General features: G+C 40.8%; 6 protein-coding genes across 7 annotated transcripts; 3 read left to right on the forward strand and 3 right to left on the reverse strand.

Annotated features, from left to right (window-relative positions):
* Positions 1 to 10778: 10778 nt before the first annotated feature.
* DYNC1LI1 (dynein cytoplasmic 1 light intermediate chain 1) lies at positions 10779 to 44753 on the forward strand. The gene is made up of 13 exons (XM_060781864.2): positions 10779 to 11177; positions 12027 to 12100; positions 26905 to 27021; positions 30593 to 30823; positions 33447 to 33616; positions 35754 to 35847; positions 36825 to 36960; positions 37398 to 37509; positions 38912 to 38971; positions 39067 to 39111; positions 40808 to 40928; positions 42569 to 42730; positions 44134 to 44753. The coding sequence occupies exons 1-13, from the start codon at positions 11026 to 11028 to the stop codon at positions 44244 to 44246; spliced, it is 1587 nt and encodes a 528-aa protein (XP_060637847.2). The 5' UTR covers positions 10779 to 11025; the 3' UTR covers positions 44247 to 44753.
* A 12182-nt stretch (positions 44754 to 56935) lies between these two features.
* On the forward strand, positions 56936 to 98011 carry CMTM6 (CKLF like MARVEL transmembrane domain containing 6). The gene is made up of 4 exons (XM_060781865.2): positions 56936 to 57195; positions 76338 to 76514; positions 78631 to 78729; positions 80610 to 98011. The coding sequence occupies exons 1-4, from the start codon at positions 57055 to 57057 to the stop codon at positions 80760 to 80762; spliced, it is 570 nt and encodes a 189-aa protein (XP_060637848.2). The 5' UTR covers positions 56936 to 57054; the 3' UTR covers positions 80763 to 98011.
* A 1886-nt stretch (positions 98012 to 99897) lies between these two features.
* Positions 99898 to 117310, reverse strand: CMTM7 (CKLF like MARVEL transmembrane domain containing 7). Of its 2 annotated transcripts, XM_060781866.2 has the most exons (5): positions 117039 to 117305; positions 107261 to 107434; positions 106482 to 106580; positions 104616 to 104697; positions 99898 to 104379 (listed from the first exon to the last, which is right to left on the reverse strand). In XM_060781866.2, the coding sequence occupies exons 1-5, from the start codon at positions 117195 to 117197 to the stop codon at positions 104366 to 104368; spliced, it is 528 nt and encodes a 175-aa protein (XP_060637849.2). In that variant the 5' UTR covers positions 117198 to 117305; the 3' UTR covers positions 99898 to 104365. The 2 variants fall into 2 exon arrangements, with proteins under 2 accessions (XP_060637849.2, XP_060637850.2); XM_060781867.2 differs by lacking the exon at positions 99898 to 104379 and having other exon boundaries at positions 104617 to 104697; positions 106428 to 106580; positions 117039 to 117310.
* A 4517-nt stretch (positions 117311 to 121827) lies between these two features.
* LOC132778667 (protein MIS12 homolog) lies at positions 121828 to 122584 on the forward strand. Its single transcript, XM_060781868.2, is given in 2 exon segments — positions 121828 to 122040; positions 122042 to 122584. Coding segments are annotated over 2 exon segments (615 nt in total). The 3' UTR covers positions 122444 to 122584.
* Positions 122585 to 125322: 2738 nt separating this feature from the next.
* On the reverse strand, positions 125323 to 156561 carry CMTM8 (CKLF like MARVEL transmembrane domain containing 8). Its single transcript, XM_060781869.2, has 4 exons — positions 156171 to 156561; positions 128566 to 128739; positions 126715 to 126831; positions 125323 to 125433 (listed from the first exon to the last, which is right to left on the reverse strand). Exons 1-4 carry the CDS (start codon positions 156354 to 156356, stop codon positions 125350 to 125352), a joined length of 561 nt encoding a protein of 186 aa, XP_060637852.1. The 5' UTR covers positions 156357 to 156561; the 3' UTR covers positions 125323 to 125349.
* Positions 156562 to 188200: 31639 nt separating this feature from the next.
* Positions 188201 to 219275, reverse strand: GPD1L (glycerol-3-phosphate dehydrogenase 1 like). The gene is made up of 8 exons (XM_060781870.2): positions 219133 to 219275; positions 204996 to 205173; positions 203322 to 203462; positions 201380 to 201518; positions 198677 to 198789; positions 192812 to 193045; positions 191557 to 191663; positions 188201 to 189100 (listed from the first exon to the last, which is right to left on the reverse strand). Exons 1-8 carry the CDS (start codon positions 219174 to 219176, stop codon positions 189004 to 189006), a joined length of 1053 nt encoding a protein of 350 aa, XP_060637853.1. The 5' UTR covers positions 219177 to 219275; the 3' UTR covers positions 188201 to 189003.
* Positions 219276 to 248337: the final 29062 nt, after the last annotated feature.

Genomic DNA, 248337 nt, shown 5'->3' on the forward strand with positions numbered 1-248337 from the left:
GCATTTCAATATGAATATGCCATTTTCATTATGATTGTATCCAAATTTTATAATCTGGAATGTTTTTTTAAAGTAGGGTGTATGTTCTATTCCTCATATCTTTGGTTGTGGATATGGATGTGTAAACATGCCTGGAGATGTGAACATGAGAGTGCATCCAGCCAAGGATGGGTTCTATAGAGCAGATGGATGATGGTGATCTGGCTTATAAACAGCAAAATGCTTATTCTTCCACCATAGAGTTTCTGTGTACCCTAGAGACTATCCATGTGGTGAGTGATCCTTTACAAATTCCAGTCTCTTTCTGTATTTGAAGGAGACATTTGTACATATCTGTAATTGGGATGAAGCATGTGTCAGTTTGGCTGCTTTGAGCTATCTGGGTGCCATGGGTATGGCTTGAACTGTTTGGCTAAGGACCACTGTAATTCTGCAGCTGCTTGATATTTCTTATTTTTACACTTGATGAGGAATGCAGTAATAAGACTCTCTTTAAATATTTTCAGATCCACATTGCTGTTAACCTCTAGCAAATATTATTAACAGTGAATAGGCTAAATCCATAAGTATGTTACCCTTCAGGGGAACCCAATAAAAGTACAAAATATTACTTGACACTGCAAGAAGGAATGTTTAAAAATATATTAGTAACTCATGCTGGGAGTAGACGGATAGTGTGGTAGATGGGAGATATAACAAAGAATAGCTGCCAGAAGTAAATACACATAAATATAGTCAGGAAGAGCACATGATAGTTATAAGAAAAGAATCACCATGGAAAGTGCTGTGTAGAGAGATGCTGTTTCTAGACTCTCAAATATCCTTACAGGTCATTCCTCCTGAAAATATATAACTAGTGACAGACCTGCCAAATTTAATTCATTTTTCCAAAGGCACAACTCTCTCCTCCTCCTCCATCTATTAATGCTAGATTTGTGCTAGATTCGTGGAGATATTTTAAATCAATCCATCCCCATGCAATAAACAATTTTGCCAACATTTGGATAATACTTATCCTCCTCATCTATTTATACATCATGCCATTCAGATGGTCATAGCTTTGAAATATTATTTATCATTAAAGCTTCTGCTTTCAATATACGGTCTTCTCAAACAGAATGTAGAAAAGGAAATGCTTGATCACTGATTTAGGAACACAGATTCAGAATTAGAGGAAGTAGTGGAAGAAAGCAACACTTTTTACATAATTGTGTAAGATTGAACAGAGTAACAATCATGGTAGAGGTGGGTTAATACTGTGAAATGGGAGATACTACACACTATTCTTCCAGCATCCTAGGCCCCAGCAACACTGCCCTATAATGCAGTTTCAGAATGCTGTTTAACTGCATTGAAATGGATTGTGAGTCTACACTGTCATATAATTTAGTGCAATGCAGTTAATCTTTCTGAAACTCCATTATATGGCAATGTAGATGGGGCCCTATAGAATCTTTGAATTTGCACTTTAGAGAGAGGTATTTAGAATTCTCAGCCACAGAGATCTTGGGCCTCCCTAAACTACAGCTCCCAGTTTAATTTATTATTCCAACTAAGTGGAATAATAGAGCAACAGCAGTATAATGTGATAATGCAGTATATTGCATGCACTATTCCCTGGACTTGACTGTACAAATGTGCACTTGTGGGTAACATAACTATCTTCCTGATGGGCCACTTCTCCTCTTTTTAATTTTTGTTTTATTTTGAAGGAACTTTGCACTTGCAAAGTTCTTGCCTAGTGGGGGGAAAAATCCCGCAGAGGAGCAAATATCATCACACAAGGTAAGTTCCTGGCATCATGGCACAATCAGGGAGTATTGACAGTCTTTGCTCAACAATAGCTTTTGACGGCTTCATTGCAGAGAGATGGTGGACCAGCCACAATATAATTGGATAAGGATTGTGACTTTGGGTCTCTCCATGGTGCTGGTTCTCCACTTCTTTGTGATAATGTCCTTTGTCTACTCATGCAGATGCATAGAGTGAGGAATTATTTGAATCCTAACTCCATACATCTTAAGCAGACTATGGTTCAGAAAAGCTCTTGCTACTACACATTTATATCAAAAGTTGTCTTCTACTGGACTACGTTTCAGTCCTTGGGGCATATTCTCAAGGCTGTAATTTTCTTTGTTTTGTGGCATGACCATACATGCATCAGCATTATACAACAGGGATAGTCCTACAGTTTGGTAGATGAGATCTCCCCGCCCAATCAGACAGTATATGCTGATGGGTGGGGAATATGACTGAGGCACTGAAAAACAGAGTTGTGCATGTCTTGTTGCCTTAACTATGCCCTCTCAGTTGACCTGCTGCCCTGAAGTTAAGGTATTGCCAGTGATTAACTAATATTCAATATATTTAATAGGTGGAATTGTGGGTCTGGGGTCTTCTTCTTCATCCAAGACAACAAAATGTCTTGGCCTGCCCTTGTCATACAAAAAGCAATAGGTTGTCAAGGCATATCATCCAAGGTTGAAAAAACAAAACAAAAGGAAGTATGTGTGTGGAGGTGGTGACACCACTGAGGCACAAGCTGTGCATAATGGAAGAAGTGAAGGAGAAATCTATCTTTAAAAAGCAGATAATAAATTATTCAAGAGTAAACATGACAGCCATGGAGCAAAATACAACAAAATCCAAAATCTATAAGCAGTAATTCCTTTTTGGGTTGAATCCAAAGCATAAAATAGATTATAGAAGTTTCAGAAGCTTTACTGGCTTCTTCAGCAGGTAAAGATGTTAAAAATCATACAGGAGAGAAATGGTGATGATGTTTCACAGTCCTATACTCTCTCTAAGATGATGTCAGTTAGTTGTCACATAATAAATTATGGCTGGTTTCCTTGTTTGTTCTTACTAATTTCTCCTAATCAGACACTTGTATCCAAAGAAAGACACTTGCAGCAAACACCATCAAAGTAGTAAAATGTCATAGGTGCTAGCAGCTAGATTTTGAACAAAGTGCTGCTGTGTTTTTCTGCTTTTGTCGGCTTCATTTTTTCATGACCTCATCTTGCAAAATAATTTTTTCTTACTCCACCCTTGAGAAAAAACCTTTTAATTCTACAGATAAGTTTCTGCTTGTTAGTACTCATCCTTTGAAAGTGAAGGGCTGCTTGGGCATCCCAGCAGGTTTATCTCTTCAGTTGTTTTAAAAAATTGTATCCTTTGTATAAGTAGGTCATTACATATGAAATCTAAGCTCTTTTTTATTTTTTTATTTTTGCTGTTTAGAGCTCTTGAGACCAGTATTTTGTCAGAAGTCTGGGGGGCTAGAAAAGGAAGTGTGGTTTATATACCCCCAAGAAAGAAATTAAATAATGGGAAGTTAGTGCTTCTCTATATTGTGCAACATTGTTGGCATTTCTCTGTACTAGACTTAGCAACACAGAAGGTTTGAGTGAGGCAAAGTTATTGAAGAATGGACCTATAAAGAATAATTTACACATGTAGGTTAGCAATGCTTAGTTTTGTAGTGAAGGACATGATGCTGTGTCTATAAATTATTGGCAAGTTTTTAAATGTCTCCAAAAGTCTACAATACTGAACTGAGTCATTATACTGCAGCATTCACGATCACAGAGCATTTTTTATAAAATGGTTCAGAAAAGACACATTTTTGCTGCTGTCATACTTACATAATTTCAAGGTTTTCCTCCTCTAGGATTCCGTGCACAGGAGTTTCTGTCTGGATACATAGCAGGCTGGGTTGCCCTGCCTCTAACATGAGCAAAGAGAGTTTATTCATGTCTGTTTCATGGAAATGGTCCAATTCTATACAGAACTAAGGCTAAACTGATACAGGGAGAGTTATGTGAATGTATCTTCCTTCATATTTTTATTCTGCTGAATTGCACATCCTCGCTGTATGAGCCACTTTGGGAGACAGTTTTGTCAGAAAATAATTTTTAATTTAAAAGGTAACAAAAAAAGACAATTCAGTTTACTGTAGTGGAAGATACGAATTGCCCCATTTTAATATTATTGTACTTGACATAATAAAAAGCTTATTTTCATGGCCATTTTTTTGGATGCCCATAGAAATGGATGACAAATTAGTGTGTATGTACATCATGAACGAAAGTGAGGTGGTTCCAATCCCCCCCCCCCCCCCCCGGATGTCAGAAAGGGTGAGAGGAGGAAAAACTGCTTCCACATCAGATAGCATGAAAAATACTGTTCAACAGTATTTTAAAAATCCAACATAGCAACCAAATATATAGTATGACCCACATATCTGTGACATTTCCAGATGTTGCATGAATACATAAAATTATAAATAAGTGAACCCTATTGAAATGACGGCCCTCTGGCTTAAGAATACCACAGAGCAGAGCTTTCCACACTGTGTGTCATGACACTTTAATGTGTCGGCTGCAGTGCATAAATCATATATATATTTAAAATATACATGTAAGGTCTTCATGAGATATGTTGAGTCCTCATAAAGTTCCTTATCACAATTTTAAAATCTTTAATAATTTTAACTTTATCTTTTTAGACTTGGTTAGACTTAGATTTTTGTTTAATGTTATGTTGTTGTTGTTCATTCGTTCAGTCGTCTCCGACTCTTCGTGACCTCATGGACCAGCCCACGCCAGAGCTCCCTGTCGGCCGTTACCACCCCCAGCTCCCTCAAGGTCAGTCCAGTCACTTCAAGGATGCCATCCATCCATCTTGCCCTTGGTCGGCCCCTCTTCCTTTTGCCTTCCACTTTCCCCAACATAATTGTCTTCTCTAGGCTTTCCTGTCTCCTCATGATGTGGCCAAAGTACTTCAACTTTGTCTCTAGTATCTTTCCCTCCAGTGAGCAGTCGGGCTTTATTTCCTGGAGGATGGACTGGTTGGATCTTCTCGCAGTCCAAGGCACTCTCAGCACTTTCCTCCAACACCACAGCTCAAAAGCATCGATCTTCCTTCGCTCAGCCTTCCCTAAGGTCCAGCTCTCACATCCGTAGGTTGCTACAGGGAAGACCATGGCTTTGACTAGGCGGATCTTTGTTGCCAGTCTGATGTCCCTACTCTTCACTATTTTATCGAGACTGGACATTGCTCTCCTCCCAAGAAGTAAGCGTCTTCTGATTTCCTGGCCACAGTCTGCATCTGCAGTAATCTTTGCACCTAGAAATACAAAGTCTGTCACAGCCTCCACGGTTTCTCCCTCTATTTTCCAGTTGTCAATCATTCTTGTTGCCATAATCTTGGTTTTTTTGACGTTTAGCTGCAACCCGGCTTTTGCGCTTTCTTCTTTCACCTTGATTAGAAGGCTCCTCAGCTCCTCCTCGCTTTCGGCCATCAGGGTGGTGTCATCTGCATATCTGAGGTTGTTAATGTTTCTTCCAGCAATTTTCACCCCAGCTTTGCATTCATCCAGCCCCGCACATCGCATGATGTGTTCTGCATACAAGTTAAAAAGGTTGGGTGAGAGGATGCAGCCTTGTCGTACGCCTTTCCCAATCTTGAACCAGTCTGTTGTTCCGTGGTCAGTTCTGACTGTTGCTACTTGATCCTTGTACAGATTCCTCAGGAGAGAGACAAGGTGGCTTGGTATGCCCATCCCACCAAGAACTTGCCACAATTTATTATGATCCACACAGTCAAAGGCTTTAGAATAGTCAATGAAGCAGAAGTAGATGTTTTTCTGAAACTCCCTGCCTTTCTCCATTATCCAGCGGATATTGGCAATCTGGTCTCTCGTTCCTCTGCCTTTTCTAAACCCAGCTTGAACATCTGGCAACTCTCGCTCCATGTATTGCTGGAGTCTTCCTTGCAGGATCTTGAGCATTACCTTACTGGCATGAGAAATAAGGGCCACTGTACGGAAGTTGGAGCAGTCTTTCGCATTTCCCTTTTTTGGTATGGGGATATAAGTTGATTTTTTCCAGTCTGATGGCCATTCTTGTGTTTTCCATATTTGCTGGCAAATGGCATGCATCACCTTGACAGCATCATCTTTTAAGATTTTAAACAATGTTATATATGTTGTAATTGTCCAGTTATGTCATTATTTAATTTTATTTATTGGTTACTTTGTTATGGTTATGAATTTACTTTTGGGATTAGGCGGGTTGTTTATTTTGTTTTGTTTAATGTATTATGGCATTGAATGTTTGCAATTTTTTGTTGGAAGCGACCCTGAGTCCCTTCGGGGTGATGGGGCAGAATATAAAGATTTATTATTTTATTATTATTATTTATCTGTGTCCTCTCTAAGGGGTTGGTTAAACCTCCAGTTTTCTAGCAACACTGAATTTCTGTGTTGTGCAACGATGCACATTGAGAATGTTGGAAATAGCAACTGTCTACAAGGCTCCTATATTAGTTATTTGTTATGTATAGATCATGTGACCAGATCTGGGACTATTCAGATCTCTGACTCATTTTTAGAATGTAGAAACAGAATGTTTTAGAGATGCCATTTGACTTTTAGAGTGTAGAGACTCAATTAGACTCTCAGAAGAGAGAGATGCTTTAGACTTTGGACTGTTGATTCTAAGAAAGATGCCCTGTGTTAACTACTTCAGAGAAACTACTTCAAATACTATTCGTAACTGGATTGATAAGCAATGTACCTGTATGCAGAATACATGAAGTTTGTGAGTAAACCCACTATGTTACATTTAACAAAGGCTACTTTATTTTTGATCTCTTGAGAGCATGATTTAAACCAAGATGTTTTATGGGAGAGTAGATGTTTATGGGCAACTAAAAATAACACTTCTAAACTGTTTTTTGTTTTTGCATTGGCATATCTTTGTTCCTAACAGTTCAAAGAAATATCGCGATACATCAGTCTCACAGCTAAGAAACCTAAATTGCCTTGCATGAATGCTGATGGAAATGAAGGTTGACTCAAGTGAGTTTTTCACTCTTCTCAGGAAGATCATACTTTACAAAAGGTTGCAATCTTTAACAAGACCATGCTTTCCTAAAGGTTATGATTATTCCAAATGGTGCAAATGCCAATTAACCTCCAAAAGGACCATGCTTCCAAAAGCTTGTGGAAATCCCTGGTTTTTCCAAAAGGTTTTGAATATGCCATTTTCCAAAAGAAAAAGTGTGTCAACAACATGAAATGTCTGGAAAGATCTGCCACAGTCGTGCTGGATGTTCTCGAATAATTCCTAGATGTTTAGTCAGATGTTGATAAATAGGCTGTAGTCAGGCAGGGGCCAACTTGGGCTTCCCTGCAGGTGTTTTGGACTTCAACTCCCACCATTCCTAACAGTCTCAGCCCTTTCCTTTTCCCCTCAGTCGCTTAAACAGGAAGGGCCCTAAGGCTGTTAGGAATCATAGAATCATAGTTGGAAGAGACCTCATGGGCCATCCAGTCCAACCCCCTGCCAACAAGCAGGAAAATCTCATTCAAAGCACCCCCGGCAGATGGTCATCCAGCTCTGTTTAAAAGCCTCCAAAGAAGGAGCCTTCACCACACTCCGAGGCAGAGAGTTTCACTGCTGAATAGCTCTCAGAGATAGGAAGTTCTTCCTAATGTTCAGATGGAATCTCCTTTCTTGTAGTTTGAAGCCATTGTTCCGCGTCCTAGTCTCCAGGGCAGCAGAAAACAAGCTTGCTCCCTCCTCCCTATGACTTCCTCTCACATATTTATACATGGCTCTCATGTCTCCTCTCAGCCTTCTCTTCTTCAGGCCAAATATGCCCTGCTCTTTAAGCTACTTCTCATAGGGCTTGTTCTCCAGACCTTTTACCATTTTAGTCGCCTTCCTCTGGACACATTCCAGCTTGTCAACATTTCCCTTAAATAGTGGAAGTGGTGGGAGTGAAGTCCAAAACACCTGGAGCGAAGGACCAAGTTAGCCAATTTCTGCAGTAGATGCTGCAACCCACTTAACACTGCAGAAGGTAATTAATAAATCAGTTAAATGGGGCACTAGTTCAGGAAACAATTTCTGTTTGAAGATTACAATTTTTTTTTAGCTCTCAGGGTCTGGGGGCCACAGGGAGAAGAGGAAGTCTCCCTGGCATTCTTTCCAAGGGTTGCTGTGAGTTTTCCGGGGTGTATGGCCATGTTCCAGCAGCATTCTGTGGCAGGCATTCTCAGAGGTGGTGTGGTCTGTTGGAAACTAGCAAAATGGGGTTTATACATCTATGGAACGTCCGGGGGGGGGGGGGGGGGGGGGAGAAAGCACTCCACTATGACAAACTCTTAACATTTCAAATATACTTAACCTGATAAACCATAGAATTAACTTTTTCACTAACCAGGAAACCCAGTTAGCCATTGTAGTAGGGGAAAAATCTGATGTGTTAATAAATTTACATGCTCATTAGATAATTATTTCTAAGCTCTGGAATGGAGTGGATGGGAAATCTGATAGTTGTTTCCCAGTTGGAGAAGAAAGAGAAGCCTTCTAACAAACCATAATTGTGTCAAAGTCTTTAATGGCCGGAATTATGGGGTTGCTGTGAGTTTTCCAGGCTGTATGGCCGTTCTTCTGGGGAAGCCCTTCTTTCGCCCCTGCCAATTTCATAAGCTTGCCTAGTAAGTACAAGGGAGAGAGCTTTTTCCTCTGTGGCCCCCTGACTCTGGACCTCACTACCTGGAGAAATTAGGAAAGCCTGTACCTTAGAGACCTTTAAAAAGGACCTTAAAACCTGGCTCTTCCGCTGTGCTTTTGATGAATAGGTTTACATTCTCACACTTTTGCTTAGCCTCAACGTTTTGTCATTGGAGTATATGTCCCACCCCCCCATTTGTGGGAAAGCCTGATTCCACAACCCCCACTATAATGAGTCCTCCTCCACAAATAATCTCTCTCTCTCTTATCTCGCCTGAGTTTTAATTAGTTTTAATCATTCTCTCTTTTAATCATTACATGTAGCCCGCCCATTGTCATGGTGATTGTGCCTATTCTAATTTTATATTGCTATGTTTTAATATGTTTTATGTAATTATGTTGTTTGTTGTTTGCGTTTTCGGTTTTTATTGTAATTTACTGTTTGGGCTTGGCTTCATGTAAGCCGCTCCAAGTCCCCATTGCGGAGATGGTGGCGGGGTATAAATAATAATAATAATAATAATAATGTTCCATAGGCATTCTCTCCTGACGTTTTGCCTGCATCTATGGCAGGCATCCTCAGAGGCTGTGAGGTCTGCTGGAAACTAGGGAAGTGGGGTTTATACATCTGTGGAATGTACAGGGTGGGAGAAAGAACTCTTGTCTGTTTTGAGGCAGGTGTGAATGTTCCTTCAGGGCTGTTTAGAAACACAGGCATGTGCTTTTCACCTCAAGAACAGACAAGCAACCCGAGCTCTGACGATTACTTGGGAAGGAATCCCACTGGAGCATTGCAGCACACCCGAATACCTGGGAGTCAATCTGGACCGTGCCTTGACCTACAAGAAGCACTGCCTGAATATCAAGCAAAAAGTGGGCGCTAGAAATAATATCATATGAAAGCTGCCTGGCACAACCTGGGGATCACAACCATACACAGTGAAGACATCTGCCCTTGCGCTATGCTACTCTGCTGCTGAGTATGCATGCCCAGCGTGGAACACATCTCACCATGCTAAAACAGTAGATGTGGCTCACGGGGTGTCTGCGCCCTACACCACTGGAGAAATTACACTGTTTGGTATGGAGCCCCCGGTAGCGCAGTGGGTTAAACCCCTGTGCTGGCAGGACTGAAGGCTGCAGGTTCAAATCCGGGGAGATGCGGATGAGCTCCCTCTATCAGCTCCAGCTCCACATGCGGGGACATGAGAGAAGCCTCCCACAAGGATGATTAAAACATCAAATCATCTGGGTGTCCCCTGGGCAACATCCTTGCAGACGGCCAATTCTCTCACACCAGAAGCGACTTGCAGTTTCTCAAGTCACTCCTGACACAACCAAAAAATAGATAAAAATTGCACCACCTGACATCAGCCGGGAAGTAGCAACCAATAGTGAAAGGACCAAGGCAGTGACATCTCCAGCTCATCCCGTTTGGATATCAGTCAGCATGTCAACGACTTAAATCAAGAAATAGTTTTCTAAGATGAACACCCCAGCAAGCGAGAGTCCAAAAGTGGCAGGCTCAAACCCAGAACATCAACCAATGAGCGACTCCCTCCTGAGCACACAGAAAACTGGACGACTTGGGAAGGCGCTGAACAGACTGCACTCTGGCACCACGAGATGCAGAGCCAACCTTAAGAAATGGGGCTACAAAATGGAATCCACAACATGCGAGTGTGGAGAAGAGCAAACCACAGACCACCTGCTGCAATGCAGTCTGAGCCTTGCCACATACACAATGGAGGACCTTCTTGCAGCAACACCAGAGGCACTCCAAGTGGCCAGCTACTGGTTAAAGGACATTTAATCAACTACCACGCTTGCAAAGTTCGTGTTCTGTTTGTTTGTTTGTTTAAAAATGCAATGCAACTGTTTGGTTTGCTCCTAACACGATAAATAAACAAATAGGCGGCGTGGGCCCTTCCTTCCCAGCGCGCCTGACTGGCGAGGCAGGGCGCGGCCTAGGAGCCAAGGGCGCGGTGGCGCTTGTCGTCAGAGCGTGGAGATTGATGCACGACGCGTGTCTTCCTCATTGTTTTCGTCACCCATCATGCCAGGAATAAGTTGGGGGGGGGGAGATAACAATAGCCTAGTCCGGGATGGGGGTGGGTGGGGGGAGGGGGGTAAGGACTGGCTGAGGAGGAGGCCAAAAGAAGAAGACCAGCAGAGCGAGCGCGCGAGACCCTCCCTCCATCCGTCAGTCAATCCATCCTCGCGCCTTCTGAGTAAGCCCCGCCCCCTCGGCGCGCGGCTCCACATCCGGGTCCTAGCCAACGCCGCAGCTGCTGCTGTTGTTGCCGCCCGCTCGGGGCTCTTTCTCTCTCTCTGTCAGAAGGCAGGAAAGAAGGGAGGGGAAAGGCGTTGTTGTCTCCCTTGGCCTACAAGGAGGAGGAGGAGGAGAGAGAGACGACGCACGCGCGCGCGCTCTTGTGAGGGAAGGAGCGCGAGCCGCCTCTGTGTGTTGTCTCCCTCCAGACACACATCAGCGAAGATGGCGGCCGTGGTCGGAGGGCGAGCCGGCTCCTTCGGCTCCTCTTCCTCGCCGGGCCTGGTCTCGGGTTACGGCGGCAACAACAACAACAGCAGCAACAGCGGCGCCGACTCGCGGGCGGGAGGCGACGAGGACGACGGGCAGAACCTCTGGTAAGGAAGGCCTCTTCCTTCTCCTCCCTCCTCTTCCTCCTCCATCACCACCCTTTTCCGTAGAGAAGGGACCGTTGTTGCTGCACCCACCCCTCCTCTCTCCCTCTCTTGAGTCTCTATCCACGGATTTAAGAGCCCCTCCGCCATGTTGCAGCTCTCCTCTCCTTCCCTGGAGGGGCATCTCTCTCCACCCTCCTCAGGGCTCCCCTTTCTCGACATCTCCCTTGTCTCGCAGATCCTGTCAGGAAGAGGGGGGCAGGGCAAAGGAGATGGCAGAAAAGAGGGTCCCATCCTAATATCAAAAGCATTGCATGAATTAGAATAAAAATAGAAGGAGCGCAGGTGGATAAATATCTTAAGACAAAAAAACGGGCAACAGCAATGGCATTGTCTGTAGCCTCCAGCAATTCTTCCTCTGTACATGAGGCAGGGCATAGTGGACAAGCATACAGATGTGGAGTTGCTTGTTCTGCTCCACAGTCATACAAGGTGTGGTAATTCTTTTGGGTAGTGCCATTTTGCCAGGTTGTCTTTTGATCTGCCCACTCCACTTCTGAGTCTGTTCAGGGACTTCCAAGTTGCCCATTCTTGGTTTGGCCCTGGAGGAAGATCTTCGTGGGGGGCCATCCAGTTGGGATTTTCTGAGGGATACCCATGCTGTTGCTGGGGGGACACCAAGAGGAGTGGTAGTTCTCATAAAGCTTTTCCTTGATTTGAGTCTACTGGGAGGAGGCTGGTAGCCATGTAATGGATGGCTTTCACAGTGTTCAACATTATTTCTCTCACATTTAGCAGCTACTTCAGTAGATATCACAACAATACTTCCTTGTATTTCCCACCATCTCACAGGTCCTGCATCCTCAGCGAAGTGTCAACCCGTTCCCGGTCTAAGCTGCCTTCGGGGAAGAACGTAGTGCTGCTAGGTGAGTGGCTTCTCTTTTTGTCATAGCACCAAAGCCTTGCGGGGAGGGGGAGAGACACCTCCCCTTAAGAGCCATTCAGTCCAAGGCAGGAGTATACAACGCAAGCCCTCCTGACAGATGGCTATCTAGCCTTGGCCTAAAAACCTGCTCCGAGGCAGCATGTTATTACGCTGTCAAAACAAAACAATAGTTTTGAGAGGCAGATATTTCTTAGTGGTGGCCCCTCAGCTATGGAACTCATTTCCCAGTTGCAACAGGTAAAAGCTAAAGTCCTGGCTATGGAAGCAGGCATTTGGGGAGTAGTGCAATATGGAATGTGACATAAATGTAGCAACATGAATTGGCAACTATGGGTCTAGGCCAGGCATGGGCAAACTTCCAGGTGTTTTGGACTTCAGCTCCCACAATTCCGGTTGTTAGGTTAGGTTTATCTGTTTTATTTGTATTTATATGTTTTTAACTTTTTTTTATTGCGCAGTGTTTTGTATCTGTTTATTTGTATTTGTAATGCGGCATTGAATTTTGCCATAACTAAGCTGCTCTGAGTCCTCTTGGGGTGAGAAGAGCAGGGTAGAAATATAGTAAATTAATAATTATTATATTATATTAAGAAGAGCGGGGTAGAAATCTAGAAAATAAATAAATAGATATAATCAGGAAGTTCTTTCTAATTTGTTTTGTTGGACTCCCCCCCCCCCCTCTTTCCCCTGCAATTTGAATCAATTGCTCCATGTCCTAGTACAGTGGTTCTCAACCTGTGGGTCCCCAGGTGTTTTGGCCTACAACTCCCAGAAATCCCAGCCAGTTTACCAGCTGTCAGGATTTCAAGGAGTTGAAGGCCAAAACATCTGGGGACTCACAGGTTGAGAACCACTGTCCTAGTGTCTAGAACAGTGGTTCCCAACCTATGGTCTGTGGACCACCAGTGGTTCACAAGAACTAAAATATGGTCCGCAGCTTCACCATTATTACACCGTTACAATGAGAGCGACTGGTCTCGCGAAACCCTCTTATAGTGCCAAACTTATTAAATATAGTTTTCTGTGGGCGAGCAGATGATGACTACTGGATGGCATATGTTCTGTATCAGAAACTAGAGCTGGTGTAGTCTGTCCAATGCAGTTTTCTGAATCAGCACCCCAAATAACCAAACCAAATCTAAAGTTGACTGGTTTGTAACCCGTTTGGTACTAATGTTGGAGAGTGGTCCCTGGTCAAGTGGTTCCTGGTCGAAAAAAGGTTGGGAACCACTTCTCTAGAGTAGCAGAAAACAAGCCTTCCCCCCATCTGGTTTGTTTCCCCTTCTTCTCCCATCTTTTTACTTCTTTGTCAGAAGGATGGGCATCTTCTTACACAGTCACTCCAGATTAGAGTGGATGGGGGTACGTGATTGTATAGGCCTTGTAGGTTGTATTGAAGGAGGAAGGGATAGCAGGAGAGATGACTTCATGGCTCTTTTTCTGTGCTCAGCTCCATAAAATGGAATAAACGTTTGGATATAAATGTGCCAATGTATTGGCTGTCTACCATCTGTCAGGGCTTTTGAGCACCCCTTTAGCAGCCTCTCCACTGTGTTGAATGGTGTACTAAGGAGTGAGTGGGTATCTGCAGTGGACTTGGAGAGGGGGCTTATATTATATTCCACAAGGCCTGAAGGGATTGCCAGGATACTGTAAAACAAAGAGGCTTGCCAATAATCCACTCCCAGCTATGAAAAATGTATTTTTAATGTTAAATAGCTTGGGGGAAAGGTGCGACATATAAAAGCGAACCCCTTATACTACATAAAAAAGTTACAAAAAAAAAAAAACATTTTTGTGATTAAGGGCCAGGAGACTACTTTGCTAACTCTTGGGCTGGGTGGGTAACCTCTGCCTGTGAGGCCTGCCTGTGAGCACTGTCACGTTGTGTCAGCAGCCAGCCTTTCACTGACTTGCATTATGCTATGATGTCTTCACCCAGGAGATAAAGTTAGCTCCTCCTTTGCTTTTTTCTTGTCTTATTATTTGACAGTACAGATGATGCTATCATTGAAGAGAAACTGAGATTTAAATGCGTTTAGGTGCATCTGCATCAACTGGCAAGTGCTAGTACAGTGTCTCACAACCACCTGGCATACTTTGTATCTTGTACTGAATTGTGATCTGTACTCAGGTTCTGTTTTGCTTTTGGTATATAGTATATACAATATGCTTCCCTAACTATGTTTTTGATCATATATGATCAGCTACAGTGTTCTATCAAGATTATTTCGCAGAATGGGAACTAAGGATGTACTAGGAAATAGACTCAGTCATGAGTAATACTTCTGTTAGCTGTTTCAAACATCTTTTGGCCTAGTTATTGCCAAGAGACGTGCATTGGGGTTTTCACTTTTTACAGTGAAATTGACTATAAAGCTGCATGTGAAACACACTTAATATCTTCTGTTTTGTCAGCAGTTTTACAATATGAAATACTTGTAAACAAGCAGCTTGGCCTTATACTTGACATGGGAATATTAAAATATTTCCTGTACTGTTTTATGGAAATAGAACATGACGTGCCAAGGAGATGAAAATAAGCTTTGGAATGAGGACTGATGCAGATAGTATTTTAGAAGAAAATGGTGACAGATTGGAAGGCAAACACAGAAATTTGTCAAAGACAAACAATACATCTTTTACTTATTTGTTTATTTTATTAATCTGCCTTTATTTTAGTGCTAGGATTGCATATAAGGTGAATGAAAAGAGCTCATCAGTTGAATGAACAATAAAAGAATTTATAATATTAAAACAACATTAGATTGAAGCAATTTTAAAACATTTAAAATAACAGGAAATGATTATCACCTTTCTGCAAGCGCTGCTTAATTGCAAAATAGCTGTCTGAATGAAAAAGGTCCTTTCCTGTTGGAAAGGGGCAGATAGAGGAGCTGTTTAGCCTCTCATGAAAGGGAATTCCAGAGCTGCCAGTAGCCAGCAAGTTGTTCCTCTTTGTGTCTTCATCAGACTTGCCTTTGAGGATAGTAAGACAAAAAGAAGACCTTTCTTGAAAATCTCAAGAGTCAGGTGAATTCATAAACAGTGAAGTGCCAGGCTGAATCATATCAGTCTATCAGTCATTATTATTAATGTTGTTTTTATTTTTACGCCATTTTCTCCAATTAACATAGAATTAAATAATATAATTATTAAAAACAAATAAACCAACTGTTTAAAAAACTTCCTGATACCATGCAGCATCCCTTTGCCCATTCTTAAAAACTTACTGCTTTAAAAGCTTTTCTAAATATAAATGTTTTACTCTGTTTAGAATGACAACAAAGTGGGAGGGGGTTCTGAGAGTTTCCAGGGCCCAGGGGCAGCCACTGAAAAGGCCTTCTCTCACAACTCTACCAGCTGTGCTTGCGGTTGTAGTGAACTGAGAGAAGGGCCTCTTCAGAGGATTTCTGAGCTAGAACAGGATCATACAGGGAGGCATGATCTGCCAAACAGTTTGGACCTTGAACCATAAAGGGTTTTATATGCCATAACCAGCACTTTGAATTATAGCAGTTTGAAATCACTTTCATTTCCATGGCTCCTTCCTATGGAATCTTGGCAAAATTCATAGAGTTCTCTAGTATAGTTACCTGAAGTATAGTGGAGAGCTCTTTAGCAGAGACTTTGAAGCATCTTATGAAACTACAAATCCCAGGATTTTGCTATTGTGCAATATGTGTGTGTGTGTGTGTGTGTTCATAGTAAACTTTAAAAAACCTCTGTTTTTCTCCAGCATAAAGCTGCAGCTAACTAACAATTACCTTAAAGTTAGCCTAAATAAATTCACTCGGAGCGACTTCTGGATACACTTTTCTGGGACTGCAGTCTACTCCTACAAGGGTCTTTTTTGTGGGAGAAGATAGAGGATTTCTGAAGGATAAAATAACAAATATTTGGTGTGATTTTCTTAGATAATGTTACTAATTTCAAAGATCTCCAACAATGACTTAACAGGAGTTCAAATGTAACTTGCAAATTGGTCATAATGGTAAATAGTTCTAGCATTTGAATGAAGATTACATTTTTGTTATCATATTTGTGACCATTAATAGGCATATTCTCATGAATTAAATTACTTAAACGTATTGAGTGTTTGTGATAGACTTTCATTACTTCATAGCAGCTAATCCTATGTCATACTCCCTGAGGTTCTGAGCAACTGTACTTTTGTATGTTCCTCCTCAAAACTATGTTTAAAAAATGTCTGTGGGAAATACTGTAGTTGACTTTTTCTGTAAATAATTTTGTACTACTTGATATTCATTAAAACCCTATGGGAAAGAAGGAATTTAAATGTGTTGGTACAGTCAAAACAGAAGCAAGAATCTGGGAGGCCATCCCAACCTATTCTTTGCAGTTCAATTAAACCAATGGTTCTTAACCTGTCGGTTGCGGACCACCAGTGGGCTGCAAGGATGAAAATCTGGTCTGCGAGCCTCCTTCCTCTTTATTTATTTAATTTATTTGATTTCTGTTGCTTTCATGCTGCCTGCCACTTCTTCCCTGTTTCTGACCATGACATATGTTCTGTATCAGAAACTAGAGCTGATGTGGTCTATCCTATGCCATTTTTTGAATCAGCACCCTAAACCAAATCTAAAGTTGACCAAAAACTGATTTGTAACCCTTTTGATACTAATGTTGGAGAGTGGTCCCTGGTCAAAATGGCACCTGGTCAGGTGGTCCCTGGTCAAAAAAAGGTTGGGAACCACTGGATCAAAAAAACATATATGGTGAAAATACCTTTGAGACCTCACTTAAATTGGTTCTTAATCGTATTAAAAAGAAATTGACTTTGTCATCATAGTTAGCATTTCTACCAGTGTAACATGCTTGGAAGAGATCTGATAACAACATGGAGACCCATAGCACATTTCTAGTTCCCTTTAGCTATAGCTGTGATGTGTAACAGAGCTCTGTCTATACTGGTCTTCAATATCAGGTAGTACTGATTTTTAAAAACATGTTATGGGAGACCACTATAAATGAACCTGTAGGGTTTTTTTGACCAAAGGGTACTTAATTTTAGCTTCTTAAGATAACGAATAGCATCTGATTATATAGAATTATTATTTAAATAAGAATTGGTTATTGCTTAGACAAGAACTGTGGAATGCCAAAAGATACCTCTTTTGTTATTTTATTAGGATATATTTAAATTTGCTAATTTTTATTACAACAAGCTGCATACCTTTATATTATCTTCCTTTTACATATCCGTTTTCTATCCAGTGATTGTGATGTTTTAACAAGTTTCTTATTACCCCCAAAATGGGGAATTACAATGAGCCCTCCACAATTGTGAGTTTACGTGTTTCAGATTTGGTTATCCACAAATTTGATTACTATATTCTTTCTAGAAATCTTGATGTCCTGGGTGAACATGGTAAATTCCCACTGGAAGTTGACCAGAGCCTTATGCTGGCATACCTTAAGATTTCTAGAGAGGTATTCTTTCAGAAAAAAATAGTGTTTTTTTTTATTTGCAGTTTTTGTACTTCTGTGGGTGTTCTGTGGTCCTAACCTGTGCAAAATTGACGAGCCTGATGTAGTTTATTCCCTCCGTATATTGCTAGCATGCCAAAACAAGGACGTTTAAGAAGAAACATGTGAGCATGCAGATTATTCTTGAACCAATAACCTCTGACCTATCAGACCAAGACTGATGAAGCTGAATTGGGTTAATATGTTTTGTAGTTAAATGCATGGTCATAGTTGGATTCATTTAGGGTGGATAAAATTAGCATTAAAAATTAATAAGGAATAAATTGGCTTTCTACTTAATCATAATAAAGGAACTGCATATTACCATGTTAGTCCTGCAGTTGATATTTAAAATCATCTGCCACATGTACTGTGTTAAAAGCATTTTCTGTAAATGAAGAACCAATTTGTTTTCTCAAATATAAATTTAATCTTATCAGATGTAGATACTTAATATTGATGAAAATATAAATGATCTAGTTTATCAGAAAGTAGACTCTACCTGTTGGTTATGAGAATGGATTTTTTTTTGGCTGAAGTTGATGTCCTTTGCCTGAAATGCTTAGCCAGAAGCATTTTGGATTTTTTTTTTCAAATTTTGGAATATCTGTATTAGCATATAAGTGCATTTTTCATCATGTCAGAGGCAAATTGAAAATACTGCATGTTGCTTCTGGTGTGAGAGAATTGACAATTTGCAAGGACATTGTTTATGGGAGGCTTCTCATGTCCCTTTATGGGAAGCTGGGGCTGACAGACGGGAGCTCACTTTGTCTCACAGATAATAACTTCAGGTCTTCAGGTCAGCAGTTCAGCCGGCACAAGGGTACATATTTACATAGTACATAGTTACATATCTTGAATATTGGTACCAAAATTCAACATGAAATTGTGAGACAGGGCCAAGCAAAGTGAATGTGAACACAGAAAAAAGAGAAGAAAAAATATTGTCCAGTGTATGGGGTTCTATCCTGATTGGTTAACTATATTTTCTCACAGAAAATGGTAATTAAAAATATTTTTTCTTCTAGAGGATAAAAAGGAAAGGATGTAAAATATAAATTTGACAAAAGTGTAGCAAGTCTGCTTGTCAAACTGAAACCATTTAAATGGGACTGTGTTTAGCTGTAAATAAAAATGCTTTAATGATCATTGTTCAAAAATATAGGAAAATGTAGGAAGAAATATAAATTGTGAATGTAATTAAAATTGGTCTTTCTTCCTAAATTAAGTCAAATTGATTTAAATCAGTCTATCCTGGCCCCTTCCTGGATATCTTCAGGCAGGGGGAACCAAGTACTGTACACCTTTAGGGGAACCCCCCCCCCCCCCCCAATTTCTGTGTATCTTCAGGGGAAAAAACAAACAGACTGCTTAACAGGACATTCCTGGTAAGTGTGAGCTCCTCAGCACTAATTGCAGTTGTTTCTAATTAATCCAGGAAGTAGCATGGCAATGTACTTTTGTTACCCCTGAGGTTGTGCACAGTGAACCATTTTCTGGACGGTGGTGCTCGATTCTGAGTAGTATTTAAGAGCAGGAGGCATCAGCTTATATCTTATATCTTTTTTCTTTTGAAATAGCTCTGTTACTTTGCCTTTGAAATCTTAGATTTTGGTGTTTAGTCTATTTGTCTAATTCTCTTTGATCTGCACGTTACTGATACTAAGGCAACTGTTTGCTAGCTAGTTAGCTCAGTTGTTTGGATCTTTTTATTTAGATTTATTTCCTCAAGCTAGTACATCATAATTATGTAAGAAAATCTTTACTTAATGTCTGAATAATGATATGTGCTGATGTAGTTTGAAACAAAGAAGTAAATTCGTTTTCTTACTTTGTACAGGCATTGTAGTTTCTACCAATGGGGCTGTATTTGGGCTTTTCTCGGGACAGATTTTTGTATGTTACATATTATCTTTAGAGAAATAGTATAGTCAACAGATTTGTTCAATATGAATTAGTGTCTGTGGATTATAGAATGCCACTGGGTAAAATGGCATGAAATTGAGCATGACAGTTTAGGTGGCATTAACATGCCACAGTATTTCTGAAATAGAAATGTAGGATGTAGAAAAATCATACCCATTACAAAACAACTAGGAATAAGGTTATTCTAAGATAGTAGGTCGAGCAATGCCAGCAGATGGGAAGAGAGCATGTGAGAAATGCTTAGTTATTAATTTTAAATTTATTATATGCTTTTTAGTGATTGTACAAAAAATGGAGTTGAAGCCAATAATGAGCTAATTTCTTATTAGCATTTATTGGGTGAACGTGAAATAAAGAAATCAGAATTGTATGGTTCTCCACCAATGTGCAAGTCTACCGTTTTTAGTGTGCTTAAAGAATAGGGTGTGGATGTAATGTAAGTTTTTTGAGTAAACATTCACGATCTGATTGCTGGTTCCTATTACTGCTGCTAAGTTGTTCTTTCTTGTTTTAAGTTACTTCCAGTCTGTATGCATCCAGTTTTTCTATTTATTTATTTATTGTGTCATCCGCAACCAGAACATTGTATTACATTTCTAACAGAACAAAACAAACAAACAAACAGATAAAATAAAATAAAAAACACAAATTTTGCAAACTTGGTAGTTGATTAAATGTCCTTTGACCAGTATCTGGCCACTTGGAGTGCCTCTGGTGTTGCCGCAAGAAGGTCCTCCATCGTGCATGTGGCAGGGCTCAGGTTGCCTTGCAGCAGGTGGTCAGTTTTTCTATTACAAGATGGAGAAGCAATTACATGTTCATGTTAAAAGATAAAATAATTTCATGTGTGGATTTCTTTCTTGGCACATGCTTTATTATATTTAATACCGTATATTCTTTGCAGATTCTATGTAAATTATTTCATTTTTCAGGCATGTTCTCAGCTGATAGAGCAAAATAAATTTCAGTTATACTTTGCCAGTCTACTTCCTGATACTGTTTGTGCAGCCTTGGGAGTTTTATTCTTAAATAAAAGGAAGTGTTGATTTACTCTGGAACTCCCTCCCTAGGGAGATTAGGCAGGCACCCTCCCTAGCCACATTCCATAAACAACTAAAAACGTGGATGTTTTGTTGTGCCTTCGACTGATGACCCCTATGACAAACGATTGTACCATGATATGTTTTCACCATTTAATCTGAATTCCTATATTACATCATTATTAATATATGTAAGTTAAACTGAGATGATCCTGATTCTATTTAATTGCTCTGTTCTCATGATATCTCCTGTGCCATTTATGTTCCTATCCACCTTATTGAACTATTTACTCTTTAATCGATTTGTATGTTGGCCTCCCCCCCCCCCCCACCATCCAAAATTGGTTTGCTGTTGCTTGATACTTGTTTATTACTGTTATGCTGTTTGTGCTGTTTTAATTTGTAACTTGCTGTTGTCTTTGCTTTCAATCTGTATGTTGCTTGGGCTGGGCCCCATGTAAGCCACCCCGAGTCCCCTTGGGGAGATGGAGGCAGGGTAGAAAAATAAAGTTCTTCTTCTTCTTCTCTTCAAGCTGCTATCATTTCTTTTCCGCTGTGCCTTTGGTTTGCCTTGCAGAAGGATAATGTACAGACATTAGTATCTGAACCCATTGAGTTTTTGTCTTCCTTTGTTAAGGCGTCTGCTATTTTCCCCCTTTTTGGACAAATTTTGTTTTTTGAATTCTGCAGTGCAGGCTGAAGCTAGCAGTGAGACCTCAGCACAGTCTCTTTTGTGTGCTAGTGATAGTGCTAGTTACTCGTATTTTTGTTAAATCTGGGTCAGCCCAGCCTAACTTGCTATCAGGGCACACCACAGTGAATATTAATAAGTAGTATGTAGTTGTGCAGTTTCCCTTGATAGCAAGCCTCATTGAAAATGGTGGGAGAAATATCGAGTAGGCTAATCCTGGGAGCATGCTATTTTTTTCTTCATGCAGTTGGCTTTATAGACAAAAAGCTTTATATATGGGTTGAAGCAGCATCATTTAATTTGCCTTTCATATATTAAAATGTTATGTAATATGATTTGTATGAAATATAGTTCAGTGTTTAAACCTATATTTGTTAGCTCTAAAATAAGACTGGGGGTAGGGGAATGTGCATTAAGTGACTAGGTGGGTATCTGCCATCCTCAATAGGAATTTCTGTGTATTAATGTTAGGATTAGCATTGTGGTTTATGTTGATGGTTAAGGTTTCATTTGGACTTCTTTTATTTTTTTACTCTAATGAGAATGCAAATGTCTGTCTCAACTGACAACCAGAGTACGTGTACATTGCCTCTGCTTAAAAACAACAACAAAAAAACAACAAAAAACCTTCATAAGATTTATTGACAGTGCTTCTCATAATAGTCTTTACCTCAATAGCTCATTGAGTGCCTTCCAGCTTGAGAGTCTCATCTTCTTCCTTTCATTTGGAATTGTCTCCTCATAGGGTTTTCATTGTGATAGACATTTAATAAAGGTTTGCTGTGTTCCTTCTGTACAGTACTAATATGTGTTAACTGTGGTGCCCCTGCCGTTGTCCCTTTAGATCCCCTTATTACTGTTGCTGTCCAGTAGCTGGATGGCACATTTAGTGTCACTTCCCAGCAAATGTCTGTTTGACACAAGAGACCCAACAACAGCACTGCTGCCATCAGCATAGCATTTTGCCTCAAATGAGCCCACTGTCCCGCTATTGCAGAAAGGTTGCAGACCTTATTCTGTGCAGCAAATAATGCACCAGGTGGTAAAACAATAACAGATGCTTCCACAGAGTATATATCTTAAAATATTTAACCTTTTAAAATGTATACCCAGGGGAGATTAATATTTAAAACAATACCATTAAAATTTGGTCTTTCTTCATGATTATTGAACTTGAATTTAAGCTTGTACATTTCTTGGACAGGAATATTGAGTAATCATGCCAATTAAAATGCATTTATTAGAAATGTAAGAGAAGCTTGATGCTACATAAAAGCTTAATTTCAACCTTCTCATTTTCTCATAGCTTTGAAACTATATTGGGGGAAAAAGGAGAATAGCTGCAGAGCATTGAGGAAGAGCAATAGGATGATATGTTCAAATATTTCTAAGAATGAATGTTTGTATTGTATTTACTGGGCAAACATTTTTCTGCAGCGATAAGTAAATGCACAAGCATTTTCAAAATTCTCACAGTTCATTGTGAGATACTGTTTTAGATTTGACTTGCTATCAAATATTAAGATGGTCCGTTCCGAGTGGTTTATGGATCCAATGCTGCTAGCATTGCATTTGCAAAGAACTGCCCAACTGAGCTGTTTTGTGTGGTCAGAGGGCTATTACATACGAGTCCTCAAAGATAAAATACTGACAATACAACAAATCACTGTGAATAATTTGTGCAGCACTTTGCAGACAAAGTCACTCAGATCTGTCCGACATGGATCTTATTATTGATACAGTAACTGTGGCTCCTGCTTGTCCAGTGTTGATGGATAGCTTTCAATTTGTGCAGCCTGAGGATGTGTACAGGATGCTTGGAGGTGGGAGCTACTACATGTATTCCAGATCCTTGCCCTTCCTGACTGATCAAACAGGCCAGAGGGGCATTGGCAGAAGGTAGTGGTCAATGCCTCCTTGGAACAAGGCAGAATTCTAACTTGCCTAAAGGAGGCAGTTATGGGACCTACATTAAAAAAGCCCCCCCTGAACCCCTCCATAATGAATAATTGCCCAGTGTCCACCAGTCTTCCTTTTTTGAGCAAGGTTTTGGAATGTGTGGTGGCTTCCCAACTCCAGGGTTTTTGGTTGAAATGGATTATCTGGATCCATTTCAATCTGGTTTCAGACCTGGTTATGGAATAGTGATAGCTCTGGTCGCCTTGGTAGATGACCAATGGAGAAAACTGGACAATGGGAGTGTGTTAAATTAGATCACCTTCCCCAATATTGTTCTGTCTTTTTCCATGTGCTTTTTAGCAAGCTCCAAACAGGCTTTGATATGGGTTTGTTTCAGCCATTTTTGTTATTTTTTAAAGTCAGCTTTGTAGAACATCTGGATGATAGTTGCTGCCATCTCAACTGTTAATCTCTCCAGCTTCTTCAGAGCTGCTTGGGGTCTTTCCTAAGATTCTCAACACAATCACTGAGTTTGGTGGCCAAGTTGCAATTTAACTATATTACATTCTTTTTATAACCATGAATTTAAGGATGCTCTGGGGGTGTTAATAACTGCATGTCTGTACAACTTTATCCTGGATTTGTCAAATGGTTCCTTAATCGTCATCATATTTGTTTAGGTATGTTCTCTAGCAAACTGTGTGAGTTTATAAAGAAATATTTAATTTCAGGTCATTTGGTATTGGACTCTGTTCAACTACTTAATGTGAGTTTTGGGTTGCACCCATGCTTATTTGAATGTGTCAGTTTGTTTTTTCTTACCAAACTTTTGTAGCAGAATGAAAATATTTTAAACTCTCCCAACACTGAATACTATAGTATAGTAAGCAACAATACTGAGAAATGCATTTCAGTTTCAATTTGTAACACAACAAAATTAAGAAAACACAAGGAAGTATGGTGCTATCTTGCTGATGCTTCTTTCAGCTTGGCCTATGTTTTTATTTTGTATTTCTTTGTCAGATAATGTTGTTATCTTTGTATTAAGTGTATTTTATATGTTTATCTCTGAGTAAGCTACCTTGCTAAAACTATGTTCTGGGAATCTGAGCTATAAATATGAGCATGTGATAATTATACCAGGGATATGGGGGAAGAGACTTTCAGGAAATGACGTTGCTTCAAAATTTCATAGCATTTAATGTATAGCATGCAACTCTGGCAACTGGCCGAGACTAGGAGATCTCTCTGTGTGTGGGTAGGCATGTATACACACATCTATGTCTTTCCTATATATTGATTCCCTTATTTCAGGAGTACTTGTGGGTTTCTGTATTCAGGAAGTGCTGTACAGGATTACATCACACATGGGAGAGCCTCAAAATTGTCTCCCAAATAAGTGTGTATCTAAATTTTTCATCCATAACTGTAATCTTTAGAAATCTGAATCTAATGGGACTGAATCTAATGTGTTTTCTCTGCCAAGACATTTATTATAATTCTCATATTTGTTTCCTTTGGTCAACTTCTTCAAAATTCTGTGCAGGTTGCAACTAGCAGTGAAAGAATAGCATAAAATAAAAGTGTTTCAAAAAGATGGACTCAATTTGAAATCTTTGCAACTATAAATCATCCATGAGTAAAACCTTTACCACTTGAAAACATGGGGCATAGAGTTTCAAGTGATTACTGCTAGATGCCTCTCCCAGTGCAAAAACAGCCCTAGCTCCAGCCATTGCTCTGCCAGTACCAAAGAGCATTCATCATTGGTGCTGACAATTTGAAGGTACAGGCTGTTTATGTAAGAGCACAGGGCAACCATACGCATCATAGGAAAACTTGATAACCCATTAAGCCATTTGTAACTTTTTGTGCAATTGAAACATGTTGCCGTTGTGAAATATACTACTTTGAAATTGCGGCCAACATTTTGACACACCCTTTAAAATGAAGAAATTTAACTCTTTGCCATCATTTGATTCCACTGATCTTCATAATCCTTCAGAACTTGGAAGAGGGGTGTGGTAAATAAGAAATAAGCAGTGGAGATAAATAGTCAAGAAACATATCTTCATATTGTCTGTTGCATCTAGCAGCAGTTTATAAGAGAAAAGAATTGGGAAGTGGGTACTTAAAAGCTAAAATAGTATTTTATGAGTAGTTTGATCTTTATGCAATAATAACTTGCATAAGATAGCCTAATGATATGTGTAGTGTTAAAACATTTTGTACTTCTCAGTGAGTGCTTTGTTCTTCATTTTCTTTGCTATCATAGGAGTTCTTTGTCAAAAAGCTTGTATAGCTGCTACTATAGCTAATTAAAATAGCCAATATTGTTGAGTAACAGTTAAGATTGATGCTCATCAACTTCATTTTGGGGGGAAAATAAGTATACAATGCCCTTCTATGACAAATATTCATCACATTCTCATTTTATTTCTTGCATTTATAATTTTGCATTTATAATTTTGAAATGATATTACAACATTGGAAGATTTTAACAGAGTTCAAGGTCCAATTGTTTTATAATCTGATTTCTGCCTGACCCATTCTCGATAAGAGATAATTCATTAATATGTTTGTGTACAATTTTTGAATGCTTTTTAAAAATTCTTTTCACTGTGTGGAGTGCTACACTCCAGATGATGATCTGGAAATCCCGACAGGTCTTCCCACTATATGCCCATTTACTTACTCTTTGAGCATTATGTCTTGCTGTATTCTCCTTCAATTCTGTGTTGCATGATAATCAAAAAATTAATCTGATGGAAGAGTAGTATATTGTGTATAGCTAATGTGCAAATTTTATTCTTGATGAGTTGAAAAGAGATGTAGAAAACAGTTAATCTAAAACAGTTATTGCGATCATCCAGTTTTTTTCAGACTTCAGCTCTTTGAAACCCAAGCCATCGCCCAACTGTCAGAAATTCTGGAAGCTGAAGTTTCCAACATTTGGAAGACCAGGGTTTGGCAACGCTGATCCGAAAGAATAAGGACGATCTACAGTGTCATATTAATTTTCATTATTTTATGTTAACTTCCATATGGAAGTATGAAATTCATCTGATGAATAAAGTAAACAATTGTTCTGGAGGACAACACTCTACAGAATGTAGCCCATTCTGTACCATTTAAATTAGCCTGATGCCCCAGATACAGTGGAGAATCAGTGTCTTATCAGTTGAAGAAAATCAAAGTGCCAGTACAGTTTGCTAATGTTCAGAACTGTGTGTGTGTGTTCTCATCCTTTGCCTCTAGCAGCATAATTCTTTGCATGACTGAATAACAATTTGTAGCTTTTTGTTTAACTTTGTTTTTCAGATGTGGATTGCATGTAACTTTACATGAGCATTCTTTGTACAGCACAGCAAGGTGGTGTTGGGTTTGAGTATTGGGCTAGGACTCTGAAGGACCCAATATCCAGACAGCTACAGAAAAGCATTAGATTATATTGGCCAAACCACACTTTCTCAGCCATAGATGAAACAAATAGCAAATATCCTCTGAACAAATCTGTAAAGAAATTTTCATGAGAGGGGCACTTTAGGGTTGCCATAAGTTGGGAACAACATAAAAGCACAAAACAGCAACACGTACTATGCAGTATGTTATAATGTCTGACACCTAAAGGTATTAACTGCCCTAAGCCATTTCTAGCCTAAACAATTTTCACAAGTTCAAGAAAAATATATTATGCTGCAATATTAATTAGACTGTCTTTTACAATATTTCTAGGAGAAGATGGCGCTGGTAAAACCAGTTTAATTGGAAAACTTCAGGGAATTGAGGAATACAAGAAAGGAAGAGGAATGGAGTACTTGTACTTAAATGTACATGATGAAGACAGAGATGGTAAGTATCAGTTCAGATATGGGAGGAGTAAAACCTTTAAGTTGTTGATTGTCTCGGTATTTTATACGTACCAGTTAAAATTGCCTGACATTTTCACTTGTTTACGTTTTGCCTATTTTGTATTGTTTTGTTTCTGAACTTCTGCCTCCGGTCCCCCCCCCCCCCTTTTTCAACAATCTCCCTCACCATTTTTTATTTATTTTAAATTGGATTTTTCAAATCTGTTTACAAAGAAAAATAGAAAAAATGAAACTGGGAGATGGAATAAATTTTTTTGAAGTTGGAAATCTGCAAAATCCATGTTCCTGCATAGCGGAGACAGTAAAGTTTTACTATCATAGAATGATAGATAGATGGTGAATGTTTATCTTTCCAACATTGGAATATTAAGTTTTTTGGGGGAACAGCAAGAGCATGTAAGCATCAACAGTACTGGCTGTCAGTCAAATTACATGTCACACCTGTATAATCTATATATATAAATTTGTTAGGGGCATCCAACGAGGAAACAAAACTCAAAAAACCCCCAACGAAACTGTACCAAAATTGCCGTGCCCATAACACAACCCATAAGGTACAAACATATCTACTCAAAATGAAAAACAACACAACAACACACTCACAAAACGGCAAAACAACAAAACTCAAAAAACCCCAACGAAACTTAACCAAAATTGCCATGCCCATAACACAACCCACAAGGTACAAACATATCTACTCAAAATGAAAAACAACACAACAACACACTCACAAAACGGCAAAACAACAAAACTCAAAAAGCCCCAACAAAACTTAACCAAAATTGCCATGCCCATAACACAACCCACAAGGTACAAACATATCTACTCAAAATGAAAAACAACACAACAACACACTCACAAAATGGCAAAACAACAAAACTAAAAAAAAACCAACGAAACTTAACCAATATATAAATTTGTTAGGGGCATCCAACGAGGAAACAAAACTCAAAAAACCCCCAACGAAACTGTACCAAAATTGCCATGCCCATAACACAACCCACAAGGTACAAACATATCTACTCAAAATGAAAAACAACACAACACACTCACAAAACGGCAAAACAACAAAACTCAAAAAAAACCCAACGAAACTTAACCAAAATTGCCATGCCCATAACACAACCCACAAGGTACAAACATATCTACTCAAAATGAAAAACAACACAACAACACACTCACAAAACGGCAAAACAACAAAACTCAAAAAACCCCAACGAAACTTAACCAAAATTGCCATGCCCATAACACAACCCACAAGGTACAAACATATCTACTCAAAATGAAAAACAACACAACAACACACTCACAAAACGGCAAAACAACAACACTCAAAAAAACCCAACGAAACTTAACCAAAATTGCCATGCCCATAACACAACCCACAAGGTTCAAACATATCTACTCAAAATGAAAAACAACACAACAACACACTCACAAAACGGCAAATCAACAAAACTCACAAACCCCCCAACGAAACTTAACCAAAATTGCCATGCCCATAACACAACCCATAAGGTACAAACATATCTACTCAAAATGAAAAACAACACAACAACACACTCAAAAAACGGCAAAACAACTGAGCATGCGCATTGGTGCCCAGCCGCAAGTTCCCTGGCGCGCACACAGTTCCCTCTGCGGAAGCCATGCCCACTCCAAGCCCCACCGCGCCGCTTCCTGCACACACCCCCCCCCCGCACGCACACACACAACCCCACGCTCCATCACTCCCCCCGCCGCACACACACATACAACCCCACGCTCCATCACTCCCCCCACTGCCACACACACACGTGCAACCCCACTCCCCCCCGCTGCCGCACACACACACGCAACCCCACGCTCCATCACTCCCCCCGCTGCCACACACACACACACAACCTCACGCTCCATCACTCGCCTGCCCCAATCTTACCTCCTTTTACTTCATGCCACCTCCAAACCCCACCGCACCCCTTCCCGCCCTGTCAAAATCCAGGAAAGACAGGAAGGAAGGAAAGAAGGAAGAAAGAGAAAGGGAGATAAAGAAAAGGGGGAAGGAAGGAAAGTTAGAGAAAGAAGGAAGAAGAAAAGGAAAGAAAAGGAAAGATGGAAGGAAAGAAAAGAGAGACAGCAGAAGAGAAAGAAAAAGGGGGAAGGAAGGAAAGAGGTAGAGAAGGAAGAAATGAGAGACAGAGGGAGGGAAAGAAAAAGGGGGAAGTAAGGAAGGAGAGAAGGAAAGAAAAAAGGGAATGAAAGAAGGAAAGAGGGAGTGAAGGAAGGGGGAAGATGTAGAGAAAGAGGGAGGGAAGGAAAGAAGGAAAGAGAGAAGGAAGAAAAGAGACCAGAAGAGAAAGAAAAAGGGGGAAGGAAGGAAGGAGAGAAGGAAAGAAAAAAGGGAATGAAGGAAGGAAAGAGGGAGTGAAGGAAGGGGGAAGATGTAGAGAAAGAGGGAGGGAAGGAAAGAAGGAAAGAGAGAAGGAAGGAAAGAGGCCAGAAGAGAAAGAAAAAGGGGGAAGGAAGGAGATAGAGAAGGAAGAGGAGAAGGAAAGATGGGAGGGAAGGAAGGAAGGAGGGAAAGAAGGAGAGAAAGAGGGAAGGTTGGTCACAGCAATGCATGGCGGGTAAATGTTGTTATTTCTATGATTATTATGATGCTATTATTCCTATGAGACCCTTTTAGGGGGAATGGGAGAGGTGTCAGGTCCCGGAGGCAATGCACTGCATTATTGTTATTGTTATGGTGGTGGTGAAATAAAAGGAAATAAAAAGCGAAAGAAGGAAGCAAACAGGGAGGGAAGAAAGGCAAAGGAAGAAAGGGGGAGGGAATGAAGGAAAGAGAGAAGGATGAAACCAAGTAGTGAAAGAAGGAAAGAAAGAAAGAGGTAGAGAAGGAAGAAAGGAGAGAAAGGGGGAGGAAAAGGGGGAAGGAATAGGTAGGGACCTCTCTTTCATAATAGTCCAGATATCTACCTCAACTTTGATAAGTTTTACTATAGGCCACAGCAACGCGTGGCAGGGCACAGCTAGTGTAAAATAAAACACGTACGTTTAAATGCAAATACAAAATTAATAGTAGTACATACAACCAAAAAGAATAACTATAGTTGACAAGAGCTTGTATGTCAGATTTTCTTGGCAGAAGAGATCATCAGGGCACTATCCTTTTCTTTCTTAGACAGAGTTCAGGCAATCCATCCAAAAAGAGGTTTCATGTGAGTTGATTCTAAAATTGCAAAAGGGGAGTATCTGAACTGGGGTACATTTTCTAATCACTTATCTGATCATAGCATACATATTTCTACAGACTTCCGAAAGTTTTGTTTATTGTCTCATCTGTGGTGGGTTTATGCTGTTATCAGTTACTTAATATAGCATTTTCCTCTTTGGTGCTGATGGAAGCCTTTGATGGGTAGGTGGGCATTATCTGGATTATGTCCTCTAATGTGTATTTCAGTGTGCATTTTTTACTTTTATATCAGTATCACATTAATAGCATATTTATAAATACTGGTTGTAATGCTGGAGTACAATATACCTAAACTTTTTTTCATTTACTTCTGTTATAGATCAAACAAGGTGTAATGTTTGGATACTAGATGGTGATCTCTATCATAAAGGTCTTCTTAAATTTGCAATGGAAGCTATCTCATTAAAGGACACTTTGGTCATGCTGGTTGTAGATATGTCTAAACCATGGACTGCTTTAGACTCTTTACAAAAATGGGCAAGTGTTGTAAGGGAGCATATCGACAAATTAAAAATTCCTCCTGAAGAAATGAAGGAAATGGAACAAAAGAGTGAGTATTGTAAAAGTGAAGAAACTTGATGTGAGTGGACACTTTTGTCTGCACATTTGTTCTGAATTCATCTTTGTATAATTGCACTCATTCAATTGCAATTTGTATAATTGCACTCATAGGCTGTTTATGTTACGAAGCTTAGTCTAGGGGTTTTCTATAACTGATAATCCCTTTTACGAAAGGAAATATTTGTCACAATCAGTTGGTTAATTATATTTGTATAATATGCTTATACACTTTATAAAACATATTAAATTCTTTCTGTTGACTGCTTAGATTCTTGTTATCATAGTTGTAATATCTAGTATGTAGCTTTTTATTTATAATTTGTCTCAAAAATATATTGTTTTAGCATATGTTGAATATTTCCTCTTGAAATAAGAGTTCTAAGTCCATTATAAAATCTTTGTGATCTTTTAAAGTTCAGGTTGTCTGTACATGGAACAGTTACATATTTTTAATAATGAATATGTATTGTGTTTATCTTATTAAGTATTGTAATAATTTTATCTCTTAGGTACATGTTCTAAAATATTTTGATCTGTGTTACAGAGAAAATAGTGTAGTAGGTTCTGAATGGCTGCAAAGACATGTTACTAAAATGCATTTCTAATACAGTAACTAATACTTTGCATAGTAATGCTTCAGTGCATTCTTCCTTTACTTTGTAGTTTCACAATACTATATGAATTCTTGGTACTGTGGTAAATGCAGGATCTCATTCTTGAATTCATTGTAAGGTATTTTAGCAGATCATGGATCATTAACTACTCTAAAAATATGGAACCTGTGTTTCCTCATTTGAGTTTTTAAAAATGTCTCATAAAGAGAAAAAGTATGAATTCTGGGGGCTTCTAAATGCTGTTGGAGCATGCAACTTTTAGAATTCTTGATCATTGGCTGTACTGAAAAAGGCTGCTGGAACTTGCAGTCTAACAAAACAGGGAGGGGCAAGTTATTCATACTCCCTTTACATATATGTAAGAGATCTGTGGGAAATGAGTTCAGTAGGACTATAGGGGAGTATGATATTATAGCCCACCCTTCTGATTAGTACAGTATATGTCACTGTTCCTTAATTTTCACAGGACTCTCATTAATATCTTAGTAATATTGGTACAGAAGCTTCCTCCTAAAAAAGGGTATAGAAACACTAAAATTCAGTGGATATTGTAGCTGATGTCAGAACAGAGTCTTGAAGCATTTTCCCACCAGCGTTATAGAAGGGAGGCTATTTGTTCGATCTGCTCTACAGAATTCTAAGAAATGTTAGGGAAGCTGAGGATCTCTCTAGCTGAGAAGTCCAAAAGCTCTGCCCTGAACTACATTTCCCAGAATTCTGCAGGAGCAACTCAGATGATTGGCAGATAATAGCCTCCATTCTCTAACTCTGGTGGAAAAATGTCCTTAACCACTGAAAAGAGTCTTAGAATGAAAATCATGATGGCTGAAATAGGTAACTCAAAAAGTGAATAATGTTGTACACATTATGTGCTCGATGTGTTTTCTCTCTTTCCCAAAAGAAAATAATTGTTGGAAGGAGGTGATGGGAGAATGAAGGAATTAGGGGATACGCAAAGGAATCATTTCTCTGTCTGCCATTTTTCGGCTTCAAATTGTAGCTTTCCAAAGTTGCTTTAAAAATAGTACAGTAGAGTCTCGCTTATCCAACATAAACAGGGTGGCAGATTGTTGGATAAGCGAAAAGGTTGGATAATAAGGAGGGATTAAGGAAAAGCCTATTAAACGTCAAATTACATTATGATGTTACAAATTAAGCACCAAAACATCATGTTTTACAACAAATTGACAGAAAAAGCAGTGCAATACACGGTAACGTTATGTATTTCCGAATTTAGCACCAAAACATCGGATCCAGGCGGGAGGCAGAATGCGTTGGATAATACAGAACATTAAATGAGTGAAGGTTGGATAGGCGAGACTGTACTGAACTTTGATTCTAATTTGCATCTTGACCCAGAGAGTGGCTAGTTTTGTTTTTGTTTTTTGTTTTTCTGTCAATATTGTATAGTCTGTAAGAGTGTTTTATATATTTCATAAATACGTACCTATTGGAAAGAAGGTTTCTTAATTTTTTTTCTTGTATCTCAGTTTAAGATACTTTGTAGGCTTAGATTCTGAGATAAAATAAAAAGTATATGGTAAGATTTTAATTTTAAAAATGTGTGTCACAATATATATTTACATATTGTATATGAGGCTCCTAGAACCATAAGAAATGCAAAAAAATCACTGTTCATATCTCATTCCCGAATTCCCCCCTTAAAAATCAAATTGCCTCCCTGTGGAGTATGCGCCCATGTTGGGAACCAGGGGCTTAGAAGAATCTAGTTCAGTGGTTCTTAACCTGTGGGTCCCCAAGTGTTTTGGCCTACAACTCCCAGAAATCCCAGTCTGTTTATCTGCTGTTAGGATTTCTGGAAGTTGAAAACCAAAACATCTGTGGACCCACAGGTTGAGAACCACTGATCTAGTTTGACACGGCTGAGCAAAGATAAATCACTCACATTTTAATTAATATGAATATAAGCTCTTACAGGAGCAAAGTAATTTCCAGTGAAAGAAACCTTATCCACCTTTTCTTCTGCCTTTATTTCAGTGGTAAGAGACTTCCAAGAATACACAGAACCAGGAGAAGACTTTCCAGCTTCTCCACAGAGGAGAAATACTTCATCACAAGAAGATAAAGATGATAGCGTCATTTTACCACTGGGTGCAGATACACTAACATGTAACTTAGGCATTCCTGTAGTAGTAGTTTGTACAAAGGTTTGTCTCATATTTCAGATTTTTTTACTCGTATTAAAAGATCTACAATGTGGTTAAACTACTTAGGATTTTTTTTGTTGGAGTTCATATTAATTGTTCATTAGCATGAACATTTTTCACTTTGTTGAGCGTTAAACTATTTCAACAAAAAAAGTTCAGACATTTATTTTAATAGTTTCAATTCTGATGTTAGCACTATTTCAGAATCTGCCCAACTCCTTATTACTTATAAATTACATTGATATCACTTTCTGGAAATGTTCATCTATGTGTTCCTACTTGTCAGATCTTAAAACAGAATTGCTGTAGTCTAGAAAAAAAAAACCAAATGACAACAGGACAATAGGGAAAAGGCATTCTTGTTAGGATCAGATCACATAGGGTGTTAAATATAAATGCTATCACCTATGTTAGAAAGCCAGGTTAAATGTTGAATCGCTTGTATAATGTGATCTTATACTCTTCAACCTATCAAGGAATTTTATAAAATGGGCTTCACAAATATTGTTTGGTGATAAGCTTTTTGAGTTTTGGGTTGCAGATGGAATTAAGTGTTTGTAAAGATTCTGAGTCAACTGGGATTTTGAGTTCTTAACCATTTGCATAAGGGAGCCCCCTGTGGCGCAGTGGGTTAAACTCCTGTGCCGGCAGGACTGAAGTCCGACAGGTCGCAGGTTCGAATCCGGGGAGAGGCGGATGTGCTCCCTCTATTAGCTCCAGCTCCTCATGCGGGGACATGAGAGAAGCCTCCCACAAGGATGATAAAACATCAGAAATCATCCAGGCGTCCCCTGGGCAACGTCCTTACAGACGGCCAATTCTCTCACAACAGGAGCGGTTGCTCCTGACGCGACAAAAAAAAACACCCAAGGATTAGGTAGGGAAGAAACCTATAGCCTGCATTTGAGCTTCTGAGACCTTAGTATGTGCCTTTGGACTGCTATTTAAAAGAGTTCTGAAATAAAATCATATAACAATGTAGGCACGCATTTCAGTTACTACATTGATGTTGCTTTTGGTCTATGTAAGTGCGGTTGTGATTGATTTTTTTATATGTTTATTAAGGAATAAGTACATAATGTTTAGTAAGATTTAACAATGAGGTGTGTCAGTTAAGGACTGCAACTTTTGAGCCTTTTAAAAATATTTGCAAGTTAAATGTATTAAAAAGAAAAGTTGGGTTGGTAAGGAGTCTAGATAACCAAATTAAATGTTCCAGAATTTTTTCTGCCTATTTTATTATCAATCATTTCCATATTTTGAATAGCTGATCAATCTGTTTATGCAATAAAGATTTGCCTGTAAGCCCATTATAACCTGTTAGAGCTTAGAACTATTTTTACTCTGTATAAAAGGTTTATGAGTTTCTTTCATTTGTATCTGTTTTCATATTTTCCCTTGTGAAGTGGTAAATTGTTAAAATCCCAAGAATCACATAGTTAATTTTCAGTGCCCCAAGAGGCTTTATGTTTGAAGGTTTTTTTTTAAAAAAAGCTGTCAACATATCTCACATGGAAAACTACTTTTGAAAGCATACAGAAAGTCAAAATCAGTTTCCAAGATGATGTTAATATGAGAGAGTGTATTAGACTTTGTCAGAATGAACATTTAATTTTTTTAAAATAGTGCTGAAAATGCTTAAAGTCCTTGGGCATATTTCCTAGTAGTTTTTGGATCCTGGTCATTGTAACCAATTCCAAAGTGGGGAGTATCTAAAACTCTTTTAACACATTTCAGAGGTGCTACATAGTAGGTGGAATGATATGTAAAACATTAAATCTTGTTTTGAAATGTATTTTAGATGGGTTCAAAAGCATAAAGGGATCCCGTTTTTTGAAGTAGTAAAGTAAGAAGTGGGCTGCCTCCTCAAGACATTGATGAGTTTTAAATGTATTTTATTGATCCTGGAATAGGTTCTGAATTGGGAGAAGTGGTTGTAACCTCTCTTTTAGCAAATACTAACACATGAATATAGTTGACGGATAATGATTTACTTTTAAGAATGTTTGCACTGCAAAAGCAGACTGCTAAACAGCACTACTTTTGAATAGCATCTGTGCTTTGAAATTGTAATGATCAAATTATGCATATATAATATTCACTTTAAAAACTATTTAAAACATTTATTTCTTTGCAGTGTGATGCAATTAGTTTACTGGAAAAAGAGCACGATTACAGAGACGAGCACTTCGACTTCATTCAATCACACATCCGACAGTTTTGTTTACAATGTATCCTTAATCAATAAAATTTATTTTAAATGTCTGGTTAACTTTTTCTAAAGTGCTGTGGATGCTTTGTAAAATCATCCTATTCCAATGAAGAGTACTTTGGCTTGGTCATGTCTTTATTTGAACTTAAAACTATGTGCAGTTTTGGAACAGCCAAGATAATAAATCATGATGTAAAATCATTTAAAAACCCTGACCTATTTCCCAGTAGACAAGAGAGGAACATCCTACAATGTTGGGTAACTTCTCCCACTCCAGATAGGCAGGAAAAAAGAAAGACCTTCCCATATCTCCATGTTTGGAACTGCCCATGATAGGCCAGTCTTTTTCCTGCCTTCCCCTCTATCTACAATTACTCTGTTTTGCCATTGCTGCCGCTGCTTCTGACCTCTACCTTTTCTGCTTTATTTCTTTGTCTTTCCCTGAGTTATTTTGATCCTAAGAAAATCCTTCATTTTGTACTTAGACATTTCCAAGATCTAATTTGTCCTACCAACCAGGCCTTCATACCATTGCAATGTCCTTCCCCCTTCACCCCCACCTCTTTATTCACAGAAGGAAATATTAGAATTGCAATGCCCAAGATGGAGGAGATGGTACGTTATTTTTTCACAATTGTGATTGATATTGGAAGTTGAAAAAAAACCCTTGCCATTCTTTGGTAATCGGTGTTTTTGTTAAGACTGAAGCAACATGGTGACAGTAAATCAATAATAATTATTATACAATGCATTCTTTAAGGATAGGGTAGCAAATAGGTCAGGATGTGTCTGGGAAGTATGTAATTCTTTAGAAAATGTTTGGCTGATGATTCACCTTGGCAACCTTGTTGTAAGAATATGTACAATAGACTTTCAGTTAACTGGAACTCAACCAGAGTTCTCAAGCAACCGGAAAAAGGAAGAAATAATACTGCATTCACAAAGCTATTTATAATAAAGCAAAACTTTTTACATTTTCTTTAACAAATAATTCAGATGGTGCAGCACTTATTTACACTTCAGTAAAAGAAAACAAGAATATTGATTTCGTGTATAAATATATTGTCCAGAAATTATATGGATTCCCTTTCAACATGCCTGCTGTTGTTGTAGAAAAAGATGCTGTATTTATGTAAGTTATTCAGGTTATTTCTGCAATGAATTTATCTCATTATTTTCCATTCTAAGTTAACTGCAATCCCAGCATCTGGCTATAGTATTCTTCTGTTCAGGATTCTATTCACTGAAATAGGACACTTGTCTAAGGGAGATGTGGGAGGAAAATGAGAACTTATTTGGCTTTTCCCATCTATTCACAGCTTTTTCTATTGTATAATAAAGTGATAAAGGATCTGCCAGTCCCAAACCTAACTTCTTTCTATTGAATGAATGGTTTCTCCCAATTCAAATTAAACCCCATATACAATGTAAGGAACATGTTTTAATCTCTATGCCCATTTCCAGACTTTCCGGAGAATTTTTTGTTCTGTTTTAAATTATGGTGACCCTTTGTACATTAAGGGGTTTGATAAAAAGGGAACTAAATCTTGACTGTTTTTATGTTTTCAGTCCTGCCGGATGGGACAATGAGAAGAAAATAGGAATATTACATGAGAATTTTCAGACTTTAAAAGTTGGTGATAGTTTTGAGGATATTATTACAAAGCCTCCAGTGAGAAAGGTAATGGTGTTACAGTAATTAAAAATTATTTTAATGTCAACTTCTTCTTGGCAGACATATAAACCTGTGTTCTGTCTAGCAATGCTTTTGGGTTGCAATCAAATGTATTTGGATGTAAATGTCATTTGAAGTCAGTGAGACATCTGATTTAAGAATTACATCTCTTCAAGACTAACCACTACTGTAGCATGCCATATTTTATTTACAGTTTTTCATAAAGCAGGGCTGGAAATTAAGGGATACAATTTGTATGTGGAGTTGGCCATAAGAATTGAAATTCTTCAAAAATTAAGGAATTGGAAACATGAATTATCACACATTTAGATGTATGAGAGTTGTAGATTGCAAGAAGATAATAAACATTAGCTTGGTTCAAGCCGTAATTTGGATTAATTGTTGAATGTATTTTATAATGGAAACAACATATAGGTGAGTTTAACATAATGGACTGTAATGTTTCTCTGCTGTATTGAGAAGGGATAGCGTACATACTTGAATGCAATTCTTAGTTAGGCCATGCTTATATACAAGGCTGCAGTAGAAAAATGAGGAATGTCTTGTATTTCAATATTCACATTTAGAAACCAGATAAAAAACATCTTGGCTCTTCACTTAAATTGCAAATGACCAGATCCTTCTGGATAAAGCCAAGGATCCATTTATTACCCAGACCCATAAGTCTGAGATGGGCAAAATAAGCCTCGTAAGCAGCATGCAGTGGCAAAGTGAATCCCTTAATGCAGAACCAGAATCATATGAAAACAGGGTATCCACTTAAGATTTACCACAAATTCACTCCTGAAAGAGTTATGATGGGAAAAGGTGTTTCCACTGAATATTTATCACAAATCCTTGTTTCCACAACAAGCCATTTTTTCAAAGTGAGGTGAAATCTTCTAAATAGGGACACAGACAGCAAAACAAATGCCACAGGGGACCTAACCCTGCATTATATATTACCTATAGCCTCTGAGTTTTCTTCAAGAGTAGTGTTTCCCAATCTTTGGTCCTCCAGGCATTTGGGACCACTTTCTAGAAGCCTCTGGCTGGAGCTACACTGTCATATAATCCATATTATCAAAACAGACAATCCATATTATCTGCTTTGAACTGAAATATATGAGTCTTCCCTTTCATATAATCCAGTTCAAAGCACATAATCTGGATTTTATATGGCAGTGTAGATTAAGCCTCAGCCAAGAATATCCTAGAACTCACTACAATAGTTGGTACAGCATTCTTTTGGGGATTCCTGTGTTGGCACTTCTAATTTTTTTCTAGCTTTCATAAACACTATTGAATAGTAAATAATAAATAATGTTAAATATTAAACAATGTATTATTCAATATATTAGCTATAATACTAGTTCCAGTTTTATTAAAGTATTTTTCCTCATTGCAGTTTGTACATGAAAAAGAGATAGTAGCAGAAGATGACCAAGTATTTCTTATGAAGCAACAGGTATAACTGATTTTAATTTTTTTAAAAAACTAGAATTAAATTTTATTTCAATTTAAATTTATTTTTAACGTTTACTCACAACTTTTTTTTTGCAGTCCCTGTTAGCAAAACAGCCACCTACTGCAGCTGGAAGACCAGTGGTTAGTCATACTTGCTTGAATATTAATGATTTATAGCAAACTGATATAGCATAAGGGTTTTAATATGGTCACTTGTTTTTGGTGAAGTACTACCTCTGAGTATTCCCATGAAATTCATGGGGTTGCAGAAGCCAAGCACATACTCACACACAGTTAGTGTACCAATAATTCTGATTCTTGCATTAAAAGTCTTAATGCTGTTGCTTTTTTGAAGTGCAATCTTGCAGTATCTCTTTACTTGGCCTTGCTGAACTCGGTAGATCATAGTTCTAAATAGAAAATGTTAAGACAGCCAATCAGAAAAATGAATTAAAGTATAAATTTAAAAGTAAAATGTTCAGAAGAAAGGAAATTAGCATATGCCCGACAAAGGGGGGGGGCGGAATTTCATTTTGGAGGGTGGCAATTTGAGAATGAAGTTATTAACATTGAATTGTTTGCTTTTATTATGGTTCTAGGAGTCTCATATACAGTATGTAACTATATATTGTGACAAAAACATTTTTAAAACTAAAATCAGAATGTACATGGCTGTCAATTGGGGACAATGGAGAGTGGGAAAGCCTGCTAACAGAGAAGAGTAGTGAGAGCAACTAGAGCAGTGGTTCTCCTCCTGTGGGTCCCCAAATGTTTTGGTCTTCAACTCCCAGAAATCCTCACAGCTGGTAAACTGGCTGGGATTTCTGGGAGTTGTAGGTGAAAAATATCTGGGGACCCATAGGTTGAGAACAACTGAACTAGAGAGTGCATGAGTACAGAAAAGTGAGGCAACTTTCATTCCAAACACCCCCACTCATCTCAATTTAAATGATCAAAGCATTACAGAAAAAGCTGCCATTACAATTATTTTATATTTATTCATTTCAATCCTCTATTGTATGTTTTGAAGCTTTATTTGCTATTTTCCCATATCACTTCATATTATTATATTTTAACAGTATCTTAGTAATATCTTCCTCAGTACTTCAGCTGTCTTTTTATTCTTTTATTTCTCTCTCTCATGGATGCCATGTTCTTTGGAAGCTTGGTTCAACCAAGTAAATGGCGTTTTACAATTCCATCACATGAATCTGAGTACTTTTTTTGAATAATAAGAATTATATGTTACAGAGAGCGGGGAGGAATCAGGATTTCAGAGATGCTTAGGTGGGGCATGGCCAGAAAAAGGTTGGGAACCACTGCTACAGGCAATTAATTGGCTGTTTATGACAACAGAACATTGGAATAAATAAGTCTTTTGTCTGCTCTAGCATGGCTGTTCTTATGTTCTTAAATTTAAAAGAAAAATCTAAGCAAAGTTGTTTTCAAAAGCTTGCTAAAAGCTGTGCCATGTAGCACAAAGGAGGAATTATTTTTCATTATGTGGATAGCATGAGTTCTGGCTGATGAACTGGGATTTATATGGCAACGCAGATTTTCTTTTAAACATATGTATGTTGCTGATTTTGTAAAGGGCATAATCTGTAAATATATGTCTTATTACCCAATCACCTTTCAATTTAAACTTAGCTTCCTATGACACTTTGCGTAAAGAAAGTTCTTAGATTCCCCTTCTATATTTTTTTGGAAGCTCAGGGCCCTTTCACACAGCCATATAATTCAGAATATCTGAGTCCACATTCCCATATAATCCAGTTCAATGTGGATTTTATACAGCTGTGTCCAAGGGTCCTCACTATTTCAACTTCCTATGTAGGATACCTCACCCAGAGTTCCTGGAGGATCTCCCAGGACACCAAACAGATCTGTCACGTCCAATGTTGCCAGTGTTACGCCCATTCCTGCTGGATCCAAAAAAATTGATCCTAGTATGAAAGGTAAAAACCATTTATTATTTTTTTTCTAAATTAAATATTGATTCATATTGTATATAAGTAATAAATGTTTCTTGTTCAGATATCTTCTGATATATTATTCTACAGATTACATAGCCCAACAAAAAAAAATCCTTGGTGTCTTGGTTTTAGGCCTGTTCTTGGGCTTATTTGGGCACTGATTCAGAGAATTGCATTGGATAGACTGCATCAGATCTAGTTTCTTAGATATGGTTATCATGATTTTTTTATGGGCAAGCAGATGATGACTGGTAGATGGCATATGTTATGTCTCTCAGAACCTAGAGCAGATAGGGGAACACTGGTGACATTTTTGAAATTGGCAAGTCAGATATATCCAAAAACAGGGGTAACATTTGAGATACCCAAATGTGTGTTGGTTGCTGTTATTAGTGATGATTTCTTTAGTGGCATGAAAAAAATTAAACTAATCAAAACATTTACTAATGTTATACTCAAATGAAAAGTGCTGTAATTTTCAGATTATGGGATATATATTTTTCTTTAGGATGGGCATTGTTCTTGTTAACTAGATGAAAATAGACATTCTTATTCTTTGTATGTGAAATGACCCTCATGCAAGATCCTTAGAGAAATGGCCGATACATTTGAGTTGAAGATCTTTTAGTTATGAGTTCTTAGAAGTAAAAAATTATCTGATAGTTAAGTAGTTATTTCAATGTTCAGTATATAAGACAACCATGCGATATAATTGGCCATGTGGATCTTAAATTATATTGTATAAAAAACTTTTATCGGGTTTGGCTCAGGACTTCATGGCCTCCATGACAACCATGGGCCTGTCTCAAGTGGTATCTGGTCCTACCCATGTCGCTGGACACACTTTGGATCTTGTTTTCTGTGCAGGATGGGATGATGATGATTGTGGTGTGGAGGAACTTATTACAGTCTTGGACTGATCATTACCTGTCAGGTTTGGACTCGCTGGGACTTCAAACCTCCACAGGGGTGAGAAACAGATTAAGATGGTCCATCTCAGAAGGCTTATGGATCCAGATGGATTCCTGACAGCTCTTGGGAATTTTCCTGTTGCTTTTGTAGATGATTCTGTTGAAGTATTGACTGACCTCTGGAATGGGAAAATGGCCAGGCCCTGAGATCTTCATGAGAGGCCCATCTCTCGGTCCCACCTCCATCTCAAGCTTAGTTGGTGGGAACAAGAGAGGGGGCCTTCTCGGTGGCTGCTCCTCGACTCTGGAACTTCCTGCCCAGGGAAGCCAGAATGGCCCCCTCCCTGCTGTCCTTTCCACGGCAGTCTAAAACCTTTTTAATTCAGGTAGACTTTTAAAGATGAAGGTTTTTAAGATCAAGTCATGAGGTGCTATGGTTTTAACTTGAATATGCATTGAATATGTTGAATGGTTTTTAACTTTGAGTTTTTAATATTGTTTATATTTAATTCTGTTTTCATGTGTGCATATTTGTATATTTTAAATTGTGTACTAATGCTTTCATGTTAAGCCACGTTGAGTCCCCTTCAGGGAGATAAAGCAGAATAATAATAACAACAACAACAATTATGTGTACAGTTCCTCTTTTGTATTGAAAGATTCCAAATTGAATTAATTAGTATTATTTACCTGTTTTAAACTTTCTTTTAGCTGGAGCCACAAGCGAAGGAGTCCTGGCTAATTTTTTCAACAGTTTGCTAAGTAAGAAGACAGGCTCGCCTGGTGGGCCTAGTGGTGTTGGTAGTCCTGGAGGAGTAGGAGGCACTGGTGGTGGAAGCGGCGGCAGCTTGCCAACATCTGCAAAAAAGTCAGGTAAATGAGTATGCAAGATTTTTATAATGGGATAAAATGGAGGGTTTTAGTTCCATCCTTTTCCACCCCTTCCCCCAAGCGTTCTGTGGTTGTCAGGGGCAGGGGGTACCATCTTATTGAACACACGGGACTTTGGAGCAGATGAAAAACTATATAGAACTTAAAAGTCCTTCCACTAAAATCAAATGAGAGTTTTATAGCATCTTAAATAATGATGTTAGAACAGAGACACATGTAGGACAGAGAGAGAACAGCTGGATCTGCTTGAAACTTTAATGTTGTAAATTGTTAGCAGGAATGGTTTTCACTGTACTATATTGATCTTGTCTGTGACTATTGAATTTGAATGCTCTCATTTACGAGTGGATGACTGTCAAGCTTAATCATTTCTGCTTCGCATTTTAAGACTACTAGTATCATTTTGTCCCAATTTCCAATCAGATAACATCCCTACTTTCTATCCTGTTATTTGATTCTGTTTTTACTTTCATAATGTGGCATTAAGATAAATCTCCCTTACTGTCTCTTCTGTGCATTGATGAAAATGAGATGAGAGCCTTTTATTGCAGAGTCTGAAGCAGATTTCAGGGTAGAAACTTTATAGTAGATGAGACAGGCAAACTTTTGACCACCACAAATTCTATGTTTACATTTTTTTTTTCTTCTTCCTCTGACTTGAAGTCAGAGACACTTTCCTTTTAAACCTACTATGAGGCAATCTAGCTAATGCTACTAAATACGTATCCTGCAAAAAATTATTGCTATAAGTGCTGTACAGTAACTAATGGTGGAATTACGCATTACCTTGAAAAAGTTGGCATTGCTGAAACAATGTAAGTGGTAGGGAAATACAACTAGGAAAGCACCATTAGGTGTATCTGAAGGATGGTGTACACTTTCCTATGTCTGCAAGCTTATTATTGCATAGTTCCTCCCTTTCAGACCTCAAATCCCTCATAAATGGGAGCTGGTTCTCCTCTATAGGTATTCCTCTCCCCCCCCCCCCCCCCCCCATTCTGGCAAATGAAACATTCTAAATATAGAACGGTTTTTTATGACAATATGTTTTTGTGATCACTACACATTATGGACAAAGGTGTAGTTAGATATTGCCTAAGGCCGTGCCACCTGAGAATGCATTGGAGAAACTGTTAGCAAATATATTTCAGAGTGTTACATTAAAAAAGTCACAAAGTTTTCCATGTGGAAACATTGCCATGGGTATTCAATGCATGTGCACTTTCATGGAAGAATTGGAGTCCCTTAAATAGAGTCTTTTAAAACTATACTTTATAATACTGCTATAGATTTTAATAGCAACTCCATATTGACTTCTATGATTGTGAATACTTGTAGGGGAAAGTGTCACATAAAACATTACATGTTGTATCCTTCCTGTATAGGCCAGAAGCCTGTCTTAACAGATGTTCAAGCTGAATTGGACAGAATTTCACGGAAACCAGATCTGGTCTCCCCAACCACACCGACATCCCCCACAGAAGGCGAAGCATCTTGAAGACACCAAATATAGCCATTTATTCAATTTTCTGGGATAATTTAAACTTGCCTCGGCCTCTTCCTTCCGTGACTGGGACTAGGGAGCTGAAACACTTTCAGAGGAGGACAAGCAGTTTATGTCTTTTGTGTTGCCCAACATTGTAAAAGGGAACTGTACAGATGGAAAGTTATCACCCAGTGTAAGACTGTTGTTCACAGTACAATGTGGCATTCAGAAGTATCTGGATTTTGTTTAAAAGTCAGCGTAATTCTGTAAAATTGGCAGTGTCCACTTAATCATTTGTAATGCAAAAAAAGCTGCTTGAAGAGTTGTAAAGGGGATATGCAACATGGGCACTTAATTTATACTGATCTCCCAAACTTTTTAGTTTAATGCAGTTTTACAAATTAACCTCAAGGGGGAGGATTTCCTAGGTTTTGTTGGAAAGAGATCAATCAACTGTTGTTTTTGTGCACCATCAATAAACTAACTCAAATAAAATTTAACACTTCATTTGGAATATGACTTCAGACTGTGGTGATCTCATTTGATATTTAAACTGTATTAAGCTACTTAAACTAAACTGTGATACTAGAACCTGTTAAAACATGAAGGATTTACCGCTGAATTGGTTTGAAGTGCTGAAATTAAATATCATTTTCAGGTTTAGCAGACTGAAAACAGAACTTTTATGGAAACTTCCAACAGATATGGCTTTCTGAACATTAGATATACATAGAATGCAGTAAACGTTACCCTCAATTTTTACAAAAAGATACATTTGTGAAGTTATTTTTTTATTTATCGGCATACCTTACCAGTCTTTTGTGTGGGGACAGGCAATTCATTCTCTTTATATAGATCTAGTTCTGTTTTCAATACATTTAATAAAAGTGAATATAGGTTTTTGCCTTTGACAATGTTAGTATGATTTTCACACATCTCTTTAATAAGTTGTAGTCTAGAAAGGTTGTGCAAATGTTGACATTCTGGGACATAGCGTTTATTCCTAGTTCAAGTAACATTTTTCTCCATTTTAAGGAACGATTCTCTTACATGGTTCTCTAGTATTTTCTCATTCAAGGAATGCATTTAACAGTACTGCATTTTAATACACTTCCAGCTTTTTCAGTTGGCTCTAAACCACCACTTCTGAGAGCGATCTTAAAAATATAGAAAGTATTATAAATTAAGATTATTCTGTTTACATCCAGTGCAATGTTGTGCACAAATCATAATACTTTATCATGATGAGCAATTCTCAGCAGAAAAGTCTTATTAGGAGGTTGGGCCTATATTAGAAGTAAGCAGTTGTGTCCCTTTATATGCTGGCCTGTAGCTTTCTTCAATTCAAACTAGCATATACGTAGTGACGGATTTTCGGCATCTGCTGTAAATCAATGTTAAGGATTTCTCCCCTCTTTTTGTTATATTTTGTTTTGCTGTCTCGGATAAATGGGGAATGACATGAATTGAAATCCACAGAAATACTTTGTGTCTACTGTTTTGCATGTCTTGTCTCCTCTGCAATTTCATTCCCTTTCCCCAAAGACGTCAGTAGTCTTAAGATGCTTTTGTAAGTTTCTGAACTTTCAAAAGCAATTTACCATATAGTATGTGGACCAATTGTTAAAAGAAGCAAATTTTAACAATTGGTCCACATTTTAGTTGATTTTAGTTGATTCTAAAATACATGGAATTTCTTGAATGATTCTTCATTTCATGGTGACTATACCCAGCAGTGGGGAAAAATAATAAGAATTTACATATGGCTCCACAGCAAATTTGAAATGGCTGCTTATAAACCTTTCTGTAAAACAAAACAATTTCAAAAAGGGAAGGGAACTCCACAAGTATCTGATAAATGAAGAAACCTGGGCTTATGGCTGCATTACGATCTAAATTTGAGGAGAAAATGCTTAACCTGACAAGAAACATCTTTACAGAAGACTACAAAATTCTACAATTCTAATCAAATGTGTGTAACATTTGAGTATTTTGGTGCACATTTAAGATGTGCATGAGGTTATTCTACCGATAAGGTGAGTGACATGTCTCTCTATTCAATTATTATTTAGGGTTAAATTGTGAGTGTCTATTACTATATTTGTATTGTAATTAGAAAATGGGTGCTGCTTGTATCTAACATCTGTATACCACTTAATACGTTCTATCAGAATACATGGATCTTTCTGAACTCAGCAAATGTATTAAATACCATCATGTTTCTTAGAAGATAGCTGGTTTGTTAAATGTAGACAGATTTCTTCGTTGTTGTAAAGTTTCTGAAAATATTTTGAAGAGGAAGAGGCAGTACAAGTATTTGACTATGAACACAATATAGAAGTCAATTCTGTATCAACAGGAGGATGGGAAAGATGAAGATCAAGATGTAGATATAGTTGAAAATTTGAAATGGACAGCATACAAATGTGTTAAATACATGAAACTAAATTTTGATCAGTAAATGCTAGCTAAATAGAAAAGAAATCTAGCATAGAATTTTAGAATGTACTGTGTCTGCTTTTCAGAGAAAGAGAATGTTGTGAAGCTTCCAAGGAAAAAGAATATTATGCCACTGTCACTGAAAATGTCATTCTCCATTCCTTCATTTGGATTTTGCAAATGCTTTGTGTCCAATAGATCACAATCAAAGATTACTATGCGATACAAAGGCAGGAGCCTCTTTTCAGGTAGGTTGGGACTTAGCTGTTCAGTGTTCCTAAGTGTGTACATAGAGTAAAAGAATTTGAGATCATATGTGTAAGTAATTTCACCCTCTATTGTGTATATCAAAAACAGTTAAGGATCAGAATCCTATCGCCCTCCAGACGTTGCACTGCAATTTTCTATTATTCCTCACAACAGGCTGCTGGGACTTGCAATCCAATAATATCCGCATGAGTCTCACCACTAGTTTAACAGATTACTTGGTAAATTGTAAAATGCGTAACATATGGCCCATGGGTCGGAAGCAGCCTACAAAAAGCTTCCCTGCGAGAATGGCTGCCTGCTTCTTGGAGGGAGGAAGAGTGGCCTGCATACATTCTGTAAAAAAAAATATTGGCCCTTTATAACTGCCAGGACATACAGGCCTGGTGCAGATTTACCATCTTTTCTCTCTTTCTTGGCATAGGTCTTAACTACTTGAAATCATTCCTTAATATATTTTGCAATCAAACTGACATTTTCTTTGAAATGCATAAAAAGTCCCAATAGATGGGACCCAATAGATGCGACCCACATCAGGAGAGAATGCCTCTAGACCATCGCCATATAGCCTGAAAAAACCTACAACAACCCAGTCCCAATAGAATTTCAACCAAAAGAATGTTGTACTTATGTTCAAGGGATAGTCACAAGGCAATCTTAAGTAATGGTTGACGCATACTAGAGAGATACTGTGAAATGCTTTACAATTAATCTGATCTTTCTGAAACAACTAATGGCCTATTTCCACACACATTTGATTTTCTTTGCTTATATAGTAACTATGTCCAATTAGAGAAGGAAGTTCACTCATTTAGCGTAATAGTCTCCTTCAGGATTCCTCCTCTACTGTTGAGCCTTGAGGCAATGACTATATTAACAATTAACAGGTAAGCTGAAGAAACAACCCTGTGGGTTAACTTTTCATGATTAAAGCAATTCTACATGATTCTAAGTCATAGCCACTGCCTCTCTCCTTTCCAATTCCTGCCTTACCAACCTGATGAGCGTTCTCGTTTTCTTTAACTATCATTCATTGGTCATGGCTTCTGATTTAGTTAATAAGAAAGCAAAACAATTTAAGGAAGTCAATAATAATAAACTTTATTTCTGGATCACCCTCTCTCCCCGAAGGGACTCAGTTAAGGAGGATCCATGCTTGCCTTCCAAGAAGAGAAAGTGATAAGTGGAAGGTGATTTAATTTAATTTTGCTATTTCCCTCATCATCATCATAGGCGATCCCTTGTGGTCAAGTATGTTTGCCTTCCAAGTTTAGGGCCTTGGCAGTGGGTCCATAGGTGACTAGAGACCTATTCTTGATCTGCATGTTCTTTCACATCAATTTCCAGGTGGAAGACAGTTTTGAGAAGGGTTGGCTTGACGTGCCTTCCTCTTTTTCCCTCCATTCATGCCTCTTCGAACTCCGCAGCACTGTTGGTAACAACTGACCTCCTGTTAGAATGCTCTAGGGTCAGGGCCTCCCAGTCTTGGTGTCTATGCCAGTTTTTAAGGTTAGATTTAAGCCCATCTTTTTTCCTGTCCACCAACCTTCCGTTTTCCATTCTTGAGTTGGGAGTATAGTAACTGCTTTGGGAGATGGTGATTGGGCATTCGGACAATGTAGCCAGTCCAGTGAAGTTGATGGCAGAGGATCTTGTCACAGCTCTTGTGAGAAGCGCATTGGTCTCTGGCACGTATAATCATATAGTCGTAAGAGGTACCAATGTTTTGACTGGGGCTGCTTCCATGATGTCTTAGCTTGTTTTTCTGGCAGAAGAGCATGTTGGTGATGAGACTGTCTTCCGCACATTTCATGAGAAGTAGGATGCCATTTGGGTTGCTGTTTTCAACCCCATATTTTCCTATGGTCCCTGGCCACAGGTCAAAGTCTCATCCAACTCTTGCATTAAAATCCCCCAGGAGGATGATTTTGCCCTCCTTAGGTATCTCTGATAGGATGGTGTCCATCTGACAGTAATTCTTTGATGTCTTCGTCAGCCTCTAGTGTTGGTGCATAGGCACTTCTGTTGGTTGCCTGCTGGATTTTGGTAAGGGCAATTCTGAGAGTCGAGAGTTGTTTGTTAATGCCAATGGGTGCTTCGGTCAGGTGCTTCACTAGGTCATTTCTGATAGCAAAGCCAACTCCGTGCATTCTTTGTTCTTCTTCAGGCAGTCCCTTCCAGAAGAAGGTGTAGCCTTCTTTTTCTTCCTTCAGCTGTCCCTCTCCTGTTCTCCCGGTCTCCTGAAGTGCTGTTATGTCGATGTTAAAGCGTCCCAGCTCCCTTGCAATAATAGCAGTCCTGCGTTTGGGGTGTTCATTATCTGAGTCGTCCAACAGTGTCCATACGTTCCATGTTGCAAAGCTCATTTTTCTTTTTTGGCCGCAGGGTGGTGACCCCTCTGGACGTGACAGTCCAGTCAGGCATAAGAGAGGAAGACTGTGTTTAGGGCACCTTTTCTAGCCTCTTCTCCTTTTGGGGGGAGCAGAGTGGATCCTAAACAAGGCTGTGCAGTTGTGGATACAGCTGCCAAACTACTCAACTGCCTCAGACCTTGAGGTAGGGTGACTGAATCTATATCCATTACCCATGTGCCAGACTGTGACTAGGGAGTTCCAGATTTCACAGTTCTGTCCCCGTTGCCACTTGCTGATCACCATGGGACTTCTGTTGGTTTTGTTTTTCTTGGAAGACACTTGTGTGTGAATTTGATTTATGTGTGGAGGTCAGTGCTCAACTGATCAACACACAGTATTCACAGAATTAGGGTCCCATCTAGTGGCATGAATTAACCTGATGACCAGTAGCTTCTTGTCTGTTGCAGCCTTCTTCCGCCTTCACAGCTGTTGTGAAGGTGGAAGAAGGTTATCATCTGCCTGCTCCACCGTTGAGGACTTAAGATCGTGTTTGGTCTGGTTCCTCCCCTGCAGCCCTGCCTCCCAGAGAAACCATCCTGGGAGCACATGATTCCGAGGGCTATGCTTGCAGGTTCACTGGAACACAGAAGCCCCCTCACCACGACAAAATGACAATCCATCAAGTGATTTCCCTCACAAGACTGGGAATCAGCAGATCATGGAGGGTGAGCAATGTAGTGTCTCAAATATTAACATTCACTTGTCAAGCAAGGGCGGAAATGCTATTAAAAATAAACCCTTCCAGTGAAAGTGAGGGTTGATCTCCTCAGCAGGAGGCAACGTTGGAAAAACATAAAGGAAACTGAGCAGTTTCAGAGCGATAAGGAGAAAAAGACAGAAGTAAGACTAAATTTACAGTTAAAATCATACCGTGTAAGTCCATTAAAAGTGGCAGTGGGTCCTTGGAGTTCAAGAGACTTCTAGTTATCATTTTGAAAACAGATTCCAGCAGAGAAGTGGGGTGGACCTGCAGTACGGAAGCTTACAATCAGGTTCAGTTAAGCAGTTAAGTGAGCAGACATGCACTTTGATGCACAGGTCTTGTCAGTCAATCAAGAGCTGCAATTTGAAAGAGAAAAGAGCCTCTTTGAATTCAAGGACTCTTAAGTCAATTTATGAATTATCTGGCATGCCTACCAACTGAACATTCCTCTCAAGGACAGTCAACTTCAACAACCCATACATCTTAATTTAATAATATAGGAGTGACAAATACAAATAAAATTAATCAGTTATCTCTGGAAGCTCAGGCTTCTCATCTTAATAATGGCTCTCCATTTAATACTACTCCAGTAGTAATATATTTACAGAATTAGTAAGGGAAGAACTACATGTAGGAATTCAATCAACGTTAAATAGTCAGCATTTATTAAGTACAATGAATGAATCCAATAATTTAAGTGATGTAATTTATTTTGCTCAATGTGATTCAGTAGCTTCAATGTCTAGTGGCAATAATAAGTTAGGAATAATTTAATTGAATGAAATAAATAATTTGCAGTCTAATGGGCAGATGGAGGAACAAGTAATGAATTTAAGACATAATTTATTCCAATAAATCTTTGAAATGCAAAGAAAAGACAAAACATTTAGATACATTAGTCAATGCAGTAAATAGGGCTGCATTAACTTAATGTGAGTGGCTGACATAGATTTGATAGAATTGGAATCAGATTTTGGTGATCATGTGGAAGAACTGGAGAGTGACTGAATAATCCAAATAAAAATGTAATCTTCGTTTGTGGGATTAAAGTAACTCAAAAACCACTGGATGAATTGACACCAAATTTGGACACTATACATCTATCAGGCCAACGAGTGACCATCATTCATAAAAACACAGTGGAAGGGACTTAAAAGCCAAAAAAGCAAAAAGACACTACTTTCCATGCGCAAAAATGACTTCCCCGGCAAACAAAACACACAATAGCATATCCATACTCTCTTCTGGACTACAGCTCCCAGCATCCCCTAAACCAGGCCCCTTAGCAGAAGAAGGTGATCCAAATGCACTGCTTCCAAGCTGCAAACTTTCTTCTCCTTGGATTTCTTTGAGAGCATCCCAATCCCTGCATATTTCCGATTTCCTATTCCTGGACTGCAACTCCCAGCAATCCTCCAGATAGATAGATTAGATATAGATAGATAGATAGATAGATAGATAGATAGATAGATAGACAGACAGACAGACAGACAGACAGACAGACAGACAGACAGACAGATCAACCAGGAGGACCGCCAGGAGTTGCAGTCGAAAAATAGGTAGATTAGATATAGATAGATAGACAGATAGACAGACAGATAGACAGATAGACAGACAGACAAGACAGGTCAACCAGGAGGACTGCCAGGAGTTGCAGTCGAAAAATAGGTAGAGAAGGAAGAAAGGGGAGAAACTGGAATGGAAAGAAAAGGTGGGGGGGGGGTGGAAGGGAAGAAGAAGAGAAGGAAGGAAGGAAGGAAGGAAGGAAGGAAGGAAGGAAGGAAAGAGGGAGGGAGGGAGGGAGGGAAGGAAGGAAGGAAGGAAGGAAGGAAGGAAGGAAGGAAGGAAGGAAGGAAGGAAGAAGAAGAGAAAGAAGAAAAAGGGGCGGAGAGAAGGTTGGCCACAGCAATGTGGCGGGTACAGCTAGTATCCTATTAAAAAGTCAAACAAGGCAGTAGAACTAGATTTCCTTGAGGCTGATCATTTGAAGAGCTTGTTCAGGAAAATGTCCATACTTTGGGTTTCAATTAAATAGAACAGGATAATTTGCATGGTTAGAAACAAGCAAATGGGTAGCAATAGTGTAGTAGGTGACTGCGAATGATATTCAGACCTGAGGTGCCTCAATGAATTTGTGCAATACCAAAGATTTGAAATAGAGACAAACTACTTTGGACAACTTGGAGTTATGTGACTTCTTGCTATCTATATGTTTATGGGAAGAACGCTTGCAAGTTTCCATTAATCCATTTTGTAGGTAATTTCTTCATTTCAATACAAGAGTCATCAATGATCATTATCAATTTGGATCTCTACCCGTCATCTCCAAGATTATTTACCAAAGGTTTCATTCCAATAAGCAACCATTTTTCATGTTCCTTTATTTCAGTGGTTCTCAACCTGTGAGCCACAGGTGTTTTGGACTACAACTCCCACAAATCCCAGCCAGTTTACCAGCTGTTGGGATTTCTGGGAGTTGAAGGCCAAAACATCTGGGGACCCATAGGTTGAGAATCGCTGACTTATTTGAACCTTTGAAGAAAAAACACCCTAAGATGTCAAAAACATGATGCTGTTTTTGGTGTCAGCCCCATGTGTTCCTGAAGTGGCACTTCTTTCTATCTACCAAACCGATTTCTGTAGGTTTGTTGATAAGTTATCTTTAGTCAGAAATCCATTCTTTATTCCTGAATCATTAAAAAGAAGGTAGGTAGTCAGATGCTAGGACAGTCCATGTTATCCCTAAATCCCGAACATAGATAAAGTGGTATTCCTTGGATGTCAGAAGTATAGTAAAAGTATATCTACGAAGGATGAGAAGGATTAGGTGAACAGAAACTTGGTTTGTCTCCTTTAATTTGAGGACTTTGGGACTTAGAGCATCTAAACAAATGTCTAGATGGTTAAAAGCTGTATTTTTTCTATGTTACAGTTTTGCGACAATCCAAAGACCACAAATGCATCTGTTCACACTCCATCACACTGATTGTGACAACAACAGCCTTTAGAAAGGCAATGCTAATTAAAGATGTTTGGGAAGCTGCTGGTTGAAAAGAACCTTTGACGTTTATGAGACATTACAAAGTGGATAAATACAGAACTAGTCAAGCCACTTTGACAGATTAAGTTTTGGACACTGTGCTGAATGGGAACGGTTGTTAGGCCCACACATAGTGGATTGCTCCTTTAGCCTACTGAAAATGAGAGATTGATACTCCCCATGAATTGTTATTCTAGGGCGGATGAAGCAGCAATCTACCCCTCACCCAGGAAAATACATTATTTAAAAAAAAACTGTCCTGTCATTGTTTATTATGTTAGTAGTCACTGTAGAATTTTATTTTTAGATCAGGAGGCCTCAAACTTTTTAAATCAAGGGCCAGTTCGTGGTCTCCTGTTGAGGGGCCAGACTATAGTTTGAAAATATATATATAAACAAATTCCTATGCAAACTGCTAAAGGTTTCCATTATTTTCAAGATATTTGGACACCTTCCTAAACATGGTAGACATGTACATATGCTTTTTTGGAATTCAGATAAAGTCCAATCTTTTAAGAACTACATTAACTTAGGGAGGCACAACCTGTAACTTTTTTAGTATGAGTGTTGGACTAAATCGTTGGGAGACTGTGGTCCAAATCCCTGCTGAGCCACGGAAATAAACTGAGTGACCTTGGGCAACTCACACGGTCTCAACCGCAGTGGTAGATAAAACTAAAACTCCAGGGGTTTTTTACGCCAAAAAAACCCTGAAAGAATTGGCTTAGGATTGCCATGGGTACACTAATACTAATTTAATGATATCAGAGAAAATTGCACATCTATAAGGAAACTATCACTTGCTGCTCTTTTGTTTTTTACCATACAGTCGTAATCTCTCCTGACCAGATACACCATATTCCTAAATCACTGGTAATGTGCATGTGAAGATCTGTTACACTTCTTGTAAATGTCCACAAGAGGGAGGTAACAGACTTCTCAGCTGCATTAAATACTGTTCTAGTGATATGTGCATTCTAAAGAACATATAATGTAGATCGGTTTGTGCTGCATTTTGTCAGAAGAGTTGTGCTGCTCTAATCTCAAGGCATGGTTGTGAACTATCAATCGTGTGAATCTCAGAAGTGTTTTCTGTTGGTCATGGGAGTTCTGTATGTCAAGCTCAGTTCAATTTCATCGTTAGTGGCGTTCAGAACACTCTTTGATTGTAGAACTGCAAATCCCAGCAACTACAACTCCCAAACATCAGGGTCTATTTTCCCCAAACTGAATCAGTGTTTCAAATTTGGGCATATTGAGTATTTGTGCCAAGTTTGGCACAATACTATTTGATTGTAGGTGAACTATAAATCCCAGCAACTATAACTCCCAAATGTCAAGGTCTATTTTCCCCAAACTACACCAGTGTTCATATTTGGACATACCGAGTATTTGTGCCAAGTTTGGTCCAGATCCAGCATTGTTTGAGTCTACAGTGCTTCTGGATGTAGGTGAACTACAACTCCAAAACTCAAGGTCAGTGCCCACCAAACCCTTTCAGTATTTTCCGTTGGTCATGGAAGTTCTGTGTGCCAAGTTTAGTTCAATTTCATCGTTGGTGGGGTTCAGAACATTCTTTGATTGTAGGTGAACTATAAATCCCAGCAACTACAACTCCCAAGTACGAAGGTCTATTTTCCCCAAACTACATCAGTGTTCATATTTAGACATATTGAGTATTCGTGCCAAGTTTGGTCCAGATTCATCATTGTTTGACTCCACAGTGCTCTCTGGATGTAGGTCAATGCCCTCCAAATTCCATCGTTGGTGGAGTTCAGAATTCTCTTTGATTGTAGGTGAACTATAAATCCCAGCAACTACAGCTCCCGAATGACAAAATCAACCCATTCCCCAAACCCACCAGTATTCAAATTTGGGCGTATTGGGTAAAGGTAAAGGTAGTCCCCTGACATTAAGTCCAGTCATGTCTGACTCTGGGGTGTGGTGCTCATTTCCATTTCTAAGCCGAAGAGCCATAATTGTGCTGAATGTGGTCCAGTGAATGAAAATATGTCCTGCATATCATATATTTATGTCAGGATTCCTAAACAGTAGCAAAATTACAGTTATGAAGTAGTGACAAAAATAATGTTATGGTTGGCAGTCACCAGAACATGAGGTGAGGTGTTAATTTTATAGTTAGGGGTCACCACAACATGAGGTCACCACAACATGACATGAGGTGTTACTTATTTACTTAGGCAATCCCTCATTATCTGAGCAGGATAGTTGTCCATGATCGGTGTAATGGCAGGTCCGTAGGTGACTGTGGAGCCCTATTCTTGATCTGCATCTTCTTCCGCAGTGAGGGCATTGGTTTCCAGGTGGAAGGCGGTCCCAGTCGGTGTTGGCTTGATGTGCCTTCCTCTTGGCACGCTTCTCTCTTTCACCCTCCATCCGTGCCTCTTCAAATTCTACAGCACTGCTGGTCACAGCTGACCTCCAGCTGGAGCACTCAAGGGCCAGGGCTTCCCAGTTCCCAGTGTCTATGCCAGAGTTTTTAAGGTTGGCTTTGAGCCCATCTTTAAATCTCTTTTCCTGCCCACCAACATTCCGTTTTCTGTTCTTGAGTTCGGAGTAGAGCAACTGCTTTGGGAGACGGTGGTCAGGCATCTGGACAATGTGGCCGGTCCAGCGGAATTGATGGCGGAGGACCACCGCTTCAGTGCTGGTGGTCTTGGCTTCTTCCAGCACGCTGACATTTGTCTGCTTGTCTTCCCAAGAGATTTGCAGGATTTCTGGAGGCAGTGCTGATGGAATCGTTCCAGGAATTGCATGTGACGTCTGTAGACAGTCCACGTTTTGCAGGCATATAGCAGGGTTGGGAGGACAATAGCTTTATAAACAAGCACCTTGGTATCCCTACGGATGTCCCGGTCCTCGAACACTCTCTGCTTCATTCGGAAAAATGCTGCACTCACAGAGCTCAGGTGGTGTTGTATTTTGGTGTCAATGTTAACTTTTGTGGAGAGGTGGCTGCCAAGGTAGCGGAAATGGTCAACATTTTCTAATGTTACACCATTAATCTGTATCTCTGGCATTGGAAAGGGGTTGGCTGGTGACTGCTGGAACAGCCAGGCATGTAGCCGGGGGGGGGGGGGGGGCTTGAGGGGCTTCAGCCCCCCCTCCCGAAATTCTCATAGTGGTTCGCGAAAAGGCCTTACTGGTGCATTATTTAAACTGTTATGTTTATTCATATCATGATCTGATCACCATACTCAATCTATCCCATATGCATGGGGGTATTGGGGTAATGATATAAAAGGTTTGCTAGGCTAGACCCTCTTTCACTCAGACTCAGCCCCCCGAAACCCCCCCCTGAAAAAAATTCAGCCCCCCCCCCCCCCCCGAAACGAAATCCTGGCTACGGGCCTGGGAACAGCACTTTGGTTTTCTCGATGTTCAATGACAGGCCGAGCTTCTCGTATGCTTCTGCAAAGGTGTTTAGAGTGGTTTGTAGATCTTCTTCTGAATGCGCACAGACAACGTTATCATCAGCATATTGGAGTTCTATAACAGATGTGTTGTAACCTTGGTTTTGGCTTTCAATCTGCTGAGGTTAAATAGCTTGCTGTCTGTCAGATAGATTATTTCCACTCCGGTGGGAAGCTTCCCATGAACAAGGTGAAGTCTCATAGCGATGAAGAGGGAGAATAAGGTTGAATAACCCATCGCTGTTAAGGGGTCGTGGCATTAGGAAGGTTGAGAAGCACTGGCCTAGTGTATACAGCCACTTTATGAGTGTATACAACTGGGGCCCTCCAGGTGTTTTGGACTTCAACTCCCACAATTCCTAACAGCCGGTCTTCCTCATTCTCCTCCTCCTCCTCCTGGAGGCTTTGGCGCCTGCCTCCCCTCCTGGTTCAGGGCGGGACCGCCTTTCCCTTTCGCTTTCTTGCAGGACCTGCTGCTGCTGCTGCTGCGTCGCCTCCTCCTCCTCGTCGTCCTTTGGCAGCCATGGAGAACGGCGGGCGGGTCTACGAGGCGACCACGGTCCCGGCCGAGCAGCCCCCGCCGGGGAAGGCGCCCCGCTGTTGCCCAGGCTGGGCCCTCAACCGCCTCGAGCCCCCGCGGCTCTTCCTGAAGGTCTCCCAGCTGGTAGGTCTGGCTCCTTTTCCCTGTGGCCTTCCTTCCTTCCTTTCCTTCTCCCACTTCAGGCCAGTCTTTTTGGGGAGCCCAGAGGTGTGTCTTTGCCCCTTCAAGCCACCCTCCTAAGTGTCCAAGAGGCTTCTCAGGTGAGGAATATTTGGGGCTTTTGGACTATGTGGTCCGTTTACATTACTCTACGTGACGTTACACTATGTTCCTGGGTCATCACCAGTGCCATTTCCGACTTGGTTCTGCCCTCAAAACATGGGGAAAGTTGGTGAAACGGCCCAATGTATTCCCGAAGGCTTTCATGGCCGGAATGACTGTGAGTTTTCCAGGCTGTATGGCCATGTTCCAGAAGCATTCCCTCCTGACGTTTCGCCCACAGGTTGTGAGGTTTGTTGGGAAACTAAAAAATGGGGAAAGTTTATGAAACTGCCCAAAGTCTTATCGAAGGCTTTCATGCTGTGAGTTTTCCAGGCTGTATGGCCATGTTCCAGAAGCATTCCCTCCTGACGTTTCGCTCACATCTGTGGCAGGCAGCCTCAGAGGTTGTGAGGTTTGTAAGAAACTAAAAAAATGGGGAAAGTTTATGAAAGTGCCCAAAGTTTTATCAAAGGCTTTCATGGCCGGAATCACTGCATTGCTGTGAGTTTTCCAGCCCTTTATGGCCATATTCCAGAAGCATTCTCTCCTGACATTTTGCCCATGCCTGTGGCAGGCATCCTTAGAGGTTGTGAGGTTTGTTGGAAATTAAAAAATTGGGAAAGTTTATGAAACTGCCCAAAGTGTTCTCGAAGGCTTTCATGGCTGGAATCATTGGGTTGTTGTGTGTTTTCCAGGCTGTATGGCCATACTCCAGAAGCATTCTCTCCTGACATTTTGCCCACATCTGTGGCAGGCAACCTCAGATGTTGTGAGGTTTGTTAAAAACTAAAAAATGGGGAAAGTTTATGAAACTGCCCAAAGTCTAATTAAAGGCTTTCATGGCTAGAATCACTGAGTTGCTGTGAGTTTTCCAGGCTGTATGGCCATGTTCCAGAAGCATTCTTTTCTGACGTTTCGCCCATATCTGTGGTAGGCAACCTCAGAGGTTGTGAGGTTTGTTGGAAACTAAAAAAATGGGGAAAGTTTATGAAACTGCCCAAAGTATTCCTGAAGGCTTTCATGGCTGGAATCATTGGGTTGTCGTGTGTTTTCCGGGCTGTATGGCTGTGTTCCAGAAGCATTCTCTCCTGAAGATTCACCCACATCTTTGGCAGGCATCCTCAGAGGTGGAGCCCCCAATTGCGCAATTGGTTAAACCTGTGTGCCGGCTGGACTGAAGACTGACAGGTTGGAGGTTTGAATCCAGGGAGAGTGTGGATGAGCTCCCTCTATCAGCTCCAGCTCTCTTTTGAGGGACATGAGAGAAGCCTCCCACAATGATGGTAAAACATTAAAATATCCAGGCATCCCGTGGGCATGGTCCTTGCAGACGGCCAATTCTCTCATACCAGAAGTGACTTGCAGTTTCTCAAGTCGCTCCTGACATACACACCCACAATCCTCAGAGGTTGTGAGGTCTGTTGGGAACTAGGCAAGTGGAGTTTATATATCTGTGGAATGTCCAGGATGGGAGAAAGAACTCTTGTATGCTTGAGGCAAATGCGGGTGCTGTAGATGGTCAGCTTGATTAGCACTGAAAAGCTATGAAAAGGAAACCATGATAATGAACAAAATCTGGCTATCAGTATTAAAAAAAAACTTTAAAATCAAAACAGTACAGAAAGAACAACACCATTAAAAAACAGGGGAATTCCAGACAAGAAACAATCAAGGCCAGCCAATCGCCTCCCAACAAAGGATCCCCCCAGGCAGGAAGCATCCAAGCCATGAAGATGCAAGGCTTTTCAATGCTAATCAAGGTTATCAATTGCAGCATTCAAACAGACAAGAGTTCTTTCTCCTACCCTGAACGTTATTCCACAGATATATTAAGCCCACTTAATATGTTTCCAACAGTCCTCACGACCTCTGAGAATGCCTGCTATAGATGTGGGCGAAATGTCAGGAGGGAATGCTTCTGGAACATGGCCACACAGCCCGGAAAACTCACAGCAACCCAAACTGCTCAAACTTTGTTTTTGCTGAACTGGACATCCTACTATAGCACATTTTGCTATAGTTTTTCAATAACTATCACAGGGTCTCAACGAATTCAACATTGTTTGTGGTATAAATTTATAATCTATATAAATAAAAATGTAATGTTCGTTTGTGGTATTCACAGAACTCGAAAACCATGGGATGAATTGACACCAAATTTGGATAGCATACACCTAACAACACAATGTATGTCCTTCACTCAAAAAAAATTGATTTTGTAATTTGGGAGTTGTAGTTGCTGGGATTTATAGTTCACCTACAATCAAAGAGCATTCTGAACGCCACCAATGATGGAATTGAACCAAACTTGGCACACAGTTCCCTTCCTTTGCTCTTTGGTTCCACCCTTCTTTCTCTCTTTCCTTCCTTCTTTTTCTCCCTCTTTTTCTCTTTCGTTCCTTCTCTCCTTCCCTCTCTCTTTCTTTCCTTCTTTCACTTTGTTATTTCCTTTTCTCCTTCCTTCCTTCCTTCCTTCCTTCCTTCCTTCCTTCCTTCTCTTTCTTTCTTTCTTTCTTTCCCTCCCTCCCTCCCTCCCTCCCTCCCTCCCTCCCTCCCTCCTTTCTGTGTAGATGTGTTTTGTGTGTATATATATACATATGTGTGTGTTTGCGTATGTGTGTAAATATGTGTGTTTATGTATATATGTAGTTTTGCACATGTGTTGTAATGTCCCCTACGCTGTGTTTTTCAGTGTTTTTATGAGTGATGGTCACTCATTGGCCTGATAGGTGTTGTTGTTCATTCGTTCAGTCGTTTCTGACTCTTCATGACCTCATGGACCAGCCCACACCCGAGCTCCCTGTTAGTCGTGGCCACCCCCAGCTCCTTCAAGTTCAATCCAGTCACTTCAAGGATGCCATCCATCTATTTTTCTCTTGGTCGGCCCCTCTTCCTTTTTCCTTCCTTTTCCCCCAGCATCATTGTCTTCTCTAAGCTTTTCTTTCTTCTCATGATGTGGCCAAAGTACTTCATCTTTGCTTCTACTATCCTTCCCTCCAATGATAGTTGTATTGTGTCCAAATTTGGTGTCAGTTCGCCCAGTGGTTTTTGAGTTATGTTAATCCCACAAATGAACATTACATTTTTATTTATATAGATTTAAGATTTGATTTTTTGGTGGTTGCTTAAGAGTTCTGTTTGCTTGATTTCCATTTAATTAAGGTCTATTGTATGCGTTGGTGGTCTCCCAGGTATTAACCAGGGCTGATTGTGCTTAGCTGCCACGATCAGAGAGGATCCTGGTGCCTTTTTAGAGCATTTAGGCCTAAGCGACGCTAGTGCTTGGTAATCCCCAGGAGGTTGGGCTGAATGAGGAAGGTGGCTTCTGACTAATCGTGTACAACTCAGTGCTTTGGGGATTGTTAGTACAACTGGGCCATCCCCTGAATGATGAGGCAGAATAGCAAATGGCTCCCTTGCTCCATGTGCACTCCCAATTGAGGGAGTGTTTCAGAGATTGCGTTGTATTGGAGTGCCTTCCCGAATTCCTCAGCCACTATAGCCACTGGATTCTGAAAGTTGTAGCCCAGTCTCTAGGACACAGTATTCAAAGCCAGATACATTGTTTTAGTACTGAAGAGAGAGAAAACTACTAGCACTTTTCTCGTCTCATTGGTATTTAGAGTGCTTTTGTGTCATCCCTGTGTTTTCTTTTCACCAGCGTGATTTCTCCAATTGTTTGTGAGGATACTTTTTGCACAATGGATTCTTCCACACTTAATAGCCATACTGATCCTCCAGAATGGAAAAAAATAAGCATGTGCTTGGACTAGCCCTTAGTTTAAAAGCCTGAATGCCAGCTAGAATTCCTATGGTTGAGAAATGTAAACGGGCAGCCTGAGCACCTCACCCAGATAAGATGAATAGAAAACCATGCTGTATTTGCATGGTACACATTATGAAGCAGTGGACACGGATAGCTTATCTACCAAAAGGCAACAGTATTACAGCACAGTCCTACCTATGACCATTCAGGCCCAAATCCCAGTGAGTTTGTACAGGACTGAAGAGTTAGACCCATCCACACTGCCACAGTTAGCAAGGGGGATGCGGTTAGCACCGCGGGTTAAATTGCCAGCTACAGAAAAGTTTGCTGACCAGAAGGCCAGCAGTTCAAGCCACAGGTTGGGGTGAGCTCCTGCCATCAGCCCCAGCTTCTGCTTACCTAGCAATTCTAAAACAGCAATGTGAATATATAAATAGGTACCACTTTGGCGGTGAGGTAAAAGGCACCCCTGAAGACATGCCGGCAATTCAATCAGGAAGGCATCCAGGGACAACAAGGTCCTTGGCGTGGAAAATGGAACAACAGCACTTCCCCATGGCCAAGTCGAGCACACCATCCAGATGGCGGAGATGAAAAAAGAGGGCAGCCTAGCCTCTGGTCTATGTACTGTTTGTCTCTGTTGTTAACTGTGTAACAGCATTGACTGTTTGTCATATATGTATTCTATAATCCGCTCTGGCTCCCCTTGGGGAGATAAAGCGGAATATAAATAAAGTATATTAAAGTATATTATATAATCCAGATTCTGATTCCAGTGTAGACTCATATAATCCAATACAAAGCAGATCATCTGGATTCAGAATCTCGATTATATGGCAGTATAGCTCCAGCCACAGTCTACAACTGATTGCCAAAGTGTGTGGTGTCATTTACTGTAACACACATTTTAAAGCACGGGAAGTGATAACTGAAACTTTTGATATCTGTATTTTTTCCACATGAAAAATAATCTTTTTTTAATAATATGAGAGAGGGTAGACAGGTGAAATCTGTTGAAAAAAAGAGTGCATCTACACTGTAGGATTAGCATAGATTGACACCACTTTAACTGCCATGGCTCAGTTGTAGTTTATACATTTTTAGCCTTCTCTGCCAAATAGTGCTGATGCCCCAAAACTCAATTCCCATGATTCCATATCAAAGTAGTGTCAAACAGCGTTAATTCTACAGTGTAGATCCATCCAAAGTCTTGTGGCACTGTAAAACCTAATATATTTTGTTTAAGCACTAGCTTGGGTACCTGGCGTAGACCGGGTTATTTGAAAAAGCAGTTTTTCATTGTACAAAATGCATAAGGTGGTGGGTGAGCTACAATTCACATCATGCCAGGTTAACCCTCTGAAACTCCATCAGTAGTTAAGGTTTTGTCATGTTGGGCAAGTTTGCTCTCTAGATACATCATTGGTGGGGTTCACTTCAGATCTAGGATAAACTACCGCTCCCACCATGGGGGGTCGGTCCCCTCAAATCCCTCCAGTAGGTTCAGTTGGTCTTAGGTGTTCTGTGTGCCAAGTTTGGTCCAGATCTGTCATCGGTCATGGTCACGGTGTCTCTGGATGTAAGTGAACTACAACTTCCAGAAATGAAGGTCAGTTCCCCCCAAACCCCTCCAGTATTTTCAGTTGGGCATGGAGGTTCTGTGTGCTAAGTTAGGTCCAGAGCCATCGATGGTGGGGTCCAGAGTGCTCTTTGATTGCAGGTGAACTATAAATCCCAGTACCTACAATGGCTGTACATTAAGTTGAATTCTCCACAAACCTTTCCAGTATTTTTCTTTGGTCGTGGGGGTTCTGCGTGTCAGATGTGGTCCAGGTCCATTGTCAGTGGGGGTCACAGTGCTCTGACTAGATGCAGGGTGAACTACAACTTCCATCATGTGGAGTCTATCCCTCAAAGCACTCCAGTATGTTTAGTTGCTGATTAGTTCTGCTCTGTTTGTTGTTGTGAAACGAGTAGAAAAGTGTTAAAGGAGAGGCAGTGGGCGGGAGCATGCAAATTCCACACTAATGGAAAGAGTAAGAAACACTGAGATGTCTGTGGTAGAGGCAACACGTAAAATCTAGGATGAAATGGTTCTTGAAGGAAAGCATTCCTTGGGTGGTGTACAGTATTGCGATTGGGGAGGATATTGGCAGAGGTGTACATGTTCATGGTGCTCGCTATAACCTGAAATGTCATTGGAGGGGGGGCTTTTAGTGGCTCCTCAGCACTGTGGGTTGAAGTGGGAGTCTGTCTGTGGAAGTGGGTACCCCAGCCACACATATACATATGCATTTTCACATTTATTATCTATATAATTGTTTTTGTCATCCATTTCACCAGCATCAGACAAAATAGGCTGGGAAGTGATTGGTTTCTTAATCTTTAAAGGGACCACAAGATTCTTTGGTGCTTTTTCATCATAAAACTTATTATGACATTCCACAACACTCCTTCGTTATAATTACTACCTTTGATTCAAAAAGGGATATAGAAAATATTAGGAAGGATGTGACTGTAATTCAGAGGTATTTTCCTCTCAATCTCAACCTGGGAGGTTGGAGATTACATGGTGCCACTAAGGTTTTCTTTATTACCTTGTGTTTGTGCTTCTCCGCTTCTTTTCAATATATCCAGTTTCATTACCCTTTGCAACAAAAATGAAACGAGAGCCGGGTTTTCTGAGGCTTTGTGAAAGAAAACAAGCATATTTTTAATCTTTGTTTTTCCGAATAGCAAACGACTGTGTAATCTAAAGCAGACAATTCATGGCAAATCAAGCCTTCTCCTGCATTTCATTATACTCCTCTTTGACTAGATCCTGTCATTTCAGAGGTCTGCAGATAATATTTGCTTTCTGGCCACCTGTCTCTCAGATTGGTACAACGTTTTGACCCATTTGGCTCAGTCTGTAGTAACATGGGCAAAATACTGGGAATGAGCCTTTTAGTTTTTGAAATGAATAGGGTATTGACTTCATTAGCTTGCTAAATTGTCTTTCTGAAGAGTTGATTTGTTTATTTAAGGTGCCATATTTCTTCCTTGCCCTTGGTCATATCTGTCAAAATTCATCCAGTCACACACAGTCTTTCTTAGTAAGAGCATGTTTGTAGAGTATTTCTCAAAATATACTGACTTGTTCTGTACCTGCTTCAAAGATACCAAATTCTGTCTGGTATCCCATCGCTCCTTCCTGTGGTGTATTTATATCAGGGGTGGGAATCTTTGATGGTGATATTGGACTGCAACCCCCAGAATTCCTCATCATTGGCTTTGTTTACAAGGGCTATTGAGAGTATCTAACAATGTTTGACTACATGATTCTCAATTGTGGTATATATCCTGCTTAATTTTGCCTGGTGGCGCAGTGGATTAAACCACTAGGTTGCTGAACTTGCTAACCGAAAGGTCGCAGGCTCAAATCCAGAGAGTGGCGTGAGCTCCCACTGTTAGCCCCAGCTTCTGTCAATCTTGCAGTTTGAAAAGATGCAAATGTAAGTAGATCAATACGTACCACTCCGGCGGGAAGGTAACGGCACTCCATGCAGTCATGCTGGCCACATGACGTTGGAGGTGTCTACAGACAATGCTAGTTCTTTGGCTTAGAAATTGAGATGAGCACCACCCCCCAGAGTCAGACATGACTGGACTTAATGTCAAGGGAAAACCTTTACCTTTTACTAACACTGCATTAAATGTTTTGCTAAGGAGAAACTGGCATTGTGTGTGTGAGAGAGAGGGAAAGACCTTATAGTCAGAATAATCTGTCTCATAGAAACACTTCCTTCAACAAGATGCCTAATACAAGAATCAAGACCTGTAGCTGAGGAGCAGTATCATGCCTATTGAGAATTATCATACTGTAGTTGTATGGAACCTTAAATATGCTCTTGTTTATATTGGTATTTTTGTAGGCTAGAGTCCAACTCCAGAGTCAGATGTGACTAGACGTAATGTCAAGGGGAAACCTTTACCTTTACCTTAAACATGTCACAGGAGCCTTGGGGTACATCCGCAATGTAAAACTAATACAGTTTAACACCACGTTAACAGCCATAGTTCAGTGTTATGGAAGCCTGGAATTTGTAGTTTGTTGAGCTATCACCACTATTTGGAAGAGAAAGCCAAGACCTGGTAAAACTACAAGACCTAGGATTTTACAGAATTGAGCCATAGCAGTTAAACTGCATTAATTCCACAGTATAGGTGGTCTCTTGGTTGTTGCTGCTGGCAAGGATAACACAGTTGCCTCTCTCAATGTGAACGGTATTTCTCACAAGTGATGCAAATGGTTGCAGGAACTTTCCCTCCAGATAGGTGTGAACTGTTTTGGCTCAGCGTCAGAAAAAATACACAGCATAGCATTATGGTCTCTGAATCTTTCCTGAGTTTATTTTTTGTATGACTTTTAAAAGCAAATGCCTATCCATTTGCCAATTATTCTTTGTAGCAATTGTTTGTGAAGCTAATTCCAAGTCATCTGGTTTACTAGTTTCATCGCTGTAGTCCTCGAGTGATGTTCCTTACTAGTCCTGGGTTGTTGCTTTTCTCTTATATCTTGTGATGGAAAAAGAAATAACCACATAAAATATTGCTGTAGACAAGCATCTGTCATCCAGTCAAAATGTGTCTGTTTTCAATTAAGGTTTTAGCAAGAAGATTATAAATGGGCCACTCGTTATCCCAACTGTGTAAAGAAACCAGCTGCATCTAAAAAATGTTCAGGATTCCTCAAGATTTTACTCAGTTTCATGGATGGTTGCCAGCTACACTTAGCATATTAGTATCTGAACAATTTGTTGCCAAGGAATATCAGACATTTCTGGAATTTTACTTTGTACATCAGAGATTCTTTAAAGATAAACAACACTTTCACACAGTTCATTTTATTTTGCAGTTCTTATTAGATAGCCTCAGGATGAAATTCACACATGTTTTTTTCACACTAATCACTTTGCAAAATACATCCTTCCTACTTCCTGATATTGCTTAATGTTTTTGTCACCATGCTGCTTTAGTATTTCTGCCCTTACATTATTTCTTCAATGCTGTCATCTTGTTTTTGACAGTAAGTATACTAAGTATAAACATATATAAATTTTTAAAATGGTATAAAATTGTACCCAATCATGGATTACATCCATGTTTAAATGATGTATTTGCATGTATCTTCAGAAGAAAGGCTACAGTAATGTCTGCTGGATGCTGCCAAATAAGACGTTGCTGTATTAAAAATGGCATAGGGCAGCAGGAAATAACCCACAAATATCGGTAATCAGATTTGTGAAAATGAAAGCCCAATATGTGTAGGGTTGAAAGGGAGAACCGGTGTTGTATAGTGGTTTGAACATTGAGTTATGAATCTAGAAATCTAGATTTAAATCCCTACCGGGCCATGGAAACTCTCCTGGTGTCCATGTCAAGTCACACACTCTGAACTTTTAGGCAAAGGCAAATTCTTGTTGGATAAATCTTACCAAGAAATCCCTGTAGCAAATTCCCCTTAGGGTCCCAATACGTTAGAAGCAACTTGAAAGCACACAACAGCAGTAACAACAGAAACAACATTAAATCGGAAGGTGCATCAAGGGCCATTTACTTCACCCCTCTGTCAGAGCTGAGCCACTTCTGGTTTTGGACATAAACTTCCTTTTAATTTTTTTTGCTAGATATACTTTATCCGAGCCCCCAGTGGCACAGCGGTTTAATCCACTGATCTGCTAAAATTGCTGACCAAAAGATTGCCAGTTTAAATCTGGGGAGTGAAGTGAGCTCCCTCTGCTAGCCCCAGCTTCTGCCAACCTAGCAGTTCGAAAACATGAAAATGCGAGTAGGTCAATAGGTACCACTTTGGCAGGAAGGTAACAGAGTTTCATGCACTCAAGCTGGCCATATGACCTTGGAGGCGTCTACAGACAATGCCAACTGTTCGGCTTAAAAATGGAGATGAGCACCATCCCCAGAGTCGGAAACAACTAGACTTAATGTCAAGGGAAACCTTTACCTTTTACTTTATCTGACAATGGTACCTTCTCATTGCACCATTCCACTATGTGCTTGATTTTTACTCATTTTATGCTGCATGGGCTTTACAAAAAAAAAAAAAAAAAGAGTTTACTTGTATCACATCATGGAGGAAATAACATGTTAAAAGGTACTTCGATACCTCAGCAAAACTATCCTGAAATAGAATACTTCCTGAAGCAACCCATCGACTGAATGGCAGTTAGGAAATGAAGTCACATTTGTGCTTTAACACATAGAGCATGGCAGGATGACATTAATGGGACTGTAATCAAAATGCACCAGGTTTTCCTGCATAAAACAATAATAGAGACACTTGCCAGAGTCCTTTTAGGAAAGGAAGTAAAGGAAAAACAATCAATTTGTGAAAAACTGCATCTTTTTAGCCTGAATGGCTGAACGTATCCAGGTGAAAAAAGCATGGAACCATCATAGAAAGATAATGCTGCTGAATTATTCTCATCACATCAAGGCTGTCAGGACTCTCCTGTGTGGGAGCAGGAATGATCACACAGCTCCCTGTTTAGAGAAGGAGGACTTTATGGGAAACCAGTCTTTTCCCCATCATTTTATGTGGTATTCCCCTTTTAAAATATTGAATTTTTAAATTCTTTTTCCCCACCTGCCCACTGGCACTCGACTCCCCCTTCCCTATACCCCCCCTGTTTTCCTCCCGTATCTCTCTCTCTCTCTCTCTCTCTCTCTCTCTATATATATATATATATATTGTAGAAATTTTAGCTTTGTAATCTGTAAATATTCAATAAAGATTATTATTTTAAAAAATATTGAAATGAGAAATCTTTCCAAAAAAGGGAGAGAGCCCATTGTTTATTATAGGATTTAAAGGTGGCATACAATAAAATCAGTTGAAACAGTTTAAAAATACACAGCTGCCCAGACATTTTTATTGCTTTCTCATATGTATTTATGTATGTATCTCTTGTTTGTGTGTCTCACTGCATTTAGAAACATGGATTTACTGGGTGACTGATACTGGTTCAGTCTAGCATTAAATCTTTCCCATTTGTGAGATTATGGTGTTGCCTTTGGGTTTGAAGCAATAAGCTAGTAAGTATTCTGACTTAATAGAAACTTGATAATAGGAGTACAGAACTGCTGCTGTATCTGCACTTTCATTTTCCATGTCTGACAAAATAGGTCTTCTAGACGTTTTCTAGGTCCTCCGTCATATTCTAGACTGGAGCCCCTTCATTTCAATAGGGGTGGCTGTAATCTGTGGTTTTGTGTATACTATGTCATATTTAAAATATTCCACGTCTTGTATAGTCATTTAATGAAATGAAGTTTGGGGACAGAACCCGAACTTGGAAGTGTTAATTTCCTTTTATTCCTTTTATTTATTACTAGCTTGGGTACCTGGCATTGCCCGGGTTATTTGAAAAAGTCAATTTTTTACTTGAACCAAATGCGTAAGATTGTGGATTAACTACAACTGACATCATCCCAGGTTAACCCCAAGAAACTTCATCAGTCCTTAAAGTTTTTTATGTTGGGCAAGTTTGCTCTGGATGCATCATCGATGGGGTTCAGTGTGCTCTCTGGGTGTAGGGTAAACGACATCTACCACTATAGTGAGTCAGTTCCCTCAAACCCCTCCAGTAGGTTGAGTTAGTCATGGGGGTTCTGTGTGCCATCTTTGGTTGAGGTTACAGTGTCTCTGGTTGTAGATAAACTACAATTTCCAGAAAGGAAGGTCAAACCCCCTCTCCCCAAAAGCTGCTTCTGTAATCAAATTTCAGCATATCAGGTCTGTGTGCTAACTTTGGCCCAGATCCATCAGTGTTTGGGTTCACAGTGCTCTCTGGATGCAGGGGAACTACAACTCCCCCAAATCAAGGTGAATTTTCCCCAAAGACCTCCAGTATTTTTGCTGGTTGTGGGGGCTTTGTGTGTCAAGTGTGGTCCAATTCTATCTGTGTTGGAGTTCAGAGTGCTCATTGATTGCAGGTGAACTATAAATCCTAGTACCTACAACTCCAACTCCAAAGTGTTCCCCTCAGTATTCAAATTTGGGCATATCAGGTATGCATGTCAAGTTTGGTCCAGATCCATCATTGTTTGGGTTCTTAGTGTGCTCTGGATGTAGGTGAACTACACTTGTATAAATTCCTCCAAAGACCTCCAGCATTTTTTGTGGTCATGGTGGTTCTGTGTCAAGTTACTTCCAGGTCCATCATTGCTGGGGTTCAGAGTGCTCTTTGATTGCAGGTGAATTATACATCCCGGTACCTACAACTCCTATAAATCAAGGTGAATTCCTCCCAAAACTCCCCTGTAGTTTTTGTTGGTCATGGGGGTTCTGTATGCTATTGTTGGTGGGGTTCACAGGGCTCTTCCTTGATGCAGAAATTTCCTTCATGTTGAGTCAGTCCCCCAACACAGAGGAATTGATCAGTTGCTGATCAATTCCTCTGTTTGCTGTGTGCCATAGAAAAGGGTAGGAAAGGGTTGAGGGAGAGACAGTGGACGGGGTCATGCAAATTCCATACTAATGGAGAGAGAAAGAAACACTGGGATGTCGTGTTCACTATAACCTGCAATGCCGTTGGAGGGAGGGCCATTGGTGTCTCCTGAGTGCTGGGGGTTAAAGCTGTTTGTGGAGGTGGGGAGGCTGTCTGTGTAAGTGGACTCCCCTGCTACATACACACATCCAAATTTTCAATTGTATTATGTGTATAGAAGATAGATTGGACTGCGCCCATTTAACTTTTTCAAGATCTGCCAGGTCTGGATTTTTGTGTGAAAGGATTATGTGTTAAGTTTTGTTTCTGAAAGCGGATTTCTGGAATGAGTGTGCTGAAAACAGAATTTGGGAATCCCATCTTTTTCATTATAGTGCCTAGATCTCCCAGCCAAATATTTGCTGGCAGAATTCTGGAAGCCATGATTTAAAGAAGCTGCTTTTTCAAAACTCCGAATCAGAGGCAGCTTCTTCCTTAATTCCAAGTATATATAGAACACCACTTGAATTGCTACTGTACACCTGACTGTGATTTGGTAGGTCTTAGATTACTAATCCACACAACCAAATATTTTGTTTGCGTGAGTTATTTATCTTTGGCAGAATGTCTTGGCTACAATTCTCCGAGCAAGTGGCTGCCCATACAATAGCAATGTTTAGATCAAGTAGAAATAGGAGATCTGTGGGCTTCTGATGAGTGAGTTGCCATGCCAAAGCAGCGCAATGAGCCCCTGGATAGCACTGTGCCTGCAGTTCTGGCCTGGCTGGATGCAAGTGGCAGAAAATACAAATCGGTCTGCCCGCTTTTACCTGCAGGTGTGCAGGAAATAAAGTGGTGTGTGAAAAATAGGTCATGTGAGAAACCACATAGTAACGAACCAAAACAAAATAAGATCAGGTTATTGCTGTTCAGTTCTTGGGAAAATCGCTTTTTGAATGTTGTTCTGCTTCCACAAGCAATAGTTCTGATTTAGACTAATGGAGGACAATGCCATCAGTGATAAATACCTATTAGCTGTGCACAGTGGCATCATTTATCTGATCATATTCAGTCATTATTGATTCTGGGTGTGTGTTTTTGGACTTACTGCAGCCATTTTATTGCCAATGGGTGCAACTTACTGTAATTGCTTTCATAAGCAATTGTGATTTGTTTTTTTAAAGAGGTCTTGCATCATACGGATGGTGTCTGCTGATGCTTGTTTATGTCAGTATCTTCTATCTTGAGTTAGTATGCAGCGTAAAAAAGAAACGGTACTTCTGAATAGTCCTTCCCAGGGAGGCCTGCACATCTTATTGCAAGTACTGATTTTTCAGTGAAATACCAGGAGATCCATTGTATTGTGTTAGTCTACTTGTTCATTTGTTTTGTGGTGTTTGCACAGATTGGCAGTGACTTTCTATTGACTTCAGACAAGAGTTTTTCCTATACCTTTCTGAGCGTACTGTATGCCAAGGAATAAACCTGGAACTTTTTGCATTCAAAACATGTGCATTGCTTTCCATGATGGCTCAACTAAACTATAATGTCAATTGGTATTGTTTTAGGAGTGCCTGGTAGGGAGCTTTAGTGCTTTTCACAAATTATCATTGATTGGGGTTGTTGTAGGTTTTTCGGGCTGTATGGCCTTGTTCTAGAAGCATTCTCTCCTGACGTTTCATCTGCATCTGTGGCAAGCATCCTCAGAGTTTGTGCGGTTTGTTGGAAACTAGGAAACTTGGGTTTATATATCTGTGGGAGAAAGAACTCTTGTCTGTTGGGGCTCGGTGTGAATGTTTCAATTGGCCACCTTGATTAGCATTGAATGGCCTTACAGTTTCAAAGCCTGGCTACTTGCTGCCTAGGGGAATCCTTTGTTGGGAGGTGTTAGTGCAGTTCAAACCCGGAAAGCAGGGTGAGCTCCCATCTGTCAGCTCCAGCTTCTCATGCGGGGACACGAGAGAAGCCTCCCATAGGATGGGAAAACATCCGGGCATCCCCTGGGCAATGTCTTTGCAGACAGCCAATTCTCTCATACCAGAAGTGACTTGCAGTTTCTCAAGTCACTCCTGATGTGAAAAAAACATCGTATTCAATCTACATCAGATGCTGGTATGGTGTAATTTGAGCATTTGAGTATGACCCTGGAGACTAGATTCAAATCCCCGTTCAGCTATGGAAATCTACTGCGCGACCTTGGACAAGTCAGAATCAGTCAGTTTCAGAGGAAGGCAAAGGCAAACCACCTCTGAACAAATCTTGTCAAGAATTCCCCATGATAAATTTGTCTTAAGGTCACCATAAATCAGAAACAACTTGAACACACATAACAACAGCAAACAAGCCATTGTGCCTGTGGGAGCTAGTGACCAAAACTGAGAGTAGTTGATTATATTTCTTCCATAAATGATTAGACAAAAGATATTTTGTAGGTTCAAGAAACGCATCACTAATAAATTCAGGTCTGTAAAAATTCATTTAGTTCTGTGCAAGACAAGCTCAATTTTGATATTAACTAGCTCCTAGGAATTTAGTGCTTGTTTCTAATGGATGTCAAGCACTTCTGTGTGCCATTTGAAATATATATTCCAACGAGCAGTGGTGCATACTAGAATTTTACCAGACAGTTTATGGATTTCTTCGTGTGTTTCTCCTGAAGTTGATCGACTTCTATAGCAGTTCAGACTTAATGGCCCCTGGTGAATGTGTTTTGAAGCAGAGTCGCAGAACAATTTATATATGATTCCTTTTGTTTTTGTGCAGCAGCAAAATAAAAAGCCCAAAAGTTGAAAGAAAAACAAAATATGAGTCATGTTGTCCTACCAGACATATGTAAAGAGATAAGGCAAGAGAGTTACAATGAAGCAATCTATGGTGATCTTTACAGTAAGGGTGATACTGGAAAAATACTATTGAATTGATATTATATATTTGTTTCTTGATTTTTTAAAGCACACCATAGTTTAAACCAGTGTGGTACAGTGGTTTGAACATTAGAGACCTTGAGTGGTCGTACTCCCAGCCCCAGGAAATCTGGTGATAGGTTAGCCTTAAAGTCGCCATTACTTGGATATGACATGAAGATATACAACAACAACGTCAACATGGCAAATGGATTAAAGTGATAAAATGCAAGGTGATTATAAAATCAAACCAAAACAAAAAGAAAAAACCCAACTACCTGTGATAGAATTTTTTAAAAGCGACCTAGGATAAAACTGTGAAAAGTACTTATATTTCTAATATGTTGAATGGTATGGAAGAGTACCAAAGCTGCGTCATCACATCTGGGGCTAGTTGAACTTATCCTCTGCTCCTCCCCAGTAGCATTTTGGCCATCTTCCGACCTGGGAGTCCCATCTTCCAATGGCATACCGACATATCTCTGGTTGTACTGGTCCATTTAGTTTTCTTGGCAAGGATACTGGGGTGGTTTGCCATTGCCTTCCCCATTACCAAAGGCACATGGAACTAAAATTAATATATGAAGTAAGTGAACCTTTCTAGAGAGTGTTGTGTGCCTTCAGGTCATGTCCAATTTATGGGGACACTATAATGGGGTTTTCTTGGCAATATTTGTTCAGAGAGGATTGCCTTTGCCCTCCTTTGAGGCTGAGAGTGTGTGATGTGCCTGAGATCACCTAGCGGATTTCCATGGCTGAATGAGAATTCAAACCCTGATCTGAATTCTCATTCATAGCCCAGAGATTCCCAACCTGTGGTCTGCAGACCACCAGTGGTCTGCAAGAACTAAATTATGGTCTGTGGCCTCACTGAAACTACACCGTTACAATGAGAAGGACTGGTCTCATGAAACCCTTTTATAGTGGTGAGGCTTATTAAATACGTTTTTCTGTGGGTGAACAGATGGTAACTACTGGATAGCCTATGTTCTGTATCAGAAACTAGAGCTGATGTGGTCTATCCAAGGCATATTTCTGAATCAGTAGCCCAAATAACCAAACCAAATATAAAGTTGACCAAAAGCTGATTCATAACCCTTTTGGTATTTATGTTGGAGAGTGGTCCCTGGTCAGAGTGGTCCCAGGTCAAGTGGTCTCTGGTCAAAAAAAGGTTGGGAACCACTGCTATAGCCAAATACTCAAATCAATGCACCACGTTGACAGGATCCCAGCACTCATAAGAATGTGGAGCAACTGCAGCAGTTTGACATTATCAATGTGTGCTTAGAGTTATAAAAATGAAAATAATGTTTGCTTTGTCTTCAATATAATAATGTAATATATAATAGATGTAAAAGTGAAATGAATTATTAAGACACTCTCTCCACTTGCTAACATTGTGTGTTCAAGATGCGAAGCACATTTTTGTGTAAGAATTGCTTGAAGTGGAGCTGTTTATTCCAACGAAATGACACTCTGTAGCTGACTAGTGATAACATGCCACAATATCTATTTTTTCTGGTGCTTTGAGGTACTTCCAAGCTTGCCATTACAGCTGCAGGGGAAATGAATGTCTGGAAACTCCCTAATAGCTATATGTGTCTTTTTAAGATGTGAATAGCAACATTTCCCCCAGTTTGGGCATTACTATTTTTCTCCCTCCCAATTCATCCGCTGCTTTCAAATATGTGTTTTTTCCCTCTATAGATTGTCTTAAGTTTGATTCGCTTCAGTAGCTTATCGTGCTGAATGCCGTTTATCCCTGTACACCTCATGCTTTCCCTAGCCATGTGTTTGTGACAGAGAGGGAGGAAGAGAAGCAAAGAAGGCTTAGTTTAAGAGGCATCACTTGCCTGAGAGTGATTACAGCATCTTTAAAATTGTGGGAGCAGGAGCATGAATGGTTAGAGATGGGAATGAGTATGGCTGAATGGAAACAGTTATAGCACATGTGCCAAAAAGTGTTTTGGGGTGCATCCAAAACATGTTACCCATTCAGAATGCTGGCCAATTTCACTATATTTATTTATTATGTCAACCACGATACAGCTTAAAGGATCACAGGCACCAGCCATTTTTAATATAACTGTATTTTAAACTGTTTTGAGTGTATTTATTGTAATGTTCATTTATGTTTTAGTTAATTATGTCCTACTGACTATTGTGTTATATTTTTCTCTCAGTGCTTAATCCTTCATGGTAAACTCACTGTTATTATTGTGCTCTATCGTGTATTTTGATAAGTTTTTATATATTTTGTACTCACTTAGGCATTGAATGTCTGTCTTATTCAGACAGGCCATTAACCTTGAGTAGACTGAATGGGCCCATATGACGCTGACACTTGGCACCTGTGAATTGACTGCAGTTAGTTTATCTACTGTTGTTTTAAAATTGAATTTTTTTGATTTTAACACGTGTTGACAGGGAGTTGTTGTTATAATTTTGTGACTTGTTTTATACTTTTGTACTGGTTTACTGGTTGTATGTTATATGTGCACCCTGGAGTGCTTTGTAAGCTGCCCTGAGTCCCTTCGGAGAGATGGTGGCAGGATATAAATAAAGTCATTGTCTTCTTCTTCTTCTTCTTCTTCTTCTTCTTCTTATTATTATTATTATTATTATTATTATTATTATTATGTGTAAACTGCTCTGAGTCCCTTCGGTGAGAGAGGATAGTATAGAAATATATTATTATTATTATTATTATTATTATTATTATTATTATTTGAAACACAACAAAATGAGTCCACAGCAGACACTCTGCTGGCTGTTGTATTGGATCACACGTCGGACACTTCCCGTGTGTAGGACTGTGTGATGTATTGACGAATAATGCGTGCAGATCCCAGTAAGGTGGCCTTCTGCAGCTGGTAGATGGTAATTTTGTCAGCGCCAATTGTGTTTAAGTGCAGGTCATGGTCTTTAGGCAATGCACCCAGTGTGCCAATCACCCTTGGGACCACCTTGACTGGCTTGTGCCAGAGTCTTTGCAATTCGATCTTTAAATCCTCATATCGTGTCAGCTTTTCCAGTTGTTTTCTTCTTCTTCTTCTTCTTCTTCTTCTTCTTCTTCTTATTATTATTATTATTATTATTATTATTATTATTATTATTATCTGTACCATAGAATGAATGCAGATGAACACTTTAACTGCCATGGCTCAATACTATGGTATCATGGGAGGTGTGGTTTCACAAGACTTTTAGCCTTCTCTGCTAAAAAGTGCTGGTGCCCTCACCAAGCTAAAAATCCCAGCATTCCATAGTATTGAGCCATGGCAGTTGAAGTGGTGTCAGACTGCATTTATTCTACAGTGTAGACGCAGCCTCTTGGTAAGATCTGGGAAAATTAAATTCTCAGCCTAAGGGCTCTTCCACACAGTCCCTGCATCCCAGGATCTGATCCCAGGTTTTCTTCTTTAAACTGGATTAGATGAGTCTGCACTGCCAGATAATCTGGTATAAACAGAAAAACCTGGGATCAAATCCTGGGATATAAGGCCTGTCTGGAAGGGCTCTAAGTCCCATTGCTGACAGAAAGAACATTTTGAAGAACGACTCTTATGCCTTCTTTCCTCAACCTTCTAGATGTCTTGGCCCACAACATGCAACTCCAAATGGGCACAAATGGTGGGTTGCAGTCCAGTACATCTACAAGTCTGTTGGGGAAAGCTGTTTTGACAATGATGATAGAAACCACTGGGGGGGGGGGGGAAATGATACACCAGTAGGCTTTCATTTATAGGACATTTTCATAGGCTTACATTGGGATAATAAATGCTAAGAAATGGATTGACTGCTCTAGTTGAACTGCCAGTAATCTTTTCTCCCTTCTTCCAACAGTTGCTGTCCTTCCTCGCCTTTGTCTGTGAAGAAGTCGTGCCCGAATGTACCAACTGTGGTGGACTTTACTTCTTCGAGTTTGTCAGCTGCAGTGCCTTCCTTTTGTGCATTGCGATCCTCATCATATATTGCACTCCTTTGTACAAGAGGACAGGGAAGAACATAACAGAGCTTTTGGTAAAGATGGGTAAAATCTTTGGTAAAGATTTGGTTAATAATCCTGTGTGTGCTGAAGATCCCTCAACCTAGCCTTGCTTTGATGTTTTTCCCCTTAAAGGGCCCAGAAAACGTTGCCCTTTGGACAGTCCAAACATGTAGTGACAACTGAAAATATTTCATGTCAACAGATTGAGAGAATTGTACCCAGGAGCTATAGAACTTGTCCAACAAGAAATAGTAATGGTGCTTTATTTTAAAGGTGTTTATCCCTTTGCCAGGAGCAAAATAATTTCTTAGGGCAGTGGTTCTCAGCCTGTGGGTCCCCAGGTGTTTTGGCCTACAACTCCCAGAAATCCGAGTCAGTTTATCAGCGGTTAGGATTTCTGGGAGCTGAAGGCCAAAATATCTGGGAACCCACAGGTTGAGAACCATTGTCTTAGGCATTCTACGTCTCTTATACTTAGTTTCCATTTGATGTTTGATGTTTTGTCTTATGTCTGTTATAACAGGCTGTGTTTTTTATTTAATTTTAGTTGTTAAGTTATAATTCATGTTTATATGTTGGATTGTTTAAATTTTGTTAGTATGGATGTATTGTTATTGTATTCGGGCATTGAATGTTTGCCTTTTATGTTTGGAATCCACCCTGAGTCACTTTGGGGAGATAGAGCAGAATATAAATAAAGTTTTATTGTCAAAGGCTTCCATGGCTGGAATCAGTGGGTTGTTGTAGGTTTTTTTGTGCTGTATGGCTGTGTTCTAGAAGCATTATCTCCTGACATTTTGCCTGCATCTATGGCAGACATCCTAAGTTGTTGTTGTTGTTGTTATTATTATTATTATTATTATACTTTGAATGTCATGGTTTGTAAGTTTGTGGAATCAATCAACATTGAAATAAAGGATGACATGTTAATTCAGTATTAGTAATGCTCCTGGGCATAATAGGGAGATATGTAAGCTCTTTGTATGCCAGCATCTGTTCTGGTCCAGCTTTTCTATGCCAATAAACACTAGTTAGGAGCCACTGTGGCACAGTGGGTGAAACCCTTGTGTCAGCAGGACTGCTAACTGAAAGGTCAGTGGTTCGAATCCCGGGAGTGGGGTGAGCTCCTGTATGACAGCTCCAGCTTCTCATGCAGGGGACATGAGAGTAGCCTCCCACAGGATGGTTAAAACATCCACCGTCCTGAATTGCAGATGACCAATTCTCTCATACCAAAAGCACCTTGTGGTTTCTCAAATTGCTCCTGACACACACACACACACACACACACAAACCCAAAACCCTAGCTGATTGACAGGAGATAGTCTGGGAAATAGGAATGAGTGAAGAATATGCACGAGCTCATAGCCTGTCATGTTTTGCTGTTTGCATAGGCTTACAAAGGCATTTTATTCATAAAGGTGACAAGTTAAATTGCTTTTTAAACAACTGTATCTAATACCTGTTTCATTCTCCTTTATTCCAAGGGCAGATTTTCCACATCTAAATTTCCTGTTGACAATTATTCAGCTAGCATTTGCTTTAAAAACTACTGATGGTGTGGTGCAGCAGTTAAAATATACAACAGTCTTTTTTAAAAAGAGGGGGAATATAATATCTATAATATGAAACTATTCTTCCTTCTAAGGATCCATCATTGGAGTAATCACCATGATTAATTTCATGCCCAATTAAAATAATTAAGTGAGGAAGAAGGGATTTTTTTTTTAAAAAAAAAGTATGTTGAAGTAGTTTCAGAAGTCATCCTTGAACCGAGGGAATTGAGTTTTAGGCTTAGCTCAACTACAAACTTATTAAGTTGACTGGGGCTACTGTTTCTTATCTTCACCATCTATACATTGGGAATTGTATGTAACCTTGTCATACATTTTTGTGAGGGTAAACAAAACAAAGATTGCCATATTTTGACCATGGAAAGTGCTGCCATCCAAGATGATGGGAATTGTATGTAACCCTGTCATATGTTTTTGTGAGGGTAAATTTTGCAATATTTTGACCATGCAAAGTGCTGCCATCCAAGATTATAGAAGGATATATTTGTATTCTTGTTCTTATTTTATTATTTCTACTGTGAAGAGTAATAAACTGACCGCTTTGATACTAACCACATTTTCACTTCATTTCTAGGATCTGTGTGTTGTTATAATAATACTATGCTTCTTCGCACTGGCTTCATTTGTGTTTACTGCAACCAGTGATGGGACAACAATTGAAACTGTTGCTCTTGTAAGTATATGGCTGTATTCTCCTCATTCTTTGCCTTCTTCTATACTGGGGAAAGCAACTGTTGAAGGCCAGGTGATGCATTAGCTACCCAAGAGACCTTGGGCAGGTGCACTCCTCACTGTCTGTGCTCCCACAAATAAAATGAAAAGCATTTGCCCCCCACCTCACCCCCCAACAGGCTCTAGGACACTTGGATTTGCTCTCTCCTTATTTTAGGACTTTCTAGGGTCCCTAGAGAGTATTTGGGAGCAAAACATATTTTATCTTTTGCATTGTTTTTCAATCCCTAGGGGCCTCAATGGGCTTCAAAGGTGATGAGAAAATGCCTCCATACTCCCTAGAGGTCATTTTGGGACAACACTTTTTTTTGTATCCCTGTGGGTTCTGCATGTAGACCACACTTTGCTCGCCCATTTTGTTCTGTCTAGATCAGTGGTTCTCAGCCTGTGGGTCCCTAGGTGTTTTGGCCTACAACTCCCAGAAATCCCAGCCAGTTTACCAGCTGTTAGGATTTCTGGGAGTTGAAGGCCAAAACATTTAGGGACCCACAGGTTGAGAACCACTGCTCTAGATAGAACGAGCATTGCTCTTTAGGGCAGAATGCATAATTCAAGCAGCTTTAGTGGAATTATGGAGTGGAGGTGTTGTTGCAGCTGCAACTGCTATGACTGCTAAGTCGTACTAGGAAAAAAAAAGAATTTGATATAAGAGGGACTTTCTAGTCGGGGATGTCAAACTCATTTTCATTTGAGGCCACGTCAACCTTATGGTTGCCTTCAAAGTTGGCTGTTGAATCCACGGACAAAGAATTGGTAGACACAGAAGGCTGACTATAATATTTTTACATAGTTATAGTCGTGCTCTTTAATGTTTACCAAATTTGAGTCCCCAGATATTATTGAACAAAAACTCCTATCACTTTTGATTATCTGCGTGCAGGCTGGGGATAATGGGAATTGTAACCCAACAGCACTTGTGGCTCTGAGCTTGGGAAAAAGTTAAAGGACATGTTAAAGTCAGACATCATATCCACAACCCCTGTATTTCAATCCAAACTCCACTTTCCTAACTAAATAGAACAAGCAGCAGCCTTCCAGATGTTACTGTTTCACAACTCCCATCAGCTCTAGTCATGTTGTCTAATGAGGAGGAATTCAGGAGTTGTTATCTAGTGTCTGGAGGGTCACATAAAAGGACATGGTGGGCTGGATCTGCCCCATGGGTCTTGGGTTTAACACATATGCTCTAAGTTAAAACTAGTTTATTGGATGCAATACATTTTATTCACCTAGGTCAGTGGTTCTCAACCTGTGGGTAACCAGATATTTTGGCCTACAATTCCCAGAAATCCCAACCAATTTACCAGCTGTTAGGATTTCTGGGTGTTGAAGACCAAGACATCTGAGGACCCACAGGTTGAGAACCGCTGCTCTAAATCAAATCTGTAGTTTATCAGATATAATAAATTTATTCACCTAGTTCAGTGGTTCTCAACCTGTGGGTCCCCAGATGTTTTGGCCTACAACTCCCAGAAATCCCAGCCAGTTTAACAGCTGTTAGGATTTCTGGGAGTTGAAGGCCAATACGTCTGAGGACCCACAGGTTGAAAACAACTGACCTAGGGTTTCCTCCCTTCTCACTCTTGCAAATCTTACTAGACGTCCTGCTGCTGACTGTAGGACACAGCCCAAAATTCACTACTCACACGTCACAACGTGTCCTTCAGTGTATGGACCATTGTCATGTGTTGCCTGCCTACCACCATCTCTCAATGCACACACAAACACAAACACATGGTGATACTGCAAAGCATTTCTTGAATTCTTTAGAATTTAATGAACATTTATGCATAGATTTCTTTCCCCCTTTTGTTTTGACAGGTATTTGGATATCTTGCAACTCTTGCCTTTCTTGCCGATGCACTTCTATCAGGTTATAAGAAGTGGAAAGCAAAAAAAGGAGGGCAGCCAGAAAACACAGCCAACAACCTGAATCCAAGAGAGAACGAACCTCTGAATAACCAACCAGCCTAAGCTCTAAACCACAGCAACTGCTTCTTGTTTGGTGCTGAGTGAAGTGGAAAACAGCCTACCTTTTAAGGTGTCAGATTGTTAATTTGTATTTCGGTTTTTTAATTCACCGTCCTCATATTTGATCTATGTACACTATCTGTTCATATGCAGTTCCTGAATTGTGGTTTCCTCATATCCACCCTTAGAGGATGAATTTGCCTAGGTGTCCCCTCTCTATGTGTTACTACATTCAGTAATAAATAGGCTGCAGTATGTTCTGAAAAGAAGGGATCTTAAAATAAACTTGTATAGTCCTACTGAGATAAATTTTAGATAACAGTACGCAGGGGATTAAGTGTTCCCATTTGAGAATAAAATTAGTTCAGTAATGTAGGTGGGATGGAGCAGTGCTTGAAAAGAAACGGAGAATAGGTGGCCTTCTTTGTACATATCTATACCACATGCTTGAGAAAGTGAAAACATAGCATCTGTTATGGTGCAATCTATGCAACTTCCATACACGCATACAACAGTACCAGGTCACATTTCAAAAAACAGTCTGATTTGGACATATCCTAATTTTCCTTCCCTCTTATACTACATCTCCCCTGGCTTTAAACTACATAAAACAAATTTGTAGGGGTTTTATTGATAGTATTTTGAACAGTAAGGCTTTTATTAGATATTTTAAGAATTGCACTGTGAGGTGCTACTTTCCCCTGAGTTTTAGTCCCTACCACAACAGTCAGAATTTAATGTTCCTTTGATTTCTTAGCGGGAAAGGGTTTCTATAACAATTTTATATTTTTCATACCATGCATACATTGTCCCATTGTGCACTAACTTTTTTCTACATAAGGTCTTGGAAAATTGAGATGACTATAAATATATATTAGGTATACGCTTCTTTAGGGTAGACACAATGGATTATGTCCATGTTCAGTCTTTTACTATTTTTAAAAAATAGAACTAGATTTTTTTTCATGTCAGGAGCGACTTGAGAAACTGCAAGTCGCTTCTGGTGTGAGAGAATTGACCGTCTGCAAAGACGTTGCCCAGGGGATGCTCGGATGTTTTAATATCCTATGGGAAGTTTCTCTCATGTCCCCGCATGAGAAGCTGGAGCTGACAGATGGGAGCTCACCCCACTCCCTGGATTCGAACGGCCAATCTTTCGGTCAACACAAGGGTTTAACCCATTGCGCCACCGGGGGCTCTGAGCTAACTAGATAAAACTTCCTTTCATTTATTGAATTTTTTGGAGAGAAAATATATAAGTGAAAGCAACCTTTAATCTCCTCTCAAATTCTATTCGTAAAAAATTAAAATTGTCATTCTGGCATATTGTTTATGAAGTTGCTTATTTCTGTAGTTTCTTCTGTTTTTCAAAGTCCATACACAAATAGGCAGAACTTAGAAAAGTTATTTTTTATGAACGAATACTGATTTGCTGGCTGCAGGATTCTGACAGCTTGTGTTCATTATTATAGGCCCAACTACAGTAGTGCTGTTGAATCAGTGGAACTTCCCTAAGGGTTGATTTGCCAAATTAGTTAATTAAATGCAAACTGATAATTGGATTTTGTCTCTCCTCCCCAAGTAAACATTACAAACTATGGAATAAATATAGTAGAGCATGTTTATCCCAGAAGGTTTTTACAGGTAGAAAACTTGTGTGTGTATTATAACCAAAGCAAAATACCCATTGTCAGGTGTTGTGAGATATTGTCACAACTGACCCTATATTTACCAGGATAAGACTTGATATCATGCCGCCCATTGGAGCTGTGTTAAAATCAGAAAGGAGGTGCAGCTTCCACTAAGGTCTGTCTTGGAACAAAATTTTAAAAATGTAGCATATCAGTGGAATTTGGGAACAGGGAGCCATTTATGCTGCAGAGTGAAGCCTGCTCTGTTGTGGCTTCTACTATTTATTAATTGGAATTGTTTTTAGACAATTTTAATTGACTAGACTAAACTTTATTCCTCAAATATTGTACAGAATTTACTTTCTAGGATTTCTGTTACCAGACTTGAAAGTCAAAGTGGTTTTTTTTTTAAAAAAGGTGGTTAATTCACAAGCATTTATTAATGAAGGATATTTGGAAAAGATGTGAAAGCAGGTTTTTTTCATGTCAGGAGCGACTTGAGAAACTGCAAGTCGCTTTTGGTGTGAGAGAATTGGCCGTCTACAAGGACGTTGCCCAGGGAACACCAGAATGTTTTACCTACCGGTTGGGTGACCTCTCATGTCCCCCGCATGAGAAGCTGGAGGTGACAGATGGGAGCTCACCCAACTCCCGGAATTCAAACTGCTGACTTTTCGGTCAGCAGTCCTGCCAGAACAAGGGTTTAACCCATTGCACCACTGGGGGCTCCTGTGAAAGCAGCTGAGACCTTATTTCCTATGTGTGTGCAAGGAGAGACCAATAGCCTCATCACACTAGAGAATGAATCCACTTTAAATCTGGTTTTTGCCTCCTGCAGAATTTTGTGGCTTGTGGTTTAAGGAGATGCATTTAATAGCCTCACTAAACTACAAACCCCAGCATTCCGCAGGAGGCAGAAACCAAATTTAAAGTGGATTCATTCTCTAGTGTGATGAAGTAGCAAGGCTACGTTGCATACTTTCCCCCAAGTAAGCCTCACTGAATACTGTAGGGTTTAATAAACATGCATAGGATTGTGCTATAAAGTTTAGTCTACGCTTAAGAATAATTTTGTGCGAAATACGGTTTATGGACCTGACTGGCAATATACAATGAAGGTCAAGCTAGTAATCAGGGTTTTTTCCCCACTTGGTTGTGATATCGAGCTCTTTTGGGGGGTTCTCCCAGCGAGGGGAGACCCAAAGAACCGCAAATGGGGTTCTGACCTTGGCAAGCGACCAGCGGAGGCCAATTCAAAAAGACGCAAAAACGTTGAAAATCAATCTCACCAAGGCTGAAGAGGAGATCTGCGACCGAAGCGTTTATTTTTGCGATTCAGCTGAAAAGGATGCGTTACAGGGATGAATCCTCAAGTAAGCATACAGTACAGTGATTTTCAGGCATATTTATACAGTCAGAACAAAGAAATCCTGGTTTGAATCTCCCGCCCGCCTCCTGTCATTTTCCCTTGTCCTGATTGGCCGGCTCCGGAACAGCTGGGAGGAGGCTTGGCCGCCGGTCCCACCCTCCCTCCAATCGCCGGCCGCTGTCGCCTCTAAAGGGCCAATCAGAGCCCTCAGAGCGCCTCCAGAGATTGTCCAATCAGCGGCCGGGAGGCGGGCTCTGGTTTGACAGCACAGGGGGGCGGAACGCCCGGGAGGCGTTCGCCAGCTGATTGAACACCTATTGTCTCCTCACAGCAGGGGAGACGGCTAGGGGAACAAAGGATTTCCTGGGTCCGATAAAGGATGTGTATGGGCAAAAGAGGGTGGCTATGGGCGATGTCTGGATCTTCAACCTTGCAGGCAAAAGGGTCCTTTGTCACAAGGGAGCATGCACAAACACCGTGATTGATGCAATCAGTCTGGTTTTCCGGCTTCTGGCTGATCAAATCTCTGGCTTTTGTTTGTCTGAACTCTGAAAAACAAAGCCATAGATTTGCCAGTATTTTCCATGCAATGTCAATATGGATGGAGTTCCTTCCAAGGAAATTGAATTTCCTTAACTGTAATCTCCTGGTCGCATACTCTTTTATAGGGTAAAGTTCAAGAGGGGAAAGACAAGGGAGGGGGGAGGCGAAGATACATCTTATTTCATTTCATATTACACATACTTCATACATACATTCTTTTCAGTCCATCATAATTCATAGTTTTCATAGGAAAGATCCCCATCCCAGCAAAGTTTATTAGGAAACCCCACAGCAATTAATAAAGGCAGAGTTCCTGAGGTATGATCCTTTGCAACAAGGACATGCACCCACAAGCGGGGGCCATGCTTTTCAAGCGGCTGGTTTGGAGTTCGTAGAGGAAGCCCGTGGCGCTAGGGCACCAAGTCAGTCAGAGAAGGCAGAAAAAGTCCGTAAAAGAATCTGTGAGTGGTGGCAGGCGGGCCAATGTCCTTTGGAGAACTGTATCTCCCAACCAAGACCCGGGACTCATCTGGCCTCCCTCCCCGGGGCCTCTGCAATCGGCTGCTGCAGGTCCCAGGCGGCCCGAGTCCATGTGGAGCGAGGGCTGCCGCGGAGAAGCGGGGAGCCCCGGTTTGGCAGTCAGCTGTTTCTCTGCAAGACAGAAGTTCTAAAAACAAAACTAATTTCTTCCCGGGAGGAGCAGCCCAAAACAGAGAAACTGGGATGGCGGATAGACTTAGAATTGGTCACTGAACAAGGCAAAATTGGAACGGCGGCGATCCGCCATGTTAAATGTTTAGTGGATAGCGGGGTCCGAGATGGCGGTTTCCTTATCCGCGTTTTGGCCGAACGCAGATTCGGGGTCCGGGGAGCACCTGGAGGCGCCCCCCGCGGGCTCACGGCTCTCCGGAGCCCAGAAAGGAGTTTATGGCAAGGTTTATGGAGTGCTGAGCCAGGAGGGGATACAAAAGTATCATGCGGGAAGACAAAAAGTTTCAAGTTTCAAGTGGTTTATTAGGGAATGATACAAAGTAAGGAGAAGGGAAAGTTAGCTGAGGTTTGCAAGCATTTCTGGTCTTGGAGCTGGCGGCTGAGGCACATTCCATCTGCTGGCCCCAAAGTTCGGCCCAGGAACTGCGGAACTCCCTGCTGCGGTTCAGATTAAAGTAAAAGCTGGGCTACCGGAAGCGCCAGCTGTCAAATCCCCACTCGGAGGCGCTGGAGTCCGCAGGAGGCGGCCTCCTACAGCCTCCGCCCACGCACGGTAGCCCACTAACGGCAGCATGGCCATCTGTCTAGACGGATCTGCACGCCCCCTTTTTTGGCAAGTTTTGAACAGAGAGGGAATGTGCGACCAGCAGCAGCTCAAGACCAACAAAAGAACAACAAGACCCAGGAAAACTAGAAAGCCCTTCCTGAGCCATGCTAGCGAAGGAAGCCAATCTGTCAGAAAACCGAGATCAAAGCCTACTGATTCTTTTATCCCTGCCGCCAAATCATTCAGGCCCTCTATGGCTTTTCTGACTACAGGGGTCCGGTCAGTCAAATTAAAGCAACACATGTGTCGCACACTCTCACAGCCGTAGTGGTTCTTCAACAAAAGAAAATCAATGGCAGCCCGATTGTCCAACACGGCCTCCCTTAGCTCATGCATCTCAGTAGCTATGGAGGCCAAGGCTTGTGAGGTGTAATTGATGTTCTTGACCAGAGCACAGGCCAGATGTTTGATGGCCCTGTAGTTCATTGCCGCTGCAACCCCAGGGGTAAACAGGGCCGCTGCCACAAATTGAGGAATGCCCTTGATTACCATAGAGGGATCACAATTTGGGTCCAAGTTTTGTATGGACCTAGCCTCTCGATCCAGGGAGTGTGCCAGCTCCAGATCGCTTTTGGAAGGCAAAAAGATAGACAGCCTGCCCAAGGCACAATTCCCAATGGTGGAATTGGCTGGGAGGTAGCTATAGGCTGTCTGCCCGCACAGGAAGAACCATCCAGGGGGCAACACCAAATGGGCATTCATGTAAGGCAGCACCTCAACGGAGGAACAGTTTAAAAGATTTTCTCTAGGCAAATCATGGCACTTCCCCACACACTTGGGGATTTGGAAGCAGTGATGGGCATGTGGCTGGTGTGCCAATTTAATGACCACCATGCCCGGCTCCCTTTCCCTGACGGCCCTGCCCCATACAGAAATGTCTCTATAGGACATGGCCTTCGATGGGATATTTTGGAAAACTGTAAAATTTCGAAAAATCTCCAGGGGCTCTGGAACCCCTATTAGGCAGGAAGAGAAGATATCAGTGGCTGAGGCCCCACTAGTCAGGCAGAAATCGGAAACATTTAAGACTCGGTATGCCAACTGTTGCCAAAAGTTAACCTTAGTTGACAACCACTCATACAGTACAGGGCTGGAGGTCATGCACAGGGAAGGGAAAAGCAGGCAAAATAATAAGGGATAGATCATGCTGAAAGGTGTTGGACAGCTCCTCCCCCTAGTGGCCGAATAGACTTACTGTTTGCAGAGAGTGCTGAATTGCTGGACAGCTCCCAGCGGTCTCGATAGAGCGATGGAGAGGCAAAAAGCGGCAGAGATGTCTCAAACGCGCTTGTCAAAATCAGCTGGTGGTGTGTTTGACAGCTGTCAGGAGCTGTCAGTGGAACTTCTGAACCCGGAAGTAGGCGGAAAAGGGGGCTTCCCGTGGGGCTATCGGCTTGAAACTTGGTGGGGATCCTTTGGGGGCCCTCCTCGACCAGGGGCACGCCGCCTCCTCCTCCTTGCTGTTCTGGAAGGGGGTGGACCGGTGGGCTCAGGAACCGAAGAGTCTTTCGGCGGCAACCTCCGGAATAGAAGCCGCAGATCCTCCCCCGGCTCTACAGCCCACTGTTCGTCGTCACCTCCTCCCTCTGTGGTCCCCACTTGTGGCTCTGGGGCGAGCTTCAACCTGGAATGGTGGACCCAGGACCGGATACCCGCTACCTTAGCCGCAGTGTGGGTGGTGAGGAGGATCTGGTGGGGCCCGACCCACTTTTCGGTCAATGCCTCTGGTCGGTACGTACGAACCAGGACCCAGTCACCGATGGAGAAGTTGTGGACAGGAGCATCCAAAGGAACAGGAAGGTGAGAAAGCAGGTACCTATTCATAGAAGAGAGGATAGAAGTGAGAAGAGACAGTCTCTCCCTGATACTCTCGGATCCCACCTCATGCAAGTGCTCAGCTTTGAGGGGGACCCGGGAGGAAGGGAAAGGCCTACCATAGAGGATCTCAAAAGGGCTCAGCTTCAAGCCCTTCCTAGGAGCGGCCCTGATTCGAGTGAGAGCTAGTGGGAGAGCATCTGGCCAGGGCAGGCTCGCCTGCTGACAGATCTTAGCCAATTGCCTTTTGATGGTCTGGTTCATTCGCTCGACCTTCCCGCTTGCTTCAGGATGCCAGCTGGTATGCAGGTTCCACTGGATCTGGAGAGCCTGGGCGACCTGCTGGGTGACTTTGGAGACGAAAGATGCTCCGTTATCTGAGGAGAGGCAGATGGGTAATCCGAAACGGGGGATGATGTGATTGAGCAGGGCATGGCTCACCTCCTTGGCAGCACAGGTGTAGCAAGGGAAGGCCTCAGGCCACCCGCTATAACAGTCCACAAACACCAACAGATATTTGTACTTCCGGCTAGAGGGCAGCTCTGCGAAGTCCACTTGCCACACCTGCCCTGGTTGGAGGCCCCAGCGAGATGCCCCACTTCTGGCCGCTTCTGGATCTTGGGGTTGTTCTTAAGACAGAGGAGACACCGACGGCAAGCCCAAATGGACTGCTGGGCCATGCGAGGGCCGATGAAGAGAGTCCTGAGATGCTCCAGCATAGCATCATGGCCCCAATGGGTGCTCTTGTGGAGGCGCAGGGCCACTTCACGCATAAGGGGATCAGTCAGCAACAGACGGCCTTGGTTGTCCTTCCACCAGCCCTCCTCCTGCTTCAGACCCTCTCCCTTTGCGAACTCATCATCCATGGCTCCATACACAGGGAGGGAGGTCACAGTGGTGTCTGGGATCAAAGCACCAAGGAAGATGGGCTCTCGATTGGCAGCCGCCTTGGCTGCAGCGTCTGCTCTTCGATTCCCCTTAGCTGTGTCCTGGTCCCCGGCCTGGTGCCCCCTGCAGTGGATGACGGCCACTGCAGCAGGCTTGCAGACAGCCTCCAAGAGTCTCAGAATCTCAGCCTGATGCTTCACGGGGCTGCCAGCTGTTGTCAGCAGCCCCCTCTCCTTCCAAATAGCCCCGTGAGCGTGGAGCACATGGAAGGCAAACTTAGAGTCCGTGTAGATGTTGGCAGTCTTTCCCTCGGCCAGCTCCAGGGCTCTGGTGAGGGCGATGAGCTCTGCCTTCTGGGCGGAGGTGCCAGGAGGGAGTGGTTCAGCCTCGATGGTGTCCCAGAGAGTGACCACAGCATACCCGGCTCTCCTCTCGCCCTGATGACAGCTGCTGCTGCCGTCGGTGAAGAACTCAAGCTCAGCATCAGGAAGGGGCTGGTCCTTGAGGTCAGGGCGGCTGGAGTAGACTTCTTCGATGGTGGCAATGCAGTCATGGGGCTCCTGGTCGTCTCCTTCAGCCAGGTCGATGGGCATCAGGGTGGCAGGGTTGAGACAGTTGGTGGTGGCCAGGGTGAGGTCTCCTTGGTCGATGAGCAGGGCCTGGTAGCGCGTGAGCCGGCCGGCGGACAGCCAGTTGGTCCCCTTGGCATCCAGGACTGCCAAGACGCTGTGGGGAACATAGACGGTCGTCGGTTGGCCCAACGTCAGCTTCCTGGCCTCCTCAGCAATCAGGGCAGTTGCAGCCACGGCTCTCAGGCAGGCAGGCCACCCAAGGCTGGTGTTGTCTAGGCGCTTGGAAAAGTAGGCAACTGGTCTCTTGGTGCTGCCCAGGGGCTGGGTAAGTACCCCTGCTGCCACCCCCTGGCGTTCATGGACATAGAGGAAGAAGGGCTTGGTCATGTCAGGAAGTCCCAAGGCAGGGGCCGACATCAGGGCTTTCTTGATGGCTTCAAAGGCTGTCCTGCACTCAGCTGACCAGACTAGAAACGTCTCTGGCCCCGACGTCGCCTCATACAGGGGCTTGGCAATCAGTCCAAAGCCTGGAACCCAGATTCTACAAAATGAAGCCATGCCCAAGAAGCCCCTCAGCTGTTTCTTCGTCCTAGGCTCCTTGACCCTGCAGATGGCCTCCTTCCTCTCTGGTCCCAATGCCCTCTGCCCTTGGCTGACGTCAAACCCCAGGTACCTCACAGTGTCCTTGCAGATCTGGGCCTTCTTCTTGGATACCTTGAAGCCGGCTTCCCCCAGGAAGTTGAGGAGGCTGATGGTGAGACGTTCACAGGTATCTTGGTCCCCACAACAAAGCAGCAGGTCGTCAATATACTGCAGCAGGACCCCCTGGTCGCGATCAGGCCACTTCTCCAACTCAGAGGCGAGGCTTTGGCTGAAGATGGTAGGGCTCGACGTGAAGCCCTGGGGCAGAACCTGCCAGCAAAGTTGCACCCGCCTGGCAGTGCCCACATGCTCCCACTCGAATGCAAAGATCTCCTGGCTATCCTTGTGAACAGGGATTGAGAAAAAGGCATCCTTTAAATCCAAAACAGTAAAGCAAGAACAGGAGGGAGGGATAGTAGAGAGTAGAGTGTAAGGATTGGGCACCACAGGGTGCAGATCCACCACCACAGCATTGATGGCCCTCAGGTCCTGAACAAAACGATATTCAGAACCATCGCCTTTTCGTACTGGGAGGACTGGGGAGTTGAATGGAGAGGCACACTCTCTCAGCAGAGAGTGCTTTAAGAAATTATCAATAATGGGCTGGAGGCCTTTCCTAGCCTCCATGGGAATCCTATACTGAGGGATCCTAGGGGGAGTGATGTCTGGTTTGAGGGTGATTGAGACAGGGGCAATGTTCTTAGCTCTTCCCGGGACCCCATCTGCCCAAACTATGGGATCCACCTGCTGTAGGACTGCCAGAGGAATCAGATCAGCCTCTGGACTGGGCTGATGGAGAAGGAAGGCCTGAGCTCTCCATCCTTCTTCCTCAGGCACTGCTAGGATGATCTTTTCTGGCCCAAAGGCAACTTGGGCCCTGATTTTACAAAGGATATCCCTGCCCAGAAGGGGGACAGGACACTCTGGCATATATAAGAACTCGTGAGACAAGGTCCTCCCCCCCACTTCACACTCCATGGGCTTCATGAAGGAACGCTCTGCCTCTTTCCCCGAGACCCCAACTACCTGAGCCTTCCTGTTCCCCAATTCTGTTCCCCTGAACCCCTCTGTGAGCACTGAGTGGGTGGCCCCACAATCCAGGAGGAAGTCGACAGTTCTCCTCCCAAACCTCAATGGCACAATGGGGTCAGAGGGTGCCAGGGATATCCTTCTTCCTAGTCACAGGACCCTTTCATGAGCCCTCCTTTCCCTCCCCTGTGGGCAGTCCCTTTTGAAGTGTCCCATCTTCTTGCACCCAAAACATTGAATGTCCCGGTGGCCTCCTTGCCTCCCCTGGTTCCGATCCCCCCCATTCTGTCTGTCCCTGTTGTCCCGGTGGTCTCTCCCTCCATCCCTGTCCCTCTCCGCCAGGGCAGCCAACATGCAAGTGGCCTGAACCTCTGCCTGTGCCTTCCTGTCATCCTCCTCTTTCTGAGCAGCAGCGTCTTCCCTGTTGTGGAAAACCTTGAAGGCTATATTGATGAGCTGGGAGATGGGCATTGCCTCCCCTCCCTCAATTTTCTGGAGCTTAAGTTTGATGTCCCTGGTGGACTTCCCAATGAAGAGGGTGTTCAGCATGCGCTGGCTGTCGGGGTCAGTGGGGTCAATGTTGGTCCAGTTCTTGGCCATTCGACACATCCGGTCGTAGAAGTCCGAAGGACTCTCGTCCGGCTTCTGTTGAATGTCAAGAAGCTTGGAGAGGTTCAAGGGGCGAGGGTATACTAAAGGTACACCCACCAAGATATGGCGGTGGAAGGCCTTCAAGGCTTTCCTGCCATCCTCAGTATTGAAGTTCCATCCAGGGTCTTCCTTTATGGGAAAAACAGTCTCCCTGTCCTCTCCATCGTCCACCTCCCCCTTCATGGCTTCAGCCTGAGCAGCGGCCAGCAGGCGGCGCTTCTCTTCCTGGGTGAGGAGTGAACCCAGAAGGGTCATGACATCCCCCCATGTGGGGCGATGGGTTAGGAAAATGGTTTTGAGCAACTCGTACATTTCAGTGGGATCCTGGGAAAGAGGAGCGGTGCTCCTCTTCCAATTGATGAGGTCTGAGGTAGTGAAAGGAACATGCACGAGGAAGGAAGTGCCCCCTGGGCCCACAGTCTCCCTAAGGGGGGCCTGGATGTGGGCAGGGTGGCTGCGCAGGCTGCCCTTGGTGATCAAAGGCTCAAAGGGATCCTGAGGGTCTGTGGGGACCCTCGGATGAGCTGCAGGTGGGGCAGGGGAAGGGATCAGGGGCTGCTCAGGAGGGGAAGGGGCCCTGGGAGTGCCTTGGTGGCAACAAGGGGAATGGGAAGGGGCTGGGGCACAGATGGCAGGGAGCCTGGGTTGGGGAGCGAGACAGGGGGCGAGGGGGTCAAGTTCCCTCAGGGAAAGGGGCTCCAGCCGCGGGCTGGGGCACCTTTTGGGGGTCTGAGCGGGAAGTGGGAGAGGATCAAGAGGGGTGCTGTGTCTGGCCGGGGCGAAAGAGGAAGAGGAGGAGGAGGGCGGGCAGCTGAGGCTCAGCGAGGGGGTCCTGGAGGAGCTGGGGGGTGAGGATGGGGTAGGAGTGGGGCTGCAGAGAGGGGCAGATGGCAGTGGAGGGTACAAGGGGGTGGAGGCGCTCTGGATAGAGGGCCCAGACTTTGCAGAGGGAGATGTCCCTGCTGGGGAAGATCGGGGCTGGCTGGGTGCCTGAGCTGGGGAGGACAAGAGGGCAGGAATCCCTGGGAGGAGAGATTCTGAAGGAGGGGTTGCAGAGGAGGACTCAGGAGAAGTTACAGGAGGGGAGAAGGGAAGGCTGGGGCGATAAGGAGGGGGATAAGCAAGTGTGTCAAGGAGGTCCTCCTCGGGAGGAGGCAAAGGGTCTGGAGGGAGGCTTCCCGGGGGCTGGGGCTTCGTTCCCTTCTCCTTGCATGGGAGGAGTTGGACACGACTGCCCCCTTCCGCCTCTTTCCGGTGCAGGGCGAAAAAGCACGAGGCGTAGGCTAGCTCGGCCCATTTGGCCCTGGCACAGCAGTCCTGCTGGAGCTTCAAGATGAGCTCCGGATCAGTGCTGCCATGAGGGGGCCACGAAGCTCCGCCTTCCAAGGGCCTGGTGGGCCACTTCTTCATGCTAAATTTCACCATACTGGCCTGCGTCAGCGACCGTGACGCAATACTGTCCCATTCCGCCAGTATCCTTCCCAAAGGTGTTTCTGATGGAACAGTACGTTTGACCCCTGAATAACATGCGCCCATCTCTCAATCTGGTAGCCCCACAGTCCAGTGGCTAATCAGGGTAGCCCCCCCCCAACCGCAAGGCGGGCTAGATCCTGAAAGGTCCCTAGCAGGAGAGCTCGGGGCGATCAGCCCTTGGCAGCTAGGCAGTCCAAAAGGGGAGGGCTCCCTTTCCCACGTAGCTCCAGCCAAGGCCGCAAACGCGAGCTGAATTGCTATTCTGGGCCTCAAACGTAGATGTTCGCCACCTCCCGCCAGGAATTTGTTACCGAGACCTAGAGAATCCCTCCCCAGTGGGCCGACTCCGAAGCTGGTTCAGAAAGCCTAGGATCCCCTCCCACCTGGCAGCCAAGGCGGGCCGCGGTTGGTTTCTTACCCGTCCGGACGTTTTCTTCCCCCCTTTCCGCGTCGGTCGCTCCTCTTCCTGGAAGTCCTTCGATCAAGGCTTCCCTGGCGCTCCTTTGTGCTGAAACCCCGGGTCAGGGCTTAGGAGGAGGTGGCTGCGGGAGAATTTGTAGTTTTGGTTAGCTGGTCAAATGGAAGTCCAAATTGGGAGAGGCGCCTCTTTTCCCGAGCCGCTCCTCCGCCGCCACTGGCCCAAAGAATCAGTCCAAGGCGCCTGCTTGAGAATTTAGGCTATAATTTGGTCTGGAACCTCAAGCAGCAGTCCCTTCGTGGTAAAGCCAAATGATATCGAGCTCTTTTGGGGGGTTCTCCCAGCGAGGGGAGACCCAAAGAACCGCAAATGGGGTTCTGACCTTGGCAAGCGACCAGCGGAGGCCAATTCAAAAAGACGCAAAAACGTTGAAAATCAATCTCACCAAGGCTGAAGAGGAGATCTGCGACCGAAGCGTTTATTTTTGCGATTCAGCTGAAAAGGATGCGTTACAGGGATGAATCCTCAAGTAAGCATACAGTACAGTGATTTTCAGGCATATTTATACAGTCAGAACAAAGAAATCCTGGTTTGAATCTCCCGCCCGCCTCCTGTCATTTTCCCTTGTCCTGATTGGCCGGCTCCGGAACAGCTGGGAGGAGGCTTGGCCGCCGGTCCCACCCTCCCTCCAATCGCCGGCCGCTGTCGCCTCTAAAGGGCCAATCAGAGCCCTCAGAGCGCCTCCAGAGATTGTCCAATCAGCGGCCGGGAGGCGGGCTCTGGTTTGACAGCACAGGGGGGCGGAACGCCCGGGAGGCGTTCGCCAGCTGATTGAACACCTATTGTCTCCTCACAGCAGGGGAGACGGCTAGGGGAACAAAGGATTTCCTGGGTCCGATAAAGGATGTGTATGGGCAAAAGAGGGTGGCTATGGGCGATGTCTGGATCTTCAACCTTGCAGGCAAAAGGGTCCTTTGTCACAAGGGAGCATGCACAAACACCGTGATTGATGCAATCAGTCTGGTTTTCCGGCTTCTGGCTGATCAAATCTCTGGCTTTTGTTTGTCTGAACTCTGAAAAACAAAGCCATAGATTTGCCAGTATTTTCCATGCAATGTCAATATGGATGGAGTTCCTTCCAAGGAAATTGAATTTCCTTAACTGTAATCTCCTGGTCGCATACTCTTTTATAGGGTAAAGTTCAAGAGGGGAAAGACAAGGGAGGGGGGAGGCGAAGATACATCTTATTTCATTTCATATTACACATACTTCATACATACATTCTTTTCAGTCCATCATAATTCATAGTTTTCATAGGAAAGATCCCCATCCCAGCAAAGTTTATTAGGAAACCCCACAGCAATTAATAAAGGCAGAGTTCCTGAGGTATGATCCTTTGCAACAAGGACATGCACCCACAAGCGGGGGCCATGCTTTTCAAGCGGCTGGTTTGGAGTTCGTAGAGGAAGCCCGTGGCGCTAGGGCACCAAGTCAGTCAGAGAAGGCAGAAAAAGTCCGTAAAAGAATCTGTGAGTGGTGGCAGGCGGGCCAATGTCCTTTGGAGAACTGTATCTCCCAACCAAGACCCGGGACTCATCTGGCCTCCCTCCCCGGGGCCTCTGCAATCGGCTGCTGCAGGTCCCAGGCGGCCCGAGTCCATGTGGAGCGAGGGCTGCCGCGGAGAAGCGGGGAGCCCCGGTTTGGCAGTCAGCTGTTTCTCTGCAAGACAGAAGTTCTAAAAACAAAACTAATTTCTTCCCGGGAGGAGCAGCCCAAAACAGAGAAACTGGGATGGCGGATAGACTTAGAATTGGTCACTGAACAAGGCAAAATTGGAACGGCGGCGATCCGCCATGTTAAATGTTTAGTGGATAGCGGGGTCCGAGATGGCGGTTTCCTTATCCGCGTTTTGGCCGAACGCAGATTCGGGGTCCGGGGAGCACCTGGAGGCGCCCCCCGCGGGCTCACGGCTCTCCGGAGCCCAGAAAGGAGTTTATGGCAAGGTTTATGGAGTGCTGAGCCAGGAGGGGATACAAAAGTATCATGCGGGAAGACAAAAAGTTTCAAGTTTCAAGTGGTTTATTAGGGAATGATACAAAGTAAGGAGAAGGGAAAGTTAGCTGAGGTTTGCAAGCATTTCTGGTCTTGGAGCTGGCGGCTGAGGCACATTCCATCTGCTGGCCCCAAAGTTCGGCCCAGGAACTGCGGAACTCCCTGCTGCGGTTCAGATTAAAGTAAAAGCTGGGCTACCGGAAGCGCCAGCTGTCAGTTGCATGATAATAGGCAATACTTTTGCTTGTAAGCAGGGGAGGAATCATGAGGCTCTCCAGCTTTTGTTGAACTCATTCCCAACCTGTGGTTAGGCTGGCAAAGTCTTCTGGGGCTTGTTCTCAAGAAGCACAATTCCCGCAAGTGCCTTCGAACGTTTTGTTTTGTTCATGTTAAAATCAAAGTCATGCAGAGTTGTAATGGTAATCACCTAACTGCAAGCTTGTAAATGTCCACCTGACGAACTGTCCTTGTAGAGCAGGAATACCCAAACTCCGTTTCTCCGGGTGTTTTGGATTTCAACTCTCAGAAGCGTCAGCCACTGGAAACTGAAGTCCAAAACACTTGGAGTACCATAGTTGGTACTCCTAATTCCCACATGACCTTGGAGGTGTCTACGGACAAAGCCGGCTCTTCGGCTTAGAAATGGAGATGAGCACCACACCCCAGAGTCGGAGACGACTGGACTTCATGCCAGGGGAAAACCTTTACCTTTACTTATATAAAGGAAGAACAACTGCTATCTTGCAGGGGAACTCTGTAAAACTGAAAAAAATTAAGTTTATTCTTCTTTACAAGATGTGTTTTAACATACCGGGGGTGCAGGGTATTTATTTACAGGCTTCTTTTTCACTTGTATCAACACAAATTATGCTTGTAATTTTTTTTCCTCGACAAAACTTATCTCTGATTTTTTGAGAGGCCATTGTTAACTTTGTTGTTGCTTGTAAGTATGTCGGCTATTGAATTGGACCAGTGATATTGTTGAAAACATTTTGCAAACGGAAAGTGGCTCTCCCCAAACTCAGGTTATACCCCTTCAAGACTGAACCACCCCTCATCCCATTCAACAAGGTCCTATGACCCTTTGTTGAACAATCATCTGCCAGCCTCATTATGTATGCTTAAATCTGAATGCGATTCAATGTACTAAATGTATATAGGAATCTTGCTGACTGTAATAAACCTAGTGGGACTTACATGTTCAGGTTTGTGCTGCCAAACAGCGTACTAGGGGTACTCTAAAACAGTTTAACGTCTTATTTCTAGAATGCTGTATATATCCCTTTTGGAATAAATGTGGGATTACCAGCTTTTGCACAAATATTATTTTGGTTTCAGGCTCAGGCTGATTTTAAATATCATTTATCTCTCTGCCTCTCAACTAGTATGTGTATTCGCCCACAACTTTGACAGTAACACACAGTAAATATGAATGACTCAAATTCCACACTGCAATTAATAATTTTGGAGACTTAACATGAAATATGATTGGTTCTATACTTAAGACTCTCTTATAGTAGACCGGGGGTGTATAGAGCAGAGATAAGGATCATGCAGCCATGCCGATGTGATCAGAGAGTATTCCTGACTGCTGGCCATGAGGGCAGGACTGCTGAAACATTCAGTCCGAGACATGAAGCACTGCCTGATTCTGACTCCTGAGGCAGAACTCCTGAAATTAAGAATTGCTAATTTAGACCCTGCTGATTGCAGTGAGTATAATGGCCCTTCCACACAGCCCTAAACCAGAGTATCAATGCAGAAAATCCCCCTTGGTTATTTGAGTCCACACTGCCATATATTCCAGTTCAAAGCAGAAAATATTCAGCTATATGGAAGGGACCTAAGTAAGGGCACACCTGTTAACCCCATTGCACTTCCATGCCATGCTGGCTGTGGGATTCTGGGAGTTGTTGCCCAAAAAAGTAACATCCCCAACTTCTGAGTTGAAGGGCACACACTTTGCAGTGTGGGATCAAAAGAGCTGCTTTTGAGTTTGTGTATGCTGAGCTGAACATTTCATTTTCACCCTATGTATAGTCGATCCCCATGTCGATAACTATAAGATATTAAAATATGGTTTGTCACAAGGCATGGAGAAATGGGTGCTGGAGAGAGATAAGCCTAACATCTGCCTGGACACAAAGAACTCATTGCACTGTGGTTTGGATGCCAGCCAGAGAGATTGTCTTGTAAAGCCCATCTGTAATGTCGAAGTCATTTGAAACAGGGACAGGAGTAAAGATAGGAAGACAACTGTGTATTTTGAAAAAAAGAGTAATAGGATTTCAGAATCAGGGAAACCATATTGATTATAGAATAAATCATGGTAAATGCTTTGTGAACATTTCTGAATTGGAATAAGTCTGAGCTGGAATGTCTTATAAACATGTATTTGGAGATGTATGATATGGAAAGAAAATGTGTTGTTGAAGGCATTCATGGTCAGAATCACTGGGTTGCTGTGAGTTTTCCAGGCTGTATGGCCATGCTTCAGAAGCATTCTCTCCTGATGTTTCGGCCACATCTATGGCAGGCCTCCTCAGAGGTTGTGAGGTCTGTTATATATCCACAGATATATAAACCTCACTTGTTTAGTTTCCAACAGAACTCACAAGCACTGAGGATACTTGCCATAGATGTGAACAAAACGTCAGGAGAGAATGTTTCTGGAATATGGCCATACAGCCTGGAAAACTTACAGCAACCCATGGAAGAAAAATCTCTGTACATTTATTAATAGCTTATTCATTCCACATTTGTGCCATAGTCTTTTTATAATCTATTTTTATTGTCTGCTTTTATCACTCAATCATTTTGTAATTGTTTTTATTAAAAATTGTAGAAGGCATGTTGTTCAGCATTTGTCTTATTTCAGCTGTTACTAATTTGGTAGCAAAAAATACCCACTTATGGGTATTATTCCTACAGATCAGAGCGCAGAAGGTGCTTCTCTATATATTAGACTGTTCCTCTGGGGCTCTAAAAAGGAGGTAATAACAATGATTAAAGATTATATGGTGCATCACATCCGGGAAAAATTTGGATTATTTCTAAGCAAATTAGCTGAGCAAAAACAAACTGTGTGTTCGACATAAGCCATCTGTTATTCAAATTTTCAGAAGTATGATACAGATCTGCTCTGCTTCTCCCTCTGCTGTGCACCCTAATTTCTGTGGTCTTTCTGCTACCAATTCTGCAGCGAATGGGTTGTTTTTTCTTTTTAGATTATAGTCTTACTCCACTTCACCAGGCAGGAAACATGACATTCCTATTTCTTGTTCTATGCAGTGTCTTTCATTTATTTCTTCAAAGAACATATATGCTTCTCTCTTGTCATTTATACTTATAGAAACCCTATGAGGTAGGAGAAATTGAAAGATGCTGGCAGATGCAAGTATCACTGTTGAATTGGGATCTGAAGCTGAGTCTATCCTGATGAAATGCTCTAAATCATGCTTTTTAAGATTGTCCTTGGTTGTTGATTCTTATGGGTTTACAATATAGATCTATACCTGAAAGCCTGCCCAACATGATACAGAATAGACATATAAACTGAGCAGCTGAAAATGTGAAATATTGGGATCTCTTATTATGTGTATGGTGGAAGGAGACTGGCATGATATCATTCCACATATGAATTATGTGCTGCCTATTAGAACCAGGTCACAGATGTATTTGCCCTTTGAGTTAAGCAAATAGTTGTGTTTACATTCCCACCGTGAGGAAAAAAAACGCTTTTATGCAAAGCTTGGCTCATGTTTTGCTGCATCTTTCCTCATTCAAATAAGGGATTAAATTCAAAGATATATCCACGATAGTCTAGAATATCAGTATCTAAAGGGGATCTTGTATCACCTTAGAGATTAACCAAGAGTTGGTAGCATAAGTTTTCATAGTCTAAGAAAACAAATTCCATCTACAATAATTGGGCCTCCTGGAGGCACAGTGGGTTATATTGCTGAGCTGCTGAACTTGATGACTGAAAGGTTGGCTGTTCGAACCTGGGGAGTGGGTTGAGCCCCCATTGTTAGCCCTAGTTTCTGCCAACCTAGCAGTTTGAAAACATGCAAATGTGAGTAGATCAATAGGTACTGCTCCGGCAGTAAGGTAAATGTGCTCCATGCAGTCATGCTGGCCACATGACCTTGGAGGTGTCTCTTCAGCTTAGAAATGGAGATGAGCACCACCTCGCAGAGTTGGACACGAGTATACTTAATGTCAGGGGAAACCTTTACCTTCCTTACAATAATTGATGCTACCAACTTCATTCTTCTCTGTAAGAGATTAAATGTTGGAGCACATTTGAAAAGGCTAAGCTATGTCTTCTCTGCTGTTCTTCACTGTCATGTCACTTAGCATTAAAAACAGACTCTATCAGTGCAAAGGTTAAATGTTCATTTTAAGGAAGACAGAAAATCTCTTATAAGCTTGTTCTTAACTGCTCACCTTATTCATTGTTTAAATAAATAATTGAAAGCCATTTTATGGCAGGTCACAAAGGTGTTTCTTTTTATCTACTCCAAGATTTTTTTTTGCGCTGGTTGGCCTACAGGGACTTTGATCAAAAGTCTGTCCATCACCTGCTTCATTTTAAAACTGGAGATGCCAAGAATATATAATCTGGGAACTTCTACGTGCGCCTTACTATAAATTTTAACTTTACCAACACAAGAAGCTTGGTAGGGGATTAGATGTCAAAACACAAAAAGATTTTTTTTTAAAAAAACTATAATATATAATAATCATCATAACTTTATTTTTGTATCCTGCCGCCATCTCCCCGAAGAGACTCAGGGCGGCTTACGTGGAGACAAACCCGTCAAACATAGAGTGAAAACATAGCACAATAAGAAATTATAAGAACAATCATCATAAAACCAATATAAAATAACATCATCAGTCAACCCATGAACTGACATCGTAATCAATTACTACACTCGGATGGGTAAAGGCTTGTGCAGTAAAGTTGTGCAGTAAAGTTGTACAATAAAGCAAAATATAGCATTTGCCATCAGCCAAACTGTTTTGTTTGTGTTGCCGATTTATTCCTGCCACTTCTAGAGCAAACAGAGAAAGAACACTAAAACGGCCTTCAGTGTAAATTCGTTTGCCACCATAGAGGGTTACAGTAATTTGAACTGGAGCTAATCCAAATAATTAAGAAACTTGTTAATGTTGTTATGAGAGTGTTTGAGGTAATTACAGTACATTGCCACTTAGGCATTTTGAGTGAATTTTCTACTTGCCACATGCAGAAATATATTTCCAAGCACACGCTATATAGGTTAATTCCAGCATGCCTCCTTGAATCAGATTTGTTGTAGAGGCCTCCCGAGACTACTGAAAAACATAAACTGTAAAAACACTTGGGGCGGTCTGCTGTTTCCAAAACACAGCTCCCAAAGGAATGCCCAGAGCATTGTTTATGCAGGCAAAGAACAGGTGAGCTTTTGTTTTTAATGATGTCATGATCTGTGTGTATAGCTATATTAAGTCACATGTCAGAGTACATACAAAATGTCACATGGACTTGAGGAGTCTTTGGGAAAAAAATCTCCTGTGAATTTAGAACCATTGCATCCAAGAATATTTATCTCTTCGTTTGAGAACTCCGTAACTGACATATGCTTTGGAGTCATGGAACAGCTATGATTTTCAAAAGGATAATTGGGCAACACTGGAATGGAAGTACCATGTGGCATATTGAATGTCTTTGCTAAAGGGGGAATCACTTATTCATAGGAATCACCTAATATCTTAACAAAAGACGATTCTGAGTACTGAGGGTCTTCCTCCAGGGGCAAACCAAAAATGGGCAACTTGGAAGTCCCTGAACAGGCACAGAAGTGGAGTGGGGAGATCAAAAGACAACATGAATAAAATAAAAACAGAAAAATATAATGAATTAGAAAAAGATGGTATTAAGATGGTATAGAACCCCTGAACAACTGGCTTATATGGTAAAAGGGATGAATTCAAAGTGTTGGCACTGTAATAAAGAAAAAGATACTTATTCACAAATGTGGTGGGAGTGTTCTGAAATAAAACAATTCTGGCAAAAAATAAAAGCAAAAATTCAGGAGCTATTGCAGATAAAAATTCAAATTAATAATTATTTACTACTATGGGGAGTGTTGGATCACAAGAATATATCAATCAATTACCAGGAGTTATTTAAAGTAACAATAAGAGCAGCACATGCGGTGATCGCTAGAGGATAGAAAGACAAATTGAAATGAACATTAAATAATTGGAATGATTATATGTATGATCAAGTGTTGTTAGATATTACGGGAATTATGACAAAGCAAGCAATAAGAACAGACAAACAAAATGACATACATAGGTGGAAGGTCTACTTCAACTGGGTGAAAAATGGAGAAGCCAACCATTACATTAAAGAAAAAAGTAAGACTTCACCAGTGGCTGGATCTGCAGGATTAGTAGAAATATTCTGTGGTTGAGGAGGGAGGGAGAGGGAGGGGAAAATATAATTTACATACGTGTATACTAGCATAATGCCATTAATATTTGTTGAATGACTTGGGATTTATGCTTGTAACACTTGGAATATGGTTTGCTGATTTGTGTTTATATCATAATAAAATATGTTTTTAAAAAAAACAAAGCGAAAGACAACCTGGCAAAATGGTACTACCTAGAAGAATTCTCCACCTTGTGTTGCTGTGAAGCAAAACAAACAACTCCACATATGTATACTTGTCCACAACACGCTGCTTTATTCACAGAGGGAAAATTGTTTAAAGCTACAGACAATATGGTTGCTGTTGTCTGTTTTTGGTCAAAATTATTTAACCGCTTGTGTTTTCCCTATTTTTATCAGCTTTATACTTATTTATGCAGTGCTTTTGACATGAAATAAAAAATACCCCATTCTTAACTATGAGGCATTTGTAAACTGGGTGTTTGTAACTTGGGGACTCCCTGTGCTTTGTTTTCCTTTTCTGTAACCATCACCTTTTTTAGATCTACAGTCTTTTAAACATACTTCTCTGTTGGGTGCAGTATGTGCTCAATCTTGATTATCCTTGTCAATCCTTTCCCCTTTTTCAAACTCAACTTTTAACAATGCATCTTTTACTTTAAAAGATGTACAAAAATTAGGACACGTCCTTGCTGTTTCTAAAAAGGAAAGTTGGGTCAGGTTTTTTCCCCATCCTTATGTTTGCCTACTGTTTGTGAAATTGAAGCGCACCGAGATCATAATTGGTTTGCTCTCATGCATGATAAACTGCTGTGTATGCAATATTAATGAAGGTTTTCCCCAAGTCTGTAGCCGTAATGGCCTCAGCGCTTGAGCTCTTCGTGGCCTGGCCTCTCATGCAAAAACAATTCACCCACAAAGAGCACCTCACATGAACCATCTCTGGTTGATTAGAGCCTTTCTTAATGCAATGCTTCATTTTGTGCACTAAAAGTGCTAGTGTACCTCTGGTATGACAATAATAAATCTTAATTAATGGCACTGGTCTATATGAAAATGGCAGACAGAGGTGTCTCCTCTCCAATTCTTCTGTTTTTCCTGTCTATGGGAAGGAAACAAGTATTATTTTCCCAAAATGCCATGGGAAATTGAAATAGATACATATTAGGCCTGTTGCAAATGGAATTATAAAGACAGCGTAGGAAGAAAATTGAAATCCGTGACAAATATTTCTGCTACCAGGGCAAAAAGAGACACCTTGTGAGTAACTACAGGGTTAGTGTCAGCCAAGAGATAGAAAATCTATTGGAGTTTACCTGGTTTTAATTAGATAGAAAAGAGATAGAAAATCTATTTGGGTTTAACTGGTTTTTAATTATGCAGGTGCGAGTCCATACAGTACGTAGTATTTTAAGGATACATCTTGCTATATATATATGTAGCATTTTAATGATTTATAGGATTTTTTGTGTATTTTATATTGTATTCAATAATCTGGTTTTCATGTGTCAGCCAAGTCAATAATCTGGTTTTCATGTATTTATCTATTTGCCTTCTATGTGAAAGACCTATGGTCTAAGCATTGAATAAACAGAAACAGAATATTATTTGGAACTGGTGTTTGTCCCTGCAACTTTTTTGTTAGGTTTGCCTTAAGAGTCCAATGAATACTTCTGTTGTACTTTGGGAGAGCATTCATCTCTTTAAAAATGCAGCATAAGCAGTATTTTGAACGCAATTCGTGGAATCCCAAAATGCTGCCAAATTTTACATTGTGCAATGGAATCTGTGGTGACTAAAGAACTGAATTATAAACATCCAACAAACAAGATTGCAGCTTGAACAAAACCTTCCTTTGGAATAGCTGTCATCCGAATTGGCCACAACTAAATTGCTCATTTAGAAAAGTGGATGATGATTAATTTGGTTTCACAAGGGTCTTTCTCACCAAAGGAGCCACTTACCTCATAGACATGTATCAGTGCTGGGAAGTCATGTCAAATCCATCAGAAAAGATGACAGAGTGAAGTGTGATAACTGCTTTAAAATTTTGTCATGAATAAAATATTTACAATGAACTAAAAAGGCCATGAGGATACAGAGGAAACAAGTTCTTTTTAAAGGAAATATTCACATTGAGCAAATTAATAACACAACTTATACAAAATGTTTTGTGCCATCAGGCACTAAAAGCCAGGAGAGGCAATCTTGAGGAAAAGACTTATCAGTTTCTACTAAAGACATCACAGTTTGTGCTTCATAGAGGATTTCTGAAAGCATTTTCTTGCCACAGATGAATGTTTTAGGCAGTTCCTAATTCACATTTCCTTCCCAGGTGGTTTGAAAAAGCATGGAGCTGGCTCAGAGCAGAAAGCATAAAACCCTGACATTTAGATTTCAAAGAGGATGGTTTCTCTCCTGGTTCAAAGAAAAGAAAAGATACACCAGGATACTTAAAGATGACATTTCACAATTTGTGGGTTCCAAAATGTTGGCTGATCAAATGTAGGCACTAGGCATGAAGGCAATGCAGTGTAGAAGTTATGGCTGCTGCTCCCAATTTGGAAAAGGAATTTGAGAAGAATCAGAGGAAGAAAGCTCTTTGGTGGTCAGTCCATGGAGAAAAAGGTCTTGAGAGCCAAGAGAAAAAGATCACCAATATAATGTTCCTTCACGAATGTCTCCACAATCTCTTCTCTTGGCATCGATTCTCTATAATTTGGTGTACATACATAGCGAGCCCAGCAAAAGACTCATTCATACAGTAGCATCTGAAAGAAACAAATCGGGAAGAGCAGGGAAGGAGAAACTGAATTCTGAAACACTCCAATTTCTGAAATGGTCCACGTGCGTGGATGAGATTGTGATATCTTTGCTTTCTGATGATTTAGTGCACACAAACTTTGTTTCATGCACAAAATTATTTTTAAAATGCTGTGTAAAATTTCCTCAAAGCTATGGTTATAAAGTTTATATGAAACATAAAGGATTTCATGTTTAGACTCACCTGTTGATTGAGTGATGCACGAGACTTTGTAGGATAGCCATATGCTCAAGATGCACAGGAATGATGCTAAAAAGCCAAAGGCCTGTTTAAAAGGATATGAGAACAAAACCTATAAATTAATTACAGCAACTAATGTAAAGAATCCTATATGTCTTCAGCAGATTTTAAAAATGTACCCACTACTAAAGAATATGTTCAACTTGCATGCATCATGTTGACACAAACATCTGTTGAATGTAAATGAAGCTTCTTGTTTCAATGGCTGTTTTCTGAGACCTCCATATACTGGACTAGTATACTGTTTAATTCTAATGGAGACAAAAAGTGATCTTATCTAGCTATGATCCAGCATAGCTAGATAAGATCCAACATAGCTGCAGAGGACCAGATAGGTGCAGTGGTCCTAAGAGGACATGGGTGGGGACCTGTAGTGTGGCTGCCCAATGGTGCCAAACAGTGTGACTGGACAGTGGGGATACCCTTCTGTCTCCAATGAAACTCGGGGAGTTGCATTGAAAATACCATGTGGCATCTGAATGTTAGATCAGGCCCACATTAGTTGTCAGTTTAAAAGGGACCTTAGTTTCCGGAGCAGCAGGAACAAGCTTGCTCCCTCCTCAACTTGACATCCTATGAATATTTAGACATACCACCTTACCAGCTTCCTTTCCCCAAACTAAAAATACCCAGTTCCTCATAAGGTTTGGCTCCCAAGCCATTGATTTTTTTATCACCTTCTTCAGAATACATTCCAGAATTGGACACAGTATCCCTGGTGGGGTCTGTTCAAAACCAAATAGAGTGGGACTCTGATTTTCCTCAATCTTTCTAGACACAATGCCCCTAATGATGTAGCCTAGAATTACATCACATTGGATTTTTGAATGGTCGCATCACACTGTTGACTATGCTCAGCTTGTCATATTTTTTTTCCTCAAGAAGATACACAATGGCTTATTTTCAGGAGATGCCTTATTTTTTATTAAGTATGGTACAACAATCTACATTTATTCAAATATAGTGCTGGATAAAATGGCAGCCACAGCTTTACTTCTTCCCTCTGAGGACACACAATACCTAAAGCAGAGTGTCCTGCTCCTCACTTCATTGAGGAGACTTTCTGGGGGACAGGCTAAAGTGAAGCAGCACCTCCAACTGCAGTCCTGTTGGAGCTGTTGAATCATTCCCTCTCTCACTCACTCACTCAGGGAGGAAGCCTTGCTTTGCCTGGTCTGGCCCGAAGGGAAGAAAGAACAGAAGGAGGAGGGGGAAAAGGAGGAGGAGGAGATGGAGACAGGAAGTGTGAGAGAGGCCTGGACTCACCTCCACCGCTGCTGCAGAAAGTTCTTGCGTTTCACTTTCTATGTCTCCCTCTATGCTTCTATGTCTCCCTCTATGCTTCAGCTTGTATCGCTGTCTTATTTTTGGGGTATGGCTTATATTGTGCAAATTGCTTAGAAATTCTGTGATGGCTTTTTTACGGGTATGTCTTATTTCCGGGGAAATACGGTATAACTCCTATATCACTTTCACATGTGCTGTTTTTAAGTCAGGTGTCACTCACGCTATCATTCCAGACCCTCAGGCAACCAATGCCTGAAAAAATACTTATGTTGGCAAAAAAATCTGTTCACACTCAGCATAAATCACCAAAAAGGGTCTAGGTAAGACAGTGTGCAAAACTTCCTCATACATTTAGCTAGAATCTGAGGGCTTGTAATGCAAGTTATCCCACTTTCCTGTATGCATGTAACATAAGAGTAACTTAAATGGAAAAATGAAAGAATTCCCCCAAAAGACACCAGACTGCACCTGTGACCAGATGAAAGTAAATTCCTTAAAGCACTGTCAAGCAAACAGCCTCACCGCTCCAGCTGCAAGTCCTGCTGAGTTGGAACTTTTTGCTGCTGCCACAATAGATGCAATGAGAAGCAGGATAGTACCTATTAGGTAATGGAGAAATTCCTGAAAATAAACAAGCACAACCCAGTTTAGAAGTAACATTTTTGTGTGACTCAGCTAAAGCCATCCCAGCCAAAGTGTACTCATACTTGGAACCAAATTGTGAAAAGCAGGAAACCCAAAATGATTCACTCTTTCTGATCTGGATAATATTTCCTGGATGAAAAGCAGAGCCCAAAGACACTGCTTGACTGAAACTGATAAGACTGTCACTTCCTCCATATTTCATCCCATTCTGGGACTGGGAACACAGAGGTTTAGATTCCTGTTTATCAGATATGTGGTTTATGCTTTTCTCCTACTAGTGACCTACATACTGTTATAGGCGAGACTGATCTGTTGCTAACCTTGAAGGCTGGAAATAATATACAGAACATAACCTATAGTGTATGAAATGTAAGGTCCAATATATAATTTAGAAATCTAGTTATATTAGAAGAAGCATGAGTGTAGTGTTGAGAGCTCAGCCTTATATATGGTCGCAAAGTCTTCCCAGTAAAGAAAGATGATAGGAAGAAAATGTAGAAATATGACACCTAGGGATCACATTTCATGGTGTTTTTTTATGTTCCAGAGTTTACTACAGGTTTGTTTTATTTTTACAAGCACCAAAGTATGTTTTATTATATGGTACTATGCTTCTTGAAACAGTGATTTGTATGATGAGTAAAAAAAAACCTTACTGCCAGCGGCCAGTTGATGCAGGTCATTGTTCGGTAGATTCTGAAGATGTAGACAATGTAGAAGATGAGAATCATAACCAAGTCACAGATGGAGACAATTTCAAAGAAGCTGTATGTGCTGTGATCTGTCCACCAGGAAGATCTGATGCAGATGAATCCTATCAGCAGAAGTAACTGAAAAACAATCGTCAAAGAAAGGGTTGTGTGAGGAATAGAAGGAAGTAAATTCCAAATGCAAAAAAAACCAAAACCAAAACACAACACCCCCCTCTAAAATAGGGATTTTTGAATAGTTCCAACTGAAGGAAGATGGCAAAAATTAATAGTTGGGAGAAAGGACATATTGGCATAAACCTAAACAAGCAACTTTGTTGTATGCTTTCAAGCCATTTCCAACTTATGACAACCCTAAAGTGACTCTATCACAGGTTTTTCTGGGACCAAGAGTGCAATTCACTCAAGATCACTTTGTAGGTTTCCTAGGCCAAACAAGGAATTGAACCCTGATCTTCAGAGACATAGTCCACTATACTATATTGACTGTCTACCCATGGCTACACCAGTATTTCGTATTTCAAAGGAAATTGCGGATGGCAATATGGAATGCTGCTACCACAGCTCCACAACAATGGCGAGATGGTCCTTGTTATGGTTTCTTCCCTGTCCATTGCATGGAAGTATTCAATGAATCTCATCCACCATCATGTACTTGGGGAAGAAGGTACAACAGCTTTACACCGGGGTTAACAGTGACCATATGTTTCTCAGCTGCCTCACAGAAGCCAGAACATAGCAGGTGCATCCCTGTTGCTGGGCAGAAGCTTGGATTCAGAACCTCTCTGGGTAGAGCATATAAGGTCAGAAGAGCAACTACTGCCTGCATCCTTTGCTGAGCATAGGTATGCATTAGGGAGATGAGCTCTGCCAATATACTTCCTGGAAAGTCTCTGAAACTAGTACAACCTTTTTAAAAAATGGAATCCAACTGTTAGTGAAACCTAGAACAGACCTACTGAACCAATTGTGGAATGTCAAGTCAACATCTCTGTAAATCCCACTGCTTCAATGGACCAAATTTAGATATGATTAGCCATTGGGCATAGATCAGGGTGGAAACCATGCAGTCCTCCAGATGTTATTGAACTGCAACTTCCATTATTCCTTGTTATTGGCAATGCAAGCTAAGGGATGCAGGCAGCAATTATTCAACAAAATCAGTAGAGCCCCATAAGTCCCACTCTTGAAATAGGCTACAATGAAACTACAATAGCCCTTCGACTTATCCATGGAGGATATGTTCTAAGACTAGCCCATCCACATGGATGCCTGAAACTCCTGATAATAGCAACCTTATACCAAAACTATTTATGGACAGCAGGTATCTGAAACCACGGAAAACAAACCTGTGGACAGAATGAGATACTACACACAAAGATTTATAGCTGCCAAAAGGAAGGGGGTGGATTAAAGATAGAAGAATATGCTTCCCCCCCCCCCTCTGCATGAAGAGTTATTACATCAGCCACATGCTGTCAATTGCTGTAAACCACATTCTAGATTACAGAATGGGGGTCCTTACATTAAAAGCAATTTACAAATATGTTATGCTGATATGCTTAAAAGTACATACAATAGCATCAACAAGCAATTGTACAAAGCCCTTGTTGTTCAGTACAAGTAATGAATAGTCTTGTTTGTTAAACATTTTACAAAAAAAGAATAGATCTTGGGTGATTATCTGTACGCCGTTTGCAATAAATAGCACGACTTTAAACACATCCCTGTAAATTAATACTTGGAGTACAGTACAGAAAGAAAGAACTTACAATACTGAAAGATACTTAAATCAACACAGAGCATACATCCAATTTTTGTGGAACACTAGTGATTATTATTATTACAGGGCAATTTATATGTTAAGTTTGCAAAACAAAAAGTGACAGATGCAAGAATAATTTGTGATGGGAAAACGCTGCCTGAAACATGACATTAGCACATTATTTGTCAAGTATTCCAAAGTCAATGACTGTGTTCAGATGCTACCATAAGCTATGGTTCCTCATTCTGAAAATAAGCCTCCCCTCTCCTTACGACATGTCAGAATGCAAACTCATTTGCTAGAACCATTTCCCCTAAACCAACTATATTTTGTCAATTAACTTGAATGTGGATGGCTGTGGTCTGTTGTATCTAGGATTTGTGTATATGTATTCACCTTCAGGTTGCCAGTGGATTTATGGCGGTCCATGCATTTAATAGGGCTTTGTTAGGCAAAGAATACTTAAAGGTGGTCATGCCAGTTCTTTACTGGAAATAATCTTGAAGCTATAAGCTTAGAGAAGACAATTATGCTGGGGAAAATGGAAGGCAAAAAAAAGAGTGGCCGACCAAGGGCAAGATGGATGGCTGGCATCCTTGAAGTGACTGAATTGACCTTGAAGGAGCTGGGAGTGGTGACGGCCGATAGGGAGCTCTGGTGTGGGCTGGTCCATGAGGTCATGAGGAGTCGGAAACGAATGAACAACAATAAATAACAAACTGGATAGAAGAAGATAAAAAACATGTTTTGAAGATATCAGAATTATCATGGCTTTTGGAATTTCCTTATATCATTGGTTTACTGAGGAATTGTTTTATTGCTATTAAGAGTCTAATAAAACTGAACTGTTCTACTACATTGCACATATTTAATTATGAACACTAGATGTAGATATTATGAACACTTAGAGGCAAGTTCAAGGGGAGCCCAGAGTGTTATATAATACTATATAACGGGTAGCATTCTAGATTAGCCTATTATTTATCTGCATTCTAGGAACATTTGCGTGATCTTTTTGAAAAATCAGAACCCTTTCATCACATTTTTTTAAAAAAACCTTAAGATTATACTTAGCTAAACAGAAGAGATGCTAAGAAACCCAGTTATTGAACTGAAAAGATGAATACTGGAACACTTCTCTTGAAATCATCATCATTGATGATCACTCATGACTGGGTAGGATGGCCTTTCAAACATAAGGTCTTGAGGGTGGGTCCATAGGTGACTTGATTTACATGTTCTTCCACAGTGAGGGCATCAGTTTCCAAATGAAAGGCAGTCCTGGTCAGGGTTGGCTTGACATGCCATCCTCTTGAAGCATTTCTCCCTTTTGTCCTTCATTCGTGCATCTCTGAATCCCACAGCACTGTTAGTAACAGCTGACCTCCAGTTAGAGTGCTCAAGGGCGAGGGCTTCCCAGTTCTCAGTGTCTATGCTACAGTTTTTAAGTTTGGTTTTAAGCCAATCTTTAAATCTCTTTCCCTGTCTACCAAACTTTCTTTTCCTGTTCTTGAGTTGGGAGTATAGTAACTGTTTGGGAGACGGTGATCAGGCATTTGGACAACATGGCCAGTCCATCAGAGTTGATGGCAGAGGATCATTGCTTCAATGCTGTTGATATTTCCTGCTTTCAGCACACTGACATTTGTCTGCCTGTCTTTCCAAGAGATTTGTAGTATCTTTCTGAGGCAACACTGACGGGATTGTTCCAGGAGTTAAGTTTGATGCCTGTAGACAGTCCACGTTTCGCAGGCATATAATAGGGTTCGGAGTACAATAACTTTATAAACAAGCATCTTGGTCTACCTACGAATGTCCCAATCCTTGAACACTCTCTGCTTAATTCAAAAGAATGCTGTACTCGCAGAGCTCAGTCGATGTTGTATTTCAGTGTCGATGTTGAATTTTGTGGAGAGGTGGCTGCCAAGGTAGCAGAAATGGTCAACATTTTCTAACATTACACCATTAAGCAGTATTTCTTGCATTATCTTGAAATACACACTAGGACTGATGTGATACACTTCAAAACTAATGTGCATCATTTCCATTGGACATTGTTTCTGTTATGTATCGAGGATCAATATGCATTGGATACTTTGCCAGCTCTGTTATGTGGGGCTGTTAATAGCAGCTCTGTAACTGGATATGGTCACTGTGCAACTGTGCAATTTTAATTCCTGTAGATGTACATCAACTTACGAAGATGCAATGCCCCAACAGGATTATGGCTAAATATTTTTAAAATATCTATATTCAGAAAAATGCAAACTCCAGCATAAGAGACAGGCAGAATTATACTCCAGATATTGCATAAAGGCTCTAATAAAGGCATCAGGACATGAGGGAATAGCTCCAAATCGAGTGTAAATGTGAGATTTGAGGAAGGAGCCTCGAGAGAAAGCTTGGAGAGGCAAATTAAATATATGGGCTAGAGATTCTGTTTTTCTTTTTACAGGAGATATGTGGCTTTTGCCCTTCTTCCTCATTATAACAAATGAAGAAAATATGTGTCTAGTAGCACTACAGCTTGCTCTATTTCACTTCAATCTGCTTGACAAAATAATGAACCCAAGGTAACATCCTCTAATAATTTTTTTATTAGATGGTACAAAAGAGATGAGTGTGGGTTAATGGCAACTACAACACTCTCTCTATTAATGTAATAATTGTCCTGAGCCAAAAAGCATAGGGGAAAGGAGAGGGACAGCAGTGATGAAGGTACCCAATTCAAAGTGCTAGTTCTCACCTATAAAGCCCTAAAAGGCTTGGGTCTTGTCTATATTCATGACCGCACCCCCCTATGAACCAACATGGGTTCTAAGATCCTCCAGGGAGGCCCTCCTCTTGGTCTGCCACCTTCACAAATGCAGTTGGTGGGGACAAGGGAGAGGCTTTCTTGGTGGTGACCCCCTGGCTTTGGAACTCTCTCCCCAGGGAGATTACACAGGCCCCCACACTGTCCTCCTTTTGTAGGGACTCGAAGATGTGGCTCTTCAATCAAGCCTTTGAGAATATTTAGCCCCTAGTTGTTCTATGTAGTAGTTTCACATACTGCACTTTATCCCATGCCCTCTCTCTATTATTGCAGCTAGCACTTATTTTATTCCAATGTTTACAGCCCAGCCATGGTGCCAGTAACTTACCACTATAGTTACAGGATCGCAGCTTGATTGAGTCTAAATTGATGTTTTTGTATGTACATGTATTTTATATTGTGTTCACATTTATGATTGCTTTTAAGCAATTTGTGCCATCTGTAAGCCACCCTGAGTCCCTTTGAGGAGATGGTGGTGGGATATAAGTATAAAGTTGTTGTTGTTGTTGTTACCCTAGAGTTTTTGCAGAAAACTTTTTGTAGAGCCCCATTCATGTAAATCAGTAGGCTTTTAAAATCAAAATTAATCAATTTTCCCCCTGCACCTCTTATTTTTATAAGGTTAAGAAACCTTTTCTGCTAACCAATCACTGGAAGAAAGAAAATACATTTATTTTGTCCTAAAGAATTAACTGAAATCTACATCTGAATGTACTGTATATGGATTAGATCTATGTATGAAGAGGTCCCCAGTTCAGTGAGTCTAACCCAGAACTTAAATCCAAACTGAAATTTAGGGATCCAAATCACTAGTCTTCTGTCACTCTGAGAAAACAAAAAGGACAATCATCTTTTTTTTAAAAAACATCCTGAAATGTCTGCATAATAGTTGAAGACATGGCAGACTTTAAAAGAGATTAACTCAGAATAACTACAGACAGGTGTTGTTAAGTTTTTTTAAAAAAAATAATTCAAAAGCTGTTGACTGCTCAATACTGGCAATTCAAGTCGTTAGCACTGTCTCCAAAAGCATCAATCAAGCCTGTTAAATTGTAACTAAGAACAGATGGAAATGGCAGTTAAATGGACAGTGGTTTTTTTTAATTATTATTTGGGAGTCCAAATGGGGTGATACAAGCATATATATAAGGCGGTAGTGGGGTGATGAGGAGCCTGCTTTACCAGAAGTCAATGGGTGAAATCCAGAGCCTTCACACACATTTCCCCGATTCCCCTTTGAAGCATTTGATGATCTGGGCTTCTTATGGTGGAAAAATCTCTCTTGCTGCTCATATATCCTTAACCTATCTATTCTAGAGTTTCCTATCTAAGCTTCTGGCAACAGTCGACAGATTGGAAAAAGTGAGCCAGAAAATTAATCTTCCCCCAGCAACATCTGGATACCAGCCATCAACAATGTACACAACATGACTATGAAAGATAAGAACCTCAATAAAACAGACTGGAACTTGATAGTGAAGCATTTGAGCAGAATGCTATTTTTTAAACCTCCAAATGTCACTATTTATATCAGTGTTCCCTTAGCCTGAACTTTTTAGTGTTGTTGCATGTTTAGCGGAAGTAGCTGACAGCAAAACATCTCAACTTCCAGTCTGCCTCTGAACAGGAAACACACTGCGGGGAGTTCCTGTTTTTAGAAAGAGGACTCTAGGGGGTATCGTAAGAAATCGCCAGTGATTTCACCACGCAAATCACCTTCTAATCGTCTTCTAATATTTATAGACTTCATATTTTTAAAAACTCCTATTAAACGTGTTTTATGTATAAAGTTTTAAAGGGAGAATCAAGAACAGCTTTCTGCTTTGAAAAAAATTGGTTCCAAGTGTACTTCCCTAATTGGATTTCTAGCAATATTTTAATGCAGAAGCTTTCAAAAGTTGCTAAAGTAAACTTCCGGGGTTTTAAAAAGAAATATATAAATAGCTTCAGTCGAGCCACATTGAAGACAGACAAGGGGATTCAAAGGTAATAGAAAACCTGCTTGTAGACTGATTGTTTCTGGATGACCAGAGCAAGAGAAAAGTGATTTAACATCCATATATGCACTCCTGTTTAATCTTTTTTGGATCAGTTTGCACACTTTCTGTAACCTCCTTCTAATAGCCATTAAAGTTTACATGTTACTGCAAATGTTCCAGTTTCAAGAACTTTTAATGACTTATGAGGGCAATAGGATCATGTTAACAAGCCCTTCACACACACAATGTCCCTACTTATGTTCATGAAAATAGAAAAAGAAATGCTCTTCTTAAGAGTCCCATTCACTGTCCCTCCCTCGTTCTCGTTGTGAAAAGAAACACATTTGTGGGCACAATTACTTTCAAAATAAGGACTACACAGTTAAACAGGAAATAACACTTGCAAACTAGGAACATATTTCTTTGTTGTTATTGTTGTTATTATTCATGGGCAGGATGGCCATCTGTCAGGGATATTTTGACTGTGCTTTTGCTACATGGAAGAAAGAAGGGGGTTGGACTAGATGACCCTTGGGGTCCACCTGAGGAAAAGGAGGGAAGAAGGCTTTACCTTTTCCCCCTATGTTAGAAGAAGGAAGGAGGGAGGGAAAGAAGAAGAGGAGGAAACATATGGCACACACAACATAAGGAAGGAAGGAAGGAAGGTCCTAGAAAGTACACGAGACAGAAAGGAACAAAACATACTACCAAACTCCCTCCTCCATGAGCAAAGGCTAATGGTGGAGGTTTTTCTCAAAGAGACATTTCAGATCCTCCCACAAATTACCTAACCATATCATTTTAAAGCTGAGAACTACAAATACCATCACATGACAGAATTTTAAAAATTCAGACAGACTATTTTAAAAACTGCATCTCTGTATACAAACCAGCTTGAGCACTGCAGTTTGGGGAGGAGGCCCTGCTCTCGGTCCCGTCTCAAGCGTGGTTGATGAGAACTCCCCACCTCTGGAACTCCCCACCTCTGGAACTCCTTCCCTAAGGAACTAAAAACTGCCCCCTCCCTCCTCTCCTTTAAAAAGCTTTTAAAAACACATCAGTGCATTTTAGCCTATGGAGAGAATGAGGACTAATTACACCTTATATATATACCCTCATCTAGTTGCTGAACACCTACTTTCATTAGTTAGCTGTACACCATCTTAGCTCTAATAATTTTAGTTGAATTTTATAAATTAAAAAAATGTGGAAGGTATGATGTCATGTTTATTTAAACTGTTATTTTTATAATTTTATTGAGTTTGTTTTGAATTGTTATAGGATAATGGATCCAGCGGAATCTACCACAACAATAACTTACAGTGTTGCTAAGTTTTGTGCTGCAGAACTTAAAATTAGACAGATGATGACTGACCCCTCAATGCAGCATCCTGTTGGTCATGTAGTTAGAGCAACATGTTACAGCTGAAATGCTACTAGACTCACAATGTGCCCCTCTCTTCCCCTTTAGTGCCCCTCCTAGTGTTTTGACCCCTCCTATCAATCTCCCCTCCCCCTCAGTTCCATGCCTGTTACAATAAGCTGTGGTTTTAAACTGTGATTTTAAATTGCTTTCTAATCTGTTTTTTTTAAACTACTTCATGGGGGAGCTGTGTTTCCCCTCCCAGGGTGCTTGTGCCCCGCTTTGTGCTGGTCAGCTGGTCAGTGACCATAATAGGACCTTAAGATCATCTGGGGAGGCCTTGCGCTTGTTACCGCCTTCGTCACAAGTATGTTTGGCGGAGATGAGAGACAGGGCCATCTCGGTGGTGGCCCCTTGGCCATGGAACGCCCTCCCTATAGATATTAGATCGGCCACCTCCCCTTTAACATTCCAGAAAAAAGTCAAGACGTAGCTTTTTGAACAAGCGTTTGCAAATGCAAAGTAACTGACACAGGAAAATGGAATTACTACCTAGACAATGAGTCCGGACAACGTTTTTAACAAGGAGACACTATGAATTTATATTTTATTGATTTGTTTAAATTTTTATTATATGTTATATGTTTTTAATTGTATTTATGATGTTGTAAACATTGAATTTTGCCCTGTTAACCGCCTTGAGTCACCTACAGGCTGAGAAAGCCAGTATACACAGTAAATAAATAAATAAATAAATAGGTTTTGTATTGTATAGTATTGACTTGTTATATGTTATTTTGGCATTGGATGTTGCCACTGTTTTATATTGCTGGAAGCCACCCTGAGTTTATTCGAGGGGATTGTGCGGCTTATAAATAAAACATTATCATTATTTGTAGGGTGAGGCAGCATAATTTCCTTTTTAAAAATGCATGCCATTCAGTTGGTTGAAGACGTAGCGGAGTGCTAGTGGTCTTGTTCGAGAGGCGGGAGTATAAAGTTTTGTCCTGTCACACAAACACACACAGTTCAGTCGCCATCATGCATTGGAACAGTAAGGAGTGTGCTTTTGCCACTTTTCGAGCGGATTTGGAGTGACTGGCCCGCTCTCCAGATTTGGTCCCATGTGATTTTTTTCTATGGGGTTTTTTGAAATCCCGTGTTTATGTGAACTGTCCAAGGACCCTACAAGATTTGAAGACCAACATCCAGGCAGAAATTGCCAACATAATGCCTGCTATGCTGGCAAGAGTCATGACAAATGCCAGAAATCAGTTTACTCAGTGTATGGAGAATGGGGGATGTCAACTACCTAATGTGATCTTCAAAACTACGTAAAACAAAACTTTAGGTATGCACCTACATTATAAAAAAAAATAAAAATTCTGATTCATACAATGGGTTTTATTAAGTTTTGAAAAAAGGAAGTTATGCTGCCTCACCCTGTATTAGTGTTCTGAAGTGACAGGAGAGACACACATTTGGACACAGAGGGGCAGAGATGCTGCTGGGGCGCTGACATGTACAACTGGCCACTTACCATCGACCTGGGTCAAGAGTGGAGTTCTCACATGTGCAGTTTTGGCCCTGTTAAGATATACCCCCAGACCCAGCTCTTCCCTCCCTCCCCTCCAGCTGGACACTTCAGCTTCCTCTGAAAGGGAAATTAAGAGCTTTGGCGCCACTTCCTGGGGACAAAGGCCCAGAGGGACACGTGTGGCGCTTCTCCTTGAGGGACAGAGACGAGGAAGCGCTCCTTTCCCTCCAGGAACCCTCCAGAGAGCTGCCTCGAAGCCTCTTACCATCTGGGCCGCCTTCAACATGGCTGGGCAGGACCCCGCGTAGCCTTGGTCGACGAGCCCGGCGTCTGTCGGGGAAGACGAGGCGGCAGCGGCGGTGGGGGAGGAGGCCCGGCTGGTGCTGGCGTCGGTGCGGATCACCCTGGCCACCCCGGGCGCCATCCCGCAGCCCTTTTGGGGCGTGTGGAAGGCTTCTTGCTTCGCCCTCTGCCTCCCCCTCTTCGGGGCCGCGGGGGCGGGACAGGGCGGGGAAACCAAATCCGTGGTTTCCCATCGAGGTCTGCACACACAGCGCTTGGAGAACACGTCATGCCTCTCCTCCTCCTCCTCAGAATTGCTTATTTATTTCCCGCACCAAAGAATACAGAACAGTTAGCTTGAAGGTTTTGCGTGGGGAGGACTTCTTCAAACTTCTGAGGAGGCCTTGAAGCAATGGTTCTCAACCTGTGGGTCCCCAGATGTTTTGGCCTTCAACTCCCAGAAATCCTAACAGCTCGTAAACTGGCTGGGATTTCTGGGAGTTGTAGGTAAAAACATCTGGGGACCCACAGGTTGAGAACCACTGCCTTGAAGGCAGAGAGGCTGGGGTGAACATCGACAGGGAACTTAAAGGCACACACACACGTGTGCAAAGGGCCTTCTGGTGAGCCTTGACTTTCACAGTTCTCTTAAGCAAGGCATCCTCAGAAGTGGTTTTGCCAGACTCTCCCTCTGAAAGACAGCTCCCATCACTTGGTATATGTCTAGGTATATCTCTCAGGGCCGTTTCAGGCAGGCCCTGTGTCCCTGCATCTGATCCCAGGTGTTGTTTATCCCAGATTATTTCAGTGTGGACTCGTATAATCCAGTTTAAAGTGGAAAACCTGGGATCAGATCCTGGGATATAGGGCCTGTCTGGAAGGGCCCCCAGGATAGGAATCTGGTGTGTTGTCGAAGGTTTTCATGGTTGGAATATGAAGCCCCCTGTGCCGGCAGGACTGAAGACCAACAGGTCACAGGTTCGAATCCGGGGAGAGGCGGATGAGGCCCCTTTGTCAGTTCCAGCTCCTCATGCGGGGACATGAGAGAAGCCTCCCACAAGGATGATAAAACATCAAATCATTTGGGCGTCCCCTGGGCAACGTCCTTGCAGATGGCCAATTCTCTCACACCAGAAGCAACTTGCAGTTTCTCAGGTCGCTCCTGACATGACAAAAAAAATGGCTGGAATCACTGGGTTGTTGTAGGTTTTTTCGGGCTACATGGCCATGTTCTAGAGCAGGGGTCCTCAAACTAAGGCCCGGGGGCCGAATGCAGCCCTCCAATGTCATTTACCTGGCCTTCGCTCAGGATCAACCTAAGTCTGAAACCACTTGAAAATACACAATGACAACAATCTTATCTCATCAGTCAAAAGCAGACCCACACTTCCCATTGAAATACTAATAAGTTTATACTTGTTAAAATTGTTCTTCATTTTAATTATTGTATTGTTTTGAAGTGTTTTTTTGTACCACAAATAAGATATGTGCAGTGTGCATAGGAATTCATTCATGTTTTTTCAAATTATAATCTGGCCCTCCAACAGTTTGAGGGACTGTGACCTGGCCCTCTGTTTAAAAAGTTTGAGGACCACTGTTCTAGAGGCATTCTCTCCTGAAGTTTCACCTGCATCTATGGCAAGCATTCTCAGAGGTTGTGAGGTCTGTTGAAAACTAGGAAAATCGCAACAGACCTCACAACCTCTGAGGATGCTTGCCATAGATGCAGGTGAAACGTCAGGAGAGAATGCCTCTAGAACATAGCCATATAGCCCAAAAAAACCTACAACAACCCAGGAATCTGGCGGTTTTTCAATACTTTTTTTGTATCTAGCTCCTAGTGTACCTCACTATTGACCATGCTGGCTTGGGCTGCAACATCTTAAGGGCACAATGGTTCCTTTTTCCTGGCTGTATCTACACTGTAAAATCGGCATGAGCAAACTTAGGCCGTCCATGTGCTTTGGACCACCATTACTAACAGCTTAAGTGGCTGAAGGGGAAAAGGAAGGGGCCTGAGGCTGTTAGGAATGGTGGAAGTTGAAAGTACAAATCACCTGGAGGGCCAAAGTTTGATCATGCCTGTTTTAGAGAGTATGGAAAAGGGTTCACACCCCTATGGTGCTTGTTTTGCTGTCTGTTCAGATGATTTCACATCACTTTTTCTGTCCCTGGGAGTTGAAGTTCAAAACACCTGGAGGTCAAAGTTTGCCCATGACTGCTGTAGAATGAATGAATGCTGTTTGAGAACAAGTCAACTGCCAAGGCACAATCCTATGGCATCCTGAGATTTGTAGTTTGGTGAAGTACCAGTTTTCTTTGGCATAAAAAGCTCAAGACTTTGTAAAACAATTCCCACAACTCCATAGCATTGAGCCATCTGTTAAAGTGATGTCTATAAAGTGCAGGTGCATACCAATTTAGTTGCTTTATACCAGATCCAAATGACTCATTGGTCAAGGGAAAACATGTCAAATTCAAGGCCCACAGGCCAAATGTGACCCTCCATATTTTTATATGGCACTCCTCATGCTAGACAATAATTCCCGCATTCCTCCTCATTAGTCATCACAACTAGAGTTGTGATACAGTAACATCTCCAACATCTGTTTAGTCAGGAAAGTGGGGTTTGAATGTGAATGCAAGGCTTGTGGATATGACGTCTGGCTTTACATCTTTTCTCCAACCATAGAGCCACAAGTGCTGTTGGACTGCAATTCCCATTATTCCCAGTCTGCGTGGCAGATAGGAGTTGTCATTCAATAATAATATGGAGACCCAAACTGGGTAATAACTAAAAAGCACCAACCACTAAGTATGTATGTGTATATATGTGTGTGTGTGTATAGAGAGAGAGAGAGAGAAAGAGAGCGCGCGATGGTCCCCAGTATCTATGGAGTCTCCATCTATGGATTCAAAGGCCCTTTGAAGGCAACCATAAGGCTGATGTGATCCTTGATAAAAATGAGTTTGACATCTTTGGTCTAGGGGTATGATTCTTGCAAATGCCAACTGTGGGTCTGTACAGCTCAGTGTTGTCTAAACATATGATCTCCAAGTTTCACATAAGCCACTTTCCCCCAAGAGATGCCAGAGACTGAACCTGGGGCCTCCGGCATGCCACACATAAATGTCATCCTGAGTACCATCTTTGGTGAAAAGGATATGATATGAATTCAAAAATGCCATGCTATTCATTAACGTACGAGTTTAGGACTCGTATGCTAATGACAAAGTATGTGTGTAGATATTATGTCCTGTTTGTGGAGTTCACAAAAGCATCTAGGTGACCACTGCTGTTGTGTATGTCCATGGGGTTGGAGTTTCTAGAATAGTGCTGATACAGTACACCATCTATTATGAAAGCCTTGCCTTCAGTTAGCAGGTATATGGTGTAGGCTTCAGTCAAGTGACAAAAAAAGGAATTCAGAGGCACTTTTACTGAGACTATTTTGGCAGTGGAAGCATGACCCAGGTTTGAGTGACATGGATCATGAAATATGTCTCAAAATGATCTTCCATAAGTCCAAATCAATTTTAATCCCTTTCCTCTCTTCAAAACTATGTGAAGATTTGATAAAACGGACAGACACTAAATGATCAGACATCGTAGTTTGACTCTCTTTCCCCCCCTCAGTTGTGAAATCATAATTTTCTACATATCACAAAGGTGATTGAGAGAGAGCAGAGCATGCATGGCATTAAATGACTTCCATCAGCATTAATAGACATTACTGTCAGTGTCAATACATCGTTGCCCCAGGCGAAAATGTTTTAAGGCCCTTCTAGAGCTCAACTTGCCAAATGTGCAAACACCTTTTTTTATTTCACATGTATTTTTATTTCACATGTAGTTTTATTTGGTTTTTTTCTGCAAGGTACACTTTATTTTCACAATAATCTTGTGAGGTAGGTTAGGTCAAGAGATAGTTACTGTTCCAGATTGAAAACCGATTGGGAATTTGAACCTGGATCTACTTAATACAACATTAGCAAGCTAACCGCTGTACCCGATGTGCTCTTAAAATATCATTGGGAAGGATTGGGTTCCATACAGATGTTTGTTATGGATCTTTTAAATTCCTGTGGGGAAAGGGGCCACAGTTTCCTTTTTCCCACAGAACCTCTGATGGGGGCTGCATAAACCCAACCATAAAAAAAGAAATCATAGTGTATCACAATATCTGAAATATTCCTCTCTTGGGTGTTTCATCATTTTACAATTAGTAAGTCAAACAAGCATAACAATTACGATGAAAATATGTTTAGTGTCATGTACATGAAAACTTATTTACATAGCATTCAAATCCAGTAAAATATCCAATGGAGGTCATGGCACTGCTTCAATTGGAAATAGAGTCATTTTTCAGAATTGTCTTGTTAATTTTAATAAATTGATTTAAACATCTTAAGAAGAAATTAAAACCACTCTTCTAACATCCTACATTCTGTCATCATAAACTATCAGGCTCATGATAAGGTAATTAAAGCAGTTTTTCACTCTTACTGAAATAGATTAAAGATACAGTAGGCCCACCCATTATGTGAGCCCATTTAATGCCATTTCAGTTATATGCAAATAAATTAGAATACCACAATGCTGGAGTACCTAGCTATTCCTAGAGAAGGGTCTTCTCTAGACCTCAAACACAATTATATGGTGAACTTCCAGAAGGTGACCACATAATTGTGTTGGAAGCCTAGTGAGAACACTTCTCGATGTGGCTGTGACTTCAGATCCTGGTCAGAGGTGAAGGAGCTTATTTCTCAAGATGTTGGGAAACCATATGCTGTATGAAACCCAATATTTTGGTTTCATGCCACAGACGTTCATTCTCTGGATCAACACCATTTTCCAGGACCACCTCTCTTACATTATGCTGATCTTGCAGGAGGCCATGCTGAACAAAACGCAGACTGCCCAGAGGAGTATCACCCCGTTGCTCAGCTAGAGAGGGACAGAGCAGTTCTTCTCCTTCATAAATGTATCGTTTTGAAAACCTCTTGGCCCAAATGGAAGAGACCCTCCTGAGTACAGTGCTGAGCATGCCAGAGAACTTCCTGCTCCCAGAAGGCAGAGCCCAGGAGGACTTCAGCTATTTGGAGGAAGATTTTCAAGAGCTTCAGGAGGCGGTTGCCTGGCTGGATGAGAGGCTCAGGGTTGAAACTCAAGCCAAGGAGGCCCTGCAGGCTGAGCTGCAGGAGCAGAAGGCTGTCCAGGTGTACATGGAGAGGATGCTCCAATGGTCTGACAGCCTTGAACAAGCCAAGAGGAAACAAGGGGGTGGCCACCTCCAAGTAGCACTAAAAGCCTTGACCAAGACAACTGCCAAACTGCAAAACATAGTGCGAAAGTGGAGCAGAAAATTGACCTGTTGGAGAAACTAACTGCAGCTCAACATCAAGACTTCTTCTTTGGAGATTGTTGCATGACAATGTTATAGAACTGTTCTTTAACTACTATGGCTGCCTTCTCTGGCATCCTGGGGTTTTTAAGAATGTAAGGGTGCCATGACATTTACAATATTATATATGCATTCAATATTCCTGCTTCTTGGCAGGGGGTTGGACTGGATGGCCCATGAGGTCTCTTCCAACTCTTTGATTCTATGATTCTATGAATATTATTTAACATACATAAATTAAAATTGGAGAACACTTCTCCAGGCATTGCTGGGTCCTCCTATTTTGACAGGAAGCCAAGACATAATTTCAGGTAAGAAAAAAAAAGTTTTCCAGGTTATACATAATAACTGTACTACACAAATAGTCCTGGAATTGTTGCCTTGCACAATACACAGGCCCTCTGTACAGATAATGTTCCTGAGAATGTTCTGTTTCTTAATGTAGCTGCTTAACATCAGAACTGGTCCTACAATTAGGCATAATGAAATAATAGATGCTGAGGACTGGGGTAGTGGCTAAGTGTTAGCAATTTAGAGCTGATGTATGCTGTGCAGTCTACTCTTCCCACTGTCCTGGCTCATGTGACTTCAAACTCCAAAGTCCAAAAATGTATGAGTCCAATAGCATGATCCAATTGCTGTTTGTCAGAAACTGATGTTCTCAGAGATGTGCTGCCTGCCCTTGTGGGCCTTTCCAACGCTTAATATTCTGTGATTCTGATCCTAGAAGTAGCATGATTCTATCATGACTAGTAGCCATTTGAGTGCCTTATTAAATTTCTCTTTAAATATATCATATTCTGAGGAAACCAATTCTTCATTATAATTAGAAACTGCATGAAGAAGCACATTTTTTTATTCTCCTGACTCTCCTACAACTAAACCTTTCTAAATGACCCTATCATGTTTTATGACATGAGAGACACATTTACTTGGAGGCTTTTTTCATACCATGCATAATTGTATATTTTCCCATTATTTTCTTCCTTTAAAGTAAATGCATCCAAGTACTGCAGCCTCTCCTTATAGATGACTTGCTCCAGTTTCCTTATAATTTTGGTTCCTCTTCCAACTTTACCATATTCTTTATAATATCCAGCATCTAGACCTGTAAAAACATATTTCAAGTGAATTTGCTCCAAAGAACTGGCATTTAAAAAAATGTTCCTAAGCAAATCTAGCCTAGTTAAAACTAGTCTCATCTACATATAATCAGTTTTTCTAAAAACGGTGGCACTTTAATTCATACATTTCACAGCTCCATATATTTGCTTGCGAGTTATGCCAAACTAAAACTACATGAAGTCAGACTTTTGAATAAATACATGTGGGATAAAGCTAAGACAGTTACATTCACAGAATAAAACAGCAGAAACATTCATTAACATTTTCTTACAATGTGTATACTCAAACACCATATTAATTGATACAAAAAATAACATTCTATTCACTGCTTTGCAGAAAGATTTACTTTTCCTGAGGAAAAACTGGTTAAAAATCATGGATCTTAAATCAGATGAATAATCTAAGTTCCATTAATGACCACTGATTTCAGTGAGTCTGTTCTGAGTAAATCTGGATCCAATAAACAATACTTTTATCAGAATATATAATTGCTCATTGTAACAGAAACAATAGCATATTTTCAGTAAATCTTTCTTATAATTATAGGCAGTTCCTTTTTTTTTCCTGTCAGAAGTAACTTGAGAAACTGCAAGTCACTTCTGGTGTGAGAGAATTGGCCATCTGCAAGGACATTGCCCAGCGGACACCCAGATGTTTTACCATCTTGTGGGGGACTTCTCTCATATCACCATATGAAAAGCTGGAGCTGACAGATGGGAGCTCACCCTGCTCCCTGGATTCAAACAACCAAACTTTCAGTCAGCAGTCCTACTAGCACAAGGGTTTAACCCATTGCGCCATCGGGGGCTCCCCAAGTTACAAACGCCTGACTTACAAATAACTCGAACTTATGAACAGAGATGAGACAAAAGGAAGTGAGAGAAATCTACCCCTAGGAAGGGAAATTCACTCTTGGAAGAGTTATCATGGGGAAAAAGTGTCTCCATTGAAGCTTTCTCACCAATCCTTGTTTCTGCAACAAGCCAAGTTTTTCAAAAACCAATTATCACAAGGACAGAAAATGAGGTAAAACCTTCTGAACAGGGGCACAGACAGAAAAAAGAAGCGCCACATGTGTGTTAACCCTTCCCTATGCTATCTAAAGCCAACCAATATATATATATGGCCAGAATAACACTTAAAATGTACCTGTTCCAATGTACAAACACATTCAACTTAAGAACAAACGTACAGAACCTATTTTGTTTGTAACTTGGGGACTGCCTGGGTATATAAAAGTTGCTCATTAGTAAGGCTGTAATCCTATGAACTAACATTCCCCAAACCAGTGCCCTTCAGACATGTTAAACCTGCAAACCACCTCAACCAGCCGAAAGGGCCATCTAATTGGGAATGCAGATTCATCAGGAGAGTGTCAGGCTCATAAGGTCTGCTGAAAATGAAATCCCATTGAACTCAGTGAAGTTTATTTTGCAGTAGAAGTGTATACCATCATATTAGAAGGCCTTCAAATATATCTGGTAGGTAATTGGCTGTAACAAACATATTGATCCTTGACTCAGGTCAGATGGCATGGCCAAGAATGCTTTAGTAAGTGAGATGTGTCAAAGGTTTCCATACTTCCTTTTTCTTCTTCTTCATGCAGATCAGTTTGCAGCTCTGCTTCTTGCTTTCTGATACTCTTTGATTTGAATGTCACAGAAAAGTACATTTACCCCAAACCAAGTGGGGGAGGGACATAGTTGCACAAGGAACCACTCCATATACCTATATACCTGTTTTTCTTTGATTTAAAGAGGATATTTATTGCAAGGTCCGTGATCTCCAAGATACGAAACTAAAATAGGCATTTCCACCGTAGCATGAAGTGACAACGAAGGCAAAGAACTGTACAGAGGGAAAAGAGAGAAATGTCAGAGGCAGACTTTTATTCATTTTTCAAAGGTATTTCATGGCATATAAAAGTAAGGTTTTTATATTGTGACTGTGGGTCACAGAGCCCTTGTTGCAAGGATGTTCACTTTTTGTTAACAATGCTTACTGGTGTGCAGGTTAGAAAAGAAAAAAGGTAAAGGCCATCTTCACAACAATACAATCCCACTGATGCCAATCAACATAAATATACAAATGGATTCTCAAGTGTCAATTCAAATGCTCCTGCATCTCTCATGTTTAGAGAGGTTTGCAAGCTTGAACAAATGGTGCCTGACTGTGTCAAGCATTCATTTCACTGCGAACTTTTATTCAATAGGGCCCTGACACAAGGTAATTATAGCAGAAGCTATATAAACAGAATCTCTGCATTCTTAAAGGCAGTCAGCCATGACTTTTCTTGTCCAGTGATCACACACTCCATCCATTATCTGGCAAATAAGAATATTATTATTTCTAGGCAGGGAAATGTGGATGGGAGGCATGTGAATATGCTGTTACATGAGTAGCTGTATTTATGCAGGCATATGGCTCACTGTGACTCAATGTAAGTCATTTCAAATATACTGAACTACACTCTGATGTCATTTCCCCGCACACAAAACAGATTAAACCATTATTTGCTAACAAGAAAAAAGCTGGAAGGGTAGTACCAAAGGCAGACTTTTGCTCTAATAAACCATGTTTAACTAGGCCAGTAACATCATTGCTGGCCCCGTGAAATCTCTGTTGATTGAAGAGAACTGGGCCCTTTGAGTAAGGCTAGAACTCTGGACAGCAAAGGCTATATACATCCCACTCCCTCTGCTCTCTCATTTGTGTTCTACTGTATGTACTATCAGTATTCTAACGATATAAGTTAAGGTGATGTCAAACTGCAGTAATACTACAGTGTAGATTGGGTATGGGCAAATTTGGGCCCTCCAGGTGTTTTGGACTTTGACTCCCACCATTTCTAACAGCCACTAGGCTTCTAGGAATTGTGGGAGTTGAAATCCATAATAATAATAATAATAATAATAATAATAATAATAACAACAACAACACTTTATTTGTACCCTGCTACCATCTCCCCAGGGGATTCGGTGCGGCTTACATGAGGCCGAGCCCAAATACAACAATACTAGCAATAAAACAACAACACAAGTAATTAAAATAAGAAATAAAAAACACCCGGACAGCCAAAGTTTGCCCATTCCTGGTGTAGATTCACCTTTAAATTAACATTTTACTTACTGAAGAAGCAGCCCAGCTGTTGTAGTTATGGCTGTCTGGTTCTTTGGAGACTGCACAGGCATCTACAATGGCAGCAATGAAGTACAAAACAAAGGCACTGCCATTAAAACAGAGACCCTGGAAAGACAAAATAGAAGACAGTGAGTTTCTTCATGTGCATCATTTCATCCATACCCCCTTGTTTTAATGGAAGTAATGAATAACTCATGTTGTAAGGAAAATAATTTACTTATATGATCATTATCCTAAGTTTCTAGAGTTGTTACACTTCTCTGCTAAAAATTCATGTTCCACATGTGTTGTTGTTGTTGTTCATTCTTTCAGTCATTTCCAACTCTTGGACCAGCCCACACCTGAGCTCCCTGTCAGCCGTGGCCACCCACAGCTCCTTCAAGGTCAATCCAGTCACTTCAAGGATGCCATCCATCTATCCTGCCCTTGGTCGGCCCCTCTTTCTTTTTCCTTCCATTTTCCCCAGTATAATTGCCTTCTCTAAGCTTTCCTTTCTTCTCATGATGTGAGTAAAGTACTTCATCTTTGCCTCCACTATCCTTCTATCCATGTGAGCCCACATTTATCTGAACTTATTCTGGTTTTCACACCAACTCTCTTATTTTGGGATCTGTACCAGGAACAACCATTATAACTGGTACTGAATTCTGGATTAAAGCCACGGATTAGTCCTCTGGTATCACATTTGTTGGTGTTATGAGAAAGCAAGTAATTTATTTAAATCTCCTTCAATGTATATATTCACTGTGCTATCGATCAAAATGAATACCATATAGATATTATGGATGAAGCTTCAAATGGCTGCAGTGGCTGGGGATGATGGGAGGTATATTTCATTATATTTATGGCAGGGGGTGGACAAAGGCTTAAAGAAGCATGTTTCAGCATGGATATCTGAACAGGAATCACAAGGAACACCAGCATACTTCCTCAAAAACAGGTCTGCTAGCTGGAAAACACTCATATTTGCTGGAGGAAATAAGGCGGATAATTGTTTTAGCAATACTTTCCAGCTACAACTCTCCCTGGGCCGTTGCAAGACAGCTCGGCATTATAGTTAGCTTATCTTCAAGAGCTCAGGCTTGAGAACCAAGCCCTGTGGGGTATGAAATACCACTGGACACTTGAGCATGCTTTGTTCACATTCCTCTTTCTGTGTGTGAGTTTGTATTACACTTCCTTTGTATGCCAAACTTCTTTTTTTTTTTTAGATTTGATTGAATGCTTTTCTAATACTACAGATATACAAATGGGGAAAAGATTTGGAAATGGGATGGAACATGGGGGGGGGGGGAAGGGGGGGACTAAATATAATAATAAACCAAAAAAGCCAAACTTCTTTTATTGTATTACAAGTCGATCATTGCACTGACATGTTTGAAACAGATTACCACACTTTCTCAAGAGGAATTAGCCATTCATTTTCTTTCTCAGACCAAGAATTCAAGTAAGGTATTACTATTAAAATGGATTGTTCATAGAATAATATGGACATTCTTGTTTGTTTTTTTAAAAAAACTAGGAGTAACATACCTGAACACATGATGATGTGAAAATCCATTGAAATAATTCTGAACTACACATTCATACATTAATTTTGTGTTAATAAATATTGACAATCTTTTCAACTTGCAGACTTTGTTAGCAAACTAGTGCTGTACAAGCAGGATGGTAAGGAAGACCCTTTGTTTTGGTTTGTGTTTTCCAAGACAATTCCCATCCTTTTGAAATGAGATAGTACTTGGCATGCAAGTTGAAGGTGTGTGAATGTATAAAGTATTGCTATTATCAGGCTATATTTTTCTTTTAAAAACCATGGACAAAAGCAGAAATACTCACAACTGTGGTCCATGGCACTTGGGGGATCCTAGTGTATGTCATTGTCATATAGATGATTAAGAAGAAGAGAGTAAGAACCCAGTAGAACACTGCCACAAACATCACCCAGCCAAAGATAGGATACAGGAAATATTCTGTTCCAGCAATCAGTGTCCATACCAGCAACCCTAGTATCTGCAAATACAAAAAGAAAAAAGAAATGGTTGTTCAGATGGAAGACCAACGTTCTTCCCCCCAAAGTGTAGTGTGTGCGAACATTTTTCCTATTGGAGCCTAGATGTTTAATACGAGTGTTCAGAACATATTTTTCTCTCTCCACATAATATGATTTATTTGTTGCTATTGTAGAACATTTTAAAATATTCTTAATCATCTATATGTGTACAATATACATGTGTGCAATATATTAGAAAAATAAAACAGAAGAGTGAAAGCATGAGTAGAGGCAAGAGAAAAATTAGTAGCCAATTGTAACAATGTTACAATGTGTACTTGATACAGCAGCAAAAGAGAAGAGTGCCAAGATCTTAGAGACAAAAAGCAATGATTAAAATCCTTAGAAGAGTTTAAAAAGGGCCTCATGTTGCAACAAAAAGAACATAATGTTGGTGACAAGCAGATCTTCTTGCAGAGAGCATTTCAGCTATACACTTCATCTTCCTTTGTGAGGGTACATAGACCTCAAATTATGATATACTGGTTTGGGTAGGAAGATATAGAGGAAACACCATTTCTACAGATGCATGCTGTACTTCTACTTGTATGCTGCACACAAATTAGATCAAGTGGCTCCAAGACACTTGCACAGCTGCCATATAGCTATAATAGTAGTGAACACTGTTTCAAGTAATAACCTCTCAAAATATTTTTTGCCTCTTTTAAAGTAGTGCTGAAGTGGTACTAATGTTCACATATTTTTTTAGTATGAATCACTCTTTTTATGGTACAAATAGTTGCCTGAGTTCCCTTTTTTCTTTTATGTGTATTTTCGTCTTGAGCAGAGAGTTATTTTAAGAGATGGTTAATAACTGAATTCAGTAGATAACTAGTTGATATCACCCAAAATGTTTAAAGCCAGACAAAATTTAGAAGTTGGATAAAGTAGACCTTTGGATTACTAACTCCCTCATTACCCGATCTATCTTGGCCAATAGTCATACTGGCTGGAGGGCTCCGGGAGATTTAATCCAAATCAGTAACTTTCCAATGTTATGGAAAAAATTTCAAATTTAGGTCAGCATAAAGACAGGGTGACAAAACATTAAAAGCACTCCAGAGATAATCTAATGTTGTCAGGTCAGAAGGGAGTTTATATAGAGATAAACATATTTTTCTGGTTCAATTATTTTTCCTATGCGTAAGAGGAAAAGGATACTCCTTTTGAAGGGGCATATGTTCTTGAAGTTCATGTGGATAGATGAAACTGCAAATAATAGTAAACTATAATTTCAGTGGGATGAACAACAGAGGTACCAAAAGAGCTTGTACAGGAGACTCTAAGTGAAGTAGTTAAACCATATATATTGATTCTGCGGATACTGTGGACAACCCTAGGGAAACATTTGTATCTCAACAGTGACATTTGTTTTTACTGTTCTAATGTAGAACAAATCCTATGTAAAATCATACTATATATTTTGATATTAATACTGAAATCTATACAGAAAGTCTACTTTCTGTATATATTTCCATATATACCCCTTTACCTGTCTACAACTTCACTATATGAAAAATATGGTCTGGTTGTAGCAATGCAGATGCTATGTATCATCTCCGATGTAAATATTCGCACAGAAACAAAACACTTAGCATTTTAAGAACTTTCTTAGTCCTATATTCACAAAAACCTTACAAAGGGGTTAATCTACAAGGCAAGTAAGGCTAAATTAGGGGTTGGATTTTGATGTGCCTGCAAGCTCCACCCACAACATCTCTGCATCCTAAGCTCTTGTTTTTAGTGCAAATATCTGAACAGGGTTGTAAGCACTTACAGCAGAATAACAAAGTTTCCTACATTTGGGAACAACTTATCAACAAGTAACATGCCTTTATGCTTTTAAACTTGCATGCAGAGAGTTCTAAAAAACCCAATGTGTACAGGTCACAGTTAATATTTATACACATTTCCTTCATCATAGCCCTAAATGTTTTTAAATTCTGGTTTCAAAGATATTTTTGGGTTGCAACTCTCAGTTTCCCCAGACAGTATGACCAAATGTAAAGGGTAGTAGAAAAGCCAGCTAAGTACATCTGGAGATCTAAACTTGGAAAAGGTGACATTAGATGAAAGTTAGACAAGAATAAATTGGCAAACCCATGCAAATCAAACTCAATATTTAATTTGTTTTTCTTTTTCATATTCAATATTCTATTCATTCCTGCAAGTAGTTTTCCCAACAAATCAAAACATGTAGCATTTCATTTTAAAAGCATATTCATTAATGATTTGCTATTTACTTAAATATATAGTTTTTGTAGTCAAAGTTAAAAGTCCTTTTTCATATAGATTACCTCTATTCAACCAAATTATAGATATAGAAAACATCACTCTGTCTCTTCTACCACTGGAGGTCACTATTGTTCCATAGGAATATTTCTTCCTTAATATTTTAACAATTATTAACCCCTCTTTGATGAAATTTGGTTTTGGTTTCGCCTTGATCAAACCTATTGTTCTGAAGTATTGAATGCTTAGAATAATCTATGTTAATCATATTATCAATAATTATAAACAATTAATGGTTTATAATATTATATTCCATCTATAACAGCTTTCTGTAATGTACCTCTTCTGGATGTGTTGGACTACAACAGTGGTTCCCAACCTGTAGTCAGTGGACCACCAGTGGTCCGCAAGAACTAAAATATGGTCTGTGGCCTCACTGTTACAACAAGAGCAACTGATCTCATGAACCCCTCTTATAGTGTGAGGCGTATTAAATATGGTTTTCTGTGAGTGAGCAGATGGTGGCATATGTTCTGGGTGGCATATGTTCTGTATCAGAAACTAGAAGTGATGTGGTCTATCCAATGCAATTTTCTGAATCAGCACCCCAAATAACCAATTCAAATCTAAAGTTGACCAAAAACTTATTCGTAACCCTTTTGGTTCTAATGTTGGAGAGTGATCCCTAGTCAAGTGGTCCCTGGTCAAAAAAAGTTGGGAACCACTGGACTACAATAAGTCTGATCATACTCTTTCCTTGCCACAAGTTCTCCCCTCCTTTGTCTTGTTTTTTTTCACCTAGTCCTCTCCAACATGGTGCACCTAAATATGTAGCACTGCAACCATCTAGACTAAAACATTGCTAGCTGTTGATGGAGGAAGAGTTTTAACCATTATTTAGCAGTAAACATTAATGTATGCTAATAATTATTTGTTTGTATCTTCTACAAAATGGCTTTTCATGACAATCACTTACCAAATGGCTTTTCATGTGATTAACATTCTGTGGGCAAAATACATTTTGTGGGACAGGTTTTGCCCCTATATCCTGCTACAGGCTGCACTAGTTTGTCCTAGCGCACAGGAAGTGACATGGCTTAACTTTGTTTTTGGTGTGGTCTAGGTGCATACGAATCACATGAAAAATTGATAGTGGGTTACAGGGGACTCTCAAGGACGTTCAGGCCCCGTAAAAGTGTTGAATGTGGCCAGCATGCTACACTTGCCCCACTTCTATGCCACTTCCAACTGTTGTTCTTCACTGTAAATTTGACTAATCATTAGAAATTAAGACTATTATCATAGCAGTGTATGTATTGTTCAATACAAAATAGTAATAACTATTTTGTCTAGTTCCCTTCAATGTCAACAAGCAGTTGCTCGTAAGCAAGAATCTCAACGAATGCTGTCCTATTCACTGTGTAAGTTTTGAGACACAGCTCATTTATTTTGGTCACAGCTTTGAGATATAATGGATTAAAAGGTTGTTTGACATTTTCAGCTGGTTCAGGAAAACTGAACACTGCATTTTATTGAGCCTGACAAACTCCAAAATAATATTACACATTTCTTGATTAGAATTTAAAAGGTCAGGCTGGCTCTTGGCTGATAACCTACATTGAGAATATAGCAAAACAGATTTCGACAGTGTTTAAATGTCTCTTGTAAATTGATTTGAAAGTCATGGACCTAGCCAGCCAAGGAAAATATATGAAGCTCTAATACTACTGATATCTAGGAAAAACACATATGCAAAACAATCTGTTCACTATTTGCTTTTTTCTCTCTCTTGTGAAACTTGGTTTGCTGAAACAGTGGACTAACTACTGCAGTGATATAAGCCTATATTATAATATCCTGATTGCCTCTTAGTATACAAGCACTTTTCTCCTTTAATGGTTTGCAGAATCTGCATGGTTCCTTGTTACATTCGTATCTTCTGACTTGCTAGCAAAGGAGAAATAAGCCTCCATGTCCCAGAATCAAGAAGAAGCATCAATGAAGTCACAACAGCGATGCTTTAATAACTGTGTTGAAGAGATCATTTTGGCAGGATTGCTTATTTACCTCCCACAGCACTGTCACACACATGACAAATCATAACTGTGAAAGCCTATGTCTTTCAACACAAGAGTTAAAAGGTATACTACTGTTTTTCATCACCATTTTCAAAGCAATTCTCTAGACTTCAATAGACATTGAAAATACAGAGGTCATGGCCCCCAAGTCAAACTACTCCATATCCCACAGGTTTCAATGGGATAGTAAAAGCCTAAGCTTCTCTTTGCTGTTCAAAGCGATGGACCCCAAAGTGCTTCACTTTAGGCAGATTGTGCTCATTGCTATGATGAGATGGCCTTTCAGCAGATACTAAAAAGAGATGGCTGAACAGCTTCAGTCCTTCCTTACAGCTCGAAGCTTCGGTCTCTATTCTCTATGACATCACATACCATGTTCCTTAGTCTTTGTTCTCCTTCAGCAGAGTATAAGGGTACAGTTTCAAAACTCATATTCTAGAAATATAGAAAAGGGATTAAATATGAGATACAATATAACAAAAAGTAGTGTGTGTTTGTGTGTGTGTGTGCACGCACGTGCAAACGGATACATTATTTTCCTCTAGCAAGATCTAGTCTGTGAGTTTTAAAAATAATAATACAAGTGTTGTCAAGCCTCACAGCATGCAGATACACTATTATTGTTATTATTGTTGTTGTTATTATTGTTATTATTAAATTTCAATACTTTGTCTCATAACATACACACCATAAAATGATAACGTACAACACAAGAACTACCACAGATCCCTGTTTGGGCAGGCTGCAGGACCAATTCTATCGCTCTTTGTTCCAAAACTTCCCACCAAAGCAGCTCTCAAGCCCAAGGAGGGCCTGAAGTTGCTGCTTCTTGTTGGTAGGAAACGGAGGGGGTGAAGACACTTTACATCATGAAGCTATGGCTTCTGTGGACTCATAGAGGAAGAAAAAGGGGGTGCACTTCACTTGTGAGCACAACCCCATTTCTTCCTCCATTTCCCCAATTGAGTCAACCTGCTGCTCCGTGGTCCTGGTCATCACCACCACCACTACTGTTACCACTACTATGATTGGTTGCTGCCAACTGAGAGAAAAATAAGGTCGAACACTGTGAAAGTCACCCACCCTATGGCTATCAGCCTCCTCCCTGTACAGTGTGCTCTTGCTATTTCGCAGTTCACTTCACATGGACTCACTGTTTCGCGGATTAAAAAATAATAATTTAAAATGCATGTAGCGAGAGAACACTGTATATCCATTATCAAAGTGTGTTGTTTCTCCAGCATAGATGCTGCCACAGACTTGAGTTGCAGAGGTGTGTATGTGGCTGGCAAAGAGCCCGGAGAAGGCCACCAAGGCAGCTTCCACTGGGGCTTCTTCCTCGGAAGCATCACCCAGGCTGGCGGAGGCAGCAGGCTGCAAGGGAGGTATGTGTGTGGCTGGCGAAGAGCCTGGAGTGGGCTGCCAAGGCGGCTTCTGCCAGGGTTTCTTCCTCGGGCAACCGGGTGAGAGCCCCATGCCAGCGGGGAAGAAAGGAGGGAGGGAGAAGGGTGGCTCCAGGAGAGGATAGGGAGGGAGGAAAGGAGGGTGAAAGAGGAGAGGGAGAGAGACAGAGAGAGGAGGGGGAGAGAGGAGTGGGCGGAGCTATACTGCACATATACAGTATAGCGTCCCTATATTGCAGTTTTTCACTTATCACAGGTGGTCCTGGAACGCAACTCCCATGATAAGTGAGGGAACACTAAATTTAAATCAAGGAAAAGCTCCATGAGAACCATCACTCCTCTAAATGTTCCCCCAGTAACAGCAAAAATATCCCTGTGGGCAGCAAATTCAGCTGTTCGAACTAGATGCCCCCCCATGAGGGTCTTCCTCTAGAGGCAAACCAAGAATGGGCAACTTGGAAGTCCCTGAACAGGCTCAGAAGTGCAGTTAGCTACTCAAAGGACAACCTGGCAAAAGGGCACTACCTAGAAGAATCCTTTACCTTGTGCAACTGTGGAGCAGAACAAACAAGTCAGCATCTGTATGCTTGCCCACAATGCCCTGCCTCATGCACAGAGGAAGAACTGTTTAACGCTACAGACAATGCGATCGCTGTTGCCCGTTTTTGGTCTAAAATTATTTAGCTGCTTGTGCTCCCTTTATTTTATTAGTTTTATACTTACTTATTTATGCAATGCTTTTGACACAAAATAAATAGAACTAGTATTACCAACAACTCCCCCTCCTTCCCATTAAAAAGGAGCAGCCCCTCCCAGAACACGCCAGAGCTGAGAGCGAGGATGTAGAATTGCACAAGCAAAGTAAGTTTTGATGCAGAATCTCAACTGTGAAAAATGAGACTGTAGAAAAGTTATAGCTATGGAATGGAATATGAAGTAATTCATACATTTGAAATCAACTATTTATTTATTAAATAAAAGTATACTCTGTATGCTCAAAACATTTTTAAGAAACATAAATAAGTGAACATAATCTTCTCAAAGGTTGTACAAGTGGAGGTCACTCAGTGCAGAAATTATATTTCACTTGTATAAATAAAGATAAGAAAGGTTTGACACCTGAATGGAAAATTCACCCATTTGTCATCTTTTTTAATCCAGCTATCTGTCTTTTCATTCACAAACATGCCTTACATCAGATACCCAATTCCATGGAGGTTTTCTGAGAGTAGGTTATACAGGCCACAGATCATGTTTGAATGGAATGCAGAGGGTTATACTGACATGTTAAAAGAGAAAACACAAGGTGACAGTAACAGTACATAAATCACAGTATTGTCACTCATAGAGTCAGAGATTCATAGATTTGGAAGATGTCTCAAGCACCACCTTGCTCAGTGAAGGATTTCCAGCTAAAGTATCCCTAGTCAGTAGTTGTCCAACCTTTTTTTGGAGGTGGCCAGAGAAGGAAATTCCACAATCTCTCAGGGTTTCATTGCCAAACCATGCATATTGTTAAAAGGTTCCTTCTCTACTCTCCTGTAACTTCAAACATTAGACCAAGTCCTACTCCCTGGCACAGCAGAGAACAAACCTCCCTCACCCTCTTTAAACAGTGTGATCATGCCACTCCTCAATCCTCTCTTCACCAAGCTGAACATGCTCAGCCCCTTCAATCTTTTCTCATGTGTTTTATTCTCCATACCTCTTATCATCCTCATTGACCTTCTCTGAACCTGCTTGAACTTCTCTACATCCTTCTTAAGATGAGACTTCCAGGACTGAGCACAGTACTTCAGGTGAGGCCTGACCAGTGCAAAATACAATGGAACTATTACTTCCTTCAACTTGGAAACTATGCTTCTAATAATGGACAGATGACCTACATATTTAAAGGAGCATACTGTTTTCAGAAACTGTAAAACAGGTGTAGGGTTAAAGCAGGGAAAGGTTAGGTCAAATCCCTTAATGGCTGCGAGACAACTGGAAACAAAGGCAGGGAAAAATGCAGCCCCTTCTCCATTTTTCCATCGTCACCCACAAATCATCTGCTGGGTCCGCTCCTGTCCTTTGCAAAAAGTAGATCAGTGACACTACCATCCTCTGTTTTCTTCACTGATATGCTTATTTTTATGATCTTTGCATGATGAAGAAGCCAGTGTACTTTGAAATCTAGTCTTACATATTTTAGCATCTGATTTGCCTAAATAATATATCTCCACAATGTCTATTTATATATGTAGCAGTGAACAAAGTATGCAAAAACCCTAGATTGCTGTAAAACTGAAGCAGTGTAGTAATACACAATTACACTATAACTGTTACAATATGCATACTGTAGCTGGATTGTTTTACTTATATTCATACAATCATGAGAGTTACTACAAATAAGTTAATTAATTCCAATGCATTGAATTTCCTTCCATGAAAATATGGTGAAAACTGAAGAGGACTTTGCAAAACTTTCACACCCTGTTTTTTATGTGGAGTGGTCAAATGTAAATAAGTACAGTGATCTTGTTATCTTTTTATATAAAAGAGGAAATTTATCAGATGTATCTTTTGAAAGGAAATAAAGGAGTATAAAATGCTGGACTGTTTAAAACATTGTTTCCATATAACTAATGCCATTAACTTCTCTCAAAGCCATTTTTAAACATCTTTCAATTCTAAAATATGTCCCTTACTATGCGAAAAGGTTTAAATGAGAACCGTTACACAAAATAAAGTCTAAAGAAATATAATTAAGATCAGTCACCTTTGAAAGGCAATAAATATCTGCAACTATGGGTTGTTGTAAGTTTTTCAGGCTGTATGGCTATGTTCCAGAAGCATTTTCTCCTGACATTTCACCTGCATCTATGGCAGGCATTCTCAAAGGTTGTGAGGTCTGTTGGAAACTAGGAAAATCGCAACCCAGTGATTCCAGCCATGAAAACCTTCGGCAATATATCTGTAACTATGTTTGTTACTTCAATTCAATGTCTGAGTAATACTTCAGTAACATTCTTTTTCTCCATTTTTAAAATATTTTTAAATATCTAACAAGGGCTGTGAAGGACTCTTGACAACACTTTATTTATACAGATCAGTTTGTTTAAAACATTTCTAAAGGCTTCAAAAGAACAATACTGTAAACAGCTGCTTCTTTCATACTGGGAATCTTTGCAGTTTTTAGACCTCTACCTTCCTGTTACTCTATCTATATATAGCTGGCACCATCATTGTTCTGTGATTTTTTTAATGTAGGAAAAGCTTTTCTTAGCACTTGCTAGAAACATAATTTGCAATCCAGCCAGCTGGAATACTTTCTCACGGGAAGATGCAAACAAAATATACTGTCACAAAACAACAGCTGCATCAATGTCATCTCACGAAATAGGCCATTTAAATATAAGTCTTATTTTTCCCTTTGATATTATGTTTTCAGTCAGAGCACTGGAACTGTCAGTTCAGCTTTCTGATAGTTCAATATATACAGTACAAACTTTTTTCATGCACAAAAATTAGTATTGTGTATAAAGTTACTCTTCGGCTATGTTTTAAAGGTGTATATGAAACAAATGAATTTCACATTTAGACTTGAGTCCTATCCTAAAATATATAATTATGGAGACATAAATATTCCAAACTTCAAAACATGTCCATTACCAAACATTTCAGGTGAGAGCTGTTCATCCTGTATTTTTATGAGAATAGAAACAACTGGTCCAGATAGCCTGACGGATACATTTCCAAAGACATTGAGATTGTTTTGGAGACAATCAGGTGCATTTGTGCAATACCTATCACAGGAAGCCAACAGGAAGGAAGCAACCGTGAAGCCAATAGGAAACTGAAAGTTACCTGGAAAGGCCAAAAGCTTCCATCCTAAATATCTCAGTGTCACCTTAGATCGAACACTAACATTTAGGAAACACTGCATGGACACCAAGCACAAAGTAGCTGCACGCAATAATATCCTGCGGAAACTTACTGGCAGGACATGGGGTGCAGGCCCAAAATTAATAAGAACATCAGTCCTGGCCTTGTCTCACTCAACTGCTGAGTATGACTGTTTGGCACAAGTCTGCCCATGCGAAGCAGGTGAACATAGCATTGAACGAAACATGCAGAATAATCACAGGATGTCTCAAACCTACACCTGTTGATAAACTCTAAAAGCTAGCTGGCATTGCCCCCCCCCCCCCAATGTGCAATGGGAAGTTGCTGCTAACTATGAGAGAAATAAGGTTGAACACTGTGAAAGCCATCCACTGCATGGCTATCAGCCTCCTCCCAGTAGACTCAAATAAGGGAACCACCACTCCTGTTAACATCTCTCCACCAACAGCAAGAGTATCCCTCTGGGTAGCTAAACCAGGAAATCCCAACTGGATGGCTCCCCACGAGGGTCTTCCTCCAGGGGCAAACCAAGAATGGGCAACTTGGAAGTCCCTGAACAGGCTCAGAAGGGGAGCGGGCAGATCAAAAGACAACCTGGCAAAATGGCACTACCTAAAAGAAGCCCCCACCTTATGTGACTGTGGAGCAGAACAGACAACTCCACATCTGTATGCTTGTCCACAATGCCCACCTCATATACAGAGGAAGAATTGTTGGAGGCAACAGACAATGCTGTTGCCTGGTTTTGGTCAAAAGATATTTAACCACTTGTGCTCCTTCTATTTTTATCAGTTTTATACTAATTTATGCAATGCTTTTGATAAAAAATAAATAAATAACCACAGGAAAACACAATTCTGTTTGCTAGTCTCATGCTTTTAGAGTATTTATGTTTATTCAAAACTAAGTATGGCAAAGTTCTTGCCAACAAAATGATGAATTGTGCAATTTATTGTTTCTTGGCCCAACACCCAATACCTTCCTCTACAACCACCAGCTGCAGCTTCTAAACACACAAACGAGCTAGCAATGATGGCACCTCAGTCAGCTCTTGAGCAGAATACTTCAAACATCCATTCAAAGCAGAACATGTCATCAATTAATGCCCAGTTTATGTTGTAATTCTTTGTAAGCCTTCCAGCAAACACTGTGTAAATGAAGAATTAAAGCACTGCCACATTGGAACAGCTTTCTAGTGCCCACAGGAAGTTCAGCTACTGGAAAGGAAAACAAAACTAGGAGCCTTTAGTCAATTATATTGATGACTGGACCTGCAGAATCCATTTGTTAGTTTAAAGCCTCTGTATCAACACTGTGAAGTCCAGAACTGTTATGCCCAGAACACTATGCAACATTAAAATCTTCATCCTAGGAGGTAATGGTCTGAGAAAATGCTATTGCTTTTCCGAAAAACTTGAAAGAATGAATACTAAAAAGAATTATCCTGATTTTGTTTCTACATCATGTTTCTACATCAAAGAAAACAAACAATTATAAAAGAAAAAGTAAATTATAGAATTTCAAAACCTCAAACACTGCACCTGATCAAAGGCAAACATTTTTAAGTTCCACTAATTTTGACATATATTCTTAAGTCTTTAATACCTGAACAATACTTCTTGGCATTGATCTAATTTCCTCTATTTTTACTATTGTATTGACTATATGTTGCTGCTTCTGTTTGCAAAGAAAAAAGGACACAATCTAGACTTTCTAAAGCTTCGTCTATGTACTAAAAATCTTTTTCAGTACTTTCAAACTGGCTTCCGGAAGACTGCACCATGCACTGAAAAAACAAACCCTGGCCAATATGGTGTCAAAGCAAATTTTGAAGCTGTTATTTCTTCACACAATCGTATAAGGAAATGTAAATGCCAATGTGTGTAACTAATGTAAAGAATTCGGCCTCATTCATCATTTGTGTGATTGAGTTTTCACTGGCCTCAACAAGGGCATTTTCTAAGCAGTCCCATTATCTTTGAGAGATTATCTTGCTCTGCAAATATTTGCCCAGAAAGCCTTATTCTGCTGGACCAAAAAAAAAAAGCCAGCTGGTTTAACACAAAGCACCTAGTTGTTTTTGATGATAACCAGATTCTAGAAAAAATATTCAACATGCTTGCTAAACAATTGCATAGCCTATTTTATGGATTATTCTTACTCTTACGTGTTTCTACCACTAAAAAATAAAGGGAAGGTTCAAATAAAAAAGGGACAAAATCAATTTGTTTTTATGAAAGTTTATTTTAATAACAGTTAGTAACAATTACAACCAGTGTGCTGCAGTGGTTTGAGCATTGGATTAAGACAAGAGACCAGGATTCAAATCCCAACTCACCCATGGAAACCCACTGGCTGATTTTGGGCAAGCTAATAATAATAATAATAATAATAATAATAATAATAATAATATCAACTTAATTTTTGTGCCCTGCCTCCATCTCCCCGAAGGAACTCGGAGTGGCTTACATATGGCACAAGTGCCGAGATAAAGATAAAATAAACAATACAAAGTAAAAATTATAGCATATAAAAACAGCAATTTAAAACTCAAAACAACGTCCAATGACCTATGGTGACAGCTATAGTAAGTTACACTCTCTCAGCCTCAGAGGAAGGCAAAGGCAACACCTCTCTGAGACAACTATGACCATTTAAGGGTTGCCATAATTCATAAATGACTTGAAAGCACATAACAATAACAATATGAAAGGAATGTCCATACTAGTGGTCGAACAGTGGGGTTTCAATGTATTAACTGTATGATTATTAGATAAAACTTTAAATTCAGCGGCTCTATATGAAAATGAGCGATATTTGCAAATGTTTGTTTATACTGATTCAGGTTTTTAGTCATCGGATAACAGATGTTACCACAGATATCTATGATATCTATTTATTTATTTGTAGCATTTATGTCTTACCCTTCTCACCCTGAAGGGGACTCAGGGTGGCTTACATAGGTAAAGATGAAGGTTTTCCCCTGACATTAAGTCCAGTTGTGTCCAACTCTGGGGTGTGATGCTCATCTCCATTTCTAAGCCAAAGAGCCGGTGTTGTCCATAGACACCACCAAGGTCATGTGGCCGGCATGACTGCATGGAACGCCGTTATGTCAGGGTGGCTTACATAGTTGACATTATTCCATGCCCAACCAACAATAACAATTAAAAGCAATTAAACAACACTCTTAAACAACATTAAAACAACATATTGAAACATCAGACAACTATTGTGCATAGATCCAAAGCCAAATAGTCAAATAATTATATTCATCAATCCAGGGTCAATTCCAACTATACTGCATAGATAATTATGCTGAGCCAAATGCTTGCTCCCAAACCAGGTTTTCACTTGTTTGCAAAATGACAGGAGAGGAGGGGCTGATTAAATCCCAGTAGGGAGGGAGTTCCACAGCTGAGGAGCCACCACTGAGAAGGCCCTGTCTCTCGTCTCCACCAGTCGTGCCTGCAAAGGTGGTTGGACCGAGAGCAGGGCCTCCCCAGTTCTTAACCTTCGTGATGGTTCATAAAGGGAGATACGTTCGGACAGGTAAGTTGGGGCGGGGCCATTCAGGGCTTTACAGGCCAAAGCCAGCACTTTGAATTGTGCTTGATAGCAAACGGCATCCAGTGGAGTTGGCGTAACAGGAAGGTTGACCTTGCAATATCAGATTTTTCAACAGTCACATCATATACTTATCTAAGAGTAATTGAATATTATATAAATTGTAAAAATGCCAAATTCATTTTATAAATGATAATGGCTGAAACAAAAGAAACATGTTGTTTTTAAAACATATATATATATATATATATACACACCAGTATCTTCTGATATTTGATATCTCCTTGTTTTCTAAAAAAATAAAATGTATTATTTTTGAAATACGCTTTTTCTAAAAAGAAATGTTCCATTGCAACAGTTGTTTTGATTGAAATATACATTGCCCCAAAGTGGTGTCCCAATTTATCTTTTGCAATGGCATAAAATTTTGTAAAAATAATTGCATGAAGGTTTCAGAAAGACAGATTTGTACAATGCATTGCTTCAAGCAAAGAGAGCTGCAGACTCTTAAGCTGGTGTGCAAAGTCAAATACAAAATAATATTGAAGGAGACATTCAGTCCTTTTCTAATTAAAAATACTTTTTACATATGATCCCCCCCCCCCCCATCAGCCTAATATCTGTCTCATATTGTGCTGAATGGTATCAAATGCATCAGAGTAAAAGGGGCATTTACTACTTTGTCCCACACAGGCAATGCCTCAAATGAATCAGAAACTGCCACTGCTTTGGTCTGCAATATTTGTTCAGTAAAACCACCTGATTAACCCATACTTTTTGCAGATAAACTACTAAGGAACACTTCTGCCATTTACTGGGGTTTCACTGCAGGGTGGGAGAATGGTTAACAAATATATACTAGCAATCTTGAGTTGGCTCAAGATATTTTTCTATTTGAGGTAGAACAATAAATAGTGAGCCACTCTCCCCACCAAATAAAAATGCACAGGGTCCTAAACCAATAATTATTTTGCTGCCTTTGGCACCAGTCTCCCAGTTCTTGGCAGAACAGAAATAATATCGCAATAATCTCATACTTTCCAACTGTCCCAATTTGGGCAGGCACAGTGCCAATAAATCCACTGTCATCTCATTTTTAGGTGCTTTCAAGATGCCCCAGTTTTTGTCTCAATTACTTTAATTGCTGAAAACTGAGCTAAAACTGCAAAAAAAATTAGTTTGCACTCATTTAACCCTGCTGTGGGGAGAGAAAAGTGATCTAGAATCTTGGCCTTCCTTCCCCCTTAGGCTCTGAGAAAAGCAAACTGCTGCAGCCTCTCTAACTACTTCATCATCACACTAGAGAATAAATCCACTTTAAATCCGGTTTCTGCCTCCTGCTGAATTCTGGGATTTGAAGTTTAGTGAGGCTGTTAAAGACTTCTCTAGTGTGATGAGGTAGAGACTGTTCTTTGTTGTTTTTTTTCTTTTGGTCTTCTTGGCCATAGTTTTCAAAGCCACACTTTTGGGTAGGCATAGGCAGCATAATTCTGTCCTCCCTGTGCTGTTGCGCGCTGGGCCTATAGCAATTGGCTTTTGAACAGGACGTGCTCTTTGTGCCCAGCGGGAAGCCGGGGTGCCTTGAATGAGAGGCCCTATGGGTTTTCCTATACAAAGTCTTTAGAAGCTTAAAAGTTTAACAAAGTTCTTTATTATTGCTTAGGTCTTCAACAAACAATCTTAGATCTTCAACAAATCAAACAAATACTTCAAGGCTTTGAATCAACTGGTGGCTTGCTTAAATCTTGTCCACAAGGGACAGGCAGCTTGCTTGGAGAACTATTTCTTTCCTTTATGAGGAAAACCCTTTTTGACCCCTCCCAGGGCAATCTGCTTTCTAGGCTTTGCTGGTGAGGGCTCTACTCCCGGCTCCAAATTGTTTCTTGGGTACCCGAGTAGACCTACCAGCCAAGGCTCTGAAAAATTTCCAGCTGGAGTCCTTAGGATTCTTCCCACGAAAGTTGTAGGTCAGTTTCTCCAACCCCAACAAGGGTTGTGCTGTAAAGCTGTTTCTCTTAAAAGCCTCTCTTTGGAGACTGTTCTTAAAGCTGTGAGGCTGTAAATTCCCCAGCCAGAGCTTTTGGGACTGTTTCCCCTCGGACTTTGTAAAAAAAAAGAAGCTTCTCTACAGGTAGAAAACTTTCACATCCTGTAGCTGAGCTTCCAACTGTAAGACTGAACTAAAATGGTTCCCTTTCCCTCCTGAACCTGGAAAAAAGGGTGAAACTAAAACTTAATGATGATAGACAGGTGGCTAGCCCCATGACTGCAGCCTAGCAGGAACCATCCAACTGCAAAATGCATGGCCAGAACAAGCACATGCAAACGCTCAAAGAACGAAAGGGAGTTTGGAGCTCCTGGTATAGCCGTACCAGCACACTCCCACTGTGCCACTTTTCCTTTGATTTATATTTTTAAAGGTGAGGAAGAGGACTGTAGGCCACAGAAGCACATGGATCTCATTGCATGAGGTACATCCTGGGACCATGGCACTGTCAAGAGACTACTGATGGGTTTTGCCATTGTCAGCTTCATTGCTCGAAGGTGACATAGCAACAGGTGTCACACAAAATTGTGCAATACGGACCTATTCTAGTTTCCATCTGTGTGCAGTAAAATCATTAGTCACACATTCCAGTTTTCATCTTTAAATGTTAGAGGGTATGTATACTATGGCTGGAATTCTGTATGGGACTATAACTATAGCAGGCACTATATATTTACAATCACACCATTGCTGGAGATTTGAAAAATATTGACTGCATACCTGCCACAAACATTTATTATTTAATTCTTGGATTAAATAGATGGAGGTGTTTAAATGTTGGTCAAAATGTGTTGTCGAAGTCTTTTATGACCAGAATCACTGGGCTGCTGTGAGTTTTCCGGGCTGTATGGCCATGTTCCAGAAGCATTCTCTCCTGACGTTTCGCTCACATTTATGACAGGCATCCACAGAGGTTGTGAGGTTCCAGAATGCTTCTGGAATATGACCATACAGCCCGGAAAACTCACAGCAACCCATTGGTCAAAATGTCCAGCTTAGCCTAAGGAGATGTATTCAGATATCTTTTTTCCAGACCTATAAATGGAGAAATTTTAATGTAGAAGCTTCTCTCTTCTTTTTCTCTTGACTAAGGAAGTTGGAGTTACTTGTAACAAATTATTTGGTGACCACACATTCTTTAATAATTAAACTAGCCATTTACAATCATATGACACCAATTGTTCAATAGAGTGCATTGAGGGAAAAAAAATTAAACAAATGCAGGTGCCAGTTCAGAGCTTGATTCAAAATGGACTTAGAACAATTGTTCATTTGTTCATGCTTTCTGTCTCTATGGTATCAGTCATGGGTAACCAAGTATGGATTCTCCTTCAGCCTACCTGACATTTGCTATAACTTTGCCCTTTACCAGATTGAAACTGAAACTGAAGTATGAACAATATTTTTACAGCTGCTATTCCAGACATATTTATTGATGAAAGATGATAATGAACTGCACATCACAGTTATTTAAATGGATGGATGAAGCAGCTGCTTCACTTCTTCCCAGTGAAATCTGTGGTGAACTAACAGAAAGTAAGTGCTCTGAGAACCAGAACTGCGAATGATTCTGTACATATTATAAATCTTGAATCCTTCGTATCCACTGGTTTTGTTCCAAGATCCCCTGTGGATACCAAAATGTGTAGATGCCGAAGTCTCATTATATATAATAGGAGCCCCTGGTGCCGCAATAGGTTGAACCCCTGTGCCAGCAGGACTGCTGATCAAAAGGTCAGTTATTTGAATCCGGGGAGCAAGGTGAGCTCCCATTTGTCAGCTCCAGCTTCCCATGAAGGGACATGAGAGCAGCCACCCACAGGATGGTAAAACATGGGCGTCCCCCGGGCAACATTCTTGCAGACGGCCAATTCTCTCACACCGGAAGCAACTTGCAGTTTCTCAATTTGCTCCTGTCATGAAAAAAATGATATATAATAGCATAGAAAAAAGAATCTCTCTTATATAAAATAGCAAGGAACCCAAAGAATGCTGGAGAGGGGAACTGCAAAATGATGAGAGGCAGGTATGTTTACATATCTACATCAAGGTTTGCTTTTGGAATTTTTTTCTTAATTTTTTGAGCCAGGGTTATTTACATACATAGATGCAGATACTATGGATAGGAAGGACCAGCTCCAGCTAATATATAAACCACGTGGGTATATTTTACACATGTTTTGTATACATATATCACACAGTATATATTATATTCAAGTCATTAACCTGAAAATACTGGCTACTCAAACATATTCCTCTGTTCAGTGTAATAGCTATGCCAATCTCCAGCTCAGGTAGTTGAGCAACATCAAGCTGATATAATTTGCAAGACTTAATTGATCATTTTCTGCAACTTACAAAGATCTTAGGGGCCTCTATATATTTAGTGTATTAGTATGCCTAATACTTAAGGTGCCAAGGTTTACCCTCCATTCAGTTTAGCTTTCATCTTCTGCCCAGAAGAAAGTTAGCTATATAAATGTTCCCTATCTTATTTCCCCAAGTAAATGAAAGGAAATTAGACTTTTGATCTAGATCTGGGAATATTCACTTTAGCTAAGATTTTTTTCTCAATTTCCAAACAGGAAAATATGTTCTTTCTTCTCTTCTCCATACTATCTGCATGTGCATTTTAATGACAAACTGTGATCTATTATTTTTTAAAGCACCATCAGATTTCCATCAGATTAATATATGCATACTATTCTCTTTTGATAGGATCAATTTGCTAACAAGGTCTAAAGGACAGTCTTAAAACCGCTAGACAAAAAGGTAATTTCAAAATATGTCCAACTGAATATTAAAAAGGGGGATTTTATTGGTACCTCATTCCTGAATATGAGTTCAGCATTAAAAAAATGGATTCTGTGAAGAATTCAATCAGAAAGGTTTGAAGGAAAAGAAAGAAGAGAAAGAACTCAAATAGAAACAGCAGAGCTTAAAACTTACTAATAATAAACAACAGCAGGGGTCCAATGTACCTCAACAGCAACATAAGCTTCCCCCCACCTCAAAGTAGCGTGCAGATAAGAAATTAGTGCTACACATTTGCATTAGGAAAATACTAACTCTTGGATTGAGATATACCATATCTATCCTAAAACAGAATTAACTCCACAAAGGTAAAACTATTAGTTCTACTAGATTGGTGCAATGTTTGTAAGATTCCTTTAATACTACACAATTATAGCATGGCTTAACTGCCATGGCTGAATTCTGGGATTTGTATCTCTCCCTATGAACCATCTAAGAGTTTAAGATCATCCACGGAGGCCCTGCTCTCGGTCCTACCTTCTTCACGGGCGCGACTGGCAGGTATGAGAGACAGACCTTCTCAGTGGTGGCCCCTTGGTTGTGGAATGCCCTCCCCAGGAATATTAAATCAGCCCCCTCCCTCTTGACCTTCTGGAAAAAAGTGAAAACATGGCTATTTGAACAAGGCTTTGGAATCTAATGCAACAGTCAAACATGGTATTAGACGAAAGTGAACATTGGAACGGCTCAGACAATGATGTATGGACAGTGAGACTAACAATGAAGGCCCTGGTTTTATATGTTTTCTTGAATGTATTTTTAATTTACAGTTGAACATGAACAAAATGAAAATAATGACCCCAGATGATTTACAGGACTTTAAACTAAGACATAGAAATGATTTTCCATACCTTGTCTCAGTCATCGATCCGAATAGAGACTGCAGTGAAGAAACTAGAAAAGGATTAGGATTTGGAAGGGCAGACTGTTTTACTTTGGACATATCATGAGGAGGTACAACTCACTAGAAAAGAAAAGATTTTTGGTAGAGGACAGAAGGAAAAGATGAAAACTGTAGTACAAATAGATAAACTCAACCCAGGAAGTCATGCCCATGAATAAGCAAGACCTGAGCAAAACTGCTATTGATAGGGTGAGCTGGAGGTCTCCCATTCACAGGGTTGCCATAGATAGAAGTCAGCAGTCAATGGCAGTTTCTCAAGCTGCTCCTGACACGACCAAAAAAAAGCAGTCAATGGCTAGTTCCGACTACAGAAGACCAACTGTATCAAATATTTAGAGGTAAATCAACTGAACATAGTGGTAGTGTTATAGAACTCCAATATGCTGGTGACAATGTCATCTGTGCACAGGCATGTAGCCGGGGGGGGGGGGGGGGGGGCTTGAGGGGCTTCACCCCCCCCTTAAATTCTCATGGTGGTTCACGAAAAGGCCTTACTGGTGCATTATTTAAACTGTTATGTTTATTCATATCATGATCTGGTCACCATATTCAATATATCCCATATGCACGGGGGTATTGGGGTAATGATACAAAAGGTTTGCTAGGGTAGACCCTCTTTCACTCAGACGCAGCCCCCCCCGAAACAAACTCTGCCCCCCCCCCCCCCGAATCCAAATCCTGGCTACGGGCCTGTCTGTGCACATTCAGAAGAAGACCTACAAGCCACTCTAAACACCTTCGCAGAAGCATGCAATAAGCTCGGCCTGTCATTGAACATCGAGAAAATCAAAGTGCTCTTCCAGCAGTCACCAGGCAATCCCAATACAATGCCTTGGCAACCACCTCTCCACAAAAGTCAACATTGACACTGAAATACAACACTGCCTGAGCTCTGTGAGTGCAGCATTTTTCCGAATGAAGCACAGAGTGTTTAATAATTGGGACATCCGGAGGGATACAAAGGTGCTTGTTTATAAAGCCATTGCCCTCCCAACCCTGCTATATGCCTGTGAAACATGGACTATCTACAGACATCAGATAGATGCCCAATCACCGTCTCCTAAAGCAGTTACTCTACTCCGAACTCAAGAACGGAAAACAGAATGTTGGAGGACAGGAAAAGAGATTTATAGATGGGCTTAAAGCCAAACTTAAAAACTGTGGCATAGAAACAGAGAATTGGGAAGCCCTGGCCCTTGAGCGCTCTAGCTGGAGGTCAGCTGTGACCAGCAGTGCTATAGAATTTGAAGAGGCACGAATGGAGGGCGAAAGAGAGAAACGTGCGAAGAGGAAGGCACGTCAAGCCAACCCAGACCAGGACCGCCTTCTGTCTGGAAACTGATGCCCTCTTGCAGATCAAGAATAGGGCTCCACAAGGAAGATCATTAATTGAATTACTAACCTTCTCGCACTTAATTCCAAATACCCAATCACAACTCTCCCCCCCCCCGTCCCTATATATATATATACACACACACACACACACACACATATATACAAACACACACACACACATACTCTCTCTCTTTTTCTTCCCTTCTCCCTATTACCTCCCTCTCCACACAATCTTACCTCTTTCCCCTTCACTCCCTACCCAGTTATCCCTATTTTAAATATATGACTTGCTGATGATTAACAACCCTATAGATTTACCCTAAAAAAAACCTCTGATAAAGATCAATTAAAAAGCAAAAAAAAAAAAAAAGAAAGAAAGAAAGAAAGAAAGAAAGAAAGAAAGAAAGAAAGAAAGAAGAATAGGGCTCCACAGTCACCTACGTACCCACCGCCAGTACACCCAACTTGGAAAACAATCTTACTCGAGGGATCGCCTAAGTAAGTAAATAGATCAATACTTACATAGATTATTGACTCTGTAAATTTGGTTTAGGTATGGCTAGCAACTCAATTTTAGCTTTGTGCTCAGTTTGATTTAACGAATTTATGGACAACTGCTAAAAAAGTATTTCCTGTTACTACACACTTTTGTGTTGTGCACTTAATTGTCAGAAGTGTGTGTGTGTGTGGTGCATTTAGAAACAACAAAAAGCACTCCATGGTCTCTATTTGCAAGATCTTTGGCAGAACACCACACTGAAGGTGTGGCAGCTAATGAGTGTTACAGGAGAGAGCGACCTCCTGATTATTCTACAGAGCAGCCTTTTGAGCCTAGGCCCCTTAATGTGTAAATAACCTGCTCAACAAAGGCCAGAGGAAGGGAGGGGAGCATTGTTACAGTTACAAGCAGATCTATGTGGGCAGATCTTTTCAGTCACATAGAGTTCCCAAGAAAAAAAACGAGTCATCATCTCCCTGTGGGAGTTCACTGGAAATATTTTAGATGAAAGGTAAAAGATATTGGAGCTTTAAAGCAATTCTTGCTCCACACAGGTGGCGAACAAGACATATTAAGGTTTGCCTTCAGTATTGCTAGCCAAAAGGTGTTATGCTTCAGTCTCTGGATCAACTATCGTCATAAAGAGTAAAACACTGTTTCTAACATAGAATCATAGAATCATAGAGTTGGAAGAGATCTCATGGGCCATCCAGTCCAACCCCCTGCCAAGAAGCAGGAATATTGCATTCAAATCACCCCCCGACAGATGGCCATCCAGCCTCTGTTTAAAAGCTTCCAAAGAAGGAGCCTCCACCACGCTCCGGGGCAGAGAGTTCCACTGCTGAACGGCTCTCACAGTCAGGAAGTTCTTCCTCATGTTCAGATGGAATCTCCTTTCCTGTAGTTTGAAGCCATTGTTTCGCGTCCTAGTCTCCACGGAAGCAGAAAACAAGCTTGCTCCCTCCTCCCTGTGGCTTCCTCTCACATATTTATACATGGCTATCATATCTCCTCTCAGCCTTCTTTTCTTCAGGCTAAACATGCCCAGTTCCCTAAGCCGCTCCTCATAGGGCTTGTTCTCCAGACCCTTGATCATTTTAGTCGTCCTCCTCTGGACACATTCCAGCTTGTCAATATCTCTCTTGAATTGTGGTGCCCAGAATTGGACACAATATTCCAGGTGTGGTCTAACCAAAGAGGAATAGAGGGGTAGCATGACTTCCCTAGACACTATGCTCCTATTGATGCAGGCCAAAATCCCATTGGCTTTTTTTGCCGCCACATCAAATTGTTGGCTCTTGTTTAACTTGCTGTCCACAAGGACTCTAAGATCTTTTTCACACATACTGCTCTCGAGCCAGGCGTTCCCCATTCTGTATCTTTGCATTTTGTTTTTTCTGCCTAGTGGAGTATCTTCATTTGTCACTGTTGAACTTCATTTTGTTAGTTTTGGCCCATCTCTCTAATCTGTCAAGATCGTTTTGAACAGCTTCCTTCTAAAGCAGTGGTTCCCAAACTTTGGTCCTCCAAAGGTTTTGGACTTTAAATCTCAGAAGTATTAGCAGACTTAGCTAAAACTCAGGGATTCTGGAAGCTAAAGTCTAAAAGCACTGGGAGAACAAAGTTTGGGAACTACTGTTCTAGACCTTGGTGCAAAAGTTAATATCACCCATTGTAGCACACCACATACATCTGAATCAACACTAAAAACATTAGGGTTACAACTAATATTGATGAACCAGATTACAAGGGAATTAAATTTCTGAGGACAGGCAATCATGCAGGCTTTATAGATATACATGCTCTAAAAGTTGCTTTTTAGGCAGCAGCTCCTGGAAACCCACTAGGCAAAAACTCAGAAGCCCATCACACTATGACTCACATAAGCCCACCAGCTATGCTGACTGAGGGAGTCTGAGATGTGTTCAAGTGATATGTCCAAGTGCTTAAGCCACAATTGATTCTGAAGAAACTTAGAAAGAAGATACCATTTAATTTCAATCATCAGGTGCTCCGCTATGCCTGACTTCGAAGGTTGAATTAGTTTGCAGTGCCTTTCATGTTCCTTGATTTGTGTTTGGGTGCTATGTATACCGTAGACTCCTTCAGAGGTGAGAAGATCCCTCTTGTCCTTTACTGAATATAGCATTTGTTGGATTTTCTTAGTGGGTCTACAGAAGTAAGTCATAACAGAGCACCTGATGAAACAACGTTGACGTGGCATATCATTTGACAACACAGAAGTGCTGGACCACTCTAACAACCACCATATCAGACTGCACAGAGAAGCCAGTGAAATCCACAAGCATGTGGACAATTTCAACAGAAAGGAGGAAACCATGAAAATGAACAAATAAAGAACAACACTAAAAAAGGGGGAATTCCTGACATGAAACAACCAGGGCCAGCTAACACCTCCTAACAAAGGATTCCCCAGGCAGGAAGCAGCCAGGATTTGAAGCTGCAAGGCCATTCAATCTGAATCAAGGTGGCCAATTGCAACTTTCACACTTACCTCAATCAGACAAGAGTTCTTTCTCCCACTCTGGACATTCCACAGATATATAAACCTCACTTGCCTAGTTTCCAACAGACCCCTCAACTTTTGAGGATAGCTGCCATAGATGTGAGCAAAACGTCAGGAGAGAATGCTACTGGCCATACAGCCCGGAAAACTCACAGCAACTCCTCAACAATGCATTTCCCAGTAAAGTTAGACTATGTGATCCCAGCATTGACCTAGGGGGACCCCATCTCTGGCCAGGAGCCACAGTTTAAGAAACAGTGCCACAGAGTACATTGGCCATTGTCATCCAAAAAGTAAACGTTTAAATCTTGTATGTCTTTTTGGTGCAAATGTTTTTTTAAAAAACACACATTCCACAATTTTGTTATAACAAATAAATGTTTAAGTATGACACATTGATGTCTGAATCCTGTTCCCTTGGAGATTTCTTTCTTTCCCTCCTATTTGGTTGTTACTAATGATGGAAAAGCAGGACATTGAGTCATTTAATAAATATAATAAAACAGGGGTTGGTAACACAAATGCCACCTGTGACACAAGTAGTTTACACCCAACTTAGATTACACTACACACGCCTGATAACAAATGATTCAGAACACTTCCATCTCTCTCCCCAGCTGTTCTCTTCCAACAAAACATTCTTGGAATGGATTCCTGAGTGATAGCTGCATTCCTGGGCAGCTTTCCTCCTTTTCATTACTCAAAGCTTAAGAGAATGAGATAGTGGCCACCGGAACAAAAATGTTTGCATAGGATAAAGTCTGCCACAAATGTTAAAAAGGGGTCCCTTTGCTTTAGTTACTCAGCATTCACCTGACACCAGGATTTCAGTGTAGCCTCTGGGTGATCCATTATTCACAGCAATCATCTCTTCATCTTACACCACCATTCACTATTTAGTCCCTTTTGTTTCAGCAGAACTACAGGAAGTCAGACCCAAGGTAAAAAGCTCCCCAGGGCTTTCATTAGGATAAGGCGAGGAAATGAACCATCCTCCATTCCCTAAGGGCATCTTCTAGCTCTGCTTGGGTTGAATGAATTCTCCACAAAATGAGGGAGATGAAGTTTCTAAGGATGGCAGTAGAAGGAAAAATTACTTACTTACTTATGGACAAATTACTTACTTACTTACGTAACTAAGTAAGGAATTGTGGGAGTTGAAGTCCAAAACATCTGGAGGGCCAAAGTTTGCCCATGCCTGAGCTATACTGTAGAAATAATGCAATCCGACACCACTTAACTGCCATGGCTCAGTCTATGGAATCCCAGGATTTGTAGTTTTATGTGGAATCGGATTGCATTATTTCTACAGTGTAGTAGATACACCTCTGGCGTACATATTACACTTATTATGCAAAAACACTTTTGCAGTAGAGCAAGGGTGGGGAACAACAAACACCCTTCAAACTGTTTATTGGACTGCAACTCCCATAATTCAGTGACAATGCTCAATGGGAGTGGTGGACCTGTAGATCAAAGCATCTAGATTGAGAACACTGTTGTCTGTTAGTATGCCATTGTCCATGGAAATGCATGCCACAATGAACATTTAAGAGTCTTTAAGGTGTCTCTAGTTTAGACTTTTTCTATTTTTTTCTGGAACTGAGCAATGCAACTACCTCTTCGAAAATTACTCTAAGATCTTGAAACAAATGTTCCATTTGTTGCTTGTTGTATCAAGTTTCAGGACCTCTTTTCAGCGCCTTAGCATTTTTGAACCACAATGGGACAGCATCTGAGCATGCACAGAGTGCTTCTCTTCTAGTCCTTCAGGTAATGACTGCAAGTCAGACATATTAGATATTCTACATCAAGACAAATAGCAGCCTTTAACTTTCAGTGGTCCTCTTTGTTGTATACACTCATTTTTGACTTTTTAAACATTTTGATGCTATTTATTTATTTATCTATCGCGTCAGGAGCAAACCAAACAGCTGTATTGCATTTTTTAACAAACTTTGATGCTGGGGGTTCATTCCTTTTGGTAAAAGATGGCAATATGCAATCTCCTAGGCCACTTCTATACTATCATATAATTCAGACTATCAAAGATGATAATCCACATTATCTGCTTTGAACTGGATTATATGAGAAATGGATTATAGCCTCTTTGAATCTCCTTCAGGGGAGATAAAGCAGAATAATAATAATAATAATAATAATAATAATAATAATAGTCTACACTGCCATATAATCCAGTTCAATGCAGATAATATGAATGTTCAACATGTACACAAATGATCAGCCACTGTCAGATGGGACAGAGAGTTTAATTTATGCTGACAATCGTGCCATCAGCGCTCAAGCAGAGATTTGAGATGGTTGAACAGAAGCTCTCCAAAGCTTTAGGTGCACTTACTGCCTATTACAGGGAAAACCAGCTGATTCCATCTAAAACACAGACATGTGATTTTCATTTTAAGAACAGACAGGCATCTCAAGCTCTGTGGATTACCTGGGAAGGAATCCCACTGGAGTATTGCAGCACACAATTTTTGGGAATTACTACTATGATGATGACCTAATTTCCCCAAGAAGTGAATTCCACAGGCGGGGAGGAACCACCGAGAAGGCCCTGTCCCTCGTCCCCACCATACGTGTTTGCAGCACTGCCTGAATATCAAGCAAAAAGTGGGCACTAGAAACAATATCATATGAAAGCTGACTGGCACAACCTGAGGATCACAACCAGATACTGTGAAGACATCTGCATTCCACTATGCTACTCTGCTGCTGAGTACGCATGCCCAGTATGGAACACATCTCACCATGCTAAAGCAGTGGATGTGGCTCTTAATTAAAAAGATCTTGGAGTCCTTGTGGACAAGTTAAACATGAGCTAACAATATGATGCTGAGGCTTAAAAAACCAATGGAATTTTGGCCTGCATAAATAGGAGCATAGTGTCTAGATCCAGGGAAGTCATGCTACCCCTCTATTCTGCCTATGTCCAATTCTGGGCACCACAACTGAAGAGAGATATTGACAAGCTGGAATGTGTCCAGAGGGGGGCGACTAAAATGATCAAGGGTCTAGAGAACAATCCTATGAGGAGCAGCTTAAGGAGTTGGGCATGTTTAGCCTGAAGAAGAGAAGGCTGAGCGGAGATGTGATAGCCATGTATAAATAAGTGAGAGGAAGACACAGGGAGCTTGTTTTTTGCTTCCCTGGAGACTAGGATGTGGAACAGTGGCTTCAAACTACAGGAAAGGAGATTCCATCTGAACATGAGGAAGAACTTCCTGACTGTGAGAGCCGTTCAGCAGTGGAACTCTCTGTCCCGGAGTGTGGTGGAGGCTCCTTCTTTGGAGGTTTTTAAACAGAGGCTGGATGGCCATCTGTCAGGGGTGCTTTGAATGCAATTTTCCTGCTTCTTGGCAGGGGGTTGAACTGGATGCCCCATGAGGTGTCTTCCAACTCTTTGATTCTATGATTCTGTGATATAAATACACCACAGGAAGGAGCAATGGGATACCAGACAGAATCTGATATCTCTATGATTTTATGACTCCTGCATTAAATGAATCATTACAAGGTGTTTAGCATTCTCTGCCAAAGAGTATTGGTGCCTCCCCAAATGTACATGCTGCAAGTAGCTTCTGGAATGAGAATCAACTGTCTACGAAGAGGCTTTTTTCATGTTTTCTAAGATCTACAGCAACACTCGCTGGAACACCTCCGCAAGCAAGAGTCCAAAAGCGGCAGGCTCAAACCCAGAACCTCAATCAATGTCTGATACCAAAGAAACTCCCTCCCAGGCTCACAGAAAACTGGGAGACTTGGAAGGCGCTGAACAGACTATGCTCTGGTACCATGAGATGCAGAGCCAACCTTAAAAAATGGGGCCACGAAGTGGAGTCCATGACATGCGAGTGTGGAAAAGAGCAAACCACAGACCACCTACTACAAAGCAACCTGAGCCCTGCCACATGCACAATGGAGGACCTTCTTAGAGCAACACCAGAGGCACTCCAAGTGGCCAGCTACTGGTCAGAGGACATTTAAGAGAATGCCAAGTTTGCAAACTTTGTGTTTTCTCAAATACATCCTGATAGGATAAATAAATAGGCGCTCAGGAGGGTCTCCTGAGGGGAACTCACAATCTCGGCCACCATGAGGATCCCGGGCGGCGTCCTGAGGAACTCCTTGTCGTAGGCGAGGCTGCTGGAGCCTGAGGGGAAGCCGGCGGAGAAGGAGCTGGCGGTGGTGGTCACCGGGGGAGAGCGGGGCCGCTCCTCATCCTCCTCCTGTGGACGGCGGGGGGCTTCACGAGGCGGGGGCTCCATCTTCAGCCCAGCCTCCTCCTTCTCCTCTTCCAGCCCCAGCCAGGGCCACGCTTCTCCCAGCCAGGAAAGGCAAACTCAAGGGGCGCTTGTGGCGTGCAGCCTTAGGACTCTCTCAAGGGGGCAGAGCTGCAGGGACTGAGGAAAGAGGGCGGGGAGGGGAGAGGCCGCCTTCCTTGCCTCCTCCCTCCGGCTCCTGGGTCCATCAAGAGAGGGGAGAAGGCAAGAAGAGCCCTCCTCACGCCTTCCCTCCTTCAGTTTTCTTTCCCGCCCTCCTCACTGGAAGAAAGAAAGCACCCTGAACAACTCTCAGGCCAGTGGCTCTCAACCTTCCTTAATACAGTTCCTCATGTTGTGGTGAGCCCCCAACCATAACATTATTTTCCTTGCCACTTCAAAACTGTAATTTTACTACTGTTATGAATCATAATGTAAATATCTGATATGCAGGGTGTATTTTCATTCACTGGACCTAATTTGGCACAAATACCCAATACACCCAAATCTGAATACTGGTGGGGTTGGGGAATGGGTTGATTTTGTCATTTGGGATGGTTAGTTGCTGGGATTTGTAGTTCACCTACAATCAAAGAGCATTCTCTGATAAAATACATAAAATACTAACAGTAACATATTTTAAAGTGAATTAAGTATTTTTAGATTTAAATGTTGTAAAGGTAAACAATTTAATATTTTAAAATTAAAAAATTAAAGTTAAATAATTTAAAATTAAATAATTATGTTAAAAACAAATTATTACGTCCACCAACGATGGAATTGAACCAACTTGGCACACAGAACTCCCAACAGAAAATACTGGAAGGGTTTGGTGGGCATTGACCTTGAGTTGGGGAGTTGTAGTTCACCTACAGTGATGGATCTGGACCAAACTTGGCACGAATACTCAATATGCCCAAATGTGAACACTGGTGGAGTTTGGGGTAAATTGACTGACTTTTAGGAGTTGTAGCTCCTGGGATTTATAGTTCACCTATAATCAAAGAGAATTCTGAACTCCATCAATGATGGAATTGAACCAAACTTGGCACACAGAACTCCCAACAAAAAATACTGGAAGGGTTTGGTGGGCATTGGCCTTGGGTTTGGGAGTTGTAGTTCACCTCCATCCAGAGAGCACTGTGGACTCAAACAATGATAGTATTGGACCAAAAAAATCCTCAATATGCCCAAATGTGAACATTGGTGGAGTTTGGGGAAAATAGACCTTGACTTTTAGGAGTTGTAGTTGCTGGAATTTATAGTTCACCTACAATCAAAGAGCATTCTCAACCCCACAAATGATGAAATTGAACCAAACTTGGCACACAGAACTCCCATGACCAACAGAAAATACTGGAAGGCTTTGGTGGGCATTGGCCCTGAGTTCACCTACATTCAGAGAGCACTGTGGACTCAAACAATGATGGATCTGGACCAAATTTGGCACAAATACTCAATATGCCCAAATGAGAACACTGGGAGAGTTTGGGGAAAATAGACTTTGACTTTTAGGAGTTGTCGTTGCTGGGATTTATCGTTCACCTACAGTCAAAGAACATTCTGAACCCCGTCAACAATAGAATTGGGCCAAATCTCCCACACGGAACTTCCATGACCAACAGAAAATACTGTGCCTTCTTATCACCTTTGGCAACCCCTCTGACACCCCCAACTGCCAAGTTGAGAAACACTGCCTTAAGTTCTTCCAGTGTGCTTTAAGGTCTCAAACTTAGGACCTTATCCTGCAAATGTGTATGAGTAGCATCATGTAATTGGGGTGCACATTAGATTTGCCTCATGCATAATCTTAGTGCTGAGCCAAAGCAAAAGGGGAAACTGCTTCAGGAGCTGCACCTGGAGCCCCTTCTTTGAGGGACTTCATCTCTAACTAAATTGCCACAGGGCTCAATGCTATGCCCTTCCAGGATTTGTAGTTTGTTGAGGCACCAGCAGAGAAGGCACAAAACCTTGTCAAACTATAGCCACCCCCCCCCCCACCCCATGACTCCATAGCAGTGAACCAAGGCAATTAAAGTAGATTCATTCTACAGCATAGATCAGGCACGTGCAAACCTGGGCCCTCCAGGTGTTTTTGGACTACAACTCCCACAATTCCTAACAGCCTAGTAGTCCAAAACACTTGGAGGGCCCAAGTTTGCCCATGCTTGGCATAGATGCACCCCAAGGGTTTTTTTCCCCATTGCTGGAAGCTTTGGTGCTCTCTTTTGAAAGAATAAATTCTAATTTGTGTGTGTGTGTCAGGAACAACTTGAGAAAATTTTTCCTGACACCTTCGGTTATCCCACCTTCGGTCATCCAACGTTCTGTATTATCTAACGCAGTCCACCTCCTGCTTGGATCCACAGCTGTTTCAATACATTGCAGTGTTTTTGTGCTAAATTCATAAATACAGTAATTACTACATAACATTACCGTGTATTGGACTGCTTTTTCTGTTGATTTGTTGTAAAACATGATGTTTTGGTGCTTAATCTGTAAACTCATAATGTAATTTGACATTCAATAGACTTTTTCTTAATCCCTCCTTATTATCCAACATTTTTGCTTATCCATCGTTCTGCCAGCCCATTTATGTTGGATAAGCGAGACTCTACTGTAATTGTTTTCATCCTTAACCGATAAATGAACAGATTGTCCATCATCTCTTGCTTCGATATTGCAAGAGTTTGAACTCTTGCTGGTTAAAGATTTGCATTCTAAAGATCTAAGCTCGCAATATTTCTCATATCTCCGACATGGATTGATTTGCCACATTTTATGGCAGAGTACTGCAAACTTGCTACTGGTTAGAAGACTGTTCACCACAGTACAGCCCATTTGCCCACGTCATCCTATTTGAATCAATATGAGCAATTCTGACAGCTCCTGTTCCACATGTTTTTGGTATTATAGAAATGGAAATTATCTGCTAGACAATTTCTGTTTTATTGACTATTCTAAAGCCTTTGACTGTGTGGATCGTAGTAAATTGTGTGGCAAGTTCTTGGTTGTATGGGGATACTAAGCCACCTTGTTTGTCTCCTGAGGAATCTGTATCATGGCCATGTAGGAACAGTAAGAACAGACCACGGAACAACAGACTGATTCAAGATTGGTTCAAGATTGAATACGGCAGAGCTGTATACTCTCACCCGACCTATTCAACTTGTATGCAGAATACATCATGTGACATTGGGGCTTGATGAATCCAAGGCTGGAGTTAAAATTGCTGGAAGAAACATTAACAACCTTAGATATGCAGATGATATCACTTTGATGGCTGAAATATGAGAAGGAGCTAAGGAATCTTCTAACCAAGGTGCAAAAGCTGGGTTGCAGTTAAAAATAAAACAATGAAATTATGGCAACCAGATTTATTGATAATTGGCAAATAGACGGAGAAGACATTTAAACAGTGACAGACTTTGTATTTCTAGGCCCAAAGATGACTGCAGACATAGACTGCAGTCAGTAAATCAGAAGACGTTTACTTCTTGGAAGGAGAGCAATGTCCAATCTTGATAAAATAGTGAAGAGTAGAGACATCACACTGGCAACAAAGATGTGCATAGTCAAAGCAATGGTATTTCCCGTAGTAACCTTCGAATGTGAGAGCTGGACCATAGGGAAGACTGAGCGAAGGAAGCTAGATGCTTTTGAACTGTGGTGCTGGAGGAAAGTTCTGAGAGTGCCTTGGACTGCAAGAAGATCCAACCAGTCCATACTCCAGGAAATAATGCCCGGCTGCTCACTGGAGGGAAGGATATTAGAGGCAAAGATGAAGTACTTTGGCCACACAATGAGAAGATAGGAAAGCTTGGAGAAGATAATGATGCTGTGGAAAATGGAAGGAAAAAGGAACTCCAGCCAAGTCTCTCTGTGTGTATATATATACACACAAACATCCACATACTTGGCTGGAGTTATACTGTACAATGTACCTGTTCCGACTTATGTACAAATTCAACTTAAGAACAAACCTACAGAATCTATCTTGTTGATAACTTGGGGACTGCTTGTATTCAAGCCTGCAAACTTGAATGTGGTTGTAACAGAGTGTTGGACTGGAATTTGGGAGCACTGAGTTATGACAGTTAAAGTGTTGTCGAACTGCATTTATATTACAACGTAGATGCACCCTTTTTAGAGATCTGTGGAATGCCTCCTGCTACTATTTGTCATGCATGTGCCCTGCTTATTGTTTGCCATGCATTAACACTCAATGTAGGAGACAAAGTATAATGCACTTGTGAAGTTCACCTTATAACAAATGGCAAATGGTGGAATATAATTCCACTGTGGAAGTCCCCCCCACTTCCAGTCAAAAGGTTTGTTACAGAAACAATGTATTCCCCACAGTATCTGCTTTGTGGTTTGAGTACCAGGGCCTCTGCTTGTTTAGACTACAAAAGTAAATTGCATTTAGAACAAAGCAACCATTCCTTTGTTTTTTCCCCAGAAGGAAAAAAGGAAATTTCACACATATTTTTCATAGCCTTCTCTTCCTTAAAATTAGTAAATCTGCCAGAGTTAATGTAGCTTCCTTAAACATATCAAAGATAATTATTCCACCAGGTGCCGTTTTCTACCTGATTCCCATGTTGCATTTTAGTTTGATGAAATAAGAGCTACATGCTTGAAATCCATTTTGAAATTCTTTCAAACTGCACCCCTAGGTAGCATTCTTAATTTATAAAGTTCCCTCCCCTGCCAGAAGACAAATCTTTGCAAAACCAATTCCAGGAAGTGCAGCACATCAGTGACGTTCACTAGCAGCCACAGAGCTAAGGGAATAATTTTTACCACTTAGCTGAATTATCTTAGCCTTGTTATATCTCAAAGAAGCAGGGAGTCTCCAAGAACCCTATTTACTCCCCCTGCATTTTGACTCTGAAGAGCAGCATGGAAAATTGCTGAGAGAGACCCACAAAGCAAGGCTATATTTTCTTACATGTAGATAGCATCAGAGACAAAATAATTGAATGCTGTAGCTTGAACAATCACCCTTTTATTGCTGTGAAGTCAGAATGAAAGAAGGGGCCCATTACCTTATTTTTATAATGAAGCTTTCAAGTACAAGTGCAACTGGGTCAGTAGCGTACTTCAGTCAATGCTTAACCTGTATGTGCCTGGAACACTATTTCTTCATATGCACTAATTGTAGGGAAGTGGGCTTAGCATGGACAGGCTAACATTTCAAAATGCTACCATGTCATGTCAGTGTAGTTTGGCCAAAATTCAGAAAAAATACAGTTCAACTGACAGAGAATTTTCAGCAGTCCCTACACAATTGTCATGGCACAGGTAGCCATGAGAAAAATAATCACAAAGTGAGCTTTTGGAAGTTTACTTAATTTAATTGCCTTCAAATCAACTTTGATTTAAGACAACCCTTGAACAAGAGACCAAAAAGTCTCCTTGTTATTGACAGCCCTAATCAAGACTTGCAGACTCCGGGCTGTGACTTCTTTGACTGATCCCACTAACTTGTAAGTCTAGGACTTAGATGCTACTAACTCTAACTCATGACTGGATGAAAGCATAATGAGCAGGTGAACAATATGGAATTATGGAGGGTATAACACTATGTAACATGATTTTTGTTCCTGGGTTATAAATGTCATTTCCTAATTGGTTATGCCATAAAAACATTGAAAAGTTTATTGAACTGCAAAAGATTTGTTTTTGAGGGACATCCTGCAGTACATTTTGCTATAATTTTCAATGAATGTCTCACAGAGCCTCATCTAATTCAACATAGTTTATGTCAGCTACAGAAACTAAGTTTCTGGAGTGTAACTGCTACTTTCAAAGATTGCTTCACTTCTGGTGTGAGAGAATCAGCTCAGCTGTCTACAAAGACGTTGCTCAGGGGAGGTCCGGATGTATTGCAATCCTGTGGGGAAGCTTCTCTCATGCCCCCCCCCCCCCCACTTTCAAAATAATTGCTGCACAATTAAACAGGAAATAATACTTTCAAACCAGGAACAGAAAATTTTACATAGTGTAATTCATAGCCATTTTGAAGTTGTTTAGAATTATCTATGGAGACACTGCTGTGTTGTATGTAAACCAGATAATAAAAATTACTATAGCACAGATTGCCATTGCGATACTAGAACAAACAGTAACGTAGTTAAGTAGCATTACAGTGTGAAATGTGTTATAGTAATTTTCTGAATCATATCCAAAGGGGTAGCCATATCAAAACAGTTTAAATTTGGTCTGTTTCAACAAAAATTCCATATTGTCACTCATCAGATGCATAGGGTGTTTTCCAGAATTTTTGTGACAGATTGAGTGAGTAAATGTGACATGTGAGATTGAGAACAGTGAAATCAGAAGGAATGTATATTATATGACAGAATGAGACTGACTTGTATGTTCAATTGCTGAGGCAGGATTTGATCCAAAGTGTCTAACTCATGTCCAAGAACAATATATTCATACTGGCACTTGCTGTTTACACTGGCAGTACATGGGATGGGCATCCCATTTACTTGAAAGCAGATCTTGAGATGTTGGATTAAAACATTAATTCAATTATGGCAAATGTTTTTAAATTCTAAAATTAATTCACTCCCACAGTAACTAATGTTAGAATTCATTTCATTCATGAAGTTACTGCTTGATATCCTGCAAAACTGGTGAAGCTAGCCCATGGGATCTATAGAGATTGAGATGTTACTGTTGAGCTTATGTTTCGTTATTGGTTTCTTTGAAAGGGTTATTTTTGACCTTTTAAAGTTGCCTTTCTGCAATTGACAATTCCACCATCCATATTGGCTACAAAGTCCATAATATGATTATTGCTAGGTAATAATGGGAACTGGAAACTTTCAGGTCAGAAAAAAGCAGTCCCAAACTATGAGAGCTTGCACTACAGCTTCTTCAATTCTGTTGGTCATTCATCTGCATCAGTCTTCCTTTTCTGGCCCCACCAACATGTGTACTTTGCTCACACTTGACATGCCTTGATTGTTAAAGGTTAATAAGGAGTTATTTATTTCAGTTAAAGAACACTGATCTCTCTCAAGTACAGCAAGAAGTGGATAGTTACCAAGATCAGCCTAGATCAGAAGTGAAGATTTCTCAATCTGTTTTTTCCCAGAATCTCTAAGCTTAGGAAGATTTCTTTGCACAACAGAATCATTTCATTCCCAATGAAGAAGTGTAGTTTACAAAGATCAAAGAGCTCTTCTGCTCCAGAAAATTATCTCTCCTCTGCCTTGTCTTCCCAAAGAAATCATGTATATTATCCTACCTAATAACAAAGTAATGTGATAAATTTCTCCCATTCTAATATTTATTCTCTTTCAACATGTTTTATTAAACAAGAGAGGGAGAACTGCTCCCTAAAAATTATATCAATTTTAACACATATTTCTTAACCTTAGTGTTAGCTGGCATAAATTTAGGTGAAATCACTGGGAGAAAAAAAATCTAGCAAATAATTTTCATAAGTTAATTAAATTAATTTCAAGCTTTGCTTGAAACATATGATTCTGGTGAGATCACAGCAAGAGTTCCAGGATTGCCTGTTGCTGCATCTTTTGACTCTATTTTCAACTAGCCGTCCCCTGCCACGCATTGCTGTGGCCCATTCTGGTGGTCATGGGGGTTCTGTGTGGGAGGTTTGGCCCAATTCTATCGTTGGTGGGGTTCAGAATGCTTTGTTATTGTAGGTGAACTATAAATCCCAACAACGACAACTTCCAAATGTCAAGATTCTATTTTCCCCAAACTCCACCAGTGTTCACATTTGGGCATATTGAGTATTCCTGTAGTGTTTGGTCCAGATCCATCATTGTTTGAGTCCACAGTGATCTCTGGATGTAGGTGAACTACAACTCCAAAACCAAAGGACACTGCCCACCAAACCCTTGCAGTATTTTCTGTTGGTCATGGGAGAACTGTGTGCCAAGTTTGGTTCAATTCCATCGTTGGTGGGGATTCAGAATGCTCTTTGATTGTAAGTGAACTATAAATCCTAGCAACTACAACTCCCAAATTACAAAATCAATTTTTTGAGTGAAGGACATACATTGGGTTGTTAGGTGTCTCGTGTCCAAATTTGGTGTCAATTTGTCCAGTGGTTTTTGAGTTCTGTTAATCCCACAAACGAACATTACATTTTTATTTATATAGATGAAAGACTTTACTGAAAGGCCAGATTACGTTTTCATTACTAGTGTGTTAGACACCTGCCAGATTGATGAGACAAACTGGCACGATACTGCTACAAATGATATTGCAGTGAACTGGAGAAAAGGGGTAAAATGTCTTGCTTAAGAGTAGAAATGAAGAAAGGAACTATTTATTTTCTAACAGATGTGTGGAAAGTAGACAGAAAGACAATGAATGTAGACAGAACTATAAACACAGTCGTGTTTATTAACTGATGATGACCAAAAAACTCCCCACTGAACTCTAGAATATGTCAGACTTTTCCGGTAACTAATTAAGTTCCAATCTAGCTAGGTCCTGACCTTGCAGATTCCACTGTGCTTCTATGCTTACCAGGTCTGTTCTCTCCTGTCTTGAGTTTGTTTGAGCAAACTTCACCTCCTGGATTTTGCCAGGGCAATGACCATTTTGTTTAAGTAACATTTCCCAATCCCTCGTGCAGAGATTATCTTGACCTGTGTGTCACAGAAGGGACAGGAGAGGGAGAGAGGCACTAAATGTAAATCTTATGTATTGTACCATAGTACAATGTGTTAAAGGTTCAAAGTTTGAGGAGTGTTTTTCCATCATTATTTTTAAGTATGTGAATGTATATGGTTTTGATGTAAACCTCTTACTTCAGTGAAGTGTGTCTTGTAACAAAATGTTACACTTAATTTTAACAGCATCTTAAAGCAGACTATTATACTACATGAGAATAATGTCTACAGTGGTCCCTTAGTATTGGGGTTTGCTTTCAGGATTCTCAGTGGCTCCCTAAATCTGTGGATGCTCATGTCCAATTACATACAATGGCATGGTAAAATGGTGTCCCTTATACAAAATGGCAAAAACAAAGTTTGCTTTTTGGAATTTTTAAATCATATTTTCAAACCATGTATGGTTGAATCTCTGGATATTAGAGTTGTGTGCAGAATTAATTTCTTCCGTTTCCTTCGTTTCTTTTGGTACTTCATGAGCACGTAATGGGAAGGCCCCTCCCAGTACAAAAATCAGCTCAACATGAAAGCAAGCGGGAGTGGGTACCGGCTCCTGGCCTGCTTTTCGGCATCACAGTTTAATCTTTTTTTATTAATCCCCTAAAAAACAAAAAGTAAATCCTTATTCCATGAAAACTGCTCTCTTCTTCCAGGAGGTCATTGCTCTTCATTACCTGGAAGTGGGAAGTCTCCTTAAAATGCCTTGGAGAGTGCATGGCTGGCTGGCGTGGTGTAGCCTGGGAGAGGAAAGCGTGTGTGCCTTCAGCAGAGCACCTCCCAGAACTTCCCTTCTTACTTTGGAAAGAGTGTGTGTGTGTGGTGTACAGGCCTACAAAGTGTGCGCCTACCAGTGCCTGCAGCCGAGGGCCTCCCCTAGAGTAAAAAACAGAACTTGCCTCCTTGCCTTGGAAAGAGAGTGCATGTTTGGTGTGTGTAGAGTGCCTCTTCTAGAGTAGATACAGCTGGAAAGAAGAAGTCTCCTTAAAGGGTGTGCCAGGAGGGGAAGTCTGGTTGGGAACCTACCCCCCCCCCCCCATAATTGGTCAATAGAAAACGGACCTTTTGGCACCCCAGAGCGAAAACAGATATCTGTCTTCCTGGTTTCAGGAGACTCCCAAAAAATGGACCAGGGCTCCCACCAAAAGCCAGAACACAATGGGTCAAGGTTTACCCTGAATGCACAACCATAGTTAATATAGAATTCATGGATATCGAAGACCAACTGTATTTGCTAATTTGAACCAGACTCAAACCCTAATAATTTACTACCAACAAGTAAGTGATGTTGTTTTTCTAAATAAAACTATCCCCAGCTTGTGGGAGCAGATGTTATTCAAAGAAACAGACATTAAAGCTCAAGGAACAGAAAACATTAGAATTGTGTCCTTTCAAACCGCAGTGTGGTTCACATGTTGAAATAATTGACTAAGGGGGAATCTTACATCTGAAATAGGATCCTGAAAAAAAGGTTTTGGACTAAATCAAAATGATAATATCTATCACCCTTCCTTGGCACAATTGGGAACAGGGGAAAATGTTTGTGAAAAACATTCAAAATTAACAATTTTAAGGCACATACTTTCCTTCCATCCCATTCTACTTTCCTGGCCAGACAGTAAATACTGCTGAATGCTTCAGCTGTTAACTTCATTTGTTAACTCTGGGGTGTCAGAAACCCGTGAAAGGGAGGTTTGTAGCAGACAGTCTGATAGCCTAATTATAGGATGGGAATGAGGAGAAAAGATGCTGTGTTACTGACAGAATAGGCACCGTATGGTATCGTCAATAAGTCTGACTGTGGAAGGAAAACATGCATCAGCCTCAAAATCCCAGCCACGTTCTCCTTATCCTTTTAGTAAAAGCACTAGCATTTAATGGTTCCCATGTCATTTGGGTAGATAATCCATTCTGGATTTTAATTCAGTATGTAAATAAGTTATTCAAAGCGCCGAATCTGTTTTGGGGGGTAAGCTCCAGAACCTTAAGTAGCTTCTTTAGCATTTGGATTAAAATGGTGGAGCAGGGTTTACTGCCCACTGACAAACTCCACTTTGTGTAGTATGAAAATGTTGGCAACTCAGGAACTTGAAAGTAAAAGGTAAAAACTGGAAGATAACAGTCTTTCCCTCTCAAAAGGAATGACACTAACGTGGTAATTTAAAAAAAATGTCCAATGAACTTTTCCTAAATATCAAATGTTCCGTCTTCCAGGAGCTTGGTTTGCATTGCCCCTTAGTTGCATGAAATAGCATCCTTTTGCATTTCCCCCAGGGTTGCTACAGCCTCTGCAGCACCCTGAAAGTTAACCATTAACAGGGGCTTAAAGCCAGCCTGCAAAAGCCCTTTGCTGTTATTGGTTTAAAAAAGTATCGTTTGGTCTAGAGACCGCCCTTTTTCCTGGGGATGAGATCTCCATTTTGGAAAAGCTCTCCTGCCTTCTTCAGTTTAGAAAAAGCCTCAGATGTGTTTGTGGTCAAGCTAGGCAGCTCGAAAAGCCATCGTGAGTATTTACCCTCTTACCTTTGAAACTGGTGCTGAGCTCAGATAGGGGAAGACCTGCTCTTTCAAAAGATAGCAGCTCAGCGCTGGGGCAGAGAATATCTCAGGATTTCTCTGTGATTGGGAGAGGCTCTATTACTTCATCCCCAAACTAACCTTGAGCTTAGATAGGGAAAGACCTGCTCTTTCTAAAAATAGCAGCTCAGGGCTAGGGTAAAGAATCCCAGGATTTTTCTACCATTGGGGGAAGTTAACTCAGCTGCTGAAGAAAAAAGGAAGGAAGGAACATCTATATAATTTCACAAGTTGACTGTGTTTGTAACTTCACCAAGCTATGCCAAGTCTGTCAAGGACTTTGAAAAATAAATGTTCTGTTTGATGTTCAAATCTGGAGTGGCCTCAGTTGCTGAGAATCCTAAGCTTCTAAGTAAGGCACCTGCAGTTCACCCAGATAAAGAGAGAAGCACATCTTAGTTTGAACTTTATAGTGTCTGGGTGTGACGGCACATCACATATTTAATTATAACAGGGAATGCTTATTGTCATCATTTCAGTTTTCTCAATGGATGAATCCATGGCCAATGTGCACAGTTGACAATCCATTGTTTGGGTTGCTGTGAGATTTCCAGGCTATATGGCTATGTTCCAGAAGCATTGTATGGCTATATTCCAGAAGCAGGAGATAATGCTTCTAGAACATGGCTATACAGCCCAGAAAACTCAGAAAAACCCAGTGATTCTGGCCATTAAAGTCTTCAACAACACAATCCATTGTTTAATCAGAATGCATAATGTGCAAAGGCAATGCAAAAAGAAATGACCATTCACACCCTCCTATAACAGTTAATGTGAGTGTGTGTATGTGTGAAGGAAAATATGGACAAAATCGAAAAACAAAGACATGCAAATACAAATCATTGTTATTTGGACAACCATAGAATGTCATTAATAAGGCAAGACAATTGTACAATGTAACAACCCTGAATGGAAATACCCACCAAATACTTTACCAAATATATGAAGAAAAACATAGCTGTTTTCTTCATTCAGTGCACACAGACAATTTCTAATATTTACCATACATCGACTAGATGCCTGTCAAAATAACTCCAGGGGGAAATTTGCTTTCAGCTGCTGAAGGTGAATTTGTTTATAGGTAAATATTCCAAGCTTAGAGGGGGTGCAGCGAACATCAAACAGACTGCTATTTCTAGTTTTCCTCAGAAGCCTGAATCGAGCTTAGGACATCTCAATGACAAACACAACACAAACCCTAAAGAAGTTATGGTATGCTATTCTGTTGCAAAAGAAACCAATGGTCTTGAAATGAAGTACTTTCAAGATGAACACACACTGCAATGTATTCTGAACTTGGTCTCTTTTAGAGTGTAGTGATCCACCACTATAGTTCTACTTTAACTCTCACAACTGCATTATTGTCTAGCACTATAACTGTAAACATTGAAAAACATGTCCCCTTTAATGTGTCTCTTCCTCCTGTCAGTGACATCAGGGAAACCTCTGACCATCCATTGCATGGATCTTAGTCGGTACAGTTTCTCAGCCAATCAGGGATAGGCGCAGGAAGTCTGAATAGCTGTCAGAACTGCATAAAATGCCCCATACTTCTAATATATTGCTCAGCATTGGGCTTCTAATTTCCCCAATTTCATTTCTTATACTTTTTTTTAAAAAAATGGAACAAAAATGGATATCAATCATTACAGAAGATGGCTGTTATTATTTCTTTGCAGAATTATCTAACATTAATAGTATATTGTGTTTATATGCCTTCAAGTTGGTTACCAACCTACAGCAACCCTATGAATTTCACTGTGTTTTCCTAGGCAAGGAATATTCAAAGATAGCTTTGCCAGTTCTCTTCCCTAAAATATAGCTTATGTTCCTGCTATTTCTTGGCAGTCTATCATCCAAGTATGAGGGTTGAATGAAAAGTAATGCCTCCACCATAACTCCTCAACAGATGGCAGTACTGGTATGCGGCAGGTACTGCCTTGTTCAGTAGATTCTCCTCTAAAGTTCCATGTTGGGGGGGGGGGGGAGCCTTAGCATTGAACGGTTGTGTTGTTAAAGTGCGAAGTATGCAACCCTGCGCAGACGGTTGGTCAATGCGACTTAAGCAACGTGCAGTCATTGAATTCTTGACAGCAGAAGGTGTCACCCCAAAGGAGATTCATCAGAGAATGCAAGCTGTTTGTGGTGATTGTGTTGATGTGAGTACTGTGTGTCGTTGGGCAAGTAAGTTTAAAGATATTGAGGTGGGAACATCTGACTTGCATGACAAACAAAGAGTTGGACGTCCTGTGACAGCAACCACCGAGTTTCACAAGCAAAAAGTTGACAGATTGATTCAGAATGATTGTCATACCATTCAGAGGGAAATTTCAAGCAAGTTAAAGAGCACATTCTAAGGATTATTTCTGCGTTTGATTTATTAAAATATTCCCATCCAAACCCAAGTAACAAAGGTGGAGGCATTACTTTTCATTCAAGCCTTATACTAAACAGGGTTGATCCTGCTTAGCTTCCAAGATCAGAAGGGATCTGGTGCCTTTTGAGTATTTAGGCATTGATTCTATTGTAGGACAATATTTATTTTTTACTGCAATAGCAAAATAGTTTCTGTACTGCTCAAGTTCAGGGCTCTTCTTTGTGCCAGCCACTCTATAAACATCTGGAGTGCATCACTTGGATGCTGTTATAACTGTATTAAGGTTGGGAGGATAGCAAAGTCTACTTTGTTCAGTACATTTACACACACCTAAGCTTGGATCAAACCCGGTATATGCTTGTCAGACTGCTCTTAGACACACACATAAAATTGAAATAGATTACATCCATATAACTACAGAATATTTGAAGAATGTGATAGTCCTTGACAGTGGGCAGACATGGAGAATGCAGGGAGAGTAATCGGTTTTTATGCCTGAAGCAAATACTAATCCACTTGTAATATTACCGCTGAGAAGAATAGCTTGAACTATGTAATGTAAGCTTTTCAAACCAAGCCAACATTGCATAAAAGCTCTTAGCAACTGTGCTAATATAAAGAGTTAAGTGCTGTACCTCCACCAAGTAAATCAGCATGTCAAGAGCACATGTGACCCCCTGGGGGCATGTTTGAGGTCTGAGCTATGGCAACCTGAGAGCTGTCAGATAGCTCAGCACAGTTTACACCAGTTTCCCCATCCTCCTGTCATAGCTGGAGGTCTATATGGGAAAGAAAGGTCTGATGTGTAACAACAGGGGAACAAGTGTAACAAGGTGCTTTATTAATGGCATGAGGACCTCTGGAGGAACTTTTCCATGTAAAAACAGTTCTGCTTCTTTTCTGATTAATCTCTGTCAAGACTGAATGTGAATTCAGGAATGAGGTCTTTTAAACTATGGAATATCATGTTGAGTTATGTTAACAGATTTGGATGGTGCTTACTGCCAGAAAGACAACAGTATTAAATTAAAGTTGGATATTGTATATGAGATGTTCAAATTTGATTTTTTTCTTTAAATTGGTGTATTATGTTTTTAGTTAGTTATGTATTTTATGTATTGATATATATGTTCAGAAGTGGAACTCTCTGCCCCAGAATGTGGTGGAGGCTCCTTCCTTGGAGGCTTTTAAACAGAGGCTGGATGGCCATCTGTCAGGGGGCTTTGAATGTGATTTTCCTGCTTCTTGGCAGGGTGTTGGTCTGGATGGCCCACGAGGTCTCTTCCAGCTCTATGTTGCTATGATTTGTGTTTTACAATTTTGTAGACTGCTTTGAATCCCACCCATGCAAGAAAGGAAGGATAGAAATAATAATAATAATAATAATAATAATAATAATAATATCTGGCAGCCCAAGAACAGGCCATTAGAACAAATGTCATCAAAGCTAGAAGATCCCAAATGTAGACTCTGCAAGAAGCAGATGAAGCAGTGATTCACATCCTCAGCTGCTGCAAGAAGTTCACACAGACAGACTACAAGCAAAGGCATAACACCATTGCTCAGATGATTCATTGGAACCTGTGCCACAAATACCATTTGCCTGCTACAGAGAACTGGTGGGAAAAAGTTACAGAAAAAGTTACAGAAAATGAACACATCAGACTCCTTTGGGACTTCTGAATTCAGACAGACAGAGTTTTGGAGCACAATACTCCTGACCTCACGATCGTGTTAAAAAACAAAGTATGAATCGTTGATGTTTCAATCCCAGGCGACAGAAGGATTGAAGAGAAACAACTGGAGAAGCTGACACAATACGAGGATTTAAAGTTTGAACAACAGAGACTCTGGCACAAGCCAGTAAATGTGGCCCTAGTGGTGATCGGTACACTCGGTCCAGTGCCTAAACTGTTTAAGTGTTTAAGTGGCCTGCACTTAAACACACTTGGCACTGACAAAATTACCAGCTGCCAGCTGCAGAAGGCCACCTTACTGGGATCTGCACGCATTATTCGCAGATACATCACACAGTCTTAGACATTTGGTAAGTGTCCGACGTGTGATCCAATACAACAGCAAGCAGAGTGGTCTTGTCTGCTGTGGACTCATCTTGTTGTGTTTCAAATAATAATAATAATAATAATAATAATAATAATAATAATAATAATAGGTTTGGGGGTCACAAACTAAACTCTTGGTAAATGTAACAACAAACAAAAAGCCCACTTCTGTTTTTGAAAAAAAAAAAGGTATTTTCTATGTTGAAGATTGCAGTGAGGGGAAAGGCTTGTAACTATTTACAAGGTAAAGTGCCTCCTAGAATTAATGTACACTCTTCAATTATAGGAGTTATCACAGCTTCATCCTATGGACATTTGAGCTTCATATTTTGGTGAAGCAGAAATATGTAGTGCTATCCCCTGAATTACACAAAAGCCTCAGTATTGGTTTCAATGTTTATTAGGGCAAAGTTACGTCTATAGAATAGGATAGTCATATAATGGTGTAGCATTTCTTAGGGCCCTTCTAGAAAGGCTCTATTTCCTAGAATCTGGTCCCAGGTTTTCTATTTATTTCAAATTATCTGGCAGTGTGGACTGATATAATCCAGTTTAAAGCAGAAAACCTGGGATCAGATCCTGGAATATAGGGTCTTTCTGGAAGTGCCCTTAAATTCTTTCAGAAAAGCAAATTAATCATTTTGTGGCTTGAAAAAAAAAACAGATTGGGGGAGGGGGGCAGGGTTGCTATTATTTTACTATGTAGCAGAGCCCACAAAATGCCCAATGAGCATCATACATCAATCAAGCACCATACAATGTGCCCGTATTCTACATCTGCACACTTCACTAGCAGGATTTATTAGCCCTCTGCTTCTTTGGCAAATATATAGTTATGCTAAGTAAAAGATGATATAGGATTCTGAAGAAAGTAAAAAAATGATCTTTTTAATGCCCTGGTCTTAATTTTTGATATGTGGGTATCTGAGGAAAACAGTATCTGGAGCAAAGTCTTCATAGCCCTTTTATACAGGGTAGCCTTCAATCTCAATCCCTCTCCCCCCTCCCTCTCTTTCTCGCCAAAATGATTCCTAACTTCCTTCTAGATTACTGTAAACATTCTTGGTTTAAAAGAACTGCTTGAACAAATAATCAAGGTTACAGGTACAGAGTGAAGGACTGACTTCAAAATATCTGAAGACCTCTTTGCAACTGTGATATGCGATAGCCACAGGATAGAACACCTTTTGAATAAAACACTATGCTAACGAACCTTGGAGAATGTAAATATACATTATAATTAACAAGGAACTAATGGCAACTGGAATTTAATTGTCCAAAAATGAGAACTGCTCAACTGCAAGCTTATTATTCTCCTGTGCACTTACACAATACAGTATACTACATAAATAAATACTTCAATATCTGTAAATGGTGCCTAATAAACACATGGTATATGCAATTTATTCCTTTCAAAGAATGGGAGCTGCTTGCAACTCCTTCCCAGTTTTTTTCTTTATAAAAGCTATCCAGTGGGTTGTCAAAGGCTTTCATGGCCTGAATCACTGTGTTGCTGTGAGTTTTTTGGACTGTATGGCCGTGTTCCAGAAGCATTCTCTCCTGATATTTAATCCTCATCTATGGCAGGGATCCTCAGAAATTGCTTCTGGAACATGGCTATACAGCCCGGAAAACTCACAGCTGTTTTGACTTTTATTCAATATTCAAACCATAGAATATATATATATATATATATATATATATATATATATATATATATAAAATCTTTGCTATCAAGATTGCTAACCTAAAGTTAGAGGTGTGTCCACCAGTTCTGGATGGGGTTACACTCCCCCTGAAAGACTGTGTTCACAGCTTGGGAGTGGTCCTGGATCTGCCTCTCCAAATGTCAGCCCAGGTAGATGTGACAGTCAGGAGTGCTTGCTACCAGTTTCGGCTGATATGCCAGCTGTGTCCCTTTCTAGAATCACAGGACCTAAAGGTACTAGTAACTTCAGGATGGGACTTCTACAATGTGCTTTACAATGGACTACCTCGGTACCAAATTCAGAAGCTCCAATTATTCAAAACACATCAGCCAAACTAGTCACAGGAACATCCAGGAGTGTGCATATTACACCCATACTAAAGTCATTCCAATTAGATTCTCGGCAAAGTACAAAGTGTTGTACTTTAAACTCTACATGGTTTGGGTCGAGATCACCTACATCATTGCCTTTTCCCATATAATCAGCCCCAGACACTTTGAAGATGGTTACTCCAGCCAGCCAGAACCAAATTTGGCATCCGTCACCCAGAAGACCATTTCATCAATCACTCCAAGACTGTGGAATGACCTGCCAGAAGAGCTCCAAAGGATGAATGAGCTGTTGAAATTTAAGAGACAGTTGAAGACCTATCTCTTCTGGTAGGCCCACCCAATTAATTTTTAAATGTGAATTTTAAATCATATCCTGTGTTTACTGTATTTTAATATTTGTTCTGTGCATTTTAATATGTGTATTTCATAGAAATACATTTTAATATATGCATTTCACATCATGTTTTATGACGAAGTGTTTGCACTGTGCCTCAAGCCACAGGTGTTTTTTTAGAAATCCAGAATAAATTGGGAAATCCCAGTTTACTCTGGATTAATTCCGATTAACTTGAGACATTGTTTGGATGCCTCACGTTAACCTGAAACCCATCGGGCCTGTGCAGAAAGGGCCCTATGTCTCTGGAGACCAGCATATGAATCCCTATGGAAACCCACTAGGCGATCTTGGGCAAGTCACACACTCTCAGCCTCAGAAGGCAAAAACAAGTCTCCTCTAAACAAATCCTGCCAAGAAAATGCCACAATAGGTTCATATTAGGCTCACCATAAGTTAGGAACAATAGAAGGCACGCAAGTATGGGTTTCCCTCTTCTTAAAAGAAACCACAGCATAGCTTCTCAGAGTTTTGAAAAGTTATTCTTTTAGATTACAACTCCCAGAATTCTCTAGCCAGTAGTTACTTTTTCCAAACTCTGGCTCCACTGTATCTGCGTGTTTCTTGCTAGAGTTCAAGCTTGCCTAATTTTCCTACCTTGCATTTTCCTATCTATGCCCTTTTCATAAGTATGGTCTGTGTACAACTTTTTCCTGCAAGCTAATTTCTTGAACTAAGGGCTCTTCCACACAGCCCTGTAACCCAGATTATCAAGTCAGAAATTTACATTATCTGATTTGAACTGGATTATCTTAGTCTACACTGCCATATAACCCAGTTCAAAGCAGATGATCTGGATTTTATATGAGAGTGTAGAAAGGATCATACACACATATTCCTCAGTCCTGTCCTCTCTTCCTCATTATTATGATCTCCAATTTTGATGCCTTCTTCTAAAATATGCTCTAGGTATCTTACACATAAATATACAGATACTAGAAACAGTAGATATCATGAAACACCATCACTCCAGACCAAAATTATGGAAAGACTCCATTTGCCTAAGGCTGATGTTTTAAAATCGAGTAAGCATATACTATCAAAGTCCTCAAGTCATTTCCAATGTTTGGCAACCCTAGAGTGAACCTAACACAGAGTTGTCTTGGCAAAACTTGTCCAGACAGTTTGTCGTTGTTGTTGTTGTTGTTGTTGTTGTTATACCCTGCTTTTTCTCTCCACAAAAGAGACTCAGAGCAGCTATTATCTCCCACAAAGCCTGAATGTGTCTGACTTGGCCAAAGTCACTCAGTGGGTTTCCATTAATTATCTACAAATGAACCACATCTGGATTCCATGCATTGACTTTAAGGAGATGCATCACTTTGACCTTCTTAGCTTTGTCTGGGCTGTGACACTCCTTTTTGAGGATGCCTAACCTAGCTGGCCCCTGGTCTGCTCTGCTTCTGAAATTAGGCAATGGCCTTTTCAAAGAGGCAGACTTTTGATAATCAACTAGCTGTTAATGGATTGATGCTGTACTCTTTGAAACGTGGTAATGATTATTACTTCCAGATGTTACAGAACTGCATTCCACCATATTGGGTTTTCTGGTGAGGGCCACTGGGACTTGGACCCCAGCAACATCTAGATCAGTGATGATCCCAGGATTGGTGCCAGTCCCTGAAGTATTGGCTAACAATTCCTAGCAATTTTTCTGGGGGGAAAATGTAACCAATCAGCACAAATAGGATGCTAGTCCAGGGCACACTAGAAAAAAAATTATTGCTGATTCTCTATACCAGGCAGTCTGAGAATTACTGATCCAGAAGACCGTATAAAGCCCAACTGTTTTAAAGTATCTTTTGGATTGTTTTCACGTTGTTTTTAATTGAGGGTTGTTTGCATATAATGTGTTTGTTTGTGTTGGCATTATAACAGTGCATTACTGGTTATAAAGTTTTTCTGTGTGCACATTGCCCATAAAATCTTGATTATGGGACAATTCAAATGCCACATGCAAACTTACAGCTCCTGCAAGAACTAAATCAATAGATTGCACTCATTTCACATGTTAGAAAAGTTAAGTATGTGAACACTTCACAAGAAAAAGATCTGTTTTTATTCAGCAGTGAGGACTGAGGGCCTTTCCACACAACCCTATATCCCAGAATATTAAGGCAGAAAATCCCACATTATCTAAGTATGGACTCAGATAATCCAGTTCAAAGCAGATATTGTGGGATTTTCTGCCTTGATATCCTGGATTATTTGGTAGGGTAGAAGGGGCCTATGTCTATGACTTAAAGCCACCTGTTCAGGTATGGTATCCGAGGGCCTTTCTACACTGCCATATAATCAAGAATATCAAGGCAGATAATCCAAACTATCTGCTTTGAACTGGATTATCTGAATCTATCCTGCCATATAATCCAGTTCAAAGCAGATAATCTGGATTTTATACAGCTGTTTAATCATATCTGGAAAGCTATACATTCTTCAGGGATGTCAGCAGCAGTAGAAGGCAGTTGTCCTTTTAGCTTTAAAGTAGTAAATTTTAAGATACAAGACATACTATATTAGCAAAGACAAGTGGATATGAGATTGTCAAGAAAACTAAGGAAGTAAAAAAATGCTATAATCATCACACCAGCATGGAAAAATAATGGTCAGCACAGTAATGACCTCTAATGGAATACTTTGCCATTGCAACAAAATATGAATCTTTCTAATAATTAGGGGTGTGCATGACTAAAAAACCCAGCTTTGTTTGCCTTAATTAAATTTGTGCTACAGTTTTGATTCTAAGGTGTTTTGAAAATATTTTAAGGGGTCCGTGTCAGATCTATTATGGAGTTCCAAAAATTTAGTTAGTTTTTTGTTACCGTATGTTATTCACCCATTTTTGCCAATGGGGACACTAATGGGGCTCCTCTCTCCCTCAGTTTTAGGTTTATCAAGACAAAACTTGCTTCCAATGTAGCACACATTTACCACTCTAAGCCATCCCAAGCTTCAGAACATTTCACACATCCACTGATTTTTGGGAACTTTAAAAAGTTTTTATGAACAACATTTTAAAAAGAAAAAGGCTACAAGAGCCATCTCCTAGAATTTCTATTTTTAGTGATACAACACCAGTGCATAATTTCCAAGTTTCAGAAAGATTTGCACATCCACTGATTTTTAGGGAATTTTAACCAACATAAAGTTAACAGTACTATTTCACTGGAAGACCCTATGGGGCATCCAATTCAACCCCCTTCTGCCAGACAGATAAAGCACAATCAAACCACCCTCAACAGATGCCCATTCAGCCTTTGAAATAATAATAATAATAATAATAATAATAATAATAATAATAAATAGTTACTAGGTAAACTTTGGAGTTACTGCTTCTCAAATTTGCCTCTCACAGGGTGGATTCAACTTTTGGGGGAGAAGCAATGCCCACGACGGAAACCCGGAGCAACTTACGAGACTTACATAACTCTTCTGAAAAGTCATAGGGCAGTATTTTGAATCTTAAGGTTTTTTGCTCGAGGTTCGAAAATCGCATTGTTAGTACATATCTTGCAAAATAGATCTGACATATGACACTCAAACGACGTTTTCCACATCCCTACTAACAATACATAGTAGATTCAGTTTTTCTCATGCACTGAGGAAATGAGGATAGCAATGAGGATTAGAACCTGCTCACCAATTTGTCATAGAGGAAATGTTTGAGGCCTTTTATTTCTCTAAAATGGAAATTAGCCATTTCCTAGGGTTTTCTTTGGCAAGGAATTCTCAGAAGTAGTTTTAACACGTTTTCCCCCTGAAGCTGGTATTTATTAAGAGGTCTCTCACCCAAGAACTAACCAGTACTAACCCTGTTTAGCTTCCAAGATCAGATAGAATCTGGCGACTTTAGAGTATGTAGGCCTCCACTGACCATTATATTTAGAATTGCTTTATTTCAAGGGTTCTTCATTTCAGTGGTATAGTTTTTGATGGGCCAGGAGAATCACTTTGTTGCTGCTATTGTGAAATAACTGGGAATAAGAAATCCTCAACAATCTGCAACTCCCAGCAGCCTAGATAACACGGGCAATAGAGAAGAATGCTGGAAATAGGAGTTTAACAAAGTTTGGATTTCTGATTTTGGCTTAATGCATTATTAAGTTCCCACACTGGTCAACAGCACCCTTCCAGTGCTGCTTCCCAATGGGTAATTTACAAAAATGGGGACTTTGTGGCTATAACATCAACCTAGGCCCCGCTACTACCATATTGCTTTACTTAGAATCATAGAATCATAGAATCATAGAATCAAGGAGTTGGAAGAGACCTCATGGGCCATCCAGTCCAACCCCCTGCCAAGAAGCAGGAATATTGCATTCAAATCACCCCTGACAAATGGCCATCCAGCCTCTGTTTAAAAGCTTCCAAAGAAGGAGCCTCCACCACACTCCGGGGCAGAGAGTTCCACTGCTGAACGGCTCTCACAGTCAGGAAGTTCTTCCTAATGTTCAGATGGAATCTCCTCTCTTGTAGTTTGAAGCCATTGTTCCGCGTCCTAGTCTCCAAGGAAGCAGAAAACAAGCTTGCTCCCTCCTCCCTGTGGCTTCCTCTCACATATTTATACATGGCTATCATATCTCCTCTCAGCCTTCTCTTCTTCAGGCTAAACATGCCCAGTTCCCTAAGCCGCTCCTCATAGGGCTTGTTCTCCAGACCCTTGATCATTTTAGTCGCCCTCCTCTGGACACATTCCAGCTTGTCAATATCTCTCTTGAATTGTGGCGCCCAGAATTGGACACAATATTCCAGGTGTGGTCTAACCAAAGCAGAATAGAGGGGTAGCATTACTTCCTTAGATCTAGACACTATGCTCCTATTGATGCAGGCCAAAATCCCATTGGCTTTTTTTGCCGCCACGTCACATTGTTGGCTCATGTTTAACTTGTTGTCCACGAGGACTCCAAGATCTTTTTCACACGTACTGCTCTCGAGCCAGGCGTCACCCATTCTGTATCTTTGCATTTCGTTTTTTCTGCCAAAGTGGAGTATCTTGCATTTGTCGCTGTTGAACTTCATTTTGTTAGTTTTGGCCCATCTCTCTAATCTGTCAAGATCGTTTTGAATTCTGCTCCTGTCCTCTGGACTATTGGCTATCCCTCCCAATTTGGTGTCGTCTGCAAACTTGATGATCATGCCTTCTAGCCCTTCATCTAAGTCATTAATAAAGATGTTGAACAGGACCGGGCCCAGGACGGAACCCTGCGGCACTCCACTTGTCACTTCTTTCCAGGATGAAGAGGAAGCAATGGTGAGCACCCTCTGGGTTCGTCCATTTAACCAATTACAGATCCACCTCACCGTAGTTTTGCCTAGCCCACATTGGACTAGTTTCCTTGCCAGAAGGTCATGGGGGACCTTGTCGAAGGCCTTACTGAAATCCAGGTACGCTACATCCACGGCATTCCCTGCATCTACCCAGCTTGTAGCTCTATCGAAGAAAGAGATCAGATTAGTCTGACATGACTTGTTTTTGATAAATCCATGTTGACTATTAGCGATGACTGCATTTGTTTCTAAGTGTTTGCAGACCACTTCCTTAACAATCTTTTCCAGAATCTTGCCCGGTATCGACGTGAGGCTGACCGGACGGTAGTTGTTTGGGTCATCCTTTTTTCCCTTCTTGAAGATTGGGACCACATTGGCCCTCCTCCAATCTGCTGGAACTTCTCCCGTTCTCCAAGAACTCTCAAAGATGGTTGCCAATGGTTCCGAAATGACTTCTGCTAGTTCCTTCAATACTCTGGGGTGTAGTTGATCTGGCCCTGGGGACTTGAACTCATTAAGAGCGGCCAGGTATTCCTGGACGACTTCTTTCCCAATTTGGGGTTGGATGTCCTCCAAACCCTCATCCACTCCATCTTGCTGAGGTTGAAGACTCTCTTTTTGTGAGAAGACCGAGGCAAAGAAGGCATTAAGTAGTTCTGCCTTTTCCCTATCCCCTGTCAGCATTGCCCCATCTTCTCCTCGAAGAGGTCCTATCGCCTCCTTGTTTTTCCTTTTTCTACTGACATAAGAATAGAAGCCCTTTTTATTGTTTTTAATGTCCCTGGCAAGTCTGAGCTCGTTTTTTGCTTTAGCCTTGCGGACCTTTTCCCTACAGGTGTTGGCTATTTGTTTGAATTCTTCTTTGGTGATTTCTCCCTTTTTCCACTTCTTTTGCATGTCTCTTTTGTGTCTTAGCACAGTTAGAAGTTCTTTGGACATCCATTCTGGCTTCTTTGCACTTGTCCTATTTTTTCTCTTTGTTGGCACAGTTTGCAATTGCGCCTTGAGTATTTCACTCTTGAGAAATTCCCATCCATCCGTAACTCCCTTGTCTTTTAGTATCTGTGTCCACGGAATGCTGCTCAGCGTTTCCTTCATTTTTTGGAAATCAGCTCTCCTAAAGTCCAAAATGCGGGTTTGACTTGTCTTAGTTTCGGCCTTCCTTTGTACCTCAAATTGTAGGAGCACATGGTCACTTGCCCCTAAGGATCCTACCACTTCGACCGCATCGATCAGGTCCTCCGCATTTGTTAAGATGAGATCAAGAGTAGTCAATCCCCTTGTTGCTTCTTCTACCTTCTGGACCATGAAATTGTCTGCAAGGCAAGCGAGGAATTTGTTGGACCTTGTACTCTTGGCCGAGTTTGTTTTCCAGCAAATATCGGGATAGTTGAAGTCGCCCATGACTACTACATCTCTTCTCTGTGCATGTTTGGTCAACTGTTGGCAGAAGACTTCATCAAGTTCTTCCTCCTGGCTTGGGGGTCTGTAGTAGACGCCTACAACGACATCTTTTTGAGTCCCAGTTCCCTTGATTCTTATCCAGATGATTTCAAGCTGGTGTCCCAGATTGCTGTCTTGAATCTCTTCTGTAGCATAAGAGTTTTTGACATATAAGGCTACTCCGCCTCCTCTCCCCTTTGTTCGGTCTCTGTGAAAGAGGTTATACCCCTCGATATCTACATTCCAGCGATAGGAGTCATCCCACCAGGTTTCAGTGATCCCTATGATATCATATTTGTGGTGTTGTGCTAAAAGTTGGAGTTCGTCTTGTTTATTTCCCATGCTCTGTGCATTAGTGTAAAGACATGTGAGCCCCTGAGATCTTCCCCTGAGCTGTTTAATTGGGATTATTGTGCTTTGGGTACTTGGTCCTTGTTGTGTTTGTGCAGCCCTCCGTTTAGCCTTCTGGCGATTCCCAGATATTGTGGGTAAAGTAGTGTTCGCAAGGCTGTTGTCCCCCTCCCCCGGTGGACCTAGTTTAAAGTGCGTCTAATGAGGTTTGCGAGTCTGTGAGCAAAAAGGTGTTTTCCTACTTGTGTGAGATGCACCCCATCCCTTGCCAGTAGGCCATCCTCCTGGAAAAGCAGGCCATGGTCGAGGAAGCCAAAGCGTTCCTCCTGACACCATTTTCTAAGCCAGTCATTGACCTGTACTATTTTTCTGGCTCTTGTGGGTCCGTGTCTTACAACAGGGAGGAGGGATGAAAAGACCACCTGTACATTACATTCTTTTAGCTTTGCTCCTAGAGCTCGAAAATCATTTGTGATCTTTTGAAACGTATGCCTTGCAGTGTCATTGGTTCCTACATGAATCAACATGAGGGGAGGACGGTGATAGGGCTTGAGGAGCCTGGTGAGCCTCTGAGTGATATGGTGTATTTTTGCCCCCGGTAGGCAGCATATTTCTCGAGCCATCCCATCTGGTCTGGAAATGACAGCTTCCGTTCCTCTAAGGAGGGAGTTGCCTACTACCAAGACCTGTTTACTTTCGGGAATGACAGGGCCCCTTTTGTGCATTGTAGTGTGTAGGTCTCCAGAAAAGTGATCCTGTTGGTGTGAATTGTGTAGGTGAAAAGTATTGTCCTCCTCCTCGACATCCCCGGTGCATTCGTCAAGGACAATCCATTGAGATTCGTCCAAGAGCCTATGGTTCTCCTGTATGTGTTCCTGTTGCACCTGGTCTACGGTTGGGGATGGTACACCTGCACGATTGCGCAAGTGTGAATGTTGTGAAGTGTTGTCCCAGTCAGGGCTATCCCCTGCACACTGATCAAGGATGAGCCACTGATCAGTATCTAAGCCATTCTGGTCTTCCCCAATATTTTGTGTTTCTTGGTCAGGTGATAGTTGTGTGAGAATTTGGAATCTATTGTGTAACTGCAGCTGAGCGGAAGTATTCTGAGGAGGTTTCCGGGTTTTATGTGTCCTTCTAAGGGTGACATTTCTCCAAGCCTGAGGGTTGTCCACAACTGAGGTGCTGTTCTGTTGAGCCTCCCCGTAATGTTGGTGCGATATGGGCTGCGTGTCTAGGACAGTGTGGTGTGTGGTGTCTAAGAACAGCTCAATACTGTACTTTGCCTGAAGAAGGGTTTGAATGAAGATAACACTTTGACTATTTTGTTTTAATAAACTAATAAGGCCAACTATCTTTTGAAATTCCTAACAGGTAAACAAAGGTGTACTTTCCATGTAAATTCAGTTATTTACAGTAATGAAAGAAGTGTCAAGGACAATGCAGCCTTCACTTCCTACGCTGCTAGTAAATCATAATAGAAACAACAACAAATCAGTATAGAATCACTTAGGCCCCTTCCACACAGCCGTATAAAATCCACAATGAATTGGATTATTTGGCAGTGTGGATTCAGATAACCCAGTTCAAAGCAGATATTGTGGATTATCTGCCTTGATAATTCATTTCAAATTAATTTGAAACATATTGTCCTGTTTTGGTGCCTCCTTGGATTGCTTATGAAATAACCATATCCTAATCAGTTCTATCACTATAAAAATAAAAGCTGCTTCATGGTGTGTATGCACAACAGCAATTTTTGCGCATTAAATATAATATTTTATATCTTCAACATAGCTGAACATTTGGATCTCACTTTACACAAATTAATAGCCAAATTCTTTAGTGAGCTCTCTCTGAACTTGATATCAGTGACCAAGTCTGGGAACAATTTTATGATACTTTAATGGTAACCTTAATGTTACTTGCCTTTGGCGAGTAGGTGCATAACATGACACTATTGCTCCCCTCAACGCTTCTGCCACTGGAGTACACACACCCCAAATGGGAAGTTTAGTTTCACAACCCTGTGTGTTCTTATGAGCTCCCTGCAAATAACTTGTTCCTATTTTTATCTCATTAGAGTTTTTTAACATTTTATCCTGTACATGTGGCCCGCCCACTGTTATCGTGATTGTGTTTATTGGAATATTATTTTTTACTGTATTCATATTTTTTTCCTTTTTATGTAATTTTGATGGTGTTGCTTGTTGTTTATGTTTTGGTTTTATTTTGTTGTAATATGTTGTCCGGGCTTGGTCCCATGTAAGCTGCTCCAAGTCCCCATTGAGGAGACGGTGGCGGGGTATAAATAAGGATTATTATTATTATTATTATTATTATTATTATTATTATTATTGATATTCTGGTTTATATGGAAGAGCCCTTAGTTAGCAAATACAAGTGGTGGAAGAATAAATACTTATATAGGAATGAACACAAAACAAACTAAACACTCTCACACACTGAATCTTGCATTTTATTGAAAAAATAAAAATGAGCAGTGGTTAGAGAAATCATTCAGTATTATATCCATCCGATTTCAAAAATCAAATAACCTTACAAGAGCCAAATACAAGTTTTCATTGGAGTGAGTTTACAGTACGTGTAACCACATTCAGATTACAAAGCCCTTTATGTACACAAAAACAAATGGTTATACATATATTGCATGTTTACAAAGACCCATTAGACTAGATGATTAATACATTGAATAATAATCATTTCACATAAGATGCAGTAGGCATTATATATCACAAACATCAATTTTCTTTTCTCGTTATACCCCACAAATGATTGCTTGGCTGTTTCCTTACATGCACAGAACCTAAAAAATTTCAACAAATTTTACCTTAAGGAAATCTACCACTTTAAATTAAAAATCTTGGCCATCTTCAATTCTCAACAGGATAGTGGAACTGAGGGTCCTTCTACACAGCCATATAACCCAGACAATCAAGGCAGAAAATCCCACAATATCTGCTTTGAACTGGATTATCTGAGTCCACACTGCTAAATATTCCAGTTCTAAGCAAATAATATGGGATTTTATTCAGCTGTGTGGAAGGGGCCTGAGAGAATAAGGCAAAATGTATCCCATGACATGAACAGCTGATTTTTCATTAGTGTTGAAGACCAAACCCTGACCAAACCTGGTTGCTATGTATGAAACAACTTTCCATTTATTATATTTATAGGAGTGTCAGAAAACCAGTGCCCCTACATTTATTGCTGGCATGCCATTCTTTTGAATGATGGAAATTAGAACCCAAAGACATGTGGGAGACTATTTTCTCATCCTGGCTATACAAAGCTATTATCCTAAAGGCTGTTTTAGAAGTTATCCTTTCCTCACTGATGGCAGCCCAATCTCTCCTGCCACCTGAGATAAGAAAGAACCTATGTATCCAACATACAACAGCAATAGTTATCTTTCTGCCTTGTTTTTATTCTCACAAACACCCTTTTACCTGGTGTTCTGTGTAAAGATATGCCAGATGTTCTAGTGGCAGGTGTTTCTTTATATAGATGGCAGGTTGGCAGATTGGTAGTGGCAGGCAGGTAGAAGAGTCGTAGAAGGTAGCATGAAGGACATGGGCCTGTTGGCAAGGCAAAGGGGGTTGGGAAAGGATGGAAAAATGAAGAGACAACTGTGGTGCGAGTGGCACACTTTGCCTTGCTAAGGGTAGGATTGCTCCTTTTGCTTACACAGAATGTACATCAGTGATTGGGGTGTGTGTGTGTGAAATGCCCATGCTTATAGAAAATATATGCAGTGTTGTAGTGGCAAATTTTGAAGTGACATTCCCCATCATGATCCTTATGCTGCTATTTATTATTTTTTCCCCCAATAGCACTTTTTATCTCTCCAAGAAGCATCTCTCTGTAAAGCTAAAGGATCTTCATTGTCCTCTCAACATCAAGCCATCTCACTGCAATACACTCTGAATTACAACAAGGATAGTTGACATAGTTGGTAGGAATAGCCATTTCCCCTCCAGCAACCATAGGTATTATAGAAAAAACTCAGAGTGAAGATAGGAACGCAAGAGAAGTGTTACAGAATGCTGTACACTCTGAATTTGTGGCTAACACTTTTTTATCTTCTCTCTAGGAATCCCTAAGATCCTCCAGGGTGACTCTATGGCTGATCATGGAGTTGCTCTGGAGGACCTATGGATTTCTAAAGAGGTGTTCTCCTGGGAAACAAATCTTTGGGTTTTTTAATGGGGTTTTCCACGAACTCTCACAAAAGTGGAGAGTCTTCTGCTGTCTCCTATTAATAAAAGGAGCCGCGGTGGCGCAATGGGTTAAACCCTTGTGCCAGCTGAACTGCTGACCTGACCTGAAGGTAGGCGGTTTGAAGTCATGAGACGGAGTGAGCTCCCTTCTATCAGCTTCAGCTTTCCATGCGGGGGACATGAGAGAAGCCTCCCATAGGGCATCCCCTGTGCAACGTCTTTGCAGATGGCCAATTCTCTCACACCAGAAGCAACTTGCAGATTCTCTAGTTGCTCCTGACATGATTAAAAAAAAATTAATAACACACCTCAGGATTTTGACTCCACTACACCACTGAATAAATTCAACTGTGATTGCTATGCACAAATAATTCTGTGGTCTGCATTTACAAGAAATTTCCATCATATTTCCCATATGGTACTGTGTGTTGTGAAGGACACAATCTGTAAAACAATCCCCACTCCAGTTTTAAGCATGATCAAGATGTGTAGTGAATGCACCTATGACAGCAGGAATGAATGAACATGTTGCATTGAAATGGTAACACAAGAAGCATATTCAGGATACATTTGTTTGACCGCAGTATAATGTAAACAGACTGTGAATTGTCCCGAGTGACAGGGAAGCTGCATTCTGAACTTTCAGCAAGAAAAAAAGTAGCATCTAAACCCAATCTCTGCCAGAAATATGTGGAGAGTTCATTACATTTAGCAAAGCATTCTCCAGCCTGATATTTTTAGACTTGATGTACTACAAAGCTTGATTGAGGATGATGGGAATTGTTATTCAGCACATCCAAAAGGCAGCAGGTTGGGGATGGCTAGGTTTAAGTGTCAGCCAAATTCCACAACTCTGCCATGAAGTTAACTGAGTAAACATGGCAAATCATGAATTCTCAGCCTCATCTAACTCATGGTGTTGCTGTGGGAGTGAATGAGTGAAGAAAGAAGAGGGCACACCTTTTTGAGCTCCCTGGAGCAGATGCAGGAAATAATTTTAATAAATAATAGTCACTGTAGCATAACAGGATTCAGTTTTGTTATTCGACACACTTGCCATTATTCTCAGCTATTCAACCATCACAAAAAAACATTTTTTATAAGACATTTTCCAAAAGGTATAAAGATGTCTTTCTTTCGCCAGAGTTAAGTAATCAAAACAAGGAAATTAAGGAATGTATTATATTAATTAACATATTAGATCTCAAGAGCAGTAATTTCAGTTATTAACTCCTTTAAGACACAAAGGGAGTAAAGGCAGCTTAGACTAGGAATGGCTTCCAGGAAAGTCTCTCATTTGAAGGCAATGGAATATTTTTAAATGGATTTCTAAAAGGTACATCAGGTAGGCTGTAGGCACAGCAACAGGCACTCAAATAGCGAGTCATAAATGCGACATCATTCACTGAAAGATACAATCATATGCTAATGCTGGAAACATGTGACCATCCAGATCTTGCTGGACCACAGCTCCCATTATCCTTAGCAACTTGCTGTGTTGGCTAGGACTTGATGGAAGTTTCAACTCAACATTTGGAGGCCACATATACTTTAACCCTATGTTAGTGGGAATTCCCAAAACATTCCTTGGTGCGTGATAATCTGAGAAGAAATTGGTGTATTACTGACAGTAATATGACCAACCCAAGTGCTGAAATGCTGGATCCCAGAACTGCAAGTCTGTGGATCAGAACCACACAGTCGGTGGACAGACAAAACAAACAAGCCTTCTATGTAGGAATCTTCCTCTGGCAGGTTGTCCCCTAATTAAGTTTGTGGAGCAGACAAATAACTAAATAATTAGAAAGTCATTCTTCCACACCTTCAACATAATTTCAACATAATTTACTAGTAGTTTCTGACACAATGCAAACAAGTCAACAAGATCAGATCAGAGTATCCTCAAATATGGACCAAAATGGCAATGACCTGCTGGAACAGAGCATTTACTTAGCCCTAGCCCTACCTATCTCCTGTATTATAGTTGAGAACCTTTGTCCCCCCCCCCCCCCCAGGTCTGGGACTTCAACTCCCAGAAGTCTTGGCAAGCATAGCGAATGGCAAGGAATTTTGGAAATTGCAGCTCAAGACATCTGCAGGGCAAAAGATTTTCTATCTGTACTTTGCATGTTCTTGGCTCATTGCCTATTCTCTTGCACCAAATGTATGTTTATAAAAATCCTCCATTTAATGTATTGTTGAAGGCTTTCATGGCTGGAATCATTGGATTGTTGTACATTTTTCGGGCTATATGGCCATGTTCTAGAAGCATTCTCTCCTGATGTTTTGCCTACTTGCCATAGATGCAGGCGAAACGTCAGGAGAGAATGCTTCTAGAACATGGCCATACAGCCAAAAAAACCTACAACAACCCAATCCTCCATTTACTAATGAGAAAATTTACTAAGAGAAAATGGAAATTTACTAAGAGAAAATGGAGGAAAACCACTACCAAGTTCAAGAAGTGCCAAACAGGTGAGAATAGATGCTACTGCCAACTGTATTCCCCTAAAAAAGATATTGCACCCACTTAAATCCCCCCATAAAATATATTTAAAGTTTATAATGTACAAAGATCAAAGTGCTCCACTTTCACCAAGTAAATGCTAATTGATTCTCATTATAATGTCTGCTAGCTCACTTCAATCATAGGTGAGGAGAGCTTATTAAAAGCTGGGGGTGCTCTATAGAATTTTAGCACTTTTCAGCAAACAGCCTCAAGACATCTCAAAACATATCCCATTCCCTTCAACCAGGGATAGGGGAGCCTGAGGCCCTCCAGATGTGGTTGGACTACAATTGCCATAACATCAAAGCCATTAGCCATACAAAGTGGGGCTCATGGGAACTGAAGTAGAACCACATCTGGAGAAGTAAATGCTGCCTAACCCTGCCATAAAAGAAGTAGAAACCTTCCCAAAGGTCATTTCATAATCTCTGGTGACTTCCATAATTAAAGAGAATGAAAGTCACATTAAGCATCTCTCCTCGCATGAAGAGATATACATGTATGGATTGTTTAAAACCTGCATTGTACATACAGAAGCTTCTTGAAATTATAAGCGGCATCTTAAGAGTTTCACTATTACACTTAGTAAAAATGACCTACACAAGCCCGGAGACATTCATATTGTTAACGACCATTTCATGAAATAGCTTAATGAAATTACACCCATTTGAATCCACATATGGACATGAGAGGTCAGGAGCTGTGACAATGGTAAAGTATGTTTTATATATGCTCTGGATGACTCTGGAGACAGGAGATCATCTCTTGGACAGGTTTCCCTTCATAACAGATTTGATAGACAGCAGCAAACAGTGGAAACCTAAAAGGCAGAGACAAAACAGAAAGGTAAACATCTTACTACATGGAGGAGGGGAACAGCACTCATGATGTATCCTTAACCAAGAAAAATGTTGTAAAGCAATGCTAAATGAGGCATATAGAATAATCACAGGATGTCTTAAACCTACACCTATTGATAGACTATATAAGCTAGCTGGCATTGTCCCCCTTGAAGTTGCTGCCAATTGCAAGAGAAATAAGTTTGAACACCATGAAAGCCACCCACTATATGGCTATCTGCTTCCTCCCAAGAGACTTAAATCAAGGAAAAGTTTCATGAGAACCACCACTCCTCTAAATGTTCCTCCAGCAACAGCAAGAATATCCCTGTAGGCAGCAAAATCAGGTGATTCCAATTGGATGGCCCCCCATGAGGGCCTTCCTCTAGGGGCAAACCAAGAATGGGCAACTTGGAAGTCCCTGAACAGACTCAGAAACAGAACTGGCAGACCAAAAGACAACCCAGCAAAATGGCACTATCTAGAAGAATCTTCCACCTTGTGCGACTGTTGTCCTGTTTTGCTCTTAAGAAACCGCCTTAATGCAAAATTGAAAGTAAAAGAAAAATGCTTTACTCCAACAAAATAAGCAAATGCAATTGAAAAAGAAAACAAGGAATTCTTAATACAGACACCAATGAAAGTCTTTAGCAAAGTCCCAGCAAAATCAGCAGACAAGAAGGCACAAATCACAAAGTCTTGAACACAAAGTAGGTCACGGCAGTAACAGAGTTGTTGTTAGCAGCGAAAAGCTAAGTTCTCCTGCTTCTGATTTATACCCCATGCAGGAGGGCTTAGGGCATCACCCAATTAGATCATCAATCTCTTAGCAGCTAATCGAGCTGACCGCTGCCTGTTCTCTGACTCCCTTGGTCTTACTACAAAAGTAGGCACCTGCAAAACCTCATTGTCAGATTGTTCTTCCTCTCCCTCCAAGACCTGAGCACCTCCCTGCTCCCCTTCCTCTTCTGACGATGAGAAATCCTCAACAACTGTGGAGCAGAACAAACAACTCCCTGCTTGCCCACAATGCCCTGCCTCACGCCCAGAGGAAGAATTGTTTAAAGCTACAGACAATGCGGTTGCTGTTGTACATTTTTGGTTAAAAACTATCTAGCAGCTTGTGATCCCTTTATTTTATCAGTTTGAGGTAAACTTTTGACACAAAATAAAGAAAGAAAGAAAAAGAAAAATTGGAGACAGATTTAAATATGCTAGCCTCTTCAAATTAAGGAAATGTGGTACATTTTTTAAAGTAATTGTTCAGCTGAGAAGTGTAAATTTTTAATAGCACTAGCACAATCCTATCTTTAGGTAGAGTGAACCAATCACCTTAGGCAACAAGTGTTGGGAAAGGCCCTAGGAACAGTAGCATCCCCCCTTCTTGTTTCTTTGCATATAAGAAGCAAGTTTAAGGTTATTGTTGTTGAAGGCTTTCATGGCTGGAATCACTGGGTTGCTGTGAGTTTTCCAGGCTGTATGGCCATGTTCCATAAGCATGTTCTCCTGACGTTTCGCCTGCATCTATGGCAGGCATCCTCAGAGGTTGTGACTTATGTTGGAAACTAGGCAAGTGAGGTTTATATATCTGGAATGTTCAGAGTGAGAGAAAGAACTCTTGTCTGTTTGAGGCAGGTGCAAATGTTTAAATTGGCCACTTTGATTAGCATTGATTAGCCTTTCTGTTTACTGCCTGGGAGAATCCTTTTTTGGGAGGTGTTAGCTGGCCCTGATTGATTCATGTCTGGAATTCCTCTGCTTTCTGAATGTTGTTCTTTATTTACTGTCCTAATTTTAGATTTTTTTAATATTGGTAGCCAGATTTTTGTTCATTTTCATGGTTTCCTCATTTCTGTTGAAATTGTCCACATTCTTATGGATTTCAATGGTTTCTCTGTGTAGTCTGACATGGTAGTTGTTAGAGTAATCCAGCATTTCTGTGTTCTTAAATAATACATAGCTTTTTTATTCATTTGTACAAGTCATTTAAAAAAAGATACCCAAGACCCTGGATCAGATACATCTAAAAAAATGAAATGTTCTTGATCTGAAAATTTCTTAGGGGAGAATTCCACAAGATTCCACATTGAAAGTCTACCAACCACTTTCAAAGTTCTACATGTCTTATTTTTGCACTGCAGTGAGTTAACTAGAGGAGGAGATCAATCTATTCCAGTGCCATAAAAAACAACGGACTTAGATGAATTGCTCTGATAGCAATAATCTACCTGGGGTTTCCAAGGATGTTTTGCTGATATGACATTCAGTCTTGATGACCACAAGCCTATTGAGACACACTAGAAAACTATGATATAATTTTGCTGTATTAGAAGGAGGGAAAGGAAAGATTATGATGATGGTGGCAAAGATTATTGAAGCTAAGTTCAGTACATTGGGGGGGAAAGGTTTAAGACACCTCCCACATTCTCCCACTTACTTCTCCACTAGTCCTTTCTGTTGCAGGATACGATACACCTCCGCAGATGTCTGTGGTCCTTGTAGCTTTTGCCCGTTCAGCATTTCTTGTTCCAATTCTTCAATAGACTGAATATGGTAAAAGTTTATTTTGTAAGAATTTATAGACACAGAGAATCTTTTAAATAATACTATGTAACAAAATTTGAAAAAAAATCTATTCCTGGTTTGAAAGTGTTTCCTGTTTAATTGTGCAGCACTTACTTTGAAGGTAGATACACTTCAGAAACTTTGTTTTTGTGGCGGCCACAAACTATGTTGAACTGGTAGAGACTCCAATGAGATATTCATTGAAGAACCATAGCAAAATGTGCTGCAGGATGTCCCGCAAAAACAATGTTTTTGCAGTTTAATAAACTCTTCCCATGTTTTTATGATAGAACTAATTAAGAAATAATAATAATAATAATAATAATAATAATAATAATAATACACTTTATTTATATTCCACTTTATCTCCCTTGAGGGATTCAAAGAAGATTACAGTACACATAAAAGCAAACATTCAATGCCTTTTACACAGTGAACACAATGAGATATAAGGTAAAGGCCTTCTCCTTTTTCATATCTGGTGTCCGGAGGTGATCCTCAACTCTGGCCATGGGGAGGTGCTCTTGTTCTATTTTTCCTTGCCGAGGAGCCTGTTGTTCATAGACATCTCTGATTGGCTGTTGGCATATCTGCATGGGGTGCCCTTTTACCTTCCCATTGAGGCGATACCTATTGAACTACTCAAATAGCATGCTTTTGAATTGCAAGCTTTGCAGAAGCTAAGGCTAAAAGTGGGAGCTCACCCCTTCAAACTGCCAACCCTCCAATCAGCAGACTTATTGCAGCTAGCAGTTTAACTTGTTCCACTATAGCATTTATAGCCCAGTAACAATAATCATATTACATAGTGTAATTTTAACTCCCATCCCTGCCTGTTAAAAGGAATTTGTGAAGAAATCAAAGAATTGTTACATTTTACATATCAACTATTGTATTTTTGGAGGCCTAAAGGGAGCAGATGTTGCCAAGAGGACCCCATGATAATTCATCTTAGGGTTGCCATAAGTCAGAACTGACTTGAAGGCATACACACCAAATCTCTGTATTACATCACTAAAACTCCCCAGAAGATCCCAATCAACAGTTCAAAATAAAACAATTATTCACTGGACTCCTTTCATGAAGATAACAGCACTAAACAATCAAGCAGGTCACAAGAAATGTACCTTTCCAGTTTTAACAAATGCTTCAGCCACTCTCCGGTTGCGGCCACCATAACATGTTGTAATGAGATCTGCAACCCCACAGCTTTCCAGAAAGGTAGCTGTAGACACTTGTCCCTTGCAGAAGATCTTTGCAAATGCAATCATTTCCATGAGTCCAAGTCTAATAACAGCCGCTTTGGTGTTATCTCCACACTGAAGGCCATCGCAAAAGCCAGCTCCCACTGCCACTATATTCTAAGAGAAAAGAAAGAGACATTAATTGAAAACTTCCTCCTTGATCAAATTGTTGCCATTTTCTTATGGGTGCCTTAAATACTTTCCCGCTTACGCAGTATCTATTTATCTACTCACATTTTGCTTTCAAACTGTTAGGTTGGCAGAAGCTTGGCGAAAGGTCAGGAGCTCACTCCAATCCGGGCTTCTAACGGTTAACCTTTCGATTAGCAATATTTACTGCAGCTGGTGGTTAACCTGCTGTGCTAAAGCTCGGCCCATCCAGCATGGCCCATCTTCCTATTTTAAATAACGTAATGATCCAACTCCAACTAGAGCTAGGGAATCTCTTAGCTTGAGATGACTGCTAGTTAGTTTTGGCAATAACAGACAGGTGAGGATTATAGAGGGTGGAGCTTAACACTGCTTTATGGGGCTGGACTAGGGAAGGCCAGTGGAGACATTACCAGATATCTATAATTGTACTAGGCGGGCATTTCCTTCCTGACTATATGCAGCATGGAGAGACAAGCAATGGCTCACAAAGCTACATTTAGATTCAGTGAACTGAAGAGAGCTTTGCCAGAATTGATAAAATTCAGAACAGATTGCCTACGCACTGCTTGCCAAGCTCAACTGAGAAAGAGTCAGTGTGATTAATGGATTGTCTCTTGCACTCCTTCCTCTCAGGGCATGGAAAAGTCAGAAGGAAGTTCTAAAACAGTAAAGAAGGCATACACAATCATTAAAGGTGCTCTACCTCCTAGAACTGTAGTGGTTACATAGTGGTTACTCTATTAGTCCAAAAGATGCAAATATTTCATAGCACCATGCAGCCAAAATAATTCATTGTAGAGCACTGCTAAAAGGGAGCTCATAATGTGGGTGCATTCGTAAGCAATGTCAAACCAGGTTTCAATTTTATGACTCCAGGTATCATGTCTAAATAACATTAAAAGATTCATACAGCTGGCTTGTTTGATGATAGAATGAAAAGAGTCAATATGTGGGTTTCAGGCAGCACTTATGCAATTTATGCTTGAAGAAAACAAGATGAGCATTATCTTCTCACTTTCCTGATGAAGTCTGGAGTATTATGGCTGGAATCCTGTTGGAAGACAGGCGGACAAATGTCAACGTGCTGGAAGAAGCAAAGACCACCAGCACTGAAGCCGATCCTCCTACGCCATCGACACTGCTGGACTGGCCATGTTGTCCAAACACCCAATTACCATCTCCCAAAGCAGTTACTATATTCCCAACTCAAGAATGGAAAATAGAATGTTGGTGGACAGGAAAAGAGATTTAAAGATGGGCTCAAAACTAACCTAAAAAACTGTGGCATAGACACCAAGAACTAGGAAGCCCTGGCCCTTGAGTGCTCTAACTGGGGATCAGCTATGACCAGCAGTGCTGTGGAATTTGAAGAGGCCCGAATTGAGGGCGAAGGAGAGAAACGTGCCAAGAGGAAGGCGTGCCAAGCCAACCCTGACCAGGACAACCTTCAACCTGGATACTGATACCCTGTGGGAGAAGATGCAGGTCAAGAATAGAGCTCCACAGTCACCTATGTATCCACTCCCAAGACACTACACTTAGAAGGCCATCATACTTGGACAATGAGGGAAGTAAAATTAGTTCCAAGTAGAGTACAGTACATCCACAGAATCAATTGCTGAATGGGGGTAAACAGAAGAGTAAATGCAATAGATTTGATGGGTTTACTCTAGTTAGGAGTAACAAGAGGGTTTTGGTCAAAGTGTTTTTCAGTCTTGGAAATATGATCAGCCAACATGCATTGACTCATTTCTAGAATGCCCTTAGTTTTCCTTCTTCCTCCATTAATGGATTACAGTCTACCCATTTTCCAACCAGAGAAAGAGGAATTTCTTTCACTGGGACTCAAATATTACAGGAGGCCTATATCTTGCCGATTTGTTCAGATTTCACTATGAAAAATATAAACAGGCTCTATGAAAAAACACTTATTAGCTTCAGCATCTACAGGAGGGATGTAAACTGCACACTCCCTCCAAGGAAACTAGAAGTAATCAGACGTTACTTCTCAGTTTTGTTTAAGTTGATTTTTTTTCTCCTGCCCTTTTCAGTTTCAGGAGAATTTGGTAGGTTTTTTTTTTCCATGTCAGGAGCGACTTGAGAAACTGCAAGTCGCTTCTGTTGTGAGAAAATTGGCCGTCTGCAAGGATGTTGCCCAGGGGATGCCTGGATGTTTTTCATGTTCTACCATCCTTGTGGGAGGCTTCTCATATGTTCCTGCATGGGAAGCTGGAGCTGACAGAGGGCGCTCTTCCACGCTTTCCCCTGATTCGAACCTCCGACAACCTGTTGGCCTTCAGTCCTGCCGGCACAAGGGTTTAAACTATTGCGCCACTGTGGTGATATGTTGTAAATGAGGTGGGGGTGATCTGGCAGTTTTTAAAAGAAGTGGAAGCCTGAAGACTTTGTAGTGGTCCTCAGGACCACATAAAAAGGAGTTGGGACCATATAAGGCCCATGTGCCATATTTTGCTTATCCCAGCTTGGCCCTGCTCCACTGTCTTCAAGAAACTGTATCATATTAAGAGTATTCAAGACTCTCTTGTGCTAAAAAGGTCTCAAATACAAGATAAGCTGGAAGCTCTTGTTGACAGGCAGCTGTTCCTAGCTCTTTTCCTTCCTCGCTCCAACACCAAGGAAATTGCTGGTAACTTCATAACACATCTGTCATTGAAAAGAAAGATTTCGCTTCCAGTTCCAACAGTGCTCTATAGTGCATACACAGCTCTATCAGCTGATTGGCAGAGACCATAAAAATACATGAAATGGAAGTGGATGCACAGAATAAGTGCATCCGAGTAGCAGATGTTCTTCCATCATCTTCCAGCTGTGGATCGTTACACTTGAGACTGTATTTAGATGTGCTTGGAAGCTAAAAATTATCACTGCTGGCAGAAGAATAACATATTTAGATTTCCTCTCTTAACTTTTGTGCTTGTTTCGGTTTTCAGGCAGCCATTCAAACCTTCCTTATTTAGACAGACGGATGCAGAGAAAATTAGAAAAGGGAGGAGAGGAGGGGAAAGCAACTACTGATGTAAGCAACATTTTATTTGGCTTTGCTTGCTCGACACATCTTGAGGACTCCTGATGTGTCATACAGCAATAGGAGAGGGGGAAAACATTCAATATCAATGCTCCTCACATATTAGGACAAGACTGAGAGTGGGAGTTCTTTAAACTACATGAACCATAGTGATATTTTGAAAGGTTTCCCTTTTGTTGTTAATTTTAAACCCAGGTTTTGTCTGTTTTTAAACCTACATGTTTTTCATTGTTATTCTCTCTAATCTGTCAGATGCTTTGAGCTCCAGTCTGTGAAAAAGACAGGATGTAGATCAAACGAAGAATGAGGGAAGGTAATAATAATAATAATAATAATAATAATGCTTTATTTGTATACTGCCCTATCTCCCCAAGGGGACTCAGGGTGGTTTCCAACATATAAGGCAAAACATTCAATTGCTGGAAAGGAAATCCATACAGATAAATTAAAATAAATATCATAAAACAAAAACCTGCTAAAACAGGCCTAGGCAAACTAAGGTCTGGGGGTTGGATGCAGCCCTCGGGTTGGATGCATTACCTCAGGCCCTCCTCATTTTCCCTGTCCTCTTGGCAGAAGGACATGGGGCCCCGCCGTGTCCTTATGCCAAAAAGATGGGGGAGGAAGGCCCTCTGGAGCGCTCTCAGCCACCATGTTTCTCGTCCTTTTCCCAGCATAAGGACAGTGCAAGCAACCCCATCCTTATGCCAGGAGGATGACTCGAGGATGGCTAGAGGAAGGTATATGGCAGCTGAGAGCCCTCTGGAGCACTCTCAGCCACCGCCTCTCTTGCCTTCCTTCTGGCATAATTCCAAGAGGATAGCCCAAGGATCGGGGGGGGGGGGAGAATTGGGGGAGGGGGGAGCAGGGAGGTTGCCGCATGTTCCGCTTTCCTCCTGGCACAAGGACGGGTTTAGCAGCCTCGTCCTTATGATGGGAGGATAACCTCAAGTTCACCCAGGTCCTGCCCTGCCCCCTCATGACCCCACCCTCTCCTGGACCCCTCTTTCTCCTGGGTCCCAACTTCTCAGGCCCTTCGCACCCAGTGTGTGCCCAGTCCTTCTCCCTCCTGGCTCAGCCCTCCTAGTCAGGCCCACAATGCAGCTCCAATGCAAAAAAAAAAAAATTGCTCATGCCTATGCTAAAACATACACAAAAAATAAATTAAAAATTTTTTCATTATAGGTAAAATGTGTAGATGAACATCTTAGAGGCCATACATTCTCTGTACCTACAGTGGAAAGTGTAGGTAAAGAATTGCTTGCCAATTCTTCTTTCTAGCAACTTAAGTTGTGTTGCGAGTCGAGGAAAATTGTAACCTTATCTCAAGTTTCCTGCTTCATTGCAGGCAAGACAGCAGGTCACCTCCGAGTATTTAGGAGTCTAGTGCAATGATGGCAAACCTTTAAGAGACTGAGTGCCCAAAAGGAGTGGGTAGTTGGGAGCCAAGGGGTGGTGAGCGGGAGAGGGTGTGGCAAGCCCAGGGAGAGTGAGGGGGGCAAGTGGGGAGGAGCAAGCGGACGAGTGGGGGCAGGCAAGTAGGTGGGTGAGTGAGCAGGTAGGCAAGTGTCATGTATCATGTCCTGCAGTTGATGGCGGTTGGTGGTAGAAGGATTAATGTAAGTCTTAGTTCTAAAGGGCTGAGAAATTTGTAAGTAACAGTGTACAGGTAAAAGCAATTAAGGGTGGAGGCATGCAAGGGATAGATTGCCGCTGGGTGTTACTGGATTTAAGGAGCTAACCTTGGGGCTGATCTTTGGTAGAAAGGTATTTTTGTTATTTTGGTGGTAGATGCTGATGGTTTCCCCCCAGGTTTTTGGATTTTCAGTTTCCTGACCTGTCTCTTGAACCCTTGAAACCTTGAATCTTTGCACTGGCTTTTGACTACGGTATAGACTCTTGATCCCTGGACTTTGCTCATTGAACTCTCAGCATCTGACCACTGGACTGGACTCTTTGACTACATTGTAGCATTTGCTATCAGTTTTTATTTTATATTTTGTGGTTGAGTGCTATCTTTATGTTTTATATTTTGGACTATTAAAACAGCCAGGAAGTAAGTGCTGCTTTAATTAAACTGTTTGATACAAACTGGGTGTTTGTTTGCCTGGATACTGGCAGAGCCCTGGCATCGTGAAAGGAGGGAGGGAGGGCGCTGTATGCCCCTTTAGGCATGTAGGCCATAGGTTCGCCAACACTAGTCTAATGGCTTCTAAGGTATAACAAATGTATTGCATTTGTGAATTATGTATTTGTTTTTTATTTGTATTGTTACTATTTTTGTTTTTGCCACAAATGATATTCAAGATACATTTTCACTGACTGGTTCTTGCATTCTAATGTCAGGATAACAACTCCACCTTCTTCTGAGAAGACAATACTGCCTGACAGAAGGCAACCTGAGGGTAGGTTTGATAAGAATCCTCTATCACTGGTCTACAGTCTGAACAGTGGGCTTGTTATCATGTTCCCACAGCTTTCTAGTTTTTGGGATCAGGGTAGACAGCACTTTCATTTTTAAATATTGTCCTCCAAAGGGCTAATCTTACCTTAAGAGCACCACAAAGCTCAACTGTATCGGCATCATCTACCACAGTTATTCGGAAATTTGGAGTCTGAAGAAGTTCTTTGAAGAGGACTCCATTCTCCAAAATTTTACAACCTGTTTTTCAAAAGGGCATATAATGATCATTTCCAAACAAAGTGGTTCTTCCTCATAGTATTGTCATGTTTAGCATATTATACTCAAAGGTTATTATTATTATTATTATTATTATTATTATTATTTTATTTCTTACCAGCCTTTCCCTACAACTTGAGATAGGTTTCAACACAATTTAAAAACACAAACATAGCAAAAATTCAACAAATATACATATTTCTATAAAAGATCCACCTAGCATGTCTGTATTCTTTCAAGGAGATCCTATCCTATTTTATCACCATAACAAGCCTCTGCAGGAGGAAAGGCTGACAGACAGCGACTACATTCATGGATATCTGACAATCATCATGATACAACTGGTATTTGAATCAATTTCTTCCTCATCTCACTGTGTCTACTAATACTGAGCATATCAGACAAAGCTCAGCAATACAAGATTTCAGGCTAATACTGATTATAGGTTTTCAGTTGAAATGAGCTAATCTAAACTAAGCCCTTAGTCATTAGTCTAACATTCTGTTCACATAATGGCAAATGAAAGGGCTCTGAAAAGCTTCAAAGAAGGACATGAGAGAGTAGTATTGAGAGGCCTATTGATAATTTATGGATCATCACAAGTTGCCTGTGGGAGTAATCTTGTTGTTGTGTGCCTGCCTTCAAATTATTTTTTTCTAAGAGGATGAGAGAGGGACTTGTCCACTCAGGAGGTTTCCATGGTTGAACAGGGATTCACGTTTTGGTCTACAGCAGTGGTTCTCAACCTCTTTTGGCCTTCAACCAGCTGTTAGAAATCCTAACAGCTGGTAAACTGACTGGGATTTCTGGGAGTTGGAGGCCAAAACACTTGGGGACCCACAGATTGAGAACCACTGGTCTACAGAGTCATAGTAAACATTCAAACCACTGGCTCTTAGGGAGTAGTCTATGGGGCCATAATTATATTATTTCTTATTTAATTTATTGATTTATAGCCTGCCTTTCTCCTGGAAATTTGTTGTAAGGTGGCTGACAACAAATTTGGTACAATTTAAGAAAAAACGTGAATAGGCAATTATCATAAATTTGCTAAAATACTCCATTAAAAGACCTTTCTAGCACAATTAAGAACCAAAGACCTCCCACTGTAAGGAAGTAGTACTACAGAACTGTTGTTGTTTGGGTGCCTTCAGTCATTTCCAACCAATAGTGACCCCCCAAAGTGAATCTATCGTGAGGTTTTCTGGAACTGAGGGAGTGTGAGTCACCCAAGACAAACATAGTTTGTTTGTAGTTTAAAATCCACGCGGAAGGCCCTGCTCTTGGTCCCACCAGCCTCGCAAACGCGTTTGGTGGGGACGAGGGACAGGGCCTTCTCGCTGGCGACTCCCCACTTGTGGAACTCGCTCCCCAGCGAGATTAGATCAGCGTCCTCCCTCCTTTCCTTTAGGAAAGAAATGAAATCACAGTTGTGGAACCAGGCCTTTGGCTAGCAGACATAACGGCACATGGACACTGAACTGAATCAGATGATTGTTATAACAATGGAAACGGCTATATGATTGTATAACTCATGTTATGTTTTTAATTTATTGCATATTTATGGTTTTTATACTGTTGTTCATTGTGATATTGTGTGAATTGTTGCCAGTGTTAGCTGCTCCAAGTTCCCCCTCGGGGGCTGAGAAGGGCGGGGTAGAAATGATGTAAATAAATAAATAAATAAACAGGGAATCAAACTCTGGTCTCCAAAGTCATAATCCAATGCTCAAACCACTATACCACACTGGCTCTTAATCCGACAGAGTAGGAATTGCCAACATGTAATCCTACATAATACACATTGGCAATTCCTACTCCTGCATTAAGGCACAAAGGAAAAAAACCAAGCCATCCCCTTAATGTCTATGCTCAAAAGACTGGCGGTTGCTTCTTGGGTCAGAGAGAATTTGCCTCATTCAGCCAATTCAAGAACCAGAACTCCGGATGATATGGGAACTCTCCCACTGCTGATACTCTTTCAGGAATAGTCGTGGGGAAAGCAGAAATTAAAACTGAGAATGGAGTCATAGACCCCTCAGTAACGTTGTCTATTCTTGACTCCTTTCCTGCAGAATGAACAATAATAAACAGAGAAGATCTTGGAATTTAGATCTAGCCTGTATGAAATTTAGATCTAGCCTGTATGAAATTTAGGGCATTTCTGGAAATAGACAGATATACAAACTGCGATCGACACTTATCTTCCAGAGGCATTAGACATCATTGAAAAGTATTGGGTTACTTCACATACTTCACATACTTGTAGTATTTTGTACAGCAGCTTGCATTATATTTTACCAAGCAGCCTTATATTTTGGGGAGATATCATTTCTTAGAAAATAAATTATCAGGCATGAAGGCATAATAAAGTTTGAAGATTTCACTTCCCCTCCTTTTCCCCACAATAATACTTTTCTTGCTCATATCTGCTACTGAGAATGTGCAATCTCGCCTTCTCAGAAGTAAGTCTCAGTGAACTCAATTGAAGTAACAGCAGAGTGGACTTTTCAAGTAATACATCTATGATATTAGGACATAATAAAAATATCACATTATTCTTTCAAATTACCTATTGTAGTCTCACAGAACTTCTCCGCAGCTACCTCATTGGCAATGTTAGCACCCATGAGCACACTAATGTCTATTCCCATTTTCTCTCGGATTATGTCTGAAATGAGTCTGAGTCCCTCTGGACCTTCGTCTATTCCCTGTAGTACAAATAACAGAAAATAAAACAGAATAAGAGAATGACATTAAAACTTTTTCCATGTACTCGTAATAGCTGAAGATAAAATGGAGGTAATTATCCTTGCTAGGAGGTGGAATTTAGAAGCCATCTCTGTTAGGCTACATCCTTATTTCTGCAGTGATCACTAGACCACAATCTCGTTAACAAGCTGTGTTTTTAAAAAATCTATACTTCAGAACTCAAAAAAATATTGAGCTAAAGATGAGATCCCGATCAGGCCAAATTGTTGTCAAGGCAATTTGCATCTTTGTGCCCTCAGCATCCTTGAAATAAGAGAGTAATCACTATTCATAAGTAAATGAGGAATTGATTACGGCACCTTACAATATACTAGTAGACAGATGCATAAGTATTCCTGACCTTGCTAAATTTCCCAGCAGTATACACATTTAATTGGCAAAAAAGGAGAAAAGAGCTGATGAAGATAACTCACTGTATTATTTATTGCTGCCAACTGGCTGTGGTGGTGGGAATCCCAAAACATTGTTTTGGACCTGGAATTTATAAAGGTTTTTGAAACAAAACAGCACTTGGCACTACATATCAAAAGACTGGGATCAATAGAAGCTCAAATACCAACTGTGTCTATGTGTAGCAGAAGGGAGAAGCTATTTTTTCCCTTTCAGTTGTAGACAAATGATGTTGCAAGGTGCACGACTCAAAATGGTTAGTTGTCTTTTTCTGATAAGGCTTTTGGGGAAGTGTAACTGTAAGGGAAGTGGTGAGACCTGAAAAGTCCTCCTATGAATATATGATGCCATACACAGCACTTTAAATAACGTCCAAACATTCCAGATAGGCATTGCCCTTCTCAGGCTGGGGGGGGGGGCCTTGAGGGGCTTGAGTCCCCCCCCCCCCGAAATTGTCAGGGTGGTCCGCGAGAAGGCCTTACTGGTACATTATTTAAACTGTTATGTTTATTCATATCATGATCTGATCACCATGCTCAATATATCCCATATGCATGGGGTTATTGGGATAACGATACAAAAGGTTTGCTAGGGTAGATCCTCAGCCCCCCCCCCTTTGAATCAAACTCAGCCCCCCCTCCCCCGAATCAAACTCAGCACCCCTCGAATCAAAATCCTGGCTACGGGCCTGACCCTTCTCAATAGTTTCCAGGTTAAAAATAATAATCTCCCATGCCTTCAATAACTTCAGCAAGTTTTACTTATGGATGGAACAACAAGTTTAGAGAAAATGTGTATCAAATTGCATTAGGAATGAAGCTGAGAAAAACAGGCATCTTCTTCTCTCCTACCCTTCAACCATTTTAAAATGGTTATCGCATACAGCAGAGTCTCACTTATATGACATAAACAGGCCGGCAGAATGTCAGATAAACGAAAATGTTGGATAATAAGGTATATCCCACTGTTACCCGTCCAATGCAGTGCTAGACACTTAGAATAATAACAACAGGGTTAAGGCAAGGCAACGCCTTGGGGCTTGGACAGCCCAGCAGGAAGTGCCCGGATGCAGAAGAGGAGCGTGGAAATCATAGCAGGAAGGAGGGAGGACACTTCCACTTCTGGTTCTGTCTCTTTTCCCTCTTTCTTCCCCCACTCCTCATCTTGCCCTTTTCACTTACTGGGAATGGAAAGAGAGTTGTGGAGTGCTCCTTTAATTGAAGGGAAAATGCTGGAAGAAAAGGGGGGCATCGGATAAGAGTGTCGGTTAAGACAAAATGTCGGATAAGTGAAGGTCGGATAAGTGAGACTCTACTGTATATATAAAACAGTTTGTCTTGTGTGTGTTGTACCTTAATGAGAGTTATACCAACAGCTTTCTTGGCTACACGTCCAGTGATGTCATCACAGATTTTATGAATAAACTGGTGAGGAATAACAAAAACCAACAAGTCTGCATCTTTTACAGCTTCTTTCAGGTTGGGAATAGCAACCTATGGAATAATACGTAATGGGGGGAGGGGAGGAAAGTGGGAAAAAGTGAAACAACAACATTAAGTGAAACTTTTCAATTTTTAGATTTTGACAAAATTAAAGGTTTGACACTACAAGTTGGGTCTCTGTAAATGCGAAATATCCCCCAAAATTAAACTTTTTGCTACCAGTTCAGAATGGGGGGGGGGGGGGGGAGGATTTCACTTCTCTTCCCATCTACTCTACTTTGTTAAAAAGGCAGGCAACATGCTGTCATTCTGGAGCACTAGCCCCCTTTCTGCATCCCCTTTCACCATATAAAGATATGTGCTAAAATAAAATAAAAACTTCTGGTCCTACATATTTTAATAAAAGAGACTCAAACTAGTTTTCAGGCCACAAAACTAAATAAATACTAGATTTCAAACCAAATATTCCAAGGTGTCTTTTTTTTCCAGCACTACCATGGCAAATTAATCCATCCGGATTTTCAAGATCTTTGGTTGACACAATTAAAAAGACAGTTCGAAAGCAAATAGTAACAGCAAATTATAAATTGATAGGAACAGCAGACTGCAAACACAGTGACATAAGCAAATGTAGACGTATTAAAAATGCATTCAATACAGACCAGCAAAATATTTCTAGCTGTTCTGCTTTTAAATGGAAGATGTGAAATTCAGAAGCCATATTTTGTGTCTGAAAAAAGACCCTCCACTTCTTGCAAATGATAAAGAGCCAATAGGATTTCTATGCAGGTTGATTCCAGAGACTTATGAAGATAATTCCACTGAAGGAATTATCTCAGCAATCCCTTCCTCCTACAGCTCAGTGTCTCCCCAAAATCAAGTTTAGATCTAACACAATTCTATTTTTGTGCCAAAACAGTAGTAAAAAAACAATGCATGTTTATAAAAGGGAGTATTTTACATAAAATGCTGTATTTTACACTCTCGAATTTTGTGGAAATGTTACATTTTATGTAAAATACTATATTTTTTCTGAAGACTATATTGCTTTCTACAAACGATCAGTAAATGCTATTTCTCAGATGGCATTACAAGGTATTTTTGCACATTTTAAATACTCTAGTATTGTTTTTGTTATCACATTTGCATTTTGCACAATTCTTTTTAAAAAACCTTCTGTGAAATTTTGAGAAATGCCAAAAAAAAAATAAATCAAAACTAACATCAAAGTATTGAAAATGTGCAAAAGATCCTGTAATATCACCCTCACTGAAAAAACATATACTTTTTGGTGTACAAAATGGAGTAAGCAAAGATTTACATTCCTACGGACGGGGCCATGTACAACAACACACTGCATGCAACTGAAAAGCCAAGGTCTCTAGACTGTGACCATGACATTATCTAGCAGATGCTTTTTAGGGTTTCTGGTAGGATTTTACTTTATATATCTGTGGAGGCTATGGGCTGAACCTAATTTTTTTCCAGGTACGTTTGTGTGTGTACAGTTCTTGAGAAATACAGCTCCCCAAACTCCTTGGTATGCTTTTCTTTGGACCCTATGTGTGTGAGTTTAAGACTTACCACATTTTCTGGTAGCTTGTAACCAGGGAGATATTTTACATTCTCGTGGTCATTATTTATGATATCTGTCAATTTTCTTCCATTAACAGTTTCTTCAAAAACCCACATCTTCACCGTAGAAGCAAATTTCTGCATCGTCTTTACATTTTTGCCTATTATTTTAGCCACAGCAGATCCCCTGTTTTAAAAATAGGAGGGCAAAGGATTATGCCTTATAATATATGACACTTTCAAACTGAGAATGGTAATTCAATTTTAATAGTAAAGCAAGAAGTCCAATTACTTGTAAAAAACACTGCAGTGGAGGAATACCAGTGACAGAGAAATGCACCTAGGGATTGTTCACTTAAGTGGCTGCCTGTCAGTCCCATGAAATTTAACTTCCGTTAGCTCTTTTAATCCAATTTAAATCAACAGGAGAAGTAACTTAAAACTAGTTATACTGATACCAATGGTCAATTATTATATATTTTAAAATGCAGGTCCTACTTTAATCCCTCAAGTGGAAGTCAAAGCAGCTAACAATGCACATATAACTTAATGAAGCCTATAGAATGCAGTGAACAACCATATAAAAAGCAGCTCCACTGGCTGCCGACAAGTTTTTGAACCAGATTCAAAGTGCAGGTTATCACCTATAAAGCCCTATACAGTTCAGGTCTGACCTATATTTGAGACCACATCTCCTCTTACGAAACAGCATGGGTGCTGAGATCTGCTGGGGAGGCTCTTCTCTCAGTCCCACTTCCGTCTCAACTGTGGTTGGTGGGGACGAGAAAGAGGGACTTCTTGCTGGTGCTCTGGAATGCCCTCCCGAGGATCAAGCTAGCCCCCACTCTCCAAGCCTTCCATACACCATTGAAGATAGGGCCTTTTAGACAAATCTTTGATTATGTTTAGAAACCCTTAACTAACATATTTAAGGACTTAGAGATTGTTTCATCTGCACTTTATAAGACTGATATTGATTGTAGTCGTTTTATACTTGCAGCTATTGTTGCTCTTTATTGATTTTAATCAGTAGGGTTTTATGATATTATGTTGGTTGTTATTATGCACCTGTTGTATTTGATGTGTTAGCACCTTTGAGTGAGCCGCCCTGAGTCCCCTTGAGAGATGGTGGCAGAGTATAAATAAAGTTTTATTATTATTATTTGAAACACAACAAGAGGAGTCCACAGCAAACAAGATCATTCTGCTGGTTGTATTGGATCACACATCAGACACTTCCCAAGTTTCTAGGGCTGTGTGATGTATTGGTGAAAAATGCATGCAGATGCCAGTACGGTGGCCTTTTGCAGCTGGCAGCTGGTAATTTTGTCAGTGCCAATAGTACTTAAGTACAGGCCAAGGTCTTTAGGCACTGCACCCAGTGTGCTGATCACCACTCGTACCACCTTTACTGGCTTATGCCAGAGTCTTTGCAGTTCAATCTTTAAATCATTGTATAGTGTCAGCTTTTCTAGTTGTTTCTCTTCAATCCTGCTGTCAACTGGGATTGCAACATCAACGATCCATATTTTGTTTTTAACATGATTGTGAGGTCAGGAGTATTGTGCTCCAAAACTCTGTCAGTCTGAATTCGGAAGTACCAAAGTAGTTTGACGTGTTCATTTTCTGTAACTTTTTCAGGCTTGTGATCCCACCAGTTCTTTATCGCAGGTAGATGGTATTTGTGGCACAAGTTGTTTATTATTATTATTATTATTATTATTATTATTATTAAAACACCATTAAAATTGTTTTTAAAAATCATTCCAAGCAAAGAAAGAAAAACAATAACATGCTTTGAATGCCTTCAAGTGTACTCCAACTTAAGGCAATGCTATACAGGGCTTTTTGGTGTTTTATTATTATTATTTGGCAAGATTACCTTTTTTTAACAGCAAAGTATGTGGAACACCTATGCTGACCTCTTAGGTTGGACGGTCCACCTTAACGGTGCCTTGCCCCACATTAACCAAATTCAGGGGATAGCCTGCATTCTGGAATGAAACTGACTGCAACTGTTCTCTGGCTGCAACATGGGTCTTATCTGTCAATCGTCACCTGCAATGTCATCAGCTGAGGTGACCTTCTGATTGGGGAAGAAGACAGGGGATTCCTCCTCTCCCCTGTTCCCCGTCACCCCTTAATTCTGACTGATGTCCCTGCAGGTGATGGCCAACAGGACCTGTGTCATGGCGGGAAGCAACTGCAACACGAAAGAGAGAAAGGGATATTACGGTTGGCCGTTCAGAAGTGCCAAACTGTGTTTGGTGCCTCTAGGCAGTTGGGACTCCCTCCCACTTCCGCATCGGCTTAGGGGAGTACTTGTCTGAGCCATCCCAGGGCCAATTCAACATATCCCACACTGGATCGTCCCTAGTTTTGTGGATCAGTGTAGATATGCCCTTTGACTTGACCAAGGTCACCAATGGGTTTCCATGGCTGAGCATGGATTCAAACTCTGGTCTCCCAGAACCTCAGTTCAATGCTCAAACCACAACATCATACTGGCTTTCAATGTATTCATTTTTTCCCCCTGATGAACATCTTGCTCAACACACAGAGTTTGGCAAAATACGCCTTCTGCCCATCAACAGCCCTTAGTAATCTCACATATAGGCTGCTGAAATGGATTTAATGGGAAGAAGGTTCTATATATTATTATTATTCCATTGTGCATTTGTTGTTGACATGTTTAGATCTAACTTCCACACTCGATTTTGACCTAATGTCAGGTCTTCTGAGTATAAATTTTCAGTGAACTGATTATAAATTCTTCATACTGTTTTTCTTTATGTAAATTTTTCTCCAATACATAATGGTTCAAAACACAACAATACCCTTAGGAGACCACATTTTCTACATATCATTTTTGACAAAAGTGCAAACATGCATTTTTGAAAGCCAATTAGCCGCATAATTTCCTATCTTATTATCCAACTTTTTCAATGTTCTTCGATGGCCCTGGACAAAGGAGGTCATTGATTGAAAATACGGGGAAATCTTGACAATCAGCAGGCTGCTTTAATTTGACTCAGAAATAAAAGACTGAGTGGCATATGAATAATTAAATTGGGGCAGATAAAGGAACAAGAACGCAACCCCATTGTCTCCAAATCCTCAAGATGGATGGCAAAAAAAGGGTGTGTGTGTACTTGCCTATTGACTTTCTGGCAACTGATTGAAAAGGGAGGTCTCTTTCTGTAATGACATAAGCCTCTTCCATTGTTGTTTATAGAACCTCCTTCTTTGTGTATATGAGGTGATTCTTTTCTCTCTCTTTTTTTTTGGAAGAATGAAAATACAGGTAGGGAATAAGTAGTTTCTCTTGATTTTTTAAATATACTGTGCTCCCCCCTTGAAAACCTGCTTCCTTTAGACTTTGAAATAAATGAATTCTCTCCCCCTCCTCAAATTGCTAAGAGCCAATTTATTCACAGGAGGGATTAAAGGTGTGATTTGGAACAAAAAGAAGTTTGGTAAATGCATGTACATTTAAGGTACATATTGGCAGGAAAAACGAATGCACAAATATAGGGTACACCTAGTTTGAGAGCTGTACAAGTAAAAATAACCTAGGGTTCCTAGAGTCCTTCCAGACAGGCCCTATATCCCAGAACCTGATCCCAGGTTTTCTGGATTATATGAATCCCAACTGCCAGATAATCTGGGATAAACAGAAAACCTGGGATCAGATCCTGGGATATAGGACCTGTCTAGAGGCCCTTACATACAGCCCTATATCCCAGAATATCAAGGATATTCTGCCCTGATATTCTGGGATATAGGGCTATGTGGAAGGGCCCTAGAGGGGTCCTTAGTAGTCTACAAAGTAAACATGAGTAAACAATGCGATGCAGAAGACAAAAGGCCAATATAAACAGGAATACAGAGTCTAGGGCAGTGTTTCCTCAACCTGAGAGTTGGGACCCTTAGGTGGGGGGTCATGAGGGGAGGAGAGGTTCAGAGGGGTCACCAAAGACCATCAGGAAACACGTATTTCTGATGGTTTTAGGAATCCCTTTGGCAGGAAAGGCTGAAGATCTCTCTGCCTGTCATTCTGTTCCTTTTTGAAAACAGATGGCAAATCCTCCCACCAAAAGCCCTCTTCCTGCTCTCTGGGTGTTGGTGAACTAACACTCCAAAACTCAAGGTCAGTGCCCACCAAACTCTTCCAATTTTTTCTGGTGGTCACGGGAGTTCTGTGTGCCAAGATTGGTTCAATTCCACCGTTGGTGGAGTTCAAAATGTTCTTTGTAGATGAACTATAAATCGCAGCAACCACAACTCCCAAATGTCAAGGTCTATTTTCCCCAAACTACACCAGCGTTCACATTTGGGAAAATTGAGTATTTGTATTTGTGACAAGTTTGGTCCAGATCCATCATTGTTTGAGTCCACAGGGGTCTCTGGATGTAGGTGAACTACAACTCCAAAACTCAAGGTCAATGCCCACCAAACCCTTCCAATATTTTCTGTTGATCATGGGAATTCTGTGCGCCAACTTTAGTTCAATTCCATCATTGGTAGAGTTCAGAATGCTCTTTGATTGTAGGTGAAATATAAATCCCAGCAACCACAACTCTCAAATGACAATCCTGCTCCCAACCCCACCAGTATACAAATTTGGGCGTATTGGGTATTTGTGCCAAATTTGGTCCAGTGAATGAAAATACATCCTGCATATCAGATATTTACATTATGATTCATAACAGTAGCAAAATTACAGTTATGAAGTAGCAACGAAAATAATGTCATGGTTGGGGGGTCACCATGACATGAGGAGAGCATTAAGGGTTCATGGCATTAGGAACCTGTGGTTAGGGCTTCTTAAACTTTTCCATTTGTGACTGCTTTTGGCCTAAGAAATGTTTTTCGCACCTTGGGTATACAGTTATATAAAATACGTATAAAAATCAAACATTTATTGATAACAAATCAGCATCTGCAAGTCTTGCTAAAAGGCTGATTTTCCTTTTTATGTGGTATAGCTGAAATCATTATGTGCAAGGTGCATTGCACAATAGATTTGTGGAAATGACTAAAACAGCTACTAGGTGGCATTCAGAAAACTCTACTGTTGTTAAATTAATTGGGACCCCAACACTGAGCTAAGCAGACCCTATTTGGAATCAGGATCCAGAGTTTAAGAAGCAATGGTCAAGATTGTGGGAAGCAGTAGTACCACAGTACTCTACTTTGGTCAGACCTCATCTGAATTACTGTGTCCTGGAGACCACAATTCAAGTAATATACTGACAAGCTGGAATGTGTCCAGATGAAAGATGACCCAAATGATCAAAGGTCTAAAACAGGCATCCTCAAACTGCAACCCTTCAGCTGTTTGGGCCTCCAACTCCCAGAAGCCCTAGCCTGCTTGTTCAATGGTCAGGAGTTCTGGAAGTTGGAGGCCCAAACAGCTGGAAGACTGCAGCTTGAGGATGCCTGGTCTACAAATGTGAGGATCTGGATATGCTTAGCTTGGAGAAGAAGATGTAGGGACTTCCACACAGCTATATAAACGAGAATATCAAGGCAGAAAATCTCACAATATCTGCTTTGAACTGGGCTATCTGAGTCCACACTGCCATATATTCCAGTTCAAAGCAGATAATGTGGGATTTTATTCAGCTGTGAGAAAGGGACCCTAACAGCAATATGCTAGTCCTAATAACAAGATGGTCCTTGTGGTCCCTTCAAACACCACAATTCTATGAATCCAAACCAACACTCCAAGCAAGCAGTTGGTAAAGATCTTTTGTCATAGGTAATGACAGGCCGAGAAATTAAAGTTTCTTTGAAATACTTCTGCCTAAATTTGTTGCTAGACTGTAGCTATGTTACGGTACATCACTTGTAACTGAGCAAATTTAATTTCAAACGCTGTGCGCAAGTGGAAGAAAACCACAAGGGCACCAAATAACATTGCCATTATTCCCAGTCTTGTTTGCACTAGTGACTGAATCACTTTCAAATCTTATTAAGTTAACAATGAGACTGAAGGGACAGCAGGGAAATAAAAGGGATATCAATCAACAAACATACTTTATCATTCTCTTTGCTTTTTTTCCAACTCACATAAGCATTTTTTCCAACTCAGCATTACAAACATGTTTTTTTTAAAGTAACATTCGTTTGAACAGTGTTTTCAAAGTACGATGTTAGCAATACATCATTTTTTAATTTTAGTTTATGGACAAAAGTACACTTTAAAAACCCAGGATAATGGCTGCAACACCTACCCATCATTTCTAAAATGATGCACAGACATTACTTGTAATACACAAAATAACAATATGATAATATATTATTTTCCGAAAAAATAACATGGTGTGTTTTTATGGTAAACAAAGGCAATGTGTCAGAAGTAGCAGTCCTATTATTATCATCATTGTTGCTGTTGTTATTATTTCCTTGCAATTCTAGCTTTCGCTTCTCCTGAAAGGTAAATTTACTGAAATCATCAGCTTGTGCTCAGTTGCCTGTTACTCGTTTTGACAATTCATTTCAAGTCTGATTTGAAAATCATAAATGATAAACTCTGTTACTATTTTTTGGCAGAACGTATATCTGTAAACAGCAGGTCACAAACTCAAAGTGTACTGACACTTCATCACCACCTGAAATGGTCTTTTTGTTTTAATCAACACTATTTAACCACGTTGACATGAACACCAACATCATCAAAATCCTGAATGAATTAAAATAATCAAAATGTGAATAAAAAAATAAACTTTTGACAGTATCAATATTTCATATACATAGTTAAGAACCTGAGCTTTCTTGTTTTACTTTCCCCTAATCATGCATTTTTATTTTTTTGTTGAATCTTTTGCAATTTTTTTTTGTTGTGTCAGGAGCGACTTGAGAAACTGCAAGTCGCTTCTGGTGTGAGAGAATTGGCCATCTGCAAGGACGTTGCCCAGGGGACACCCGGATGATTTTATGTTTTTATCATCCTTGTGGGAAGCTTCTCTCATGTCCCCGTATAAGGAGCTGGAGCTGATAGAGGGAGCTCATCCGTCTCTCCCCGGATTCGAACCTGTGACCTATCAGTCCAGTCCTGCCAGCACAGGGGCTTAACCCACTGCGCTACCGGGGGCTCCATCCATCTTTTGCAATTATGTACAAGCATAAAGGCAGGACTATCTGTGTGCATGTGTCTTCAAGTCTCCTGTTGGTGACTACATGAATTTCATAGGGATTTTAGGCAAGACATATCCAGATTTAGTTTTGCCAGTCCCTTGGTACTGCAGTAGTTGGTAGTCTTCCATCCAAGTGCTAACCATGGATGACCCTCCTTAGCCTCCAAGCTTGGACAGGATTTGGAACTTTTAGGGTTTTTATTAATCTGTAAGATGCTCTGTGAGTCTTTTCCAGCTATGTAGTGGGATACCAAGGCACTGACATCTCAAGGACTGATCCTCTGTTCGGATATCAGCCAGCACCTTAAATCAAGAAACAGCTTTCTAAGATCTACAGAGATACTCGCAGGAACACCTCAGCAAGTGAGAGTCCAAAAGTGGCAGGCTAAACCTGGAACCTCAACCAGTGGCTGAGATTGAATGAGAAACTTCCTCCTGGGCATACAGAAGACTGGGCTACTTGGAAGGCACTGAACAGACTGTGCTCTGCCACCACGAGATGCAGTGCTATCCTTAAGAAATGGGGCCACAAAGTGGAGTCCACAACATGCAAGTGTGGTGAAGAGCAAACCACAGACTACCTACTACAATACAGACTGAGCCCTGTCACATGCACAATGGAGGACTTTCTTACAGCGACACAAGAGGCACTCAAAAGGGCCAGCTTTGGGTCAAATGAAATTTAGTACCATGCAAAATTTTAACTTTGTTTGTGGTTTTTTTATACATTATAACTATTCTCAATTTGCTTCTGACAAGATAAATAAATAAACAGTGGGATACAAATGCTGCAAGTAAGGTTTTATAGAGTAGGAAAATCCACCCCTTATAACTTCTCTTTCTCACCTCTAGAAAACCCCTGCTGCTTCAACCTGATTCCATAATTTAAAATTTACAACTGATTCCATAATTTAAAATTTACAACTTTAAAAATCAATAATTTTCCATATGGTTGAACAATATGTTTTGGTTGTTGTTTTTCTCTTCCATACACACCACAATTTCAGAGAACATATTGTGATAAAAGTGTGATACATTCAGAGTGGAAAAGTTATTATTTTAGACTGGATTCTCTAACCAGCGTTGTCATAATGACTATAATTTTTTTTTAAATTGTAGATGAAAAGACTATGTCTTCCACTGATGATCACATCCGTGAATTCAAATTGAACCTAATGATTGGCAGGAACCATGCCATTATCTGACTTTAATTTCACTTTAATTGCCCCCGGTAGTGCAATGGATTAAACCCTTGTGCCAGAAGGGCCGCTGACTGACAGGTCAGCAATTCAAATCCGGGGAGAGCGGGTTGAGCTCCCTCTGTCAGCTCTAGCTCTCCATGCGGGGACATGAGGGAAGCCCCTCACAAGGATGGTAAAACATCAAACATCCAGGGGTCAACTGGGCAATGTCTTTGCAGATGGCCAATTAACTTGCAGTTTCTTAATTCACTCCTGACATGAAAAAAAAAATCACCATGAGTGGTAAAAAAAAATAATCAAAAGCCAGACAGACAAAGCTACATAAATAAGCTAAACACTACTATAAAGAAAAGTCAGCATCACATAATCTCTCACCCATATTTACCATTCTTCAAACTGATACCAGAAGGCCAGATCTTTATTCAAAATACCCTTGGTTTTGTCTTGTAGCGCACGTTTGTATATAGTGAGGGCTACAATCTGTAAAACCTGTGTTTATAGCAGCCCAGCTGCGTGAGTAAAACACGTAGTAAGATCTCTGTCGTCATCAGAACTTGGCATCTTCAGTGAGACAGTTGAACTATTTCATCAAACAAACAAAGCAATCCGAGAAGCATAACAACCTCTACCAAATACAGGATCCAAGTTTTGCCTTTAAAACAATGCTGAGGTGCCCCAAAGATGCCAAGTAACATTTGTGCTTGAAGCTTTTCATCCTAAAGCAAAACAGTCTGGTCTTCTCCTCCCTTCTTCTCCAGGTTGCAGTATATTAATTCAAAACTTGTCATACATGGTTTATATATAAAGCCCTCTAACCCCAAATCCAGGTTTGGAAAGCCACAAGACCCTTCCTGTAGCCATGTAAACAGTATCATTCTGTTTTACGTGTGAAAATCCTTGTCTGCCTAGAAATCATCACATGAGCTGAAGCAAAATTAAAAACAAGGAAACCTTCATAAAGTGCCAAACAATGTACTAAGGATTTGATTTCAGTATATTGTTTTTGCTCCTGTCCGCTGGCAAAGAGAGAAAGTGACTCAACCTGTAATTTTTTACAAGTTGAGGCTCTTGTTATTAATATAAGGTGTCAACTTATATTATGTACGTAAATGTTGATGCCCTATAACTTAGAACAAAAATTGATTTAGTTGGCATTCTTACCACTTGAGTGAACTGTAGCAGAATTCATTTAGATGTGTCACAGCAAAGGGGTTGGATAATAACGCAACCAATGAGCACATCTGTTTCTCTGTATTGTACGTACTTAACTTTTGTGACACAATACAACGATTTTGCATCTTTGCAGTGCTAAGTATCTTGTGTAAATCAAACAGTAAAATAATGAAATCTGTTTTAATTCCAGGTTGTAACACGTATTTCTGCAAGACACAATGTTCACGTATATGCAGCAAGACTTGGGTTCAAATCTCCACTCTGACATGTAGCATACTAAAAATGCAATATGATAATGTCTAGGTAAAGGTTTTCCCCTGAGTTAAATACTTGTTTGAGTGAATCGTATCCTTAGTGGTAAATATCCACTAGTATTCATGCAAGGCAAATTAGGTTTCTCAGTTGTTAGACTGATATACCTGGTTATCTCTTTGAACTGTTAGGAACAAAGATATGCCGATGCCCAAAATATATAGCAGATCTTCAGAAGTGTTATTTCAGTTGCCCCCCCTCAAAAAAACCCTACTCAAAAATATAATGCATTTAAATCATGCTCTCAAAAGACCAAAAATTGATAGTATTTGTTAAAAGTAACACAGTTTATTTACTTACAAACTTTTCTTATTGGTTGACAGTTTAAACAGTTTAAACAGGAAGTTTTCTAAAGCATTCTGTTTCAGCCTCTTCTTTGTTGCATACAGACTAACACTCTCTTCAGTCTAAAACATTACTGAACTCTGACTCAATACAGACTGATTACAAACTGCAGAATACTGACACTGACTTCTAAACTGTACTGCTTTTGATGCAAAACTGACTTCTAAAATGGAGTCTCAATCTGAATAGTCCCAGATCTGGTCACATGGTCTGCAGTCCCTCCCATAACCTCAAACAACATAGAGTTAAGGGAAAACTGCATATCAAATATTCATACAATATAGTAAAGGTTTCCCATTACATTAAGTCTAGTCGTGTCTGACTCTGGGGGTGGTGCTCATCTCAATTTCTAAACCGAAGAGCCGGCATTATCCATAGACACCTCCAAGGTTATGTGGCCAGCATGACTGCATGGAGTACCATTGCCTTCCCGCAGAAGGCTACCTTACCTATTAATCTACTCACATTTGCATGTTTTCGAACAGCCAGGTTGGCAGAAGTTGGGGTTAACAGCGGGAACTCACCCCACTCCCCGAATTCGAACCATCAACCATTTGGTCAGTAAGTCCAGCAGGTCAGCGGTTTAACCCACTGTGCCATCACGGGGCCTATACAATATAGCAGGGGTCCTCAAACTTTTTAAACAGAGGGCCAGGTCACAGTCCCTCAAATTGTTGGAGGGTCAGCTTATAATGTGAAAAAAACATGAATGAATTCCTATGCACTGCACATATCTAATTTGTGGTGCAAAAAACACTTTAAAACAATAAAATAATTAAAATGAAGAACAATTTTAACCAATATAAACTTATTAGTATTTCAATGGGAAGTGTGGGCCTGCTTTTGGCTGATGAGATAGGATTATTGTTGTTGTTGTGTGCTTTCAAGTAGTTTCAGACTTAGGTTGACTCTGAGCGAGGGCCGCGTAAATGACCTTGGAGGACCGTATCTGGCCCTTGGGCCTTAGTTTGAGGACCCCTGCAATATAGCAAGTAATCTGAATTATATACATAAAAACTAGTATAGGAGGCTTGTAGAAGGTTGCTATTTCCAACAACTGTGGTCCTCCATACATTTCTGGCCTAAAGTTCCCATCCAGGTTAACCAGCAGAGCAAGTAATAAAAGATAATGGAAGCTGCAGTCTAAAAACATCAAGAGAGTCCAAATAGCCGATTTTTGTACAGGATAGTCACAGCACTGTGTAAAAGGTGCAGGGCCCATTGCAACATAGTTGTGATAGCACAAGGATCAGGGAGACCCAGACTGAATCATGAATCTCACTGGGATGACCTTGGGCCAATCACTACTTTTGAGATTACCTTACCCCCACACTATCTTGTCAAGATAGATGAAAGAAGGAAGGAAAGAAAGAAAGAAAGAAAGAAAGAAAGTGTATACAGTACCCTGTTAACACTCCAGATTATTATTGCTGTTGTGTGCATTCAAGCCATTTCTGACTTAATGGCAAACCTAAACACAGGCTGAGTATCCCTTATCTGAAAAGCTTTGAATCAGAATTGTTTTGGATTTTGGAATGCCTGTTGTTGCATATAGATACATAATGAGATATCTTGGAAATGAGATCCAGGTCTAAACATGAAATGGATTTATGTTTCATATGCATCTTATAGGCACCGCCTGAAGGCGAGTTTACACAATATTTTTCAATAATTTTGTGCATGAGGCAATGTTTACATACGCTTGAAACATATGTTGTTACTATTCCAACCACCCATGTGGACCATTTCGGATTTTGAAATAAGAGATGTTTAACTTGTAAATAAACATATCATGGAATATAAACAAAACTAAGGCATAATGCTGAACTACAGTCCACTTTCTGTTTTATATTTGTGTGTTTGCTAATGTTGATCGTGGTGACCCCCTCCCAAATATGCCCAGATGGCACAACAAGGTAAGTTAAAGCGTGACAAACTGCATTCATTCTACAGTGTAAGCACACCCTCTGAATTATTTGTTAGGTCTCTCATGCCGACATTTCTATATCCCTCACCAAACTACAAATCCCTGGCTTCTATAAATGGAGAGTTAACACAATTAAGGTAAAGGTTTCTCCTTGACATTAAGTTTAGTTGTGTCTGACCCTGGCGGTGGTGCACACTTCTATGACGAAGAGCTGATGTTGTCTGTCATGGTGCACTATTACCTTCTCACCGGAGTGGTACCTATTGATCTACTCACATTTGCATGTTTTTGAACTGCTAGCTTGGCAGGAACTAGGGCTAACAGTGCTTCCTGGATTTGAACCGCCTCCAAGTTCATATGGCCAGCATGACTGCATGGTGCGCTGTTATCTTCCTACCGGAGAGGTACCTATTGAACTACGCACATTTGCATGTTTTCGAACTGGTAGGCTGGCAGGAACTAGGGCTAACAGTGCTCCCTGGATTCGAACCGCCTCCAAGTTCATATGGCCAGCATGACTGCATGGTGCGCCATTACCTTCCTGCAGGAGCGGTACCTATTGATCTACCCACATTTGCATGTTTTTGAGCTGCTAGGTTGACAGGAGCTAGGGCTAACAGCACTCCCTGGATTCGAACCGCCTTCAAGTTCATGTGGCCGACATGACTGCATGGTGCGCTGTTACCTTCCCACTGGAGCGGTACCTATTGATCTACTCAAATTTGCATGTTTTGAACTGCTAGGTTGGCAGGAGCTAGGGCTAACAGCACTCCCTGGATTCAAACCATCGACATTTCAGTCGGCAAGTTCAGCAGATCAGCGGTTTAACCCTCTGCACCACTTGCTGACCGAAAAGTCGGTGGTTCAAATCCAGGGAGCATTGTTAGCCCTAGCTCCTGCCAACCTAGCGATTTGAAAACATGCAAATGTGAGTAGATCAATAGGAACCACTCCGGTAGGAAGGAATGGCACACCATGGGGTTCCTTGGCAGAATTAAAGCAGTAGCAAACCGATATACCGTAACAGTGTTGTATGTGCCTTGTTTATTGTCGATGGCGACATTCCCTTTAAACCAGCTTGAAAGCAAGACATTGAGGCCCAGCTCTAAAACAACATCGAGGCACTGTGTGCAATTCAGAAAAACTGGAAGCGAAGCAGGAAGCTGCAAATTCAACAATAAGGAAGTGGTGACGTGTTAAGACTTTGGTCTCCCACTAGATAAGGAAGGTGAGCTGGTGTTCCTGCCCGCCTTGTTCTTCCTAAGCAGACACTTTACAAATGTTACTCCGTATCCGCGGATCCTGGATCCGGGATACGGATCAACTATCCAGGGTTTGGAATTCAACTATCTACGGTTTGGAAATATTTATTCCAAAACGGTAGTATATGGTCAGTATAGACTAGGCATGGGCAAACTTGGGCTTTAGGGTGTTTTGGACTCCAACTCCCACCATTCCTAACAGCCTCAGGCCCTTTCCTTTTCCCCCTCAGCCGCTTAAGCGGCTGAGGGGGAAAAGGAAGGGGCCTGAGGCTGTTAGGAATGGTGGGAGTTGGAGTCCAAAACACCTGAAAGGCCCAAGTTTGCCCATGCCTGGTCTAGACCAATATAATGCAACTGCATAGGTCTATACACTGACAACATAGTGCAGTTTCAGACTGTATTACATAGCAATGACCCTGCCTTTGTTGACTTGGAATACAAACATTGATTGACAGAAGGGTTGGAAGAAAGCACTGGGTTCCTTCCTATGTGGGTGGGTCTCCACTGCAGAAATAGTGCACTTTCCTGCCAGGTCTCAATGCAGCAGAGTCATGGGAGTGGTAGTATTTCTTTTACATGCCTTCCTTTCCAAAGGAGGGCTGGTGCCTCAGCAAACTGCAACTCCCAGCATTCCACAGCAAGAGTAGTATCAATCCGCATTTATTCTCCAGTGTAGATGCACCCAACTGGGCGAGGAGACACTCCCTCTGGGTGGAAAAGGACTCCCTTTCCATCCCTCCCCAAAAAACAACAACAACAAGACAAAGGTTTCTCCTTCCTCACCAGTTTCCTGAGCCCACGATGCAGACTTTGAGGGGCGAGGCCATTGGGACTCCCAGTTGGTGGCTGTGGACCTTGCAATGGCAGCTGCAACTAGTTCTGCTTCGGCCATGCAGAAGGCGAGCCGATCCCGCCTCTGACTCCGCCCTGCCCGGACAGAGCTCCCTCCTCCGGGGGTCGCTGGGAATTGTAGTCCCTTTGACAAAACACGCCCACGGTTTGGAAGCACAGCCCCCTTCCTTTGCTTAGCCACTTCAAGGATGGAAAAGGCAGTTTTGTATGCATCATGCTATACCAAGCATGGGCTAACTTGCTAACTTAGGGGATGCATGCTAGCACTCCCTGCTAGGTAGAAGGGAAGGAGGAAGGAAAGAGAGAAGGAAGGAGAAAGAGGGAGAGATGGAAATAGGATGGGAAGAGGGAAGGAGGAAGGAAAGAGAAGGAAGAAAGGAGAAAGAGGAAGAGATGGATTGAGGGAGGGATGAGGGAAGAAAGGAAAGACAAAAGGGAAGGAAGGATTACAGGATGGAAGGAAGGGAAGGAGGAAGGAAGGAAAAAGAGAAGGAATGAAGAGAAGGATGGAAGGAGAAAGAGGGAAGCAGGAGGGAAACGAGAAGGAAGGAAAGACAAAAGGGAAGGGGGAAGGAAGAGAAGGAAGGAGAAGAAGTGAGAGAGAAGGAGAGGGGAAGGAAGGATTAAAGGGCAGAAGGGAAGGAGGAAGGAAACAGGGAAAGAAGAAAGAAAAAGGAAGAGAAAGATGGAAGGGAGAGAAGGATAAAGGAAAGAGAGAAGGAAGGAAAGACAAAAGGGAAGGAAGGAATGAAAGAGAACGAGAGAGGGAGGAAGGAAAGAGGGAAGGATGGAAGGAGAAAGAGGGAAGGAAGGAAGGAAAAAGGGAAGGAAAGTAGGGAAGGATAAAGAAATGGAAGGGAAGAGAAAGAGGGAGGGAGAAAAGACGGAAGGAAGGAAAAGAAGGGAAAAATGGAAGGACAAAAAGAGGGAAGGAAGGAGGAATGAAAAAGAAGGGAGGAAGAAAGAGAGGAAGAGAATGAAGGAAAGTAGGGAAGGATAAAAAAAGAGAGAAGGAAGGAAACACAAAGTGTCTGGAGTATAACAACTACTTTCAAAGGAAGTACTGCAAAATTAAACAGGAAATATTCTTAGCGTTTGTCTCACAAATTCTCAGAGTCTGTTTGTTTTCTTTTTTTCCACTTGTTCCTATCAGTTGCATCTCTCATTGTGAGTCTTGCTTCAGCCATGTTACATTTCAAACAGTTGAGCCAGGGTGATTTAGGTCTGCCACGTGGCCTGGTTTCTGCAACTTCCATATTCAGCTCAGTTTTAGTGACGGAACCCTCATCACTTCGTTGCACATGTCCCAACCATCTCAGACGGGATTCCTTCATCTTCTCTGTGATCAGAAACTCCGAAGATGGAGTGCCCTGTATGGTTTGGAATCCTTGTCCTTCAGGGTAGCACTCACTGAGCACCTGAGCATCCACATTTCCATAGTGTGCAGAGTGTGCTCGACGGCCTTTGTGGTTAGCCAGCACTTAGTGGTGTCTAGAGCGACCGGTCTCACCACTGTCCCGTAGATTTTCGATTTTAGGCGGATTGGGATCTCCTTATCACACATTACACTTGTGGTTGCTCTCCTCTTCATGCAGAATTTACACACCCATGAGCATCCGACAGTATGTCACAATTAAATAACACTTTCAAACTAGGAACATTTTTTTTTCCAAATTTTGTTACATAGTATTATTGTCTTTTCTAGTGAGCCATGTCTTCTCTTGATACGTCCAAAGTAAAACACTCTCAGTTTAGTCAATTTGGAATTTAGGAAGAGTTTGGGCTTGATTTGCTTTTGGTCACATTTATTTGTTTTCTTAGCAGTCCGTGGTATCCGTAAAACTCTTCTCCAGCTCCATATTTCAATGTTGATTTTCTTCTGATCAGGTTTCTTCACTGTCTAGCTTTTCACAACCATACATAGGAAATACGATGGCATAATGTATCTTGAAACTTTAGGATCTTGCCTACTTTCTTCATAGTTGCCCTTCCAAGGCCCCGTCTTATTCTTATACCTTGACTGCATCTCTATCCTGATGAATGATGAAGCCAAAGCATGGGGGAAAAAAATCTTCAACTATTTAAATGTCTTCATTGTCTATTTTAAAGTTATATAAATTGTGGGCAAATGCCAGCATGAAAAAGAAATAAACATGAATGCTCTTTTCGGATTAACTGTTAAAAGTGTTAGTGTTATAATTTAGACATCTTTGATTGTAACTTGGATCTGCTTTATTGTATTTTTATTTTCATTTGCATAAGCTGCTTTAAGTCTGTTTTATAGAGAAGAGCAGAGATAAAGAAATGCATAAACACATTCATCCTCCAAATCTTCTGAATATCCTCTGTGAGGTACAAGGATTGTGTTTTGAAATGGAAAATATGATCTTGCCAAGCATGGAAGACTTCTGGCCTAGCCTTGATAAAATAACAGTCTGAATCTATTGTCAGACTTATTGCCAAATCAAAGCTATTCATTCTGGCGGTGGGTAATACATGGCCCATGGATGACATATAGCCTTTACAGGCTGTGTTCGCCCTGAGTCCCTCTTCGGAGGTCGAAAATAGGATGGGATACAAATGTTCTAAGTAAGTAAATATTCACTGCCACCCCCTTCTCACCTCCAAAAAAATTCACTGCCCCAAATCCACAGTATTGGATATACTGTAACACTGAGAGGATGTGGAGATATTTTCTTTTATATAAGGGAAGGAAATACTCCATTTTTCCAACTGGCAACGGTGCATAGGATGGTGCAGTTCCGATGAAAGTAGCAACATTAGCAGAGGCTGGTAAGATTCTCCATTAATTCTAGAGCAGGTATGGGCAAACCCAGGCCCGGGGGCTGGATATAACCACTTGGGCTATTTTCTCAGGCCCGCCTCTCTCCCACCATCCTATCCTTCTGTCCTTTTCTCTTTCCTTCCTCCTTCCCCCCCCCCTCTTTCCCTTCCCTTCCCCCTTTCATCCTTCCTTCTCTCTATCCTTATTCCTTCCCTTCCTCTTTCTCCTTCCTTCCTTCCTTTTTGTCGTTCCTTCCTTCTCTCTTTCTTCCCGCCCTTCCTCTTTCTCCCTCCCTCCATTCCCTTCCATGCTTTCATCCTTCCTTCCTTCTCTCTTTCCTTCCTCCTTGCCTTCCACCTTTTTGCCCTTCCATCCTTCGCTCCCTTTTGTCTTTCCTCCCTTCTCTCTTTCCTTTCTCCTCCCCTCCCTCTTTTTCCTTCCTTCCTTCCTCCCTTACTTGCTTTTTGTGTTTCCTCCCTTCTCTCTTTCCTTCCTCCTTCCCTCCCTCCCTCCCCTCCCTCTTTCTCCTTCCATCCTTTTATCCATCCTTCCTTCTCTTTCCTTACTCCTTCCTTCCCTCCCTCTTTCTCCATCCATCCATCCTTCTCTTCCTCCCTCCCTCCCTTCTCTTTTTCCTTCCTTCCATCCTTTCCTTCTGTATTTCCTTCCTTCCCTCTTTCCTCCCTGCTTTCCTCTCTCCCTCTTTCTCCTTCCATGCATCCCTTTCTCCCTTTTGTCCTTCCTTCTCTCTTTCCTTGCTCCTTCCCTTCCATCCTTCCATCACTGGGCAGCCAGTCCTCCCCGTGCTAGCATTCGGCCCCCAAGTTAGAACATTTGCCCATGCCTGTTCTAGAGAGTCCAGTGCAGTCACACCATTGTGAATGGGCTGACCCATATCTATCTTATTTCCTTTACTATATATTCATGTCACTGCATTGAGAATTATGCAAATGGAAAGACGGGGGGGGGGGGGGGGGTATTTTTCAGCATTTTTGGTTATACAAGAGTTCACCACAAGACTGGGAAGCATTTTAACTCCAGGGATAAATCTGTGTGACTCCTTTTCTTTCATTTCCATCAGAAAACATATGGCAAAATGGGCACAGGTGGTTTCACCCTGTTCTCAAGGCAATTTCTTATCTCTAAAGAAGAGATTCTCATCCTATCCCATCTTTTTCTTTTCTGAAAAAGTCCATAAACCTAGACTAGATCTGATCAATAATTCCTCCGAGAGACAGCCTGATGCTGCTTCACTTTCAGAAAAATATCAGTGCGCATGAATAATGTGATACACGGATCATTGAAGGCTTAATGGAGCATGTTCAAGAAGGAGAAAAAGTGTTGGATAGAATTTTTTTTCTTGAAAGATAAGGAAGGATTTTTGGAACAAGTAATGAGCGTTGTGTAGCTCTCCAGATGTTGACAGAATAAATTTCCTGGTAGTCTTCGCCAGCATAGCTAGTGGTGAAGAATGATGGGAGCTGTGATCCAACAACAACTGGAACATATCCTATGTTAAAAGAATTCAGTTGTCCTAGAGATAGATATATAACAATAGTGTTTGAAAATGTGAAAATGCATAGATATGCTGATATTTTAATTTTGGTAGGCATTTTTAGTGTTCAGATTCCATGGACTTCATATTTCCCATGGATTTTATTTCATTTCTGCCTATAAGTCCAAGACAATAGCCATGGCTGTCCTCATCTACACTTTTTCTTCTCAACAATTATGTAGGTCAGACAACAGTAGCTCTCAAAGTCACTATAATAGCTTTTCCTGCCGAAAGCCCTTTAGATGTTTTGGAATATAGCTCCTATCATATCAGACTATAAGTCATACTTGTTGGAGCTGATAGGAGTTGTCATCAGAAACATTTGGAGGACTTCAGGTTGGGAAAAGCTTCATCGCATTCTCTCGGTGATTTTTCTTTCCCAGCAAAGTGGCTGTCATTTTGATGAGAGTTGTAAGAGGTATGAGCAGAGAGAGGTCACAGAGTAATGCTGCAATCATCCCAGAATGTGTTGTTTGTGATTGCGAAGGCACAGTACTGTCTTTCATTCCATGTTCACAATATTTCATTTAGTTCAAATGAAATCTTTTAGTGTTTGCATAGACATTAGAATACTGTCATATCTCCACATTAGTGGTTATGACTTTTGTAGTTTGTATTATTCATGGATTAGATTAAAAATGTCATCTCTAGGAGACTCTAGAGACCTTATTACATTAACATCGGGATCCACCACATACCACGGTGAATCGGTGGGATCCTGGTGGGAGAGCCCGCTGCCCCACGACCTACATCACCCTCCTAACCTTTGGCCCCATCCCACAGGGGGAAGTGTCTGCTGCTCAGCTCAGCTTGCAAATGCAAAACGGGAAGCTTCTTGAATTGCTGCATCATCGTCATATGCCACTTTCTCTCCCTTTTTGCTGTGGAGCAAAAGGGACTCTGTGGCAAAAGGAGAGAGGAACAGGTGTACGACAGGCAAATTACCCCATATGATGAGGTTATAAGTCTTCCAGTGTGATGCTACAGTCATGCTGGAAGCCCTAAAAATTTATATAGAGAACACCTCTCCAGGAATCTCTAGATCAGTGGTTCTCAACCTGTGGGTCCCCAGATGTTTTGGCCTTCAATACCAGAAATCCTAATAGCTGGTAAACTAGCCAGGAATTCTGGGAGTTGTAGGCCAAAACACCTGGGGACCCACAGGTTGAGAACCACTGCTCTAGGTCCTCCAGTGTTTAACTTCCAGAGAAAGTTGACCATCGAATAATGCTAGAAGATATAGAAATTGATAGGACACCTGTCTAGAAATTTCTACATCTTCTAGCATGATTAGATGGTCAACTTCCTCTGGAAGTTAAACACTGGAGGACCTAGAGCAGGTGTTCTCTCAATTTCTTTATTCACAGTTTTTTTACTTTCACGAGGGCCCTGTGCCTCTAACCGCAGCAAATGTGGAAGGCTAACTGTAATAGAATCACACAATTGAAAGGGATATTGTGGATCACCTAGTTCCCCTGCCTGTTGAATGATGGATCTTGTCACCATTTCTTGTTTAGCTACAAATCTTTGTGGACAACCAGAGCCAGTCACTGTTTCTCAGCCAAATTAACTCATAGGATAGTTGTGATACTAACAGTGGAGTGAGGTATGCTGCCTTGAAATCAATGGAATAAGGATGGTATTAAAAATAAATCAGGAAATGAACTGCAGAACTTTGGTTCACCCCATGTTTTGGACAATCTCCTGACAACTGGAAGTGCCATCCATCATGACTGATGGTAAGACAGTATAAGACTGGTCTAAGATTCCCTACCTCTCACATACAGACCAAGTTGTGAACAGGGTTTAGGTCTATGGCTTCCAAAGACACTGCCCACTTCCCAAAAAAATCTTACCAAGAATATTCCATGATGGGTTATAATAAGTCAGAAATGGCTTGAAGATAAGCAACAACCCCCCCCCCCCCAAATATTTGTCCTCCAGGTCTTTGGACGTCAACTCCCAGCAACCTCCACCAGCTTGGCCAATAATTCGGAACTGTGGGAGCTGAAGTCCAAAATGTCCTGAGGACCAATGTCTGGAAACCACTTGCTTGAGGATAATTTCAGTAACTGCTTATTATTCTCCTCCTTACATTTGGTTCAATTTCCCATTCTTTCCTCTTGTTGTTCCTACTTGCGTTATTTTATATGTAGGAATTCCTCTCAGGCAGTAGCTATCAATTATAAATAATTATGTACATAGATAGTTACTGCTGCTTCTAATATTATTACATTAGGAGCATAATGGGAGCTAAACATGTACACTGCCAATATTTCATTAATTAAAATAGGTGAGTTCAAATTGCTTTGAATTTCAAGACTCAAAATATTTAGATAAAATGATATAAATGTAGTAAAGAGGATATAATACAAGAAAATACAACAAATGTAATTCTTAACCTATTCAACAGTCATTATAGGCAATTCAGTCCCCAATATTCCTAAACATTAAATTACACTTAAGTTGATAGCTGGCATTGAGGTAATTAACACAGCAAAGTGACACTAAATTAGCACATGTAATCTTTTAATGGCTGCAGCACCTCTGGGATTTTGTGCCAAATTGGGTTAAATAACCCAACATATTTTGACTTTTCTTTCAGAATGGAAACACTAATGTTATTACATCTCCTGTGTCAAGATACAGCAGATGTTCAAGAAATGGCAGCCTGACACCGTAACCTCTTTTCTTTACCTGAGCAAACTTGTCTTGATTCCAATATGGATGGCAAACTGAATACATAGAAGCCTTTCCTCCGAGGAATTTCTGCTTAGTATTAAAGCCAATACTTACAACACGACTCTACTCTTTACTTTTTTTTCTACCATATGAAACCAACCATGAATTGGTTCAACTGTGCAGATTTTTTTCTAAGTTAATAATATATAACACACACACACACACATATGTATGTATGTATTTTATTTCGGGTAAAAAAGGCAAAGGGGAAAAATGGAGGGTATTTTGTTTATATATTTAAAGTGAGGGAACAATGTTGTATAGCAAAAGTAGGAAAAGAAAGATAAAATTTAAAATGAAAAAAAAGAAGAGAGAAAAAAAAGGAAAAAAACAAGAAAAAAAAACGCAAAAACATCAACAAAAAACACTGGTGACTTCCATCTAATGCTTTGTGGTTTTAAAACTTGTTCAATCTAAGCTCTTCTATATTAAAAGTGAAAAACCAAGCTCTTGACTTTAACATAAGCTTACTTTGAATGCGTCTTTTGTTTTTTTCATTCTTTCATATTCCTCTATCTGTAACCAGTTTATCTGATCGGGTTTCCTGAGTTTTTCTTTAATAAAAAAGTTAGTTTGTCCATGTCTCTAATTTCCCCTTTTTATTTGTCTATTCGTCTAAGTCCGGTATTTCCTTCTGTTTCCAATGTTTCGCATATATAATCTTGGCAGCTGTTGTCAAATAAAATGTTCTCATTAGAATCTAATATTAAATCTGAATCTATTATTCCTTTTTTTGTTTAATGCTGGATTGTGAATTATTTTATACTGTGTCTTGAATTTTGAATTTTGTTCTTCCTATGTTGTACACCGCTGTGAGTCACCCCCGGGCTGAGAACAGTGGTATATAAGCAAAGTAAATAAATAAATAAATAAATAGTAAGTAATATTCTGGCTTCATTGGGAATTTTTTCTTGAAAATCTGTCGATATTCTTCATGTATAAGTTTCCAATATTTTTTAGATTTTTTACAAGTCCACCACATGTGGAAGAAGCTGCCATCTTGGTTATTACATTTCCAACAGTCCTTTGGTGTATTTTTATACATTAGACTCATTTTTCTCAGGGTTATGTACCACCTGTGAAACATTTTCAACCAGTTTTCCTTTAAGTCTACTGCATATGTGTAATTTAATTTTTTTATTCCAAATGAGTTCCCAATCTGCCAATGCTATTGATCTTAAATTTTCTGCCCATTTAACCATGCAATTTTAATTGCTTCCCCTTCTGCTGACCATTCTAACAGTTTATCATAGATTTTTGTAAGAGTTTTCTTTTCAGTTTTTAGAATTTTGTCCTAAAATTCCTCCTTCCGATTAAATCCAATGTTTATCCTGATTATAATATCCTCTGATTTGTAAATAGTGAAGCCATGAAATATTTGTGAAAATCTGTTTTAATTCTTCATGTGTTTTCAGAACTAGTGTGCCTTTTATCAAAAGATCTTTGTAGGTTGGTCATCTAGACCAACCTAAAAGTCTTCATTGATTAGCTTCCATTGTAGAAAGCCATAGTGGAGTTTTAGAGTAAACGTTCCTTTTATATTTCTCCCAGCCCCTCAATAATGAGGATCTTATGAAATGGTTGCCAATTTTTTAACCTTTTTTCCCACTCTCATACCAGATGTATAAATGCCATCTCACCCGTAGATTATGGCCTTCCAAGGTTAGCAGCTTTTCTTGTTTTAAATTCATCCACTCCTTTACCCATACAATGCACACGAATCATGGTAGAGTTTCAGATTTGGAAACCCGGGAAACCCCCTCTAGTTTTTTTGTCAATCACAACTGTGTATTTTATCCTGGGTTTCTTCCCCTTCCAGACAAACTTTAGTAGATCCTTTGTCCATTCTTTGAATTTTTTAGTGTTACGTATTATAGGGAGATTTTGAAACAAATATAATAATTTAGGTAGAACATTAATTTTCGCTAGAGAGATTCTTCCCAGAAGGGATAGTTTGAGAGGTTTCCATTTATCAGGGGAGGCCCTGCTCTCGGTTCCGCCTGCGTCACAGGCACGGTTGGCGGGAACGAGAGACAGGGCCTTCTCGGTGGTGGCCCCTCGGTTATGGAATGCCCTACCAAGCGACATCAGACAGGCCCCTTCGTTGCTGGCATTTAGGAAGAAGCTCAAAACCTGGCTTTTTGAGCAAGCGTTTGGCTAATCAGCGCAATTGTACACAGAATGACGGTAAACTGAACATAGGAACGGTATAAGGATATGAGACTGGATCTTGGTTGCGATCGAGGCACTGTATGAATGGTTGTGTGTTTGTTATTGGGTATGCTGTGTTTTAATTGTTATTGTTGTGGTAATTAATATTGTGTAAACCGCATTGAGTCACCTATTATAGGTTGAGAAACGCGGTATAGAAATAAAGCAAATAAATAAATAAATAAATAAATATCTAAATCTTTTCTTATTTCTTTCCAGGTTTTTTCATAATTCTAAGTTAATTATTTATTAAATAGCATTCCAAGCAGAAATTTTTGTAGTGTTGTTTTACCATCCTGTCATAATGTTAGTTTGCTACTGAACAACGCTCAGAAAAGTTTGGACAACCCCTCCCAGACATCTCCAGCCAGCATGACCAATAGACTACAATCTACAGTCTGGGTACTATGGCCCCAAAAAGTAACTTTTCCAGTGTCTCTGTGCAATGCAGTACTTCTAAAAGTAGAATCACCATCTGTTTCTTTCTCATGTTAATAGCTGCAGACTTGCCTTGATCCTGCAAGGAAACAATAGCCTGAACCAGATTTCCATCACTGTGGACGATAGCATATATTTTCCTGTGACAGGTTTATTGATGTAAATGCTTTTTGATATGATCTCTGCAGCTACAGCTCGAGGAGAAAGGATGGAATAAATATGTAATGTAACAATGTAGGGACCACTGGCAGTAGCATGTGCAGGTTTGTAGCCTTCTTTTATTTTCCAGATGCTGATTTTGATACCATCTGCTTGAGAAAGGTTATGTTTTTTGCTTGCAACCATGTAGAGAGGAGTAAACCATTTTGGGGAAAGTGAATAACCTTTGGCTCACCAACCTCTCATTCCAGTGGCAGCGTTTAGGGGCGGAAACCCATTGCAATTCTTTCCATGATTGCGCTTCTCGTTGCAGCCATCCAAGACACTATCATCCCTACTGCTCCTGTCATTCTCCAAGAGCCCTTTCACACGGAAGAAGTATAGCATTATGATTCCACTTTAATCACCATGATTCCATCTTATGGAATTGTGGGATTGGCATTTAGAATTCCCAACCAGACAATTGTAGTATCTCAACAAACTACAAACACAGGATTCCATAGAATGCCACCATGGCAGATTGGAATGGCATTGCTATATTTGTGTAATGGGAAAGATATTTAGATAACCGTGGGAAGTGTTACTGGAGCACAATTGATTTCCCAGGGTTTCCTTCTTATGTTGGCTTTCCTCCAGCAGATATTCAAAAGCTAAATTCACACACACACACGCCTTCACTGCACCTAGTGGGTATTGCTGCTGCCATCCCTAGACAAGGAAAAGCTGTCATCCCAATTCTTGTCACTATCATGCCTTCCCTCTTACCTTTGTTGGATGGAGTAGATGGGGTTGATCAGGGGTCCTCAAACTTTTTAAACAGAGGGCCAGGTCACAGTCCCTCAAATTGTTGGAGGGCTGGATTATAATTTGAAAAAAGCATGAATGCACACTGCACATATCTTATTTGTAGTGCGAAAAAAACACACTTAAAAACAATACAATAACTAAAATGAAGAACAATTAAAAAAACTTATTAGTATTTCAATGGGGAGCGTGGGCCTGCTTTTGGTTGATGAGATTGTTGTTGTTGGTTGTTGTTGTTGGTTGTTGCTGTTGTTGTTGTTGTTGTTGTTGTGTGCTTTCAAGTAGTTTCAGACTTAGGTTGACCATGAGTAAGGGCCAGGTAAATGACCTTGGAGAGCCATATCCAGCCCTCGAGCCTTAGTTTGAGGGACCCTGGGGTAGACAGTAGTGGCCCTACTTGGCTAATAGCCCTGGAGCTGGACCTTAATTAGACAAGGGCTTCTTAAACTTTATAATAGATCAACATTTGCAAGGCTTGCTAAACAGGCTGATTTTCCTTTTTATGAAGTAGAGCTGAAGCATTTTGTGCAGAATCCACTGGAGAACACTGCACACTGTCCTTAACAGATTTGTGCAAATGTCCATGTGGCATTGAGAAACCTTTTACTGTTGCAAAATGTTTGGTTACCCCTACATTGAGCTAAAGGAATTCCTTTGGGTTGTGACCACATTTTAGGAAGCACTTGAACCTAGATCTTCTGGTGCTGCTACAAGCAGGGAATTCTCCCTTACTGTTCACATATTTATAAAACGTAAGGTAGGACCACATGTTGTAGAAAAAAAGATTCAATTGGGGTCATTCCAATAGTAGTCAAGTATCTGTCTCAGCAAGATTTAGCGCTCTAAGGCAAAGTGTCTTTCTATTTAATGTATAAAACTTTGAATGGAGTAATAGTTGATTTTTTTTCTCCAGCAATGGAACAGTGTTCTTCATTGTACCAAAGACCCACAGCTTAGTTTAGGATAGAACTTGGGAAAATTGCATTTTTATCCAAACTTTTCAGGACTCCAAACACTAACTTCTGCTTTATCTAAACCTTATTGTACAGCTGCTCCTGACTGTAATATGTCAGAGACATCCCTGTCCAACTACTTCATGTCTTGCATGGGGATTCTCATGGCTGAAGTGATTGAGTAATTAGCTTCTGCAAGTACAGGAACTGTGATGGTTAAACTGTAATTCACAAGTGGTAGGTTATGGCTTTTTTGACAAATATATCCTAGGAATGGTCAGAAGGGGCACAGCAACACAATGTAATGAGACATCAACATATAGGAATACTAGGTAAAGGTAAAGGTTTTCCCCTGACATGAAGTCCAGTCGTGTTTGACTCTGGGGTGTGTGCTCATCTCCATTTCTAAGCTGAAGAACTGGTGTTGTCCATAGACACCTCCAAGGTCATATGGCCGGCATGACTGCATGGAGCGCTGTTACCTTCCTGCCGGAGCGGTACCTATTGATCTACTCACATTTCCATGTTTTCGAACTGCTAGGTTGACAGAAGCTGGTGCTGACAGCGGAAGCTCACGCCATTCCCCGTATTTTCACCTGCGACCTTTCAGTCAACAAACTCAGCCGCTCAGTGTTTTAACCAACTGTGCCACTGGGGATACTAGCCTCTTGGAAATGTGCCACATTTTAAATCCCAGAATTCTGGTATTCTAGTTTTATGTACACATTTGGAAAGATATCGTTGAATGGCCAAATAGTATAATTGGTCCTCTCTATCCATGGATTCTGCATTTGTGGATTAAGGATCCATAGTTTAAAAATATATCCCCTCACCAAACCCTATAAAGCAAACCTAGATTTTGTCATTTTAAACAAGGAGTAAGATTTTACTGTATCATTGTATATAATGGGAAATCAAACCCCAGCAGACACCAAGGGCCCACTGTGTCTCCAAATTAGACAAATGTAAGAAGGTTTGTGGACTATATCAGCCAAAAATTAGCTTCTTTGGGCTCTAGGGAAATGAGAAATTGTCTTGTTAGAAAAAATGATGTTCAGCCCACAATATCAAATACATAGTTTATATGAGGCTCTTGGCTCAACTCAGGACCACGTTCTTTTCTCATATTACCTTGGAGTACTTCCAGTGGAAAGTATTCTGGCAACAACATATTCTCATCTCTCAATAGGACCTTGGTCAAACAAAGACAAGTGCTTTGCTGCAAAGCTCTTTATTTCGGGCTACAGTGAATATCTGTAGAATCCTAGGTTTTTTTGTGTGTGTCAGAAGCGAATTGAGAATATACTGCAAGTTTATTTATTTATTTACAATATTTCTATCCCCCCTTTCTCAGCCCGAAGGCGACTCAAGGTGGCTTACAAATTGGCAGCAATTTGATGTCATAATAGTCATAAAATACAATTAAAACATTTAGAACATCATTATAAAAATCCATACAAAACCATTAAAAACATATACATTGCTTCTGGTGTGAGAGAATTGGCCGTCTGCAAGGACGTTGCCCATGGGACGCCTGGATGTGTTACCATACTGTGGGAGGCTTCTCTCATATCTCCACATGAAAAGTTGGGCTGACAAAAGGGAGCTCACCCTGAACCACAGATTTGAACCACCAACCTTCAGGTCTTCAAGTCAGCAGTTCAGCTGACACAAGGGTTTAACCCATTGTGCCACCACGGCTCCTAGTACACCTAGCTGGAAATGTCATATTTCTTGTGGGGGTGTAAAATGATATGCAACGGAATTAACAATACTAGGGAGACAGAAAAACAGTTCTTTTTGTCAGATGAGGGAAAACTGATTGTGATCTATTAGTTTAATAAGGCACTTCCTTGATTTGCATATCAGGAAATTTAATACTTGCTCTGTATGCAGCTTTCAGAGCATCACCATTGGCTGGTTATGCATATCTAGCTAACGGATCAGTCTGGGACTACTATGAAAGCAACTTTGTAATATCTCTCTCCATGAGGCTTGTCTGATATTTACTTGATTCAATCCCTTTTCAATGAAGGGTATCCTGTCTGAACTTTCCCTTCCAAATAGGAGACTAATGTACTCTGCAGTGTAATAGGATGTTGCATTCTGTGTGTCTTTCTAGGTGCATCGAGTCTTAACTGCCTTAATTCTACAGTGTAGATGCACCATGTTGTGTGTTATTTTACTCTTTTATATATTCAGGGTTTTGGATTTCCTCTCCTTTGGGGTTTTGTGTGTGTCAGGAGCGACTTGAGAAACTGCAAGTTGCTTCTGGTGTGAGAGAATTGGCTGTCTGCAAAGATATTGGCCAGGGGATGCCCAGATGTTTTGATGTTTTACCATTCTTATGGGAGACTTCTCTCATGTCCCCGCATGGGGAGCAGGAGCTGACAGAGGGAGCTCATCCACGCTCTACCCAGATTCGAACCTCCAACCTTTTGGTCTTCAGTGCTGCTGGCACAAGGGTTTAACTCATTGCGCCACTGGGGGCTCCTTCTTTTGGGGTTTTCATTATGTTACAACCCATCTCAAGATGAAAAGTCGGAAAATGACCGTAATTGAGAAAAACAATTTGTATAGAAAAATATTATTGCTACTTTAACAGGGTTAGATTAAACATGCATTGAACATTTTAAGCCATATTTTAAAACAGATTTCACTAATATCTAAAGGCCTACAGCCTTCTCACCTTCCACTCTGCTCCCTCCCCTCAGTTCATGATTTAAATACAATCTATATAAATAAAAATGTAATCTTCGTTTGTGGGATTAACAGAACTCAAAAACCACTGGACGAATTGACACCAAATTTGGAGACAATACCTAACAGGCCAATGAGTGACCATCACTCATAAAAACACTGAAAAACATAGCAGAAGAGACTTAAAAAGCCAAAAAATTAAAAATACATTACAACACATGCGCAAAACCACATATACACGCAAACACACATATATACACATATACACAAATATATATACACACAAAACGCATATACACAGATTGGGCCACAGCAACGCACTGCAGGGGATGTCTTTTGTCTGGAGTAACAAGTGAATTGTTCTCCAACTATAGCAACAGAAAAGTGCCTCTCACTAGGTAGCTTGGGCAGAGCTTGGAAAATTGCTTTTTTTTGGCCTGTAACTCCCTGCACACAATAGCAGAACACACTGAACTACATCTCACAGAACAGTTGAACTAACCTCTGTGGGGTGTATAGTACAAGCAGTTCCAGAATTTTACTGCCTCCTTCCAGTATCTGCTGAGGGATTACTTTATTTAGCCTGCCAGTGGAGTTAGTCCTGGCTAGTATGTAAAAACAAGCTCTGCACAACCACATCCAATTAATAGCTAAGAGACTGGGATTGCATACATAGAAGAATTATGACGGGCAGTTTGGAAACACTGCTTGCTCTTTATTGGAGAGTTTAAATGACTGTCAAAACCTTTTGTTGCTCAATTGCTGCCATGGCATGTAAGAATTCTATATAAAATTGCTTTACAGTTACAGCGTTCCTTCACTTATCGCGGGTGTTATGTTCCAGGAGCACCCGCGATAAGTGAAAATCCGCAAAGCAGGGACACCATATTTATTTTCATATTATTTAACATTTATACATTGTTTTAGTAGATATACACTTTTAAAAGTCTTTACAAACTTAAAATAAACCCTGTTTCTGTTTTATCGAGTACTCCTCCTCCTCCTCCTCCTCCTCCCTCCCCCATGGCTGCCCCCACCCACCTCTCTGTCAGTATGGTGGCTGCAAAGGAAGGAAGGAAGGAAGGAAGGAAGGAAGGAAGGATGGATGGAAAGGAAGCAAGCCCTCCTCGCCTTTCCCTTCGCTGGGTGAAAAAAGAGAGAGTGAAGGAAAGGAAGGAAAGGCCCTTCAAGGCTGGAAGGAGGGAGGCCTGAGGAGGGAAAGCGCCTCGGAGAGCAGCGGTGGCAAAAACCCACAAAACAGCAAAAATACATCAATATATATTTTAAATTAATATTTATTGAAAAACCGCAAAACAGCGAGTCCGCTAAAAGCGAACCGCAAAGTAGCAAGGGAACACTGTATTTACATGTTTGTAGTGGAACCCAGGACTTTCAAGCTGACTCCACCCAGTGCTGCCTTGTTAAACGGATGAGTTCAATCTGCTATCAGATTCCATTTATGAATTATAAAGGGGTAAAATTAACATCATGTCTTTTTGAGATGAGCGTACAAGCATAAGCAAGCAAAAAATAAATGCAATTATTGCTGTTTTCTAGATGTGCCTCTTCTTCCGCCAAGGAAAACGGAAAGACATTGCTTATTTGCATATGTTTTATTCATTTTATTCATTTATGCCCTTTCCACCAATGTCATAGCTATTACTATACATGGCTGATTTCACAATCAGACAACCTCTAATTATAGTAACTTTTAAATGGATTGCAGAGTAACACTGATATACACTAGATCCAGGAGTGTAGCGATGTGTGGAGAGGCACATTGCCCTCCCAAAATAAGAATTTTACGCACTTATTAAGTTTTCCTTCATCCCAGATTTCTTGTGTTGCAGAGAGTGAAACACTGAAAACTGCTCACACCTAGAACTTGGATATTTGTTGTGCTTGCATTCCCCTGGCATCTTTGCTTGCATTTTATCTTTGGATCCCTAAATTTATTCCTAAATGTTCAACTGAACTTTTAAGTTACTGCAGTGCTAGAAATTTGGGACTTTTTCATTTTGGGGCACAGAATTTTTATTTTAGGGGGCAATGCTCTAATTCCCCCATACTTACATCCGAATGAACCCTAAATACCCATTTTTAGGAGTCTGAGCTTATGGTTATTATTCTCTGAACACAATGAAACATGTGTCTAGGATTACAGGCATTACCAGCCTATATTTTGTTGAATCTTTTGTAGTTTACCTTTTCCCCCACAGCATTCCTGCCTGGCATGTAAAGCTTAAGTATCTGATCCAACTGAAATTAAATCTCACCCCTGGGTTTTATTCAGAGATTTCATCTTTTCTTTAATCTTTTCTCATTGATTGCAGTTGTACTTTTTAAAATTGTGTCAGAAGCGAATTGAGAATATACTGCAAGCCGCTTCTGGTGTGAGAGAATCGGTCGTCTGCAAGGACGTTGCCCAGGGGATGTCCGAATGTCCAAATCCTGTGGGAGGCTTCTCTCATATCCCTGCATGGATGCTGGGAGCTCACTCTGTCTCGCAGATTCAAACCACTGACCTTCAGATCAGCAGTTCAGTCGGCAGAAGGGTTTAATCCATTGAGCCACTGTGGCTCCTTCTAGTTGTACTGAAGTGCTTACAAGTGACTTCCTGGTGTGGAAAATGGCTGGATGGCATTGGTCCCATGGAGCTCTATGGAACTGAATCCAACAATGGTGATAGGCACATATTTGGAGACCTGTGTCAACCTGTATGACTCCCCCTTTATATGATGCCCACAAAGATTGGCAAACCTTAAGGAGCTGTTGGGGGGGGGGGGTGTAGCAATCGACTGGGATCAAAGTGGGGAGGAGATCAAGAGACAGTCATCAAAACTAGGCAAAACTACGGTTAGGTGGATCTGTAATTGGTTAAGCAGACGAACCCAGAGGGTGCTCACCAATGCTTCCTCTTCATCCTGGAAAGAAGTGACGAGCGGAGTGCCACAGGGTTCCATCCTGGGCCCGGTCCTGTTCAACATCTTTATTAATGACTTAGATGAAGGGTTAGAAGGCAGGATCATCAAGTTTGCAGACGACACCAAATTGGGAGGGATAGCCATTAGCCAATACTCCAGAGGAGCAGAATTCAAAATGATCATAACAGATTAGAGAGATGGGCCAAAGCTAACAAAATGAAGTTCAACAGGGACAAATGCAATACTCCACTTAGGCAGAAAAAAAAACTTCCTTCTTTGGAAGCTTTTAAACAGAGGCTGGATGGCCATCTGTCAAGGGTGCTTTGAATGCAATTTCCTGCTTCTTGGCAGGGGGTTGGACTGGATGGCCCATGAGGTCTCTTCCAACTATATGATTCTATGATTCATCAAGTCCTCCTCCCCCTCCCCATTGTGAGCCTAAAATGGACATTAATCGGCAACCTCACTTCCTTTCCAGCTCCAATTTTCTGTGGTTGTTATAGTGATGTTCTTTGTATTCCTACATTCATTCAGAGAGCAAGGGCAATTAACCAGATGATTTGGCATACCCAGGAAAATGCTAGCAAAATCTGTTGCGATTTACGATCTGTCTGTATTTTGGGTTGACACTGAGCAGAAAAGACTCACTAAATGGTAACAGAGACAGAGTGCTCATATTAGGGAAGAAAAGTGGAGTATGGTTAGTGAAAGCTACATTGGGAAAGAAAAAGGAGAGCAGGACTGAAGCTTAACACAACCCTGCAAACCAGGAGAACTATTTAAAGAAGCCATTGATGGATAACATTTATTCTTAGAGCTTTGAATATGTTCTGTCAATGTCTCTCAGATTTTCTGGTGTGAGGTCTGACTATCCCTCCCCCCAACCATGTGCCAGAGATTGGTATCATAGCTGTCCTCATTGATTATACTTTTTGTGTCTTTTCAGATGATGACTTGTGAACTGGAACTGATCTATGGAGCATCGCCTTGATTAGTCATGTTCTAAGTTGCATTCTCAGTTCACTTAATGCGATTCTAGGATGTTATCCCACGTGTGTGTGTGTCATCTAAATGTGGCATTTAGTCCTTTAGCATTGCAAATCACTCAGTTCCGTTCTTCATTATTTATAAGATGTCACCCTAATTTTCTGGTTAACCCGTTACTATAAGTTTTCATCCTTATCTCACAAGCGAGTAGATTCCCTTCCTCTTCCTTTTTTTAAAAAAGTGTTTTACTTTGACATTGCAAAGGATTGACTTAAATCAGCTTTAAACTGGCAAAGTGATTTTGTTGTGTAGATTACATAGGAAATCTTGAAACCAGTTTGAGGTCTGGATAGTGATGACACCAATTTCAGGGCACTGATATGCATTTAGGGCTTTTTTGCACACTTTTGTGGCTGTTTGTTGTCTAGCTACTGCCATGTCAAGATAGCTATCAACTGCATTAAATGGTCAATGTAGATCGGGTCATAGTTGCTGGAAAATGTTGCTTTGAGCAGGGCTTTTAAAAGTGTTTGCACTCGTGATCTCTTTCCACCCAAGAAAATTTTACGGGATCCCAGTAATATAGGCATCTAAAATAGATATAGAAATCAAACATTTACGGATAATATATAATTATTTGCAGGGCTTGCTAAACAAACTGATTTTTGTGTTATTGAAGGCTTTCATGGCCGGAATCACTGGGTTGCTGTGAATTTTCCGGGCTCTATGGCCATGTTCCGGAAACATTCTCTCCTGACATTTCACTTTTTTTTTCATTTAATGAAACACAGCTGAAGCATTTTCTGCAGAGTCCATTGAGAATGCTTCAGGTTGCTGCTAATGAACTCATGTAGATGTCTAAATTAGCCACTAGGTAGTATTTAGAAACCTGTTACTGTTGCCATTTTTTTGTATCCTCAACATTGAGTTAAGGGGATCCCGTTGCGGTTGGGAGACACAGTTTAAGAATCAGTGCCTTTGAGCACATGCTCAACACAGGAGTTCAATTCAGTACATGAGTGGGAACTTGCAAACAGATCCTCTGTCTGTCTTACATACTCATGCATATATACTCACATCAATTAATGGATGTGGAATTTAATACAAGATTCCTGGGATATGGGAAATGAAACACAGACCTGCAAAACTGAGGGTCATAAAACCTTTTAAAAATGTATGCTGGTTTTATAGGCATTTGGTGTTTTAAATAAAAAATGCCCTCAGATTTGCTACATCAGGTATATTTTTCACCGCTTCCTTTGATGTTTCTGTGCTATAAAATGTGACTGAATAACATTGGTAATGAAATTTGTGAAACGACTGTGCATGGTACAACGTTTTTATAATGTTTTTCAAATTCAGGACCCAAAAATACATTAGGAACTGCTTGAATATCGAAAAGGTTTTTTTCATTGCAGACCTGCGAATTGACAAATCTGTTCTTTTTGCAGAATATTCTCTTTTCTTTTTCTTGAAATTTAATAAGCCATGTTAACATTTTTATAAGGGCAAAGTGAAAATATCATGAAGTGTTTCCAGCAAGGTGTGGTTGCAAATTGTTGTCGTATAATGATGTCATTCCAGTGTGGATTATATGAACAAAGGACTAAATTGCAGTGTGGAGAAGTAAGTATTTGCATTGCTGAATTTAAGAGGCTCCTCTGCCCTCCACTCATTACCTGTAGTAATGGCTCCTCTTTGAACTTGTTCTCAGTATAAAAGACACGTGTCCACAACCTCAAGCAGTCACTCTCCAAACTCCACTATGGTGAAGGCCAAAGAGCTGTCAAAGAACACCAGAAACAAAATTGTTGCCCTGCACCAGACTGAGAAGATTGAAACTGCAATAGGCAAGCAGCTTGGTGTGAGGAAATCAACTGTGGGAGCAATAATTAGAAAATAGAAGAGATACCAGACCACTGACAATCTCCCTCGATCTGGGGCTCCATGCAAGACCTCATCCCGTGGGGGTCAAAATGATCACAAGAATGGTGAGCAAAAATCCCAGAACCACACAAGGGAACCTAGTGAATAACCTGCAGAGAGTTGGGATCAACATCACATAGGCTACTATCAGTAACACACTACACTGCCGGGGATTCAGATTCTGCGGTGCCAGACGTGAACCCCTGCTTAAGCCAGTACATGTCCAGGGCCGACTGAAGTTTGCTAGAGAGCATTTGGATGATCCAGAAGAGTATTGGGAGAATGTCATATTGTCAGATGAAACCAAAGCAGAATTGTTTGGCAGAAACATTTGCATCCAAAGAACACCATACCTACTGTGAAGCATGGGGGTGGCAACATCATGCTTTGGGGCTGTTTCTCTGCAAAGGGACCAGGGCAACTGATTTGTATACATGAAAGAATGAATGGGGCCATGTATCGTGAGATTTTGAGTGCAAACCTCCTTCCATCAGCAAGGGCATTGAAGATGAAACATGGCTGGGTCTTTCAGCATGACAATGATCCCAAGCACACCGCCAGGGCAACTAAGCAGTGGCTTCGCAAGAAGCATTTCAAGGTCCTGGGGTGGCCTAGCCAGTCTCCAGATCTCAACCCTATAGAAAACCTTTGGCGGGAGTTGAAAGTCCGTGTTGCCCAGCGACAGCCCCAAAACATCACTGCATGGAGGAATGGGCCAACATACCAGCAACAGTGTATGCCAACCTTGTGAGGTCTTACAGAAAATGTTTGACCTCTGTCATTGCCAATAAAGGATATATGACAAAGTATTGAGATGAAGTTTTGAAATAGAAAACAACATCCAGGATGCTGAAGTTAGGAAAATGCCGACATGAACCTCTATCTGTTGTCTGTCCTGTCTGTTTAATGGTATTGAATGTTTGCCGTGTATATGTTCTGTGATCAGCCCTGAGTTCCCTTTGGGGTGAGAAGGGTGGCATATGAATGCTGAAAATAAATAAATAATATTTATTTATTTATTTGCTTCATTTTTATACCGCATTTTTCAGCCCTTAACAGGCGACTCAATGCCTGTGAACTGAGTGGTTGCCTGGGATCTGAGACATTTACTTGAATTCCATTTCTCCTTGTTGTTCCTCTTCTGCCTTCTGTATAATTATCATTATCATCATCCCTACTTCTAATGCTGATGTGAATCATTTCAGGTTTGTGAAATGTAAGTCAAGACTGCACCAGTCACATACAGGATAGACATATCTGCAGACTCAGGGTAATCCTGAGGTTTGCAAATATGCCCAAACAAGCAAACCGACCAACCCTCAGCTACTGTTTTGAAGGGGATAAATGCTAAGCTGGCAACTCCTTGCAAAATAACCCGATGATAACAGGATAACCACATAGCATAAAATAGTGTCTGACAGCAAAGCAGAGGGGAGAAGTCCAATGCTTAGGTAGGAGAAAGGACAGAGTGTCTGGAAAGGGAGGAATAGACATATAGAAATACAAAAATGATGGAAAAGAACTTTGTTTGAGAGAATAGTTCAGTTCTTCATTCAAAATGAAAAGTTATTTCTATAAGTCCTCAGAGAAAAAACAGGAAGTGTTCCATTGGGAGTGATTTGATTGGGTATTGGGCAGAGGGTCGGACTGGATGACTCTTGTTGTCTCTTCCAACTCTATGTTTCTATGACTCATGCAGAAATCAGAGATTTTAATATACATGAGATTGGATATAAAAATACATTAAATCTCACCCCATAAAATCAAAAATGGCCAACGTGGGATGTGTTGAATCATGCAAGAAATCAGTTAATGTGTGTATGTCAACTGCAAAATAAGATCCATGAAGCTGATTGGTTGGGCTATGCCTGGGGAGATGGCTGAGCCTGGAACTTTTGGATACTGTTACATTTTTCAGGCTTCGGCTATGCAGATGTTCACAGAGAAGCTGAGTGAAGGAGAGAGAGAGAGACAGAGTTTGGAGTGTGCTCTTGCTTCATGAGCTGCTGGAGGGAGGTTCTTCACATGAACAAAAAAAAAGCCTATTTTAAATCTCTCATAAAAGGACATTATGTGAGTTGATGCAACTGATCACATGATTGTAAATATGTTGTTCTGAATTACGAAGAGTAAACTACTTGTTCTTTATGGTTCATCTGTGTGGCATTTTTTTCCTCTGGCAAGGCAGTATGTGGACTGGTCAAATGTGAACTACGCATGATTTTCATTTAATCACAGGGTAAACACTATTTTATTGAGGGGAGGGGATTAATTGAAAAACAGGGAAGGGAAATGATAATGTGTCTGGAACTCTGGTCAGAAGCTCTTTGTGTTGCAATCTTTTGTTGTAGAGCTCTAGTGATTATATGTAAATTTCAAATTATCATTATGTTTAAATAGCAAAGACTATAGTATTTAATCCATTCTGATATTTTAGTAATCCTTTTCTCATCCCATTCTGTTTCCTCTTTTCTAAAAAAGCTTATCGGAAAATTGCTTTTTTATTGTGTTAGTTTACATTTTGGACAGCTCCTGGCTATGTAAATGCTGGCTATGGGTTTTAAGGAGTGAGAACTTCTAAATATAAAAGTGAATCACAAAAGCTGAGTAATCTATTTAGCATCTTTGTCAGCCAGAAGGAGTGCAGGTGGTCTCAAAAAAGATTAAACATAAGATCTGAAGCTTGCTCCTGGTGCTCTTTTTTTTTAGCAGGACCTTGATTCTAAACCTTTGCATCAGCATATGGCAGTACTGAATACTCTCATATTATCTTGTGCAAAAAGCTGTTTTCTACAGTGGAAAGGGATAGACTTTCCCTAAAACAGGGTGGGAATGGTTTGACTGAGAGTGAGGCCTTTGATCAGACTCCTAACACCCTGAATCCACTGCTTCATTTTTCAGACAAAATACCCCATTAATCACTAAGGTGTGCCTTTTTGTGTGTTCAAACCCCTATTTCAGGACCACACTCCATCTTATACTAGAAATAGCTTCCCAAATCACCCAGAAGTAACTTCCATTTCCTGGAACATTCATTCTGTATGCCAGAAAGGAACAGGAAAACTCTCAAATGCTACTCCAGTCTTGAAAGCATACTCCCCAGCCCTGAGCTAGAAAATCTGGAGTGAATTTCAAGGATGGGATACCTTATAGCTTGTTTATAAAGCTATTGTCCTCCCAACCCTGCTATATGCTTGCGAGATGTGGACAATCTACAGACGTCACATGCAACTCCTGGAACAATTCCATCAGCGTTGCCTCCAGAAAATCCTGCAAATCTCTTGGGAAGACAAGTGGACAAATGTCAGCATGCTGGAGGAAGCAAAGACCACCTGCATTGAAGTGATGGTCCTCTGCCATCAACTCCGCTGGACTGGCCATGTTGCCTGGATGTCTGACCACTATCTCCCAAAGCAGTTGCTCTATTCCAAACTCAAGAATGGAAAATGGAATGTTGGTGGACAGAAAAAGAGATTTAAAGACGGGTTCAAAGCCAACCTTAAAAACTCTGGCGTAGATACTGAGAACTGGGAAGCCCTGGCCCTTGAGCACTCCAGTTGGAGGTCAGCTGTGACCAGCAGTGCTGTAGAATTTGAAGGGGCACGAATGGAGGGCAAAAGAGAGCAACGTGGCAAGAGGAAGGCGTGTCAAGCCAACCCTGACCGAGACTGCCTTCCACCTGGAAACCGATGCCCTCACTGTGGGAGAAGATGCAGATCAAGAATAGGTCACACACTGCCATAACACCGACCTTGGAGGACCATCATTCTTGGACTACGAGGGGTTGCCTAAGGTAAGGACCTTATAGCTCTTTTTGAACTCTTTAAGTTCCAGAATCAACACCCCCCTCTATGGCCAATGGCCAGTGGCCAAGCAGATTGGGATGCAAAAAAGTAACTTTCCCAAGCTCAGGCTGAATTGCTACTTCAGCAAGAGTTCAAAGGTGACTTTGAGCAAATAATTTCAATCAGCTTCCGTGTTCTGTTTGTAAACTAGGAATATTAGGTTACTTTCTAAAATTACTGCAAAGAAAACCATGTATGTGTAAAAGTCCTTGGTCTGCTGATGATCAATATTAACAGAAATGATCTGAAACCTTTACATTCTGATTCAGGCATCCTAGTGACATTTCCTTGGATGCAGGCCCCAAGGACATAAGTGATCGATGGGAATATTGTTGAATAAAGACAGGGAGGTTTGTGAGGACTCAGGATGTGTTGTTTCCCCCTCCCTCAAAATATTCGAAGCTAGCTGAAAGGGGAGTCAGGCCATTGGTCCATCCAGCTCAGCATTAACATCATGGGTTTTGGCCAACATTCACACTTGCTTCAAGCAGACAAGAGTTCTTTCTCCCACCCTGGACATTCCACAGATATATAAACCTCATTTGCCCAGTTTCCAACAGACCCCTCAACCTCTGAGGATGCCTGCCATAGATGTAGGTGAAATGTCAGGAGGGAATGGCCATGCAGCCCAGAAAACCTACAGCAACCCAATGCAATGGGAATAACTCCTTCCTTTTTTTTCTTATTTAGCAAAACAAACAAACAAACCCCTCTCAAGAGCATAAGCTGCCAAAGAAATTAATAATGCCATTATTCACTTGCCTTAATGTTATTTGTTAAGGGAGATAGCATGGCAAAGTGGTTTGGGAGTTGGATTGTGACTCTGGAGACTAAAGTTTTAATTCTTTCTCAGCCAGGAATGACCTTGGGCAGGTCATTCTCTAAAACTCAAAGGAAGGAAATGGCAAAGCTCCCTCTGCACAAATCTTACCAAAAAAAAAAGCACCATGATAGATTCACCATAAGTTGGGAATGACTTGAAAGCACACAACAACAAAATATTACAGTATTTCTTATTTGTTACATAACATAACATAACAGCGTTGATTATACTCTATTTGGAGCTGCCGTTGAAGATGACTCAGAAGCTGCAGTTAGTGCAAAATGCAGCAGCTAAACTGCTGACAGGAACACCATACAAAAACTATGCAACATCAGTTGTCAAGGAAATGCTCTGGCTGGCAATTTATTTACAGTCTGGATTCAAGGTAAATAGGACATATAAAGCACTACATAGCTGGGAACTTGATACTTGAAAGAGTCCCTCTTCCTACATGTGACTGCTCAAGGTGTCTGTGTCAGAACAATATAATGTTGGAGGATGAGAGAAAGGGACTTCTCTTGTTGGGATACCCTGTTTTGAATACCTCTAGAGGTCCATTGGCACCAATGTTGCTGTTGTTGCAATGCCAGGTAAAATCATACTCTTTCACAAATTCCTCCTTCACTAAATTTAAAACTAGTTAAAACAGTTTAACACTATGTAAAATCTATTTATGGTTTTAAATAAAGTTAAACTGTTTTAATTGATTTTAAATGGTATTCTTTTAACTGGTTGACTGGTTTAATATATTTACAGCTTTTAGAAATTACATTATTGTTTTGTGTATGTTAGGAGTGACCTGAGAAACTACAAGTCGTTTCTGGTGTGAGAGAATTGGCCATCTGTAAGGATGTTGCCCAGTGGATGCCCGGATGTTTGATGTTTTGCCATCCTTGTGGTAGGCTTCTCTCATGTCCCTGCATGGGGAGCTGGAGTTGACAGAGGGAGCTCAACGCACTCTCCCCAGATTCGAACAGCTGACCTATCGGCCAGCAGTCCCGCCAGCACAAGAGTTTAACCCAGGGGTTCTCAAACTAAGGCCCGCGGGCCGGATGCGGCCCTTCAAAGTCATTTACTTGTCCCCTGGTCTAAACTTCAGACTTAGGGTCACCCTAAGTCTGAAACAACTTCAAGTCACACAACAACAACAACAACAACAATCTGAATTAACTTAACTGTCTGATCAGCCAAAAGCAGGCCCACCATTCCATTGAAATACTAGTTAGTTTATGTTTATGTTGGTTAAAATTGTTAATCATTTTAATATTGTCTTGTTCTTTCATGTTTTTTTCAGTATAAATAATATATCTGCAGTGCGCATAGGAATTTCTCCATGTTTTTTCTCAAAATATAGTTTGCCCTCCCAACAATCTGAGGGACAGTGAACCGGCCCTCTGCTTTAAAAGTTTGAGGACCCCTGGTTTAACCCATTGCACCACCAAGGGTTCAACATTTGCATTGTTTTAATTTGACCAAGATCATTTTATTGCACACCATCATGAACTCTGAGGCTATAGGGTGGGATAGAAATATCTGGATATGGAAATACTATGCAGTGATTGTAACACTCAAATCGAAACTAGTAAATGAATTTTTAAAAGAACTACCATATGTGATTGATGTGGGTCTGTCCCCAGTCCTGCTCTCTAGATACTTTGAGTGTGTCAAGAACTGGTTGAATCTTAAACAGCAACTTTGTGCCCTGTCATTTATTTACATCTTTCTGGGCTGGGTTTCCTTCCCACCCCTCGTTTTAGAGATGTCAGTTTCTCTTGAAATAATCAAGCTATATCATGGAAAATAGGGAGAGCTTATAAATGAAACAACACGAAAGATAACATTCTGACTCAGGGTGTTTATGCGCTGTAGAATTAATGTAGCTTACACCACTATAATTGCTATGACTCAGTGTTATGGAATAGTTTTAGAAGGTCTCTAACCTTCTATGAGAAAGAGTTCTGGTGCCTTTCCAAGCTACAACTCCCAGGATTCCTTAACATTGAGCCATGGCACTTAAAGTGGAGTTGAACTGCATTCATTCTACAGTGTAGATGTACTTTCAGGTGAGCATTAATGGGATTTTACTTTTAGCTTCATTTCTGTGAATACACATGTATATTTTGTTCAAGATTTTAAGTGCAACATAACATCAATAAAAAGGGATTAGCAGAAACTATGTCAGTAATACTTAGGCTGCCAGCAAGCCCATTATGGCAGTGAACATAACAATAATGGATTTTTAATATTCTTTTTTATGAACAATACAAGAATAGTGTTTATTTTAAAATCTCTGTTACAGAATTACTGCAGAGTAGCTAGCCCATTTTAAAAAGATAAAAAGTCAAGGTTTTTCCCTGACATTAAGTCTAGTCATGTTTGACTCTAGGGGTTGGTGTTTATCTCCATTTCTAAGCTGAAGAGCCAGTATTGTCCATAGACACCTCTAAGGTCATGTGGCTGGCATGACTGCATGGAGCACTGCCACCTTCCTGCCGAAGCGATACCTATTGATCTACTCACAGAAGCTGGGCCTAACAGCGGGAGCTCACCTCTTTCCCCGGATTTGAACTTCCGACCTTCCAGTCAGCAAGTTCAGCAGCTCAGTGGTTAAACCCAACATGTGACTGCGGGCTCTCTCATTTAAAAAGAATGCTAAAAAATTAACTTAATGTGGATTAATGTAGGGGTGGCCAACTTGTGGGCTTCTAGACATGTCAAAGTGCTGGCTGGTGAGAGTTGGTATCATGTTTATTTATTTATTTAGAACTTTTATATCCCGTTCTTCTCTACCTCCATGGAGGGACTCAGAATGGCTAACAAGAGGAAAAATTCAATGCTACACAATAAATAACATTTAAAAAACAACATACTGTACATAATAAATAAGTTATACATTACATATAATTGACAATTATCATCCAACATCATCCAACTCAATCCAAACATTGTGAGTGGCCTTGTCTAGCTTAATTACTCCCAATTCATGAATGGGAAGAGAGATCCCGAAGTTGTATTTTTTTGCTACATACAGTAGCCACCAGCAGCAGATGTTACTTGGCTGGAAACATGAAACAATGTGTGATAGCATCCTGACTAAGGGATTCTCTTTCCAAGGAAGCAGATCCTTATTTTGCTTTAGTTAGGCTGTTAAACCCTTTTTTATTTTCCATGACTTCCATGACTTTTGAGTGGTTTGAAATGCAGAGCTTGGAATGGGATTTTTAAATGCATTATAGCTCCAGCATCTGTCAGCTAGCCTAGGACCCTTCGAGACAGCCCCTATATCCCAGGATCTGATTCCAGGTTTTCTGTTTATCCCAGATTATTTGGTAGTGGGGACTAATATAATCTAGTTTAAAGCAGAAAACCTGGAATCAGATCCTGGGATATAGGGCTTGTCTGGAAGGGCCCTTAGACTCATATCAGTTTGGAGACCCCAGGGACCCATATATACTATAGAATCATTGCAGTCTGATGCCAGTTTAACTGCCATGGCTCAATGCTATAGAATCCTGGGATTTGTAGTTTGGTAAGACACTATCAATCTTTAGCAGAGAGAGCTAAAGGCCTTGCAAAAACTGCAGTTCCCATTATTTCATGACATTGAGCCATGGCAGTTGAAGCAGTGTTAAACCACATTAATTCTAAAATGTGGATTCATCAATGTTACTTGATCAAGGCTTATTTTAGCTCTGCTCTCCTCTTATTTTGAAGTTGTGGTGCTACATTCTAACACTTTACATATATTGCACATTTTCTTAGTGCCCATTTTGAGATAATTTAGGAAGAATGTAATAAATTAACTCAGGCCATTCACAAACGTCCCAAAGGCAGGGTTGCTGGTAGCACAAGACTTGTGGGACAGGTTCTGTCATCCACTTTTTGATGATGGGCCTTGCCCAAAAGCTATTCTACAGATCACTGCACTATTTAGCGCAGTGTACACATTCCAGATTGTAAAGTCCTATCAATGCGTACCCAGAATTAAAATCCACAGGATTTAATAGTATTTATTTCCAGCCAAGTGGAGACAGAACTGTGGCTTCAGATTATGTATGAATGTATTCAAAAGATTTGTAATACAAAAATACACAAATAATCTTAAAGTTGCAATTCTGAATCAACTTGCCTGGGAGTAAATGCTATGAAATCCTGTGGAACCTTTTATTAATTAATATATATTTGTTTTTGTTACAGATGACTGATTATCTTATTTCACTCCACCTGAAACAGGTTTGTTCAGTTTGCAGTCCTAACAGGTCAACAGTGTAAACTCTTGCATAT

The sequence above is a fragment of the Anolis sagrei genome, chromosome 6, assembly GCF_037176765.1.
Source record: "Anolis sagrei isolate rAnoSag1 chromosome 6, rAnoSag1.mat, whole genome shotgun sequence".
Lineage (NCBI taxonomy): Eukaryota > Metazoa > Chordata > Lepidosauria > Squamata > Dactyloidae > Anolis > Anolis sagrei.

Bases quoted from the DNA above. Each gene is read 5' to 3' on its own strand.
- DYNC1LI1 (XM_060781864.2), top strand. From the start codon at position 11,026: ATGGCGGCCGTGGTCGGAGGGCGAGCCGGCTCCTTCGGCTCCTCTTCC. The intron at 12,101-26,904 runs GTGAGTGGCTTC...CAATATTTCTAG, and splicing joins GAAGAACGTAGTGCTGCTAG to GAGAAGATGGCGCTGGTAAA. The intron at 30,824-33,446 runs GTGAGTATTGTA...CCTTTATTTCAG, and splicing joins GAAGGAAATGGAACAAAAGA to TGGTAAGAGACTTCCAAGAA.
- CMTM6 (XM_060781865.2), top strand. From the start codon at position 57,055: ATGGAGAACGGCGGGCGGGTCTACGAGGCGACCACGGTCCCGGCCGAG. The intron at 76,515-78,630 runs GTAAAGATGGGT...CTTCATTTCTAG, and splicing joins AGAACATAACAGAGCTTTTG to GATCTGTGTGTTGTTATAAT. The intron at 78,730-80,609 runs GTAAGTATATGG...TTGTTTTGACAG, and splicing joins CAATTGAAACTGTTGCTCTT to GTATTTGGATATCTTGCAAC.
- CMTM7 (XM_060781866.2), bottom strand. From the start codon at position 117,197: ATGGCGCCCGGGGTGGCCAGGGTGATCCGCACCGACGCCAGCACCAGC. The intron at 106,581-107,260 runs GTAAGGTTTTTT...GTTTATTTTCAG, and splicing joins GCATCAACTGGCCGCTGGCA to GAATTTCTCCATTACCTAAT. The intron at 104,698-106,481 runs GTGAGGCTGTTT...CCTTTTAAACAG, and splicing joins CAGGACTTGCAGCTGGAGCG to GCCTTTGGCTTTTTAGCATC.
- CMTM8 (XM_060781869.2), bottom strand. From the start codon at position 156,356: ATGGAGCCCCCGCCTCGTGAAGCCCCCCGCCGTCCACAGGAGGAGGAT. The intron at 126,832-128,565 runs GTGAGTATTTCT...TTGTCTTTCCAG, and splicing joins AAGTGCCATGGACCACAGTT to GGTCTCTGTTTTAATGGCAG. The intron at 125,434-126,714 runs GTAAGTAAAATG...CCCTCTGTACAG, and splicing joins ACAGCTGGGCTGCTTCTTCA to TTCTTTGCCTTCGTTGTCAC.
- GPD1L (XM_060781870.2), bottom strand. From the start codon at position 219,176: ATGGCCTCGCCCCTCAAAGTCTGCATCGTGGGCTCAGGAAACTG. The intron at 193,046-198,676 runs GTAAGATTAGCC...CTTTTCTCTTAG, and splicing joins AGCTTTGTGGTGCTCTTAAG to AATATAGTGGCAGTGGGAGC. The intron at 191,664-192,811 runs GTACATTTCTTG...TACCATATTCAG, and splicing joins CATTTGTTAAAACTGGAAAG to TCTATTGAAGAATTGGAACA.